We start from the raw sequence: 288,358 nt of genomic DNA on the forward strand, positions 1-288,358 counted from the left end.
TTATAAAAATTGATAGTTTCTTCCAAAAATTAAAGAAAAGAAAGGTAGAGTTTTAAAAAATTCTTTAATGATGATAATTTTGTTCAGAAGTTCTTAAACGGGTCCTTGGTTTCTGGAGATTATGGGCCCCCAAGATTGTCTGTATCGTCTGTGTGTATGTCATGATATTCCTTTTTAATCATGTCCTCAAAGAGATACATTACCTAAAGAAGATTAACTGACTGCTGATCTAGTACAAATGAGAAATCCCAGAGTAAGTAGCAATTTTCCATAGCTACACCGTTAGCCAGTGACATTGATAGTCCCAGAACACAAATCCCTAAGGCTGCTCATACCAGTACACACTCAAATAGATGGTGTTTCTGCAGCTTGCATTATCTGATGAAGATACTCTGCCTGCTTTCTTTGTTACAGAGGTGAAGTAAACTTAGAGCAATTTTGAGAATACGACTTCAATTTTTTAAATTTATTTATTCATTTTTTTAGAGAGGAGAGAGAGAGACAGAGAGAGAGAGCAAGGAGAGAGAGAAGGGGGGAGGAGCTAGAAGCATCAACTCCCATATGTGCCTTGACCAGGCAAGCCCAGGGTTTCGAACCGGCAACCTCAGCATTTCCAGGTCGACGCTTTATCCACTGCGCCACCACAGGTCAGGCCCACTTCAATTTTAACTCTTATTGCCACCTAAACTACTGTTTTAAGACTTGTGTGACAAGAATTAGCCAGAGAGAAAGAATCCTTCAAAACAAAACAAAGCATTCTTCTACATGCATGATGAAGCTGAAGTTTCCATTCATATCTTACAGAAGCAAAAATTACCTACGTTAACACATTTGAACATCAACTGTAACTCAAAATAGGCAAAAAAAAAGCCTCATCTACAAAAGCAGACCTACTTACTCACAAAATTACTCTTCTTTGGAAAAATCTTCCACTTGTTTTACTGAAATTAGGTGTATTAATATAATCACTTAAATAAACTGATTAGTAGAGTCAGTATTGCACATCAAGCCTGCACTAAATTTCTTTTACTAGTTCTTTCTGTTGTGTTTTTATGAAAATTATTTTCAATTTAGAAACTTTTGCCAAATGTACTGTTTAGTAAATATATTCTTCATAACTGAATCTGCAGGAACATTGCACATTTCCCATGTCTTTTTCTGACTCACCTTCCACAGAATGGAGAAGAAATGATTTCAGAGAGAAAGAAATATCTGTAAGTACTATATTTATAGGCATTCAGTGCTGGATAGTTTAACATGTTTGATTGCTATTGGCGAATCAGAACAAAAAAAACCCAATACCATCTATCAGTTTATTTTGTATCATGCAAAACTTTAACATAGTCAAGACAAGTCATATTGCTGATGTCAGCAATGTGCTATATTTGATAGCAACTGATAGATGTCTACAAAACAAATCACTAAAATGTAAAAATGCCTTAATTCTTATGGTAGTAAAGTGATTCTTCCTGTGAGCCAAGAATATAACGGCCAGGGAACATGAACTGATAGGATCACACAGAGTGATCCCAATTATGACTTTAAACTCAATCATTCCCTATTGAGACCCAGAATACCAGATGGCGAAGCAATAATATGCTTGATTCTGAACTTCAATTTAAATAACTAATGAAGTATTTCATCTTGCATAGGAAGTAAAATACAGACTTCCTGGTAGGGATGTGACTACACTTTCAATGTCTTTAACATAACCAATGTGTGAAAAAGAGCTCTGTCTCAGTGACCACCGACAGACACAATGTCCTTTGGTCTCAAAGTGCAAATTAAGTAACTTAAGAGGCTAAAAACGAAGACAAACTATTTTGGGGAAAAAAAGTAAATAAAAATAATAGAGATCACAATGCTAGGAAGGGAAATAAAACTTAAAAGTCGATATAGCCCTTTAAAAATTATAGTAATAATATTTCCTCATTACTATGCAACAGTAATTGATTAAATAAATCAAGGGTGGAAATGGCTGATTAAATCATTGTGCTTAATGCATGCCAAGGGAGGAAAGATTTCCCTAGCTAGAGGGGAAGGAAGAAAGAATATATAAAAATAGATACTATATCAACATCTGTAGATGGTTCATTCAGCATAAATTCTACAGATATTAAGTAGAGGTATTAGCATCAGTAGTGAGGAAGATTAGATATTGACACAAAGTACCCGTATCAATAGAGAGTCTTGTGCTGTGTCTCCAAACATCTAATATATTTGCCTGGAGCTTTTCTAAATCGAAGCTACTTTGCTTATACTTATGTAGAAAATGTAATCTGAGTTTCAATGAATTTTTAATTTTGTTCAATCTTGCATTTGTTCAACCAAAAACAATTTAAAGAGGACCAAGGCTATCAGCCTCACAGTGAGCAAGCTTAGCTGCTCACTAGGGAGTTCTAGGATCTGCCATAAAAATCAACAGTGCACATCTAATAGTTTTCATTTGAGCATTGAAAAGTGAATCACCACATCAAATATTCTTCAGGGCCTCTTTGGTTTTCAGATTAAACATGTAACTTGACCCGTCATGTTGCCACATTCTCTGTATTTCCATTTTAAATAATCATAAATAAAAAAGCCTTGCTACTCTTTGGCATGACATAGCTGTTTGAATTTCAAAGTCTTAGAAATTGCACTAATTCCTTCTTTAGAGTCCTGGTTTATTGTAAAGGTTTTCAGCTGAAAGATTCTTTATTGTATTCAAATCTTGTCCCATACGAGTTGTTCTGGTTACTCAGTTTATGAAGAGTCTTAGAAATTGAGCTGGGTCCACAGCAAAAAACACCAAGTGTTTTCCTGGGAAGAAAGAGGGAGAAAATGAAAAATCAGGTGAAAAATTTGGCAGAACATGACAAGTAGTATGCTTTATGAGCATGCATAAAGTATTAACAAAGTTAATTTCTTGCTGCTTGGCCTACTAAAATCAATTTTTCTATTATTCCCAAATGTAAGTTATCATCTGAAAGATATTTTATTGTCCTTATGCTTTTCATTCTAGAATTTAGGATAATTCAAAGACTGTGACTGTGAGCACATATTTGCTTATTATCAGACCAACAATGAGCAGTCTGCCTTAGCCTTTTCATTACATGCCATTGGTTGAGGACAGAAACTAAAGCAAGAAGAGCAGTTGATAGATGTTCACCCATACTATATCATGTCAATATTCTCATAGCTGTTCTATGTACATTGTTCCTAAAGATCCCATAAATTTGCATGGGCAATGATGAATATAAGAAGAGAAAGAAAATCTAATTACCAATTTGAAAGAAAATTTTAAGTGACTAATTTATATCCATATTAAAATTTAAAAAACATATTAATCTGGATACATTTTCTTTTTCATTTATGCACTACAATAATTGTAACAAATGACAAACAAGTTTTATTATTTGCTAACATAAAATTTTAGTAGGTACATTATACATATCCCTAACAAAAGACTAAATAAATCCCAGGAAATAACAAATATTTCACAATAATCTCGCTCCACATTTATTGACTTGCTGGAATTCTCTGTAGGATATCAAAAATGATTAACAATTCATATATCTTGGACAAATACAGTATGTTTTCATTGCCTGAAAATAACTGGTGCTGAAAAATAAAAAGGACAGTGGCTCTATTTAAGTGGGTACCAAAAATTTATAACAAACACTGAAAAAGGATTTTACTAAAACTTTCATCTGAAATAAATCATATAAAATTCATATGAAAATAAATCAAAGAACTATGAAAATAAAGCTTTCACTTGCAGTGATGATTGAGTAATAGGGACTAGTTTTACCCTTTGGCATTAAAAAAACTAGAAAAAATGATATATGAAACAAGTATTTTCAGATACTGGACAAGAGGCAGAAGAGAACACTGATTTCTAAGAAAGAGAAAAAAAAGGTGAGTCAGCAACTGTCTCTGCTTATGGACTGAAGGCAAGCTACTGTCTGCATACAAAAGGGGGAAAGTCAGGCATGGATGAGCGGCCTCACTGAGATGAAGAGACAAAGAATAAAATTTGTGGAGGCCAAAATAGCTAGAATTTGTAGAGAAGAACATGGGTGGGAAGAGATATCTACAGAAAGAAATTCTGGAGATCTATCAAGGAGTATCCTTATGGCTTGGGCTGAGTACTGATTTGCTCATGTGTGAGAAAAGAATCATATGAATTTTGGTAAAGAACTATCAGGGAGTAGTAAGTAAAACAAAATCCCGACTTTATACAAGGTTGTGAATAACTTGTATTTCCACAAGTCACAATGGAAAGATCTGTATATAATAGGCAATGGACAATGGGTAGTCTTCCAGAAAGGTACCACCTTATTTGCAAAAAGTAGAGTAGATATTGGTAAAATCAGTCTTCAGTTGGTGGCTGCTCTAGATCAATACTAACAGTTATTACAAGCAAGCCTTGACAAAAATCAAACTAAACCCAGGTAACAAAACATTATGCCAGAAATAAATCCAACGATATTGAAAAGAAAAAATCAAAATTTGGCATTTTACATCTAAATTTCATAATGCCCAATATCCAATCAAAAATTACCAGGAACCTATAGAGCAAGAAATTATGAACTATAACTAGGAGTCACCCCCCTCACCCAATCCATGTGCTGAATCTCTAACCCCTAGTACAGCGGTTCTCAACCTGTGGGTCGTGACCCCGGCGGGGGTCTAACAACCAAAACACAAAGGTCGCGACCCACAGGTTGAGAACCGCTGCCCTAGTACTTCAGAATGTAGCTGTACTTGGAGATAGGGCCTTTAAACATGTGATTAAGTTAAAATAAGGCTGTCAGAGTGGAATCTATTTCCATCTGACTACAGACAGTCTCCAGGTTATGAACAAAATAGGTTCTGTAGGTTTGTTCTGAAGTTGAGTTTGCATGTAAGTTGGAACAGGTACATTTACCTATTAAATGCAACTTAGATGTTTGTTTTAATGCAGTATTTATTTTTACCTTTATGTGGATATAAATACTTAAACATTTTCAAATACAATCTTAAACAATTTGGACGGCGCAGAAGATAATGGACTTGTTGAAGAGGATGGGACTGGTGTGGAGAGTCAGGGTTTAATTAAGTTGGCATCAAGGGAGGTTTGTACAGAGCTTTTCTTTTCCTCAACATAAATGGCCCTGTGGCATCTCAGGCCTTTGGTAACTGTACAGTAAGCTCTGGTGAACCTCTCTGTATTAGGATCTTGTTCTTCTAACTTTGTCATTCCTGTTTCAATCAGACTAAAGCATCATCTCACTCTTCTGTGGAAAACATTTTTGGTTCTGGAGTTTCTAGGTCCCTGTTTTCTTCCCTAAATGCTATCATCTGCTGCTCTAGTCCCACAAGGTCTCCATTGGTTAGTTCTTTGCCATGGGAGTCAAGTAACTCTACGATATCATTTTCACTGATGTCCAACTGCAGTTGATTACCAATAGCTTTATGGTGCTATGTTTGTAAGTACGAGTTGTATGTAAATTAAATGTTTGTAACTTGAGGTTTACTGTAGTATCTTTATATAGAAGAGGAAATGTGAATACACAAAGAGACACAAGAGATACACATACACAGAGGCAATTAGAGGGTGGTCAACTGTAAGCCAAAGAAGGAGGTCTCAGAGGAAATTAATAGGCTGGCATCTTGATCTTAGACACCCCCTGCCCCAGTCTCCAGAACTGTGAGAGAAATTATTTCTACTATTTAATCCACTCAGTCTGTGGGATAGTGTTATATAAGCCCTAACAAACTAATACAAGGAGAAAGATTAGTCAATAAAAAAAGGCCTAGAATGATAGGAATGATGAAATTATCAGATATAGTTACTGAAACAATGATGAGAAACATGGTTCATATGTTCAAAGATAAGCATCAACATGATGAGAAGAGAAATAGAATATTTTTAAAGGCCTAAATGGAAATTTTAATGATCAAATGCAATGTTTAAAATGATAACTATTCTGTGGGTTAATGGAAGAACAGGCACTGATGAAGAAAACAAAAGTAAACATGAAGGCAGCACTAGAATCTATCAAAATGGAAGCACACCCTATGGGACAATCAGCTAGTTTAAAGTACAGTAAATGTAACCATAGTCCCAACAATGACAAACGACAGAAAGAAAACGGAAAAAGAAAATTAAATAACTAATTGACAACATTTTTTCAAGTTTAACAAAAACAAACACATAGATCCAAGAATACAATGACCCTCAAGAAGAACACACAAAGAAAATCATATAAGGCAACTGCAAGTAAAACTCTGAAAGTACATGACAAAGAGAAAAACATAAAAGCAGCCAGAGGAGGAAAAAGACAAATTACAAATAATTAGCAGAAGATGAAAGATGGATTTTTTCTCACAAGCTATGCAAGTCAGAAGGCAAGGAAATGATGTCTTCAAAGTGCTGAACGACAAAAGAAAAAGTCATCTATTCTATACCAACCAAATTCTTTTTTCAAAAAATTAAATTTGAAGATGTTTATTGCATTCTACTGTTAGTGAAAAAAAAAATACATTTATTTAACACAACCTTGTAGAGTACACAGAGAAAGGCTGCGGGAGAAGCCTTTCCTCCTCCTCTTCCTCCTCCATGCCTGACCACTGACTTATGAGCTGCTCCTCTGTAATCATTTCCTACACCAGTTAGGTACCATGTTTAACATTTATGACTTTTCTTTTTTTGGTGGAGGCAACTATTCACTATTTTCTTTCAGTTCCTTAACAATGTCCGGCCCTCCAACAAGCTCCCCTTTCACACACAGCTGAGAGTATGCAGGCAAATTGGAATATGTTTTAAATTTTTGCAGAATTGTTTCATCCTCCAATATATCAAATATCTTATTTTCAACACCAGTACTATTTAGTATTTCCAGAATTTGTTTGTTGAGTCCCATTCAGCTTCCTGTTTGTTTCCTTTAATACAGAGCATCACAGAAGCTTTATTGGTCAATACTTTGAGCCTTTCTTCTATTTGGAGAGCTTTGGGGTAAATTGTATCTAGTTATCCAGATGCTTCCCACTCCTTAACCATGTCAAGTCCTCCTATGAGCTCACCAGAGATGTAGAGCTGGGGGTGGGCAGGCCAATTGGAATAGGTTTTGAGGCCCTGACAAACTTCTTGTTCTGAGAACATTTCAAAACTGCTAAACTGAATGATGTGTTTGCTGAGCATTTCCACCACCTGCTTGCTGAAACTGCAGCGTGCTCCCGCAAGTCCCTTTCATTAACAGCAGGCCGAGGGCAGCAAGTGTTACTTGAGGGGAAGGCTCAGGTCTTCTTCAGGGCATTCATTACCACTGGATGGGAAGGAGCCCATGGATGCGTGTTGCTGAACTTTTTTGGTCAACTCTAGGGCATGTGTACCATCTAATTCAGGGGTCTCAAACTCGCGGCCCGCGGGCCACATGCGACCCGCCCACCAATTTTGTGCGGCCCGCAGACTAATCAAACTTCGTGGATTAGTCTGCGGGCCAGTCTGCGGCCGCACAAAATTGGTGGGCGGGCCACGAGTTTGAGACCCCTGAAACGGAAAGGTGGAAACGGAACTAATTTCATATTTTTCAGATCCTTCAGGAAGAACTTCAGTTTCCAACTCCACAAATAAAACTTGGGGGTGTTCTTTGGCTAATTTTGCCATCACATCATTCATTTGATCCCATTGGGGAGCCCATAGTGCCCCAAAATGGGCCACAAGGTGGGGGTACATGGCTTTGAGGTACAGCAGCTGATCAGAATGTGGAGTGGAACCGACCTCTATCCACCACTGCTGCCTCCTCCGCAGCCGTCCCAGTCCTCATCTGCCGTGACCTGGCAGCTCTATACCAAGCAAATTCCTTTCTTTTTTAAAAAATTCTTTGTTTAGAAAGGGGATAGGAAAAGAGAGAGAAAGAGAGAGAGAGAGAGAGAGAAAGGGGGAGGAGCAGGAAAGCATCAACTCCCATATGTGCTTTGATCAGGCAAGCCAAAGGTTTCCGACCAGTGACCTCAGTGTTCCAGGTGGATGCTTTATCCACTGTGCCACCACAAGTCAGGCCCAAGCAAATTCTATAGCAAACAAAAATAACTTTCAAAAGTGAAGATGGAATACAAACTTTTTGAACCAAAGGTAAGAGAATTCATTGTCAGCAAACCAGCACTATAAGATACATTAAAGGAAATTCTTTAGGAAGAAGAATGAAATCAGAAGGAAATTTAAATATACCCCAAAAGAGTAAGAGGGCCAAAATGGTGAAATCTGTAAATAAATATAAAGTATAGTTTACTTGATTTTGAATCTCTTTAAAATATAACTGGTGTTTAAAACAAATGCAATAACAATACATTATGAAGTTTATAGCATATTTGAATGTAAGTAGAGTAAGAACAAAAGCCAAGAAGATGCAGAGGTAATAGAGGTAATGAAGTGATACAACATTATCTGAAGTCTACTGTGATGAGCTAATGAGGCACACTGTAAACCTAAAATGTTTCTCCAATTTCCGCTTTCTCAGAATCACCTGAGAACTTCACAGACCACAGATAGCTGAGCCTGTTCCCTAGAGCTTCAGATTTAGTAGATCTTGGACAGGGCTTAAGAACTTGCTTTTCTAACAATTCCCAGTCAATGTTGATTCAAGGAATGTAGTTTGGAAAACAATGCCTTAACAGAAATCACTAAAAGCAGACAGAAAAGTATGGGTAATATGCCAATACAGGGGGAAAAATGGAATCATAAAAAATAATCCAAAAGGGAACAGGTAAAGGAAAGGAAAAAAGTAGAAAAGAACGAAATAAATAGAAAACTATAATAAATTGCAATATTTAAACACAACCAAAGGAATCAAAATACTCAGTGGGGAAAAGGTAGTCTTGTCAAAAAATGGTGTTGGAGGCCCTGGCCGGTTGGCTCAGCGGTAGAGCGTCGGCCTAGTGTGCGGAGGACCCGGGTTCGATTCCCGGCCAGGGCACACAGGAGAAGCGCCCATTTGCTTCTCCACCCCTCCGCCGCAGTTTCCTCTCTGTCTCTCTCTTCCCCTCCCGCAGCCAAGGCTCCATTGGAGCAAAGATGGCCCGGGCGCTGGGGATGGCTCTGTGGCCTCTGCCCCAGGCGCTAGAGTGGCTCTGGTCGCAATATGGCGACGCCCAGGATGGGCAGAGCATCGCCCCCTGGTGGGCAGAGCGTCGCCCCATGGTGGGCGTGCCGGGTGGATCCCGGTCGGGCGCATGTGGGAGTCTGTCTGACTGTCTCTCCCCGTTTCCAGCTTCAGAAAAATGAAAAAAAAAAAAAAAAAATGGTGTTGGGAAAACTGAATATTTACATGCAAAAAATGAAACTGGATCCCTATCTTATGCAGCTCAGAAAATTAACTTGAAAATAATTCAAGACATAAATTTAAAACAGGAAACCATCAAATTCATAGGAGAAAACTTACAGAAATTGCTCCCTGACATTGGTCTAAGCCAGTGGTGGTCAACCTGGTCCCTACCACCCACTAGTGGGCATTCCAGCTTTCATGGTGGGTGGTAGTGGAGCAACCAAAGTATAAATAAAAAGATAGATTTAACTATAATAAGTTGTTTAATAAAGATCTATTCTGCCAAACTTAGTGAAAATCTGACATAAAGTACTTGGTAAGTAATTATTATTATATGTTTTAACTTGCTGTAACTCTGCTTTATAAATTTTATAAAGTAAAGTTACTTCCCTACTTTATAAATCACCATTACTGTGGAACTGGTGGGTGGTTAGAAAATTTTACTACTAACAGAGATACAAAAGTGGGCGGTATGTATAAAAAGGTTGACTACCCCTGGTAAGCAATGATTTCATGACACCAAAACAACAAAGCAAAACCAAACCAATGGGACTCCATCAGATTACACAACGGCTACACAATAAAAGAAATGAAAGGCAACCTATGAAATGGGAGAATGGGAGACAGTATTTCCAAACTACATATCTGATAAGGGGTTAATATCCAAAATATACATATAAATTATACAACTTATCTGCAAACATATGTATTAAAAAAGGCAAAGAACCCTGAATAGACATTTTTACAAGGAGATATTCAAATGGCCAACAGGTACATAAAAAAGTCTTGAACATCACTAATTATCAAGAAAATGCCAATCAAAACCCAATCAGAAGATAGCACCTCATATCTGTTAGAATGGCTATCATCAAAAAGAGATAACAAGTGTTGGAGAGGATGTAAAGAAAAGGAAACCCTTGGGCACTGTTAATGGAAATGTAAATTGATACAGCCACTATGGAAAACGGTATAAAGGTTCCTCAAAAAATTAAAAATAGAATAACCTTATTATCCAAATTCTAAGTGTTCTCATCACAAGAAAAAAAAATTTTTTTTTTCTTTCCCTTATTGTATCTGTATGAGATGATGAATGTTCACTAAACCTTTTGTGGTATCATTTTACAATATATGTGAATCAGAACATCAAGCTGGCCGGTTGGCTCGGTGGTAGAGCGTCGGCCTGGCGTTCAGGAGTCCCGGGTTTGATTCCCGGCCAGGGCACACAGGAGAAGCGCCCATCTGCTTCTCCACCCCTCCCCCCCTCCTTCCTCTCTTGTCTCTCTTCCCCTCCCGCAGCCAAGGCTCCATTGGAGCAAAGTTGGCCCGGGCGCTGAGGATGGCTCTGTGGCCTCTGCCTCAGGTGCTAGAAAGGCTCTGGTCGCAACAGAGCGACACCCCGGATGGGCAGAGCATCGCCCCCTGGTGGGCGTGCCGGGTGGATCCTGGTCGGGAGCATGTGGGAGTCTGACTACCTCCCCGTTTCTGGCTTCGGAAAAAAAAAAACAAAAACAAAAAAAAACATCAAGCTGTACACTTTAAACCTATACCATGAGTAATGTCAATTATTTCTCAAAAAAAAAAAGAAATGTAAAAAAAAAAAAAGAAATTAAAAAAAAAAAGCAAATAAAAAAGACAGAAGGTAGTGTTAGTGAGGGATGTGAAAAAAAACCCTTGTACACTACTGGTAGAAATGCAAATTGTTTCAGCCTTTATTGGAAAACAGTATGAATGTTCCTCAGAGAACTAAAAATAAAATACTATCCAGCAATCCCTTTTATGAGTATATAACAAAAAAAATAAAATCACTATCTTGAAGAGATATCTGCACCACCATGTTCACTACAGCACTATTTATTCAATACAATAGCCAAAGCATAGAAATTAACTTTAGTGTCCACTGATGAATGAACAGATTTTAAAAAATGAGAAGTGATGTGATATGTATCTATATATAAATATACACACATGTTAAAATATTATTCACCCATAGAAAAGAAAGTAATCCTGCCATTTGTAACATGTATGAACCTTGAAGACATTAATCTAAGTGAAATACATTAAACAGAGAAAGGCAAATACTGTATGATCTTATTTTTATGTGGAATCTAAAAACAAAAACAAAAACAAAAAACTCACAAACTCAGAAATGGAGAGCAGAATAGTAGTTGCCAGGAGCAGGTTGGGGAAGTAGGAAGAAGAGGAAGGTAGACACAGGGTCACAAACTTTGAGTTGGAATAGGAATGAGTTCTGGAGATTACAGCATGGTGACTAAACATTCTCTGTCAACACTGCATTATTACAAGATAACATTTTTTCTTGTCTTTTACAAGACAACTATAGAGGGAGTTTTTCAAATTTGCCAGATTTTGTAGAGGACTTTCTTAAATACCTCTGAATAAAATCATTGTTTTTAAAGCACACATATATCATCTTTTTTTATTTTTAACATTTTAGTTTTCAACTGTTAACTAGTTTAACTCTAGGAGATTTTTGTGTAATTTGAGGAGTTCCCCAATGTCATTTTCACTAACTGAATGAAATCCTACAAATTTTAAAGTTCTACAATGAATTTTTTTCAATCATTTGCGCTAAGTTCACATTAGGTTGTGGCAATCTAACAATTATCTGAAAAGTCATCTACAAAAACTTTGCTGAGTGGGTAGAGAAATACTTAGAAGCCAAGCAGACAATGTTTGGGAGCAGATGGAACTAGTTTTATAAATGTTCAGTATATTTGTGTATATTTTTCTCTTATACCAATATGAGTTTTTCCATGCAGATTTGTAAGTGAGGGATTTCATATGACAGTTTATTCTCCTTAGAGATTATTCACTCCTTGTATTCACTCCAGAGGTTTGAGTGACTTGACCCAGGAACACTGGAGAAAATATGACAGATCAAAACTAGGTCTTCTTAATTGTGATTATTTCTGAAATACCATGAGATAGCAAAATATAGATAGGGTCTCAGACATTTTGCCCAATCCCAGAGTAGTAATTCTCTTCCCCAAAGTTTAAATAAAGTTAATTATTTATTTCTCCTTTTGCATAATGCATAAATTCAACTTTTTTGATATATATTTTTATTATAACTAGTAGGAAACTGGATTTTGATTAGGCATGACAAACAATTTTCTGACAGATTGTTAAATACTGAATGGTTTATAAAATAATATGTGGAATATCTATGTTTTTTTAAAATTAGTTGTTGAAACTTTTAGCATAGTACAGTTAACATTCTTCTGCAATGTACATAATGAGCATGATGACTTCTTGAAACACCTCACTGTCCCCAAGAGGGACACAGTAAGACTGCCACTTTTTCTATTCAGGATGATGCTCTCAGTAAAGCACAGAGAACTTTACAGTCGGAAGATATAGGTTCATGTCTGAAATCCGACTCATTAACCATAGCTGTAGATAAATCATTATCTTTTAGGACCGTAGCTTCTTCATTTATAAAATAATGATGAAGGCAGGGTGACTTCAAAGCTCCTTCACATTCCTTAAACATGTAACACTTTCATATAATTTATTTTCTGAATTTAAAGAAGCCACTCAAGGAAGGAGTGCAAAGTAAATTGAGTATAAATTAATTCAGCCTTTTGGCTTTGGTAGGACAGTATTGAAATGTGCACACCCTTTGATTCAGCAATTCCATTTCAAGGACCTTACCTACTGCAATATTCTCACAAGCACATGAGAAGGTATGTGCAAAGATAATTACTATAACACTGTTTGTAACAGAAAAGGCTGGAGGCAACCCAAATATCCATAAACAGGATAGTAATGGCCATGTTATCTGCATTCTAGAATACTGGTGAGATATAACTACATTAAAATTATTCATGGACAATATATAGTGTATCTGAAAAAGACTAAATTGAAGAATTTGATATTATAGAATAATTAAGTTTATTAATATTAAGTTTTATATTTTCAATGCATATTTTAAACATGTGCATTCATGTATATACATATACTTATGTACTTATATAAATGTATAGGTATTTATATATGTATATGTATAATACTTATATGTGTATGCATACTTTACAAGTATGTGTATATATAAGTATACATGTGTGTGTATGTATGCCAAGGAATACTTAATCCAATTTAAACTTGTATTTTATGTTGTTTATTAAACAAATACCTTCTGGTTTAATGAATAATCACTTTCTAAAAACTAAATTGTAGCCCAGCAAACAGTATTAAAATAATTTATATCTTTCTTCTCTATTTCTCTCTCTCTATATATATTTTTGATATAATTGATGTACATGTGGTTAACCAAAATTATACATCTAATATGAACCTTTCTAAAATATTACCCTTTTCTAGTTATTAAAACCTTAAGATGTTAATTTTTATTCAAACTGTGCTACATAAAAATTCCTTTAAAAATAATGCATTTGCTTGCCTGGTCAAGGCACATATGGGAGTTGATGCTTCCAGCTCCTCCCCCCTTCTCTCTCTCTGTCTCTCTCTCCCCTCTCTCCCTCTCTGTCTCTCTCTCCTCTCTAAAAATGAATAAATAAATAAATAATTAAAAAAATAATAATAAAAAATTTTTTTAAAAAATAAAAATAATGCATTTGCCTGACCAGGCGGTGGCACAGTGAATAGAGTGTCGGACTGGGATGCGGAGGACCCAGGTTCACAACCCCGAGGTCATCAGCTTGAGCGCGGGCTCATCTGGTTTGAGCAAAGCTCACCAGCTTGGACCCAAGGTTGCTGGCTCAAGCAAGGGGTTACTCAGTCTGCTGTAGCCCCACAATCAAGGTCAAGGCACATATGAGAAAGCAATCAATGAACAACTAAGGTGTCGCAACGAAAAGCTAATGATTGATGCTTCTTATCTCTCTCTGTTCCTGTCTATCTGTCCCTATCTATCCCTCTCTCTGACTTCCTGTCTCTGTAAAAAAAATAAATAAATAAAATAAAATAATAATGCATTTTAGGTGCCTGCCTAGAGCAAATACAGAAAGTGAAAGTGTTGTACACAATGTCAACAGTAGGTGGTGCACATTTACTCATTTTAATCTAGCATGCTGTCTGAATAAAATAGAAAACCAAATAAACACATAAAATACCCCTAAATCATGAACAAAATAACAAATGAGAAACCTTAAGAAATAACCAAAGAAACAATCCCAATCTAATTTCCTGTCCTCTACTGTTTTGGTTGCAGAATGAAGCGCGCGCGCGCGCACACACACACACACACACACACACAAAATGCTCCAAAACTATCAAGTTTTTAAGCAGTACACTTTAGAACCTAATAAAAGAATGCTTATCAGAGGTCAGTTAAACGTCACTAAAAAGGAATAAGTGGTCTGTGGTGCACAGCAAAACTCCAGTGAGTATGACAAAATGATCACGAATAAGGTGGACAATATTGGGAAAAGACAGTAAAGAATATAACCAAAACTGGATTGACTTGTATTTTATTCTATTGGTCACCTTTAACTGGGGCCCTGCATATTATACAGAACCTCTTCAGCCCCAACCTACTTCTTCAAGGGAAGAGAATACAGAAGTGATTTCAAACATGGCTGATATCTGAATTACATGAGTATACATTCCTTTTTAAATTTTGCTTTTGGGGCTCCATGCTGTAATTCCTAAAACAAAATCTCTGAAGATAGAGGTAAGGGCCATGATGAATCAGTAATTCTTTCAATACATTATGTTCATCCATGAATTCATAACTTGGTTTTTTTTTTTGTATTTTTCTGAAGTTGGAAACAGGTAGGCAGTCAGACAGACTTCCGCATATGCCCAACCAGGATCCACCCTGCATGCCCACCAGTGGGCGATGCTCCACCCATCTGGGGAATTGCTCCACTGCAACCAGAGCCATTCTAGTGCCTGAGGCAGAAGCCATGGAGCCATCCTTAGCACCCAGGCCAACTTTACTCCCATGGAGCCTTGGCTGTGGGAGGGGAAGAAAGAAATAGAGAGAAAGGAGACAGGGAAGGGTGGAGAAGCAGATGGGCCGTTCTCCTTGTGCCCTGGCCGGGAATCGAACCTGGAACTTCCACAAGATGGGCCAACGCTCTACCGCTGACCCAACTGGCCAGGGCCATAACTTGGTATTTCTTAAAAAAAACCTCTCCATCTCATAATATGTCTCATTCATTTACAAATATCCTTTTTATATTTATCAAAATATATATTTGAAATTATGAATTAATCAACTGTATACTAATTATACTGATAAGTACAAAATGATAACTCAATCCAGAAGAAAAAACTTAACACCTGAGCTTTAGGGGCAAAGGAAATTTCAAAGGTCAAATCATCAACTTATATGCATTCTTGTTGCAGAAAAATGTTTAGGTTAGCAATAAAAACATAATCAGTTCAAATATAAAAATATATTGGATTTTCATGAAATTTTGCAGGTTAATCAGGATAAAAATACAAGTTCAAGTAGAAAAAAATGGTGTATAATTGTCAACTAATAATGAAAGCTTGTTTGTGTATTTATAATATATGACGTTGGGTATCAAGAAACTAATATTTAGATCCAGTAGATAAGTTTAAAATAGTTACATTAATTATTAAATGTCAATATCTGCACTATGATAGAAATTACAGCCTTTGCAACTCTTTAACCTTATAATAAAACTATTTAAATGTCAACTTTAAAATGTGTGAATGGGAATATGGTATTCAAAATGCTTGTAGATTTTTTGTAGATTATTGTCTTACACTATAATAAGCTTATAGAATGCAAGTGGATTGTCTACTACATACCCTAAAATAAATGCTTTCTTTTATCAATAATCTCTTCAGATCATAGATACACAGTCCATAATGCTAAGGTTCTTTAGAATTATAGCTTCCAAAAAAAAATACGTTTAAAAATATTCTTAACTTAGGGATTGCAAATAACAACTGAAAGTTATTTTTTAAATGTATTCATTTTTTAAATAGGTACAAAAACTAATTTTTAAGTGTATTTTTACATTAAAATTATTTGTAGAGTTACCTTGTTAGCAAGATATTTTTGAAAAACTTTTCCAAGGATCAGCTGATATATGCTGTGGGAATGAATACTCATTTTAATATGAGTCTATGCAAATTTAAAAGTAGGTAGAAGAATCTAGCTCATAAATAATGTATATAGCATTTCTAAGAGAAATTTTAATTATTTGCCATAACACATCCATGAGGTGGTCCCTGCTTTCCTTCCTCCTTTGATAGTGATAATTGAGTGTTTAAGTGGCTTTCTAATTTGTAAACCCATTACTAATTCATCTTTAAAAACTTCATGTAATGACTTGGGAATATTTTAATTTGATCATTAGCCACATGTCAAATTTTCTGAGGAACAGTACTTACCCTCTGTTACATTTTGCTATTTCATCAAACAGGAGTTTCCACCGAGGACGCCCAATGTAAAGTCTTGAATTCAATGCTTGATATTTTTCTCCAATTATTTTCTGTCACAAAGAAAGCATTATATTTTATATGACACTGAGTTGGCAAATTACCCGTTTCTCTAACATCATTGCGGCTGGTGCTGTGGCTCCCCACCTAACTGCTGTGGTATAAAGAATACAAGTACCAAATGGCAATCTATTAAGGACAGTCAGTTAGAACATCATTTCCTCTAAAATCCATTCTCTTCTTGAATGCCATTATTACCAGTGGCTGATTTCCTTCATTTTTAAACAACTCCAATGTTTAAAAATGCATTCTAATTGCCTACTCTCAAAAAAGAAACCTCAGAGACTCAGCACATAAACGTTATTGAATTGTTTTTGCACTGCAAATGCAGTTGTCATATTTGGCACATTATATGAGTAAAATACTACAAATTGTAATAATAAATTTGGGGAAATGATTTTAGTCAAGACAGCTTAAGACAGGAGAGCTCTGAATTTTTGGTCTATCAACAAATAACTCTAATGAACTGGTGCTGGCAATGAACAAAATATGAGCTCTGAAGACCAGAAGGAAGTGAGAAGAGAGGAGAAAATGATTGAGTTCCAGGCAGACAAACTGAGAAGCACATACAATGTATGCTCTGTACTTTAATCACAGCAATACCGTGAGGAATAATGATATTGACTTGCTTAATGAGAGTAGTAAAATGAAATATTTTTACATACCAAGTAGGGAAGAACTCTGACTAGAAAAAATAGGGTTACATTAGTTTTGCAGTAACTGACAAATATTCATTATTTTGCATTCAAAGTATTACAGAAAATGTATAACAGAAAATACTAAAATAGCAGATGTGAAAGCATTCATACCCAGATTTATACACTTATACAGCTCTTCAATGTTGTCTGCAAACATCAGTTTCTTCCTCTACATTATGGAGATAGCAATATTCTCTACCTCTTAAATCTGTTACAATTACCTCTTGAATCTATTAAAATTATTTATTTATGTATGTATGTGTTTATTTTGAGAGAGAGAAAGAAAAACAGACAGGAAGGGAGAGGAGAAGCATCAATTCATAGTTGTGGCACCTTAGTTGTTCATTGATTTCTTTCTCATATATGCCTTGACCAGGGGCTCCAGCTGAGCCAGTGACCCCTTGCTCAGTCCAGTGACCTTGTGCCCAAGCCAGTGACCATGGGGGTCATATCTATGATTCTATGCTGAAGCCAGCAACCCCACACTCAGACAGTGAGCCTGTACTCACGACAGATGAGCCTGTGCTCAGGCCAGTGACCTCAGCATCTCAAACCTGAGTCCTCAGCCTCACAGGCTGACGCACTATCCACTGCGCCACCACCTGGTTAGCTGAATCTATTAAAATTATATGATTGCTTAGCAGTGTCTACCACAGTGATTAAATAATGTGTGATAGCTATTACCATTTTAATTGGTTTCCTTTGAAGAGAAATTAGCTGTATAGTGCATAACCTTATTTTTTTCTTTCTACATAAAACCTCCTTTAGACTAACACCATCACAAGACTGTTCATTTATAGTCTGACCTCTAAGATAAAGAACTTGAGGCAATGGTAAAGACGAGAGCGATGAACTCAAAAGGCCTATTCCTAGTGAAGAGGACAGATAATAAGGGTATAATATGGTCAACTTCAAAGCCAAGCCATGAGTTTCTTGGACACATTCCAAGAGGCCTTCTTGTTGGAAACCTCTTCAAACCACCTGCGGAAATTTTCTTCCTGCACAGCCTCTACAGTAAGTCTCCTACTCTCAACAGGCTTGTTGAATTGACAGTAACATCCAGCCACATACCTGTATCCCATCTGTTTGACTGAGGTACAGCTGGATGTTGACATAGTCAGGTCTGTTCTCTTGCCAAAACTGAGAGGACATGAAAATAAATAGACATTAAAATCATTTCTGTATACTCAGATTTCCTCCTATTCTAACACATGTGATTCTAGAATTTGTTAAGATGTACCTTGTCTAATTACAGTCAATATGGACAAGCAAATGTGTATATACAAGCAAATGTATAATGTGAAAGAAATAATATTTTAAAAATTGATATATTGGGACTCAAAGTAGATGTTTTAGAAATGCAAAAAAAGTCATTTTGCAGATAGGATGTGATTAAGTAGGGTTTCATTACCCACCTGAGAAGTAACTGAGAGACTTCTGTCTGTTGCCATGACTACCTGGCCCAGAGATTTCTACCAAGTTATTCAACTTTCCTAGGATTCAACTACTTCAGCAGGACAATGACATGTTAAAGGACATTATTTCACAGGTTGCTTCCAGAACTAAAATTATACATTTTCAGACAGATGGCAACTCTGAATCATAAAATCCTAATAAAAATATATTTTACCTTAAAAGTAATAAAAGATAATTATCAGTATCCATAATATTCTTAAAATATAACCATTAATAATATCCCATACAATAGTTGCCTCAAGTAATATTTAAATGCTGAATTCGTTTTGGGGCTGTTTCTAAATTGAATCAGGGTTCATGAATTTTAATAGTGAAAAAGCTAAGGGATTTCCAGGTCCAATAATGAGTAACATATCACAAAGTACATGGCTTGTGTTGATTCTTGTCTTAAATGTCTACTAGGATGCTGCTCTAAGACTCTAACCTCAATAAGGTAAGAGGTGTCTGACACCTGTCGCCCCCAGAAAGAACTACGAAAATTTGAATAATGTTCTTAATGATTTCAATGTCACCATTTAAACTTATCTCTCACAGAGAACAAGTAATAATACATACTAAAGGAATAATTTTCTTCAAGTCCAGGAAACAGTAAAATAACAAATACATGGATCAACAAAATCTTGCAAATAGGTTAGAATTATAGTATCATGCACAAAGATTATGTTTTCAAATTTACTTCCCCTTCCAGTCACTCTTCTTTATTTTCCTCAAAAATAAAAAATAACAGAATATAACTCCTGAAAGAAACTTTATAGATCATTAGAAATAATAGCAATCATTTATTAAATACTCTCAATATGACAGATTCTTTAGATATATTAAAGCTAAATCTCACATCAGGCTTCATGTGCTGTTACCCTCATTTATAAACTGAAAGTGTAAACAGGGTTTATAAAGGTTAAGTGATTTATCCAAGGTCTTAGAGTCATTATGAGGTACAGCCACTGTTCCATTTTAAGTGAGAGACTCCAAATGCCTAATGACCTTGGTTCCTCTTTTTTATTTTCTCAATGTAATTTATAGGGGTGAAGTGACTTGAAGAAAGTCATGTAGTTAGTTATTTGCAGAGTTGGTACAAGATCATGTGACATCTAGCCCTGCACTCTGTTCTTAACTCACTAGGTTGGACAATCTGGCCAAGCAAAATTCCCCTAACGTGCAACTTTTGAATTCATTTCAGATAGTCTGACACCAAGACAGAGTGGATAGGGAAGCTAGATAGTTATGTTCTAGGCATTCTAGAATGATGTGAAAGAACTCACAGTATGCAGAGTTCCAAGATGACCACAGAGAAGGCAGATGCACCAACTCCCACTTCCCAGAACCAAGGTGGATTACAACTTAAATTTGAGAACACTCATCGTGAAAGACATATTTTGGGCTAAACTAAGAGGGTTCTACAGCCAAGGATCAACAAAGAACCCACGCTGAGTCTGGTAGGAAAATCAGAGATGCGAAAAAGGCTGCCCTGTTCCTGGGAGAGGGAAGCTGGGAGCGGCAAGGGGTGCCTTGGAGGAACTTTCGCAACAGGGAGGGCTGTCCAGCAAGTTGTAGGTCCTTATCCCCAAAACTGGAATCCCAGCCTAGAGCCTTGGAGCCTGGAAGGGGCTTACAGACTATATTTGGCTGAGGAAAAAGCCTAGACATGGTTTGAGAGAAGGAGTCTGGACTCTCAGACCCAGGCTCCATATTAAAAAAAGGCAATGGAAAGCCTCACTCACAGCCACTTTCCTGGGGCTCCAGGAGGTCACCCTAACCCCTGGGCTGAGTCACTCCCCAAATTTAAAGTGAACCAGCATCACGAGCAAAGGAAAGAAAGTGCCCTGTCCACCAGAGGCTCCCCTACCCTAGCTAGAACAAAGGCGCTGAAAGCCAGGCACCATGTTAGGGACACAAATAGGGAGTGCAGAGGTCTAAGCTACACCATGCACCACACTGCTGAGTGCTTGTGGGAGGCAGATAGGCTGGAGGTGGCAGGGCGCGGCTTCAGAGGTTCCAGCGAGGATGCGCAAGCCAGCCAGAGCCAGGAACCACCGTTGCTGCTGAATAAAACTGGACTCACACACAACCCTGCCCGCTGAGTGGCCCACCCTTGGAGGGAGCGGAAGCCTGAGAGTCAACAGAGGGGAAATACACAGGAGCACCTGAGCCAACCAGCAATGATGGAAGTCACTCCAGTTGCTGTAGAAATCCAGGCAGTGCACAAACATGCCTGGGGCAGGGGGTGCCCTCCGTAGTGATCTGAGCTGGGGCAGAGCCCCCAGCGTCACCTGAGGGAGAAGGAGCAGGCACACACGAGCCCGCCAGTGATGGTGGAAGTTGCACTAGCTGCTGCAGGGATCCGGGAGGTATGCAAAACTGCTTGGGTATGGGCGAACGCTCAGCAGCAGCAAAACCACAGGAGATCTCAGCGGTGATCCGACAAGGTGCACATGATGCCACCCCCCCCCCCCCAAGGCAGCCGCTTAGATCTGAGTCGGAGGCAGCCCTGGAAGTGGTCCAAACGGGCACATGGGCACATACAAGCCCGAGCTGGGCAGTGACGATTGTGGAGGCGGGCTGGCCCCAGGCAGCAACAGTAGTGGTGGCCTGGTAGACAGACCACACAACAGGAGCACAGAGGCCACACCCACTGGACCCCTGAGACTACACCCTACTGAGTGTTTAAAAAGAACAAAAAAACAAAATAAAAGAAAATAAAATAAGTAAATAAAATGTCTGGATAGAATGACACCTAAGGCTAAGGAGTAGGCCACATCTAATACTGTACTTAATCACTGAATTACAGTACTAAGCCCAACAAGTAGCCAGCAATAAGAGGCAACAGAAAGTGGATTTTAGGGGAACTTAAACTTTTAAAGGAACTTCTCCTAGGTCAAGAGTAGAGAAAAGCAAGCCTAGGAGTGCAGCTGATATTTACAACGGCAACTGAACCCAGCAGAGGCAGCCACAAGATCTGGATAACCTGTAGTTCCCAAAAGGTTGATAAGAACCAGTCATAGAAACTGACCCCCCCCTGATCTGCCCCAAGACCCAGCCAGAGAAGTCCAGGGCAACACAGACAAAATGGGAAGACAGAGAAGTGCAATCCAAATGAATCAACAAGAGAAACCCCCAGAAAATGAATTGAGTGAGATGGAAAGAAGCAAAATAACTGATGCAGAGTTTAAAATAATGATTAGAATGCTGAAAAATCTTAGAACAACAATGGATGGTCACAGTGAGCACATAAATAAAGGGATAACAAATACTAAAAGGGACATTAAAACAATAAGAACCAGTCAGAAATGACAAATACAATATCAGAAATGAAGACTGCACTAGAAGCAATTAAAAGCAGGCTGGATGAAGCACAGGATCAAATTAGCGATTTAGAAGACAAGATAAACAAAAACACGAAAGCAGAGCAGCATAAAGACAAGAGAATAAAAAAATCTGAGGAAACTCTGAGAGCTCTGTGACAACCTAAAGAGAAACAACATCTGCATAATAGGAGTTCCTGAAGAAGAAGAGAAAGAACAAGGGATAGAGACCTTGTTCAATCAAATCTTAGCTGAAAACTTCCCTAAACTGATGCAGGAAAAAGTCACACAAGTTCAAGAAACACAGAGAACTCCATTAAAGCAAAACCCAAAGAAATCCACACCAAGACACATCATAATTAAAATACCAAGCTAAGAGATAAATAGAAATATTATAGCAAGGCTATTGTTTAAAACTGAAGGAGAAATAAAAAGCTTCCCAGACCAAAAAAAAAAAACCCTCAAGGAATTCATTACAACCAAACCAATGCTGCAAGAAATGTTAAGGGGCCTGTTGTAAACAGATCAAAGGAGAAAAAAATATATAGCAAAAGAGGAATACAGCTTTAAAGAATAAAATGGCAATAAACAACTACATATCAATAATTACCTTAAATGTAAATGGATTAAATGATTCAATCAAAAGATGTGAGGTAGCTGTGTGGATAAGAAAACAGGACCCATACATAAGCTGTCTACAAGAGACATACCTCAAAACAAAAGACACACATAGACTGAAGGTAAAAGGATGAAAAAAAAAATTTCATGCAAATGGAAATAAAAAAAAGCTGGGGTAGCAATACTTAAATCAGACAAAATGGACTTTGAAACAAAGGCTATAGTAAGAGATAAAGGTCACTACATAATGATAAAGGGAGCAATCCAATAGGAAGATATAACCATTATAAATATCTCTGCACCTAATATAGGAGCACCTAAATATATAAAGCAGACTTTGATGGATATAAAGGGCATGAGCAACAGAAATACTATAATAGTAGGTGATTTCAATCCCCCACTAACATCACTAGATAAATCTTCAAGAAAGAAAATTAACAAAGAAACTGCAGACTTAAAGGACACACTAAACTAACTGGATTTAATAGATATCTTCAGAACTTTTCAACCTAAAGCAGCAGAATATACATTCTTTTCAAGTGCTCATGGTACATTCTCTAGGATAAACCACATGTTAGGGCAGAAAAGCAATCTCAACAAATTTAACAAGATTAAAATTATATCAAACATTTCTTTGATCACAATAGCATGAAACTAGAAGTCAACCACAACAGAAAAACTGAAAAATACTCAAAAACATGGAAACTAAATAGCATATTATTAAATAACAAATGAGTTAACAATAAAATCAAAGAAGAAAAAAAATTCCTAGGAACAAATGATAATGAGCATACAACAACTCAAAATTTATGGGACACAGCAAAAGCAGTCCTGAGAGGGAAGTTCATAACACTACAGACATACAGTACTTTAAGAAGCTAGAAAAAGCACAATAAACAACCTAACCCTCCATCTAAAAGACCTCGAAAAATAACAGCAAGTAAAGCACAGAGGTAGTAGAAAGAAGGAAACAATAAAGATCAGAGTGGAAATAAATTACATAGAGACTAAAGAAACAATACAGAGGATCAGTGAAACCAAGAGCTGGTTCTTTGAAAGGGTAAACAAGATTGATGAGCCTTTAACCAGACTCAGCAAGAAAAAAGAGAGAGGACTCAAATAAATAAAATTAGAAACGAGAGTGGAGAAATAACAACTGACACAAAAGAAATACAATATATTGTAAAAAAAATACTATAAAGAACTGTATGCCAAAAAATTAAACAACCTAGGTGAAATGGACAAATTCCTTGAAACATATAACCTTCCAAAAATCAATCTGGAATAATCAGAAAACCTAAACAGACCGATTACAACAAAGGAGATCGAAACAGTTATCAAAAAACTCCCAACTAACAAAAGCCCTGGGCCAGATGGATTCACTGGTGAATTCTACCATATATTTAAAGAAGAATTAACTCTTATCCTTCTCAAGCTATTTCAAAGAATTCAAGAGGAAGGAAGACTTCCAAGCTCCTTTTATGAGGCAAGGATAATTTTGATTCCAAAACCAGGCAAAGACAATACAAAGAAAGAAAATTATAGGCCAACATCTCTGATGAATTTAGATGCAAAAATCCTCAACAAAATGTTAGCAAACCAGATCCAGCAACACATAAAAAAAATCATACATCATGATCAAGTGGGATTTATTCTGGGGAGGCAAGTGGTACAATATTCGCAAATCAATCAATGTGATTCATCACATAAACAAAAGGAAGGAGAAAAAACATATGATAATTTCAATAGATGCAGAAAAAGCATTTGATAAAATCCAGCACCCATTTATGATCAAAACTCTCAGCAAAGTGGGAATACAGGGAACATACCTTAACATAATAAAGGCCTTCTATGACAAACCCATGGCCAACATCATCATTAATGGGCAAAAATTAAAAGCAATCCCCTTAAGATCAGGAACGAGGCAGGGGTGCCCCCTCTCACCACTCTTATTCAACATAGTCCTGGAAGTCCTAGCTATAGCAATCAGAAAAGAAGAAGAAATAAAAGGCATTTTATGGAAAAGAAGAAGTAAAACTATCATTATTTGCAGATGATATGATACTGTATATAAAAAACCCTAAAGTCTCAGTCAAAATATTACTGGACCTGATAAATGAATTCAGCAAGGTGGCAGAATATAACATTGATACACAGAAATCAGAGGCATTTTTATACACCAACAATGAACTGTCAGAAAAAGAAATTAAGGAAACAACCCCCTTCACTATTGCAACAAGAAAAGGAAAGTACCCAGGAGTAAATTTAACCAAAGAGGTTAAAGAATTGTACTTGGAAAATTATAAAACATTGACCCAAGAAATCAAGGTAGATACAAACAAATGGAAGCATATACCGTGTTCACGGTTAGGAAGAATAAACATCATTAAAATGTCTATATTGCCTGACCAGGCAGTGGCGCAGTGGATAGAGTGTCGGACTGGGATGTGGAGGGCCCAGGTTCGAGACCTCCGAGGTCACCAGTTTGAGCTCAGGCTCATCTGGTTTGAGCAAAATACTTGCCAACTTGGATCCAAGGTTGCTGGCTTGAGCAAGGGATTACTTGGTCTGCTGAAGGCCCGCGGTCAAGGCACATATGAGAAAGCAATCAATGAACAAATAAGGTGTTGTAACGAAAAACTGGTGATTGATGCTTCTCTTCTCTCTCTGTTTCTGTCCATCTGTCCCTGTCTATCCCTCTCTCTATCTCTCTCTGTCCCTGAAAAAAAAATAAAAAATAAAAAGTCTATATTACCCCAAAGCAATCTATAAAGTCAATGCAATACCAATTAAAATACCAATGACATACTTCAAAGATATAGAACACATATTCCAAAAACTTATATGGCACCAAAAAAGAACACGAATAGCCTCAGCAATCTTGAAAAAGAAGAATAAAGTGGGAGGTATCACACTTCCTGATATCAAGTTATACTACAAAGTCATTGTACTCAAAACGACTTGGTACTGGTATAAGAACAGACATATAGATCAATGGAACAGAACAGAGAACCCAGAAATAAACCCACACCTATATGGACAATTGATATTTGACAAAGGAGGTAAGAGCATACAATGGAGTAAAGACAGTCTCTTTAACAAATGGTGTTGGGAAAATTGGACAGCAACCTGCAAAAAAATGAAACTAGACCAACAATTTACACCATTTACAAAAATAAACTCAAAATGGATAAAGGACTTAGATGTAAGTCGTGAAACCATAAGCATATTAGAAGAAAACATAAGCAGTAAGCTCAATGACATCTATCGCAGCAATATATTTGCTGATTTATTTCCACAGGGAAGTGAAATAAATGACAGGATAAACAAATGGGACTATATCAAACTAAAAAGCTTTTGCATAGCTAAAGACAATACGAACAGAATAAAAAGACAAACCACACAATGGGAGAAGATATTCGACAATACATCTGATAAGGGGTTAATAACCAAAATTTATAAAGAACTTGTAAATCTCAACACCAGGAAGATAAACAGTCCAATCAAAAACTGGGCAAAAGAAATGAATACACACTTCTCCAAAGAGGACATATAGATGGCCAATAGACAGATGAAAAAATGTTCAACATCACTAATCATTAGAGAAATGCAAATTAAAACCACAATGAGATACCACCTCACACCAGTCAGAATGGCACTTATTAACAAAATAACACAAGATAGGTGCTGGCGAGGATGTGGAGAAAGGGGAACCCTCCTGCACTGCTGGTGGGAATGCAGACTGGTGCAGCCACTGTGGCAAATAGTATGGAGATTCCTCAAAAAATTAAAAATGGAACTGCCTTTTGACCCAGCCACCCCACTTTTAGGATTATACCCCAATGACACCATATCACTGTTGCAAAAGGAAATATGCACCCCCATGTTTATGGCAGCATTGTTCACAACAGCGAAGATCTGGAAACAGCCCAAGTGTCCGACAGTGGACGAGTAGATTAAAAAGCAGTGGTACATATATATAATGGAATACTATGAGGCCATGAAAAAAAAAGGAAATATTACATTTTGCAACAATATGGATGGACCTGGAAACTATTATGTTGAGTGAAATAAGCCAGGCAGAGAAAGAAAAATACCATATGATTTCACTCATTTGAGGAATCCAAGGAACAATGTGAACTGAGGAATGGAATTAAACCTAAAGGGAAGGGGGAGGGAGCTTTTGGGAGGGAGGCAAGGGAGATGTTGAGAAGAATACGACGGAGGGGGGGGGATGCATTCGGGGAGACACTAGAATCTATGTAAACACAATAAATAAATAAAAATTATTCTGAAAAAAAATAAACAAACAAAAAAGAACTCACAGTTTGAAGAAGATTGAAAGACTGCACTTTTTTATTTTTTAAGTTTAACTAATATAATTTTTAAGTTAAAAATAGTCTTTCAAATAACTAAGAATAAAATCTTTAAAAAATGATATAGTAATCATGGACATTAGCAAATTACAGAATGCCATCCAAGATGTCTTAAAGGTATTTGGATTAACAATTCATCTCAGAAAGTGTGAAAATACTATTTTTTAGTTTTCAATTACAGTTGATATTTAATATTATTTTGTATTAGTTTCAGGTCTTCAGCATGGTGCTTAGACACTAATTTAAAAAGATATATGTATCCCCATGTTCATTTCAATACTATTTACAATAGCCAGGATACAGAAGCTACCTAAGTGCCCATCAATAGACAACTGAAACATCAAGCTAAAAAGCTTTGGCACAACAAAAGAAACTATCAATCAACAAAATGAAAAGCAAACCCATCAAATAGGAGAATATATTTGCCGATGATACATCTGATAAGGGGTTAATATCCAAAATATATAAAGGACTTAATACCAGGAAGACAAATAATCCAATTAAAATGGGCAAAGGACCTGAATAGATATTTCTCCAAAGAGGACATACAGATGGCTAATAGAGATATGAAAAGATGCTCAGTGTCACTAATCAGAGAGATACAAATTTGAACTACACTGAGATTTCACCTCACAGCTATAAGAATGGCTATCATCAATAACTCAGCAAACAACAAGTACTGGCAATGGTGTGGAGAAAAAGGGTTTTCTCTCCTGCACTGTTGGTGGGGATGCAGACTGGTGCAGCCACTATAGAAAACAGTATGGAGTTTGCTCAAAAAATTAAAAATGGAATTGCCTTTTGACTCAACAACCCCACTTCTGGGAATATATCCTAAGAATACCAAAACACGATTTTGAAAGAATATATGCACCCCTATGTCCACTGCAGCAATATTTACAATAGCCAAGATCTGGGAACAGCCCGTCAGCAGATGACTGGATAAGAAAGCTGTGGTACATCTACACAATGGAATACTACTTGGCAGTAATAAAAAAGAAATCTTACTTTTTGCAACAGCACAAATGGACCTGGAGATTATAATGTTAAGTGAAATAAGCCAGTCAGAGAAAGACAAATATCACACATTCTCACTTATATGTAGAATTTAATGAACAAAATAAACTGATAAACAAAATAGAAACAGAGGCATGGATACATGAATGATAGATGTCAGAAATGAGGGGGAATGGCAGACTGGATGAAAAGTAAAGGGATTAACCAAAAAATGTACATACATAACAAACAGACACAGAAAACAGTGTGGTGATAGCTAAAGGGGTGGCGTGGGGTAGGTGGAGGTAGGCAAAGGCAGGGGAAAATGGTGATGGAAGAGACTTCGCTTGGGGTAACAGACACACGATGCAGTGTCCAGATGAGGTTTAATAGAGTTGTACACTTGAAATCTGTACCACATGAATGTTTATTGAACCAATGTAACCCCTCAAAATTTAATAAAAATATAGATGATTAGATAAAGAAGATGTGATACATACATTCAATGGACTATTATTCAGCCATAAAAAATGAAATCTTACTATTTGCAATAACATGTATGAACCTAGAGGGTATTATGTTAAATGAAATAAGCCATACAGAGAAAGACAAATACTCTATGATTTCTTTGATATATGAAATCTAAAGAACAAAATAAACAAATAAAACAAAGACAGATTTACAGACACAGAGAACAAACTGACGGTTGCCAGAGGGGAGGAGGATTGGGGGCTGGGTGAAAAAGTTGAAGGGATTAAAAAGTGCAAATTGGTAGTTACAGAATGCTCCTGAGGATGTACAGGAGAGCATAGGGAATACAGTCAATAATATTGTAATATATATGGTGCCAGAAGACTGTATATTTCATTTGGTTTTCAAAAACACTTTCACTTACCCTCACTGAGACTGTATGTAAAGTCACTATGCATTATTGCTATTGGTCTCTGTCTTTCTCTTTTTCTCCTCTCTCTCTCTCTCTTTCTCTCTTTCTCTCTCCCTCTCTCTCTCTCTCTCTCTCTCTTTCTCTCTCTCTCTCACACACACACACACACACACACACACACCACACACAAATTGGTAACACAGTTGCAAACAGAAAATAAAAAAGCCTTTTCCTTTTAAGGTCATCCTCAGAGGAACAATTGAAGGGCCACTATGTATCCTATTGATGTGAAAAATCAAAACAAGAATGCAGAGGTGCATATGGAAGATAACATCACATTGTTTATGATAGATAGTTTTAAGCTTTTTTATTATTTAATCCATGGAATCCTAAGGATAAGGCATATTCATAAAAAATCTGGGAAAGGAAAGAAAATGTAAATCTTAAGATTCAACTCTTTTGAAGGTCCAGCCACTCACATGTTTCTCTTTCCTTTATTCCTCTCCTTCCCTGATACTTGCTTATATAGTATTTATTACTCAAAATGTGCCTTTCCACATGTTGGATCCGATTATAGCTTTTCAATTAAAAAAAAAAAGACATATAGTCTCTATATGTCGGTTCAAGAAAAATTAAAAGAAAATTAGAAAAATAGGCAAGGGAAGAATTAGAAAATCCCAGAAGTAACACAAGTGGTCAATAACTATAGGATACACGGCTCAATCTCACCAGCATTGAGGAAAACAAAATGAGATGCCACTGTGTAAGAGACTTGTAGAAATTTAAAAGATTGGCAATATAATGTTTTGGAATAGATTTCTCTCTCATTCTTTGAAGCAAATCTAAATAATTTTAGTCTCTTCTGGGGAAGTTTTATCAGTAAAATTTAACAATTTAAATTGATTTACCACCTCCAACTCAGAAGTCCAGTCTCAGGGATCAACCCAGAAAACATACTCAGAAATTAGAGTGGTGATTTTGCTCTTACTGACAATTTTTCCTCCCTTTGCCTCAAAGACAGAACTCACTTTTTGTTTTGCTACTACCTCACTGGACGCTCTGACCAGGGCTCTTTGTTATCCATTACACACCTTTTGCTCCTCTAGAATCTGCTATATCCTGGGGCGTGGTATTCTCACACACATTCCCAAGATGATCTACATTCAGATCAGTCTTGCTCAGATCCTTTCAATGGCTACTCACCTCTCCCCTTTTCTCCCTTCTGATTCAGCAGGTCCCTGATGGGTTCCTGAAATCTGTACTAATTGTTTTTTTTTATTGTGGTAAAATATACATAACATAAACTTACCAATTTAACTATTTATAAGTGTACAGTTCAATGGCATTAAATATATCATATTGGTGGGCAAACATCATCACAATCCATCTGCAGACCCTTTCATTTTCTCAAACAAAAACTCTGTGCCCATTAACCAATAACTCCCCATTTACTTTTCCTCTCAGACCCTGGAAACCTGCATTCTATGAAACTGACTGCTCATGTAAGTATAATCAGATATTTGTCCTTTTGTGTCTGGATTAATTCATGTAGTACAACGTTTTCAAGATTCACCCGTGTTCTCAAAATTTCCTTATTTTAAGACTGTGCAATATTCCATTATATGTACATGCTGCTTTTTCTTTATCCATTCATCCAGCAATAGATATTTGAGTTGTTTCCATCTTTTGGCAATTGTGAAACATGCTGCTACGACCATTGGTGCACAAAGATCTGTTCAAGTCACTGCTTCCAATTATTATGTGTATATTTCCAGAACTCATCTCTTTTTGCATAAAATACAAAGGACTTATGTAATATTCCCTTTTCCCCCAAAAAACCATACACACAACCTCTCTGATTGCTTTTCCTACTCTTTTCCCCCTTGCTTATTACTCTGCTTTGCCCACACAACTCTCCTTCATCTTCCTCTAATCTCATACTGTTGTTGCTTCAGAGAACTTGCTTCTCAGGTTGGGTCCCTCTGCCTTAAAATTCTCCACAGGTCCTGGCCAGTGAGCTCAGTGGATAGAGCATCAGCCAGGCATTTGGACATCCTGAGTTCAATCCCAATTCGGACCACACGTGAAAAGTGACCACCTGCTTCTCTTCCCCTCCCTATCCCCCTTCTCTCTCTCTTCCCCTCTCACAGCAAGTGGCTCCATTGGTTCAAGCGATGGCCCCAGATGGGGGTTGCTTGGGTGGATTGCAGTTGGGATGCATGCAGGTGTCTGTCTCTCTATCTCCCCTCCAAGATATCTGCCTTGTCTGTTCATACACTTTACTCAAGTCTCTACTCAAGTACTACTTTTCGGTGGGCATTTCTAAATACACAACATACATTAATATGCTCTTTATCATTTACTCTTTGTTGCTGTACTCCACTTTCCTTTTCTTCTTTGTCGTAACTAGGATCAGACATTCTATTTATTTATTTATTGGTTTATTGTCTGACTTCCCTGCTTAGAATTTAAATCACACGAGATCAAAAACTTCTTCTCATTTTGTTCTCTGATATAGCTCCATGTCTTAGAACAATTTCTGTTCATAGTAGGAAGCTAGTAAATATTTGATGATAGAATGACTGAGTGAATGAGTGAATATCGGCACAAAATAAAATGTATGATATTCATTGCAGTTCTCTTTATAATGAAAATGTAAATGTCCATCATGAGGGAATGATTGAATAAACTAGATACATTCATACTATGAAATACTCTATAGCAGTGAAAAGAATGAGGTAACTCTATATGTGCTCTTACTAAAAATGTTCAAGACATAGTAGTAAGTTTAAGAAGGCTACTTTCAGAACAATACAAATACAGTGCTAGAATTTATAGAACAGTCATGAATTACCTCTTATTATATAGATTTGGTATGTAAAGTACTATGGAAAGATTTTGCTTTATCTGAATTATTTGAAAAATTCGCACCAAAGATGCAAAAAAAGATGTGTATTACTTGTACAACTTGAAAAAAAGTAAAGATATATTAATAAGTAAGTAAAAGGTGACATGTAGGATAGATGGAGAATGGTTGCTTTCATCTCTGTAAGAAATAAAACTTAGAATTGGGGATTTTTGAAGCTCTGCAGTGTGCTAAAGGTCTAGTGATGGGCCATTTGGAATATTAAAGATGGAGATAAGAGGTAAAAGCTATTAGAACAAAAGATGGAAAGTGTGGTTGTAGTTGTCTGCTGATGTTTTCCTTTATCTGCCTTCCCTCACCACCCAATGTGCATACATTTGCATATACATCTACATATATATGCACACATTAATAGAATATGCATGTATTTCTTTGTTAAAATATTCTATTAGAACATATTAATCAGCATTTCTATGTTAAACTGCATAATCACAGGTATCAGTATCTAAAAAAGATATATACCAATTAACAAATGTTATCTCTGTTTAAAGGATTTTTCCTCCTAACTATTTGCATATTTTTTGGATTTTTTTATTAAGTGAGAGGCAGAGAGCAGAAAGACAGACTCCTGCATACACCCCAACTAGCCCCTATCACCCGACAAGCCCTTGCCCCTCTGGGCCTGCTGGTCAGGACCTCTGCTCCATTGTTGCTCATTGTTCTGCAACCAAGCTCTTTTAGAGTGGGAGGTGAGGCCTTGGAGCCAGCGCCTGGGGCAAACTTTGCTTCAGCCATTTGAGCCATGGCTGGGGGAGAGGAAGAGACAGAGAGAGAAAGAGAGAAGGAGGGGATAGGGATAGAGAAGCAGATGGTCTCTTCTCCTGTGTGCCCTTGAACTGGAATCAAATTCAGGATATACACATGGCGGGCCAATGCTCTACCACTGAGACAACCTGCCAGGGTCTGGATTATTTTCTATAGCAAGGATTTAGTACTTTAGTAATTTGAAAGAAAATAACTATGTTTTTAAATTTAAAACTGCAGAAGTAAAAACAAATCTAATTTTACCTTATTATGCAACACACAGAGTAAGTCTGCAAACCAACGGAAGGACTGGATGTCCCTGCACACCCAAATGAAATACAGTCTTCTAAGCTTGTATGGCTTCCAGTCATCCCTTAAAAATTAAAATAACACCATAGTGATTAGGACGGCAAAAAAAAAAAAAAGTTAAGAATCCCTGTATCTTTGGAAATTTGTTTTTCATTAGTAAACAACCAGTAGAAAAACCAGTCATTTATATCCAAGGGACTGACACAGCATTAGCTATAACTTCCAAATGAATGTAAAATGAAAATACTAAGTCAAAAACATGCCATACTCCATGAATTCAGTGCTCATACTTGAGAATATAATATGTATATCACCCATTTCCAGCTGAAGGTAATAAACTAAACTCTCGGATCAGAATAATCTCAGCCCTGCATCTCAGAAAAAAGTTCTCTACTTTCCCTGACTTCAATCACCCGGCAGGGCTCCAGTCATCATCATTCTTGCCCTGGCTTTTAGGTAAAGGCAGCCAAAAACATTCCAGAAACTGGTTGTTTGTCCCCTTCTTAATATCATTAAAGGAGGAGATTTCACAACCACCTACTATGTAATGCATTCCAGTAACTCTTGATTCCAAGTCTGGATTTCTATTTATAATTAGGAAGTAGGCTTGAGGTTAAGAAAATAGTCTTTCCCTTTCTTAACTTTAGGTGTCCAAATAACTCACAGTATGTTTTCAGAAACAAATGATTTCTGGCATGCAATATGGTTATTTTTCGAAGAACCTCCAAAGAGGCCCAAATTTATATCAAGTATTTAAAATTGAAATAAAATGTCATTCAAACACATCACTTCAACTTATTATTTCTTTTTTTGTACTCCACAAAACAGACTTTTAATGCAACTTGGGTCTTGAGAAGTGAATGGAATAGATTAGAGAATAAGTTTCCACTGCCATTTTGTTTGTGTTTTCATGACTAATGATATTAGTCAAGTCATTTTTGCTTATAATCCTAGGACAAAAATGACTGCCTGAAAAAGTATTTCCTGGTTCAGCGGTCTTACCTCTGAAATTTTATTCTTCCATCTGTTATAAATTTGCTGAGTAACATACCAAGGAATGAGGGGCTCATTTTGTCATTTCCTCGGAAAAGCTTTTCCTGACTATACTTTCACAATAGCCCCGGCCCTCTACTTCTATATCCCATGAATTCTTCTTCTCATCATAGCTCAAATATTTTCTAAGGTAATTTTTTTTCTTTCTTTTTTTTTTACAGAGAGAGAGAAAGAGTTAGAGAGAGGGGTAGATAGGGACAGACAGACAGGAACGGAGAGATAAGAGAAGCATCAATCATTAGCTTTTTGTTGTGACACTTTAGTTGTTCATTGATTGCTCTCTCATGTGCCTTGATCGTGGGGCTACAGCAGACCGAGTAACCCCTTGCTCGAGCCAGCGACCTTGGGTCCAAGCTGGTGAGCTTTGCTCAAACCAGATGAGCCCATGCTCAAGCAGGCGACCTCAGGGTCTCGAACCTGGGTCTTCTGCATCCCAGTCCGACGCTCTATCCACTGCACCACCACCTGGTCAAGATAAAGTAATATTGTTCATTAATTTCTCACTAGTTTATTTTTACCTCTCCCATTTGAACATAAGCATTTTAAGGGCAGGAACTCAGTTTCATTCAATGCTGTATTACCAGTACCTACCTATATAATAGACTAGCACAAAGGTTCTCAAAAATATTTGTTGGCTGATAGATAAGTAGTGAGTACACTTAACAAGGATGAAGAAGTAGAGAAATGAAGGCTGCTGAAATAACTTTAATGGAGAATACAGACAGAGGAATGCATAATTGTGATACTGACATATTTTACAAAAGAGCATGCTGAGAGCCAAAGATCACATATTGAGAATCACTGAATTGGTCACTTTATCAATCAGTAAATGAAGTTCATTCAGAAACAAGTAGAAGGCTTCTGTAAGGAGTTACTTCATACTAAAAGAGAGATGTCTAAAATATTGACAGTACTTTATTTGGACTAATAAAATGGGTCAAAATGACATACAGCAGGGTGTTGAGTATTGAAGCAAATGGAGTTACTCCAATGCCTCCGGCCACACAGAGGCTGACCTCATAGTTCAATGATTCCTCAAATGGGCTTCCAAATGGACCATCAATATATAGCCTGTGGAGAGAAAGACAAAAATGGGAAAGATAAAAATAAGTTAAATTAATTTTCTATAATATGTAGCAAACATGATGAATCCAATTACTAGGCTTTGTCATGCTTCAGGTCTTACTTTATTGTTTCTCACTGTGACAAGCCTAAAAAAACAAGAAATGTTATGAGCCATCAATATTAAAACAGTACATCTGTTTCTAAACATGACTTCTTGAGGAAAATATTAATTAAACATATAGACAAATGTATATAGGGCCATGAAAAATAGCTGGCAAATTAAAGCTCTGTTGATATTATGTTACTATATTTGACTAAATTAAAATACCAACTGCCTTAACATGTCTATATTCAATAAATGATGTTTTCTTTAATGGCAAAGTCAGTAGCAGAAATGTTATCAAAATATTTACCATGTGAACATAAAAGTATTAGAAAGAAAGAAAAGAATCATATTATATTTCTCCTCTTGCCCTGGGTAGCTTTTATTAGTATAGAAACAGATTAAAAACAATCTCAACAGAATCTTCAATTACTTGTGATTATACATTCAACTGTGTGTATGAGAGACAAAGAAATGAATCCTTCTTAACTGTAAAAAGGTTTGCCAATGTTCACTCAGAATTCACCTCCCATTCTTTTCTTTAATAAAACATTAATTCCATTCATGGAAACAAAGCACCAGAGAAAACACTACATTTCTTGTTTGGATCGGTGACTTCTGGTTAGCTTGGAGTAAAAGGAAGTGCAACTGGGAAAACTGGAAGGCTCGTTGAAAGAAGCTGTCTCAGTTGAAAGCTGCATCTCTTTATTCCTCCTCCTTTCTTTTCTTTTCCCTGGTACCTACAGTATTGCCTTGACAGTCTAAATACTTATCTTTGATAACTATAGAATTACCATACCATCTATAGCTACCTAGTCTCAGATACCTTTATGCTAATAAATAAATAAAAACATATATAAGGCACTACTATTTTAAATATTTTTTCTATTGTAAAAATCAAACAAACAAATCATTAAAAAGTAGTAACAGTCCTAAAAAGTACATTCATGTTTCAGCCTTATGATACATGTATCTTTTATTGTTTGGAGTGATTGCAACAGATCATTTAAAATTAGGCATCTGTGGGCTTACCAGTTAAGTATTTGCTAAATGAATTAATGAATAGACAGTCTTTTGACCTTAGGTCTATGGCATGTAGTCTGTGTTATTACTAGTCATTGCCAAAATCTTTCCTCCTGGCATTCAGTAGACTACATTTCCTGGGCTTTTTGTAATTATATTAAGCCTTACATCTAATTCAGACCCCTGCGCTGTGAGTGGAAGCAATATACTGCTCACAAAAATTAGGAGATCAGGGCACGTGCAGATACTGCACTACTTTCAGCCTTTTGTATAGTGCTTTTTCACCAATGAAATAAGTTTACTTTGCATCTCATTCGCAAAATCGAACAACTTTCTTTGACTTGTTGTTTGCTTTTCTGATGTTCTTGTTTAATAAAAAAAATAACCAAATGGTTATTTTTTTATCACTTCATATTCATTTTGAAATATCCCCTAATTTTTGTGAGCAGTATATGTTGCTACTGGAATCAGGCAAAGAAAACTCTTTCCTTCCCAAGGGAACTAAAAGCCGAAGTTGAATCAAAAGACAAAGCCAACTAAATCCTTGACTTAACACTTAAAAGATGCTGTCCTAGAGTTGACTAGACCCACAGAAGACATTTCATGAACAAGAAATAAAGCTTCATCACATTTTCAGAGATATGAAACGGTTAACTAGTTACTGCAGTAGAACTTAGACCCTCATGACTACATCTTTATTTATGTGGCTTAAGTGTCTGTTTGTCGCCGATAGCTTATTGGTTGCTTGCATAATTGTACTAGCCAATGGGGTGAAGTTGCCATGGCTGAACGCAAATTGAGCGGGTCAGGGGGAAGGTGAACATTTGTTTGCATTGGCAATCATCTGCTTTTGAAATAATTTATGGCTGAACGCAAATTGAGCATGTCAGGGGAAGGTGAACATTTGTTTGCAATGGCAATCATCTGTTTTACATAAAAATTAAGTCTTAATGTAATTTCTTTTAAGAATGCCTCCTAGAAAATACAGCACTGAAGAGAAGAGAAAAGGAGCTAAAGCTGCACAAAAACAGCTTTCTCGACAAAAAGAAACCACTGAGCAGAGGAAGACAAGGCTTGCTTCAGTTGCAGAGCAAATGCATCTTTCTCGGCAAAATGAGATTGATGAGCATAGAGAAACAAGGCTTGCCTCAGATGCAAGACAAAAAAGCCTGTCTCGACAAAATGAGTCCCTTAAACAAAGGCAGGAGAGAAATGCAAAAAAACGACAGAGTAATGCTGACCGAAACGCAAAAAGGATTAAAACAGTTTCAAACAGAGAAACTTTAATTTTTGAGCATTCCTCTGGTGACATGAATATTAAATGTGAACGAACGTAAAATTAAAAATAATTGATGGTCCTCTGCAAGGCGAGCTTAAAAATGATGGAAAGATCTACACAAGAAATGTTGTGTACAAAGAGATCTTTGACATGTGAATTAACATTTTATTATTTAAATCACCTTTATTTATTGAGCTAGCGGTGGCTCTTAAGAAATGTACCGCCAGTGGTTTCCTTCGTTGCACTCTACTTTAAGCAATTAAGCAAGTAGAAGGGGGAAACCCCGTGGGGCACTAAGCAAAGGGGCGTCCTCACCACCTGCCCTGGGTAATTCAGTTTGAATTAGCAGACACCTTTGCACAAATCATTTTAATTACAATTTATAATATCTAGAACAGCGGTCATTTCGTATGACCGCCGGGCTTTCTAGTGTTCAATATATACTCAAATCCTGGAAATGTGCAAAAGTAGTGCTTTTTAAAAAACCACTATATCTATTTAAAAAGCTACTTATTGTACCTCAAGAAAAAACAAAGTTTAAATGCCCAAGTTAGTGCTCTGAACAGCAGAAATTCAGAAAATACTGATAGGTCAGATAGTTACAATATGCTTAAATTTTATTACATTTATATCTCTCACACTTTAGAGCTTACTTACTCAACAAAAAATATAAAAATATATTTAAAAGTTAATGATACAATATATTGGATTCTTGACAGAAATCTCAAAATATCAGTGGCTCACAAACAACACATATAAATTGATTCTACCACTTTTCACTACATAAATCCAATTTAGAACATAAACCAATTTAGAACATAAACATTGAGCAACAAAACTAGGATTAAAAATAAGTACTTCCAATTGAAAAAATAAGATTATTATAAATCTTTACAACTATTTGGAATGCACTAGACTTAATGCAATCTTCCCTTAATCAGTTTTTCATTCCTCCATTCAACAAACGGTTTTCTGTTCTGTGCCCCATACTGCACAACGTGTCTGGGATACAGAAGCGAACAAGGTAGAAAAAGTCCCTGGCCTCATAGTTCTTTGCTTCTGGTGGGAAAGGGACTCACTCATAAATAAAGATATGAAAAGGTATATGATATATACCACATAGTGATCAATTCTTTTTAAAATAGGTAAAACAATAATTACTGAAGCTAGGTGACAGAGTACATGAAAGTTCATTCACTATTCTGTTTACTTTTGTATATGCTTGAAATTTTACAGAGGCAGTTTAGAGGCAGAGTCAGAGAAGGCCTCTCTCTGTGATTCTAGGCATTTACTAGGGTTAGGATCATCAGCATGTTACTTGTCTTCTCTAAATCTGATTTCCTACATCTCTAAAAGAAATAATCAGATATGACAACACAGAAAAAGCCTGATAAGAATTGTAGAGGGCCCAAATGATCAGAAATGTGTTCTGTGGGTTTTATTGTTGTTAACAGCATCAGTGAGCACCTACACAGCCCAGGGTCAGGCCATCTGAGAAGCCCAGCTTGAATACAAGAAGTGGAACTAAGTTCAGTATGAGATGAAAAATGTAGATGGGAATGTGGTTTTAAAACCTTAGAGAATTAGCTGTTTTCTTATTGGGAATGTTTTTTGCACAAAGTAAAATAAAATTTTGATTTTTTGAGAGGAGAGATGAAAAATAAAATTATTGGCAATTGGTTACTTGGCCACACCTGGGTTTTTGAGGAAGTCAGAAAGAGGAACTACTTAAATCACTTTTTACATATTTGACCCAATTAATGTGCAAAATCTGCTGCCTTTAATTTATGAACAGTGATTTTTCTCCCTAACTTAGTACCTTGTCTTTAAAAGTATGCTATATTACTACTATCATTATATCTGTGAAAAGATTACAGAAAGTAAATTTAAAGTCTTACAACAAGATAGTGCAGGTAAGATCAACCTGACATACTTTTTAAAAGTTCAGTGGATGACTAATGAAAAGTTTCTTTATGAAGATTGTGGCTCTAAGAGAATTCTCAGAAAAAAATATCTTTCCTGACTGTTCAGAAATTTATAAACATTTTTGAAATAGTGACGTTTTTCCTGTGAAAATACAGTCCATTAAATGTGAATGGATTTAATTGTTTTAACGAGTAGCACGGATCAGCTGATATACCAGTTATAACAGATCTTTTCTCAGTAGAGAAATCAGCTACAAATCAATTATGCCAAAAGATAAAAGTACAACCAACACTTTTGAAATCTCATTTCCCAACACTTCCTATCATGTCTCCCCAAACACAGTCATACCATAATAGATTAAAATAGAACTTAGACAAGAGAGGAGAGAACTAGTCAGAATTCAGACAACTGAAGAAAAACATTTTAATTAAAAGGATATTAATTTTACCAGTATTTCCCAAAAGGGATTTCAAAGAACAGTAATATACGGGGGAGGGAAAGTATTTCATGGTGAAATAAACTTGAGAAATATGTTGCTTTATTTTATTTGTTTCTTTGTTTTAAAATATATTTAATTCAAAATATCTCCAAGTTTTTAACATGACAACCTGCCTTAATTATCTCCAAGCAGAGGATACAAATACTTTGTAAACATCTTTAACCACAAATTTTTTTCTCCACAAAATGTCTGTTAAGATTTTAGAGGCTAGAGAACAATTTAGGAAATGGAGACCTGGGATCAAGGAAAAAAAAAGTATTGTTCTTTAATAGGCTGCCTCCTGTGTGACGCTTCACAAAGGATAACTTTAGCTGCAATGGACATTGCAAACATTATTTTAAAGGTTAAATAAATAGAGGGACTTAATGTGCTTTTATTTAATTCAGCATATCACAATAGAAAGTTCACTATTAGGCCCACTATGACCTGCGGCAGCAATATCTGTACTCAAGTAGGTTATAAAGATGAAATTGGCTTCGTATGATATTCTCAAGATCTATCCGTGTGGTCACAAATTTTGAGACTATCATGCTAAGCAAAATAAGTCAGAAAAAGTCAAGAAATAGATTATGATTTTACTCATATGGGATATAAAACTGAAAGCAACAAATGAACAAACAAGACAAACGGACAACTCATAGACACAGACATCAGTCTGGTGGTTACCAGAGGAAAGGGTGGGAGAGGTGCTACAGGGTGAAGGAGGGAGAAATGGTGACAGAGATTTGACTCAGGGTGATGAACACACAATGAGATTCACAGGTGGTGTACTGTAGAACTGTACACCTAAAACTTATATAATTTTATCAACCAATGTAACTCCAGTAAATTTAATAAAAAGGAGGGAAAATATAATATACTTTAAGTCATCTCAAAAATTTATATTTAAACCGTGAACTATTAGCTTCTCAAAGAGAAAAGAATTGTTTTTTTTACTAATCTCTATATCCCTGGAGCTTATCCAAGTTTTGTCAATTAAAAGGTGACTTAATTAAGAAAATAGTAAGGGTTAAAAGAAAAAAAAAAGTGGCAAGGACAAAACAGCAGAAAATAGGGCACAATTTGAGAAGTAACTTGAGTGTGTTAAATATCTGTATTGCATATACCAGTGCTCTGTACTTTTCCCATCTGCCATAATCTTGACACTGTATGAGGTACGTTTACTATCCCCATTCAACAAATGAGGAACCCAATGCCACAAGTGGTGCCAGGACCAGTGTAAGGTTCCATACCTCCTAGATGGAATGCCCTTTGGACTGACACTGGTGGTATAAGGAGCACCGGGAACTAACCAACCTGACTGTATGAAGGCAGGAGAGGAGGAGCACACCTGCGCACAGCTACTCCATGAGAGCAGCCCTGTGCTCAGTCATGCAGGTGAGAAAAGTGGAAGTATTCTGTGCAGACACTATGCTAATGATAGTCTTTGCAGAGATAGTGAAAATGAGACTATTATTCTCAGCAAAAGCTAGATGAAGTCAAAAGTTGGAATTGTTCCGTGGTGTTCAGGTGTTATAGTCATGCATTTATAACTTTTTTAAAAAAATATTTTATTATAGAGAACCCAGCAAGGGCGGGGATGGAGAGGCAGCTTTGCTGTTCCATTCTGAAATTCTCCATCCCCAAGTTCTCTGTGACCATAAAAGGATCATTTAATTACACACTTTAATAAATACATGTTTCTTAGAGATTAAAATTTCACATTATACAATAAAAGAATAGGCTTTACTCAATGAATATACTTTAAAGAATAAAAAAATATGATGTGTTAGCCTAAGACAAAAGATTTTGCCATTATTAGCCATATACAATGAAAGAATAGGCTAGGAGAGGACAGTATAAAAAGGAAACTAATTTTTTTTTTCTTAATAGCCATTAGGTGAATAACAACTGAACAATTTTATGATATTTAAGACACATCTATATAAATTTCTGATTCAATCTCAAACCAATCCTATGTTAGTAAAATCAGGCAAAAAATGGGTATTTTTCCACATATTCTACCAGGGTTGATGTCAAAGGAGATGTTACCATTAATGAAGTTTTACACTATAACAAGCCTCTAGGGCAGTGAAGTTTCTATCGGGAATAGCTATCTTTGAACTACTCTAGACAACCAACGATTTTTTTTCTGACAAAAATAAATTTATAGGCCTAAGCTTTTTGTTTATGTTAAGATACTACTAGCCTTTTCCTTGCCTATCCTTACAACAACAGAGCTATGTGATTGGCATAATGCTGCGTGCTTTAGATGAATTATTGATAATTACTAAATGAGAGCTAACGGTGCTATTCCACTTTATTGATTAAGAAGCTAAGGTTCTGGAAGTTTAAATTTTGGCTCAAAACCACACATCTGTAAGTGACATATCTATCATCCAAATGAACTCCATTTTTGTAACAAAACAAACCAAAACAGTCTTCCTCAAACAGGAGTTTGTTCTAATTCTTTTATTCAGAGAAATAATCAATGGAAACTTCAATCAGTGATTAGTAACTCTCTTTATGCCTGCAGATATTTTTACCTTAAAAGTCAATCTTATCTGAAACAATTATTCTTTTTTTTAAAATGTTTATTGTATTGATTTTAGACAGAGACAAAGGAAGGGAGAGAGAGACAGGAATATATATATATATATATATATATATATATATATATATATATATATATATATTTAGATTTTATTTATTCATTTTAGAGAGGAGAGAGAGAGAGAGAGAAAGGGGGCAGGAGCAGGAAGCATCAACTCCCATATGTGCCTTGACCAGGGAAACCAGGGTTTTGAACCGGCAACCTCAGAATTCCAGGTCGACGCTTTATCCACTGCGCCACCACAGGTCAGGCTGAAACAATTATTCTTAAACTAGAATCTCTCTGCCATATCCTTCACCTTCTTTAACTTTCAGCCTTTCTACTTCTTTATGTTTTATGTGAATATCTTGAAAACAGCGTATTGCTTTATTTTATTTTCTCATTCCAATCCCATAGCCTTTTCTTTTGAACTGTAGAATTTAGTTCAATTATGTTGGATTGCTCACCAAAATATTATCTTGTACTGTTTGTCCCATTTTATCTTGTTTCTTACTCCCCCCTTTCTTTTGATTACTTTTACATTAAGTGTTGGTCTCTGTTCTTAGTATTCTATAAGTAAATTACATTTCCCATGGTGAATTTATTTTTACTATGTTGCTTGAGATTTATTGGTAACCTTGAATAGAGCTATTATTTCAACTATTACATCTCCTACCCACACTTTCTCTCTCTCTCTTTCCCTTCCTTTTGGATCTCTAATGTAAAGAAATGCAGGAACTTCTCACTTCATCCACCATATCTCTCAACCTTTCTTTCATTTTATCCATATCTTAGTCTCTCTGTGATGCATTCTGAATAATTATTTCAGTTCTATTTGACAATTAATTTATTCTCAATATGGGTATTTTATCTTCCATTTCTATAAATTCTATTAGTTTTTCAAAAGTCCCTTGAGAAATTTGATTGTCCCATATGTGTTAATCATTATTTTAATGCTATTTTACTTCTTTAACCACATTAAACATTTGTATTATACTTTTGGAGTATATGACTTCTACAAACATGTGCCCGTGGTGTTTTGCTCATTTAAAAAAATTTGAGCTCATATTCCTTGGTGCCTTGTGTATAGTAATCCTTTGAGAATTAAATTATGTCCCTCAAAAGAGGATTTTCCTTTTCCTTTTCCAGACAACAGGAGAACCCTATAAATCTGAAATCACTTTAAACTAAATTTTAGTATCTGGGTTTACTGGGCTACAGATACATTCACTGTTCCAACCAAACAGAGCTTGTGGGTACTAAATATCAGGGGAGATTTTTAAAACATTTTTCTCAGAGCCAAGAACAAATTAAGTCAATTTATCCCTACTATCTCCTTCTGCAGAGCACACTATTCAATCTCTACTTTATCTAGGGATGTTTCACTTAAGGGGTTTAGGTCATTTTCAGGGGTCTCTGATCTGCTATCCTCACAGCCAGGATTTATCACTGTCCACCACACATATGTCCCACTAAAACCAGCTTTAATATTTGGGGAAATAAATAGGTGGGTAAAAGCAAGTATGTACTCGAACACTCACTTCACTTACTCATCTAGATAGGAAGTGTCTTATGGTTTATGACCCTAAACAATTTCCTTCCTGCCCTACCTAACATTTCAAACATTCATTAAGAATTATAAATGTGTTTGTTTGTTTGTTTGTTTTTTGTTGTTGTTGGTTGCCAGATGGGAGGGGAGTGGGGAGCTGGCTGCAAAAGGTAAAGGGATTAAGAAGTACAAATTGGTAGTTACAAAATATTCATGGAATGTAAAGTACAGCCTAAGGCATATAGTCAATAGTACTGTAATGACTACGTATAGTGCCAGGTGTGTACTAGAGTGGTTGGGAGGATCACTTGATAAGTTATACAAATGTCTAACCACTATGCTGCACACTTAAAACTAATATAAAATCAAATGTCAACTATAATTAAATAATAAAAAGTTTTAACCTTATTATTGTGTGTATATTAAGGAATATTTTTAGTTTTTTCTGTACCAGAAAGATTATTATTGAGCACATAGTATACTAGATTATGTTTATTTTTCACTGTTAAATGCATTCACATATTGTAGATCGATCTCCACTATTGGACTTAATTCTTATAGAAAATCTTTTAAAAAGGTTTTTTTGTCTTTTGATTTTGTTTCTTGTGCTGGGTAATGGAGGATTGATCTGCTAACATTCAACTTGGAACTTTCATTGATATGTGCTATTTCAAATAATATAAAATAAGAGCTACCAAACTCTTTAAACTGTCCCAATACTATGTAGTTAACTGGAAATATGAATTATAAACTGAACAACCCCTAGTGAATTTTAAATATAACATCTAACTAGCCAAATTTCACACCCCACTCCAACATATACTTAACCCTTTGAGTAATATTTTTCATTCTCGCTGACCCCCGGGAGTGAGTTTTTTTTTCTTCAAAAAATGAAATTAGTTCCAGTTCCAGTTTTTTATTAACTTAAAATTATGTTTGATAACTAACTTATGGAAACAAGAAGAACATACATTTGTCTTTTTTTAATGTTGCCATACACATTTTTAAAATAAAGATTTGTGTTATCTGGACGGTCAGGAGGCACAGAGACTTGCATGAACGTTCGTGCTGCTCAAAGGGTCAAACACAGCTGCAACCCTTACTAACATAACATTATCTCTGAAAGCTTTCAGAGGGCATAGTTATAGTTCAATATTCTTTAAGACTGAATGTACTCCTTATTGAACAATGTCACCCCATTAAATGTAATTTTCTAAATAAAATTTTTAAACCAGAATTTAATTTAGATCTATAGACTTTTGCACTACAGCCTTTCCAACAAAAAGTGCTATTTTATAAATTGTATTGCATTTGAACTGTTGTTTATTTACATGGTAATGAATCATTTTATTTTCTGTGACTTGGTATATGCCTTTAGGCTCAAATATTTCAGTTTTTCTTCTTGGGTCAATCCATTCTTCTCTTAGCTCTTCTCCTTTTTCTACATGTCAATGTATCTTCCTCAAAAGCAAGGTGTAGAGCAGTTGCTTATCTTAAGTGCTGGCTCGTCTTAGCTTATACAAACTTTCAAACCCCAAATTTCTTTGCACTATATTTTCTTTTTGACATCTCTTTTCCATTAGTTTAGAGAGCTCCACTTAATGAAGGAATAGACCATGGCTTTTTATTAGTAGTATGCACCTATCTTCACAGATAAAAAAAAAAAGAAAAAAGAAAAAAAAAAACAGAAAGAGAGATGGGTTAGAGAAAGAAACAGAAAAGTGGAATGGAACACAAAAACAGTACAAAACCATGTTGTAGAATGCAACTCAATGTAAATGAACTAAACTTTCAGTTCAAAGGAAAGGTGTGCTTTCAGATTTTCCTTTGTAATCAAAGGTGACTCTGAGGAGAGGGACTTATTCTACTCTCTTGCTTTCTGCCTAGCATGCTGACCTGGTGAGAGATGTGGTAAAACTTGACCTTGAAGGAAACAAAAAGCCCTTCCTAAGGCTTTGACTAATATTATGTGTTACATCACTATTCAAAGTGTGGTTCTTGAACAAACAGCACTTACCTGAGAACTTGTTAGAAAGGCAGAATTGTAAGCCTAACTTACTGAGTCAGAACCTGTGTATTATTAACAGCTCCAGGGGAGTCATATGCACCTACAGTCTGAGAGGCTGTGCTCTCATGAATCGTTCCAGATAACTCCACTACTGTCAACAAGAAAATGGATTTCCTTCTATTTTTCTTTTGTATTCTGTAAATATTATCTTCTTTGAGACTTTATAATAAGTGATTCAGTGATTTAAAGAACTGGAGGATGAAGTCTGACACCTGAATATGAATCTTCTATATTGTATAATCAACAAAAGCAGCAAATAAAATCACACATTATCCACGACTTCAGGATTACTAGGAGACAAAGAATACCTATTGTAAAAAAATTATCACAAAATAACAACAGAAAAAAAAAGTTTTTGAAATAGAAGACAGGCAAAGAATGTCCAAAATAAGACCCATTTTAGGCTAAGTAGATGTAAGTAGGTGTTTGGGTTGGGGTTCTGAGAAGTTTCTTGAAAGGGAGGCCGAGTCAGCTTACATGGACTTTTTTTTTTGCCTTTTGCCCTTATTCCTTCCGGCTGCAATAAGGACATGTTGGGGAAGCTGGAGGAGCCATCCTGAGATCATGAAAGGGAAAGGAGAGGAGACTTGCAGACACCTCAGGTGTAACATATTGACACTACTAATACCATTGCCACTTACCTTGGTACTTTTGGTTACATGAGAAAAATAACCCCCCATCACTTTTAGCCATGTCTCTGTTTTATGTAACTGAATGTTAATAATATACTTTATAAACTTTTAACATAGTGCCTTGACACAGTAAGCATTTGATAAATGTTTGATATCGTTATTAATCATAAATTATAATTTGCATCCATTTAATGCTGATGTAAATGTACATTTTTGAAAAAAGCATTTGCCTTTTATCTTTATCTGCCTTTAAGTCTTTTAAAAAAGGTCTATTTTTTTTTTAAGTTACAGAGAGAGAAAGCGAGTGAGAGAGTGACAGACAGCAAGGGAGAGAGATGAGAAGCATCAACTCGTAGTCGTGTCACTTTAGTTGTTCATTGATAGCTTTTCATATGTGCCTTGACCAAGGGGCTCCAGCTGAACCAGTGATCCCTTGCTAAAGCCACCGACCTTGGGCTAAAAACAGCAACCTTGGGCTTCAAACCAGTGACTTTTGGGCTCAAGCCAGTGACTACAGGGTCCTATCTATGATCCCACACTCAAGTGGGCATCCCCATGTACAAGCTGGTGAGCCCTCGGTCAAGCCAGATGAACCCGTGCTCAAGCTAGGGACCTCAGAGTTTTAAATCTGGATCTTCAAAGTCCCAAGCTGAAGATCTATCCACTGCTCCACCAGGTGGTCAGGCAAAAATAGTTCTAATTTTTTAAAAATTCAAGAACTACTCAGGCCCTTACCTTCAAAACCTAAAATGAGATATAATAACAATAGAAACTCTTTTAGAACATATAATTTAATCCAGAGCCTACACTAAATGTCCTATACACATCTTTATTCCTAATCCACATAATGTCCATTTTACTGAAGTGAGAACTATAAGGTATAATGTCCATTTTACTGAAGTGAGAACTAAAACTCAAACATTTTTTCAAAGCCAGTCTTCTATTAAGGGGAAAGACTATTATTAAATTTTTGTGCATCTGACTCCAAAGCTCATGTCTTTAATAATCACATGTTAATCATTATAGTCAATTATATGTTATTGGGGTTAGAAATAACACCTTTCAGCAAAAAAAAAAAAAAAAAAGGAAAAAATATGAAAAGGGTACATTGTGCTAAGGAACTCCAGTAAAACCATGCTCTACAGCAGGGGTACCCAAACTACGGCCTGCGGGCCACATGTGGCCCCCTGAGGCCATTTATCCGGCCCCCACCACACTTCTGGAAGGGGTACCTCTTTCATTGGTGGTCAGTGAGAGACGCAAAGCATGGCATCGCTCACATACAGTACTACTTCCAGTGATGTGGGATGCACTCCTCATGGCTCTGGAAGCATGTCACATCACTTGTTACATCTAGCAGTGACAAATATGGAACCGGACATTGACCATCTCATTAGCCAAAAGCAGGCCCGTAGTTCCCATTGAAATACTGGTCAGTTTATTGATTTAAATTTACTTGTTCTTTACTTTAAATATTGTATTTGTTCCTGTTTTGTTTTTTTACTTTAAAATAAGATATGTGCAGTGTGCATAGGGAATTTGTTCATAGTCTTTTTTATAGTCTGGCCCTCCAATGGTCTGAGGGACAGTGAACTGGCCCCCTGTGTAAAAAGTTTGGGGACCCCTGCTCTACAGGCTGGGAGAGCTCAAGGTCATTTTTCACAACAATTCTTTCATCTCAGGAAAAGATGAATATAATTAACAGTTCCCTCATACAGGATGGCGTTTCGGTTTTAAACCATTCCATTCCCAAAATATAGTCATATTAATAAACACAACAAGAAAGGGGGAGTTCAAATATCTGCAACAGTCCTCAGCATTTTTCTATCCTTCACTAATGATCCTCAAATGTTAATATGCATCATAGTTTCCTGGAAGGGTTTGTTAAAACAGAGTGCTGGGTCCCAACCCCAGATTTTCTGAGTCAGTCTAGTGTAAGTCTGAGAATCAGTATTTCTAAAAATATCCCGTGTGACACTGATGTGTTTGGTAGAGAGTAAGGAGGATAGGGAGTGAGCTGGTAGAGGGAGTGATTTTAAGGCCTTAATATTTTAGTGAAGGCTTGGTGGGAGGTGGTGGGTGGCAGTCCACATTGTTTGGACTTTAGGAACAACTTAAGGAAGTTTTCTAGCAGCAGGCTACAAAATCTCTGTAATTAATGTGTGATTATTACCTAATGCAATCTCATGCATAAATAAAAGCAACATTGTTCTAAAAAACACTTTAATTGATGTTTGTTTCTTGGAGTTCTGAATTATTCAATCAGGTCTTACAAACAGAAGCCATTATTTAATTTAGGGTCTGCAGGAAGAAAACCTCTTTGGCGAGGAATTCCTATAAAACCAGCATATTATCAAAATTATACTATCGTAACCCTTATAAATTGATAAATTTAATATAAGACTGGCTTTTTACTGCTTTTAAAATATTCACTTAAACTGTAGAGTTTATAAATTGTTTCTGAAATCATGGTTTTACTCTGATAACATCTTGCTCTTCTAGAGCTAAGAATATTGTTGAGGAGCTATATAAATCACTTTACGCAAAATGGAGGTAGTTTCTATCCAAGGGCATTACATGGGATTTCAGATTTTTAACAAAGGGAGAACTTTAGGCCACTTTCTCTCTCAACTGATAGATAATCTCAGAGTCAAAACAGACAATAAAAACAAGAAACTAGAAACAACTGATATCTGAGAAGATATATGACAGCTGAGAAGGCAGGACAGTCAGTTTAGGAAAGTAAATAGTTCTCGAAGGCACCAGATGGAGCATCACCTGTGTTAACTTGTCTCCTGGAAAGTGATTACTTCCGCTGTTTGTTCTGAGATGTCAGCTACCTGACCTTGTCGCTACAGGCTCATCTTGGCTTGATCCTTGAACTAGTTCTCACCTGAGTCCAAAATGAGTTCTGTCACTTGGCCCCGAGGCATCTTTACTGCATGCCCATTCGTCTTGCACAAAGAGAGTTTCTTCATTTACATATGTCTGAGCCAGACAGGGCCTTCCTAATTCAAAGGTTTGGTAGATTCTGAGGGTTTTGTTTGCTGTGGTTTGCCTTGCTCTTGCAATTCTGATGATGGGGTTTTTATTTGTGAATCCAGCCCAGGGCCTGGGACCTAGAACTTACTGACAGACCAACTTCATTCTGACATCTTGCCACAATAGATTTGTAAATATATATATATAAATTGGAAATCAAATTACTGCATCCCACAACTCTAGTCATAATATCAACTCTTTTAGATCTCTTGCCAGACAGGCATTGAAATATCACCCATCATTCAAGGAAAACTTAAGTTTAAGGGTGAGAAGATGACAGACAGTAATCTTTTGATAAAGGGCAATACTAAAATATTATGTATATTGTAAGGAATGTGAAGAATAGCTGTACCTATGGGAACTGGATAATAGCCATGTACCACACACAAGCAGGTACTCCAGAGAAAGAGCTTCTTTCTGATGAATTACTCTCCAAATAGATCCCATTGCCAGAGACAGCTCTGTCTGACAGAACAACCTGTCTTTCTGTCAGAATCCAGACTGGAATGGAGACACTGAAGCAGACCATGTGGTAGAACTCCGCCCCTTGCCCTGAGGTTAGCATGGCTTTGCGAAAAAATGGAACAGAGCTGAGAATGAGGATGGTGATGAGAATTCACATTTGCAAAAGGGCAGGTACTTCACATCATTTTACTTAACAATTACAAAGCCTTACAAAGTAGAATTACATCAGACAGTGTGCATTCCCCAAAGCAAAATTAAAGCAAAGGTCCTTGTGAAATAATATGAAATATATGTATTGAACTCTGCCCCTGGTTTCTGACACAAGAGCACTCAAAAGCCTTATAATTAGGGGTGCTAGGAGACTCTTTTGTTTCAGTAATTAGGTTTTGGCCCTGGTTTCTGACACACTGTTCCTAAGACCTTTGTTATTTCCTTGGTGATTGAAGCATCCGACACAGAAATTTAGGAAATCTCTTAAAATTTCCTGGGTGATGGGAATGTCATTTGTTCTAATTAGGCAACTCCTAGTGAGCTCGTGGAAGGGTCTGGTCACCAGAAAGAACAAGCATGCTTAGAAGCTTAGAGTTTTGCATACCCTATTCCCAGAAGAGGGGAATGGGATTGGAAATAAAGCTAATAATCAATAATGCCTACGTGATTAAGCCTCCATCTTAAATCTCAATAGTGGGAGGGGATTGTGGAGGAAGGGGAGGGGAGGGAAATAAAGAGGGACAAGCACGCCTACAGAGATGTTTACCTGAAACCTACGTACTCATTGACCAACGTCAACCCATTTAATTTAATTTTCTAAAAAAAAAGTCTCAATAATTAGAGAGTTTCCAGATTGGTGAACATAGCTATGTGCTGAGGGATGGTGCACCCCAACTCCACGGGGACAGAAGCCTTCTACTCAAGCCCCTTCCTGATTTCACCCTGTCATCTCTTTATCTGGCTGTTCATCTTCATCTTTTATTATATCCTTTACTATATAACAAAGTGGTAAACATTACTTCAATGTTTTCCTTGAGTCCTGTGAGCTGTTCCAGAAAATGACTGAATCCAAAGAGGGGGATGTAGGAACATCTGCCTTGTGGCCAACTCAGACAGAAGCTGTGGGTCACCTGGGGACCTACTCCTTGCAACTGGCACTGATGTGGGGATGGGCAGTCTTGTGGGACTGAGCTCTTAACTGCTGGGGTCTGTGTTAACTCCAGTTAGTGTCAGAATTAACTTGAATGGCAGGATACCCAGCTGTTTCAAATAATTGGTTGCTTTGGAGGGAAAACCCCCACAAATCTGGTGTCAGAAGTATTGTGTGTGGGAGTAAAGGAGAAACAGGGAGTTTTTCCCATAGTACTACTTGTACTTCCATTTGAAATATAGAAAAAATGATGCTGAGAAAGACCTGCCACTTGTTCCCAGTCATGGGGTCTGTAAGTTGGTGCAACTCAAGTGGTAAAACTTGAACTTCTTCTCTGAACTCTTTCCTTGAACTCTATTTTTTTCTCTCCTCCTCTCTCCTTTTCATCCCATTCACACTTCCTCTCCCTCTTGTTCAATAAAGAGTCTTCACATTATTGATTACGCCTCCTCCTAACATCCTTAGACATTTATCTGCTCTTCCTTATGACTGATACCACAGTGTTAATAATTTATCACTTCCCACCTGAATATGACACAGTCACCTAGTCTGTGTGCTGGCCCATGTGGTGACTCATGTCCCTCCATGATAACCTATGAAAAGGCAAATCTAATTATTTTGCTTCCTTGATTAAAATTTTTTCATGGCTCTCCATTATCTCCACAGCAAAGTCTAAGCTCCTTTAAATGGCAATCCAGGTTCTCCGTGAAGTAGTCCTTGCCCTCATTTCTCCTAGACCTCTACTCTTTGAATACACATGTACATACACACACAGACACACACACACACACAGAGTTTTTCAGCCCTATCACGTGAAGGAGATCTCTCAATGAACCATCCTCTTCCATGGCTCCTCATGCTGTCCTGCTTTCTGATCCATCATAAAAGCCTCTTCACTGGCCTCATACATAGCACTTGTCAAGATTTTAATAAAGGGGGAAATTTAACTTTATAGAAATAACTTACACAGGAAGGCACTTTCTATTCTCTTCTCCCATTGAGTTTAGTGCATTTCTTATAATGTGTGTGTCTTATCACATTGCTGTAATTAACTTCTCCATTTAATTTTGATTCTGCTTTTCCCTCACTTGAATTCAGGCCCCTCAAAATCATATACTATGCCCTTATCATTTTTATATTCTCAATAATTGTGATTTCTTCTGGTGCATAGTAATTATTCAATAAGTATTTGAAGGACAGATGAATGAAAGAATGGACAGATGAATGAATGAAAGGCGGAATAGAACAATTAAGTATAATTTGGGGGCCAAAAAGACCTGGGTGTGAAACCCTGCTATTCCATGTGGTTTGGGGTAAGGCACTTAGCCCCCTCATATCTCACTTCTCTAATCTGTAAAATTTAAAAATTTGGGAAATAGTACAACCCAACTCACAGGGAAATGGTAAGGATTAAATAAAATAATGCATATAAAGCACTTCACACAATTCCTGGCATGTAAAAGGTGTTCATTAAGTGTTATTATTTTTATTCTGAATGAAAATAACTTAGCTCAAAAATACTACTCACAAAAATTAGGGGATATTTATCGCTTTATATTCATTTTAAAATATCCCCCAATTTTTGTGAGCACTATATATTGTAGACATGCAGATTGAACAAAAATTATTGAAGAAGAATGGTTGTTTAAAAAAAGAGGAACTCAAAACTTTCTTTGAAAAGAAGAAGGAAGGTAAGCTGCAGAATAGATTAATTCTGGATGGGTCATCTGAGGCTTTGCAGTTTAAGTCTATCGCCCAGCATCGCTGTTTGAAGCTCGTGTTAAGCAGTCCCTTGGAAATGACATTGGGTTGAGACATAGCTTTTATTGCTCAAACAACCAAGGTTGTTCTTCAGTGTCAAACCAAGCCAAACAGGAATCGCTCTGCATTTTTCTTACATAATATTCCTCTCTCCAAAGGCTCTGATATTAAGCATACAGACAACTTAATCTTCATGAGAAATAAACAGAGATACACCATATTGTATTTCTGTATTTTCACAATATTTTAATACACATTATGGTTAAACTCTCCAGAGTAATTAAATCATGTTTTGTTGGCCCAGTTACTAAAATGGTTGCAAGACATTTGTGAGTAAAATTATGCCAAATGTCCTAAACCATTTTATATCTCTATGCTGCATTTACAAAGATAGGATTAGTTATATCTATCCTCTAGTCTAAATACATTTTAACCCTAAATCCTTAATAACGATGACACCAGCTAGATAATGAACAAATGAACTTCTTAAGTTTCATTATTTCTATTTCTTGCCTCTAATTTATAAATCAACATTTACCTTGTATTAAGTATATATTTGTTTTCTTCTATTCACTCGTCTGCCTCTTTCTTTCTCATGAACACTCACACCTATTCAAGCTCTGAGAATTTTCATGGTACATTATCCTTAGTTATACCCTGATTAGAATGATCATGCCTGACTTTGGGAATGGGTCAAGTGCGAGCTTACAAATATAAGAATGAGATTAATGAACATTATTATTTCTTAGAACAATGTTTCCCAACACCATTGAAAGTAACGGAAATATATTTCCCATGTGTACACGTGCACACACACACACTGGCATGTGCATACACATTTGAGAACTAGTCTGTTCTTCATGAATATTGTTCCCTTTTTATTTTTTTTCTTATTTTTTGTTTACCTTTTTTTCTTTTATTATTAATTTTAGTGGGGTGACATTGATTAATTAGGGTACATAGATTCAGAGAATACATCTCCAGGTTATATTGACATTTGATTATGTTGCATACCCCTCACCCAAAGTCAAATTGTCTTCCGTCACCTTCTATCTGGTTTTCTTTGTGCTCCTCCCCTCCCCTTTTTCCTCCTTCCCCCCCTCCCGTAACCACCACACTCTTGTCCATGTATCTGAGTCTCATTTTTATGTCCCACCTATGTATGGAATCATATAGTTCTTAGTTTTTTCTGATTTACTTATTTCACTCTGTATAATGTTATGAAGGTACATCCGTGTTGTTGTAAATGATCCGATGTCATCATTTCTTATGGCTGAGTAGTATTCCCTAGTACATATGTACCACATCTTCTTTATCCAGTCATCTATTGAAGAGCTTTTTGGTTGTTTCCATGTCTTGGCCACTGTGAACAATGCTGCAATGAACATGGGGCTACATGTGTCTTTACGTATCAATATTTTTGAGTTTTTGTGGTAGATATCCAGTAGAGGGATTGCTGGGTCATATGGTAGTTCTATTTTTAGTTTTTTGAGGAACCACCATACTTTCTTCCATAGTGGTTGTACTACTTTACATTCCCACCAACAGCGGATGAGGGTTCCTTTTTCTCCACAGCCTCTCCAACACTTGTTATTACCTGTTTTGTTGATAATAGTTCATCTAACAGGTGTGAGGTGGTATCGCATTGCAGTTTTGATTTGCATTTCTCTAATAGCTAATGAAGATGAGCATCTTTCCATATATCTGTTGGCCATTTGTATTTCTTCTTGGGAGAAGTGTCTGTTCATGTCCTCTTTCCATTTTTTTACTGGATTGTTTGCTTGTTTGTTGTTGAGTTTTATGAGTTAATTGTATATTTTGGATATTAGGCCCTTATCTGTGCTGTTGTTTGAAAATATGATCTCCCATTTAGTTGGCTGTCTGTTTGTTTTGTTGTCAGTTTCTCTTGCTGAGCAAAAGCTTCTTAGTCTGGTGTAGTCCCATTCATTTATCTTTGCCTTCATTTCCCTTGCCTTTGGAGTCAAATTCATAAAGTGCTCTTTTTAACCAAGGTCCATGAGTTTAGTACCTATGTTTTCTTCTATGTAATTTATTGTTTCAGGTCTTATATTTAGGTCTTTCATCAATTTTGAATTAATTTTAGTAGAAGGGGTCAAACTGTAGTCAAGTTTCATTATTTTGCGAGTGAGTTTCCAGTTTTCCCAGCATCATTTGTTGAAGAGGCTTTCTTTTCTCCATTGTGTGTTGTTGGCCCCTTTATCAAAAACTATTTGACCATATATTTGTGGTTTTATTTCTGGGCTTTCTGTTCTGTTCCATTGGTCTGAGTGTTTATTTTTCTGCCAATACCATGCTGTTTTGATTATCGTGGCTCTATAATATAGTTTGAAGTCAGGTATTGTAATGCCCGCAGCTTCATTCTTTTTCCTGAGGATTACTTTGGATATTCGGGGTTTTTATAACCTGATGATTTAAATAACACCTTTTACCATGTGTTATTATCTAATAGGTGTCTCTTGATAACAAAATGGTTAAGATTATAGAGACATTATGCTGACTAAAGAGCCCACCCCCAATACAAATCACCACAGTCCATTAATCAGCCTACATTAACCAACGAAGTGTGGGTCTCACTCAAAGGCTGGGTACATTATGCTGTGACACTACATAATATAAGGCAAATAAGTTGCTTCTTCACCCATGGTTTAGCACTTAAAACATCTCTCACTAAGAAGTTCTATATTAAATGAGTCAGTAAAACAACCTGAAAAGATCTTAATGTAAATAGGTATAATGTGTTGTGAATAAAAGCAACAAATAATAATGGTTTGATTAAATTTTCAGCTTTCCAGAAATTTTTGTGTTACAAAATTTAAAATACCTTGACTTTTAGTTATCTTCAATAATGAACAAATGAAAGTACAGTGTGTCCGTAAAGTCATGGTACACTTTTGACTGGTCACAGGAAAGCAATAAAAGATAGAAATGTGAAATCTGCACCAAATAAAAGGAAAACTCTCCCAGTTTCATACCTATTCACGCAGTTCGATGTGGGCTCACGAACAGATTTTTTTAGGGCTCCTTAGGTAGCTATCCCGTATAGCCTCTAGAGACTCATCACTGACTGATGGCCTACCAGAACAGGGTTTTTCCACCAAACTGCCAGATTCCTTCAACTGCTTATCCCACCGAGTAATGTTATTCCTATGTGGTGGCGTTTCATTATAAACGTGCCGATATTCATGTTGCACTTTGGTCACAGATTTGAATTTAGCGAGCCACAGAACACAATGAACTTTCCTCTGTACCGTCCACATCTCGACTGGCATGGCTGTGGGCTGCTCTGCTGTATACACAGTGTTACATCATCATCTGTGCATATGCACATGCTGCCACATCATCCTACAGAAACTGAGAGGGTTTTCCTTTTATTTGGTGCAGATTTCACATTTCTATCATCTTTTGTTGCTTTCCTGTGACTGGTCAAAAGTGCACCATGACTTTATGGACACACTGTATATTTGAAAGTGAATATAAATGAGAGAATAAAGGAGAATATTTAAAATAATAAATAATCCAAAATTTGTTTAAATTAGGTCTAAACATACAGAAATCCCTGCCTACTCGTATTTATGAAATGGTCTTTATCACAACTCTCTCTTCTCCTACCCCAATTTTCACATGGGCATTGTTTATATGCTCAGAGTTTTACTTCCTATGCCCTTTCCTGGATCAATTCAACACTCCCTCGGCACAGCACAAATAGAATTCTATAATTCCCCCTCTATTCCACTAACACCTCTTAAATTCTACTACCAAACTAGACATTAAATGGACAATGGAATGACACAAATGCTTAATATTCTGTAGCTTAAATAAATAAATTATATTTAGTTCAGGACCCAGAAACCTTTCATTAGCATACTTTCATTTGATAGTTTAGAAAACTGAAGCTCATAAAAATGTTAAGTGGTCACCAAAGCAGTGTCTCCTATTAGCATGTAGCAATACTTTAGAAATAGTGAATAAATATAATTTCTTTTTTTTTTAATTTTTTTTTAATATTTAATTTTTTCTTTTATTAATGTTTAGAGAGGAGAGAGAGAGAGAGAGAGAGAGAGAGAGAGAGAGAGAGAGAGAAGGGGGAGGGAGGAGCAGGAAGCATCAACTCCCATATGTGCCTTGACCAGGCGAGCCCAGGGTTTTGAACCGGTGACCTCAGCGTTCCAGGTCGATGCTTTATCCACTGCACCACCACAGGTCAGGCAATATAATTTCTTAAGTATTAATAATGTCAGGTTTACAAATGTTATGCTGATATAAGAGCTATCCTCCAAGATCAATCAATAATCTATTTCCTTAAGGTTCTGGAAATAGGCAAATTTAGTTAATTCTATATGCAATTTTAAATGAATAATAATAAAACCTAAGGTTAGAATGGAGTATTCCTGGGTGTTAAGCTGGGTTATAAATATTTTTTGTATAATTTATTTAATCTTCATAACACCCCTGAGTGTAGGTATTATTATCTCTCCGTTTCACATGAGTAGAATTGAGGCAAAGATGTTAGGTTGCCCCAGGTGACACATCAGCTGGCGAGGCAGTCTGCTTAGGAGTCTGCACTCTTAACCACCATAACATGGTGTGTGTGGCATTAGTGGATGGCTTTTATTCTTTTAATCCAAAAAGAATAGCTACCCCAAGGATCAAACATTGACAAAAGATTGCCACAGGTTGTCTCTCTTAAATATTAAAGTGGATCACATCACTATTAGAAAAGTAATCTACAAACATGAAGATTAAGAACAGGTAGCTACAAAACCCAGGGAAATAACTGCAAACAGATTACCAGCTGAGAAATCACTGGGATAACCCACTTTAAGCAAAGGTATCAGGCAAACATTAGCCTAAGAGACAGAAAAACAGGTATCACTGGCCTCTACAAATAGCAGCTGTGGGAGAAAATGCTGATAGACATACATCAATCTCTTCAGGCACCTCTCCATCCTCCCCATCAATCCTCACATTAAAAAGCACACATGTATGCATGCCAGGCTGCCCAGACACACATATGTCCCTGTGTGTGTTGTATGGGCATCAGAAAATTATTGCTAGGGATTAGATCTGGATTAATATCTAAAACAATGAACAAATTATTTGTATTCTATATTTATTTTGTTTTGAGAGTTAAGTAAATATTACTAAAGCGAAGGGTGACAAGGGGAGAAAATTATCCTAGAAAGAGAAGTTCAGTGAACCCTTGAATTAACTGCTAAACCAATCAAAGAGTGAGTCATTTAACATTGTGATTAGTATTGATGAATAAAGTAAATCAAGCTTTACTTTTTTAACCTGAAGCTTCCTTTTTTAAGATATTAGTTTATTCATTTTTCAGCCTCTTGCATACTAGCTAGTAAGGAGAGTCAGATACTCATTGAGTAGTGGGTACTCCAAGCTTCTAAAGGAAGGATCAAGATACCAGCAACCCTCAGACTTTGGGAAGAGGATGCCAAATAATAAATAAAATAAAATAAAATAAATTAAAATAAATAAAATAAAATAATAAAATAAAATAAAAAAGTGAAGTGAAATGAAATGAAATAAAATAAAATAAATAAAAACCTTGGTAATTCTTTATTCTCTGAGAATATGAAAGCATAGTCCTTCGACTGAAAAGTACACTTGTGGCACCTAAAAAAATAAAGGTCTACCAGTGGTTGGCAAACTCATTAGTCAACAGAGCCAAATATCAACAGTATAACAAATGAAATTTCTTTTGAGAGCCAAATTTTTTAAACTTAAACTATATAGGAGGGTACATTGTTATAAACTTAATTAGGGTACTCCTGAGCTGGCCTTTGCTAAACACTTAAGGGGCCAAAGAGCAGCATGAGGCTTGGGAGCCGTGGTTTGCCGACCAAGGGTCTACCCTATTTGGAAAGGGTCAGGAGATTTCACTTCTCATGATTATAAAATAGTAAAGAGAAATATATAGACATTGCTCAAATCATTTCTAGCATGTGGTTATTTGAGCACTACTTATTATAATATAAATAAATCCTTGCATTTAAAGAATAGAAACAGGAAACCAGATGAGGGATCACCCACAAAGTATCTGTCCTTGTTGATACAGCATCAAGCAAAAGAAAAACAAGGCACTGAGGCAGATGGTTATGCTTTGTACTCAGCAATGGTCCCTAGCCACAACTGGTTACACTTACAAGTAAGTCTTTTTCTGTGACCCAGCTGTGCAGAGCCTGAGGCATTATATTGGACATTATATGCCCAAGTTAACTAGGTTAGGCTAGTCTGGCTTTTTCAGAAATCTTAAGAAAACATTTTGTCTTTGTCCTCCCAAATCTCCATTAGTTACTTGCCCATTCCCTTTCCAATACCCAGTGAACTCCTATTGCTTACTTGGGATATTTTCTAGACTGAATGAAGGGCAGAATCTCAGAGTCTTGACTAGACGGAGGAAGTAGTAAATCTCGAAATCGTTCTGTCAAAAGAAAAATAGAGATTAAGCCGAAAAAAAGGCATGAAAATAATTACAAAACAGAATTATTTCCTATTACTTTAAATTTGTTAACTATTGATTGTGCATCCTTTATTAAAAATTTACTAGCTGTTTCCTATATTACTAAAATATATCTTCATTTTAATGACTATATATCTTTTATGATTAAGATATCACAAATGCAAATAAAAATATCAAATATTTACTAGCCCAGACTAATAAAATCTTATAATTGAAAGATTAGAGGAAACACATGACCAATAAATGTACCAAAAGGTATACAATCTCATTAGCAACTTGAGAAATGCAAACCAAAATCAGATACCATTAGATAGCATTCACATTACATGGCATATAATTGACAGAAGTTAATCTCATAAAACCAAGTTGTAGTGCAAGTTGTTGAAATAGCTTTGCAAAACAATTTGGCATTATTTTTTAAGTTTAACTTTTGCATATCTATGAGTTAGTATTTCTATTCCCAAATATCTATTCTGAAGAAACCTTCAGATATGTCTCAGGCAGCAAATAAACACTGTTCATAGCAGTACAGTTCATAACAACACAATGTAAACAACTCAACTGCCCATCAACTGGCAAAAGGACTATTTGTAGTACAGTCACATAATAAAATATTAATTGAAATAAAACTGAATGAATTCAGTTAAAATAAAACATAGTGAATCATATTAGTATGATGTTGAGTGGAAAAATAACCAGCAGATTGTACACAGAAGAATATTATTTCTTGTTGACTTAAAAAAACACTAAACAATGCATTGTTTAGGTGTGTTATATATGAAAAAAAATGAAAAAATGAATGATGTACAAACCTTAGGTTAATTCCTTTTAGGAGGAATAAGGGGATTAAATGAAAAAGCAAAAAGGTAGGTATAAGTAATGAATATTTCACATGTATTATAGCATCATAAATGAGTGAATGAATGAGTGAATGATGGCCAGGAACTTTCCAATGATGATATTATCCATGAACTAGGAATTTGTTTAATAAAGTTTTGTCCGCATGCATTTGTTTTTCTAGGAAGGAGGAAAGGAGAGATGAGAGGGAGGGAGAAAAAGGCAGGGAGGGGAGTAGGAAAAGAGGTAAGGAGTGAGATGAAGAGGGGCAAAGAAAGGAAGAGAAAAAGAAAATGGGAGAAAAAAGAGGAAGAAAAACAGAAAGGAAGAGTTCTCAGTTCTACCTTAAATCAAGTTATACTGTATAGCTATTTGCATTGCATAATCCATCACTCTAATACGAGCCCCATATTTCTAGGACTAGATATTCATTATCTCAAGAGTCATCCTTAATGGAAGACTTTCCTGATCACTGCTTTGTTTCCCTCCTCCTACCAAATCTGGAAGAGATAACCCTACTCTGTACTCCTAGTACATCATTCTGCGTTCACACTCTCACAGAATTTATCACACTACATTCTTATTATTATGTGGTAGATACTTATTCTAGTAGATGAGTATAGTGTTACCAGAATATAAAACATAATCTGATGCACACATATTAAGGTGATAGATAAGTTTTAGCTAAAAGAATATTTCCAATTTCCATGTTTGATGAATAGAGAAAACTGTTTGCCAAGGATAATTATAATGCCTTGAGTAAGAGCCCAAATGCTATCAGCCATAAGAAGCAAGGGAGGCCCTGGCCAGTTGGCTCAGTAGTAGAGCGTCGGCCTGGCATGCGGGGGACCCGGGTTCGATTCCCAGCCAGGGCACACAGGAGAAGCACCCGTTTGCTTCTCCCCCCTCCCCCTTCCTTCCTCTCTGTCTCTCTCTTCCCCTCCCACAGCCAAGGCTCCATTGGAGCAAAGATGGCCCGGGCGCTGGGGATGGCTCCTTGGCCTCTGCCCCAGGCGCTAGAGTGGCTCTGGTTGCCGCAGAGCGACGCCCCGGAGGGGCAGAGCATCGCCCCCTGGTGGGCAGAGCATTGCCCCTGGTGGGCGTGCCAGGTGGATCCCGGTCGGGCGCATGCGGGAGTCTGTCTGTCTCTCCCCGTTACCAGCTTCAGAAAAATACAAAAAAAAAAAAAAAAAAGAAGCAAAGGAACCTGTGCTTTAGATTTGACAATCACATCATTAAGCTGAGACAGAGCACAAAGCTGATACTCTAGGATTCAGTAAATTTGTCACTAAGGGAAGGTAAGCAATTTGCACAAATACTGAAAATCTAAACTTGATGACAATTGCCATTTCCCAGTTACTAAATAGCTAGATCTTAAATATTTGTAAGCACTATGGCTACAAAGTATGTCTGAGAAGCAGAAAGCAAATGTTTATCTTCATATTTACTAAAACATATTGAATCAGATATTTAATTGACTTCTACTCCTCTTTGTGTTTTTAGCATTCTGACAGTTCTTATAGAATGCTCAGGGAAGAGCTAAAAAGACCCAAACACAAGATGGTTGTATTCCACAGTCTACATAAAAACACAATTTATTTTTCTCTTTTAAGTACAATTACTCTTTAATTTGAGTTCATATTTTAAAATTTTAAGTTATATTATTGACTGATGTACTGCAATTTTTAATCAACATATTTAAAATTCATTTCAGTGAAATATCTAGTAATTTTCTGATGATATGACCCTTGCTTTTTGGTCTACTTTCCAATTTTTATAGCATATCATTAAATAAGGTATTTGTAGTATTTTCTTTTCCTTTCCTCACCTCCATTTATCCCATTTATAAAAAGAGTCTTGAAAAAATAAAGGCCAAAACCCAACAGCAAACATGGTGAGTTTTACACATCAAGTAAAGAACAGTTTAATAAAACAGCTATACTGAATATAGTATATCCTTGGGAGCCAAAAATAAATGAGTTAAAATACTACTAAGTGATTTCCAAACTGATTTAAATGCAAAGAAAATAAAATAGAATTCTTAATGTAAACAAACATAGTATAATACAGCTATAGATTTTTTTCCTATTTATAGAATCACAAGGTACATTTGATTATACATCTGAAAGAAAATTTCTAAAGATGACATTTTATTGATAGAACTAAAATAAAACAAGATAAATAAACAAATAAACTAAACAACCCCCCTCCACACACACACAGAGCAAAACAGCATATAAGAGCTCCGTTATAAAGCTACTCAAACTATGAAATCTGTAATTAACATTCCTACATTTGAAGAATCCTTTAACTTGAATATCATAAATGTAAGGAATACCAAAAGAACATGAAAATCTTGGAGCTATAATGACTGTCAAAAATTCACATATACACAACAAAAATACAAACCGTACCTTAAAATTATGTCCTTAATTATATCCTTTTATTTATTATTTTAATAAAACATTGACATTGGTTAATAAGATTATATAGGTTTCAAGTGTACATTTCAATGATACATAATCTGTACATTGCATTGTGTGTCCACCTCCCACAGTCAAGTCATCTTCCATCACCATACATGTGGCCCCCCTCACACTTTACTACCCCTCTTTCCTCTGTTACCCACCATACTGTTGTCTGTGTTATGAGTTTCAGTTTTATATCCCACATGAGTAAAATCATATGGTTTTTAGTTTGTGTTTTGACTGATTTATTTCAATCACATAATATTCCCAAGGTCCATCTATGTTATTGCAAATGGCAGTATTTCATCTTTTCTTATGGCTGAGTACTATTCCATTGTATACATTCACTACATGCTTATCCAGTCATTTATATAAAGACACTTTGTTACCATGTCTTAGCCCCTGTGAATAATGCTGCATTGAACATAGAGGTGCATATATTTTTGCAAATGTTTTCAAAGTTTTCTACCTGAAAATTATGTTCTTTAAAATTTTTCTATTTTTATTATATTCATAAATTCTTAAATGTGAACAATTAACTTTGTCTTATGAAGATATAATTGCTTATTTTTTCTTTCTGAAAATAAAAATAAATGATTGTTTATCCTTAAAAAAAATAAGTAAATGAAAATTGTTTATAATTCTTACATTAATCCTTTAGTTTCCCAGATTCTGCCTAGCAACTATTTAATTAGCATCCAATCTTTATTTGACCCTATGAAAAAGATAGAAATAAATTGATGTTTCCTTTGTTAAGTGAAAAAATTTTAAAATAGTACTGTTTTCTTGCTACAAACTGTCATACCAGTTGATTTGCTTTCTTGGTAGGCCCGAAGTCTATGCCTGAAGAAAATGGTAGTTATCCAAATACTAGGGCTCAGTCCATTCTTAAAAGAATTTCATTAAAGCCAGTGAAAAGAATAAGAGGATTTTTTACAAAGTGAAATTCTTTTTTTTTTTTTTTTTTTTGTACTTTTCTGAAGCTGGAAACGGGGAGAGACAGTCAGACAGACTCCCGCATGCGCCCGATCAGGATCCACCCGGCATGCCCACCAGGGGCGACGCTCTGCCCCAGACCAGAGCCACTCTAGCGCCTGGGGCAGAGGCCAAGGAGCCATCCCCAGCGCCCGGGCCATCTTTGCTCCAATGGAGCCTTGGCTGCGGGAGGGGAAGAGAGAGACAGAGAGGAAGGAGGGGGGAGGGGTGGAGAAGCAAATGGGCACTTCTCCAATGTGCCCTGTCCGGGAATCGAAACCGGGTCCCCCGCACACCAGGCCGACGCTCTACCGCTGAGCCAACCGGCCAGGGCACAAAGTGAAATTCTGATGAGGTGACTAATGATGTGATAATGCCTGAACATGATTTTCTACCAGTAACGGATATATCTTTTTTTTTATTCACTATTTACTTATTTATTGTGACAAAGACAGAGAGAATCAGAGAGAGAGGGACAGATAGGGACAGACAGACAGGAATAGAGAGAGATGAGAAGCATCAATCATTAGTTTTTTGTTGCGACATATTAGTTGTACATTGATTGCCCTCCCATATGTGCCTTGACCATGGGGCTACAGCAGACCGAGTAACCCCTTGCTCAAGCCAGTGACCTTGGGTCCAAGCTGGTGAGCTTTGCTCAAATCAGATGAGCCCACGCTCAAGCTGGCGACCTTGGGGTCTCGAACCTGGGTCCTCCTCATCCCAGTCCAATGCTCTATCCACTGCGCCACCGCCTGGTCAGGCTAACGGATATATCTTAATTTACACAATCCTTTGTAGACTTTCACTACTCTTCCTTTCTCCCATTCAATCAACAAAAAGATCCTGAGGCAACCAGACCTAGTTAACATACTGCACACAATTACATTAATTTAGGTTTGCTGGACAGTCAACTATGAGACAATATACTTAATTACTTAAAAACAAAGGCAAGAAAAAGAAAATACTTTCCAAGTCTAATATAACTTTTTGTACATTTACTATGACAAGTTCTTTATTTTTCCCTTTGTGGAAAATGCCCAATCTATAATCCTCCTCAATATGAAAACTGTAACAAATGGATAAGGATTTGTATAACACAATAAAAAAGGTATGCACATATACTTCACGCATGATAATAAAATAGAATCTTCTCCCTACCACTATATAAAAAGGGGAAGAAAGAAAAATTAATGACAGACTAGAAAAAATATAATAGGTGATGCTGATTATGCTATTCTTTTATAATCTAAAAGTCCTTTACATTAGAGACATGATCACAGCTACCTAATTAGTATCTTTAACAAGAACCTAAGAAATTGTTTGCTGGAGGGACTCTGTCAAGGTTTTGCCAACTATAAATAATTGTTTTTTCCCAGGTAATGTGGTAGGCAATTAGACAGACATGAGCAGAGCAAGGACAAGAGGCCAGGCACAGAAGGCTAACAGGGCCAAAAGCCTGAGTACCTATTAACAGGCAACATTGTCCCCAGAGTAAGCTCTCCTCATGCAGGTTAGACCACCTTAGCAGGGAAGTGAACCAGGGGGCCAGAGAATAGTGACTAAGCATTAAAACCTAGGGATAACATCTAGGCCTCATTTGCCTTTCAGCTCCAGGCCCAGACAAGCAGCAAACCAGATAAGCAACAAGATGGCTGACCCCAGGTCCAGCTGCACTGACAGATAACCCTCTATGAGACTTTCAAATACTAAGATACATGCTGAGTAGAAAAATGATAACTTGCATAGGAAACTAATATAATAGAAATAAGTTGATTAAAATTCACAGTGGGGACTGGTAGATGGAACATTTAAGAGTTTGAGATTTATCTTTAGTAATAGCAGCTTTTAGTTATAATGAAGTAAAAAGCTTTGTTCCAGGAGCTGGACACAGGAATGGGACTACATGACTTCATGAGGTTATAAGCAATCCACCTCTGTGCCCAGACCCAGGAGATCCACAAACAAAACAGTATCTAAGCCCCAGTGCTCTGAGGACAGAACACCCACTGACAAGGACACAGATAAAGAATTACTGGTCAGTAGATGAAAAAATGCTAGAAGATTCTCTGGACTGCAACTTTTTAATCTAATTAAATTTTTCCTAAATTCTAAACCCCTTACCTATTCCTTTCTTCCCCCTATAAAAGAAGGTTTCTTTCTTTTTCTTTCATTATTTCCCTCTTTTCTTTCTTTCCTCCTTCCTTCCTTCCTTCCTTCCTTCCTTCCTTCCTTCCTTCCTTCCTTCCTTCCTTCCTTCCTTCCTTCCATCCATCCATCAATCCATCCTTTTCTTTTCTTTATTACAGTTAAACCCAATTCCTTCCATTGAAAATTCCTCTCTCATTTCTCCTAGTCATTTTCTACCCATCCTTGAACGTATCACAAAAAACCAATAGTAGTTTCAAATGGCATTCTTTTCTTTAAGAAAGTTAATTTCAGGGAAGAAAATAAGGTGGTAAAGACCATGTTCTAATAAGTGAGGTACAGGTTTGATATAAGGTCTCTGCACATATATGCTTTAATAATTTTTATACAAATACAAAAGAATGGGATATAACAATCAGAATTAAAGAAGAAAAAATGGCATAAAAAAGTCAATTCAAGACTAAGAATAAAGCCTGTTTTGTTTTTTTCCTTTGAGGAAGTGGGGCGGGAAAGTTGGAGGAGGGTAAAGGGGGTAGAGATTATGATGGAGGCAGATTTGACTTGGGATGGTAAACACACAATGCAATATACAGATGATGTACTGTAGAATTGTGCACCTGAAACCTGTATAGTTTTATTAACCAATGTCACCCCAATAAATTCAATAATTTCTTTTTATTTTTAAATTTTATTTAGAAAATTAACTTTAACAGGGTGATATTGATCAATAACAGTACATAAGTTTCAGGTAAACATTTTTATAGCATTTGAACTGTTAATTATGTTGTATACCCATCACTGAAAGTCAAATGATTTTCTGTCACCTTGTATTTGTCCCTCTTTACACCCTTCCCCCAAACCTCTCTACTGCCCCCCTCCCCCATATTCCCTTCCCCCTGGTAACTACATCACTTTTATCTATGTCCATGAGTCTCATTTTATATCCCACCTATGTGTGAAATCATACAGTTCTTAGCTTTTTCTAATTTACTTATTTCACTCAGTATAATGTTCTCAAGATCCATCCATGTTGTAAATGTCACTATGTCTTCATTTCTTATGGCTGAATAGTATTCCATAGTATATAGGTATCACATCTTCTTTATCCTTCCTCTATTGAGGAACACTTCAGTTGCCTCCATGTCTTGGCCACTGTGAATAACGCTGTGATGAACATGAGGGTGTACATGTCTTTATGTACCAATGTATTCAAGTTTTGGGGGTAGATACCCAGTAGAGAGATTGCTGAGTCATACAGTAATTCTATTCTTAATTTTTTGAGGAACCACCATACTTTCTTCCATAATGGTTGTACTAATTTGCATTCTCACTGCAAGTGAATGAGGGTTCCTTTTTCTCCACAGCCTCTCCAACATTTGTTATTACCTATCTTGTTGATAATAGCCAATCTAACAGATGTGAGGTAATATCTCATTGTAGTTTTGATTTGCATTTCTCAAATAGTGAGTGAAGATGAGCTTCTTTGTATGTATCTGTTTGCCATTAGTATGTTCTTTTTCGAGAAGTGTCTGTTCAGGTCTTCTCCCAATTTTTAAATTAGATTGTTTGCTTGTTGCTGAGCTTTGTGAGTTCTTTATATATTTTGGATATTAGCCCCTTATTAAAGCTGTTGTTTGCAAATATCATCTCACATTTAGTTGGTTGCCTATTTGTTTTGTTGTCAGTTTCTTTTGCTGTGCAGAAGTTTTTTAGTTTGATACAGTCCCATTCATTTATTTTTGCCTTTACTTCCCTTGCCTTTGGGGTCAAATTCATAAATTGTTCTCTATGGCCAAGGTCTATGAGCTTAGTATTTATGTTTTCTTCTATGTAATTTATTGTTTCAGATCATATGTTTAGGTCTTTCATCCATTTTGAATTAATTTCTGTGCAGGGGGACAAACTGTAATCAAGTTTTATTCTTTTGCATGTGACTTCACAATTTTTGCAGCATCATTTATTAAAGAGGCTTTCTTCATTGTGTTTTTGGCACTTGATCTCATCAATAATTATTTTTAAAAGACTAATATAAAGCATGGAAAAATTTCCTTTCTACCTAAAAGTACAACATAACAAAAGTAAGTTAAGAAAAATTTTAACATAAAAAGGGGGAGAAAACAGACATTGTATGGATAAAGGGATTCTGACAGTAGCTAATATGTTCACTTTAATTACAAATTATAAAACTAGGGTAGATTCAGGTAACCACTAGGCTTATGGTAACTCAGACTTAAGTCAAAACTTCATTAATTTTCCATAAGCTCTTACTGTTATGGGACTACTATAATAATGTTTTGAGTCTTCAGGAAAGTATTACTTTAGAGTCAATGTTTAGTACCCCAAAAGTTGAATTATTTCTTTCATCAATGTAGACCCACTCTACCAATTGCTGTAGAGTAAGAGGACTACTTTAACATTTAATTTTTGACATGTACAAGTGTTCTTTCTCAAAGAGACTTGACCATTCCTTTACTAAAGAAGCTCAGATCTATGAACTGACTCAAATCAGAAAAATGGATGAAGGGCTAGATTCTCTATTGAGATAATTCAGGTTAGATCTCTATATCCCAACCCTAGAGTTTTCTTTTCATTTGTACAAATCAAGTTAGAATTTAGTAGGTCATCTGTTTATTTGAGTCCTAAGGGCACCATGATCAGTTAGCCAACATCAAAGAGCTCTACAGATCAATCCATTCTGATCACTGTCTCAGACATGCTGCCCATTATGGTAACAACACCATCTTTACTACATATATCAACTAAGTGCTGCCTCTAGGCACCTACCTACCAAAAACCTCATCATCTCCAATGATTTCATGAAGTGCGCTTCAATGATGGCCTCTTTTACTTCATTCTCAGTCTGCAACCAGCCACGATAGAACCTTTTCAAGGGTTCTAGAATGCCTGCCATTAATATGTTTCTCAAAGCTTTAGTGAAAGAATCCTACATAAGAATTTAACTAAGGGGTTGATAACATAATAAATTCTCAATATAATAAACATAATAAATTCTCTCCAGTATTTGAATCTCCCTAAGGTGATGGATAACTTCATCTAAAATTATCTAAGAGGTCTATAAGCATATACATGAAAGAGTCAAGAGTGAATATGTCTAAGGATTCCAGGTGAAAGGAAAAAAAGACATTAACTTTTATTTTATTGATATCTTGCTTATCTAAGAGTAATGATATTTTAAAAGATGGATGTGTATGCTATCACAAACACAAAAATATCTTCATGGATACTGTTTATTCATAGTCTCCACATTATAGCTTTTGTAACACTGTCTGATCCTGCTCAGAAACACACAACACTGATGCACATATACACACATACACACTGCTTAAAAGGTACAAATTCATTTTCTGAATAATATTTAGAAAATACTATTTAAATGTAAACAAAATGTGTGCATCTAAAATTTATTTTTTCGGGAAATATTTATTGATAATATACTAAGTATCAGGTACCAAGTTAGGTTCTTAATATTAATATGTTAAAGGTCCAGTAAAGACCACATAGGTGTTATCAAAAGATACATACACTAAAAAGAAATAAGTGCTAAATGTATACTCTAAGAGTCCAGAAGAACAAAAGAAAAAACTTTGTGGGGATATATTGGTAATAAAAACCAAAAGAATCAGCAAAGTTTTATTTAAAAATTTTTATAAAGACCAAAGTGAAAGAAAGCAAAAAAGAAGTCCTTCTGATCCATAGTGATAGATGAAGTGACTAATTTTATGAATAATTTTGCTGTTTTCCATATATTAATGTCTAATGGCCAAGATTTTAAAATTAGTTAGTAAGACTAAAATTTTAAGCAGAAGGGAATTTTATCGATTAAATCATACTTCATTTATCCACTCTTTCAACAAACTTTTGTTAAGTACCTATTATTTGCCACATACTTATTCTCAAGGGCAGACCTGTTTATTACAAGAAAATGTCAGCACAACAAAAGAATAGCAATGCCATTACAGCTACTTGAAAAAAGATTTAGAATGTAATTACAAAATTACTTTAAAAGGGAAAGAAGAGCTGTTCTCCTAGGGACTCAAGGAAATTAATGGTTTGTCAAAATTTGATGTTTTATTTTCCTTAAGAAAAGAAATATGCACACTAATCTTAGAAAAACAAATTACTTCAAAAAATAAAAAGCAAAAGAATTAAAGGGCAGACCTGATGTAGTACATCAAAACCAGCTGGAAAGATATGGAGTATAAATTTTCCTTTTCTGAAAAGTTTAAATCAAGGGAATGTTCTTTATTACCATGGCAACTTAGTATTGAATAACAATTGCTGCTATTTAAAATATTGCTTTCAAACCAACATCAAAGGTATTCAAATTAATACTGTTTTAGATAAATCCGGAAATCTAGTTGCAGAGCAAGTAAGAATATTTCCTCTTAAAGATATAGGCAAATCTTCTGTTGATGAAATTCAAATAGAAATGGACTACAATTCTGTAAGAAAAATAATCAGCTGCATGCTTTGGGTATAGAAGACTACCATCTCTGCAGATATTGAGGTCAATTTTAAAGAATATAAAATACAATATCTTATACTTGTCTTATACAAAACAAAAACAAAAAAACTCCAAAACCATAACAAGCCCACACTTGCAATTCAGAAAATGAGAACCTCATGAGCATAATGGCTTATATAACCCCAGCTAATAAATGAACTAGAACCTGAATAGAAGAGAGAAACCTAAACATAAAAATCCTATAGGCAGACATCCTCCACCACATTCCCTGTGAGTCTCTCAACTTTACCAAAATTAATCTATTATCATTCCTACAGTATGTGGAATTAAATTGTCCATATTCTAGAATTGATTTCTTTGGAAAGTGTTAGACAGTTTTACATCAGCAATGAGCTGAGACAGGAGAAAAACTCCCTCAATGCAATGTATTGTAGGTAAAGGAACTAGAAGCCAGGCAGGCTGGCCAACTGGCCCAAGGTCACATAGCAAGTAAGAGGCAAAAAAATGAAAATGAAAAAAAAAGTCCAACAAAACTGATAGCCCAGTGTTCTTCACACTGCATCATAATCCTCATTCCTAGGTGAGAAAATACTGTACTCCTTTTCTCCCTTCTCCCTCCCTTCCTTTCTTCTTGCCTAATGATTACATAATAACAGAAAAACACAGCAGGCTCATATACAATTCATACACCTCCACAACTGGTACTGTTAACACTGGAAGGTCTAAAGGTAGCCAATGCAGTAAAATACAAAGGAAAATTATTTAATGGATAATTTTATTTTTTGGATTAAGCACAGTAATAAAAGTCCATTCTTTTAATACTTATTATTCTGGTTCCTACTTATTAAACATACTTTTTTTAAAAATCCAAAGCAATTTTTGAAAGAACCACAAACAGTCGTGTTGGCTTCTAAATACATCAGTAAATCAATGTCTACCGCCAGCTTCCTTAGAAAATATAAATTCTCTTCTGTTACCACTGAAGCTAAACTACAACAAAAATTGACAGAGATAAAAAAGAACAGAGGTTCAAGGAAAGTAAAAGTAAATAACAGGCATTTTTGGATAGACACATTATTGCTCCTAGGCGTTCTACAATCCACCATTTAAGGAAAATATTATATTTTGATTTGTCACAGCAAATGCACATTTTTAACAAGGTAGACATTCAACAAAAGAAACGTCTCAAAGCCATCAAGGCTCAGCTTGATACTCATTCAGTTCTCACTTCCTACATAAACTCTGAATACCCCCCACGTGCATATATTCAAGAAGGAACAGCCAATTTTATCCAAGATCCAAAGAAACTGGAGCTCTTATTTTACGTTTTTATAAAGTTCTAACTTAAAACTTTAGGCAAACAAAATTAACAGCATGTGATGTGTGGTCCTTTGAAGCCTATCAAAACCAACAATGCAGTGAGAGTCTTGTTTGCTCTTAAATAAAGAATTTCCTGGTCAAATACAAAATCTATGAAGTGGTGGATTAGGGAAGAGCAACAAGCAAATGTATGAATTCACTTCCTTTGTTAGGTTGTTTTATTGGACAAAATTGGGTTTTCTTTGACCCCTCTGGGTCTTGTTTTTTTGTTTTGTTTTGTTTGTTAGTTTGTTTTCTGCATAGGCATTCCAAATGGCAGGACTGCTTGTTCTTCTTTCAATCAAAACCTGTCCCAGATTTAAGGGCCAGCTCAGATTCCTTGAAGAGGGCTTCACAGACCGTGCCTACCAGTAATGATCATTTGTTTCCTTGTTTATTTTCAGCCTAGCAAGATTAGGTACTTGATTAGAAATTCTAGATCTCCTGTAGAATATAGAATAAAGTCTAATCTTGATGTTCAACATTCTTTTAAAAACTGCATATCTCTGCAGCCTGTCTCCTAAAACTTCTCTATGAACTCTAAGCTCAGCTGCCTTAACATCAGATTGTTTCCTAATGACATCATGCCTTCTATTGCAGTTTTCTTTCCTCCTACAGTGCCCTTTCCTGCCTAGAAAGCTTTTACTTTAACCTGTTTACCAGCTCAAGTGAACCTTACCATGCTTAGATACATTTTCTGACTTCCTATCACAGAATTACTTGCATCCTCCTAAGGAACCCAAATCATATACCCTTGGGAGTAAAATGTCAATATTTGCATCCTCACCAGCAATGAATATTATCAACAAGGAAAATCTTTGTTAACTGATAGCTGGAATGTAGTATATAGTAATTCTAATTAACATTTACTTGAATACTAGTATGATTCAACTCTGTTCACATAGTTTATTCGTTCCTTTTCTCAGCTTACTTCTTTTTGAATTGAAGTAGCTCTTTGTATACTGAAGGAATTAATGGGTAATTTCTGTATATTTGTTTCTGTTCAATTCTCTTTTTTTATATATATTTTTAAATGTTTATTAAGTTAAAAGTACTTACTTTTCTTGTGAGTTCTTCTAAGATAGAATGGCCTTTTACTTTTAGAGATTGGCGACTATTAATATCCATTTTCTTTGAATTCCTATACAGATCAACTTGTATATATATTAAAGTATTTAAGCTATTTTAAAGAAAATTTTGTTATTTAAAGATGTATTTTGATATTTAAGGGCCAATAGATAATAGTTCATTTTGACTTACAGAGTTTCTTTTCTTTTATCATGTGATATGTATTTTTATATATCAAGGGTCTATATCTAGGCTTTTACTTTGTTAATATAATCCTTGCCATTTTTCACTCCAATACCACAGCATTTTAAATATTTGTATTTTATACAAGGCAGTGTAGTAAATTACCACATTCTTAGCATAATATAAGCCTGAGTTCAAATCTCAATTCATTCACTGAATAGTTTCAAGTTCCTGGGCACATTATTTAGCCTTGTAAATTCTTAGCTTGTTTGTCAATTTTATTTCACTTTATAGCACATTTTAATAGAGCCAGTGCTATCTTGTTATTCAAGATTTTCTAGATTTTTGTATTTATTTATTTATTTATTTATTTATTTATTTATTTATTTATTTATTTTTAGCAGCAGAGAGAGCGTGAGCAACTGAGAGACAGAGGTAGATAGGCAGACAGGAAGGGAGAGAGATGAGAAGCATCAACTCATAGTTGCAGCACTTTAGTTATTCATTGATTGCTTTCTCATACATGCCTTGACTGGGAAAAAGGTGTTCCAGTCAAGCCAGTGACCCCTTGCTCAAGCCAGCGACTTTGAACTTCCAGACAGCGACCTTTGGGCTCCAGACAGCAAACACGGGGTCAGGTCTATGATCTCATGCTCAAGCCAGTGACCTCAGGGTTTTGAACCTGGGTCCTCATCACCCCAGGTTGATACTCTATCCACTGTGCCACTGCCTGGTCAGGTTCTTGTTATTTATTTTTAATAATTGTTTTCTGTTTTTACAAATAAGCATTAATATTACTTTTTTATCTTGGGTTTTGATTTTGATTTAAATTACATTATGACTATAATTTATTCTGGGAAGATTAACAGTTTTACCATACTCAGCCTTCATATCTAGAAACAAAGTATGTCACTCTAAACCAGGGGTCCCCAAACTACGGCCCGCGGGCCACATGTGGCCCCCTGAGGCCATTTATCTGGCCCCCACCGCACTTCCGGAAGGGGCACCTCTTTCATTGGTGGTCAGTGAGAGGAACATAGTTCCCATTGAAATACTGGTCAGTTTGTTGATTTAAATTTACTTGTTCTTTATTTTAAATATTGTATTTGTTCCCATTTTGGTTTTTTTACTTTAAAATAAAATATGTGCAGTGTGCATAGGGATTTGTTCATAGTTTTTTTATAGTCTGGCCCTCCAGTGGTCTGAGGGACAGTGAACTGGCCCCCTGTGTAAAAAGTTTGGGGACCCCTGCTCTAAACTATTGTATTCTTTAAAATACATTTTTATTTTCTTCCTATTGTTTCATTTTCAACACTCATTGAAGTTATATCAATTTTTTTCTGACTTCTTTTTACTATGAAAAAAATAAACACCAAATGAATGTCTTTAATGGGCTCAGAGAATTTTTTGTTAGAGGTTTACATTGTAAAAGCCAACTCCTTTAATTAAATAGATAAATATAATATGTAATCAATACAATTAAAAACCTCTTTATAAAAGATGATTTGGAAAAATATTGCTTTGTGTTCCTATTCTGTGGGAAAGACAGGTCTAGGAATATTTATTCATGTAAAGGCATTCCCAAATCTTAAAAAAAGAGAAAAAGATAAATTTCCATTTCCACTGGGTTTGGATCTCGGCCCCAGTTGTCTGTTCCACTATGCTTGCTGCCAACTTCGAAAGCCTATTGCTGAGGACTGCATCTCAACCACGGAAGACACAATACTCCAAACCACCACCTAACTCCACCATTTCAGCATCAACAAAAGATGTGCACTGTTATTATGATAGTGGAAAGTAAGAGGACTATATCACAAATGAGAAGAGGGAAAGAAAAGATGGCAATCACCATTTGACTATTCCAGATGGATAGTCCTACATTTAAAACACATTTTTCTTATTTGCTCCAATTGGAAACATAGCTTTCTGCTAGGTATTGTCACTGAAAACACTGAGATATTCAAAGATTTCTATGTGGTACTTTTCTCCTTTTTTTCTTTCATAATTATGTGGATAGTGGCACCCCGAAATTTTACTAGTGTCTCAAAGCAGTGCAAAAAATATATATATAAGATCACCTTCTACGTTTAAGTTCTTTCTCATGAGGCAACAAACCATTTTAACTTTTCTTCACTAACTCCACTAATATTCTACTACTCAATCTAGCTATAATATATTTCTTTGGGTTCCCTTGCATTCCATGTTATTTAATTGCCATCTCCAAGTTTTCTCCAAATCTCATTTTATGGAAGAGTTTAGTTTTCCCATTTTAGTTATATAAATTCATGAAATCCCACCTTCCTCCTTTGTCAAAGTTCAAAAATCACAATAAGAACAATAGCATTTTTGCTACACTCTATTTCCAAAGTTCTCTTACTCAATTGCCTTTGAATCCTGGTGTTAAGATATGTAATGTTTTTGGTGTGTTCACTTAGATAACATTGAAGAATGCTACTGGCTTCACTGTAATCCATCAAGTCACTTGCTAAGTGAAATAAGGTAATCAGAGAAAGGAAAGTACCAAATGATTTCACTCATATGTGAAATCTAATGAACAAAATGAACTAACAAGCAAAAAAGAGAGACTCATAGAGAGCAAGCTGATAGCTGTCGGGGTCGAGGGCTGCATGAGAGGGATGAAGCAAAAAAGGACAAAAAAAAGAAGAGAAAAAACTCATGGACATGGATAACAGTGTGGTGATTGCCAGGGGAAGAGTGAGGAGGGAGAAGTGGAGGAGGGTATTGGAGGGATAAATGGTGATGGAAGGAGACTTGACTTGGGATGGAAAACACAATACAGTGTACAGATGATGTGTTGTAGCATTGTGCACCTGAACCTATATATATAATTTTGTTAAGCAGGGTCATCCTAAATATTCAATTAAAAATATAATTAAAATACATTTAATTATAATTTGTTTAGGAAACAAGAACTGCATTCATTTAGTTTTCTTTACAAAATGTCAACAAGTAAATTAAACAAAATGAGTACTTAAATATGTTACTCATGATAATAATAATGCCATGAAATTCTTACCCTCCTGCTTCTTTGGAATTGTTTAGTCCATTAACACTAGAATGACTTCACAAATGACATATTCTTTCTGGGCCACTCACTACATTACTGTCGTATTTTTGACATTGCTCAAAATATTATTTTACCAAGAAAATTCTTTACTATTCTTATTTCCCTTCACATTATATAGTAAAATAAAACAGAAAATAGTAGATAACAGAGAATCCTAACTTCTGCTAGGAACAGAACAAATCATAATAAAAAACATAACAATCCCTTCAAACAAACCACTTTGCTGTACTAACTCTAATTCCAGGACCAGAAATTACATAATCTGTTTATTTTCAAGAATAAAAAGTAACATTTTTTGTTGGTCAGAAAACAAAAATTTTGTATTTTCCCCTATTTTGGGAGTTGTAAAATGACAGACCTAGAACAAAGCTTCATGAGTAGTGAATTCCAACTATTTACTAAGCAGTCTCTATATTTTCAGGGACACTGCAAGAGAGCTGTCATTTACAAAAGAATGATAGTATAGATATCATGCTCATAAACCGAGACACCAAAGAAGAAACACTTTATTCTCTCTCTTGAGAACAGATGGGCATTGCAATTGTAATATAAATTTCTCATTTCCCTGGTAAAAAAATTTCCTTGATTTTTGAGGCTATGAAATATGGAATATAGCACCAGCTAATTTTTACTGAATGATTTATTATATTATGATAGTAAACAAGTTATCTTAAATTTGATAGCATTAACTAATTAATTGTCTCTAATGATTTCTACATTGACAAAATGCTAGAATTATATATACTATTTCATTATTCATATAAATAATATACACTTGAAGACTTGATCTATTAATTTTCATTCTGACTCAGCTCTACGTAGATGGATAGAAAAGTAATTCCATAGATATTTGCTAACTCATCTCCCACTGATAATCACAGGCCAGATCAGTATAAATTTAATCACTTTCAGAGTTCTGGGAAAATTTAGAGATGGGATGACTTTAGAAATAGGCCCATTTGCCATGTGCTTTTTTGTGTGTGTGACAGAGACAGGGAGATGGACAGAAATAGACAGACAGGCAGAAAAGGAGAGAGATGAGAAGCATCAGTTCTTTGTTGCATCTCCTTAGTTGTTCATTGATTGCTTTCTCATATGTGCCTTAACCTTGGGTTTCAAGCCAGTGACCATGGGGTCATGTCTATGATCTAACGTGCAAACCAGTGACCCCATGCTCAAGCTGGTGAGCCTGTGCTCAAGCTGACAACCTTGGAATTTCGAATCTGGTCTTCTGCGTCCCAGTTTGACACTCTATCCACTGTGCCACTGCCTGGTCAGGCCATGTGCTTTTTTTATTACTATCTTTCTCTACTTACTGATCTCCAGTTTACTCAGTAAATCAAAGCAGTCTATACCATCCCCAAACTTCTCCCCTGCATTGTCCCAGTAAGATGATCTTCATAAGGTTAAGGGTAATCCCTCTCACTCAATTATTGTGTGGTCCTATTTCATTGGACACAATTCTCTCTGGAGAACTTTTTTCTTCTCAGCTTCCTTGACAATATGACATATCTTTAATCTGAAAATTTTGCTTCTAACCTGGTCCTTCTTCTTTCCAATCTGCATAATGCCATCAGGTGACCAGTATACAGGGGCAGGCCAAAGTAGGTTTACAGTTGTTTGTATAGAAAAAGACATGTAGGTTATGATTGTTACAATAGATTTATTAACTCAAAAGAATAAAACAATGCACTTACAAGATTGTACTGAAGTGCACATTGCCTCTCTCGCTCCCTTCCTTTCCTTAATAAATATTTATATTTACTATGAACAATCATTTTAATAAACCCTCGAGTACAATGGTAAGCAAAAAGAGATATAACTATAATGCTTATAGTCTACAGAGGAAATTTGTTGCATCAATGTTCACATTTTAAATGGATAGATACCAATGAAAGAAGTGCTCTGAAGAAAAGAAATATAGTGATGGCAGCATATATAAGAAACCAAAAATTGAGGTGTCTAGGAGGCTTCTCAGACCAAGTAACTGCTGAACTGGGACTTATAAATACCAGGTACATGTGTAGGTAGGGGTGGGCAGGGGTGGTGAAGAGTAATGTCAATATATGGATCAGGACATGTACAGGATAGGAAGAAGGAAGAGAAAAAAAAGGATTTAAAAGACCCATGGGAGAAGAAAGATGGCGACGGAACAGGCGAACGTTCCAACTGCCACCTCCCAGGAACAAATTGGATTACAATTTAATTTAAGAACAATCATCTTGAAAAACCAACTTTGGACCAAACTAAAAGGAATCTACAACCAAGGATCACTAAAGAAACCACACCAAGGCTGGTAGGAAGGGCGGAGACACAGAAAGTGCTGCCCCGCTCCCAGGAGCAAGCGGCAGCCTGGAGGGACTCTTACGGCAGGATGGGTTGACTTGAGAGGTGTGGGCCTTCAGCCCCAGGCCCGGAGCCCCAGCCTAGAGCCCCAGAGCCTAGAAGAGGCGCCCAGACAGCATTTAGCTGTGAAAAGAGCCAGGTTTCTGTCTGTGAGAAAGAGACACAGCTCTCAGATGCAGACTCTGTTTTAAAAGGCCTATGCAGAAAAATCTCACTCTCAGCCACTTACCTGGGGCTCTGGTGGAGAAGAGCTGAGAGCACTGGAGTTGCAGGAGGAGAGTGTAAAGCTGGAGGCCCAGGGAGAAACACTGTGGGGGACAGCCACCTGAACCCTGTGATGAATCATTCTCCAGTATGAGAGAATGCAGTTGCCATCATTCTTGGGCAGAGCATCCCTTTTGTGTGGCATAAGCCTGGGAAAAAGCAGATGTTCCACCCTTGGGAGTCCCTCCTATTCCAGGGATGGCAATGGATCGTTCTGAGAGGCCAGGAAGCAGGGGGCACACAGTGACTCAGTTTTCAGGTGTTGAGACCAGAACTACCCCAGACACTCTCCTGAGTTATGACTCGGTGCTTCCACCTCACAAGAGACTCAGCTAAAACTGTCCAGAGATGGGGAAGATCACACCTCTGGGTCTCAGAGGCCACACCCACTGGACTTCTGAGGCCACATCCTACTGAGGTCTGTGAAAAAAGTCTGGACAGACTGACACCTGGGGCCAAGGGATAGAGGCACACAGACCATCCTTAATAATTGATGAATTGCTGCAGGCTCTAGACTCTAGCAGAGTTTTTTTTCAGCAGCTGAACCCAACAAGCAGCCAGCAGACAGGCAGCAAGAGGCAAGACTCAGGGAAACTTGGCCATTTGAGTGGACTTTATCCCAGGACCAGAGTGGGTAAAAGCCAGCCTAGGAGTGCAGCTGGTATTTCCATGCACACTTGGGCCCACCAGAGGCAGCCACAAACTCTGAATTGCTTGTAGCTCCAAGAAGGTTGCCGAGGGCCAGTCACACATGGGCAGTGTCCCCACTGGTCTGCTGTGCTGGGTTCCTGCTTGGGAGGTCCAGGGCTGGCACATCCAGGGGCCAGCTGCAGAAAGCATTGGTTCAGGACCTAACAACCCTTACTAGAGTGGCATCCTAAAGAAAAGCTCCTCACACCAGGCCCAGCTGAGGCAAGTTCTGCTCTCTCTGATCAGCACCAGCACAGCAGCTCATGTGCATTGGGTAGTGTAGAGCTTCAGAGTCAGCTGGCCTGAACACTGCATATTCTGTCCTGCTAGGCTATATCCCACAGGGGGAAGGAAGAGAGGCTTGGAGCATGGATATTTAAAGTGTGGGTCCCTGTGAGACTAATGTTGGATCTGGTCAAGGGGCTTAGCCACTTTCAGGAGGAATACCGTCAGCCCCAGGAGAGGATTCTCTCAGTCCTCTTTCCTGAGACTGAGGTCTCAACAGCTGAAAGAAATTCTGCAGAGGGGGCTGTCAGGCACACTCAGTCTGAACCTGCTGCTCACCTTGTTGGGAAGAAATAAAATTTGAGTATCCAGCAGTGGCTGAGGGATAATGTTCTGGAGTAGGGGCCACATTCCCAGTACTGAGCTCCTGACCAAGAAACTCCTGAAGTAGGCGATCCAACAAACGCTGTATTCACAATCTCAGCTGCCCTAACTCACCAAGCATGCAACCTGTAATAGGGTTGGTTGGGTGAGGCCAATCTGAGCCCACACTACAGTCTTACTACAGAAGATTCTATGGGAAGACCAGGCAGCTGCTAGAGGAGGAGCAGCTGAAAAGTGGAGACAAATCTTACAGAGCTTGAAGCATTTCTGGAGCTCTTGTCATCTCTAAGCAGGAGGCAGCTGATCCTTATACAAAAGTTGGCCCCTCCCACAGTACCCAGACCTAGAAAACACAGACACAAACAGCGAAAAGTGCAGTAGCTGCAGATGATAACCCACAGCGGGTCACAAACAACAGCTAACACCAACCCAAGAAGAGCTAGTGCCAACACTACTGGTAGTGGGTGTAGAGAGCACCAACCCTAGACTCAATTACCTACACAAACACCACACCCAAAGGTGGAGTCTAGCAGGCACCAGACACTGTGGAGAATAATGCCCAACAGGACAGACATTGCACATGATCAAGGTTGACCCTTACAGCTAGCCAGCCTGAAGGGATAAATGTACACGAAAAGACTAACTGCATCTAATTCTCACATACAACAAGAGGGAAAATAGTATGCTCAAGAAGCATTCCTAGAGCAAGGAAAACAAGTGCCCTGGAGGACAGTACCAATGAGCCCATCTTCTTCATAAAGCCCACATAAAAATTTCAAAGTTGGACATCGCTGCCTAATACACAGACAAAATGGGCAGACAGAGAAATATGACCTAAATGAATCAACAAGAAAAATCCCCAGAAAAAGAACTTAATGAGATGGAAGTAACCAAAATACCAGATGCAGAGTTTAAAACAATGATTTTTAGGATGCTCAAGGATCTTAGAGCAACAATGGATGGGCATAATGAGCACCTAAATAAAGAGATAGGAAGCATCAAAAAGGACATTGAAATCATAAAAATGAACCTGTCAGAAATGACAAATACAATATCAGAAATGAAGTATGCACTAGAACGAATTAATAGGCTGGATGAAGCAGAGGATTGAATCACCAATTTAGAAAACAAGATAAACAAAAGAACAGAAGCAGAGCAGCAAAAAGAGTCTCAAAAATTCTGAAGAAACTTTAAGAGAGCTCTGTGACAACATGAAGAGAAATAACATTCCATCATAGGGGTTCCTGAAGGAGAAAAAAATGAACAAAGAATAGAGAACCTGTTTAAAGAAATCATAGCTGAAAATTTCCCTAAATTGATGAAGGAAAAAGTCACACAAGTTCAAAAAGCACAGAGACTTCCATTAAACAGAAACCCAACGAGGCCTACAGCAAGACGCATCATAATTAAAGTGTAAAAGTTAACAGACAAAGAAAGAATACTAAAAGCTGCAAGAGAAAAGCATTTAATTACCTTCAGAGAAGCCTTCATAAGGATGACATCCAACTTCGCAACATAAACACTTGAGGCAAGAAATATTCAAAGTGATGCAAAGCAAGAACCTACAAATAAGACTTCTTTAACCAGCAAGGCTATAATTTAAAATTGAAGGAGAAATAAAAACCTTTCCAGACAATAAAAAAAAATTCAAGGAATTCATTACAACCAAACCAGTACTGCAAAAAATGGTAAGGGGCCTGCTGTAAAAAGAGCAAAAGAAAAAAAGAATTGAGAAAAAGAGGATTGTCAATTTAAAGAATAAAATGGCAATGCACAACTACATATTAATAATAACCATAAATGTTAATGGATAAAATGCTCTAATCAAAAGACATAGGGTAGCTGCATGAATAAAAAGCAGGACCCGCCTGACAAGGCAGTGGCGCAGTGGATAGACGGTCGGACTGCAATGTGGAGGATCCAGGTTTGAGACCCTGAGGTGCCGGCTTGAGTGCGGGCTCATCTGGTTTGAGCAAAGCTCGCCACCTTGGGCCCAAGCAACGGGTTACTCGGTCTGCTGAATACCACAACAAGGCACATATGAGAAAGCAATCAATGAACAACTAAGGTGTTGCAACGAAAAACTAATAATTGATGCTTCTCATCTCTCTCTGTATGGAAGAATCAGAAAACCTAAACAGACCAATTACAAATAATGAAATTAAAAGTTATCAAAAAACTCCCAGCAAACAAAAGTCCTGGACCAGATGGCTTCACAGGCAAATTTTACCAAATATTCAAAGAAGAACTAACACCTATCCTTCTCAAGGTATTTCAAAAAATTCAAGAGGAGGAAAGACTTTTAAGCTCTTTTTATGAGGAAACATTATCCTCATTCCAAAACCAGGTAAAGACACTACAAAGAAAAAAAACTATAGACCAATATCCCTGATAAATTTAAATGCTAAAATTCTCAACAAAATAATAGCAAGCGGGGTCCAGCAATACATGAAAAAAAATCATACATAATGATCAAGTGGGATTTATTCTGGGGAGGCAAGGCTGGTACAATATTGGCAAAACAATCAATGTGATTCATCACATAAACAAAAGGAAGGATAAAAATTTCATGATTATATCAATAGATGCAGAAAAAGCATTTGATAAAATTCAGCATCCATTTATGATCAAAACTTCTCTGCAAAGTAGGAATACAGGGAACATACCTCAACATGATAAAGGCCATCTATGACAAACCCACAGCCAACATCATACTCAATGGGCAAAAATTAAAAGCAATCCCCTTAAGCTCAGGAACAAGACAGGGGTGCCCTCTTTCACCACTCTTATTCAACATAATTCTGGAAGTCCTAGACACAACAATTAGACAAGAAGAAGAAATAAAAGGCATCCAAATTGGAAAAGAAGTAAAACTATCATTATTTGCTGATAACATGATACTGTACATAAAAAAAGTCTAAAGTCTCAGTCAAAAAACTATTAGACCTGATAAATGAATTCAGCAAGGTGGCAGGATATAAAACTAATATTCAGAAATCGGGCTTTTTTTTTGTATTTTTCCAAAGCTGGAAATGGGGAGGCAGTCAGATAGACTCCCCCATGCGCCCGACCAGGATCCACCCGGCATGCCCACCAAGGGGTGATGCTCTGCCCATCTTGGGGCATCGCTCTGCCGCAATCAGAGCCATTCTAGCACCTGAGGCAGAGGCCACAGAACCATCCTCAGTGCCCGGGCAAACTTTGCTCCAGTGGAGCCTTGGCTGCGGGAGGGAAAGAGAGAGACAGAGAGGAAGGAGAGGGGGAGGGGTGGAGAAGCAGATGGGCACTTCTCCTGTGTGCCCTGGCCGGAACCTGGGACTCCTGTGCACCAGGCCAATGCTCTACCACTGAGCTAACCAGCCAGGGCCAGAAATCAGGCATTTTTATACACCAACAATAAGCTGTCTGAAAGAGAAATTTAGGAATCAATCCCCTTCCCTACTGCAACCAAAAAAATAAAAAATAAAGTACCTAGGAGTAAATTTAACAGAGGAGGTAAAGGACTTGTACTCAAAAAATTATAAAACATTGATTAAAGAAATCAAAGAAGATACAAACAAGTGGAAGCATATACTGTGCTTATGGACAGGAAGAATAAACATCATTAAAATGTCTATATTACTCAAAGCAATCTATAAAATCAATGCAATTTGCATTAAAATATCAATGGCATACTTCAAAGATATAGAACAAATATTCCAAAAATTTATATGAAACCTAAAAAGAACACGAATAGCCTCAGCAATCTTGAAAATGAAAAATAAATTGGGAGGTATCACACTTCCTGATACCAAATTATACTACAAGGCTATTGTACTCAAAACAACTTGATACTGGCATAAGAACAGGCATACAGATCAATGGAACAGAACAGAGAACCCAGAAATAAACCCACACCTATATAGACAATTGATATTTGACAAAGGAGATAAGAGCATACAATAAAGTAAAGACAGTCTCTTTAATAAATGGTGTTGGAAAAATTGGAGAGATACAAGCAAGAATATGAAATTAGACCACCAACTTACACCATTCACAAAAATAAACTCAAAATTGATAAAAGACTTAAATGTAAGTTGTGAAACCATTAACATCTTGGAAGAAAACAGAAAGTACACTCTCCGATATCTCTCATAGCAATATTTTTGCCAATTTATCTTCACAGGCAAGTGAAATAAAGGACAGGATGAACAAATGGTACTATATCAAACTAAAAATCTTTGCACAGTAAAAGACACCATGAATAAAATAAAAAGACAACCTACACAATGGGAGAACATATTCGCTAATACATCTAATAAGGGGTTAATAACCAAAATTTATAAAGAACTTCTAAAACTCAACACCAGGAAGGTATACAATCCAATTAAATAATGGGCAAAAGAACTGAATAGACACTTCTCCAAAGAGGACATACAGGATGGTCAATAGGCATATGAAAAAAGTTTCAATGTTCACTAATCCTCAGAGAAATGCAAATTAAAACCACAATGTAATACTACCTCACACCTGTCAGAATGGCACTTATTAACAAATCAACACACAATAAGCACTGGTGAGGGTGTGGAGAAAAGGGAACCCTCTTTCATTGTGGTGGGAATGCAGACTGGTACAGCCGCTGTGGAGAACTGTATGGGGTCTCCTCAAAAAATTAAAAATGGCCTGACCAGGCGGTGGCACAGTGGATAGAGTGTTGGACTGGGATGCTGAAGACCCAGGTTCAAGACCCCGAGGTCGCCAGCTTGAGCGCGGGCTCATCTGGTTTAAGCAAAGCTCACCAGCTTGGACCCAAGGTCGCTGGCTCAAGCAAGGGGTTACTAGGTCTGCTGTAGCTCCATGGTCAAGGCACATATGAGAAAGCAATCAATGAACAACTAAGGTGTCACAACAAAAAAACTAATGATTGATGCTTCTCATCTCTCTTCGTTTCTGTCTGTCCCTATCTATCCCTCTCTCTGACTCTCTGTCTCTGTAAAAAAATAAAAAAAATAAAAAATGGAACTACCTTTTGACTCAGCTATCCCACTTTTAGGAATATATCCTATGAATGCCAAATCACTGATCCAAAAGAAGATACGCACCCCATGTTTATTGCACTATTGTTTGCAAAAGCCAAGATCTGGAAACAGGCCAACTATTCATCAGTGGATGAGTGGATTAAAAGCAGTGGTACACATACACAATGGAATACTACTGGCTGTGAAGAAGAAGGAAATCTTAACTTTTGTGACAGCATGGATGGACCTGGAGATTATTATGCTAAGTGAAGTAAGCCAGGCAGAGAAAGACAAATATCATATGATCTCACATATATGTGGAATCTAATGAACAAAGTGAACTGAGGACTGGAATAAAGGCAGAGACAGGGTCACAGTGACCAGAGGGACAGCAGTCATAGGGAAGGGGGATGAGGGCATGGAATCAGAGAAGGTAAAGGAATTAGTGAAATTATATATACATAACACAGAGATAAGGGTAACAGGACAGCAAATCCTAAGGGAAGAGAGGAGGGAGTTAGGGGGAGTGGGGCAAAGGGGTATAAAAAGGGACACAGAGGTGAGGGGTGAGGGATTTATACTCAGTGGGACATTTGAATACATGTAAACACAATAAGTTAAAAATTAACCACTTTGCTGTTGTGCAGAAAATAAACAAGCTGAATTAAGGTGAGAAGCTGGACAGAGCCAGAGCAGGGAGACCCTTCCAGGCTATCATAAGAATTCTTTTTTGTCTTTATTCTAGGAGAAATGGGAAGCTAGTAAAGTGTTTAAAGAGAAGTGATCAATTTTATTCATACTTTGATGTTTCTATGGCTACAGTGCAGAGAATGTATTGGAGATGACAACTATAATAAATTTAATCAGGATTAGACCAATGCTGGTTAAATGCAACTCCCAACCTGGTTAATGGCTTATCTGAAGAAATAGACCATGCCTGAAAAAAAAAAAAAACCTCACAATTATTTTGGCTTGTCTCACTACATATCTCATTCAGCCTCTTGGCACAACTCAGAAGGGCCACCATGCTTCACTTACCAATTCACTACTTCAAATGGTACCTTATACCTTCATCCTCCTTTTCAAAATTTAACATATCTTCCCCCATCCTCAATCTCAGTAATAGCCTTACTACTTATATCATCACTCAGAAAACAGAAGGAAGGAGAAAGAAAATCTCATTTCTCTTGAAGTCTATCAACCAATCTGTAGCCATTCCCTGTCACCATCTTCTCTGTCTTCCCTGTTAGATTTCTTCTCCATCTATACACATTTCTTAAATCGGTTACTCCTGGCAAGACAATGCCATTTCTTAGGCCAGTTTTGAGAACTTGTGGAGGCAATTTAGTTCTCACAGTGATGATGATCAGAAGTTACCAAAGTTTAGAGAGTGGTAGTCAGAGGCACTATATATCTTACAATGTTGTGAAGAATACTCTGATAAGGACGTGTCCCATTTACTGCATCTTTTTTAAATGACTTGCTGGACATTCATGGAAATTAAAATAATTATTTAAAATGCAATGTTTTTGCATGATTTAAATATGCATGAAATTTTTCAGGCTTGTAACCACCCTTTTAGCTTCAGTAATATTGTACTCTATTGTGACTAAAACTTAGCCAAAAGATGTTCAGCATTTTGGAAAGTTACATCATAAAGATACAGTACTCGTAGTATTTCAATTAATATTGGGAGTCTCTATTTAGAACTGCTTTATTTATGATCATTCTGTATGTGGGTACAAGTCACCTATTTCATTATGACATCTAGTGTAGTCATGCTTGAAATTTTAAATATTGAATATAAATATTTTACTATAAATTAGTTTAGTAGCTCTTTATATATAAGTTAAGCAAAATAAATTTATTTTTAAAACATACTTGTGTATGTAATATCTGTTAACTATTTTTTAAGAACATAAAGTGGGCATATAAAATGTTATAAAGCCATGTGTTGGATCTTATATGGTTGAGAATTAGTATCCTAGTGATCCTATCCAGCTTCAAGGCTTTGACTCCATGAATATATTAATGATTCCCAGGTTTATATCTCTGACACAGATCTCTCCCTGACCTCTGGATTTGCAAATATCTTCACTTCTTGGAAGTCTAAGGGGCATCTCAAATTCAAAATGTACAAGACTGAACTTTGAATGTCCACTGTTGCCTTTCTCCCTCCCAATTTGCCACAGTGTTCTCTATCTCAATAAGCAGCAGCACTGTCCCCTAATTTATTAAAGCTAAAATACTTGGATTTATCTTTGATTCTTCACTTTTCTTATGTCCCACCTCGAATGTGTTAACAAAACTTTCAGACATGCCTTTAAAATCCATTCACTTCTCATGACCCAATCAATATCATCCTTTGTGTAATTCATATTTTCTCTTATGTAGAGTTTCTCTCTCTCTCTCTCTTTTATTTTTATTTTTTTTAGTGAGAGAGACAAACAGACAGGAAGGGAGAAAGATGAGAAACATCAATTCTTTGTTGCGGCACGTTAGTTGTTCATTGATTGCTTTCTCACGTATGACTTGACTGGGGGCTTCAGCAGAGCCAGTGACCCCTTGCTCAAGCTAACGACCTTGGGCTTAAGCTAGAGACATTGGGGTCATGTCTATGATCTCATGCTCAATCTGGCAACCCTGCACTCAAGCTGGTGAGCCTGTGTTCAAGCCGAATGAGCCCATGCTCAAGCTGGCAACTTCGGTTTTCGGACCTGGGTGTGTAGCATCCCAGGTTGATGTTCTATCCACTGTGTCACTGTCTAGTCAGGCAAGAGTTTCTCTCTTAACTCATCTCTTTTATTTCTACTCTAGCCTACGCCCATCTTATGCTCTACATAGTAGTTAAAGTTACTACATTAAAATATCAGTCAGACCCTAAGCAAAATCTTCCAATGGTTTTCCATTAGATTTACAATAAAATTGAAATGTACAATTACCTACCATATCTGGTCCATAAATATTTCTCAGACTTTATTCCTTACAATATTTCCACTCTCTTGGTTCTTGCTGGATTTCTTATTAGTTCCTTGACACAAACATTTGACTGCTTCAGAGCTTTTTACACTTCTTTTTACCTCCCTCCATATATTACTCCTTTGGATTCAGTGCTCTGTGCATAGAGGGTCTGCTGACCTCTTGTAATAGTCTGTATCCAGCCAAACCAGGAATGACTCTACATATTATAAATGAGAGGAATTTTGTACAGGGAATTAATGCCTCAAGTGAAGGAAGAACTGAGAAGTCAAATCAAAGATAGTGAAGAAATCTAGAGAGTAGCCAGAAGCTACTACCATCCATAGGGACTGGTGAAACCTCGGGGGTAGGTGAGGCTACCAGAGCCCATAAATAGAACCACTGAAGCATCTCCAAAATGATGATATTCTCCCCACCCACCCAATCAAAACAGTTTGACTTATTTCTACAATATTTGTATTTCTCACCTTTTCCCTGTGTTCTTCAAGTTAGACTTTTAAAAAAGAATCCTCAGCCTGCCAACCACCAGGTACTATGTATTAGAACAGAATGAATATCACTCTTATGTAGACTTCAAAACCCTGTCTTACATCAATAAGATTAAAATCCACATCCTCCAATAGCATCTAATATTTACTCGCCTCTCTAATCTCATTTCCTACTACTCTCTCCCTCAATGTCTGTATTCCATCCAGTCCCACTGGCCTCCTTGACATCCCTGGAATATCCAAAGTAATAATAAAAACTAAAAAATAAAATTTAAACTAATTTTTAATTAAAAATATTTCATTTTAAATAAAATGGTATAGGCCCTGGCCGGTTAGCTCAGTGGTAGAGCGTTGGCCTGGCGTGCAGGAGTCCCAGGTTCAAATCCTGGCCAGGGCACACAGGAGAAGTGCTCATCTGCTTCTCCACCCCTCCCCCTCTCCTTCCTCTCTGTCTCTCTCTTCCCCTCCCGCAGCCAAGGCTCCACTGGAGCAAAGTTTGCCTGGGTGCTGAGGATGGTTCTGTGGCCTCTGCCTCAGGCGCTAGAATGGATCTGATTGCGGCAGAGCGATGCCCCAGATGGGCAGAGCATCGCCCCCTGGTGGGCATGCTGGGTGGATCCCGGTCAGGCGCATGCGGGAGTCTGTCTGACTGCCTCCCCGTTTCCAACTTCAGAAAAATACAAAAAAAAAAAAAAAAGTATAATAGAAAATTTTTAAAAAGTGATAGGGACGTTGCATTTACTGTTTCCTTAGCATAAACATACTTCTTTCTGAAATCCACCTGATTTATCCTCACCTACTTGCATATCTTTTCAAAAAGTCTATAACTGAACACTCTACCTAAACTAGCATTACTACCCTTCACCATATTTACTCCTTTACTTTTATTTTTTATTTATTTTATTTTCATTTATTATTATTATTATTTTTAGTGTGTGTGTGTGTGTGTGTGTGTGTGTGTGTATGACAGAGACAGAGACACAGGGAGAGGGACAGATAGGAACAGACGGACAGCAAGGGAGAGAGATGAGAAGCATCAATTCTTTGTTAAGTCACCTAAACTGTTTGTTGATTGCTTTCTCATATGTGCCTTGATCAGGGGCTATAGCAGAGCAAAAGATCCCTTGCTCAAGCCAGAAACCTTAGGCTTAAGCCAGCAACCTTGGGCTTCAAGCCAGTGACCTTTGGGCTCAAGTCAGTGACCATGGGGTCATGTCTATGATCCTACTCTCAAGCCAGTGACCCCAGGCTCAAGTTGTTGAGCCCCTGCTCAAGCCAGATGAGCCCACGCACAAGCTGGTGACCTCAGTGTTTTGAACCTGGGTCTTCTGCATCCCAGTCTGATGCTCTATCCACTGTGCCACCTCCTGGTCAGGCTCATTTATTATTTTATTTTGTATTTTTCTTCACAGTACTTATCACTTTCTAACACGTTATATACTGATATGTTCTTTTTGTTTATTGGACATCTCTAGAGAATGAAATGCAGTCTCTATAAAAGCTGAGACCTTTTCAGTTTCAGTCAGTCTGCAGAGAGTAGCACTAAATCTGGCACATAGTAGGTATTTAATAAATATTTGATTATGAGGCAAAATAACAAATAGCTTAAATATTATCTTCCTCAAATGTCTAACTATTATATGATAATTTGCTAGTCAACACAAACATACAAATAAGAAAAATAGTATTTTTAGTCATTCCTTTGTTAATCTAGCAATTGATAATTCATATTTATTATGGGTGTAAAGTTTATGCTGTATGAACATGAATTATCTAAAACCCATGGTAAGTCACATAGTCAAATATAATTTGAGTTATTCAAAGAAGTCAGTATGCTCAAACTCCATTTGGATATCCTCTTTTATCCTTGAGCAAGAGTTCAGTATTCAGCAGGAATACTTTTATGTGTTTATTTGCAGCAACCAAAAGCCAGTCACAGACATAAATAGTGTAAGGTGGATGCTATAACTATTCCAAAAAATGCTGTCATTGTAAAATAACAACATTATTATTTAGTCTGTCCATCATCTGACTTACAAGGAGTTCCCCAAAATGGGAAAGAAAACCACTTTAAATATATCACACATATCCTGTTTTAATCTTTTCATAAAAATCAGCAAGATGAAGTATCAGGCATGTTCCGTTAACAAAGCTTTATTGAAGTAAAAAGTGATAGAGAGTGATCACCTCTTTTTTGGCCCACTCTTTACTCAACGCTGTATCTAGGATTATTTATACAGTAAATATCAATGTATTATGTGATCAAGGCAAATCTATGATATTATATGGCCCTGTTTTCCCACTTTGAATCCTCAAATTAACCATATCTTCTGACTTTAGCAAGATATTCCAATAGGCAGTATGGGAATTGATGCCCAAGGAGCAAGAAAAAGCTATTATGTGATAAATACAATGAGCCCTCTGTTGCATTTTTATCCAGCTATTGTCAATACACTAATTATTGAATGTCAAAATTTTTTAATTAATTACATATGGACATTAGGTATATAATGCTTTTGTAGTACATCTCAAACCTCTCTACTGTAAGCTGCTATTTAAACTACTGAAATAATCAACAGTGTAACATTATCTCAGATTTTATTTGCAAATAATATCTAATGAAGAAACTAAGAAGATATTTTGAACAGTTAGATCAAGCCAATAGGCAATCTGTGACCATATATTTGAAACTAGAAAGCTTGACTGATTTTAGAAAAGCAACAAAATATTAATTCAATTCAAAGAGAAATCTATTTGAGTAATTCACCCCACCACTAATACCATATCATAATTTCAAGGAAAAATATGAATTGTTTAAGAGGTTTGAAGAGTCTTCTAAACTTTAATAAGTTTGTCACATACCTAGGAGATTCAACTAGAGACTTTGGTAAAATATACAAAGCTAGACAACAAATACAAACTTTGATGCTGTGCTATATAACTGTTTCATTAGCTTTATGGACACTCTCTAGCTGGGTGTAGTTGATTAGTCTTAGGAAAATCATGCATGCCATGGTCTTAAACATGTTCATTAGACCTGCCCAGGCAGAACGTATTTCAGGGAAGAAAGAGCCACTATTAAATACCTCTAAGTCAGTTTAAAAAGTAAAACTCAGGTATTCAAATTCTCAAGCACCTCTTTGGGATTTTCTATAACGACAGCTCTAAAACTGAGTTCAATCAATTTTTTCAGAATAAAAATCAGTGGTCCTTGCCTGACCAGGCAGTGGCGCAGCGGATAGAGCGTCGAACTGGGATGCGGAAGACCCAGGTTCGAGACCCCGAGGTCACCAGCTTGAGCGCGGGCTCATCTGGTTTGAGCAAAAGCCCACCAGCTTGAAACCAAGGTCGCTGGCTCCAGCAAGGGGTTACTTGGTCTGCTGAAGGCCCGCGGTCAAGGCACATGAGAAAGCAATCAATGAACAACTAAGGTGTTGCAACGTGCAATGAAAAACTAATGATTGATGCTTCTCATCTCTCTCCGTTCCTGTCTATCCCTCTCTCGGACTCACTCTCTGTCTCTGTAAAAAGAAAAAAAAAATTAATAAAAGTAAAAAAAAAATTAAAAATTAAAAATAAATAAATAAAATCAGTGGTCTTTGATCTCAGAAGTAATATTCCCATTTTTCCCTCCATAATTGTAATTCCATTGTTTTATGACAGCTAAGCAACTTTTTAAATTAAACTGCCAGATAGTGGCACAATTATTTAGGGGTTCTTTCCAAATCAACAAATATTTAAAGTCAACAACCAAGAAGGTCTCTATTAATTGAAAAGCCTCTGACTGGAACTGATCTCTGAGTAGAATGATCATGTTTCTCCCTCGATGGCAAAGTACATAAAATGGGAGGATAACATTAAAACTATTAAGTATTCCTAATAGAGATTAAAATATATAACTAATGAGAATTCACCTTAATGACTTACTGACAATAGAAAATAACTTTATGAAGAAATTCAGAAGCAGTAGTTATTAGTAAACCATCATGAAGTCAGAGAAAGACAAGGACCATATGATATCACTCATATGTGGAATCTAATGAACAAAATGCACTAACAAGCAAAATAGAGACAGACTCATACATAGAGAGTAGCAGACAGATGTTGGCAGGGGCAGGGGACGGGGGTCAGAGAGGGAGGTGGAGGGACAGAGTAAAAAAGGACAAAAAAAAGAAAAACTCATGGACACAGACAACAGTCTGGTGATTGCAGTGTGGGGAGATGAGGAGGGTATAGGGAAGATAAATGGTGATGGACAAAGACTTTATTTTTTGTGAGGAGTGAACATACGATACAATGTACAGAGTGTATGGAGATGTGTTGTAGAATTGGGCACCTAAAACCCAAATAATTACGTTAACCAGTGTCACCCCAATAAAATTCAATTAAAAAAACAAACTATCATGAAGTTTTGTTTACATTGATGAACTAAATTATATGTTCATTGTGCTTGTTTCCCTTCAGATGTAGAATCCTATTAATTACCATTCATTATTGAAGTTAATCCGTACTGTACTGAAATTTGAACCAGAAAAGAACTTTACTCATTATTTGTCATAGGGTGGAAAACAATTGTGACTACGTCAAACAGCTGTCAGAGAATTACTGTTTCCTTACTACACCAGTGTTTTTCTAACAAAAGACTACCATGAACTCTCTTAACTGCTATCATATGAACAATATCTATTTAAATCATGATTCAAAATAGCTCGCTACTGCTCAAAGGTCTGTTGGTTAATTTCATTGTTTGCCCATGTTGTATACTTTCTTCATTTCCTTTAAGTCTCCAATTCCAAACCAGCTGTCCTTTCTATGGTCAAAAATTTTTACACTATAATTTTTTAACTGTATGAGATAATCTCTTTCAACTGTTCTTTTTCCTAAAATATTTCTTTCTTATTATACAATATCTTGTCCTCTCTTATTTTTACAAAAATTAATTCCTCCTTTTCAAAGCTTACTTCTCAACCTGTGCTTACAAACATTACCTCTCCTCAGTTTTCATCTCCTTTCCTCTGTTGATTCTCCTCTGACTCCCAACACCATAAGTCTTCCCTTGATTTTAATTGATCTAACTAGCAAGTTATTAATATTATTTTCATTATGATGCTCCAAATTCTTTAAAGGTCCCCTAGTATCTCTAAGTTATTCTAATATCTTGTCTAGGTATTCAAGATCTTCACCACACTGACCCTAAATGGCTTTTCTATACTACTCCCCAGAACAAAAATGTTGCTTCAGTTTGGCTGATAGACTTACCCTTCTTAAATATGGTTTAATGACTATCTCTCCTGATTTTTAACAATGCTGTGAATTTTACTTAAATAAACTACTTTCTCCCTCATTGCCCTGATTTTCAAGGTTCCACTCAAATTTTATCTTCTCCATGAAGTTTCTGTATAGCCCTAGACTACATTTTCTGATACCCTGTAGTTTTAACAAGCCAACTCCTTGTTTAGCACTCAATTACAAAGTATCTTTATTTACATCTACACTCATGTTTATACCTGCATCCTTTCCTTTGAGTAACCAACCAAAACAGTCAAGGGAATGGATATAAGAATGAATAATATTTGTGTGTTATTAACTCAGAATTTTCAATATAACCTCTCAGATAATAAAAAGTATTTATTAAATAATTAACTAAAATACCACCACCAGTAGACCTGCTACTCAAAATGACCACTATCCCAGAGATGTAGTGGAGTGGGTAATTGTACCGGAAAAGTTAGTGTCAATTATTTGAGAGTAAAACCAACCAATAATTTAAAAACCATGTTGTCTTAAAAAAATAAAATAGTTCAGTGTTCCCACTATTGACAGTACATCTGACGAGGAGGCAGGAACCTATTATTTGCAAACACAGTGAAAAATACAACATTAAAAATTACTACATTTTCTAGAATTTTATGTAATATATTTTCTAGGGGATGGGGACTCTGGATTTTCTTATTAACAATAACTGTTTTGATGTTAATCCATCTTGCTATACATATATATATCAATAGTCTGTTCATTTGTATTGTTGGTATTATCCCATTGTATAAATATACCACAATTGTTGTTCATCCCTACAGCTGTTAGTGGATATTTGGGTTGTTTACTGTTTTTGCATTATAAATAAAAATAAAGCTGCTGTAAAGATATGAGAGTAAAAGAAAACTAATATCCAAGGTATTCAATTCTAAAATGCATCTTACAAGAAGAAAATATGTCAAAACTATACAAGCAAAGAAAGACAACAACAGCTTGAGAATATATATATACATTTTTATACATGCTGGCAATTCCACTACTTATACATAAATTATATGATCCATTATTTTCAAAGCATGTATCTTAAAATTCTATGTTCCACATACCTGTCCAGTCTCCTACTATTTTAAGGTGGACCCCAAATGTTGCTTTGGTTTCAGTAGGACACTAAAAAAATAAATAAATACTAGAATCAATTCTGAATAATAATTATATATTAAATTCTGAATAATAATTATATATTATCAAGTATGACTGAGTTACAACTTTTATTTGCATAGCACATCCCCCAAATCAATAGAAAATAGAAAGCAATGGGACAAACATTTATATAGATCCCCGTTAGTGGGGAAAAAAAAGCAATGTCAACTAGTCAAATGACGATATCCATTTCTCTAAAAATCCATAACTATTTATATAAAATCATATAATACAGTCTAAAACTGCTAGTATATCATACCTAACTACAAATCCTGCTTAAACATCTTTTGAATTAAAATATTTAAGAGACCACAGCTTTTAACTACAAAGGCAGATATGCAGACTAATAATTCCAGTATCTTTTTCTTTCCAGATACTATTATATACTTTACACTCTAAGAAATTCCAGGAAAAATAAAAAATATAATTCTTAATGTGACTTGAATATTCCACATCCACTGAGGAAGCTCATACTGAAAGCATGTTATTTCATTCCTTCCTTTAATTCTCAGAAGATCTGGAATGAACTGGTAGCGGTACCTGGGGAGGAGACTGAGTCATGATACCAAAGGGAAGAAAAAGTATCTGTGACACATGTTCAGAAAATCTAGAAAATACCCACATAGTTAAAATGAGAGAGTAATCTGTAGTTCACAATATAAAAAATGCAGAATCTCCTTTAATTTTTCAGAATCACAATCCCTTATCCACAATTCCAAAATTCCAAATTGATGGGCAAGTAATGATGAAAGATTAATACAGTGTGTCCGTAAAGTCATGGTGCACTTTTGACCGGTCACAGAAAAGCAACAAACGATGATAGAAATGTGAAATCTGCACCAAATAAAAGGAAAACTCTCCCAGTAGGATGATATGGCAGCATGTGTGCATGTACAGATGATGACGTAACACCGTGTATACAGTGGAGCAGCCCACGGCCATGCCAGTCGAGATGTGGACAGTACAGAGGAAAGTTCAGTGTGTTCTGTGGCTCACTAAATTCGAATCCGTGACCAAAGTGCAACGTGAATATCAGCGCGTTTATAACGAAGCGCCACCACATAGGAATAACATTACTCGGTGGGATAAGCAGTTGGAGGAAACTGGCAGTTTGGTGGAGAAACCCTGTTCTGGTAGGCCATCAGTCAGTGACGAGTCTGTAGAGGCTATACGGGATAGCTACCTAAGGAGCCCTAAAAAATCTGTGCGTGAGCCCACTTCGAACTGCACTGACTAGGTATGAAACTGGGCGAGTTTTCCTTTTATTTGGTGCAGATTTCATGTTTCTATTGTCTTTTGTTGCTTTCCTGTGACCGGTCAAAAGTGCACCATGACTTTACGGACACACTGCACTTCTGTATAAAATTCATACAAAAGTATTTCTCTAAAGAAATAACCATTTGTTTAAGTATGCTGCCTCACATCTTACTAGAATTATTATACAATATGAGAAATATGCATATCTTTTAAAATCCAAAATAATCTGAATTCTAAAAATACATCTAACCTATGGGTTATACATAAGGGATCATCTGCCTATAACTATCCATTGTTCACTGAGTACCATGTGTCGTGGGCAATGCTATGTGCTTCATTTCCAAAATCTCACAATAGCCCTGGAGAACTGTCTTTTATAGTTAAAGAAATTGGGTAATAGAGAATTTAAAATATTATGTTTAACTTGCCCAAGATCATATAATATAACTTGCCCAAGATCATATAATTAGTAAAAGGACAAGGCAGAGTTTGAATCCAGGCCTGTCTGATTACATGGTTCTTATAAGGTCGTGTCTCCATTTCAGTAAAAATACAGCAAATAGATAAGGGTTGCATGAGAAATCAAATGGAGTAGGAGGAAAAACTTACAGTGGAATCAATGTACTACAACAATATCAATTAGGGAAAATATGGGCTGAATGAAGTTAAAGCACAGACGCAAGAAAATGGCAGTGGTTCTGAAGGCCCCAGTGAGAGGGAATGGGTTACAAAAACCAAGGCCAAGATCCTTGAGCTCATTGTGGTGACCAATTAATACAGGTCACGTAGGCTGTTAAGAAGGGAGAAAGTAAAGAAGATTAAGATACCATGGAGATATGTACCAACTCATTGGTCAAAGAAGAAAGGTAGTTTGGAAATCGGGAAAAGTGAAATTAAAAGGTAAGTATTAACCATTTGTTCATGACAAATCACAAACTAAAAAACACATAATCTAATACATGTTCAGAGCTGGGAATTAATGTAACATGAATTTCCAAACTACTATTCTGCAATTTGTGTTTCTAATAAGACTATTACTGTTTGCAGTAATATGAAATATTAAAATAAATCAAAATAGCATAAAATAATATTATTTAAATAGCATATATATTCTTAAAATATTTCATTTATGATTCTAATATTTGATCATTTCATTTAAATTCTGGTATTTATTAACTAAGATCAATCAGTTTTGTCATTAGTAAATGTCCAAATAAAATGATCTGATCTGTAAAAACAACCCACCGTTTTTCCTTCATACTACTTAAGGCTGTCTAGATCCTCTATGCAGTAAAAGTTGTTTACAGGAAGCAAGAATCCCAGCAGAGTTCCAAGCTACCAATCTGATTGTCCACATGTTTCACTCAGTGTGACATAAAAAGATCTAAGCCAAGAAGATAGAAAGGGAGCAAAAATGCTTGTCTTCGTGTGACTGACTGAGTGTGCATCTAGCTTAATTTAATCTTATAATGTATACTAAAGGAAAACATATATTTTTGTCAAGTATTCACACTGCTATTTTATTCTTTCAGCATAGACATTGTAAAAGAAAATTACATATAATATTTAACATCTCCTTGGGTCTTGCAGGAGCCTATAAACATTAAGAGTTGGCCAAATGCATCAGGATATGGTTTTGAAAAGATAAAACCCAATATTGTTTTTCTCAAGTTCTTGGAAACAATGCCTTTAGGAATTACTGATACTTCCTCTAATTGGTTAGAAATTAAGAAGACATATTTTAAGACAGTCTTTGGGCAATCAGATAGACTCAAATCTGAAAGGCGCTTGCACAGAATTACTCACAGAATAGCTTTAGCACGTGTGGTTTAAAGAATGACTGAAGATCTTAGAATCACATTTTAGTAACTCTGAAAAAATAATGTTCATATTCACTAATATTGCTTAAAACACAATGTAGTGATTCTTTAATGTTTTCTCACTCTTTTTAAGGAGAAACAATAGAGTACTGATATCTATGGCCCTTGTTTCTCCGAAAACATTAATAAATATGCTTGTGTCAATTTTTCAGTTTAAAAGTTTCAAGATAATATATGTAGTTAAGGTCACATTATTAAAGTAAAAACAAATATATGTTGACAAGAATATATAATACTGTCTTACTCAATATTAACTTCTAGGAAATAAAGTTAAAGACAGAAAATAAGAACTCATTTCACACACTTTTTTCATACACTGTTTTTTTTTAAATTTATTTGTTGCTTTTACAATGCTTATAACTTTAAATATTTTAAAGGTTAAATTTAAAGTAAACATTAAAACAATGTTGAATGTTTCTTTAGTCTCTTGTAAGTTTCCTAGATGAAGAGAATAGAGTTTGGCTCATGTTGACCTTGATGTAAGTTCCAGAATTCACATTACCTTGTTTAAGAATAAGAAAATTAAGTAACCATCAACAGAATGAAAAGACAACCAACTGAATGGGAGAACATATTCACCAATGATACATCCGATAAGGCGTTAATATCCAAAATGTATAAAGAACTTGTAAAACTAAACACCAAAAGAAAAATCTCATTTAAAAATGGGCAAAGGACCTGAATAGACACTTCTCTAAAGAGGACATACATATGGCCAATAAATATATGAAAAGATGCTAAATGTCACTAATCATCAGAGAAATGCAAATTAAAGCCATATAATGAGATATCACCTTACACCTATCACAATGGCTATAAGCAAACAACAACTGTGGTGATGATGTGGAGAAAGGGAATCATCGTGCACTGTTGGTGGGAATGCAGATTGGAAAGTAATATGGAATTTCCTCAAAAAAACTGAAAAATGAAACTGCTTATGACCCAGTGATTCCACTTCCAGGAATACATCTTAAGAAACCCAAAACACTAATTTGAAAGGATAGATGCAGCGTTTATTGCAGTGTATTTACAACAGCCAAGATTGGAAAGCAGCCCAAGTGCCCACCAGTAAATGAGTAGATACAAAAGCTGTGGTACACTTACACAATGGAATACTACGTACTCAGCCATAAAAATGAAGGACATCTTATCCTTTGTGACAGCATGGATGGACCTGGAGAGCATTATGCTAAGTGAAATAAGCCAGTCAGAGAAAGACGAGTACCATATGATTTCACTCATATGTGGAATCTAATGAACAAAATGAACTAATAAAAAAAAAATAGAAACAGACTCACAGACAAAGAACAGACTACCAGCTGTCAGAGAGGAGAGGGTTGCAGGCTGGGTGAAAAGGTAAAGGTATTAAGTAGAAAAAAAGAATATCTTCATAGACAAAGACAACAGCATGGTGATTATCAGAAGGAAAAGGGGTGGGAGAGATGATTTGGGGTGGTGAACACACAATACAATGTACAAATGATGTATTATAAAATTGTACACCCGAAACCTATATAATTTTATTAAGCAATGTCACCCAAATAAATTCAATAAAAAGGAAAAAAAAGAAAAAAAGAGACAGAATTGGTAACAACAGATCTGAAGGAATATGCATTCTGTTATCCTGAAAAAAAATAATAGCTTTTTTTTTCTCAAATTATTTGTTCAGTATGGTGATGGGATTTTAATGTGCTCAAAAGACTAATGATTTTTTTAACAGTCCCACAAAAATATAAACAGATATTATGTAATTATCTTACATCTGGGAACTAAATGTAAAAATGATGTCACTGCACAAGAATTTACTCAACATGGAAAAGAAATTTAAAAGCCACAATGTGTTTTGTTTTTAAATTTATTAAACCAGAGAAAATAATCACAGAACATAACGTTCTTTAACCATTACTGTCAGGACTTTATTTTTGGCTCTTTCTTCCAAAGATCTAGTTTCACATTTTCTATTCCTGCTAGACGTTTTCTCCTGAAATTCACTCTAAATGTAATATATCTAAAATTGCTGTTACCCTACTTCCCAAGTTATATTCTTCTCATTCTTCTACGTCTGGACATGGAACCAAACATCTCTATCAGAGCAGAGGCTCAAATCTCAGAGCAATATAAGGTATTTCTCTTTCTGCCAACATGCAATCAATTTTCAAATGCTTTCAAATAATCTTACCAAAGAAAGCGTCTGATTGCAACAATCTCCTGTTGGTTAAGCTTTTGTGTCCCCCTACAGAAAAATACCCACACTCTTTCGTTTCTATAGGCCATGTCCAATGCATCTAAATTCTTTCCAATTTTATATTCCATGTTTCTCCTTGATTCACTCTAATAATCCACCTCAACCAACATAGATCAACTAAAACATTTTCCTGTCTCATTTCCCCACTTACTAGTTTACCTTTAAAAAGGGGGCCACCTTAAGAAGCAAGCCCATCTTTCCTTCACAACGAGAAATCTTCAGTTTCAGAGATAAAAAAGAAAGAATCTGCATTTGGGCTCATGATTTTAAAAAAGGAGAATTGTTCATGTCTGTACATGGACTCATTTGACCCCCAGATTCACCTCACTCCAAGCATAAGCCAGGCAATTACTCCTCTACCACCCAAACATAGGCAGAAATGAGACAAACAGGGCTCTAGATGCAAGGATAACCAGTACAGATAAAAGTAGAGCCAAGATGCCATTCATTAGCTCAGCAAATATTTCTTTAAAAGCACACAAAGTTCCATGTCAAATTTACCTACCCAAACCTGAGCTCTAAATAGTCTCATCGGAGCCAGTTCTCCCCCCAGCCGTCCCTATCTCAGTTACAGCAGCTCCAGTTGCTCAGACGAAAAACTTTGATGATAAGCTTGATTCTTCTGTTTCTTTCACATTCCACACCTGGTCTGTCAAGAAATCCTATTAACTTTAACTTTAAAATATGTTAAGAATCTGACAGTTCTCACCACTCTGGGCCAAGCCATCATCATACCTCAACTGGATGACCACAACAGCCTCTTAACTGGTTTCTCTGTTTCTCTTCACCTAATATCATAGCAGCCAGAGAGAGCCTGTTAAAAAGTAAGCCAGATCATGTCATTCCTCTACCCAGAAACCTCCAATGGCTCCTTTCTCACTCAAAGTAAAAGCCTGAGCCCTGTCAATGTGTTACAGCCACCTCCTCCCCAATCTGACTCCTCAGGACTTCTCTGACATTATTTCCTACCATCCTTCATTTTTCTTAGCTTATTCCAGCCACAATGAACTCTGACATCCTCTCTCCCATTCACACACAGATGCAAGTCAACATATATCAAGTATAATTAAGGGTGAAAACTACCAGGTTTTTAAACAGAGAAATGACATGATCTGAATTGCATCTTGAAATAATCATGCTGGCTGCTTCTTAAGATTAAGTGATAGGTGAGTAAGGGCAGACAGAGAGAGACCAATTAGGAGGCTATCCAGATGGTAGTGGATTGGATCAGGGTGGGTGCTGTGAAAATTGTGGACATATTTTGAAGGTAGAGCCAAGAAAACTTGTGGACAGATTGAGGACTGTATTTTTTAAAAAAGATAAAAGTCAAATTTGATGTCCAGGTTTTCAGCCTGAGCAACTTGGACATAGAGTTGGCACTAACTAAAGAGGGGGAAGACTATGGGTGGAATAGGTTTGGGAGGCTGACGATTAAGAGTTCAATTTTAGACATGTTAACTGTAAAGCCAGTGGCCACAGCCAGGGCCGCTATCACAGCAGCCTCCTGGCCCATGCAGGTTCGCATTGGATTCGGACAGTCGGTAAAGAAACAATGGAGCCAAAAGCTGATGGGCCATAGTCTTTAATTCTAGCTTGCACTCGGTGGGCAAGTAAAAACACACACCGTGGGCTCCAAAACCCACTCACATTCAGTGCTCACAAAGCTACTGACTTATCCGAGTTTCCTAGAATCAAAGGTTTCTAGCTCACCAGACTTATTCACCTCTGTTCCCCATCTCCTTCCTTCTCCAGCATCAAACTGCACAAACTGGCATCTCACTCAATACTCTGCCATCTTGGCTGCTTCTCCTGGCCACATGGCCTCTTTCTGCTTTCTGCTCTGCTCCCTCTGCTCTCTCATGCTAATCATCCCAGGAACCAAGAGAGCAAGCTCCTGTTCTGCCCCTATTTTATAGTGTAGCTTCACAACCTTTAATCCAATATACAAAACAGGGAAGTCTCTACTACAAAGTCACTTCTCTGAGGCATGATTGGATTGTACCACCCCACATCAAAAAGGGTAGAAAAGGCTTAATCCCAAAACCAAGCCCCAGGCTACAAGGATTCTGCCTGCCTTTAGCCCACCCTAACACACATTAATATCACCTGGGTGACGGCCTCCTCGTGGGCAGCGCTGTCTTTAACAAAGTGAGCATAATATATTTTATCTGCCCAACATTAACTTATAATTTTTTTAGACATTCAGAGGAAGTTTCTAGAAGACAATTTTAGAATTGAATTTTAGAGGTGGGAGGTGAGCTGGAAATATAAATTTGGGAGATGATAGCACATGGATGCATAAGCAAGACTGAATAGAATCACCAGAGAAATAAGTTTATCTAGGGTGTTGGGCAGATAAAATGTATTATGCTCACTTTGTTAAAGATAACACGAGGAGGCCGTCGCCCAGGTGATATTAATGTGTGTTGGGGTGGGCTAAAGGCAGGTAGAATCCTAGTAGCCTGAGGCTTGGTTTTGGGATTAAGCCTTTCCTACCCTTTTTGATGTAGGGCGGTACAATCCAATCATGCCTCAGAGGGTGATTTTGTATTAGAGACTTCCCTGTTTTGTATATTGGATTAAGGGTTTGGATTTCTACACTATAAAATGGGGACGGAATGAGAGCTTGGCCTCTTGGTTCCTGAGGTTAGCATGAGAGAGTGGAGAGAGTAGAGCCAGCAGCTAAAGGAGGCCACATGGAGGAGGCCAGGAGAAGCAGCCAAGATGGCGGAGTGCTGAGTGAGATGGGGAACTGAGGAGAAGAAGGCTGGTGAGCTAGAAACCTTTGATTCTAGGAAACTCGGATAAGTCAGTGGCTTTGTGAGCACTGAGTGTGACTGGGTTTTGGAGCCCAGTGTGTATTTTTACTTGCCTGCCGGGTGCAAGCTAGATTAAAGGCTATGGCCCACCAGTTTTTGGCTCCATGGTTTCTTTACCGACTGTCCGAATCCAATGCGAACCTGCATGGGCCGGGCTGCTTTGAAAATGGCCCTGGCCCTGGCTGCTGGCTTTACATAGAGAGACAAAGTGTTTCAAGAAATGGACACTGGAGTGTTCTGATATTTAGAGGTCATGGGGATGAGAAGGAACAGCAAAAATTTTTTAAAGAGCCAAAAAAATTAGGAGAGAAAACCAGGTGAGTGGATGTCCTGAAAGCAAAATGAACAACGCATGTTAATGAAGCAAGCAATAAGCTGTGCCGACGCTTCTGAGAGGTTAAAGCCATTGAGGGCTGGGAAATGACCGCTGGTCTTGGAAATAACATGATCCTCTTGACCTTGGGAATGTTTTAGAAAAGTGCTGTGAGCAAAAGTTGGTGGACTTGAGAGAGAATGAGCAGAAAGAAACTGGAAAACTGAAAAATGGAGAGAGGCTACAAGAAGATGTGAGTCAATAAACGGCTTTTAACCATCATTTTCTCTTTGATACCTAGAAAAAAGAAGCCATCCAAAAAATACCAATTGAATAAATCAAGTTTAATATTAAACAGAAGGTTAGCTCTGAACACATTGACCAGTTTAAGCTCATATCTATCACGCAGGCTCTCATTATGCACTAAAGAAATAGTTTTCATTTTTTTCTGGAAAAAAGCCAGACTAGAGCAATTAGATGACGTTTAACTTTCAGAGAATTCAGATGTCCTGTTATATTTCATGAACATTAGTGATCTACTGTGGATATTTCCATCACTGTGCTTGCTCTATAGTTAAGACACTTTATTGCCTTCCTAATCTGTCATCTATCCCAGCTGAATTTCTAAGCTGTCTAAGCAAAAGATTTGTGAAACCCTAGAGAAAGGCAATTTTTAAGAATTAGATAAATGAGGGAAAGATCTTAGATCCAAACCACTAATGCATATTTCCTGCTCATATTTAAACCCATAAAATTAAATAAATAATTAAAAAATTTTCCAATCTTTAAGAGATTCATGGCCATTCTTGTCTGGTTTTCATTGCAAACTGGAAAGACTATTCCCAAAGTGACTGATTGAGAGATTAAAAACACAAAGCAGAAAAATGATGGCAAGTGAAGGCATGCTATGTAAAAATACAGACAATAACAAACTAACAGCTAGACTTGCTTCTGACTCATGGGAAAATATGTGAAATCAGGTTAGCCAAGCTTCAAAATAATGAATCACATAACTTAGAATACAGATGTCAGGAAAGCACATGTCTACTTCTAAATTAAAATAATAAGAAGAGGATATAGAGATATTTACGTAAACTTTAATCAATTACTACAATAAAAATGTAAATTCTACATTTTTTAATTAATTGAGAATCCATGAAAAATATTAATAAGCATAATTAATGTCTACCTCAGTTAAATACTAAGAGAAGCTACAGTTTGTAATAAGCAGTAGGTTTCATGCTTTCTTAAGATTGGGCTTTCAAAAATCATACATGATTTATCCATCTAAATTAGATGAGGGCATACTTTAATAGATTTGTTTTGAAAGACAATCCAAACTTTGGTAATTACATAGCATAGCTGGAAAACACTCTTAGAGATCTACTACATAGCTGAAGAACAACATGTAAAATTCTGCCCAGATCTTCAGCCAACAAAGGTCCATCATTCATCTTAATGGCCAGTAAACCACAAGAGACAAATAAATCATCAGTCCCCCAAATGACTTTCTAAACCAGTCTGTGGCCAGAGCTTAGTCAGTTACTGCATGCTGCAGAACAGGCAAAAACATTCAATTTAATCCTGTCTGGGTTCTACACTCATTATTCGAAACAACAAACATAAAAAATAAAAATAAAAAGCACCATAGCAAAGGTGACATGGGGAGTGATAATACCAATGGAGAGGTGTCAACAAATTCTGAAAGGTGAAATGTGGGTAAGATGCTGAATAACAACTTCTAACTTATGAGAACTTACTATATGCCAAGCACCATAATTAGCACTTCATTATATCTTTTTAATTCATATTCACAGTAACTCCACGAGAAGTCACTATTATTATCTACATTTTATAAAGAAGCAAACCAAAGGTAAGTATGTGAACTATCTTGTCCAAAGACAAAGTACTAATAAGTGGAGGATCCAGGACGCCAACCCAGACTGCCTAGGATTCCAAAATCCATGGTCTGATGCTCTTCCCTCTGATCCTGATCCCCGTCCACCTTCTCAGTAAGCATGCACCTGCTGGTTCTGCCCTGGGAGAATGCAGGTGCAATAGCAGAAAACAATCATACTTTTTAGGAAAACCACCAAATTATCATGTAGTCCTTGTGCAGGAAAAGCAATGTCAAGTGTAAGAAATACTGAAGCACTTTAAGTAATTAAAACTCTAATCTTTGGGTTTCTAATTAAATCAATATTCAAAACCTAGGTTTACCTTGACTGAAATTGTGAAAATGACTCTAGAGCTTCTTTGCTTTATCTTTTGTACTTGTTTCTTTCATATTTTCAGTTTTAAACATTTAATATCCATTTAAAAATATGAGCTGAAGTTCAAACTACTGAATTGGTGATCATTGCATATTTTATAGATTTGATTTCACCCTTACACTGTCGCAGAACATGAAAATAAGTGTTAGACTTTTTCTAGCAGGGAAATTTATTTGATTTTTAGCTCTCCACAATATTTGCAGAGCTTAGTGGTACAGACAACTCAAAACTTTCAATTGCATATTTCTCTTGAAAATACCTTTTGATAGTTTCAGTAGAGTTCTCTTCTAAATGGTACTTCTTTTTTTGTTGTTGTTTGGCTCCAAAAACAATAGGAGTTTTAGAAATACAAATGCTCTGAGCTTCGATGAGTGGTGAGGCAACAGAGAGGCAGTGCAGAATGGCTAACAATGTGCCCTTTGGCCATGCAGGCTTGTGTTTGTGTCTCACCTGTGCCACTAACTAGCAGTGTGACTTTATTTAATCTCTCACAGTCCCATTATTTTCTACATAATATAAAGTCAATAATACATGTCTCATAGGAATACAGTAAACATTAAACAATACAATATTTTCAACATTTATAAAGCACTTAATAAGTAGGGACTATTATCTTTGACAAAGATGGAGCATATACACACTTTTGTTTATTTATTTTTTGTATTTTTCTGAAGTGAAGAACAGGGAGGCAGAGAGACTCCTGCATGCGCCCGACTGGGATCCACCCAGCATGCCCACCAGGGCACGATCCTCTGCCCATCTGGGCCATTGCTCCATTGCAACCAGAGCCATTTTAGTGCCTGAGGTGAAAGCCATGGAGCCATCCTCAGTGTCCGGGCCAACTTTACTCCAATGGAGCCTTGGCTGTGGGAGGGGAAGAGAGAGACAGAGAGAAAGGAGAGGGGGAGGGGTGGAAAAGTAGATGGGCACTTCTCCTGTGTGCCCTGGCCAGGAATTGAACCCTGGACTCCCACATGCTGGGCTGATGCTCTAACACTGAGCCAACCGGCCAGGGCCAACTGTACCCACTTTTTAGTAGGAATCAGCACATGGGAAATTATTTTGTTTTGCTTTGTTTCATTTCAAAGGAACCCTTAAGGGAACTATCCAGTGAAATGTTGAGGAAGCATGCATTTTACGTGTAAGTGCCAAATAGAACTAATTAAACAAAAAGAAGGGAATTGGCAAGAAAAGATAGTGTAATTAATAAACAGAAACCTCATTTAAATTTGAGCTGTCAAGGCCTGTAGGGGAAGCTCTCACAATTATCTCAAACAGGAAGAGACATACTTTTCATCTCCAGCAGAAAGATGGTTTTCTACTCAACTACTCCAGCAGGAAGAAGTAGGGTCTTCTCCTTGCCCAGCAACCAACCAGCCAATTAAAGACTGTTACAGTTCAGCCAATGAAAAGCCACCTCAGCCTGACCTGTGGTGGTGCAGTGGATAAAGTGTGGACCTGCAATGCTGAGGTTGCCCATTCAAAACACTAGGCTTGCCTGGTCAAGGCATGTATGGGAGTTGATGCTTCTTGCTCTGCCCCCTCCTCTCTAAAATAAGTAAATAAAATCATTAAAAAAAAGAATAAAAAAAGAAAAGAAAAGCCACTGCACTTCAAACTCCCAGTCACCTCCAATGCACTCTTTGTTTATAACAATGGCTCTGAATTGCCCTTTTTCTCTATAAAGAAAGTTACTCAGCTTTGGTTTTTAGACTTGCATGTGGTTCACCATTAGACTACATGTCCCAAATTGTAATTCTTTATTGTTCCTCAATAAACTCAGTTTTCCAGAAACATTATCAGGCTGTTTATTTAAGGTCAATGATAGTAAATTAACAAAAGAGCATAATGTAAAATTTAGCCTAAAAATATTTTCTCTACTCAAATTCACTTTTAGACAGCTTCAAAATTTGCCTCTTTTCCCTTTTATGAACACAGAAGCTCCCTTGGTGGATTGCGTGAGTGAGCCAGCTATCAATTCCTCCAAATCTGGGACGGCTGCAAACCATTTCCTAAGCCTGTACACAGTTTGTGGTACAAAGATAGTCAGATAAAATAAAAACTTATAAATTCCAAGTATCCAATCTCTTTGCCTCCATCCAACTCCTGAACTTGTCTTTCTTGATATAAGAGGATGTTATTTATTTCATTAATGCCAAACTACATTTTCTTTTTTAAAAATTAAATTTATTGGGTGACATTGGTTAATAAAATTCTATAGGTTTCAAGAGTACAATTCTATGGTACATCATCTGTGTATTGTATTGTGTGCCCGCCACCCAAAATCAACTCTTTTCTATCACCCTTTTATCACCCTTCTTTCTAGTAACCAACATAATGTTTTCTTATCATTAATAAATTTACTAGCCTGACCAGGTGGTGGCGCAGTGGATAGAGCCTCGGACTGGGATGCCAAGGACCCAGGTTCGAGACCCCGAGGTCACCAGCTTGAGCACAGGCTCATTTGGTTTGAGCAAAGCTCACCAGCTTGAACGCAAGGTCGCTGTCTCGAGCAAGGGGTTACTCAGTCTGCTGAAAGCCCGCAGTCAAGGCACATATGAGAAAGCAATCAATGAACAATTAAGGTGTCGCAATGCGCAACAAAAAACTAATGATGATGCTTCTCATCTCTGCATTCCTGTCTGTCTGTCCCTGCCTATTCCTCTCACTGACTCTCTGTCTCTGTAAAAGGAAAATAAATAAATAAATAAATTTACTACAAATGAACAGAATGCAACATTTGAAGCAGTAAAACAAAAATATTATTTTCTTTAAAGAATTGCTATTATTTAGTCAAATAACTTCTGAGTTTTCTCTAAGCATTTGACACTCCCTTTCTGTTTCTTTTATCCCTTAAATAGAGATTTTTCTAGGCTAGCTCTCTTCACAAGTACATGTTCTGAAGGGCACATCAAATTTAATAGCAGTTCCAGTCCTAGTAAACCCCCACCTTACATCTCAGCCCTCATTTCAAACTGATTATTTATCTGCCCGCCACCATAATTTCAATTTTATTTGCATGTATCAAGCATATATTTAAACACACAGTCCTGTTCTCAGTTTCCTTTGTTATAAACTGAATAAAATATTAATTCCCATCATCAATGGGGAATATTAAATACGTTGTAAAATATTATGCAATCATTAAGAAAAAATGAGGCATATAAAAATATAGTAACATGAAAGTTTGCTCATAATATATTTTTGAGTGTAAAGAGAAAATTATAAAAGAAATCACTCAGCAAACATGCCAAACAGCTATATATGCTAAATTATACAGGAAATATACCAGGAAGTATTATATGTTAAACTAGGAAAAATAATTTGGAAAGAGGGAAAATGAGACTAAGTTCCTATTTTACCTTATTTACTTGTGAATTGTTTTCTCTTTTATAATGGCTCATGCCACTTGTATAATGCATAAAATAATATTAAACAATGAGCTAAAAATATTTGGTGATGCCATTATTTTATTAGATACCAGTCCCACCCCCATTATATAATATATACCATTTTACTTTTCTGAATTTATTTTCCTTTTCCTCCTCCATACACAGCATGGGTGCCAGTTACACTGAACTTTTTCTAGTCTAAACACTGCATGGGTTTTTTTATTCCTTCACCTCAATTCAGAATACATTCTTTTTTCCTTAAATTCAATCTCTCTAAAGAAAATCATGCACATATTATACTTTGGTACATCCTTCATGAAAGACAAAGTACAAATACCAAGAAAAGTTTCTATACTTTGAATCAATAAGATTTAAGTTTAAATATATTACCTTTTGAATTTTAAAATGGTAGAAAATAATACGTAATAAATAGTTACAAAGTTTCTGAACAAATAATTACATTTCTTTGTAAAAAAGATGTTTTACCTAAATATTAAGGATATTGTGACAGCCCTGAGTAACTTTTTTTTTTTTTTTTTTTGCATTTTCTTTTCTGAAGCTGGAAACAGGGAGAGACAGTCAGACAGACTCCCGCATGCGCCCGACCGGGATCCACCCGGCACGCCCACCATGGGGCGACGCTCTGCCCACCAGGGGGCGATGCTCTGCCCATCCTGGGCGTCGCCATGTTGCGACCAGAGCCACTCTAGCGCCTGGGGCAGAGGCTGCGGGAGGGGAAGAGAGAGACAGAGAGGAAGGCGCGGCGGAGGGGTGGAGAAGCAAATGGGCGCTTCTCCTATGTGCCCTGGCCGGGAATCGAACCCGGGTCCTCCGCACGCTAGGCCGACGCTCTACCACTGAGCCAACCGGCCAGGGCCTGAGTAACTTTTTGAATGAGGAGAAGTACACATACACAAAAGGAAGATGTACATGTCTAAAAAAATCAAAGACCACATTTCTTACCATTGTGAGGGTAAATGGATGGTTCTCCAATGCAGATACACTGGGACAATGTAGAATTATATACTAAAAATAAAAATAAACAATTTTTAAATGACTGAGAAATTTCAAATATTTAAATGATGACACTAATCTGCTAATTTTCAAAAATTACATAATAAATGGTATTTTAAAAGTTGCTGAATGATGACTCACCTGGCCAGGTCTTGCTTTAAAATTTTCTTTGACCATTCGAATTTCCATGACATCCGAGGGGTGACTTATGACCGAGATGATGGTGACTGGCTTATTACTCCGGATGCACCTGTAAAGCCTTTCAGCACAATACAGGCACAAAGGTCCAGAAATCCAAAGCCAAGTCTAACAGAGAATTTTTGAAATGCACTTTAAAAAATACTTTTGTATTATAAGATTCTTTATATCCTGCTCAATTATTTATTTCACACATTACATTGAAAATATTGTAATCTGTATTTTAAATAAAATACAAAGAAAAATAACAGATTTTCACACCAACTTATTCAAATAATAATATGGTATAAAAACAAAAGGTATAATAATGTCAAGATTCTACCCTCAAACCATTGCCCAGGGTACAGTTACCATCAGCAGTTAATCGTACATTGTTTCACATATCCTTCTGTGCACACAACACATATATAATGCATTCATACAATACTTTTCTCTACAGTGAGGTGAAAGAGAAGTTAAAAGCTCAATAAATTTGAAGATAATTTTAGAAAAAATACACTAATCAGATGTTTGTTAAAAAAAAAAAACCTGGGTCCTGGCCGGTTGGCTCAGTGGTAGAGTGTTGGTCTGGCGTGCGGGGGACCCGGGTTCGATTCCCGGCCAGGGCACATAGGAGAAGCGCCCATTTGCTTCTCCACCCCCCCCCACCTCCTTCCTCTCTGTCTCTCTCTTCCCCTCCCGCAGCCAAGGCTCCATTGGAGCAAAAATGGCCTGGGCGCTGGGGATGGCTCCTTGGCCTCTGCCCCAGGCACTGGAGTGGCTCTGGTCGCGGCAGAGCGACGCCCCGGAGGGGCAGAGTATCACCCCCTGGTGGGCAGAGCGTCGCCCCTGGTGGGCGTGCTGGGTGGATCCCTGTCGGGCACATGCGGGAGTCTGTCTGACTGTCTCTCCCCGTTTCCAGCTTCAGAAAAATACAAAAAAAGAAAAAAAAAAAACCTGGATATTTTAAATGCATAGTATATATGCATAATGTATATACATATACAAAATGTAAAATATGTGCACATATTTATAAATAGTATAGACAAGGCATGTTGTTTACAACTTATTTTTACATAATAATTATGAACAACTAAAGATGATAACATTTAGAATTTGGAAAGCGGAACAATTTCACAGAGCGGCTGGAGGGCTAGCCCTGATCGCAGGATAACTGCATACTCTGGGAAGTGCTGAAGCCTAGGTGGTTGACCTTCTTCCTACAAGTGCACGCTGTGTCTCCCTCAGCACTTGGAGGCCTCCAACCCAAACTTATTATAATGATCACTTTTTAAAACCTGATATACACAGTTATTCTAAACCTTCCTCTATCCCTGCAGACATTAATACAGTGTGTAAGCATCCCAGGACAAGCTCTGCAATCTGCAGCAGTCTTGCAACTTTGGGACAGTTTCTTACCCTCTAAGCATCAGATTGCACATAAGTAAAATGGGAGTTATAATACCTGTCCTGCCTAACACATAACAGAAAAGTTTGGAAAATTGTAAAGCTTTATAGAAATCTAGAGGATTATTATTAATAATAAACACAAGACTAACACACTCATCCCAAAGTCATCAACAGATCACTCTACCTTTTGATTCCCCTTTCTTCTTTTTTATTTTTAGTTAAATTTGTTGGGGAAACATTGGTTTATAACATTGTATACATTTCAGGTGTGTAACTTTATAATATAACATATCTGTATACTCTATTACTTGCTTACCACCTGAAGTCTAGTCTCTCATTATCCTGTATTTGACTGCCTTTACTCTTTTTCTAATTTACTCACTTTCTTCTTAAAAGAGGCACTCATCATCACTATTTCCCCTACTTCTACTTGGTACAGATGAAAATTATAGGGTATAATTCCCACATGGCAGCTCCCCCAGCCACAGAGGACAATTATGGCCATTATTAAACTATCCACTGGGTATTTGGGGAAGTTTTCCAAGAGCAAACATTTTACTCAAAGACCTAGTTCTGCACTCCACTTCTGCCACATATTAGTTTATAGAGTTGCTCGAGGAATTTTATGTGTTCAAGCAACAATTTCCCCATCAGAAAATTGAAGATAACAGTAATTGTTTCAAGGAGTTATTATGGCTATTAAAAAATTGTGCATGCAGTGCATTTTAGCACATTGCCTAGCAGAAAATATTAAGCAGTCAATAAATAAATTTTATAATTTAGTATTTATAATATTATACATAATATACCATATTATACTATACTATTACTATTATTAGTATTAGTTCTTTCACTACTGTTTTTATTATTTAACCTATTTTTCTCAATGGATAGGGAGAATATCTTTGTTACCTCTCTTGTGGCAAACAGTGCCATAAAATGCAAAGATCATATGGTTGGTTATATTCTGTAATGTCATAGGTCTTTCTCCTTGAACTGTCAGCTGCCTATAATGGAACAATAGGAAGTAACTTGCTATGGGTACATCCCAAAATGTTCTGTTCTGTAAGAAAAACTGCTTTACATACCTTCAAAAACATGTTTAAATGTAATGTTGATAAATTATTATGAGAATATAAACTTTGCAGAGACTATTCAACACATAAAATTAATCTGACCTGTGGAAAATTAGCTTGGAATCTGGGCTCTTCTGTACAAATCTTCACAGATGTGTTCAAAGTAACTTCATCTGGTCTTGAAAATTCTCCAGGGAAAGACTTATGAACATGTTCTGAGAGATACTCGGGTAGGTGAATATTCCGGTAGCGGGTTCCATTAAGATAGATGCAGCCAGGAGGGTGGGTATCTAAATTAGTCTGATACTTCAGTAAACCTCTAAAATAAATAAATAAATAAATAAATAAATAAATAAATAAATAAATAAAATCAGGAAAATAAAAAAGGCCTGAATTCAGGGGATACAGTATAAGAAAAGAACACGTCTTCTCGTTAACTTTACATAGTATTTATCCCAAAAGTATTTCTCATATATCTTACTTAAGAGCAATTGAGAAATTTCAACAAATTCTTTACTATTTGAATAAACCAAAAATATAGCTCCCTCTCCTTTTCAAAGCATGCTACAAATGTATGAAAGAGAAAAACACATATGATCTTTTTAAATTTTTTATCTGATAGCCTTTATTTCTAATCTATCAGGCATTAATACAATCGTATACAATTTTCCACTTCAATAAACACTATAGTGATGGGTACTTTTACTATATCTTCAAACACAAATAACAAGGTATAGGAATCATATTAGATTTGGCTAAGCCTGAATAAAACAGGCTAGTTTACAGAGAAATGTTAAACAAACATAACAACCAGAACTGAGAACTCATAACCAGAACTTAGAGTCTGAAGATAATTAAGGAATTCATAGCAATCAGACCATAAACCTGTTTTGTTTCCAATTTCTCCACAAACAAGATTATATAAAAGGCTCAAAATAATAAATCAGGCAGAAAAAGACTAAAATCCTAAAATCTCATTCTGATTGTTTCATATTTTGTGACATCTGAAGACAAGCCATTCAACTTTCTGTGTTTTATATTTCTTATCAATAAGGAGTACAGTAAGATCAACCTCATGGGGATAGTGGGTCAAACAACAAATTGTAGAGACATCAGTTCTTGGCATAAGAAGAAAAAAGTAAAATTTTGAAAAGCATTGACAATTTTCAATGTTTTATTTTAATTTTTAAAATATTAAAATATTTATTTAAAAAATTATTATTCCTGGTTGGCAAGAATATGTTTTTAAATTACCCTTCATGCTACCAAGTAATTAATTTTAGTACATTAATAAAGTATATTTTAGGTACATCATGGTTATAATGATTCTACAAAGATTATATTTTGAAACTATAATATGAATAACGATACTAAATAGATGCACATATAAAAGTTAGAAAAGCAATAGCCAAGATAGTCATGGGGGAATGCACCATCTATTCAACCTGATTATTCTTTTTCTCCCTTTTGCTTATGTTCAGTTTCCTTTCTCTCTTCTTCATATTCTACTTTCTTCCTTAGAACTAGTTATCATGAAGTCATCAGAGAGCATACAGTACATGTTTGGAGCATCTAAGTAGTGGGCTGTATTTTAAAATACTTATAATAGGCCAAATATGCCTTTTTTTAAAGTAATGCAGTAGATATGGCCTATGTACAAAATAAATTAATAGGTATTATACAAACATGAGCCAAGTACATAATCCTTTATAGAGTTCTAGTCATATAATGCAATTGTTGTGGCTTTATACTTGGAAAATCCATTAATTTGATTCAGCTTCTGTTACAAATGATTTACCCAAACCTGTTGTTTCTGTTGGCCCTCCTGAGGTGGTCAATGACAGGAGGGACCACCAAAAACCTCAGGTAGTTATTCTACTGGCCAGAAGTTGAGCAAACATTGGCATAGTGCAATTGGCACTATTCTAGGTAGTTCTACAAAGTTAAAAAAGGAGTAAAATCTGGCCCATAACCCTCTTGAAAATTATAATCTAGTGGAAGATATCTTGGGAGATGCTGAACATAAGTTAGACCACAGATAATAATTGGAATAGAATGTTTTGGCAATAGCTTAGTGCTATATGATAGACACCAGGTCTAATACAGAGCAATTTACACATATTTCACATTATCCTCACAACAGCTGAATTTTTTACAAAGTAAAATGCTATTTTAATTAAATAATACCCCAGGGTCACCAGCTAATAAGTGGGACAGCCAAGATTTGAATCCAGCTCTGACCCAAATTCTATGTTATTCACCTCTCCTCACACAGCATGTTAGTTCATCAGATTCTAACAACATATCTATTAAAAAGGTAAAAATAAAAGTATTAATATTTATTAAGAAAGTATGTAAGGAATTTTTAAACACCTATTTCTTACTTCACAATAATATAATCACACAAGGTAAATGTTTTTATTCCCATTACACAGAAAAGGTACCTAAGGCTTTGTCTGGATAAGAGATTAACTAAGTAGTAGTCAAAACATGGGATTCAGAAACCTCATATTCGTAACTCCAAAAACCTATATCATGCAAAACAAATCTATTGGTTAAAAAAGTAAAAGTCAAGAAAAGGAGTTCAAAGGAACAAAAATCTAGAAATAAGGTCAGATAGTGTGTGTGTGTGTGTGTGTGTGTGTGTGTGTGTGTGTGTGTGTGTGTGTAGGGGGATGAATATGTGGGATGTGTGTGTGTGTTGGAGGAGGGCTAATTAACATCAAGCAAAGGGATGTTATTTATTCCTTCTCCAAAGTTGTAACAGTGTTCAGGTGAACAAGACCTCATGTGCTAATGGTTTTTAGAACAACAAATGCTGTCACTATGCAGTACAGATCTTCATGCCAATTCAGTCAAACAAACAATGTTGCTGTTCTTGGTATATAAAACAGCACATAATATTCTAGAATCCCTTTCAATTCTGAGAAATTATGTATTTTAAACTACTCTCAAGGTAAATGGTACAGCCCACCTCTATCTTAAAACCCCATTAAAGTGTTCTTTTATTTGTCTTAGTTTGCAATTGTTGCCAACAAAAAAACATGTAAGAGAGAAAAGATCTATAGATAGACAATGAAAACCCACAAAAATGTCATTCAGGAAAAAAATAAATCAAGTATGAACTCTCAGATTATTTAGCTAAATCAAGTGGTAAGGATACACATGTGTGCACAAGAAAGGACGTGGGCCAATTTTGAACTCATTGAAAGGACAGGTATTGCGCATGTCAAACAGATGCTTGATGCTTCAATGCTTATTTTCATAAACTTAACAAATTTGTGTGATAAAGACCAGTGGCTCCATCTTTGAATGAGTGAAAACTTGTGGAGCTCTTAAGTGATCTGCCTAAGACCACACTGTCAATCAGTGGCCCAATCAGAGGCTGAGGCCATGCTCGTCTACCAGGCTTACTCACCCTACAGAATGCCTATCCCACTTACGAGCAATATTCTGAAATTAAAGACCAACGTATACACTGAATAAAAATTTACAGATATGCATGGTCAGCAAACCAATAATTTTGTTATTTTTCAAGTTCAATTAAACACAATAACTTACTTTTTCATTGTACTAGTAAAAAATAGAAGTGCTCATGTTTTTTGGAAATAATGCAGATATCTTAGAATTCTTATAATATAATATTTCTCTAAAATTATATTTTAAGCCCATTAAAATACTTTTATTCTGAAGAATTTTGAATAGAAATATAAACTAGATACTATGGATATTCGGATTGGTAGGTAAAAATCCAATATCATCTCTTCATTTACGTCATTGTGACCACATTGGCTACATTTGAGTTATACATGTGGTTTCTATGATTGTTTTGAATCCCCGGTACCTACATAATTTCAGCAGATATAACGTACTTATATTTTCTTAGGGATTAATGTTCTCTTCCCATACATAACAGAGCTGTAAGTGCCATGCAGCTCTGTGTCATATGCCAAACAATCCCGATCTTCCTTCTTGCCCCCTCCACCACTGCGACATTCATATTTTACATTTATTACTTTATTGCTTTGAACTTTATTATTTTAAGTGATGTGGCCCCTGCCATCAAGAAGCTTACAGTTTAACATGCTGATTACCAATAGAACTTTCCGTGATGGTGGAAGGAGTCTAAACCTCTGTCCTGTCTAACAGGGAAACCACGAGCTGCATCTGCGTACTGAGCAACTGAAATGTGGCTTGTGCAGGCAAAAAACATAACTCCTCATTTTATTTCATTTTAATTAGTTTAAATTGAATAGCCATGGCTTATTTATACCAGGCATGAGCATGAAAGCAACAATAACAAAAAAGCAAAATGAGTAATGCTATATAGATATTTAGTGAACTCTAGAGGGTAAGTGAGATAAACTTTAATTACGACATTCTGGAAAGGGCTTCATGGACAAAATCACGAAGGATGTAGAGGTTCCATTGGTTAGAGAATAGGAGATGGCACTGCAATGTGTGGGAGCACAATGAACAAAGGCACATGGTTTATTCCAAAATTAGTAGAAGGGATTGTGTCTTACTCATTTATATCAACCCCAAATGTTCATAGTCACTGCCAAACTTTGTTTGCCCTCCAGCAATTTTCTTGCACACAGGAAAGCTTCCATGCCTTTCAAGTGAATAGGCTTTAAAAGCAAATAAACACCACATAATTTGTTTGAATATAGCAAGTGTATCTACTAGCTACAAAGCAGGGAACATTCCTATATATCTGTATTGTATCTTTCAATTAAATGATACATAATTTGAAAGCAAAAAACAGGAAGGGAAAAAGATGTTAGTGAATGGTAAACAGAGAGTCTTCCCAAGTATTAGCAGTGACACCATCAGAGGTAGGAAAAGGAGGCTCGCAGAGCATGTAAGAATAGAAATGCTTATTTACCGATTTTTTTTAGTGATAGCGTACTGTGTTCCAAAGAGATTATAAAGTCTCCTTGGAATGTCTAGTCTTCTATCAGGAGAAATAAAAGATTTTATAGTGTATCAAAATACAAGGTTGGGCATGCTATTATTTTTGCACTCATAAGGATTTCAAGATGTGGTTTCAATATTCAACTGTGTTTCAAAAAACTAGATTTCTTTTCTTTTTTCTTAAAGAGGCATTATAGTTATAATACCATATTTTTAATGCCTGATGATGACAAAGTCATAAAAAATATTTTACTCAGAATAAATCCTAGTGGTTACAGCCTACAAAATCATAAAAAAAAAATTCATTATGTCTGACCAGTGGTGGCTCAGTGGATAAAGCGTCAACCTGGAATGCTGAGGTCGCCTGTTCCAAACCCCAGGGCTTGCCTGGTCAAGGCACATATGGGAGTTCATGCTTCCTGCTCCTCCCCCTTCTCTCTCTCTCTCTCCCTCTCTCTCTCTCTCTCCTCTCTCTCACTTTCTCTCCCCTCTCTAAAATGAATAAATAAAATCTTTAAAAATATATATTATGGCAAAAGTTAAATATCCCTGCTGAAAGGAGAATCGCAAAATCATCCACACTTCAATTGCATGTTATACTTTTCTAATAAATGCAGTGTCATTCATGCTACTTTTATGTTTGTGGTGATTTCAATCCTTTTATAAAGTGAAGAAAGAAAAGTCTTGTCCCATGAGGAAACTACTATTTTCGTAGTATGCTATAACACACAACATATTTCTATTCTTTACAGAAAAAGATAACTTCTTTCGCAAAGTTCCTTTTACTTTATTTCAAGTAAGAAAAAAGAGCTCAAGAAAATAGATTCAAATTCAATATTTCAAAACCCAATGAAATTCACTGGATTCTTTATTTCACTAGAGTGTACACTACATAAGGTCAAGAATTTGTCCTATGCCTTTGCTATTTTTCTGGTGCCTAGAACTGTGCCTATAATCAAAAAGTATGGTTCAGTGAATAGTCATTGAATAAATTAGTGAACTAAATATCTATAGACAACTTTTTGTGGTTGTTGTTGAAACATATGATTTGAGGAGTCATCTGTTTTTAACAAACAGTACTGAGTTTGAACTCATAGTCTAACTTCAAACAAAATGTCTAGATTTTGCAAATGGTATTTAATAAATTAAATCATGTACATACATCCACATATGTAAGAAATAGCATTAAATCAGTCTGCAACTTACATCATCCTTCTTCATCCTCCCATAATGCCAAGTCCAAACTGAGAACTTAGGGCTTCTCTGATCCTGAGACAATTCTAACCTAAACAGACAAGTTCTCAAGAGTCAATCCTACCTATTAGAAGCATCTAAAAATAGAATGCTTTTCTAAGCTAGGGATATAATGTGCCTCAAGGAAGCCTTAATCATCTAGGTCCTCAACAAACCAAGCCTTTTACTCTCATCCCCACTTTGTCTGGCCTAGCCAGGTTCTTGTCATTGCATCCCTTCCTGGGCTCTTGCTACTGACACCTGAGTGTACTGTAATCCTGCAGATTGATCTGAGCATATAAGTGTCTAGCTCCTACTGGTGTTGCTGCACAAGCTATGAGACTGGGCAACACAGACAGGGCTAGCATCGTGGGTGTGTGACCTGTGCAGTCTCATGGGACTCTGCTCTTAAAAAGGCCCCGTGATAGGTTCAATGCTCTATTGTCACCATCTTAAAATGCTTAATAATTTTTTTTTAAGTTTTTTTTTTTAATTTTTATTTATATAATCATTTTAGAGAGGAGAGAAAGAGGGGGTGAGGGGAAGAGAGAGAGAGAGAGAGAGAGGAGAGGAGAGAGAGACAGGGGGGAGGAGCTGGAAGCATCAACTCCCATATGTGCCTTGACCAGGCAAGCCCAGGGTTTCGAACCGGCCACCTCAGCATTTTCAGGTCGACACTTTATCCACTGCGCCACCACAGGTCAGGCCCGCTTAATAATTTTTGATCAAGAGGCCCCATATTTTTATTTTGCATTGAGACCCGTAAATTAAGCAGCCTGCCACTGACACTACGTAGCTAGCAAAACTAAACCTTGAAATATAAAAGCATAGGATCAAGACATGAACTGTCCCAAAATGTGTGAGATAAAATTGGTCAAACTTATTTTACTAAGTTTCTTCCACTAAAGAAGAAAGATAGTACCTATTACTCTACTATACTGGTATGTAAAACTAAAGATTTTGATTTCTCAGAAAAAAATAAATAAATAAGCATTCAGTATCTCTTAGCATTTCCTCTGCTTTCACACTTTACTAAAAAGGCAGTGAGAGATAAAACACTAATGTACTAAAAACATTTCTTAAGATAATGTATCCCTTGTTCCTTCTCCATCCTTCCCAACTTTCTCTTCCTGTACTTCCAGCCAGAACCACGTGCTATTATAAATAAGGTCCCAAGAGAAAAACTGAGGTTAAAATTATGTAAAAAATATTTGGTCTGAAGCTCACTATTTCTGTCCTAAAATGAGAATAAAGTAAATTCACAGCTTAGAAGATTAAAATTCATTAAAAAGTGAGTGTAGCTTATAGCACAAATGAATTTATGTACATAAAAATGCTCTTGTATACTACATCTGTCTATATATATGGTATCCTTAAGGGAGACAATACCATATGACTGCAATTCCCACCCCCATCTAGCTTTCAGAAAAAAAAAATATCTGCAGAAATAAATCTTTTTTTTTTTTTTTACATAAAAATGAACATTAATCCTATGATTAGGAAATTATAGTGGGAAACACATATATCTTAAAGGTCATAGTTTTATAATGTTATATTTTTTAACATATGGGAACTATGTAAATACTATTATGTGAGGGGATTTGAATTTCACATAAGAAAGACAATTCTCAGGAATTTTATTCATTCTATATATTTAAGTAAAAAAATTCAAACACCAAAAAGTGAAAGAAAACAAATAAAGAGAAATATATTTTTTTCCTTCTGTGTATCAAAGAATTTTTAGCCATAGAAGTACACAAAAATCCCCAAGCCGGTCTGCAATACAACCGAAATAGTCTAGACTTACTAGTAAATTCCTTTAGTACTGGAGCTGATAAACCAGTTTCCGTAATAACTTATTACCTGGATAACACTAAATATAAGTGACAGTCCCAAATTGAGAATCCAAGTTATATTTAAACAAATACCTGGATTACTTTTTATTACTATTTGCAATAAAAATTGGAAGAATATTGGAAGGGCCTAAAAGGACAACACATTCTTAGCTAATAGCCAATTAATACAATTATGCTTAATCCAGCAAATATGGAGTGATGACTTGTGAAAGAGATCCCATTGATAAAAGACAGATAAAAACATTCCTACCCTCAAAAACTTTAGTTCACCCAGGGTATGTCCTCAGCTGTATTTTCTCTTTTATATTGGAACTCATAGGTACACACTAGGGAGAGGCAGAAGAGAACAATAAAATTTTCCACTATTCAAGTACAACTTCAGTGATAAGGTGACTTTCTCTCTTTTACCTAAGGATTTATATAGTGTGTAATATTCTGCACTTCTGGATATATGGTGTTTATTTGAGCTTATCTTTCCCTTGGACATTTTCAAGGAGTATATATGCAGGTTCTTTCTTTTTTTCTTTTTTTCTATGCAAGTACCATCCTCATCCTTTTTATGTGTTGGTAGCAATGACAAGCACTATTCCGAGGCTTGGTAACAGACTTTTAAAAGTGTGGAAATCCGTACCCTGAATGAAGAGCTACAAAGACGCAGCATGGCAATGAAGAATACTGACCAGAGTGCCTCTTCCACTGTACATTTGTTGGCTCTAGTCTGACACCTAGCTTTTTTATTGTTATTTCCAAATTACGTGGAAGATTTTGGAGATTAATAATTCCACACAAATATACTTTAAGAAACAGTTATAAACTAATATCAAAAAGTGGGCATTTTCTTTTCATTCTATTTTCCTAAGGGACAAAATTTCACCTTCAAACCTTAGAATCTATATATATAACTTGTAACAAAATTGATTTTTTTATTCAAAACACACAAGCATACATACATGCACATTTACCAACTTATACAGATAAATTAGAATGATATCCTAGATTTTCACATGACATCAATATATTTTAATTTGTAAACAAAAGTACTTTCCAAACCATGAATAAATAATTCAATAACTCAAGAAACAGATAGAAATTAAATGCTTAGATTCTGAGGTCAGACTGTGGGTTCAATCCAAGCTCTACCAGGTATGAACTGGGTGGCTTTGGCTAGTCATTTTCAAGTTTGTATTTTAAATTTTTCAATCACAGTTCACATTTAATCGTCTTCTGTATCAGTTTCAGATGTACAGCAAAATGGCCGGAAAACCATGCACTTCACAGAGTGGTCCTCTCCCCCCCGCCCCGCCCCAACCTATCAAGGCCCATACATGTTTATCTTCATATTATTGACTATAACCCCTTTGCTACATCCACATCTCTGTGGCTATTCTGCAACTAGCAATTTGTCCTGCTTAATCCCTTCACCTTTTTCACCCACCCTGCCAATCTCCCTCCCCTCGGAGAGCTGTCTGTTCTCTGTATCTAATTTAACCTTCTGCGCCTCACTTTCTCATCTGCAAAATAAGAACAAAGATCATACTTACTTCATAGCGCTGTTTAATAAAAATGTATATATACATATGTATATAAAGTGCCAAGAACAGTACCGTAACGTATTAAATATTATCTAAATCTTGAAGTTATTATAAATAGTATTATTATGCTCTAAAATGATGGTGCAGTGCGATTCACAAGTCCATATCTATATTTTCCCACTAAGTTCTCTTTACAGTGCCTTCATGTGAGAATAAAATTGACCCAGTGGCTCTTATTTTTCCCACAAATTCATTGTCTTTAACTCTGGATAAAACTTAAGCAGGATATATAATATAATATAATGTAATACTTTAGCTGTCTAGTAAATATCTAGCTTCAAGGAGCCACATTCAGTTCAGTTACTTTCAACTTCTTTTGGGCCATGTACAGTTTTGAAATTAAGAGTAGGTATATATATGATATGTGTAGGTTTATATTTCAGAAATCCATGAATTCCCTGCATGTTTCCCTGAAACGAGTCCTAGAGATTATGAATCCAAATTGAGAACACCTACCCTGTTGGCAAAGTGGGACTTCGCAGTAGTAGTAATAAGCATCAAATTTACAATAATTATGTAAGACCCATCAAAAATTAAGCATCTAGAAAGTATTCAGAACAGATCATTTGCAAGTCATGGATAGTATACAAAAGATATAGCCATCTCATGGGCTCATAAATCCTCAGCCTTCTACCCACCATTTTAGAGGACATAGAATTACAATCTCTAAAGTAGGACAAGGCTAGGCAAATCTACCACGTTTATTATTTTAAGGTTCTGGGCTCCCAAATACCCATGTAGGATATTTAAGATAGGGCCTCTTTTTGTGTTTCTGGCTCTAGACCTACCTTAAAAGCAGTCCAGCAGCCTCCCTAGGACTAGGGAGCCTCCTCTATGCCTAGGAATAGGCAGAATAACCACATGTACCGTTTTACCCACACCCACAGCTTAATTATTAACAGTATGCTAGTTTATTCTCCGCTTTGACCAAATTATAATATATAATCACTTCAAATCAGGGGACATGGAAAAGAAAACTGTAAAAACATATAGGGAAATAATTTTTCTCTCTCAGTATTAGAATAGAATTTGCTTAACATATAAGCTCTGGGCCTTCCTTTTCCTGGGCTTCACCAGGTTCCCATCTGACATTCTAAAAAGACTAGGTAGGTGCCTCTCTCTCATAGGAAGATCACAGAAGCCTCTCAGGCCACATCAGTGTGGGTGAAAAGAGCCTTCAATGCAAATGGCTTCAAAAAGAGGAGATACCTGGGAATCAACAACTTTCAACATTTAATTATACTGTATAAACACCTTCATCCTCCAATAATTATTCTTAATTTCCTCCTCCTAGGGGCAAAGTAGAGGGAGGATAAGCCAGTACAGTAAGCCTACATTCATAAATATTTGTCTAACCCTGGTTAACTCTTGAGGCTAAAATATGAAGCTGACAGTGTCTTTAATTCATTGTTTATAAAGACTGCCTGCCTACTGTGTTCCACTGGTCTAAAGAGTATGTTTTTAGATCTACGCATATAGAAAATCATTCCTTTAGAATTCCCTAGATAAAATGTTTCAAGTAGAAGAAAAATCATGCTCTAAAATCACTCTTGCCAGTAAGTAGTCCCAAATGGCAGAGAGTTCCATTTAAAAGAATCATCCAGGTAATCATTTATATAATAAAATGTGGAGAAGTCCAGAAGACTTGGCTCAATAAATTATTTACACTATTAATTGGCTCTTATTGCCATCCACATATTTGAAAAGGGCATTCTTTTTCTCTTGTTCAGAATTATCACATTATAATTCCTCTCTCATGCGAATACAAAAAATAAAATACAATTACTATCCACACAACACTCCAGAGGTAAAGGCAGTGGGAGTGAGGGGTTAAGGTGCCAAATCTCATTTACAATGCATTCCCTATACATGCCTTTGAATGGAGTAGGGTTAGGCTCTCTAGACAGAGGCTCTGTGACATTCATAATTACTTTCCCTCCAATATTCTTTTTTTATCAGTAAGTGAGAATAACAGTATGTAACTCCTCCTGATGAGATTTTCAAATGAAAATGAAGAAAAAACATTGTTACATTTGTCTCTGGAAACAGGAAACAATTTTGCTCCCCTCCCTAATATCTTATGAATTGAAATATCGTTAATATAGCACATAAGTAGCAACCTCGTAGAAAGATGTACTAAAAATTAGAACAATAGATCTGCCCCCAGCTCAGAGCTGCAGGAACCTGGCCTTTGTACACAGCTTGGCTCCACCCCCGCACACCTAGGCTCAGTAGACACAGCCACAAACAACGAATTGAGAGATAGCTCCAGACAGGTAGCCCAAGGCTGGTAACACACAATATCTGACATTGGCTTCCTTTAAAACATCTTCCAAGTAGACCCAAAACCAAAAAAAAACCCCCAAAAAACCAGTGGCAAGCTTCAGACCACACCATAGTTTGACCCAACTAGCCACACAGTGGCACATCCAAAGGGACATTCTGGCAGGCATCAGACCCTGCTGGGAACAACTCTATCTTGGGGGGCAGCTCCTAACAACATCTCATGCATGGTGATCGAGGTCTATCTTTATAGTTAGCCAGCCAGAGGTTTAACTCCACCCATGAATAGGCCAACAGCATTCAAGACTCAACTACAACAGGAGGGCATAGATAACCCACACAAGAAACATACCTAGATCACCCGGCTTAGGTAATCTGGAAGATTCCACCACTGAGCCACTCAAGGCACCAACATCATAAAGCCACAAAAAGTTTGGGAGTCATAGCAGATCTACCTAATACACAGAGACAAACACAAAAAAGGCAGACAAAATGGGGAGACAAAGAAATGCATGCCAAAAGAAAGAACAAGAGAAATCCCAGAAAAAGAACGAACTGAAATGGAAGCAATCAAGACACCAGATGCAGAGTTTAAAAACAATGGTTATAAGGAGGTTCAAGGACCTTAGGGGAAGAATAGATGATCTCAGAGGACTTAATTAAAGAGATAATAAGCATTGAAAATAACATAGAAACCATAATAAAGAAATGGTCAGAAATGAGAAAATAATATCTGAAATGAAGAATACACTAGAAGGAATCAACAGGAGGTGAGATAAAGCAGGACTGAATCAGCAATTTAAAGGACATGATAACAGAAAACACCCAAGCAGAGCAACACAAAGAAAAAAGAATTTTAAAAAATGAGAAAAGTCTAAGGGATCTCGGGGACAACATCACGCATAACAACACCTGCATCATAGAGGTAACAGAAGAAGAGAGTGAGCAAGAAATCAAGAAGCTATTTGAACAGTTAATGGCTAAAAACTTCACTAACCTAGTGAAAGGAAAAGACACACAAACCCAGGAAGCATAGAAGAATTCCAAACAAGATTAGTCCAGAGAGGCCCACACCAAGGCATATCACAATTAAAATGGCAAAATTACAGATGAAGAAAGAATCTTAAGACCAGAAAGAAAAAGGCAGTTACCTAAAAGGGAACGCCTATTAGGATGTCTACTGATTTCTTAAAAGAAACACTTCAGGTCAGAAGGGACTGGCATGAAATATTAAAAGTGATGAAAAGCAGAAAAGCAAGGACCTACAACTAAGACTTCTTTATTCAGCAAGGCTATCATTTAAAATTGAAGAAGAAATAAAGAGTTCCCAGACCAAAAAAAAAAAAAAAGAAGAAGCTAAAGGAGTTTCTTACCATCAAACCAATATTACAAGACATGTTAAAGGAACTTCTTTAAGCAAAAGAAAGAGAGAGAAACATAGGTATAAAAAATAGAATATCAATAAATAAGTACCTATTAATAATAATTTTAAATGTAAATAGAGTAAATGTTCTAATCAAAAGACATAAATAGCTGAATGGATAAGAAAACATGACCAGCCTGACCTGTGGTGGCACAGTGGATAAAGCGTTGACCTGGAACGCAGAGGTCGCCGGTTTGAAACCCTGGGCTTGCCTGGTCAAGGCACATATGGGAGTTGATGCTTCCAGCTCCTCCCCACCCTCTCTCTCTGTTTCTCTCTCCTCTCTCTCTCTCTCTCCCTTCTCTCTCCTCTCTAAAATGAATAAATAAAAAATTTTAAAAAAATAAAATAAAATAAAAATAAAAGAAAACATGACCAATATATAAGTTGTCTACAAAAGATCCACCTCAGAATAAAAGATACATACAATCTGAAAGTGAAGGGATTGAAAAATTTATTTCATGCAACTGGAAATGAAAATAATAATTAAAAAAGCTGGAGTAGTAATATTCGTATCAGACAAAACAGACTTCAAAACAAAGACCATAACAAGAAACAAGGGGGACATTACATAATATTAAAAAGATCTATCCAACAAGAGGCTGTAACACCTGTAAACATATATGCACTCAGCCAAAAAGCACCTAAATATATAAAGAAAATCTTGGTGGACATAAGGGAGAGAGCAACAATAATGCTGTCATTGTATAGGAGTTTAACACCCCGTTGACATCAATGGATGTAAAACAAAATCAACAAGGCAACAGTAACTTTAAATGACACACTGGACTAGATGGATTTAAATTATATTTACAGAATATTTAATCTCAAAGCAGCAGAATGTACATTTTTTCAAGTGCACATGGAACATTCTCTAGGATAGAACAAATGTTAGAACACAAAATTAGTCTTAATAAATTCAAGAGGATTAAAATAACACAGAGCATCTTCTCTAACCACAATGGTAAAAAAAAAAAAAAGTTGAAAAATAAACAAAGAGACATTAAATAACATGTTACTAAACTTTAACTGTGTTAACAATGAGATCAAAGAATAAATCAAAACCTATCTTGAGACAAATGAAAATGAACACAAAACAAACCAAAAATTTATAGCATTACAACTAACCTCAAAAAGCAAGAAAACCATTAAATAAATCATCTCACCCTTCACCTAATAGAACAACAACAACAAAAAGAACAAAAAATAAAGCCCAGAATAAGCAGAAGGAAGAAACAGTAAATACAGTGGAAATAAATTATATACGATACAAAGTATCAATGAAACCAAGAGCTGGTTCTTTGAAAAGATAAACAATATTGACAAATTTTTAACCAGGCTCATCAAGAAAAAAAGAAATGATCCAAGTAAATAAAATCTGAAATGAAAGAAGAGAAATTACAACTAACACCACAGAAATACAAAAAAATGTAATAACATTATAAACTACATGCCAAAAAATTGAAAAACCTGGACAAAAATGAATAAATTCCTAGAAACATACACTCTTCTAAAACTGAACCAGGAAGAATCAGAAAATCTGAATAGACCAATTACAACTAATGAAATCAAAGCAACAATCAAAATGCTCCCAGAAAACATAAGTACTGGCAGATAGCCACACAGGCAAATTATTTCAATAATTCAAAGAACTAACACATATTCACAAAAGATTCCAAAAACTTCAACAGGAGGGAAGACTTCCAGGCTCTTTTTATGAGGTCAACATTATCCTAATTCTAAAACTAGAGAAAGATCAATATATTAAAAAGATCATACACTATGATCAAGTGGGATTTATTCCAGGGACGCAAGGTTGATACAATATTTGCAAAACAATAAGCATGATAAACCACATAAACAAAATGAAAGATAAAAGGCACATGATCATATCAGTAGATGCAGAAAAAGCATTTGATAAAATCCAGCAAATATTTATTATTAAAACTCTCAGCAAAATAGAAATAGAGGAGACATACTTCAACATAATAAAGGCCATATATGACAAACCCACAGCCAAAATCATACTCAAAGGGCAAAATCTAAAATTGTTTCCCTTAAGATCAGGAATGAGACAGGAATGTTATCTTTCACCACTCTTCTTCAACATAGCATTGGAAGTTCTAGCCACAGCAATCTGATAAGAAAAAGAAGTAAAAGGAATCCAAACAGAAAAGAATGAAGTAAAACTGTCATTATTTACAAATGACATGATACTGTGTATAGAGAACCCTAAAAATTACAACAAAAAACTACTAGAACTGATAAATGAATTTAGTAAAGTAGAAGGATACAAAATGGATATTCAGAAATTGGTGACATTTTTATACATTAATCCTGAGCTATAAGAAAGAGAAACTAAGAAGCAATTCCATTTACAATGACAACAACAACAAAGAATACGGTACCTAGGAATAAATTTAAATAAGGAGGTAAAAGACCAGTAGTCAGAAAATTATAGGGTACTGAAGAAAGAAATTGAGGAAAATATCAATAAGTGGAAGTGTATACTGTATTCATGGATAGAAAGAATTAACAATCAAATGACCATACTACCTAAAGCAATCATAGGTTCAACACAATTCCTATTAAAATACCAATGGCATATCTCACAGAACTAGAATATTCCAAAAATTTATGTAAAACTGCAAAAGACTTCAAATAGCCATAGCAATCTTAAGAAAGAACAAAGCTGAAGGCATCATACTACTTGATATCAAACTATACTACAAGGTCATAATAATCAAAAAAGCATGGTACTGGCATAAAAGGAGGCACATTGACCATTGGAAAAGAATAGAGAACTCAAAAAATAAACCTATGCCTTTATAGTAAATTAATATTGAATAAATTAGGCAACAACATACAATGGGGTAAAGACAGTCTCTTCAATAAAAGGTGTTGGGAAAATTGGACAGATATAAACAAAATTTTGAAACTAGACAACTTTCTTACACCATATGCAAGAATAAATGCACAATGTATTAAAGTCATATATAAGTCATGAAACTATAAAAATTTTAGAAGAAAACAAAGGCAGTGAAATCTCAGATATTTCTCATAGCAATATTTTTGCTGATATATCTCCTTGGGCAAGGGAATCAAAAGAAAAAACAAATAGGACTACATCAAACTAAAAAGTTTTTGCACAGCAAAGGAAACCATCAACAAAATGAAAAGACAACCGACCGAATGGGAGAACATATTCACCAATGATACATCTGATACAGGCTTAATATTCAAAAGTTAAAAAGAACTTAAAAAAGTCAACACCAAAAAAGCCAAATAATCCAATTTTAAAATGGGCAATGTATCAGAATAAACACTTTTACAAAGAAAACGTACAAGTGGCCAATAATCATATAAAACGATGGTCAACATACTAATCATCAGAGAAATGCAAGTTATAAACACTATGAGATATCATCGCACACCAGTCAGAATGGCTATCATCAATGAATCAACAAAAAAAGAGAACCTCCATGCACCGTTGGTAGGAATGCAGATTGGTACAACTGTTGTAGAAAGCAGTATGTATTTTTTTCAAAAAAATTAAGAGAACTGCCTTATGACCCAGTGATTCCACATGTGGCAATACATAAGAAGAAACCCAAAACAATATTTTGAAATAATATATGCACCCCTATGTTCATTGCAATATTATTTGCAATAGCCAAGATTTGGAAGTTGCCCAAGTTCCCATCAGTAGATGAATAGGTAAAAATGTTGTGGTACATTTACACAATAAAATACTACTTGGCCATAAAAAAAGGAAATCTTATCTTTTTTTGACAGTATGAATGGATCTGTAGATTATTATTCTAAGTGAAATAAGCCAGTAAGAGAAAGACAAATACCATATGATTTCACTTATATGTAAAATCTTTTTTTTTTTTTTTTAGGCAAGAGGAGGGGAGATTGTGAAGCAGACTCTTGTATGCACCCCTACTGGGATCCACCTGGCAACCCCATCTAGGGACCATGCTGGAGTCCCAAACTATTTTTAGCACCTGAGGCTGATGCACTCCAATGGAGCTACCTTAGTGCCAGGGGCCACACTCGAACCCATCGAGGCACTGGCTGAGGGAAGGAAAGAGAGAGAGAAGGGAGGAGAAGCATATGGTCACTTCTCTGACTGGGAATTGAACCTGGGAGGTCCATACAACAGGGTCGATACTCTTTCCACTGAGCCACTGATCAGGGCTTATATGTGGAATCTAATAAAAAAAATAAACTAACAAATAAAATAGAAACAGAATCATAGGTACAGAAAACAGATGGACAGCTGTCAGGGGGGAGGGAGGCTTGGGGAGCTTGGTGGAAAAAGTAAAGGGACTAAGAGAAAAACTAACCAGACACTGACAACAATAAGTGACTACCAGAGGGAAGGGGGCAGGGTAGGTGGAAGAGGGCAAAGGGGGAGTAAATGGTGGAATGAGACTTGACTTGGGGCAGTGAAAGCATAATACAGTATGCAAATGATGTGCTATACAGCTGTATACCTGAAACCTATATAATTTTATTAAGTAATGTCACCCCAATAAATTCAATTAAAAGAAATGTGGAAAAAGTGCTATGTCTTTTTCAAGAATAAAAAAAAATTTTTTAGTGCAAATATAATTATTTTCCTACTAGTATTTATTGAGTATGTGTAGACTCTGCATATATTGCTGCATTTACTTATATAAACCTGAGATAACCCACAATGTAGGTGATTTTATTAATCCCATCTAGTGGAAAAGAGAAAGAAAGAGCAGATTATCTGCGATGGTCATACAGCTATTAACTATTGTAGCTGTTTAATGGCCATGCTTATATTGATCTCTTGGAAAGGAAAATTAATGTATTTTGAAAATCCATTTAAATATTGTAAAGAAACATCTGAGTTTAGTGTGTATGAAATGTGTTTTTTTAGTGTGTCATGCAATAGATTTGCTTAGAAATAATTTTTAAAATCTGAAACATAGGTAACAGGAATGCAAACTAGGTGAACCTAAGAGCACAAAAAATCATGGAACCAGGTAACTGAATCTTAAATAATTTGGAGGAATCTTAAATAATTTGCAATATTTAGAGCAAAGAAGGTAAGACTTTCACCTTGCCAAAATCAGATCACATACCCCAAAAGCCTGCATTTGGTTTGGTGTCCAGGTTTAAAAGCAATACAGGGCACGCAGTGCGAAATTGCGGCCAGCGTAATGTAGTGGTTAGAAATGTGGACTCAAAGATCTGATAGCTGGGTTTAAACCCAAGTCCGCTCAGTAACATGACTTTCAGCATGTTACTTCACCTTTCACTGCCTCTGTTTTCTCACAGTAAAAACAGCAGCAGCAGCAGATTTTACCAGGGCTGCTGGGAGGATTTAATGAAATCAAACACTAGTAAGATAATGATAAATACTGAATAAACTTTAATTATTAATATATCCAAAGGAGAAAGCTTATAATAATGACAAGACTTGAAACATCACCATGCAAGAGACAAATGAATAATAGAATTTAGAGGACAGTGACTCAGTTTCCACGGTCTGCATTAGAGTCAAAGATTTTTAAATCTATCCAGAAACTAAAGTAAAATAAATTCTGGTTCAACACATAAGAATTTTGTGGAAATTACAGCTTCCCAAAGACAGAATGGGCTCTTCAGAAATAATTATTTACTTAGACATATTATAGGGGAGATTTATAGAGTGTTGGTCAAGATATTCTTTAAGGTTCCTTCAGATTTTGAGATTCTGTGAAAATAAAAGGAATCAAACAAAATCATATGAAGCAATTGCTCCTCTCACTGCAAAAGTCTGCTTAGGTAGAGAAATCAGCAAACAATTTTTAATCACTTCATCCTTATAGCCTAAAGTTTTCTAAAATTTCTAGCCCCTATTGATCCTTCAATTCCCTAAATTACTATAATTATTGAAAATAAAATATTTACAGTTGGAAAATATTATATCTAAAGTTATCTTTCACTCTTGCAGCTGAATTTTTTTAAATCCAGTACTAATTATCAATGTTGAGAAAATCAAGGTCATGCAAAAAAGTTATTCTTTTTTACCATATTATAGTGCTTAGCACACTGATAAACAGAGGAGTAAAATGCCCAGCACACAGTAATTTTCTGTTCAAACTTAAAGTATACTGTTTAACAGTAATCTCAATATAAATCCAAGAAACTTGTTTTCAATAACTGCACTTTACTCATGTAACCAAAATCTAGAGAATGAAATTATCAAGTTATTTCATAGATAAAGATATGGCTAAGTTCTCAACATTGGCACAAAGGATAATAACTTCAATAAATTTACTTACAGACATATCCTTAGCAATGAAAAAAACAGTTTGAAAAATGTTCCATTTTGAGAAAGCTAAAAGATTTATCAGTAGTAATCTTTCTCACAGCAGAAGCATAATCAATGTAGCTTTATTCAAAATTAAGCTTTATAGGGCAATAAACTTTTAGTTATAAGATGAATAAGTTATAAGAAGCTAATGTACAGCTTGGTGACTATAGTTAATGATACTGTAATGTATACTTGAAATTTGCTAGTAGAGTAGATATTAAGCACATTCACCAAAAGAAAAAAAAAATGATAAAAAAAAAACTATGTGATGTGATGAATGTGTTAATTAGTTTTATTGTGGTAACAATTTCACAATGCACAAGTATATCATTAGACTGTATACTCTAAATAATACAATTCTATTAGTCAATATACTTTAATAAAAAATAAAACTTCTTTTAAAAATGTGCACTGTACAATGCTTAGAGTATTGCATTTTTGTTGCATAAAACTTATTTTAGTATTAGAACTCTCAATATAGCCTAACCAGGCGGTGGCGCAGTGGATAGAGCATTGGACTGGGATGTGGAGGACCCAGGTTCAAGACCCCGAGGTTGCCAGCTTGAGTGCGGGCTCATCTGGTTTGAGCAAAGCTCACCAGCTTGGACCCAAGGTCGCTGACTCGAGCAAGGGGTTACTCGGTCTGCTGAAGGCCCACGGTCAAGGCACATATGAAAAGCAATCAATGAACAACTAAGGTTTAACAACAAAAAACTGATGATTGATGCTTCTCATCTCTCTCCATTCCTGTCTGTCTGTCCCTGTCTATCCCTCTGACTCTCTCTCTGTCTCTGTAAATAAAATAAAATAAATAAAAGTTTAAAAAAAAAGAACTCTCAATATAATCCTTCAAACTTAAGTCTGTTTGAACTTCTGAACTTTTAAAAAAAAAGACTCTGTTTTGAATTACAAAGAAACAGATTTTTTTCAGAGTTTTAACTTAGTATACCATAAAGGCCAAAGAATGCATAATTAATTATATTAACAAGTAATTGCATTTTTCTCTCATTTGTTATAGATGAAAGAGATCACAATCTCAGATAAATCAAGACGTTAACTCTTTTAAAGAAATCTTCAGGCCAAATTCTCAAAAGTGCAGAGCTCTCCCAGTGTTAAATCTGTGAGTTTCTAAGTCAGAGTGGATTTGAACCCAGGACCCATCATTTAGGAAACTTAAGCAAATTACTCTTTTTAAACCTCGGTTTTCCCACCTGTAAAGCAGGTTTCCCATTGTTATTTACTCTTATAAAATTATGATCCTTTAATGATATGAAGCATTGAAATCATTTTGCAATATAATAAGCATTATGTAATTGCTTTAAATTATTGTTTTTATCATTAGCAGCACCTTCTTACTCATAGTCCATTTTATGATAATAGTTCTGGGCAGGAAAACAAACCATTAAAAGAACAGAATGTAGAGGAGTTTTGCTCTACCACACTGGCTTTGTTGGGACCCCAGTTCTCCACTGCATGTGTTATCCTTACAAAGGGAAAAAAGTGGAACCCAGAGCTTCCAATGACCACAGCTCTTTCACTGTGGCAGAATGGCTACCTGGAAGCTGGGATTATAATGTATAGCTATGTTTCTGATGCCCTGCAACCATATGGTCTAGAACTATGACCAGGACCTATGAGAGAGAGATCCATATAATACTGCCTTCTAAACAAGAGGTCTCCAAAATCAGGGGAGGGGGATTTGAACTTGAACCCTGAAAATAATATACTCTTTATGTATATGGATGTTGGAGAAAGCCAAAGCACCAAGTGACTTTCTGTTCCCATCCTGAGAAAGGGAAGGTCGAGACTAAGCATACATGACCGAAGGCAGTCGCGCATCCAGGAAAGGCCTCAAGGACGCGATGCTTGGCCCTGCTGGAGCTTTCTGCAGGTCAGGAATCAGAGAGCAGATGGTGTGGTGTTAAGTCTCAGAAAGGGCAAGAGCAATCTAATCAGTTTTGCAAAACTAAATAATAAAATTGTACACTGTATTCTGCCTGTTAGTTTCTTATGCAAGATGTCATACTTCTGCGTAATAAATTAGATAGCTGATCTCTCCACAGCACCTCAGTCCTGGAGAGATTGGGGTCCTCCACCTGCAGTACTGTTGCTGCCTCATTCCTTTGCAGCTCCTCTTCATGAAACCCTGAATATTAACAACATATGACCTAATGTTCTGACAACGTACATTATAAAACATTCTGAGGAAAGGATTAACAGGTCTGAACCATTCTCCAAACACTTTCACTGGGAACATTTGGGGTAAGATAAATGCGGAATGCCAGCTGTGTTACCAGGTCACACTATTCATTGGTGGAATGCATCTGGACCAGTAGGACTATGAGTGAATTGTAAAATCATTTTAGGACTGACATATCTCAGCTTCCTATGTGCAGTGTGATCTCACAACTGAGGGCATCCCTTGAGGAGACCTGGCATGTTACTAAGATCCTAGTTCTGTGGAGTATGAGCCTTACCCAAGGCAAAGTAGTCTATGTCTAGCCATATGGTCTTGTCATCTTAAAACTGAGTAGCTATTTTTGGAGGTAAAGGAGAGAAAATGGAAAATGATTTCTGAATAATAGGGACTGCCACTGAAGAAGCACCTCGCCTTATCCTGTTGACATTCTATGTTTCCTGTCCTGTATCCTCCTACTAAACAAAGTGAACTCGATACCAGGCAATGGTGTCATATTAGTGTGTGTCAAGATAAAACCACAAGTCCACCCTGGTGATCATGCAGACATATGCACATACAAAAATATAGTATTTTCTTCCTCTGAACTAACGATATTTTTCAAACGCCATGCTTTTGAGAACACTGCTTTGGTCTATGTTCTTTTCAGAATATTTAGTGTATATTCTTTGTAACTACCTTAGGATACTTCCTGTTTTCCCTTTGTGATTTTTCAGTTTTTGACAGATCTTTGACTTTGGTCATTGTAAATCTTTAGCTTTCTCTGCAACTATTATTGTCTCTAGGCATTTTTAAACTAAAACCTCCTAACTCTATCTTTATAAATTCCATAGCAGCAAGACATAAGGAATTCCTGAAATTACAAATAATAAAATTGCTTCTTGAAGCTCTTCACTTCTTACTTTCTTTCTTTTCTTTTCTTTCTTTCTTTCTTTCTTTCTTTTCTTTCTTTCTTTCTTTCTTTCTTTCTTTCTTTCTTTCTTTCTTCCTTTCTTTCTTTCTTTCCTTTCTTTCTCTCTCTCTCTCTTTCTTTCTTTCCTTCCTTCCTTCTTTTCCTCCCTCCATTCCTTCCTTCCTTCCTTCCTTCCTTCCTTCCTTCCTTCCTTCCTTCCTTCCTTCCTTCCTTTCTTCTTCTTTCAAGAGAGAGAGAGAGAGAGAGACAGGAAGGGAGAGAGAAGTAGGGAGGAGAGGGATGAGAAGTATCAAGTTGTAGTTGCTTCATTTTACTTGTGTTTTTTTTTTAATTTATTTTTTTATTGATTGCTTCTTATGCATTCCTTAACCCAGGGAGTTCAAGCTGAGCCACTAACCCCTTGCTCAAGCTAGCAACCTTGGGCTCAAGCCAGTAACTTTGCGATCATGTCGATGATCCCGCACTTATGCTGGCAGCCCTGTGCTCAAAGTCATGACCCTATGCTCGAGATGGTGAGTCCTTGCTCAAACAGGCAACCTTGGGGTTTGCAATCAAGGGCCTCAGTGCCCTGGGCCTATGATCAACCCACAGCACCATCGCTTAGGCACTTCTTACTTTCTTAAAGAAGTTATCATGATAAAACTATAGGGAGCTTTAAAGATTATTATGGGAAAAATACCTCTGTCTTTCAATTTTAACATACTTTTATACTAGTTCCATTAAACGTGCTATGCTAAAAATAAAATTCTTTCTTCCATTCTTGATACTGGCCTCAATTTCAAGCAGCCAAATAATTTTACCATTTCCTATGAAAATTTCTGCAGATATATCTGTCATTACCCCATTTTTAGGCACATGTGGTGTTAAAAATATTTTTTATGACTTACCCTGAAACATGCAACATCAGCAGCATGTAGAAGACAAAGAAGAGATTATGAGTGTACCAGAAGATGTCATAGTTAGAAACGCTGAAAAAACAAATAACTTAGTTTCAATGCCACTTTACATTCCACCTCACTAAAAAGACTGCATTTCAAACATGTCACAATGGAAGAAAGTCAAATATGAATTCATCTGAGATTTATCTATTATATAAAAATATGTACATACCATATATAGATAACTGACAAAAATTAGAAATGACCCTAAAACTTGAAGTTCTTTGGGTAGTTGAAATAAAGACACATGGAAAAATTAAAATAAAGTGTTGATTTTACAGTTATTCTGATGTAAGGCTAAGGAGTGGTTATAGTTTGCTCATATGTACTTTTGCTGTCATTTTTTCCAATATTCTCAATATTCAAGTGATTTCCAAACCAACTAATGTTCATATTTTTTAGAGAGTAATTTAAAGGAAACTCAAAGTGAGAGAATTAAATATATGCTCATTAAAATTATATTCTTGTCCTGGACAAAGATAACTTAAAAATCACAATGTGGTATCACTGTCCTGCAGAAGAACAGAGTTTGAAAAAAATAACACATTTGAGTATGATAAACACAATCTATAAAATGTTTGAGAGAAGTACAAAAACTAATAGTTATTTTATTTTATATGTCTGGGTGGGTATTAATATATAGAATCTTAGAGGTAAAGGACAGGTACTTGTAAAGGCTTTTGAGAGAATTTTGATACAACACCTGATTTAGAACCCCTTTTACAACCCCTGATTTAAACAATGGGCAGTTGATTCACATTTCATTCGGCTTTTATTCTCATAAACAAAATCATTAACATTTTGGGGGCCCTGGCCGGTTGGCTCAGCGGTAGAGCGTCGGCCTGGCGTGCGGGGGACCTGGGTTCGATTCCCGGCCAGGGCACACAGGAGAAGCGCCCATTTGCTTCTCCACCCCCCCCCTTCCTCTCTGTCTCTCTCTTCCCCTCCCGCAGCCAAGGCTCCATTGGAGCAAAGATGGCCCGGGCGCTGGGGATGGCTCCTTGGCCTCTGCCCCAGGCGCTAGAGTGGCTCTGGTCGCGGCAGAGCGACGCCCCGGAGGGGCAGAGCATCGCCCCCTGGTGGGCAGAGCATCGCCCCCTGGTGGGCGTGCCGGGTGGATTCTGGTCCGGCGCATGCGGGAGTCTGTCTGACTGTCTCTCCCCGTTTCCAGCTTCAGAAAAATACAAAAAAAAAAAAAAAACACAACAAAAACATTTTTGGAACATATGCCTTTTTGCACATATCTAATTCTTTTTTAATTTCAATTCCTACAAGTGAAATTGCTAGGTCAAAGGGCACATATTTGCAATGATTTTGATATACACTGCCCATTACTATCTGAAAACATGTTTATCAACTACAAATCCAACTTTCAAATAGGAGTGCCTCTTTCCCAAACCCAGGATCCACCTTGTAAGTTCATTATTTTGTATAAGTGGAATTTGGCATTATTTTATATTTGTGTTACACACTTTTAATCCATCTATTACTTCTCTATTCATAAAAATTATCCATATCCACAGTGAATTTTTCTTAATTGTTGAGTATTCAAATTTTAAGAATGTATTAGTTCCACATAATTGTAATAATTTTTTAAATAACGTTTACATTTCAATTTTTTATAATGTATATTGTGTTAGTTTTCCTATTTTTAGAAAATCAAATATTTCCTATGTTTCCTTGTCTATTATGAGAACTAATTAATATTCACTTAAAGTTTCTTCTAAATTTTTAATGGTGTAATTATTTTAGATAACTATGTAAATTATTTTGAATTTCATTCACTTATGCTTTATTTTCATCACAAGTTTGTGCGGGCACCTTTACTATTTAGTAGGTTCTAATATATAGTGAAGTCTTTTACTAGGCTTTCTTCCAACTCTATCATTGGTTCAGTGTCTTAATCATTTTTGCAAGTAAGCTCTATCTGCTTTCAGTTATGGAAGCTTAATCATTTTAAAGTTTAGTAAGCCACGTGCTCCATTTCACTCCTCTTTTGAAACATGTACTTGGATATTCCCTCAGATAAATTTAAGGAGAACTTTGCTAAATCCAATAAGCAAACAAACAATCTAACTTGAATTTTAATTGAAATTGCAACAAATTTATGAAATAACTGAAGAACTCCATTTTTGAATTATATCGTCTTTATTCAAATATCTTATTTTTTTCCGTGAATTTGTGTGTTTTTTTCCATATAGCTTTCACTTAATTTCTTAAGTTTATTTGCAGATATTTTATATTTTTGTTACAGTGATTAGTGGTATCTTTTTATTTTATTCTATTTTCAAACTGATAATAGCTATTATGGAAAAGAGGTGTTTTTTTAATATTTGTCATTTACCTATTTCAACACTTTTATTTGATGTAACACCACTTTTCTCCATAATTTTCTTGGTTTTTCTGCTAGACAATTATATCTACCTTACTGTAAAAGTAATGATAATTTGTTATTGTATTCTTTTTAATAATTCTAAATGTTTAATTTCTTACCATATATAAATAATAGCATACTATAATGAAATTTAAAATATCACTTTGGCTTTTTCATAATATTCTTAGGAAAACCGAACTATTGGTATATTGTTAGACTACATTCAATGCCAGAAATCAAATACTGAAGTCATATTGATTCACCTGATTTCTGTTTTATTCCCTTACTAATAAAGAGAAGAGGTAGAAAAAGTTTATCTCCATGATCCATTTAATAACTTCATAATTCTCACAATGAAGCTTGGAGAAAAGCAGAGTTAGTTTTATCTCTTTTAAACAAATAGAAAAACTAACAATTAAGACACAGTAACCAAATTACTTATGTGATGGCTCAGTTGAGAACAGAGCCGATCTTTATATCTGTTTTTACAATACTATCTCTCAATCAAGGATTCATTTTCTAGATATAGAACATTTATATATCTTCGATCTTGTAAATAAATGTCAACTGCCTTAATTTTTCTTCAAGAACTCTCAAAACTGAAAATGTAAGTTTTTTAATGATTTGTCGACCTAACTAAAATAAAGTTTCTCCCAAAAAATTGATACCTTGATGCACTAATGTTAGATACTTGCTTTTCTGTGATTTTTAATTCTTATGAAAAGTTATAAAAATTGGCTTAAAATTTGCCTTAATCATTCTCTATCTAGGTATTTTTCCACTGGACTTAATTATAAAAGTATGCAAAGACACAGTAACAGGGTTTTTCCCAATTGAAGTACTGAAAATATAGAATCAACCTAAAACATCCAACTATAAGGGGCTGCGAGAGTAATGCATGTCTACATGGTAATATGCTGTGCCATCAGTAAAGAGAAAAATGTTCATAACAATATTTAAGTAAAAATCAGATTTAAAATAGCACACATTATATGGTCCAATTTTGGTAAAATATACATATGAAGAGACAGAGATCAGAAGTGTGAAAAGAGAAGAGAAAGTGATTTTGGTTGAGGTAAGACATGAGGAATGACTGAGCAAAAGCAAGAAGAATGAAGTACAATATAAAAACATAACACCAGGAAGTTTATATTGTCCGTCTCTGAGTGGTAAGTTTATTTGTGAGATTTTGATGTGTGTGCTTGTGTGCCTAGATGTGTTCAGAAGTGCATAGATAGACTCATTTGATCATGGTGTGGGGTAATTATTTTCAAAATATGTGTGTATATGTTTCCATTATATTTCACATCTCAACAAACAGAATGACTACTTTTGAAGATTATATATTGTTTCTTCTTCTTGCTTTCTTAACTAAGAAATATGACCAGTAACAGAAGATACTGTAAAATATAGTGAAAAACAGATGTACCCACCAGAAAGAACATGTGAAAGTACTCAGGAAAATGTGTCCCTGCAATTGCTCAAAATCTCTTAACTAGAAGAATAATGAAATTAAAGATATTTCTGACTATTTTAGCAGATGTCCACTAACTATGTTTCTAAAGCTTTGTTTAAAATATTGTACTATATTAAGTTACAGAAAAACAAACTCATATAAAAAATGAATTATAACATACTTTTAAGTTATATATTTCTGTGCATACAAATTGAATTCAGTCTCATAGTGTCTCATAGAGATACATTATCCTCCAGAAAAATACCCCTGAAAAACTCAAAATTCCTCACATTAAAAAGTCTCCACATACAATTCCTTATCAATCTAGAATATTTGACTAATACAAAAAAAATTTTAGAAACATAAAATAATATATATATGTATCAATATATATATATTATCTGGATATATATATTATCCAGAAATGTCTCTACTTCATTCTTAGTTACCCAGAATAGTCTATTCATCAGAATGTGGTATTGGCTAAGCATTCTGGTTAATCAAGAGTTTTTCTATACATGAAAATGAAGATCCACCTGACCAGGCGTTGGTGCAGTGGATAGAGCATCGGACTGGGATGCAGAGAACGCAGGTTCAAGACTCCGAGGTCACCAGCTTGAGCACGGGCTCATCTGGTTTGAGCAAGGCTCACCAGCTTGAGCCCAAGGTCGCTGGCTTGAGCAAAGGGTCATTTAGTCTGCTATAGCCCCCCAGTCAAGGCACATATGAGAAAGCAATCAACAAACAACTAAGGTGCCACAACAAAGAATTGATGCTTATCTCTCCCTTCCTGTCTGTCCCTCTCACTCTCTCTGTCACAAAATAAATAAATAAATAAAATCATAATCTTTAAAAAAAAAAAAGAAAGAAAATGAAGATCCTCTGAAGAAAATCTAAATAATCTAACCAGTAAATACTGAAATCATGACTCTGACACTCACCGTATAGCATACGTAGAAGCTGTAATCATCAGAAATAGCACCAATACCATGCAGACTCCTGTCAGGCCAGGAACTATAAAAATGGACATAAGTACATTTTAACTTAAGTCATACTGAGGGAAAAAGTACAAAAAATTATTGCCTTAAAATCCAAAGTATTATGCTGCTCTGTGGGGAGCCCAATTGAAATCACATATCTCCTTGTATGTTCTCTCCCATAAAAGCTTTTTTTAAAATTTGCACAATTTCAAGGTCCTTAAGGCAAAGCAGTCTTTTCTACTTTTAACAGAAGAGTTCTTTTTATATTTTCAAATATTCCATTCAGAATGATGAATAAATACATGTTTCTAAAGGTACATACTATACCAATGTCAATAATTAATACATGTACAGGATTGACATTCAATACATTTACTGGTTTTGTTTCCCCACCACGTAACTAAACTCCTTTACTCTCTCCTTCCCCATTTTGAACAACTAGTAGCTCCTTCAGTTTTAATTTCAAATAATATATCTGGAGCTTTATTATCTAGAATAGTTTTTTAAATAAATAAAACTAAAAGCTTTCTAAAAACCACAAATTCAAGTGTAGAACAAAAAAAATAGTGGAGTTTCAGAAAAAAATTACAGTGCTGATGTTTTCAAAACACTTGCAGATATATTTCTTCAGTATAGAAAACATGCTGAAATCATGCTGATAGGACATTTATTTTTTTTAATGTGCAAAAATGTTAGTTTTTTAAATATTGACATGATAGATTGCTTCAAATCTAGAGTTAGCTAATATAGCATGTCTAAAATGAATAGCTCATGTACTATATCAAAAGGAGCTAAAATTAGGCCCTGGCTGGCAGGTTCCATGGTACAGCATCTGCCTGGTATGTGGAAGTTCTGAGTTCGATTCTCGACCAGGGCACATAGGAAAAGCGCCCATTTGCTTCTCCACCCTTCCCCCTCTACTTTTTCTCTGTCTCTCTCTTCCCCTCCCATAGCCGAGGAGGCTCCATTGGAGCAAAGTTGGCCCTAGCACTGAGGATGGCTCCATGGCCTCCGCCTCAGGCGTTAGAATGGTTCCATTGCAACTGAGCAACCTCCCAGATGGGCAGAGCACTGCCCACTGGTGGGCAAGCTGGGTGGATCCCGGTTGGGTGCATGCGGGAGTCTGTCTCTCTGCCTTCCTGCTTCTCACTTCAGGGGAAAAAAAAAAAGAGCTTAAATCAAAAGTTTCATTTCTTACTATCTTTTTACTGCCAAATAAAATATCCTACCAGTTACCTTTGTTTACTCTTAAAATCATACAAGCAACAGTAACTCCTAACTGTCCTAGCTTAAATCCTCTAAGAAAAGCTAATGAAATAATTCTATCTCCAAAAGTAAAGACATCCCCCTATTTCTCTTCTTGCCAAAGAACCACCTATGAAAGAGAAGGGCCATCCTGAACTGTAAGCCACTAGCAGAAGCAGACAAGCTGGGTACAATATAAGAATGATACAGGTATACATTATTAGGGTTCTGGGGAGTTTAGAATCAGTGAAAAAAAATGGAAATCTCAGAGCAGTAGAAACAAGTTTTTATGTGTAAAGGAACACATGAGAAATAAGGGAGTTACTCTTTGTTTATTCATTTTATAGAGGAGGGGGGAGATAGAGAGAGAGAGAGATAGAGACAGAGAGAGAGAGAGAGAGAGAGAGAGAAGGGGGAGGAACAGGAAGCATCAACTCCCATATGTGCCTTGACCAGGCAAGCCAGGGATTTGAACCGGCAACCTCAGTGTTTCCAGGTTGACGCTTTATCCACTGCACCACTATAGGTCAGGCAGGGAGTTACTCTTTGGATACGTAATCCTCACTCTTCACAATCCATAGATTTGGAAGCCTAACAATATTTGCTTTCCCCTGATGTGTCTAATCCAAACCATCTCATCTCTCTACTTCTGTCTTAGGGTACTTCCTTTCCCATTATCTTTACCACTGCCCAGGTGAGGTCTTACTTCTCAAAAGGTAGAAGAGCAAGATAACTATACCAGTTCACACTAAAAGATTAATAGTTCTTAAAAAGAACAGCATGCCTACTAAGTGACTCAGTCTTTCAACTCCCTATTTACCCAAAAGAAACAAACATATATCCACAAAAAGACATATTCAAAAATGTTCATAGCCACTTTATTTTAAAAGTCCTATAAACAACAAAAATCTCCATCAGCTGGAAAAGTAATCAGTGTTAAAAAAAAAAAAAAACAAAAAAAAAAAAAAAACCTACAAACTATTGGTATACATGCAATCACATAGATGAATCACAAAACTATTAGGCTGAGTGAAATAAAGCCAAAACCCATAAAAGAAAACTCAAAGAGTATAAGCTCTATGAATCCCTTTATGTAACATTCTAGAAAATTCAAACCACTCTTTAGTGGTAGAAAGCAGATTAGTTGCTAGGAGGAGCAGAGGGTAGGGTGCATTATAATGAAGTACAAAAGACTGTTTAGAATGATAGATATATTCGTCATCTTGATTTTGGTCATGTTTTCAAATGTTTAAACATATGTCAAAACCAATAAAAGGTAGCATAAATTATGTTTGCATAATTTAATGTTCTTCATCATAACTCAATAAATTTGAAGAAAAAAAGAGGAGGTCTCTCTAGCTTCAAGTAGTTTTTTTTTTAATCCTTATTTGACCAAATGAATAAATAAATGATAAAATCCCAGACGGCTCCAAATGTGAAATTGTGGTTGAAGTCCTTTCCAATAATTTTATTGTCGTTTCATTAATCTCTGTTGTGTCTACATACAAGGTTTCCTATGTATGCCAAGATTAGTTATAAAGTGTTTGCAAATCACTTCATCAAGAGGACACCTGAAAAAACTGAGTATGTTTGGAATAGAGGCATAAGTCCCAAAGTACATCATTTTAGCATTAATTCTTGAGATATTAATTTCTATTACTCAAAGATGCCATAACCATTTCTTGAGAAGGCACCAGACATATTAATGTATTAAAGTCTCTGAGAAGAAACCAGTTTAAAATAAAATGGATATTTCCTCAAACATTTAATTAAAGAACTCCTTTTAGAGCAGAGCACAAAAAATATATTTGAAAGACTGAGAGGGAGTAAAATAGTTGACTCAAGTCATTTGAAGATGAAGTAGAAACCCCAGACAACTTGACCAATGATATGTTTATTCTGTCATTAGGATCCTGTACTGTCTCTTAGGTCAAACCACAATTTCACTGCATATCATTTGTAAACTAAGGATAATTAATTCAGTGCTTTCTAATTTTCTTTCAGATTTATGCAATTATCGTTTTTATGTGAAGAATTTATTTTTTCTTTTCTATCTCCTAGAAGTATAAAAAGACCAGAGTTAATTATTTATAAAGTAATAGCCTTCGGGTAAGTAAAGATGAAAAATTGCTTACTTATAATTAGCAATAATATATATATATATATTACAATTAAATTGGTCCAAAAGAAGAGGTGGGGTGATATTTTAAGAAGTTATGATTTTTTTTTTTGTCACTGGAATTAGAAAAATAGAGTCTGGCCAACAAATTGGATATTGTAGGGAAGGTCTACACATTAAGAAGTAGAGTTAAACAAGTGGCTTTTTTATCTATTTAGTAATTATTTCCTGGGCATCTATAGTATACTGTTAAGTGCCAGAGGGAAAATAAATCCTGCTCTACAAGAGATCCCTTCCTAGTCTGGGAGACAGGACAGCCGGGTAACTGTAACACAGGGCATTATGTTAACAGAGAGCTAAGCAGTAAGTGTTTCTGAGGTTCATCAAAGGTACCCTAACTTAGCCTGAAAAGCTAGCATTGATAAATCACAGTATATTAGCCTCTATTCCTACACTTATTCTAACAGTCAGGAAGCACATTCTGGAAATTACTGGACTAGGCTAACCTCTCTGGGCAAAATGAAGTACACCATGCACTCTTTGAGTCTTTCGAGTTATGAAGCAAAACTTATACTTGTTTCCTTAGAAAAAACATTCTTGAATGTTTACTCTTATTGCTTATCGACGTGTATTAAATTCATTAATTAGTAGCCTTTAAAATGAATGATTTTACTTTACTGCTGTTTCTAGATAAGACTGAGAGATCGTTTTCAACCATACCCCAACATGGTCAGAAATATACCATCTTGTATTCATTATCCTGTTTTTGCCAAAACAACTGGAAACAATTGAATTTATTTTTTAGGATTTTTCTAATAGAAATTGGATATTGTGCATTTTATTCTCATCATACAAGGCACTACCAAATTTGGCGATATGCAGTATTTTTAAATGAAGGTTTGAATATTCCAATCTTTTAAACTTATTTTAATTCCTAAATTCTTAATTTAAATGTTTTTAACATTTCGTATTTAGTGATTCTGACTACCATATTTTGTCACTTGCACTGCCACAAGCTTTATTTTCTATAAGACAATCTTAATTTCTCAGATCTTGCTTACATTGAAAACAATTTAAAGACACATGGAGAGAAAACGTAACTAAACAAACTAAAATCCAAGACACATCTCAACTGAAGAATATATTCTTTATCATTAGAACTGAAAGCATGCATGCATTCCTTCCTCAGAAACTTAATTTTTCCTAGGTGCTATGCCTGACAACATTTAATAATAGCTATATAACAGTTTTAGTCAGAGTTGTATTAGTAAAACAAAGCTAGATTAAGTCCATTTGTAAATAAACAACGTCACTCATTCCATTACTTTCCTTAGACACTACCTTGTTATTTCACTTGTTACTACTCAGGGGGGTCTATCTAGACTCATATTTAGGGGTCTTCCCCTGCATTCCACGCTGAAGACCTAGGAAGTGGATATCACCTACTTTCATGAAATGATGTAAACTGGGCCACCACAATGATGCTCACATGCCAATTTGGGGTGATGCAAGTGGTTTGTACTGCCAGAAACTCCACAAAAATATTTGCCTGAGGCCTTGCATGCCCTAGGGGCAGCCCTGCCACACCCTAAGAGAGCTAATATCCAAGTGGAAAAGACAGTAGGTATAAGGAAATAAATTATTTGATGACATAGTACTATGTATCCTTGGGAATCCAGACCAAGAAAAGGCCTGCTCTGCCTAATGGAATTAGGGAGGAATTTGTGCAAGTCAGCTGAGACTTAAGGTTGAGCAGGAGTTGACCCGGTGATAAAGAGACAGTAATATAAGAGAGTAGGCAAAATGTAGGTGGCAGTGAGCACGTATTCTCAAAGTGTGGTGAGCTGTATGGTAAGGGTAAAACAGAAGCTCCCAAGGTGGATGGGAAGATTGATAAAGCACACTGCCAGGGCCCAGCCGGGAGACTCTGGGGTGGGGCCGGGATTCTGTCTCTACTTAGTCCATCATCACCCATGGGAATCTCTGGGAAGGAACAAAGGGTGATGTGGTTTCATGCTTAGATGGAGAGATCACCTGTTTATATAGAAGTATTAATTATACTAAGTTTCTTAACCTAACATATTTGTCATAGAAGATATGTACTTATATCTTTGTAAACTAAACTTTTTAAAACATTTCAAATCTGTGCTGTAGAAAATAACATCAAAACAAATTTCTTATATATTTTTCTTAAATTAATTCACATGAACCAAAAAAAAAAAAATAGTGATTCATACGTAAGGCTTTATTTTTCTGCTTTTTCTCCCTTCTATTTCTTATCCAATTCTTATAGCTTAAATAAAACAGTGTTTTCAATGAGCAAAGTTGTAAACAAAACTAAATTAGGTTCCTAAAGAGAAAACTGTGAAATACTTTGCAAGTAGCAAATATCGTAAGACAGAGACAAAATATATTTTATAAATCTAAACATAGAGTTGTGACATGGATGGGTAAAACACCTGATGTTTTGTTACTTTTCATTATAAAATTGGGTAAAAACAACAACAATGCATTTGACAGGACCATGCCTCAGTCCCATATGCAATTCTGATCTTTGGCAGGGTGCTTGCAGCCAAGCCTTTACGACAGACCATCTCAACTACCCACTCATCTAAATCTCTGAAATACAGGTATGCGCCAAAAAATCCTCCAAAATACAATTTTCTCCTTTCATCAGTATAAATGTAAGGCTGAAAAAAGAAGAATTTTGGTCCAAATTATCCTAACGTCAGGGCAAAATTTTGGGATAGTCAAATGTGCTTTGAAGAACAAGTTAAGAGTCTAGAGTGGAGATTTCATGCATAAATAATTCTTGCGAATGAAAAGTAAATTACAAATGAAAAAGGGGACACATTTCAAGAAAAATAACTGATTTTAATGACTGTTTCTCATCTTTTTTTATAGGTTTCAAGATTACAAAATATCCTACTGAATTCTAAGAACTACACTGATGCTCAGAGTGCTTGGTGTTCCTCTCCAGGACCGCCAGGGCCGGGACCTATTCCCCAGGCATTGTCTCTGCCAGCACTTGCCACAGCAGTGCGCCCAGAGCAGGGCAGGGCCTCAGAGAGCCTGTGGCGTCCTATTGCTCTCATTGGGAGAACACATGAAAGACAAATGCACTTACTTACTTTTACTCCTCATTTGAACCCAACTGTTTGCCTTGTCCTGCTGTTTTCATTGCAACTTTACGCTTGAATTCCTAATATTCGTTCAGATATGCAAGTGCCCATGTTACATTTTAACATACATCTAATTGCTATACAGTTTGATGATGCTTATTCTCAAAGGTTTTCCTGAATCTTAAGAAAAAAAAAGTGAATAACAACTTACCACTTGTAAAGAGAAGTTTTCTAGGATCCTGAAAAAAAAGGGAGAAAAAAATACTTGACTGAAAGATAAAACATTGTTCCTATAAAATTCTACAGGGAATATGGCTGGGTGTAAGTTCCATGTATTAGGCAGTTAAAATAGTAATCTTCCAATTGAACTGATGCCTGTTTCTCCTCTTTTATATAGGTTTTAAGGTTTTTGTAATGGTTTCATCATGCTAAAAAAAAGAGTATAACAAGTACAGACCTGGCTCTGAGAAGTCTATCCATCTGACAGGAAGAGCCCCGAATAAGGAGTCACAGGATGTCAGCTTTCATGTTAATGGCTAATTAAAACCTAGTGGCAGTGGCCTGGAGCCCACCTTTTGACCAAATTGAAACTTAGTATTTTGGTCTCTAATGTGGAAACATTAATTCTATAATTACCAAACTGCACCTACAATGTGTCAGGACAGTGGGAACTAAAAGTGATCAGGAGGGGTTGTACGCTGTAAATTCAGTGCGATACTAATTAAGAACTTATGTTTCAAATATTATAAAAAAGCGTGATGACAAATAAGAAGGAGTGGTTACTTCTGTTATTCATCAGTATAAAACATTAATATTGCTAGTGTTTTATTTACACTATATCTCCCATGAGGTAATGGACCTTAGTCAACTGCTTTTCTATCTTCTGGGAAACTTAGATTAATCTCCAGCAAATTTGTGAATTTATTTTTCATCCTAATGGTGCTTAATAGGGCTCAATTTTTGAATTTCTTTCCTATGCCTTCATTCAGTCTGGGATCAAGCCAGGCATATACAAAGTAGGAAGTCATTCAAGGGAACTTGCAGTTCCAGGGGACTTGAATAAGGACCACTTGCTTAAGAATAGCTCCTTATCTGGGTTAGGTCAAATGACTTCTATACCTGGCTAAAGGGTAATGTAGAATAATATAATATATATACAATTACTAAAAACAGAAAACAATCTGAACAAAGTAGAATAAATAGCTATGGAAACTCAAAAGATGGAACAATTAATATTGCCAGGGAATAAAAATGTAATGTGAGAGTAAAAGACAATTTCACAGATGGAAGGATGAGGCAGATTCAGCTAGGTTGTCAAGAATACCACCACAAGTAGGAGGACAGGTCACTGAAGATCTGGAGGAGGCAAAGTGAAAGCACAAAGCAAGAACAATAACGGGAATGGCATAAACCCATCTTTTTCAAAGACAATTCTCAGAAGAATATATCTGTTTATGCATGCAATGTGTGTGTGTGTTTTCATCTTTATATCATTGTCAGTACCTAAAAAGGGCTCAAAAATATTTATTAAAAGAAAAAAGAGAGGGAGAAAAAAAAGGGAGAAAGAAAGGAATGACAGAACTACAGAAAGGGGAAATATAAATTAAAACAATTAGTTACCTTTTTCTTTCATCATATTGGCAAAAAAAAATTTTTTTTAATGAGGTGTAGAAATAAGCATGGTAGAAGTGTGTTAATCGGTGAAGGCTTTTTGAAAGGAAATTTGACAATGTCCATCAAAACTAAAAATGAGCAGGCCCTGGTTGGTTGGCTCCATGGCAGAGTGTAGGCCCAGCATGGGTGTCTCGGGCTCAATTCCCAGTCAGGGCACAGAGGAGAAGCACCCATCTGCTTCTCCACCCTCTCCCTCTCGCTTCTCTCTCTCTCTTCTCCTCCCCTCCTGCAGCCAAGGCTCGATTAGAGTGAGTTGGCCTCAGGTACTGAGGATGACTCAATGGCCTCTGCCTCAGGTGCTAAAATGGCCTCTGCCTCAGGTGCTAAAATGGCTCTGGTTACAATGGAGCAAGGGTCCCAGATGGGCAGAGCATTGACCCCTAGTGGCATGCCAGGTGGATCCTGGTCAGGCACTTGCGGGAGTCTGTCTCTTTGCCTCCCCGCTTCTCACTTCAGAAAAAAAAAAAGACATGAATTATAAAACAAAAGAGAGAACCAAAGAAGGAAAAGTTAAAAAAGGAAATTGCAGAGGAGGAAAGAGGAATGGGTAGAAGCAGTAGTAAGAGGAAAGCGTTCCCTCTGGTCCAAAAGTGGTACGTGAGAAGAGCCTCCGTTGGAGTACTAAGACGCTGGATTATTCAATGGTTCTTAATGCTGGGTGCACACTACGATCACCTGGTGAGCTCTTTAAAAATAATACTTCCTGACCCCAAACCAAATCAATTAAATCATACTGATGTTTTAAAAAGCACTAGTAGAAGTCAAAGGATTTACCAAAGGTTAATTGCTACCTGAGTTTTGTGACCTGTTTCTGTGTTTGCAGGTACTTTACTGCTCTGTTTCGGAAGAGAGGGCAAACACATGAGCAGTATTAATCTAGATAAGTCTGGTGATATGTGGAGGAGAAAATGGAGTGGGAGGAGATGGGGAGTAATCGTATTAAGTCACCACCAGACTTCGAGGAACAGGGCAAGGTTCGGATCAAATGGAAAGCTGAGCAGTTGGGTTTTAATGCAGTCTTGGCATGAAGCACGGGCAGCCTGAGGACAGGATGGCAGCCTGAGCAAGGGGCCTAACCAGGTTAGTGCAGGTGCTGTGCAGCAGGCTCCGGCCTGGCATCCAACACGCACAATCTCATTTCATGGGCAGCTTCACGTGGAGAAAAGCACCCCTACACCAGACATTGTCTGCTACAGACTTCAGCTCAAGGTCATTTATTTTGAGGATTAAAAAACAAAACAAAATGAATGAACCATTAAAACTCAATAATATTTTAAGTCAAATAAACTGATTATCCAGGATCCTCAAATTATTGACCTGCTTTTCTGCCCTGTTTCTCCCAAGCACAGTATTAGAGTTATTAAAGGATTTTTACCCTGGAACAGCACTATTGACAGTCTCCACTGCATGACAAGAATTAGACAAAAGCTGTTGAGAGGCAGAAGGCAAGCCTGAGTGGCAATCATCTGAACACTGAAGAACATAGAAAGTAGACACGCTCTGAACTCCCATTTTCAGTAGGGGAGACTGTGAAACAGTAATTACCTATATTTCCAATTGAAAAGGAATAAAACTCAACCTGACAAATGCATTTAAGATCACTCAAAGGGAGCAGCAAGGTACAATTTTTTTTTGTGAAAATCACAGCCCCTCATTAGTCATTTCACAACTAGGGAAAGAAAAATGAGACAGAGACTACTCACCTCATCTCGGTATCTTGCTGCATTCAGTTCAACAAAATCCTCACTGTAGTTCACCGAGAAATTGAGGGCATTCACCAGATGAGCAGCCACATGCACACCTACAGAATAGCACCAGGTGCAAGTCAGGGGGGTTTCAGATATGTTATAGGAAGGAGTCAGTTCCTCTAAGTCAATACAGGATCAAACTTTGACAACTACATAAGCAATAAAATATTAACCTTAAAAGGGGAGATTTAAAGAAACAAACAATCTTGATTATGGAAGGTTTCAGTATTAAAAATCATGTAAAGAAACTAAATTTTCAAGGTCCTGGCCGGTTGGCTCAGTGGTAGAGCATCCACCTAGCATATAGAAGCCCTGGGTTCGATTCCTGGCTGGGGCATACAGTAGAAGCGCCCATCTACTTCTCCACCCTTCCCCTCTTATTCCTCTCTATCTCTCTATTCCCCTCCTGCAGCCAAGGCTCCATTGGAGCAAAGTTGGCCCAGGTGCCGAGGATAGCTCCATGGCCTCCACCTCAGGTGCTAGAATGGCTCCAGTTGCAACAGAGCAAGGCCCCAGATGGGCAGAGCATCGCCCTCTAGTGAGCTTGTCATATGAATCCCTGTCAGGCGCATGCAAGAGTGTCACTCTGCCTCCCAGCTTCTCACTTCAGAAAAATACAAAAAAAAAAAAAAAAAGAAATTGAATTTTCAAAGGCTAGAATAAAACAGTCATACTAGGTCACAGTTAGAAAGTAAAAATACATGTGCATATGCACACACACTTACACAAATAAGTAATATGATAATACGGGAATTTATTTATTTTTTTAAGTAGCTCCTGGATATTCCAGATGTTCCACACCTTTCACCTGTCCCATAACTCAAAATCTGTTATGTCTTGTATACTTCACTGCCACTCAACCTAAAATATAGATTCATTAAACAGCTTTTAACCAGTGAAAAATTTTCACCGATATACAAATTCAAAGTATAATGTCCTAAACCCAATAGCAAAAGTGTTGATAATCACTTCATAGAACAAAATCTCAGGAAAAGAATACCATTTAATAATCAATCTACAATGGCACAATAAACAGAGTGCTCCACTACTGGCTCTGAGCTTATACAAAAGATAAAAGTATAAGAAAATTACTGAAGAGTTAAAGATAAATTCATTTTAGCATGCCAGGGAAAAAGAAGATTAACTTGAGGAGGTTGGACAGGGGAGGAGCTAATGACCTGTGTATTGGATTTTCCAGCCTTTTGCTGTAGGTGAAAAACGGTTTGAATTAACAGCACATTATAATGTACTGGAAAGAACAACAGATAATTAGTTGGGAACCTATTTTCTTAGCTATTGTAGATATTACTTGCCTACCAACACCTCAATTTACTTCTCTATACAATGACAGAAATTAAAGACTTAGTGAGATAGGTGAACCAAAATTGCTCAATAAACCATTACAGTTTACACAAATACTAGGAGGTAGTGATTCATAAGAAGACATGGCCCAGCAACTGAAAAATGCTACAATCTCCTCAAATCTAGCACGAGATACTAAATAGGCCAAGAGTTCTGAATTTCTCACTTAGACAAAGTGAGAAAGAAGGACTAGAATACTAGCCTGACCAGGTGGTGGTGCAGTGGATAGAGCGTCCAACTGGGACACAGAGGACCTAGGTTCAAAACCCCAAGGTCACTGGCTTGAGCACAGGCTCATCTGGTTTGAGCACAGCTCACCATCTTGAGCCCAAGGTTGCTGGTTTGAGCAAGGGGTCACTGGCTCAGCTGGAACCCCCCGGTCAAGGTATATATAAGAAAGCAATCAATGAACAACTAAGGTGCTGCAATGAAGAATTGATGTTTCTCATCTCTCTCCCTTTCTGTCTGTCTGTCCCCATCTGTTCCTCCCTCTGTCTCTCTCTCTCTCTCTCTCTCTCTGTCTCAAAAAAAATAATAATAAATAACATAAAAATTATTTAAAGGATTTATAAGCTCCTACCAGTGATCAAGTTAGAGGAAGAAAAAAGGTCACGTAAAAAGCCTACCAACATGGAACTAGAAGTAGACTAATTAATGAGCAAAGACAAAGTCTCAAAGAAATAAAACAAAGGATATCTAAGTGAGGCACAACTTTGGCACAAGTATAAAACATTATTTAAGCAAAACTGTCTGTGTCCTATAGCTTCATCACTGCAAAAAAACAAATAAATAAAATAAAATAAAATAGTAAAAAAAAACCCGTTATTTAAAATTAAAAGTTTATATGTTAATTACATACTCTATGGCTCAAAAGTGTAAAGGCTTCCCTAGAGAAATTGCCATTCTTCTGAATTCTCCCAAATAACAGTCCTGAGCAATAACTGTATGAGATACATCCTTAAGGGGTACATGTACCTTCTTTAAAAAGCCTTTTAGGTCAAAATAATGCAGGGCTTCTAATTTTAGGAAGCAGGGAGAAAGCTATGCCAGCACTTTGTGTGAATTTTCTCATTTAATTCTCACAATAAAACAATGAGGTAGGTAGAATTATACCTACTTTACAGATAAGAAAACTAAGGATAGAAAGGTAACCTAGCTAAGGTCAGACTGCTAGCCAACAGCAGAATACAGGCTCTCCAGAAAATGTGCTCACATTCATGGCAATACTCTCTCCACTATCTCAGTCTATTGGCCGTTCTCTAACTGAACCAGCATACTGGAACACAAGTACAGTTTACAACAAATCCAGTTATGACTATGCCAATGTCCTCCTCCATTTCATGATCCTCCTCCATTTCTGACCTTTCACTCTCCCTAGCTAATCCATCCCTAAACTTTAGCACACATCTGGCCCTCAGCTCTTGTTGAACTCTTACTCCATCCCCAGACTCAAGCTGTACCGGAGTTCTATTCCCTTCCCTGAGCCTCTCTCCATGTCTCACCTTCACAGGTGGGACTACCAATGGGAACACAGGTGTTCAGGAATAAAGCAGTAAGGAAATACTTGGCAATTTTTAAAAAGCTTTGAGAACATTCCTGATTCAAAAAGCCTTACACTAATATCCAGACCAAATGTCCATGGCATCAAAATAGCTATGTCCCACAAATGACAACCAAATAAAAATGTCAGGGGGTATGCCACCAGATAGTAATTAATCTCTGAAACTCAAAAGTATAATAACAAAGTCTACCCTAAGAACTGCCTATGCACATCACACAGTAAGGCAGAAGTGCAGCTAGGGATGAATCCTACATAACCCACCTCCAGAGTCCATAGACTTAATATATTTATTACTATCTGTTCCCCCCAAATTTTAAGTATTCTATAAATACTCAGGATAAAAATTTATTTTAAAATGACGTTTTTTATTAAATATATTGTGGTGATTTGGTTAATAAGATTATATAGGGTTTCAAGTGTACATTTCTATGATATGTTACACGCTCTGTATAGTGCATTGTGTATAATATGATGCTTAAAAATGAAAAGATTCTCATTTTATATGTTAACTGGGAATTGAGCTGGACAAATTTTCACAAATTTTTGAAATATGCTCCTCTATCCAAGTATTACTATCAAAGTAACATTTATCAAATATAATTTTGAATGGTATCATCTTCAATGAATGTGCATTTGGCATTCTAATTTTGATGTGTTTAAACTCCTATCATATCATTACTTTTAGAGCCTAAAAACTTTTAGTCTGCTTCTTCTAATCTTTATAAATGAAATTATTTACTTTTAGGAAATATTTTTAACACCTTGGAAGCCAACCTTTAAAGATTGGCATAAGACACACCTATTTTCTGTAGCGCCACTAGCAACTCTCTTTAAAAACTTGGAAGAGCCTGACCAGGTGGTGGCGCAATGGATAGAGCATCAGCCTGGAATGCGGAGGACCCAGGTTCAAGACACTGAGGTTGCCAGCTTGAGTGTGGGCTCATCTGGTTTGAGCAAAGCTCACCAGCTTGGACCCAAGGTCGATGGCTCAAGCAAGGGGTTACTCGGTCTGCTGAAGGCCCACAGTCAAGGCACATATGAGAAAGCAATCAATGAACAACTAAGGTGTCACAATGAAAAACTGATGATTGATGCTTCTCATCTCTCTCTGTTCCTGTCTGTCCCTATCTATCCCTCTCTCTGACTCTCTGTCTCTGTAAAAAAAAAGCCATGGAAGAAAAAATTAAACTACATGAGAAAAATCACAAGTTGGTGAAAGTAAATAATCTACAGAATAATAAAAATGTCATTTAGAAATGTGTTACTATAACACAATAGATCACATCTTTTGATTTTCTCACCTGAGAAAATACAGATGGTAACACCACAGGTTATATGGAATGTTCTGCTTTTATCCAACAATCTTCTGGTTCTCCTGCTTGGAACCTAAATAAAAAGCATTTAATATTCTAAAAATGATACAGTAATTAAGATATGTGTACAAAGTTTTTCACTATAGCATTGTTTATACTATCAACATTTTAGAAATATAGCAGAAGCCTATCGATTAAATATTAGTGAGATAAAGTGATATATCTAATCCGTGGTACACTCAAATCATTAAAAAGAATGTGGCCCTGGCCGGTTGGCTCAGTGGTAGAGCGTCGGCTTGGCGTGCAGGAGTCCCGGGTTCGATTCCCGGCCAGGGCACACAGGAGAAGCGCCCATCTGCTTCTCTACCCCTCCCCCTCTCCTTCCTCTCTGTCTCTCTCTTCCCCTCCCGCAGCCGAGGCTCCATTGGAGCAAAGTTTGCCAGGGCGCTGAGGATAGCTCTGTGGCCTCTGCCTCAGGCACTAGAATGGCTCTGGTTGCAACAGAGCGAAGCCCCAGATGGGCAGAGCATCGCCCCCTGGTGGGCATGCCGGGTGGATCCCGGTCGGGCGCATGTGGGAGTCTGTCTGCCTGCTTCCCCGTTTCCAACTTCAGAAAAAATACAAAAAAAAAAAAGAATGTGAGAAGGCTTATTATTGATAGGAGAAAATGTACAAGATATACTGTTAGGTAAAAACATTACCTAACAATAAATCCTATATTGTTTAAAATTAGTGGCATTATATGTCAACATATCTGTAGCATTTACCCCAATTTTAATCAGCAGTTGTTGTTACAGAGTAACATTAGGGGAAACCTTCACTGATTACTTTGCATGTTTCTGTAATGTTTGCATTTTACTACATATATGATTTCCTTTTGCAGTTAAAAAATAACATTTTTTTTAAATAGCGCAATTTCATTTATGCCTGCTTGATCTTAAGAAAAATAAAATGTCAAGCATCTTTGAATACCTATGTTTCAAAATAGGGGACAATTCTTTATGACATATTAAATACTGAGAGATTTAGATGGGCACTTTTCCTGCTATTTATCTTCTTTCTTCACACCAAGCCAGTGGCCAGCCAGAGGGATCAAAATCTAGCATTTTACACTGGTAGGCAAACAAGAGTTATTTCCATAAATTACCGCATTAAAAGAAAAAAGTTTCCATATATAATCACAGGAAAAGGTTAAGAAGTTTTACCGTAGTAAATTCAGCCACATAAATTTCACAGGACATCAAAGTGACCTCACATTAACAATTCCTTTTGAAATGTCAGTATCAAAAAAATAAGTAAGTAAAATATCAGTATCTATCCAGCAATGCCTTACTATCTCAGTGAAGAAAGGAATAAATAAACACACACACACACACACACACACACACACACACACACACATATAATTAAAGACAAAAGAATGTCAGTTGAGTTTTAACTTTCCAGGGCTTTTCTGTTTTCTTAAATCCTTCATTTTACAACACTAAATAACCACACGTGACATCACTGTTTAATCAAGATATTTTTGAGTCATCTTACATAGCTCAAAACAGGTGTGCACTTTAAGAGAGAAATTGCCACCAACACTAGCAGTCATTCTATGAATTGCTCAAAAGCCACAGGGCTTGAGTTTGCTCACCTGGATTTAATTAAATGGAAAACAAGATCTCAGTGAGGCATGATATAGTGGAAAAACCTCAGAACTGAGACTGCTCTTAGCTCTACCATTTACTGGTCCTGGGATCTTCAACTCACTTACACTCTCAATGCCTCCGGTGCTTCATCTGCGACACCGGATTGCAGTATCACTGTGGGGATTCACAATTATATATGTGAAGTGCTTAGCATTGTGCCTAATACCACTATTAATAACTTTTTCAATTATTCTCTGCCTTTAGTGTTGCTATCTAAAATAGCTCCTTGATCACCTTGACAGGTGACAAGGTCTTTACTGTCATCTTTGAAGCAATCACTGTATCAGAAAGTCAGACCATGGAAACTAAGTAGGACTAACACTCCACTGTCACCATGAATTTTTATTCTGCAATCTGTGGCTACAGTTTCATTTTTCTTACCTTCTGGGATCCTCGCAGGTAAGCCAGGAGCGTCCGGCACATGGGTAAAAGGATAAGGCTGCAGTTGAGGTTAAGAACAGATGCGGAGGCTCTGCTGAGACACAATCCTAGCTGAACAAATAAAGCAAGGGTCCAAACTCAGTCAAGGACAAAAACATCAAACATGCTGCAGACCTCACCCAGCTCCTCCTTGAAGGATCATGGTAAATGCCAACTCCTTTAAGAATCTTGAATAACCTTCCCCTTTCTTTTCACTATAAATCCCTAGGAAGAACAGACCTCTTTCTGCTCTGCACTGCCATAAAAGCTAGTCACCTCTTATTTCTACTACTGCACAACATATATTTCAAAAAATCAGTCCACTTTGATATTGACAGATCACTTTTTGGCAACTAATTTTAATAAAATTCTTGCTTGATGGCCATCTGCTCTTGACTGGTACCTACGTTCTTTTTATGAATAGTTATTATAAGAAGACAAGAGACAGGGTCATGTCTGTACAGTTGTCCAAAAATAAACATAAAACTACTATTTTAGGGATATTGGCTAAGAAATATGTGCAAGTCAGATGCTTGTCTTATCTGGAAATGGTGCATGCCCCTGAGATTTCCAGCTTAACTCGGCAGAATAGCAACTCTGTTACACATTATTTGTTGTCAGCATATGAAATATTGTTCCTGAGGAGAGACAAGTTAATAAGTAGTGTCAGGAAAGCAATAACTTCCATTGGCTTACATAAAAAAGTAATTAATATTTCCAGTTAGGCTATTTCTACACTGTTAGAACACCTTAGGGAACCAGTTCACTGCATATACCAGTAACTGAACAAATAGAATAATCCTGTCCAGACCATCTTTTTTTTTTTTTTTAAGTTTTTTTTAAATTTTTTTTAATTTTTTTTTTTTACAGGGACAGAGAGAGAGATAGAGGGATAGATAAGGACAGACAGACAGGAAGGGAGAGATATAGAAGCATCAGTCATCAGTTTATCGTTGCGACACCTTAGTTGTTCATTGCTTGCTTTCTCATATGTGCCGTGACCGCGGGCCTTCAGCAGACCGAGTAACCCCCCACTCGAGCCAGTGACCTTGGGTTCAAGCTGGTGAGCTTTTTGCTCAAGCCAGATGAGCCCGCGCTCAAGCTGGCTAACCCGGGGTCTTGAACCTGGGTCCTTCTTCATCCCAGTCCGACGCTCTATCCACTGCGCCACCGCCTGGTCAGGCTGTCCAGACCATCTTAAAAAAAATATTGAATATAATTTTCTCCCTTCAATTAGCAAAATTATTATCTTTTAAAAGTGATTGGTTTTTGTTGTTTAGGCCTCCAGAGAAATAGAATAATTTTTGCCTCTTTTGATCTGGAATCTATGCATAAGAAAATTTTTGCTCAAGAAATTTTATATATTTTTACTTGCAATTTTAATCTACTAGGATAATAATTCATTTAAAATACATCAGCTAAAATCTATCATATTAAATTTGGGACTTAGATAAAAATAAGTTTTACAAATTTCCTTTGTGGTTCAATACTTCAAAGAAAATTCTTACACTTTATTTTCTACTTTTTTGTGTATTTGGAAGTGTTTTGTTGTTGTGTTTACATTAAATCTCACAATAATTTAACTCAAATTGGCTTTAAGTGTCCCTTTGGCAACTACTTCTTCCTTTAGATACTGCAAAACCAAACCGGAAATTTTACGGAGAACTCATTTCCTCATATATGTTTATTCCTGAATATACTTAGCTCTTTAAACTAAGATATGAACTTTTTATTAGGTTATCAGAGTACAAATTCCCTCATTCAGAAGCAGTGGAAAAAGTGAGGAAAAACAGAGACAGATCCCAGTCAAGTGACACAATCATTTACTTACTACATGGGTAGCATTCTACAGACAAGAGCATTTCTCTTATTTGGTCATTATTCATTCATGACCTCCTTAAGAATAAGCTGCCTCCGATGTTCACTAAAAAGAAATGTGTAAGTTCTGTGCCCTGCCCACTCTGTGCAAATACCTTGTTTCATCTTTCCTAGGGACCTTAACCTGCTAGTCTAGTTTCTGAATTTCATTTAGGTTAGTTGTCACTAGATGGCAGTGTTACTTTCATGTTTGAAATCTACCTGTCAAGATTGCTAAAACATAATTGAGAATTCCATAGCGATTTTTATTTTTCAATTACAGTTGACATTCTCCCTCTAGAATACTCTGAGCCCCACACAGCTCCCTTCCACAGAACCACCTGTCTTTAAGCTCTTCACCTTACCAGCTCTCTCCATCTCCCAGGTTTCCTCTTAAAGCACAAGTCTAGCATTCGACCCTGACCCCAAATTAAGAGAGGTCCCAGATCAGCAGTGCCTCAGGTAGAGCTAATCAAAACCACACTGCACAACATATTAAAAAAAAAAAATCAGTCCCTTTTGGTATTTATGTAATACTTTGTGGCAACTAATTTTAATCAAATATTAGATAGTAATAAAAACATAGCTTAGCCCTTGCTATAGAGAGAATGTGTGCCCCCCAAAATTCATATGTTGAAAACTAATGTCATTATATTCAGAGGGAGAGACTTTGGAGGTAACTAGGCTTAGATAAGATCATGAAGGTAGAGCCTATGCTATGTTTAGTGCCCTTATAGGAGAGGAAGAGACAGAGCTCTCCTCTTCCTCATGTGACGATTCACATGAACATGAGCGGTAGGAAATGAATGGATTGTAATACATGGGAATGTTTTATATTTTTAATGTTATTATTTTTTTTAATTAAAGATTTGTCTGTGAGCCAGATGCAGCCATCAAAAGAGCCACATCTGGCTCACGAGCCATAGGTTCTCGACCCCTGCTCTAAATGTTCTCTTCTGTGTTTTACAGTAAGTGTCCATCTACTCACATTATTCATTCAATCCATATTCATTGTGATACTTACATATATGAAGGCACCAGGATTTCAAAAGTGAACTAAAAACAGAAAATGCCTTCTGCCTTAGGATGCTTATATTTTAGTAGGGGAAGCAGATATTGAATCAAATATTTACATAATCAAATGTAAATAGTAAGTGATCAATGCTGTGAATGAGAAATACGGAGAATGAGCATGTGTAACAGGACATGAGATCTCCACAGGAAAGTCAGAAACATTTCCTTGCTTAAGTTAAAAAGAAGCTGAGATCTGGAGGGTGACAGCAAGTGCCATCCAGGAATGAGAAAGCCATTCACACAGGAGAGAAAACAAACAAACAAACAAAAAACAGACACAAACAACAATAAGGTGATTATGAGAGGGAAAGGGGGTGGGGTGGTAGAGGAGGGTGTGGGGAGGATAAATGGCGATGGAAGGAGACTTGACTTGGGAGGTGAACACACCGTAAAATATATAGATAATGTATTATAGAATTGTACATTGAAACATAATTTTATTAAACAATATCACACCAATAAATTCAATAAGAAAAAATACTGAATTGAATGACTCTGAAATACTTAATAAAAGAAAGATACTTATGCAGTTGAATTAGGTATATGTAAGAAATAGCTTTTAAAAAACAGCATGCTAACAGATACATGGTAAATGGCAGATGGGAGCATGGTACTCCCAGCAGTCCAATGTGGCTGAACTGGAAATGAAGGGTGATACAACATAACACTGGAGAAGCAGGTAGCGGTAGACTTTGCTGGACTTTGTAGGTCATGTTAAGAATGTGTACATTTGCCTGACCAGGTGGTGGCGCAGTGGATAGAGCATTGGACTGGGATGCGGAAGACCCAGGTTCGAGACCCCGAGGTTGCCAGTTTGAGTGCTGGCTCATCTGGTTTGAGCAAAAGCTCACCAGCTTGAATGTGGGGTCGCTGGCTCGAGCAAGGGGTTACTCGGTCTGCTGAAGGCCCACGGTCAAGGCACATATGAGAAAGCAATCAATGAACAACTAAGGTGTCACAATGAAAAACTGATAATTGATGCTTCTCATCTCTCTCCATTCCCATCTGTCTGTCCCTATCTATCCCTCTCTCTGACTGTCTTTGTAAAAAATAAAACAAAAAATAAAATAAATTAAATTAAAACAAAGAATGTGTACATTTATCCTAAAATCAATGCACAGTGACTATGTTTTAAGCAGAGAGGTGGTGTGAAGAGATCAGTATCTGGTAATGATTCCTCTGGCTAAAATGTGGAGAACAAATTGGAAGTAATTTTGGTAATTATGTTATTTTGTGTAGTTAATCGTCCCAAAAGCAAATTTTGTTTGTGAGGACTACATTTGATGGCAATTATATCTGTGTCAGATAAAACAAGAATTCAGTTTTGACTAAATATTTTGCTAAATTTATTTTGCTGAATAATTCACAAAAAATATACTTCTAAAATTGGAGAATTAAAAAAGCCTAACCTACATCCCACTACCCACCAGTGTCTACCCGCAACTCTGACCACAGGTTGAATATTCCCAGAGACTGTCAAAGCTTCCATTTTGTTTTCTGACACTGAGATGAAATCTGTGTCTCTGTAACTTCCACCCACTAGACTACTCTAGATAGTCCTAAAACAGACATTCAAACACTAAAAAGTGGAATATAAAAATGGAATGATTTCCCAGCCCAATTTTTTTCTTCAGGCTAAACACATTAGTTGCCTATAAAATTCTCGATATAATTTTCAGACTCCCTTATCATCTCAGTAACCTTCCCTATTCACTAGAATGCACCACACGCTCTACATAGACCTATGTCTATGTAGAACTGAAGATCATCATTTCCCCTCACTGAGGATATGATCTACTTACTCCATCTATATTACATTGTGGGGTATGTGGGGTAACTATGACACATAACGGCTCATCTTGAGTTTACATCATATAGATTTTCTCACATGAAGTGCTATTAAGTAATAACCTCTTCTATCCTATAGGGGGGAAAATGGAGGTGTGAGAGAGCAGGTACGTAAATGCAAGAATTTCTTTGCTTTAGCCCATTATATCAGGTATGAATCTTATATTCTGATGGTTTTCCTCATTAATTTCTTTAGCTGAAAATTTTATATTCACATTTTCTACATCTTCATTCAACTTTTTGAGAAAGCTATTAAAATGTAACAAACTCCTATTAAAATAGTTTACTCTAGAGAGAAGTTGCAAACTACCTTTTCTGGTACATTAACTTTTAAATAAACATTTTTCTTTCGACTGGGAATTTTACAATTTGGGTAAAATATGTGACATTCCACATGTAACTATCTATGCATAACTATTGTTCAAAGGAATTTGAAAAAAGCTAGAGAAGTATTAATATAGTAGTAAATTTGAATAATTGATCATTTTTCCAGCTACCTCTTAGTGAGTCAATAATTAGTCACTTCCAGGAAAAATAAATAAAAACAAAAGTTACCATAGAAGTTTATAAAATATGTTTTATATTCTGATCTGGTATTTTGTATTTGTCTAAAGTTATGAAGTTACGTAAATTTGTACTCATTACTTAGCCCAAAAATTGGGCTAGGAAATCATGTTAGACTCTTTTCCTCCTAGAAAATATTTTAAATTAAACCAAATAAACCTTACTTTTCCTCCTAGAAAATATTTTAAATTAAACCAAATAAACCTTACACCCTACCTAATTCTTACGTGTTTTATAATCACAGAACTGTAGCTATTTCATGAGGCCTGACAAGTTACCAGTCCAACCTTCCTTTTGCCTCCATTTACATTCTAGATTGTAAATTAGCAAGTACTAGATCCCAGGCCTCCCTCCACGCTCTGTCATCTTCCTAACAGCACTTCACTCCCCAGAACAGAGATGTGAATTCAGACACCTTGTCTAGGGCTCTTTCCAAACCATAATATTTTCTTACTCTTGTTGCTTATAATTTTATCCAATCAAAAAAGCTTTCCCTGTCATTTGGGGTAAATCTTTACACAAGATTACCCGATTCTGACTACATGTTGAAATCACTTGATGGACTATTTAAAAAGAAACATGTCTGTGCTGTGTGCACTTTCGAAAATTCTCATTTCTGAGATCTGGAGCAGGGCCCTCCAGAGGTACAGCCAGACTTGACAATCACTGTTTTAGAATATATTTTGAAGTCAGACCAAGTTAAGCTTGAAGCACCTATACTAGTATGTGGCCAAAGGTGATTTTCTTACCCTCTCTTGTCATTTTCTTCGTCTACAACATTGTTTCGTAAATGACAATAACTCTACTCCAAAAGGTTATTATATTAAATGAGCATATATAGAACTTAGTGCAGTGCCTCGCACATTGTAAGAAATCAACAGAAGCTACTATCGTCAGCCTGATCACTCACCATCACAAACTAGACAGACCTACTTTCATAATTTAAATGCTCTTGTGGCATGGCTTCCTGCAAGTTACTCTTTCCAGAACTTTTTTCCATCCTCAGCATTAGAGGGTGATGTTATAGTTGTAGCTACGGAAGCTGAGCTTTATTCCACTAGTTAACTACTAAGTGTTCAATAAGTGTATGGTAAATAAATGAGTGAATGAGCCAATAAGATGATCCTTCAAAGTCCCCAGTTTAAAATTAAGGAAAAAAGAATCAGAACCAAAAGTGATTACTATCTAGAGATCTATCTAGCTCATATTTAGGATCAGAACTCAAGACCTGCTCTTTCTATTATTCCATATTGCCCACAATAGCAACTCTGCTTCCATTTCCCTAAGTCCTACCATTCTGACAACTGAGATTTACTCTATGTAACTGAACTCTCAATTTGAAGAAAACCCTTAGGACCACTGTAACTCTTTCATTAGACCGTTTAGATCTATCTACTCCAACCTTCTTTTTAATTCAACTACATTAGAAGTCTAGAAATAAGCCACATTCATAATATGACAAGGTCACTCAGCTATACTTATATTCTCTATGGCTCAGTTCAGCTCCTGGTTGCATTACCCAGATCAGCTATTCCAAGTTTTTACTGCATTATCTTAGTTCGCTCTCCATGCCTTATGCTGCTGCCATTTCTTCCATTTGTGGTGACATTCCCGCCTCTTCCCACCTCCTTGCTAACCACCTGATGAGTTCTTTATTATTCTTCAAGTCCCAGCCCAAGGGACATTTTCTCGGGCTTTGCTGGGGCTGGCACCTACACCTACACCCTCTCATTTACACCTCCAAATTTCCCCCTTCTTCAAATATTCTGAAAAATTTAAAGCATCATTCACAATGCTTCTTTTCTTCCTTCACCAGACCCTCTTTTGAGCATTTAACCCATTATATTTTAACATTTTACCTATTTATCTTATCTCTCCACAAAGCTAGCAAGTGGCCTCACTGGAAAGTGGCAAAGCCAAGCTGTCTCATATTTTTGGGGACCTCAAAATGTATGGTCTTTAAGGAAAAAATTATTTCATTAATACTCCTTGGAGGAAATATACTTTCATCAATGAAAGCCAAAGAAACGCAGTCATAAAACAGTTACACAACTAAGAAGAGACAACCCCATACAGTAATCTATATGATTTCTAAAGGCAATGGTAGGCATTTTTTATTGTCTTAATGGTAACCAAAAAGGTCCATGGTAGAAAGTCAGAACAATTTATTTTTCTTATACATCTATATATCAAACCTGTGGTCCTAATTTAAATGTTTACTTTATACTTTTAACAATTATATATTAAATATAACTATATAATTATAGATTATATAATTATAGAAAATAATTGTATAATATATCATTTTATATAAAATATATTTATAATATATATTTTATGAACATAATTATATTTATACATACAATATATATTTACATATAAATATATTTTAGAATTCTATAATATATAATTACATTATATAAATATGTAATATATAATTCTATAATATATAAATATAGAATATAATATTATAATTTAGAATATAATGAACTTTTGCCTGACCAGGTGATGGCACAGTAGATAAAGCATTGGACTGGGACACAGAGGACCCAGGTTCGAAACCTAAGGTCCTCAGCTTGAGCATGGGCTTATCAGGCTTGAATATGGGCTGACCAGCTTGAGTGCAGGGTGGCTGGCTTGAGCGTGGGATCATAGACATGATCGCATGGTTGCTGACTTGAGCAAGAAGTCACTGGCTCAGCTAGAGCCCCCTGGTCAGGCACATATGAGAAAGCAATCAATGAACAACTAAGGAACTGCGGTGAAGAACTGATGCTTCTCATCTCTCTTCCTTCCTGTCTGTCTGTCCCTATCTGTCCCTCTCTCTGTCTCTCTCTCTGTCTCTGTATCTCTTGCTAAAAAAAAAAAGAAAAAAAAAAAGAAAGAAATATGATGAACTTCCATGGGAGCAAGATTGCACTTAAGAATTAAAAAATGACATTTCAGGCCCTGGCCAGTTGGCTCAGTGGTAGAGCGTCAGCCTGGAATGCGGGAGTCCCAGGTTCGATTCCCAGCCAGGGCATACAGGAGGAGCACCCATCTGCTTCTCCATCCCTACCCCTCTCCTTCCTCTCTGTCTCTCTCTTCCCCTCCGGCAGCCGAGGCTCCATTGGAGCAAAGTTTGCCCGGGCGCTGAGGATGGCTCTGTGGCCTCTGCCTCAGGCACTAGAATGGCTCTGATTGTGGCAGAGCAACGCCCCAGATGGGCAGAGCATCGCCCCCTGGTGGGCATGCCGGGTGGATCCCTGTCAGGCGCATGCGGGAGTCTGTCTGCCTCCCCGTTTCCAACTTCAGAAAAATACAAAAAAAAAAATTTTTTTTTTAAAATGACATTTCAATGATAGGCTACTTCAAAAGTGGATAACCTAACTATTTTGATGAGGTTTCATATAAAAACAATAATGAATAACTTGTCATGAACAACCAGAAAGCAGTTAATAACTGAAGTAATTATTTCTTTCAAAAAAAAAATCCCCAAATAAACTACCAATTCAGCTGTTGGGGCATATCCAAAAGCTCATGAATGACCCTTCATGACACAACAAACTATAATTCATTCCAAATGATGTTAGCTGGTTTCTGTCGACTAACAGCCCTGGAGACTTTTCAATATGATGAAATTTTTTACTCAAGTTGACCTTTCTTACCACCTATAAACTGCTTTTTTTATTTCTTAACACTGTCTCTAAAAGAAGCTATCAGTTCTATAGAGAGAAGCTAAAGGAATTATTTTTTCCATGTAATTGAAGGGAATACCAAAAATATAGCATCCACCCTGACCTTAGAGCCAGATCTTTCCTTTTGTTTGTGAACTCCAATCTTTCTTTTTGTATGACATTGCCCTTCATTCCACCCTTTCTGGAAGTGAATGTTCTTTCATTTTCAGTCCAAATATAGTTTTTCTTTAGAAGTCAATTAGGAGTCAGAAGAAAATGTAACTATTACAGAAAAATAAGAAAGCAAGATTATAACATGATATTTCTGTCCTCGTTTTGCCTACTTTGTCTTTCATGTGCGAAAAGCCAAGAGACAGAAAAGATTCACTTCTAGAATATGTGTCTGTCTGGAAAAGTTAAAGTTCAACATAAATGGGACTCAGAATGCATTTGAACACATTCATGTGTTTTAAAGGTGATGGTCTCCAGATTAAAAGGTACAAGATGTTTACCACAGCTAATACTGTGACCTCTACCAAGGTCACTGGTCTCCAAAACCTAGAATTATAGAAATTAACAAAACAATAATAAAATCTTCTCCACCTTCTCTCAGAGAACTTTTCTAAAAAGTAAAAAACATATCAAATGAGAATGGTTTGGCCTCTCTAGCTGACAAACATTATTAAAATGGAATTTATTTTAATGCACCTATTAAATTTTGGGGATATTCATGCCCATCCCTTAACATCTTCCTCCTTTCTAAGGCACAATAACAAGTGTGTCAAGAGTTACAGAGCGTTTGGTTTAATGTCATTACTATCTTTTCCTTGTCCTACAGAAGCAAGGAAACAGCATCAGAGAATAGAATGCATTTTGCAGAGTGTGGTGGTCTAGAAAGCTGAGGCAGGCCTGGGTTCCCATTACAGGTCAGGTTCAGCACATCTGATCACAATTACTGAGTCACCTCTCACCCTCCTCATTGGAAACAATCATTCCCAATCCTTGCATCATTCTTCCTCATCTATACCCCATTTTTAATTTCTCAACATTCCTCTTAAAATCTAGAAGACAAAAACAAATATACTAGTGGCCTGCTCATATGAAATATTCTTGAAAGGAAATAATATTTATAGCAATGTCACCTCTTTGCTTGGTTAGAATTTTAATCAAACTATTCATAATAATATATATTAAAATTCACATATTGAATATTAAGATTTTTCTCTCACCTTTGTCAAGCATACCACACCTAAACATATCTATCTGACTCCTCTTGAACTCAGTCCTATTTAATAACTCATCTTATTTGAATCTATAAAACTGTCATTAAGTTCTATTTTCATCATCAAAATACTAGTGATCTTAGCTAATTCAGCATGTCTTTTAACTATGATTTTCAATTTTGAATCAAGTTGACTTTCTTCCAATCTTTCTTTGGGAAAAAAAAATACTGTCTCCAAGAACCTATTAATTTGAAGAGAAAGAACTCAATACATTAAAATGGCCAGAATGCCTAACAGAATAGGAATTCAATGAAGACAGACTGAATGAATGGATTGTTTGGAACAAACTATATACCTAAACGCAAGGATGCACACATACAGTAGTCCTCAATTATTCACAGGAGATATGTTCCAAGACCCTCAGTGCCTAAAACATCAGATGGTACTGAACTCAATGTACACTATGTTTTTTCCCATGCAGTTTTCCCCATGAATCTATGGGTTCTGCATCCACAGATATAAACAGCTAACCAAGGGATCTGAGCATCTGCAGTTTTTGGTATCCTCAGTGGTCCTGGAATCAACCCCCACAGACAACAAAGGACAACTATATGTGCATAGCTATGGTAAAGTTTAATTCATAAATTAAGCATAGGGAGAGATTAATAGTAATAACTAATAAACAGAAAAATTGTAATAATATACTGCAATAAAAGTTATGTGAATGTGGTATTATTAAGTAAAATAAGGGTTACTTGACCCCAAACTCTGTATTGTTAATACAATAGTTGATTTGATAACATAGATGCCTAGTGGGCAAGGAGCTTATACAATGTGGATACACTGGACAGAGGGATGATTTACATCTTAAGCAAAACAAAGCAGAACAAAGATTTTTATCTTGCTCCTCAGAAGGATGCACAGTTTAAACCTCGTGAATTGTTTATTTCTGGAATTTTCCATGTAATATTTTCAGACTTTGGTTGACCACAGTTAACTGAAACCACGAAAAGCAAAACTGTGGATAAGGAGGGGGGCAGGCTCCTGTATTTAAGCATTAGACACTTCTGACAAACTCTTCACAGAGTTTAATTGGTCAACATACACTGGTTCATACTAGTTCATCTTCTGAAAAAACAATAGAGTAAATCAAATGTAAGATGATATTTTGTTATAATAGAGGAAATGTAAATCAAATTTATTTTTAACTAACATTGAATAAGATCAAAATATCACACCTTGGCCTTTCTTTTGACAATAAAATAACATACAGACATACTTATTCAAGTGTTCATATATAAGTTTTTACAAGGATACTAACTAAAGTATGATCTGTGACATAAAAATAGCAAAAAATAGGGCTAAAATGGCCAAGAGTACAGAAATGTAAAACAAAGTATAACATGATGGGATACTATGGAGCCATTAAAAACAGGTTAAACTTGTATAAGAAAAATAAAATAATATGTGTGATATATAATTGAATTAATATGCATATAGGTATGGGTATTTATATACACAGGCATAGATATAAATGTAGATATTGATATGGATTATATAGATACAGATGGTTATTTCTTAGAAGTAAAGGGATTTTCTAATGTCTACTATATTATCAGAATTCAGTACACAGAAGCATGTTTTTTGAAATGTAATATATTTTAACAATTAAGCATAAAGAACTAGACAGATAACAATAAAAATGCACAATAACTGAAATCAATGGGTTAATATACTTTGAAATTCTAATAATATTCCCAGAAGACATAATTGTAAAAACAGAGGAGATATTCTGCACAATGATATTTTCACAGTATTTTTTAGGTAAATAAAGTAACAGAAACTAATTAAATGTCTAAAAATACAGATATGTTTAAGTTAGGTATGTTTTTATTTATTCAGCCAAATGTTAAAAATAAATAATGTGTGTTTATCTATAAGTTTATAATGAGTAACAAATCTAATGAAATATTTAGTTATATATTTTAAAAGATTACAAAACTATCTATTCTAAATGACAATATTTTTTAACAAAAACTTGTGTTTAGAAAAGAAATCAAAATGTTAATAGTGTTATGTGTGGGTGGGCGCTGAGCTATAAATGAGTTTCTCAACATTTTCCCTCATTTACTATAATAAGTATGAAAAGGATTACACAAATATAAAATTCATAAGAAAATTATTTTCTAAAGCAAATAATGTGGGAAAAGTCTTAAAAGTACAATTTGAAGAATAATATTATCTTTAAATAATGATGACTGGCAAATTTCTTTCTATTTTTACTTTTGTGCATTTTCCATTTTTTCACGTAACTGTATGTATTATTATATGCTGGCAAATACATGATAAATTTTACATAATTATTTTGAAAATATATCAATGGTTTAAAGAGAAAGCTTTCATAAGAACACTAAGCTGCTGGACTCGTCTAGTCTTTTGATAAATGAGAAGATATTTATTTGAAGCATGGGATCAATAAGCTAGGATAAGATGAAATAGGTATAGAAACAAATATGGAGGAGTGGAAGTTATCATGAGTGACATTACAGCTAGCAGAGAAAAGGGGGGATTCCAAGTAACGTAAAGAAGAACTATGGGGTAATAGGAAGGCACAAAAGACAAAGTTACTAATTCTTCAACACTACAACTTAAATGAGGCCCAAATAATAGATATCATTCAAACTATGTTTCCTTTGTGATAGGCGCCATATTTCCTACATCATGGTTTTCTTAAGCATTGTTAAGACACTTAACAAACAGGTCCTAAAAAATAAAAAAAGGTATTTCAACATATATTAAAATATTAATAAAGAAAAACCTAGGCCCTGGCCGGTTGGCTCAGCGGTAGAGCGTCGGCCTAGCGTGCGGAGGACCTGGGTTCGATTCCCGGCCAGGGCACACAGGAGAAGCGCCCATTTGCTTCTCCACCCCTCCGCCGCACTTTCCTCTCTGTCTCTCTCTTCCCCTCCCGCAGCCAAGGCTCCATTGGAGCAAAGATGGCCCGGGCGCTGGGGATGGCTCTGTGGCCTCTGCCTCAGGCGCTAGAATGGCTCTGGTCGCAACATGGCGACGCCCAGGATGGGCAGAGCATCGCCCCCTGGTGGGCAGAGCCTCGCCCCTGGTGGGCGTGCCGGGTGGATCCCGGTCGGGCGCATGCGGGAGTCTGTCTGACTGTCTCTCCGTTTCCAGCTTCAGAAAAATGAAAAAAAAAAAAAAAAAAAAAAAAAAAAAACCTAACACACTGCCATGTACCTCCTCTTACATGCCATCTCACAACCACCCTAACCTTGCTTAGTATGTGGGTTAGTATGGGCTATTATACTTTACAGTTCAGAAAGATGGGATAAATTGTTGCTGTCACAATTACTCTTTTTTTATAATGTAGTTTATTTTATCCACCTAGACTTTTTTTATTATTATTTATTTAGAAACTAAATTTGCCCTGGCCAGATAGTTTAGTTGGTTAGAGGATCATCCCAAAGTGCAAAGATTGCTGGTTCGATTATAGTCTGGGCACACACAGAAACAGATCGATGTTTCTGTCTCTTTCACCCCTCCTCTCTCTCTAAAATGAATACAATTAAATGAACAAAAATAAGAATTTAAAAATAAGAAACTGGCCCCAGCTGGTTGGCTCAGCAGTAGAGTGTTGTCCTGGCGTGTGGAAGTTCCGGTTCGATTCCTGGTCAGGGCACCAAAAAGAAGCGACCACATGCTTCTCCAACCTTCCCCCTTCTACTTCTCTCTCTCTCTCTCTCTCTTCCCCTCCTGCAGCCATGGCTCAAATGCTTCAAGCAAGTTGGCCCCAGGTACTGAGGATGGCTTCATGGCTTTGCCTCAGGAACTGAAATGGTTCAGTTGCCAAGCAATGGAGCACTGGCCCCAGATGGGCAGAACATCACCCTGTAGGGGGCTTGCCAGGTGGATCCCGGTTGGGGTGCACATGCGTGAATGTGTATCTCTGCCTCCCTGCCTCTCACTTCACTAAAATAAAAATAAAAATTTTAATTAAAAAAATAAGAAATTAAATTTAATGGGATGACATTGATCAATAGGATTATTAAACATCTCTATAGTATTTGAACTGTTGATTGTATTGTATGCTTCAAAGTCAAATCATTTTCTGTCATTGTATATTTTGCCTCTTTACTTCCCTCTGCACAACCTCTTCCCCTACAAACACCTCCTCCTGGTATCACTTCACTTTTATCTATATCCATGAGTCTCATTTTTATATCCTGCCTATGTGTGAAATCATATAGTTCTTAGCTTTTTCTGATTTACTTATTTCACTCCATATAATGTTTTCAAATTCCATCCATGTTGTCATGAATGGCAATACATCATTTCTTATAGCAGAGCAGTATCCATTGTATATATGTACCACTTCTTTATCCAGTCCTCTGTCAATGGACACTTTGGTTGTTTCCATGTCTTAGCTACTGTGAATAATGCTGCGATGAACATGGGAGTGCGTGTGCCTTTGCGTACCAATATTTTCAAGTTTTTCAGGTAGATATCCAGTAGAGGGATTGCTGTGTCTATTCTGAGTTTTTTGAGGAACCACCATACTATCTTCTATAATGGCTGTACCAGTTTACGTTCCCACCAGCAGTGGATGAGGGTTCCTTTTTCTCCACAGCCTCTCCAACACTTGTTATTACTTGTCATGACGATGATAGCCAATCCAGCAGGTGTGAGGTGATATCTCATTGTAGTTTTGATTTGGAAGTCTCTAATAGCTAGTAAAGATGAGCATCTTTTAATATGTCTATTTGTTGTTTGCATGTCTTCATGAGAGAAGTGTCTGTTCAGCCTCTTCCCATTTTTTAATTGGACTGATTACTTGTTTGCTGTTGAGTTTATGACTTCTTTATATATTTTAGATATTAACTCCTTGTCAGGGTGGTAGTTTGTGAATATCAACTCCAATTTGGTTGGCTCTCTTTTTGTTTTATTGTAGGTTTATTTTGCTGTGCATAAGCTTTTTAGTTTAATATAATCCCATTCATTTATCTTTGTTTTTCCTTCCCTTGCCTTTGGCATCAAATTCATAAAACACTGTCTACAGCCAAGGTCTTATAGGTTGAGTATTCATGTTTTATTCTATGTAATTTATTGTTTCAGATCTTATATTTAGGTTTTTGATCCATTCTGAATTAATTTTTGGTCATGGGGATGAAGTGTAGTCAGGTTTCATCTAGATTTTTAAATTTATCTCTTATATTTACTCCATTTCATAGTATTTTCAAGTTTGAAATTATATTTCTTATTGTTGTCACTTTTACTGTTTATATGACTATTTTTGTTTGAATGGTCAGTGTTATGGGCAATACATAAGAAAGAGCCATATAAATTATAAATACAGAAATTACTACACAAAATACCTGAGGTCCTGGTATTTTGATAAAGACTACATTGAATCTGTAGACTGCTTTGGGTACTATGGACATTTTAATGATGTTAGTTCTTCCTATCCTTCCATTTATGTATATCTTGTTCAACTTCTTTCTTTAATGTCTTATAGTTTTCCAAGTAGAATAAACTGTGTTAAGTGAAATAAGTCAGGCAGAGAAAAACAAATACCATATAATTTTATGTATATGTAGAATCTAAATAACAAATAAACGGACAAAACAGAAACAAACTCCTAATACAGAAAATAAACTGATGATTGCCAGACTGGGGGAAACGGTGCAATGAGTAAAAAAGGTGAAGGAATTAAGAAGTACAAATTGGCATTTACAAGAGAGTCATGAGGATGTAAAGTATAGCCTTCAAAAAGAATCTAGTTAATAATATTTTAATAACTATGTATGGTACCATGTGAGTACTGGATTTATCAGATTGATCACTTTGTAAGTTATATAAATTCTATTGTAGACTCACTAAGAAAAAAAGAGAAAAAACTCACATAAACAAAATCAGAAATGAAAGAGAAGTTACAGTTAACACTGTAAAAATATAAAGGATCATACAAGAATACTATGAAAGACTATATGCCAAAAAATTCAATAACCGAGAAGAAATGGTCAAGTTCTTAGAAATATATAACCTTCCTACACTGAATCAAGAAAAATTGGAAAATTTAAATAGAACAGTGGAGATAGTGACAGAAGGAGACTTGACCACCTAAGACCCTGAATAGACAAAGCAACCGTGAGGGGGGGAAAAAGCCAAAGGTGTCACACTCCCTGACTTCAAATTATACTGCAAAGGGATAATAATTCAAAGAGCAAGGTACTGGCAGAAAAAAACAGATATATAGACCAATGAAACAGAATTGATAACCCAGAAATAAACTCACATGTATACGGGCAAATAATTTTCAACAGAGAAGTAAAAACATATAATCAAGAAAAGACACTAAAATCTATGTAAACACAATAAAAAAAAATTTTTAATTAAAAAAAATGTTTAAAAAATCCATTAGTTCAGTGTAACTGGTAAACTCACAGAAAATGCCAACTATAATGAGTACCTTTCCAGCCTCACTCTTGTTAGTCTTCCTTTGAACTCCACCCTCACGCCATAGTGAACTTTCTTCAGATCCTAAAATACACCAGGCTTCCTTAAATCCCCCAGACCTCATACATTGCTATTCCTTTTATTGATCCTTTAGCCTAAACTTTGTCTGGAAAACATCTGCTTATCTTTTTGCTTTCAGATGTCCATAACTTCAGAGGCATGGCTAAAGGGTAGCAGATGGGGAAGGCTTGGTGAATTGTGGGGCCTTCACATAAAAGGAGAGAAGAACTCTTCCGAGGAAGACATGGTCTTGGGCCAAGGTGAACCTGCTGTCTGGATAGTGGAACACAGGTTGGATTGCTACCTATGCTAACACCTCAGGTGTGCAGTAAGCAACTTATAGGACTCTTCAAGAAGGCCTTCCCTGAACCCTCAGACCAAGTAGGCCTGCCTGTTCTCTTCTTGAAAGATTTATCATACTTGTATGATAATTATATGCACAAAGTCTGATTCCAGAGCCCAAGCTCCTAACCATTGTCATATACTGCCCCTTGTCTCTTAAGATCCTCACCTGCTCCAACAGCCATTCTAGAAGGCGGCACTGAGCCCCATATGGAAGGAGCACCCCAGCAGACACTCAACATTCATTGAATTGACTCCAGTAATGTCTGAACATCCATGACCATCCTAGTTTTCTAACTCCAGTCCTGCTTTCAGATTTTTTTGGCTTCATTCCTTGGACCTTGGTCATATATTTAGTCATACACGTAATAAGTACATGTGGTAAGGCCACATGCATGTTCTCTGCTCTCAGGAACTCCCAGCCCAGGGGGCAGGCACTCTTGTATAGAGGATCACAATTTACCTCAACATCTGGAAGTGAAAAAGAATTGTAACTTTGTTTCCAATGATTAAGTTCAACTTTTCTCCCTAGCACTTAGCATAGTACACAAAATAATAACTACTAAATAAATGTTTGTATGGCTGCAAAAAAAAAAAAGGGGGCTTTGAAAGGAGACAAAAACTAACATTTACTGAACCAGTCATGAGGTCATGTTCTTTAGACATTCAATGTATTTTATTTATTTACTTATTACTTTTTATTGAATTTATTGAGGTGAACCTGGTTGACAAAATTATACAGGTTTCAGATGCACAATCCCACAACACATCATTTGTACATTGTATTGTGTGTTCACTACTCCAAGTCAAGTCTCTGTCCTCAATGTATTTTAAACTTCACAACTATAAAAACTATAACAATACCAACTCTACTTTCTAGCTGGGAGAATAGATTCTCGAAATAGCTTACTCAAGTGAGAAATTCTGATACTTGAATTAAGAATGCCTTAAGAACTCAGAAATTTAAGGAGTCCCATGTAGTATACTGAATTAGGAGAAGGAACATTATAACTGGCTAGGGTAAGTCACTAAGACCTGTTAATTTTTTCCTGTCAAAGATTAACTACTTAGAGAAGTTTATTAACTTCATTAGTCCATTCAATAGAAAATTCATGTCAAGAAGTGATAGATGAAGGAGAGATTTCGGGTCAATTTGCAGTAGTTAACTCCACTGGCCTAATGTAGTCTCCAAACTACCCTTTTTAGTCCAATTACCAAGGTCTTATTTGCTTTCAAAGCTGAGCATAAGTCTAGATCCTCCTTCCTTTCCTCCAATATCCAATCACTTTGTCTTGTCAATTCTACCCTTTCTTTTTACTCTGCCTTGCCTCTTCCATTCCTTTTGTTGTTGTATCATCCCACCCCAACTTCCTTATTGCAAAAACGTTTTTCTTCTTTCTACTTGGTCTCCCATCTCCTAGATATGAACAACCAGAGCAGTACCAAGTGTGATTGTAACACAGTGGATTAACGATTGGAGTTATTGTCACCTCAGTCTGTAATAGTTAGAACGTAAAAGTTCCTAAATAGTCACTAACACTTCAGTTTTAATATCTGCGACAGACTTCTAATTATATCCCTCATATCTATACTCTTTTTGTGCCATAGTAAAATAGTTTTTAGCTGAATGGATGGTTATTCAAAATAAAAAGACTACTTTCCCTGAAAAAAAAAGAAAAGAAAAGAAAGTCTCTTCAATAAATGATGCTGGGGAAATTGGAAAGCCACAAGCAAAAGAATGAAACTATTCTATTTGTCATCATACACAAAAGTAAACTCAAAATGAATCAAAGATTTACCTAACTATAAGAACTGAAGCAATAAATTACATAGAAGAAAACACAAGTACTAAACTGATGAACTTTGGCCTGACCAGGCAGTGGCACAGTGGATAGAATGTCGGACTGGGATGCAGAGGACCCAGGTTCGAAGTATGGGCTCATCTGGTTTGAGCAAGGCTCATCAGCTTGAGTTCAAGGTTGCTGGCTTGAGCAGGGGGTCACTCGGTCTGCTGTAGCCCCCTGATCAAGGCACATATGAGAAAGCAATCAATGAACAACTAAGGTGCCACAACAAAGAATTGATTCTTCTCATCTCTCTCCCTTCCTGTCTGTCTTTCCCTATCTGTCCCTCTCTCTGTTTCTCTCTGTCATAAATAATTAAATAAACTTATAGACCCTGGATCAACTTCTAGTCAAGACGGTGGCATAGGTAAATGTACTCTATCCTCCCACAACCACCATAAAGTGGAAATAAATATATATAGCAAGAATTGAATCTAAATAAAAATAAAAATAAATGATGTCCCTAGAAGAACAGGCAGAATAGAAACAGACTTATAGATACAGACGAAACTTTGATGGTTGCCAAAAGAGAGGGACTCAGGGGGCTGGCTGAAAAAAGTGAAGGGATAAAGTAGCACAAATTGGTCATTACAGAATACTCAGGGGGATATAAAGTACAGCATAGGGAATATAGTCAATAATATTCCCATAACTATGGTGTCAGACACTTGCAAGAATTATCAGTTTGATCATTTAGTAAGCTGTGTAATGTCTAATCACTGGTGTATACCTGCAACTAATATAATAATGTATATCAACTGTAATTAAAAAATAAAAAAGATAAAAATATATTTATCCCAAAGAACAAATAAAATAAAATGGTAAAGAAAAATAATTTAAGAATAAACATATGGACCATGGTCTTAGAGAGAATTTTATGAATTTGGTCTCAAAGGCATGAGAATTAAAACCAAAAATAAACAATGAAAGTATATCAGTCAGTGGTAAAACATCAGCCCGCTATGTGGAAGTCCTGGGTTTATTTCCCAGTCAGAACATACAGGAGAAATGACCATCTGCTTCTCCCCCACTTTCCCCCTTTTTCTCTCTCTCTCTTCCCCTCCCATAGCCGTAGCTCAATTGGTTCGAGCAAGTTGGCCTGGTGCTGAGGATGGCTCCATGGCCTTTCTCACCTCAGGCGCAACAGAGCAGTGGCCCCAGATGAGCAGAGCATTGCCCAGTAGGGGGCTTGCTGAGTGGGTCCTGGTTGAGGTACATGCAGGAGTCTGTCTCCCCACCTCCCCGCCTCTCACTTAATAAAAAAAAACAAAACAAACTTTTGTTTTTACAGAGGGGACTCACTGCTAATTTCCTATAAAATTAGTCTTCTCAAGTGTACATCAATCTTTGGTTTGCTTGACTAAAATGTTTTAAAAGGCCAACAAATTTTGAGCTAAAATTTGAAAACCAATGTTAAATGAAAGCAATTAATTGTGACCTTAAATATTTTTGAAATTATAATTAGAAAAAAATATGTAGTGTCATTTGCAAAATATCTTTTTTTTTTTCCACAGAGACAGAGAGAGAGTCAGAGAGAGGGACAGATAGGGACAGATAGGAATGGAGAGAGATGAGAAGCATCAATCATTAGTTTCTCGTTGCGACACCTTTAGCTGTTCATTGATTGCTTTCTCATATGTGCCTTGACTGTGGGGCTTCAGCAGACTGAGTAACCCCTTGCTCAAGCCAGCGACCTTGGGTCCAAGCTGGTGAGCTTTGCTCAAACCAGATGAGCCCGCGCTCAAGCTGGTGACCTCGGGGTCTCGAACCTGGGTCTTCTGCATCCCAGTCTGACACTCTATCTACTGCGCCACCGCCTGGTCAGGCTGCAAAATATCTTTTTAGATTCTTCAAAATTAGGAATAAACTCTCTTAGTTACTGAAAACTTTTAGTCATTAGCAAACATTAACAAATAGATTTCAACATAACAGTCTTAACTTCAACAACATTTACCAAAAGAAATGAGTCTAGCATTATCATAAATTTGTTTATTATGACTCTGTATTAGAAGTGAGAGTAGTGATGATAGCCATTCTGACAGATGTGAAGTCACATATCATTGTTGCTTTAATTTTCATTTCTCTGACAACTATTAACATTGAGCATATCAATTTGGATACTATCCCTTTAACACCTGTTACAATGGCTATCATCAATAAATCCTCAAACAACAAGTTAAAAAGTTAAAAATAGAACTGCCAATGACTTAATTATTCCACTTCTGAGTATATATTATATGTGAAGAAACCCGAAACACTAATTCAAAAGAATGTATACATCCCTTTGTTCATTGCAGCGTTATTCAGAAAAGCCTAGATTTGGAATTAACCCAAACAGATAAAAGAGCAGATAAAAAAGTTGTGCTACAAAAATACATTGGGATATCACTTGACCACAAAAAAAGAATAAAATCTTACCATTTGTAATGACACAGATCGACCTGGAGGGTATCACGCTAAGTGAAGTAAGTCACACAGAGAAAGACAAATACCATACGATTTCACTTATAACGTGGAATCTAAACCAGTGGGTTTCAACCGCCAGTCTGAGGACCAGTGCCGGTCCCCCAGAAATTTTATGCTGGTTCGCAAAAGAGTTAACCAACCAGATGTTACAACTGGCAGCTGGAAACCAATAATCTAGAGAACAAAATAAGTAAACAAACAATATTGAAACAGACTCACAGACACAGAGAACAGACTGACAGTTGCCAGAGGGGAAGGAGGCTGGGTGAACTGGGTGAAAAAGGTTACAGGATTAAGAAGTACAAAATATAATGTAAAGTACAACATAGGGAATATAGCTAACAATGTCGTAATAACTTTTATTGTGCCAGAGGGGTAAGGTAAGTAACAGGGGGAATATTTTGTATATAATTAAGCAGTATGCTGTATACCTGAAACTAATACAAAACAATATTGAATGTAAATTATAATTGAAAATAAATAAAAAGAAAAGTAACATATTTTGAGATGCTCCCACTCATTTTTTTCCTCATCTTATTTACTCCTTTTTTTTCTTCCTTTTTTTTTTTTTTTTTTTTTGTATTTTTCTGAAGCTGGAAACTGGGAGAGACAGACAGACCCGCATGCGCCGGACCAGGATCCACCCGGCACGCCCACCAGGGGGCGATGCTCTGCCCCTCCGGGGCATCACTCTATCTAGACCAGAGCCACTCTAGCGCCTGGGGCAGAGGCCAAGGAGGCATCCCCAGCGCCCAGGCCATCTTTGCTCCAATGGAGTCTCGCTGCGGGAGGAGAAGAGAGAGACAGAGAGGAAGGAGAGGGGGAGGGGTGGAAAAGCAGATGGGCGCTTCTCCTGTGTGCCCTGGTCGGGAATCGAACCCGAGACTTCTGCACGCCAGGCCGACGCTCTACCACTGAGCCAACCGGCCAAGGCCTTACTCCTCTTCTTTTAGAAAAAATCTTGTAAGACAGAAATAAAGTGAAACTATGCAATATTGACATTTTATAAGTCAAAATGTTTCAATATTGGAATTTTCTTGTAGTTCAATTTAATAATATAATTCTCAATTTAAAATAGAGAAAACTAAGGCTTTGACAATTTCAATAATTACTTAAATATATAGTTGTTAAGCCCTGGCCAGATAGCTTATTTGGTTAGAGTATCTACCCAAAGTGTAGAGGTTTCCAGAGGTTTCCAGTTTGATCCCCGGTCAGGAAACATAAGGAGCAGATCAATGTTCCTGTTTCTCTCTCCCTCCTTCTCCTTTTCTCTCTAAAATCAATCAATATATAATTTTATTTATTGATTTTTTTATTTATTCATTTTAGAGAGGAGAGAGAGAGAGACAGAGAGGAGAAAGAGACAGGGGGGAGGAGCTGGAAGCATCAACTCCCATATGTGCCTTGACCAGACAAGCCCAGGGTTTCGAACCGGTGACCTCAGCATTTCCAGGTCGACGCTTTATCCACTGTGCCACCACAGGTCAGGCCTGTTTATTGATTTTTAGAGAGAGAGAGAGAGAGAAGGGGGAGGAGCAGGAAGCATCAACTCCCATATGTGCCTTGACCAGGCAAGCCCAAGGTTTTGAACCGGCGACCTCAGTGTTCCAGGTCGACGCTTTATCCCACTGCACCATTACAGGTCAGGCAATCAATATATAATTTTAAAAAGATACATTCATTAAGAGGTAAAGCTAATATTTCAACTCAGAAGCATTTTAAATTTGTTTTTAGAGAGAGAGAAAGGAAGAGAGAGACAGAACATTGATCCATTAAGTCATTTTGTCTACAAAATTTATGTTCTTTTCACTACAATATAATGTTGCCATTGACAAGCTGGAATTTTTATAATTACTATATTTGAAATTTAAGCTAATAATTACTCCATACTTAGGAAAGGACAATAGGAAACCTTTGGTTTTAACTAGAACTAGACTGAATGTCATTCAAGACTTTAACAAGTTACATTTCATAATCTAAAATCTGTGGTTTAAACAAAACACACTTTCTTCTTTAATCATAGCACATTCAAGCTTTAAAACCAGTACAAGTCTAAGATATGTTTTCTTCAGGCAAACCAAAACTAAGGAAGCCTTCAAGATCCATTATGACCCACGAAACTAAACTCTTCCAGATTTTTATTCAAATAATTCTTTCTCTCTTACGTTTTAAAAAAATGTACAAGTTCAAAAGAGCTGAAAAATTCAGTGATGGGTTCTACAAGGGACAAGCCAAAGCCCAACCCCCAGAAAAATTCCATAGTAGGCAACAAATGTAATACAGAGAATATCAAACAGCAAATGCCATTTGTCAAGTAGAAGAACTTTTATGTTGAAATTCTACATTCTTGTGTTCTAATATGAGACATTGGTATCCAATTGGAATCCATTAATATAGAACACCGATGATATTTGCTAGGGTTTCTCTTTAGATAGTCTGAGCTATTGAAAAAAAAAAAAAAGAAAAGGAATATGTATCTTCACCTTTATTTGAATAACTAAAATCACTTTATAAATGTGGTTTTGGGTCCAATCTTTTCAAACTAAGAGAATTAACAAAACTCAAAGGTCCAAAGTAACTTATCAAAAATAACTTGGCCAAAGAAAATTAGTGCAAAGTAAAAGCATGCATCACCCTCATCTGTACTCTCAATAGTGGTTCTTATTTCCTGTTCTGGAACTGGCTCTTCTTAGAGCACCTTCACCCACCTTGAAGTCATGTTCCCATAGGAGACGGGGTGACAGGGAATTTACTCAAGATAAGATGATAATTGAAAAGCATGTAAAAGAGTATATTGGGGGGAAAGAAATTAACAAAGAGAACCAAAATGATAGCATGGAAAAAAGAATAAAAGAAGCTTGTTTGGATCACCACCACTTCAGATCCTTCCAACAGACCTGAGCTTCCCAGACTGCATTGAACAAAATGACCTGCAATTTGTAATCAGCTGTACGAATATCCTATCATAGAGAAAAATACATATATAGTCTGAAAGGCTTTTACCACAGATAATTTCATTATTTATCTTAGTGTCAAAGCACTTACTTTTTAAAAAAAAATCTCAGATATACAAAGTGCTTTTACTTTGTGGCTATCACTCATCTCTTCTTGCCTCAAACTTTATCAGACCTCTAATATTCTTGATGTGTTTGGAGACTTTTAACAATCTCCAAATCCAGCCTGACCAGGAAGTGGCACAGTGGATAGAGCATTGGCCTGGGACACTGAGGACACAGGTTTGAAACCCCAGGATACCGGCTTAAGTATGGGGTCACTGGCTTAAGCACAGGCTCACCATCTTGAGCGTGGCATCATAGATTTGACCCCATGGTCACTGGCTTGAGCCCAAAGGTCGCTGACTTGAAACCCAAGGTCTCTGGCTTGAGCCCACGGTCTCTGGCTTGAGCAAGGAGTCACTGGCTTGCCTGGAGCCCCCCAGTCAAGGCACATATGAGAAAGCAAACAATGAACAACTAAGGTGCTGCAAGTATAAATTAATGCTTCTCATCTCTCTTACCTTCCTGTCTGTCCCTATCTGTCTGTCTGTCTGTCTCTCTCTCTCACTTAAAAATAATCTTCAAACCCAGGAAAACCATTAAAATATTCATTTTCCCCCCACAGAATATGTATTGGATTTATTTATCCAGATAGGAGTCACTGCCAAACTCAACTTTCCTATTTCTAAAATGTAAATAAATTCTATTGATCATGAAAGGTTTATCTTGTCCTTAATCTATCTACTTTTTCTTTAGTCCGATTACTAAAATACAACAGAAACTAACTTTTCACAAGAGTAACTTTTTAACACATTGTTTGACTTTTATCACATTACAAAATTGCATTAAGACATGGAAACTAAAAGATGAAGTAGATTTACTTCCACCCCAGTCATTTACCTTCATATTAAGATTCCACTCTTGGCCCTGGCCACTTGGTTCAGTAGTAGAGAATCGGCCTGGCATGTGGAAGTCCCGGGTTTGATTCCTGGTCAGGGCACACAGGAGAAGCACCTGTTTCTCCCCCCTCCCCCCTCTCCTTTCTCTCTCTCTCTCTCTTTCCCTCCCGCAGCCAAGGGTCCGGCTCTATTGGAGCAAAGTTGGCCCAGGCGCTGAGGATGGCTCCATGGATTCCACCTCAGGCACTGAGGATGGCTCCGGTTGCAGCAGAGCAATGCCCCAGAAATGCAGAGCATCGCCCCCTGGTGGGCTTGCCGGGTGGATCCCGGTCAAGCGCATGCAGGAGTCTGTCTGTCTGCCTCCCCGCTTCTCACTTAAGAAAAACATCAAAAAAAAAAAAGGTCTCATTCTTAGTTCATGCCTTAGTAAAATTATTAGTTACAACATGTCACAGGCCCTAAAGATCCCACTTAAGTAGTCAACACTGTAAATGTAAACCATATTGGATGCTAAGAGCCATATAACACTTTTCTGTCATGACGACAAAATCTTCTCATTCTTTTGTACAAACCGTCCTTACTCCTAGATGAACTCTAATATGGTATCATGGCTGGTGCCTTAACACCTGGGAAGAGTGAACAGGAGACAAACAATCTGTGATAACCTTTTTCCCTTTTCTTTTTTTCTTTTTTTGTTTTTTAACATCTGTGATGCTTTCGGTTCTTCAAAGTAGTTCCGTATCCATTAAGTTCTCTAATCCTCAGCACAGTTCTCTGAGATAAGGATAGTTTCACCGTGTTTTATCGGGTACAGAACAGTTAAGTGAATTGTTTATGGCTATAAAGGATTAGAAAATGGGAAGGAAAAAGAAAAGCTAACATTTTTGGAACTCTTATTATAGAATGGGCTTTATGGTAGGAACCTTAATCATGAGAAAGTTACTTATATTTTCTGTGCTTTCATTTTTCTCTTGTGTAATAGAACCTACCTTGTAGATAAAATAAGGTGCTGACACTGAATGCATACAAAATTTAACATAACATCTGGCCCATGAGAACATTTCAATGAATGTTGACTTTAATTATTATTAGTTTCTTTCAATTTTCTTAAACTTTCACTATAATCTTGTGAGATAGGTGTTATTTCTCTTATCTGTAGAAGAATCCAAGGTTTTATAAAGACTAATAAATAAATGCAATGCATCCTACATCAAGCTGAAGTTCCACCCAGCACTCATAACCAAGTTGTCATAAGTTTTGTGCCAATAACAAATAGTAGCAGATAGCCTTCCTATGTACAAAAGAATAAGAGAGGCAGCCAGAGGTCAACCAAAGGGAAGAATGTTGCCCTGCCTTAATACCATCTGCTAAACAGTAGGTTCCCTCTATCTTTATATATCTCTAAATTCCTTTTAATATTTTTACTTATAAACACAAATAATTTATAATATTACTATTTAGTACTATTAATAGTATTAATGACATTAAAACTAAATAATACTTAATATTTACAATCACAGCTGCACCAAGTGTTAAGCATTTCATCTGCATTTTATTCATGTAATCTTCACAACTGACACAAGAGGAAGGTTTAAGCATGACTTTATAGATGATTTAAACTTAAGCTCAAAGAAGTAATTTGTCACAATCACAAAGGGAGGTAAATGCCTGAACCAAGATTCAAATTCCCACGAAGTTCCAAAGCCCAGGTTCTTGTCAAGAAAAGGAATTAGAGTTGTTTGATTTTCCTCCCCAGGATTACCTAGGCACTTGAAAAATCAATTTTATGATCAATGCAATGCTTAGCATGATTAACTAGAAAAACTGACTGGAGTTAGACCTACCATCCACTTTGAGCTTTTCAGTGAGTCTATACAGAAGGCATTTAACTATACCAAGCTGATCTGTCAAATGAGATCAATGAACTAGAACAATGCCCATAGTCCCTATAACATTCTGCAGCTCAGCAGACTGCTCTCTCCTAGACCGGGTGTTCCTCAGGAGAAAGCAAACAACATAGAGCCTCCACAACTGTGAGGAAATAAATTTCTGTTATTTGAGCCACCCAGTTGGTAGTACTTTATATGGAAGCCCAAGCAAATTAATGGAATAGGTATCAAGATACCTACTAATTGTAGAAGTCTACCTCAAGTTTAAGACTAAGAAAAGAGAACCATTGTGCACTGTCAGTGGGACTGCAAATTGGTGCCGTCACTATGGAAAACAGTTAGGAGACTGCTCAAAAAACTAAAAAAAAAGTGAGATTATAAAAGGACAGAGCAAAGAACTGTGTCTGCCACAGTGTATGGGATTAATAAATTATAATAGTTATTAGGTTGAACCTGATGAAATGGCTGATACTTGAATATTTTTGTTTCTATCACTTGGCAATTCTATATAGCTTACCCTAATATTCATGTTGCATACAGGCAGAGAGCACAATGATTAAGAATATAAATTCTAGAACCAGGATGTTTGGACTACAGTCCTACCTCTGCCACTCACTAGCAAATTAGAAAACTTCTCTAATTCAGTTTCTTAGCCACAAAATTAGAAGTATCTACTCCATAGGATGGATAAAAAGATAAAATAAATTAATCCAGGCAAAACTCTTATATTAATGCCTAAAACTTAGTCCTCAATGAATGTAATCTGTTTTTGATATTATGAATAATGAAATGAAGAAAGTACATTTGAAAATCTCTAAAGTTAATTCCAACACCCACTTCTATGCTGTTTCAGATGATATTGGTAAAAGAGAATTATACAGTGGCCATTTATGAGTATAAAACAAAGAGATTAAACATGAAGTGCTAAAATATTGTGAAATCAGAAATTATTTAAATAAAATTGCTCATAATTCTCTAACAATTTGTGATATAAGTCTAAAACAACTATAATGCTAAAAATATGTTATCATAGGGATAAACCAATAATTTTCCTTAACTTCTTAAATTGCTAAACATCTTTAAATATTATTTCATGTAAGATGAAAATCTAGAGGCCTATTAAGTATGAAGTTTAATATGTTGTTGCATAGGTTATAAAATTATTTATTATAATAGGCTAAATACTGGACTGACAGAACCAATAGACCAGAATGGTAACAAACCCACTGATTCAGTGGGTGATAGAGAACATATCATTTCAACCTCATTTTCCTGTTTGGGAACATAAGGAAGAAATCTAAGTAAGTCAAAGGACTCCTCTAAATCTAAAATTCCATGAGTACCTATCAGAAACAGATTAGGAAAATAATGATTGCATCAAGTAATATAACCCATTCCACTTGTCAATAAATTGGAAGTAAATTGTTTTCAAATAGCAGAATGTTAAAAATAAAACAAAAAATACACCTAGTTAAAAATATCCCAATTGAAACTACAGGATTATGTGCAAAAAAAGGAAAAGGTTAATGATCAAGCCTTCTCTGAAGTTGACAGAGGCATATATTCCTTCTCAGCAGAATTAAAGCTGCCTAGGCCAGCAGTGAAAATAATACTGACTCAAAAACCCTATGCCAGGCATGGCCAACATATGGCCCATGGGCCGGATCTGGCCAGTGTAATGAGTTTATGGGGCCCACAATTAAATTTTTAATATTCTCCGCTACTTTAAAATCTCAGCTACTCAGAAGTGGAAGTGTCTTTGATTATTGGAAATTGAGATATTTAAGAAGATAGTGATACACAGAAAAGAATTCCACATGTGACTAATCTAGGGTTAACTTCCAATAATTGGTCAAATGGATTCGCGATACTTCTTTATTTTTTTTAAAAATTCCATTATAAAGATTTACAACTTTTGTACTCGTCTGTAATTGATGTGAACTGTTTTACGTTTAGCAGCGATGTGAAACCCACATTCTTTTAGGCGGAGTTTGCCAGTGTGCACCCAAGGTCAAACAATTCGCTATTTTTGTGGTCAAGTGTGCTGAATCACACTTGACCACTTGTCTATAGAATAGACAATAGCTGCAGTTGATAACTGAAAACGTGTCCAGGCTGTTTGTAAAAAGAAATAATTGTTTTATTTGCGATATAACCCTTTCAAGTTCATTCTATTAATTAAATATTGTTTCAATTGATTGCAATACAGTTTGGATATTTATACGGTATGTAAATATATTTTTAGTAAAATAATATTGTATATTAAATTTTTTTTCACTCATATTTAATCATAAACAAATTACATAATAAAATTTTGTTTACTTAAGTCGTTTTTGTATTTAACATTTTTTAATTTTAATATTTTGACCGGCCTGTGAAATAAATTTTATTTCTAATCTGGCCTGGGGGCAAAATCTGTTGGTCACACCTCCCCTACACCCATTCATCCAAAGACTTTAATCTCTGACCTTAAGAAATTTATATGAGCCTGACCAGGCAGTGGAGCAGTGAATAGAGCGTTGGACTGGGATGCAGAGGACCCAGGTTTGAGACCGCCGAGGTCGCCAGCTTGAGCACGGGCTCATCTGGTTTGAGCAAAGCTCACCAGCTTGGACCCAAGGTCGCTGGCTTGAGCAAGGGGTTACTCGGTCTGCTGAAGGCCCGCGGTCAAGGCACATATGAGAAAGCAATCAATGAACAACTAAGGTGTCACAACGAAAAACTGATGATTGATGCTTCTCATCTCTCTCCGTTCCTGTCTGTCTGTCCCTATCTATCCCTCTCTCTGACTCTCTCTATCTCTGTAAAAAAAAAAAAAAAAAATGACATCAAACTTTTGTCTCTGAAATATGTTATGATATTACACCTAAGATTCTTGAAGGGGTAAACTATTAATATTTCTAAATCACTTAAAAAATAATGATTGACCAAAGAAAGATCATCAATGTTAAATCAGAAAAAAAAAAAAAAGAAAAAACTCAAAGCTCACAACATTCTTCCAATTAACATTGATATCTCAATAAAAGTTTAAAAAAAGAAAGAGCCCTGGCCGGTTGGCTCAGTGGTAGAGCGTTGGCCTGGCGTGCAGGAGTCCCGGGTTTGATTCCGGCCAGGGCACAAAGGAGAGGCGCCCATTTGCTTCTCCACCCCTCCCCCTCTCTGTCTCTCTCTTCCCCTCCCGCAGCCAAGGCTCCATTGGAGCAAAGATGGCCTGGGCGCTGAGGATGGCTCTGTGGCCTCTGCCTCAGGCACTAGAATGGCTCTGGATGCCACAGAGCGACGCCCCAAAGGGGCAGAACATCGCCCCCTGGTGGGCATGCTGGGTGGATCCCGGTCGGGCGCATGCGGGAGTCTGTCTGACTGCCTCCCCGTTTCCAGCTTCCAAGAAATGAAAAAAAAAAAAAAGAAAGAAAAAGATTTTCATGATCATGTAGCAAATCTAAAATAATAACTGCAAAACAGAGCAAAAAGAATTACATTCTCATCATAGTATAATAAGTATAAATAGGCTAAACTTGAACAGTCCATATACATGTGTTAATTTGGGGGGAAAGATATAAAACCAAGACACATTGAATCTGGTACCATAAAACCCATTCTCTTCCCAAAATAAAATGTTTATATCAATTAATTAATATCCATTAATTATTAAAATATCATAAATACAATTCAAATAGGTAAACATGAATATGAATGTTTCTATAAATAGCATTCTCAGTTAACTGCTCTGACATTTCAAAAAATGTAAGAAATTAAATTTCTCAATATTGATCACAGCACATTAGTATTTTACATTAAAGTAGAAGCGATTGCATTTTCCATCCCCTGAAAACAAATAAATTAAAAAGATTTCATCTTATAAAATCAATGGGGCCCTGGCTGGTTGGCTTAGGGGTAGAGAGTTGGCTGGGCATGTGGATGTCCCAGGTTCAATTCCCAATCAGGGCACACAAGAGAAGCAACCATCTGCTCCTCTACGCCTCACCCTCCCAAAACCATGGCTCAACTTATTCGAGTACATCAACCCGGCCACTGAGGATTGCTCCGTGGAGCCTCCACCTCAGGTGCTAAAAATAGCTCAGTTGCAAGCATGTCCCCAGATGGGCAGAGCATCAGCCCCATACAAGGGTTGCTGGGTGGATCCCGGTCAGGGTGCATGTGGGAGTCTGTCTCTCTATCTCCCTTCCTCTCTATTGGAAAAAGAAAAAAAAAGAGTAATTAATGGAGTCCTTTATTTAAAAAGTAATGTTACCTCAATAAGTTTAATTTTTAAAATAGTTATGGGAAGATGGAGGAAGTTATTGTTTAGTTTGTTTCTCTGGATGTTGTTTTGGCTTTTCTCAAAAGGTATTTTTTCTCTCTTAGAAAATTTAAGATCCCAATATTCATGGCATGTCATAATTAAACATTTCCTAGAAGTACAAAGTCTGAGTCAGACATTAACTCAAGCATAACCAGCCATGACCATGCTGCCTCCAGGTCTGGATCAGGCCAGTCTGGCAAAGAACAACCATGATGAAAACTCCTACTAAGACATAGTAATCCCAACATTATTTTTATCCTCCATCATTTAAAAATCTTCTTTTCCCTGTCAGTTCTTTTGCAACTATTTTAATCCTTAATTTTGGTGTGAGAATAGTCACCTAGCTCACTAGTAATAAAAATGGATACTTTAGGTCTGAAAAATTAAATACTTTTACCTTCATTCTCAAAGGTTCCCACCACCAAATTAGGGAGAAGTCAGAGGTATTTTCATAGTTACATGGCAGTAATTAGAGCCCACAACTTCCCCTCCAATATCAGCTCTTATTTGGGAGAGGCAGGGCAAGAGAACTAACCATATTCTGATGTCTTTATATTGTACTGATTGGTGGCTGTTTGCTTTAAAGCAGAATAAGTGCATATGACCATGAAGGTGGGAATATCTTCCTCCACAGTCTACACTTGTGCTGTTCAAAATGATGGCCACTAGCCACACATGCCTACGGAGCATGTAAAATGCGTGTAGAGCCACCAAGGAACTAAATATTTAATTTTATTAATTTAGTTAAAGTAAAATTTAAAAGCTGATACTTATTTGTGTTATTGGGAAAGCTTTAACTATGTTTGGAACAATTTGGGTATGTGAATCCACTATATCATCTGTAAAAGTTCATAAAATCTAAGCATAGGTTAAGTATTTCTGATGAAAATTAAGTGACTGAGTTGTGATCTGCGTAAGTGTGAAACACATGCTATATTTCAAATAGGCAAAAAATAACGTAAAATATCTCATTAATTTTTTAAAATACTGGCCACATGTTGACTAATCTGTTATAATACTTTGGATATATTACTTTAAATAAAATATATTATTAAATTAATGCCAATGGCGTTTTCTTACTTTTTTAATGTACAACAGGGAAATTTTAAATGACTTATATGTCTCATATAAAATATTTCTATTGGGAAGCACTAATAAATAGTAATAATACTAACCAGTGGCACGAGTATCTGAGATAGGCCAGTGAAGTGGTTTAGAAAGTCTGTGTAGTATGAAATAAAGGCAACAGGCCAGGAGACATTGCATTCAGGTCTGACTCTAACACTGATCATCCAAAGGGACTTAGCCAGTATTTGCGTAAAATGGGAAGGATAGTTACCTGGCTTAAAAATATTGTAAAGTGCCCTGTGTATCTTCAGTTTAAATAGACTATTGAATAAATAGGTTTTTTTAAATAGAAAGTAGAGATTTCAGACAATTAGAAAGAATTAGCTGCTTCTCAATGTCAGTTATGAATACAGATCAGATGCCCAGTTTGTGAGAACTGGCAGTAAAGGGAAGCTGTAGAAATCCTCTGGAGAAGCTTACAGGCAGGCTGAAGTCTTGATTAGTGAAAACCAAAAGCCTGTCATCCATGGGTCCTCCTGGTGAAGCAGAAGCTTCAGGGCAATTTGCAGTTGACAAGAAGTAACAGCTTTTCTCAGGCACTGAGAAAAGTCTGGTCTATTTTATCCATTTCACCCCAGCAGATACTATCTTCAGTTCTTAAAAGAGTCAATCATTTTAACCCAGACAAGTATAAATGATAAATCAAGAAAACTTGACCACTTCGGAGAATAGCAAATATTTCATAGTGAATAACCAATGTTTCTTTGATGAATGGAAGAACTGACCAAGGAACTGTAGCAATGTTTCCCCACATTAAAAGCATTCCACCAGGTCACCCAACTCCCACTTACCCCCAACATCTGGTGGAGGTAGTGATACTCTGGCCCTTGGTTATACAGCAGGAAGGATTTCCAGAAAAGTAAGACGTTCAGGGAGAGCCAAACAAGCTAAATCATACAAAAGGAGAGAGAAAACAAAAATTAACTATAAACATTACCTGATGCATGGAAACCTTAAGTACATTCCTTGGGCACAATACTTTCAATGGAACCTCAATTAGTAACTGAAGAAAGCGATGTCAATTAACCAACAAGCTGAAAACCACTCAAAGAAAAACAAACCTGACCTCACTCAGCCCCTGAACCTAAGATAAGCATTGGGGTTGTCAACAGGTCTTCTGAATGATCTGCAGACATCCCCAGCTGTACAAAATGGGACTAAGAAATCAGTGACATCACCATGTCCCAAATGTTGTATATTGTTAAAAATATATCATCAAGCAGAAGCAATCTGGGAAAAGAGCAAAGAAGGGAAGATGTTTAAAGGGTTAAGAAAAAGCGGTGTTCATTAAAGTGATCCCTTCTCCCTTCCTCCACATCCGCTCTCCCATCTGTGTGTAGGGAAGTTCTCATGCATTTGGAGGAAGGGTAAGATCGTTATTATCTCCAGGTATTAACAGCAAGAAGTTTCATTAGTTGAGAATGTTCGAATTAGAGGCAAAACTTCCACTTCCAGCTTCCCACCCGCGCACGCTCAGAGAATGAATCAAAATCGCTTCACAAGAGACAAAACGCGGGGAGAGCCTTGCCCGCCATCCTACCAGGCAGAGGTGTTTAACCCCTTCGTTGGCCAGCCAGCTCCTCCAGGACACAGCCATGCCGCCGGACCCGCCGCGCCGCGCTCGCCGCCGGCCGGCCCGACAAGGAGCGGCGGCCCCGGGGGCAGCGGTTACAGTAGCGCGGGTGGGGGCGGGCCAGGACGGGGGCGGGCGGTGGTCAAAGCCTGAGTGGAAGCCCGGAGGGCGGCGCAGCGCCAGCCCGGGCGGGGTCTACGCCCCGGAGCCTGGTCTTCCGGGCGCGGCGGCTGCGGCCCGCGCCGGGTCTGCGCTGCGTGCGGGCGGGCGGGCGGGCGGCCCCGGCCCGACCCCGGCCCCGAGCTCCGAGGGCGCGCTCCCCCGGGCCGCGGCCCGAGCTGCGCGGGGCTGCAGCGCGCCAGCCCCTTTGTCTGGGGCGAGCCTGTTGTTGTGGCTGCCGCGGTTCAGGATGTCCTGGGCTGGGAACTGGGAGGCGGCCCGCGGCACAGCCTGCCCAGCTCCGAAGGACAAAGATGTGCAGAGCGGTACTCGGGCTTAAAGGGGGAACCCTGGCCTCGCTTCTCGCTCACACGCACCTAGCTGTTCTGGACACGTCTTTTCACCCCAAACAGTTCAACTCAGAGCGCCTTGGTAACGAAATAGGCCAGGAAATAGGCTTTTGTGTACTGGGGTCCCCCTTCTCCTACCCATCCTCAGCAACTCATCCACCCGCAAACGCTCCCTTCACAACCCATTCCTAAAGCCTCCCTCTACCTCCCTCTTCTCCAAACCCCATCCTCACTACAACCCACATTGCCCAGAGGATTAACAATTAAAACTGACCTAATCCCAGGGGCTTTAGGACAGTTCAGATTCACTCTATTTAGAAATTTGCATTTTACTACCTAGTGTCTATTTAGTAACAGGAATCCTCTCCAAATATATAGTATCAGAGGCCAGGTGAAGGGTGAGAAGAGTGTGGAATTGACACAGGGTACCTGTTTTACACTGCAAAATAGCAGTGTTAGGGAAGTGAAAACAATTATTCATAAAAAACACAATATCTGATGGAAACTAAGTGTTCAATAAATGGTTTTTTTTAAATCTGGAATTTCCCAACATAAAGAAATAACAAGTGGAGGAAAAAGAAACCATTGGTAGCTAAACTAATGACTTTCAAGCTTTTTTTTTTAAACAAAATACACCTTACAACACGTCATAATATATAAATAAAACTAAAATTTCATAAAATCATACTTCCTTTACCAAATGCAAAGTACTTATCTCAGTTAATTTCATGAACTGATTAATAAGTGATTTCAATTCAAAACTTGAATGATCTGTATCAAATCCCAGTTATAGTTCACCAAATTTTCTAATAGTCATCTCTTTTTCCTTATTTTATGCATCATCAAATCCTGAAAACTGTGTCAGGTCTTCCTGGAGTAAGGGAGTATATTATTTATAATAACACCCTGTTCTTATTAACCATGTGATACTTAAAGGGCCAAGAGCACAGACAACCCAAGGAGTACCAGAACTGGAGGAAGTTCAGATTCTGGGACACACTGGTGCTCTCCAAATGACACCCCTAAGTAACCATTCCAGAGCCGTAATTTCAATAGATAGATAGGAGGAGGGGACAGTCTGGAAAATGGTTTGGTTCTTGTCCTGAGCTGAGAGGAGTGAAGCAATTGAAGAATAGTAGAATAAAAAACAATTGAAGACAAGTAGAACAAAAAACAGTGTTTTAAAAGGTCGGCTACTTTCAAGGGGGAAAGAAATCTAGCTCCTACTGTGTACATAAATGTCAGCACTGTCTTTACTACTTCATATACAAAATCTCACTTAATTCTCGTAACAGCTCTGTGGATATCAGTTCCACCACTTTAAAGATAAGGAAACTGAAGCTAAAAGAGATTAAGAAAGTTTCTTGCGGAGGGAGGAGAAACAGGAAGATGTTGGTCAAAGGGTATAAATTTCCAGTTACAAAATGAGTAAGTTCAGGAAATCTAATGTACAGCATGGTGATTATAGTTAACAATACTGCATTATATACTTGAAACTTGCAAGAAGAGTAGATCTTAAGTGTTCTCACCACAAAAAAAGAAATGGTAACTATGTGAGGTGATAGAAGTGTTAGCTAAAGCTAGGATGGCATTCATTTCATACTATATGTGTATCAAATCAACACAGCATTAGATGTCAATTATATCTCAAAAAAACTGGAAAAAGATTATGTTAACTAAAATAATAACATCACAATAAATGTGAAAAATAAAAGGCAAGAAGAGATACTTGAGTGAAATGGTTAAACAGTATTTGTTAATGGCTCAAATAACCCATCATCAGATACTTTTGTGAAACCCTTTTGTAAAATGACAGAATGCTAAACAAATGTTGATTGTTATACTTATCACTATTATGTATAGGTGATCTGTAAAAGGGGGCCAAGACCTGACTCTTTCAATTGCTTTACAAGGAAACAATACTGCAAGCTATCCCCCAGGAGACAGAGCTATTGCCTCCTTAAGCAGGAACTCTCCTTATTGAGTTTCTTGTCAATATACTTTTCTCTAGGCCAAATTGTTTAGTGAAAGTAGCTAGTGCTGTCTTTCCCAAGATGAAAAGGGCTGTCCTTGAAAACAGTGAAAAGAGAGTTCTATAGCTGTATTAGTATTCCAAAAATCATAATTTTTTTTTAAAAATATGCTTTTGTCAGGATTAGACTTCATAGGGAAAAAAATCAAATGACAAATACCTTTGCTCTTGGCTGAAATAATGGTAAAAGGCTAATAATAATCATCCCATGCTGATGATAAACTTTGGTTGGCAGTTGCAGGTGTTCTTGATCTATTCAGTACTTAATAAACACAGAGGCTTGCTTGTCCTTTTTGGTAGACAGCATCCTTCAACATATGAAATCCATCAAAAAAATAAAAAACCTGATAAATGTTTGTCCCTTCTGCTGGCTTTTATTACTCTGCTTCTTTGTTTGTCAGTTCAGAGGCATGTCTTTCTCATGAAGCTTTTCCTAACCCACCTCTCCTCCACTGTCACACAGACTCTTCTGTCATCTGCACATTCTTCAGTGTGTTCATAATACACTATACAAGTGATTGTAACAAAACAGAAAGAATTCACCGCCTGGAGCTGGTGGTGCCAAACACTGAGCAGGGAGAATTGCAGCGGAGAAATACTGTATATTTTATGATAAATGGTGCCACCCAGGAGAACTGGAAGCTAATGCTCCAAAGTCCAAACTCCCTGATAGGTGGTGTGTAGGTTACAGATTATATAGGGCAAAATCACAGGCCACCATGTGGTAGGGGCTTGCAGGTCATGCTGGGAGCTGATTGGGTAATAATCATTTCTTCAGGTCTTGAGGACAATTCTGAGGTCTTTTCTGGTTCCCTCTGTTCCATCTCATGAGATAATGGCCAGGGGGTCATTCCACATTAGGTTTCAGGAATTGCATAACTTAAGACGTTATCTTTAGCCTGCCAGTGGTCTGGACCTGTAACCACTAGTCAAGTACAGAGTATTGTCTTCTGCTAGGGATGGGGCTTGGGGGAGGGGGAGTTGCTATTTATCCAGGGAGAGTCTAGCTCTCTGAAGGTGTGTGTGTGTGGAGAGAGAGAGAGATGATTTCTAGACCTAAGATTTTAAGATAAATTTAATCAAACCCACTTTTCCTTATAAAGTAACATTTACTGGTTCCTGGGATTTGGACCTGATATATTGGTGTGGTCACTATTCAGCCTACTACAGCATCTAAATTGACTTAACTGATGTTAATTTTCTTTCCCTGATTAGACATGCTGCATGCCAGCCTTAGAGTAGGGTTTTTGAAGAAATAAAAAATAATGAAATTAGCCTGACCTGTGGTGGCGCAGTGGATAAAGCGTCGACCTGGAAATGCTGAGGTCCCCGGTTCAAAACCCTGGGCTTGCCTGGTCAAGGAATATATGGGAGTTGATGCTTCCTGCTCCTCCCCACCTTCTCTCTCTGTCTCTCTCTCTCTCTCCCTCTCTCTCTCTCCCTTTCTCTCTCCTCTCTAAAATGAATAAAAAATAATAATAATGGAATTATAAAATTTTGCTATTTGTGACAATACAGATAGATCTAGAGGGTATTATACTAAGTCAGACAGAGAAAGACATACTGTATGATTTCACATATGGTATGCAAAATCTTAAAAACCAGCAAAAACAGACTCAGATACAGAAAGCAAACTGATGGTTGCCAGAGGGGACAAGGGGTGGGTGAAAAGAGTGAAGGGGAATAAGAGGTACAAACTTCCAGAAATAAAGTATCAAATAAAGAAATCGTGTGGGTGTAATATACAGCAAAGGGAATACAGTCAGTAATATCATAATAATGTTGTATGATGACAGATGGTTACTAGACATATTATGGTGATTGTATCCTAAAGTGTAAACATATAGAATCAATATGCTGTACACCTGAAACCACTATAATATAATATATCAACTGTACTTTAGTAAAGAAAGAAAAGAAATAAAAGTTAGGACACTGGCCCTGGCCGGTTGGCTCAGCGGTAGAGCGTCGGCCTGGCGTGCAGGAGTCCCGGGTTCGATTCCCGACCAGGGCACACAAGAGAGGCGCCCATTTGCTTCTCCACCCTCCCCCTCTCCTTCTTCTCTGTCTCTCTCTTCCCCTCCCGCAGCAAGGCTCCATTGGAGCAAAGATGGCCCGGGCGCTGGGGATGGCTCTGTGGCCTCTGCCTCAGGCGCTAGAATGGCTCTGGACGCAACAGAGCGATGCCCCAGAGGGGCAAAGCATCACCCCCTGGTGGGCATGCTGGGTGGATCCCGGTCGGGCGCATGTGGGAGTCTGTCTGACTGCCTCCCCGTTTCCAGCTTCGGAAAAATGAAAAAAAAAAATTTAGGACACTGGCCCTGGCTGGTTGGCTCAGCAATAAAGTGTCGGCCCAGCGTGTGGAAGTGCCAGGTTCGATTCCCAGTCAGGGCACACAGAAGAAGCATTCATCTGCTTCTCCACACTTCTCCCTCTCCTTCCTCTCTATCTCTCTCTTCTCCTCCTGCAGCCATGGCTCCATTGGAGCAAAGTTAGACCAGGCGCTGAGGATGACTCCATGGCCTCCACCTCAGCTACTAGAATGGCTCCAGCCACAATGGATCAATGCCCAAATGGGCAGAGCATGGCCCCCTTGTGAGCATATCAGGTGGATCCTGGTCGGGTGCATGCAGGAGTCTGTCTGACTGCCTCCCCACTTCTAACTTCAGAAAAATACAAAAAAAAAAAAAAGTTAGGACACCTATTGTTGGGCAGATAAATTAAATTTTGCTCACTTTGTTAAAGATGGCACAGCCCATGTGGAAGCCCTTCTCCCAGGTGATGATATTAGTTGCCCTTATGCTTGGGATGGGCGTAATTATATTAATGTGTGTCTCTGTGGGCTATGGGCAGGCAGGATCCTTGTAGCCTGGGGCTTGGTTTTAGGACTAAGCCTTTCCCACCCTTTTTGATGTGGGGTGTACTTTGTATCAGAGACTTCCCTATTTTGTATGTTGGATTAAAGGTTTTGATTTCTGCACTGTAAAGTGGGGCAGACCAGGAGCTTGCTCTCTCTTAGTTCCTGAGATTAGAGAGGAGAGCAGATAAAGGCCACGTGGAGGAGGCCTGGAGAAGCAGCCAAGATGGCGGAGTGCTGAAGGAGAAGCCAGTTTGTGCAGAGTTTGTGCAGAGAGAAGGAGGTGGGAACAGAGGTGAATAAGTCTGGTGAGCTAGAAACCTTTGATTCTAGGAAACTCGGATAAGTCAGTAGCTTTGTGAGCACAGAATGAGTGGGTTTTGGAGCCCAGTGTGTGTTTTTACTTGCCCTCCGGGTGCAAGCTAGGATTAAAGATGATAGCCCACCATTTTTTGGCTTCTTTGTTTCGTTACTGACTGTCCGAATCCAATGCAAACCTGCATGGGCTGGGCGGCTGTGATGGTGGCCCTGGCTACTGGCTTCATACCTAGTTAGTTAGCATTTTTATTAAGAAGTCAAAAATATAGAACAGAAACCATGACTGTTAGAATACAATAAAATTTTTTAACCTTTGTGATTTAAGTTTACTATCATTATTATCTCATATCTAATTATCAGAAGTGATTAGTGTTAGACTCAAAATGTAAAGAAACTTTTTGGGCAAATGAATTTGTAAAATTTGTATTTTTTGAGTCTGCTCATTTTTAGTGTTAAAAATGGCGCTGAACCCCCCCCCCCCCAAAAAAAAATGGCGCGGGGCAGTGCCAGGTATGTGATCTGTGAAATTGCAAATTACCTTCCTGCCATTGTCTTGCTAATGTTTGCTGGAGGAGAGGTTTTCAGGCAAGAAAGTTTTAAAAAGGAGAAGGAGGAGAAGAGAGGGAAGCTCTGTTTTGCAGGGAGAGCAGAGAGATTGCAGGTTGCTGAAGAAGAAGCCAAGTTTGTGCAGGGAAAGAGGGAGAAGGTGTGCAGATGGGGAACCAGAGCTGAGGGACTTTTGCAAGCTGAACTGAGACTGTTGGGGCCTTTGATTCTAGGAGAAACCGGAGAAGATTCTCCTGGTTGTGGAACCAGAAAATATGCCAGGGCTTTGTGAGCTCTGAATGAATGAAAGGGAAGTATTTTCCCTCTGTGTTGCTCATGGACCAGTGTGAGACTAATAAAGAAATGGCTCCACTGTTTCTTTACTGTCTGTTCAAATCTAATGGGAACCTGCATGTGCATGGCTGTGATGGCAACAACTACTGGCCATACAAGCCGGTATGGTTTTCTTACAAACAAAAAAGAGAGCCTGACCTGTGGTGGCGCAGTGGATAAAGCGTCAACCTGGAAATGCTGAGGTCGCTGGTTCGAAACCCTGGGCTTGCCTGGTCAAGGCACATATGGGAGTTGATGCTTCCAGCTCCTCTCCCCCCCCCCTTCTCTCTCTCTGTCTTTCTGTCTCTCCCTCTCCTCTCTAAAATGAATAAATAAATAAATAAATAAATAAATAAATAAATAAATAAAGAGAAAAGTAGGAAGACTGTCCCAGTACGCAGCACACTGGTAGAGTAAGCAGAGAAACCTGGAGGTCGAGTAAAAACCAGCTACATTAGAGAGAAAAGGAAACCACACGAGTCCCTGAGACCCTCAGCTGGAAGAAGGGCTGGCCCCCCAGGAAGCCAGTGAGAAATGGCCCAAAGGCAAGTTCCAGATAGTGACTCATTGTCATTTCTATACAAAAACAAGTATAGACCATCATCTGATTCAATCATTTAGGAATGTCAACCGTGTACTCACACAGTTAGGTCAGCTCCTTGAGAAAAACTGAAGAAGCCAGAGGTATTTTTCTTTCTCTTTTTTATTGAATTTATTGGGGTACTTATGCCCTCAAATATCAGATATTTTGTTGGAAAATAATGCTTACAAATGTGAAGATAATTTAAGAATGCCAGACTAAAGACTCTGGATAAAGGTTTCTAAATAATGAACTTTTGTTTAGAATTGTCTTCCATAGAACACTTCCAAACTTCTGGATTTAATAGACCAATAAAATTTCAAAAAGAGAATAAAAATAAATTGAAACCAACATAGACTATCTTATCCAAATTTTTGCTGCAAGTAAAAAAAAAAAATTAAATAAAAGCAAAAATACCAAACACTGCATTTTTATTAAAGAAAATTCATTTTTATAAAAATAATATAAGAAATACTGACTACATTCAGCTTCCATAGGAACTCATGTCTCTATTTCTCCTCAGATTACGTTTTATTATTCAGTCCTCAAATTTCTTCTATAAGGGCCATTCTTATCTTTATCCCGATTTATACATGACGTACCTGGGGCACAGGATAATAACTAACTTGCTTGAAGTCACCAAGGCATTAATCAGTAAATGCGCGGAAGCCAATACCTCGTTTCTTCCTCGACCCATGTAGTCATTTCTGAACTAGAAATGCCACATGTTCAGAGCTGTAATTCTTTAGACTCCAAATGGAGATGTGGTTTTCAACTTTACCCAATCATCTTAAGTGTGTAGGGATATACCAGTGGGCCTTTTTCACTGCCAAGACATTTTCAAAGGACTATCTTGTCTATTACTTATGATATTATTTGGATTTTTTTTACTGTATGGCATTTTCATTAACGGAATAATTCCAGGATGTTTGTGTTGTTTTATTGCTCTTAACATTTTAAATAGAAGTATCCCAGAAGACCAAAACACAGTATATTCTTAACACCTACTTCCATGTTTCTGGTTGCATTCTCAAACAGCTTTGAATTATTGAGGAAATAAGATTGGACTTCTTTAGTTTCACTTCATTTTCTGAGCATAAAAAATAAATCTTAGACCATAACTATTCAAATTCATATTAAATGATATGATTGACAACCATAAAATCATCAGAATAAGAAAAGGCTTTGTGGAAATCCTGGGTTTGATTCCTGGTCAGGGCACACAAGGGAAGTGACCATCTGCTTCTCCATCCCTCCACTCCCTCTTCCTGCAGCCATGGCTTGGTTTGAGGATGTTGGCCCCAGGCACTGAGGAATGGCTCCATAGCTTCTCCTCAGGTGCTAAAGTAGCTCGATTGCCAAGCGGTAGAACAGTGGCCCCAGATGGGCAGAGCATCACCCAGTAGGGTGCTTGCTGAGTGGATCCTGGTTGGGGCACATGCGAGAGTCTGTCTCTGCCTCTCCACCTCTCATTTAATAAAAAATAAAATAATTAAATAAATAAAATTTAAAAAAATAAAAATAAAAGTCTTTGAAGCCTGACCAATGGTGGCACAGTAGATAGAGCATCAACCAGGAACATTGAGATCCCCGGTTGAAACCCTGAGTTCACTGGTTTCAGCATGGTTCATTGGCTTGAGCATGGGGTGGCTAGCTTGAGCCCAAGGGTGTTGGCTTGAGGCCAAGGTTGCTGTCTCAGCTTGAGCCCCTCCTTTTCCCCTCCCCAACCCAGTAAAGGTACATGTGAGAAGCAGTCAAAGAACAACTAAAGTGAATCACCTACAAGCTGATTCTTCTCATTTCTCTCCTCCATCTCTCTCTCTCCCTTCCTCTGCTTCTTTCTCTCTTTCTCAAAAACAAACAAACAAACAAGCAAACTTTGCAAAGCATTAAAATGTTCATTTAATTGATGAGAATGGAAGCTAGCTCGTTCCCTTTTCTCGGCCCTTTTTCACCAACTTCCACCCTCCCCTATACCACTAGGCCTTTGCACAGCCTGATAACTTGAATTTGTATATTCATTCATGAGCTTATTAACTGTTGATCTCTGCCCTAAAACGTGAACTCCCCAAAGGTAAAGTACATATCTAAATTTGCATTTTTATATTTCCCCAGAAATATAAGGATAGGGCTGGGAACATAAGCAGGAGCTCAGTAATTATTCTAAATTAAAGAAATGAAAGCCAGGAGAAAATAGATTTTCCAACCCTTCTCCAATAATAATTAGATACTGATATTTTCTCTTCCACACTGACATGGTATTCTGTACTTTAATGATTTTCCTTCCCCAAGTATATCCTTCTCACATTTTTGTCTACATTTGCATGCTATTCTTGCTATTCTGGCACATCCTATCTAGTGATATTCACTAAGTTTCCAAACTCAGGACAGCTATCTTCAGAGGCCCACATGGGTGCTCCTAGCTGGATCAGGAGCCTACTTGTGAGCTACGCCCCCTGAGTAGCACTCTCTCAGGGAAGTTATCGGACTGTATTCATTGATGTATTTTCTAGGTTATTTGTCCAACTAGCTTATTTGAAGCTAGTTGGAGCTAGTTGAGCACTTTGAACACAAGAAACCTCTTTCATTACCTAAAGCTTGGTACATAGTTAGTGCTCAAAATATACTTGATGAACAAATGAGTTAATGAATGAATGAATGAAAGACTAGTATGCATTAACAGTATAGGTTATTTTCAAAATAAAAAATCGGCTCTCACCAAATCTTATTGTAATTGTTCAGAATATAGCAAAGGTTTTAGGTTAGATTCAGTGGAAAACAAATTTAGGAACATTGTAAAGCCAGGAGTAGCCATGGTGTAAAGCCAGTAGCCACGGCTACCATCTCAGCCGCCTGGCCCATGCAGGTTCGCATATGATTCAGACAGATGGTAATGAAACGATGAAGCCAAGAACTGGTGGGCCATCAGCTTTAATCCTAGCTTGCACCCAGTGGGCAAGAAATACACACAGTGGGAAGACACTTCTCTTTCCATTCAGGGCTCCCAAAGCCACTGACTTATCTGAGTTTCCTAGAATCAAAGGTTTCTAGCTCACCAGCCTTATTCACCTCTGTTCCCCATCTCCTTCTCTCTGCACAAACTCTGCACAAATTGTCTTCTCCTTCAGCATTCTGCCATCTTGGCTGCCTCTCCTCTCCTCCATGTGGCCTTTCTCTGCTCTCCTTCAGCATGGCTCCTCCTACAACATAATCACTCTTCCCCCGAACAACGTGATCTCTCTTCCTTTTAAAACCTTTTGGTGCGAGCCTGACCAGGAGGTGGTGCAGTGGATAGAGCATTGGACTGGGATGCGGAAGAACCCAGGTTCGAGACCTTGAGTTAGCCAGCTTGAGTGCAGACTCATCTGGTTTGAGCAAAGCTCACCAGCTTGGACCCAAAGTCGCTGGCTCAAGCAAGGGGTTACTTGGTCTCCTGAAGGCCCGCGGTCAAGGCACATATGAGAAAGCAATCCATGAACAACTAAGGTGTTACAACGTGCAATGAAAAACTAATGATTGATGCTTCTCATCTCTCTCCATTCCTGTCTGTCTGTCCCTGTCTATCCCTCTCTCTGACTCACTCTCTGTCTCTGTAAAAAAAATAAATAAATAAAAATAAATAAATAAATAAATAAAATAAAAGCTTTTGGTGCGAAAGCTGTCCCCCAACACATATTAACATAATCATGCCCATCCCAAGCAGTCACCTGGGGGACGGGCTTCTACGTGGGCAGCACCATCTTTAACAAAGTAAGCATAATATATTTTATCTGCCTGACAAACATAAAAGGAAGAAAATTTACTTTTGTCTTGTCTACCTCCTCCTCACCAACTTTTCATGCAATTTAACCTACAGACATACTTTTTCCCTACTCTTCAAGATGTGAGACTGGACATTCAAAGTAATTTTTGTTTTTATTCTCATGCTCACATACTGATTCACTCTTACTTGTATTGACATAGCAACTTAAATGTCTGTATATACATTTGCAATTATGGATAGCCTACCTAGCTGATTAGAAGTAATCAATATCTTGGGAAATATTGCAAAGTATCAAATGTTAACAAACAGATGATCATACATCTTAGAGTTCTTATTCATGCTTTACAATTGAGACTTTTGGTTAAGAAAAAATTTGCATCTTAATTACTGTTTGCCTTTTCTCCAAGTTTTATCAATTTGGGAGGGGGGGGGCTGGAGCCTTTTTTGAATCAGAAGGCAGCACTATGTCTCCTCTGATCTTTCTTAGTAGTCTTTAATTCTAATTCACATATGCTGAATTATTACACTATAATTAAATTATTTGTTACACAAATGTCTCCATATCAATGGGATTTCTTTGGAGAGGCACAGTCTGCCAATCTTTCATTACTACCCTCTTCTTTATTTTAGTCATAAATCATCCTGAGTTTCAGCTGGATCATAGCTGCCCAGCTACTGATTACATGTCCTACCTACTCTCTCTTGTAGCCAGGAGGAGGCATGGACCTTGTTTCTAAAAACATGATGTGAGCAGAAGGGATATGCACATTCGTATTACAAAGGAAGTTGCTTGCTTCCCACGTCCTTATTTACCCTTTCCCACAGTCTGCAAATATGCTTCAATGATGAAAGTCAGGACAAGATTTTGAGTGATAATGAAGAAATAATATCTAAGAATCTGGATTATTTTGTGGGTAAATCATACCTACTCCCTATGTGGCTTACTTCTTGACTGTTGTAAGAAAAAGAAACACAAGTTCTGCTTTATTTAAGGTTATTTATTTAACCTATAATTTAGGTTACATCTGCTTAGCTTGTAGTGTATCATACCAATGAGCTCCTGGAAGTGAGATACAGTGATCGTAAAAATCAAAATATATAGTATTAGTTGAGCAAGTGGTGAAGCAGATGAAGAGGACCATACTCAGAGTAGAAAGAGGTATGTACCCCTTATTGTAGAGCTTGAAAATATGTGTTAACTTGGAGACAGACCACATTACTACCCAGTTAGTAGGTCTAGGAAAATAGGCTAAAAAAAAAGTAAGTCAAGTTTTTGGTGTATGTGGCTGCTACTTGGAACTTTTATCAAAGTGCTATAAGATACATGAGATAAAGTAAGACAATAAGTGACTCTTTTCCAAAAAGAGATGAGAGGGAAAATGTCTCAACTAGTGGAGAGTTTCACTGCCTATGAAATGCAAGTCAATGGATTAAAGTGTTATTAATTTGGGACTGTAGAGGTTTAGAAAGTCAACTTCTCATATTTCCTAAAGAGCATGATATAAGAGTGTCATCAGAGCCAGCCCAGGAACAAAGATCATTTTAAGATTATTGGCTTCTCAACCAAGTTGCCAAGACTTTAGTTTTACCTGGTATTAGCTTAGCTGATATTAAGAGAAGACAAAAGATTGATAAGCAGTGTAGAGAAGACAATAAATTAAAGATGAGAGTCTATATGCTTTAAAGAAATTTGTTCAAAACAGGTATTTGAGTGTGGCTACTCTACATAGAATTGACTAGAAGTAACTAGACAAGAAGGCGGCTAAGATTTTGAAGAAATTTTATTACCAAGGAAATCACAGGTCTGGTATAAAATAGCCTATGATTACTAAATCTCTAGCATAATAATCAGTCCCCTAAAGTTGCCCCAAGTGGACTACACTCTTTCTTGTCCCTTCTGATGTGGATGTTAGGCAGGAAAAGTTCTCCCAAACCCACAAAATCAAAGCCCTAGGTGTGGTAAGGTGCCAAAGAACTGTAAAACTTAGTATTGGCAACGCCATTTTAAAGAGGAAAAGTCAGGCTTTCTGTCCCATATTTTCTTTGGAAAATGGAGAGAAAAGGATATAGAAATCTCCTGACAAACAAGGACAACTGGGTCATTTAGTTTTAGTTCTCTAAAAGAATTAAGGTTATATGAAGAACTTCCTTTCCCTTTCAATAAGAGACAAAATTTACATACCACCCTACACTAATTCTAGCTCTCCCTCCCTTCCTGGAATCCTGAGATTAACGTGTACCTCTTCTAGGCAAAGGAGGAGAGATAGACACTAGAAGGTTTATGAATGTATTTTGATATGTAAAACCACATCAACATTGTGTTACCTTGAAATTTTTTTTTGTTTGTTTTCGTTTTTGTTTTTGTATTTTTCTGAAGCTAGAAACCGGGAGAGACAGTCGGACAGACTCCTGCATGCGCCCGACCGGGATCCACCCAGCACACCCACCAGGGGGCGACGCTCTGCCCACCAGGGGGCGATGCTCTGCCCCTCCGGGGCATCGCTCTGCCGTGACCAGAGTCACTCTAGCGCCTGGGGCAGAGGCCAAGGAGCCATCCCCAGCATGGGGCCATCTTTGCTCCAATGGAGCCTTGGCTGCGGGAGGGGAAGAAAGAGACAGAGAGGAAGGAGAGGGTAAGGGGTGGAGAAGCAGATGGGCACCTCTCCTGTGTGCCCTGGCCGGGAATCGAACCCGGGACTTCCGCACGCCAGGCCGATGCTCTACCACTGAGCCAACCGGCCAGGGCTACCTTGAAATTTTTAACATTTTTAAAAATCCCCTAGACAAATGTTATAAGCTTGTTAATAATTGTGTCATGCTGTCATGCCCCCCCCCAACCTGTATGTGGTCAAAAGGTATATAGCCAGCCTCTGAAATGTATTGGGGGCACAGGATTTGGGTCAGATATACACCGTCAGTCATATGCAGCCGGCATATTAATAAATCTCCTCCTTTTAATAAAACCCTTCAAAATTCATCTGGAATTGATGTCTCTACATAAACCCGTGGAAGTGAGGCATGGTACTTGTAATGCCAGTGGCCAGGGCCAACATCACAGCCACCCGGCCCATGCAGGTTCGCATTGGATTCAGACAGTCGGTAAAGAAACAATGGAGCCAAAAACTGGTGGGCCATCATTTTTAATCCTAGCTTGCACCTGGCAGGCAAGCAAAAACACACACTGGGCTCCAAAACCCACTCACATTCAGTGCTCACAAAGCTACTGACTTATCCGAGTTTTCTAGAATCAAAGGTTTCTAGCTCACTAGACTTGTTCCCCATCTCCTTCCTTCTCCCCGCACAAACTCTGTACTAACTGGCTTCTTACTCAACACTCCGCCATCTTGGATGCTTCTCCTGGCCTACTCCACATGGCCTCCTTCTGCTCTCTGCTCTGCTCTCTCCTCTAATGATAATCTCAGGAACCAAGAGCCAGCTCCCGCTCTGCCCCCATTTTATAGTGTAGCTTCACAACCTTTAATCCAATATACAAAATAGGGAAGTCTCTAATACAAAGTCACTTCTCTGAGGCATGATTGGATTGTACCGCCCCACATCAAAAAGGGGGGGAAAGACTTAATCCCAAAACCAAGCCCCAGGCTACAAGGATTCTGCCTGCCTTTAGCCCACCCCCAATACACATTAATATCACCTGGGCAATGGCCTCCACGTGGGCAGCGCCATCTTTAACAAAGTGAGCATAATATATTTTATCTGCCCAACAATACTTTACAACATTTGGAGGCTCATCCTGGATCCAGTGTTCCGCGTCACTGGGTAGAGACACCCAAATCGGCTGGTCTCTCTGGGGGACTGCCTGAACCCCCTGGAATCTTGAGGAGAGATTCCACTTGTGACGTTTTCAGGACTCTCTGTTTTTCTGTACATTTGGACAGTTCTTCAGTAGACACCCCTGATTTCCAAATTTGATGATTTGGACAACTCGGCAGAGAAATCAAGGCAGTAAAGCAACTCTTTTGCTTTACTGAATTCTAGCTTTCCTCTGAATTCTTGCTTTTCTGTTTGGGACAAGTCAATTGCATAAGGATTGTATGCAATCTTACTCATGCAGTAGGCTTTCCAAGACCAAGACGTTGGTGGGGAGTTTTTAGGTCCCATCTCAGGCTTTGCTGGGAGACATCTGGTTGTACTCTGGAAGGACAATTAATGAGAATTAAGTCCTATCTCGGACTCCCAGGGACATCTGTTTGTACCCTAGGAGGGCATAGTGGGGACTGAGTTAACCAGATTGGTCAGTCCTGCCTGGGACCTCTAGGAACGTCTGTGCTCTAGGAAGACATTAGTGGGGACCAGGTCCCACCTTGGACTTCCAGAGGCATCTAGTTGTGCTCTCAGAAAAAAGACTTTAGTGGGGACTTTTTTTGTGCTCTAGGAAGGCATAGTGGAGACTGAATTAACCAGAATTAAACAGTCTCACATCACACTGCATCAGTGGGACTGAGTTAATCAGGTTGATCGATCTCGCCTTGGACTTCCAGAGACATCTTTGTGTTTGTCAGGTGTTTGTCAGATCTTGTTCTTTGTTTTTAATCTTTCTGTCTAAACCCCGAGTGATTGGTGTGTGAGTGAAACTCTCTAATGCCTGAGCCTAAGTTCCAGAAACATGGCTAGGAGGGCATCTGATGGGTGATTGGTGTGTGAGTGGGAATCTCTGGTGCCTGAGCCTAAGTTCCAGGAATACAGCTAGGAAAGCACCTAATGAGTGATTAGTGTGTGAGTGGGCATCTCTGGTGCCTGAGCCTAAACCCTCCCCCAGGACATGGCTGAGCAAGTACCTGAGAGGCCCCTAATGGGGGAACCCCTTCCTTTGTCTATTGAGCTGTGTGCGTAAATAGCAAGTGATCTGTTTTGTCTGTTTGTCAGGAAAAGCTCTGGTATAATTTTAATTGGAGTAAGTAAAGCGCACTCATTTAAATTTCTTAATATGTGATTTGTATATATGAAGTCTTTGTTTAATGTTTAAATGCGTCTGTTTTTACGTCCTGAATTAAGTTCTCACATGCAAAAATTGGAAATTTCTGGCTTAAAACCAGAGGGTAAAAGTGAAGGGAAATTTGTAAACCTCATGTGAGCTAGCGGATGTCTGCTGGAGCCCGCAAATTATAAAACTAGCAAAAATTCATAGAAATATTATATTACTTAAAGCTAAAAATTAACTAAGACCTAAGAAAGTGCTGACGGAAGTATAGAATAGAAACTAGTTTCAGATATTCAGATATCTACCTACTGACCAAAAGAAGTTTTATGCATTTGGAAGATACAGGGTAGGAATAGTATTAAAAATTAGAACTTTACTTTAGAAAAATCTTAGAGAAAGAAAAGGAAACGGGGCCAGGTAGAATTGTTTAGAAATTAACAAACCACAGGTGTGGACCTTGCTGGTTATCAGTTCCTTGAAATGAATTGCAGCTCCAGAAAGGAGCATGAGTGATGGAATCATGAGTAATAGGATTATAGGGAATGGGATTATCAGGGACAGGCCCTCTGGCTACCTCTCCCTTTCCCTGCCCTAAGACATGGGGATCACATGGACCCTCCACGGGTTGGAGGTGGTGGCTTGTTGCCTTCCACTGATGTGTAGAAAGTGTGAAAAGAAGAATAAGTTCAGAGTGAAGCAGGTGTTGGGTCCCCTCCAAGTTTCCCCTATCCTTCCCCAGTTCCTTCAGGGGTCATGGTTGTTGTCTGATGTGGGAGGCATGGGATTCACGGGGGAGACCCACTGCTCTAGCCATAATAGTGAAAAATTGTAAAAGAGGGTTCTCAGGGAATTGCGGGGAAATTGAAAACCTCATGTGGACTTGATGGTGTAAAAGCACTGTAGCTCAAAAAGAGGGTTACTATCTCTTTGCCAGCTGGGCAGTTACAAAATAGTGACTGCATTTTGATCACTCTTTATTTTTCTCAGTGTTGATCAAATAAGTTTGTAAATATATATGTTTGCTCGCTTATAGTTTGCTTTGGGTGTGGGAGACAGGCTATAAACTGGCAAAGTTATTATAGCCTAAGGCTTAGTTTTAAAACTAAGCTTTTGCCCACATCCTTGACTGTTGCATGATAGGGAGTGGTGCACTCTCATGAAGAATCCCATTATGCCTCAGATAAGTGACTTTGTATCAGAGACTTCCTTGTTTGTATATTGGATTAAAGGTTTTGATTTCAACATTATAAAATGGGGCAGATTGGGAGCTTGCTCTCTCTTGGTTCCCGAAATTAGCATTACATAGGAGAGCAGAGAAAGGCCGTGTTGAGGAGTGGAGAAGCAGCCAAGATGGCGGAATGCTGAAGGAGAAGCCAGTTTGTGCAGAGAGAAGGAGATGGGGAACAGAGGTAAATAAGGTTGGTGAGCTAGAAACCTTTGATTCTAGGAAACTCAGATAAGTCAGTGGCTTTGGGAGCCCTGAATGGAAAGGGAAGTGTTTTCCCTCTGTGTGTATTACTTGCCCGCCGAGTGCAAGATAGGATTAAAGCTAATGGCCCACCAGTTCTTGGCTCCGATGTTTCATTACCGTCTGTCTGAATCAAAGGCGAACCAGCACGGGCCAGGTGGCTATGATGGTGGCTTTGGCTACTGGCTTTACACTAATTACAATCCTCTTATTGTAAACTGTATTAAAATTGTACTAATAATAAGGCATAGAGAATTGTATAGTCTGTCAAATCCAAAGACTTCCTTTTTGTACCAAGGATCCCTTGTTATGTAAAAGGTATTTTCCATGTTAGAATTGTATGTGTTATTTCAAAAGCCTTTTGTTAATTCTTCTTTTTATTTGCTATTTCATAGCCCTATAATCTTGATTTAGATATTTGGAAAATATGTAATAATTGTTAATAATGTCTTTTTATGTGTTTAGTTTACTATCATTTTTAAAGCAGTATTGTTCAGAGTTAGGTCACCAAAAACCCAGAGTAACAAATATTACTATTGATTAGTCTAACAGTAAAATTATAGCATAAATGAGGTATGTTTTCTTAGAATGTAAAAGAAATTTGTAATTAAGTGAAATATAAGATTTATTGGTCATTCCAATTGGTGCTTGTCACTAAATCATTAGAATGTAAGACATAAATGTAACAGAAAATAATTTAAATCCTTTTTTCCCAAGTGACCTCTAGAATTAGAAAAATCAGAATTCCCTTTATCAGGGAAGCCTCAAGCCCTAGCAGGACTGTTAGAATCTGTAAAACAATCAAGACCACCTCAAGAAAATGTTTCTAATTGCTTAGCTTAAGTAAGATTCTAGCTACCAAGTAAGTGAGAAAAATTTAGACACTTTCCCTCAGTTTCTGTTAGCCAAGATCAGAAAAAATACTGAGGCAGTCAACTTAGCCTTTTACATAGCAATCAGCTTTAAAAATTAAAAAATGTATTATAAATTTTAAAAAGGTGGCATTATCAGCTGCTAAAAATAAATAAGTGAATAAAACTAAGCATTTCAGAAGGGACATTGCTCCTCCCTCAATCACATAACTCTGTCTGGCTCAGACCCTCACCCCAACAATGCAGGAGCCTGCTCCCCTGAGATAGTGGCTTTCATCCACTGACCAGGACACCAAAAGAAGGGAGACTCCCTAAAATCTTAAGAAAGCCCAAAAGCTGAAGATGCTACCTTACATCAGCAGGGCTTCTAAAAAATTTTAGTAACTTTACTAAAACCTTTATTTAGCAATAATTCCTTGGCAGGTTTATTTGCAACCAATTAGAAAAAAATTTGCCAGCAGGAAAGGAATAATTAAAAAGGCCAGACTTAGAATCTACTACAGAAGGCATAATATCTTGAGTGTTTAGTTTATGTCCAAGTAAATACTAAGCAAAGTAAGAAAACTGTAAAAAAAAAAAAAAAAACAGGGAAAGAGATAGACACTAAAAGGTTTATGAATGTATATATTTTTTTATAAATAAATTTTTATTTTAATGGGGTGACATCAATAAATTAGGGTACATATATTCAAAGAAAACATTTCCAGGTTATCTTGTCACCTAGTTCTGTTGCATACCCATCACCCAAAGAGAGATCGTCCTCCGTCACCCTCTATCCAGTTTTCCCTGTACCTCCCCCTCCCCCTCTCCCTCCTCCCCTCCCCCCACCCCCTGTAACCACCCCACGCCTGTCCATGTCTCTTAGTCTCGTTTTTATGTCCCACCAATGTATGGAATCCTGCAGTTTTTGTTTTTTTCTGATTTACTTATTTCACTCTGCATAATGTTATCAAGATTCCACCATTCTGCTGTAAGTGATCCGATGTCATCATTTCTTCTAGCTGAATAGTATACCATGGTGTATATGTGCCCCATCTTCTTTATCCAGTCTTCTATTTTTTTTTTTTACAGTGATTAAAAGCCTTTAAGCAAACTCTTGGCCAATACAGCAAGAATCCATAAAAGAGTAGTGTCCTTAACATGTTCACCAAGTCCAAGTTGGCCCCATCACCATGCCAAATTCCTGAAAAATGCAACCCAACCACAGTTCAGTCTGTTAGGAGCTGTCACAAGGAGCAGGAGTCCAGGAAAAGTCCACATCCAGGAAAAGTCCTCATGGCACTGGAATTGTTGTCACCATTCTATACTTTGCAGCTCATGTCCAAGTCCCAATGACCGCTGCTTCTAGCTGGTAATGATTCAGGTAGACTGGAAAGGCCATTTGCAGCATGCAAGGATATGGAGCTTCTGTTCTCCTCTGCCTGGAGAGATGAGACCAGGTTGCTTTTCCCTGGAGCTCTGTGACTGTGGCATGGTAAAGAGAACCTTGGGATACACTAAGCTGGGTGGCAAAGGTAGATTCATAATAGAAGTTGGCAAAAGGGGGAAAGAGAGCTCTAAATTAGGAGTAGGTCCCGGCCTGAAATATGAGTGGGGCATTGAGGTAGGATATGAAAGTATTTTGATATGTAAAATGACATCACCATTGTGTTACCTTGAAAGTTTTAACTTTTTTTAAATCCCCTAGACAAATGTTAATAATTGTGTCATGCTGTCATGCCCCCCCCCCCAACCTGTATGTAGTCAAAGGGAATATAACCAGCCTCTGAGATATATTTGGAGGTGCACAATTTGGTTCAGATATGCCCCGTGTTAGTCATATGTAGCCGGCATATTAATAAATCTCCTCCTTTTAATAAAACCCTTCAAAATTCATCTGGACTTCGTGTCTCTATGTAAACCCGCAGAAGTGAGGTACGGTACTTTACAACATTAGTGAGGTATGATACTTTGCAACACAGGAAACTGTAAACAAGAGAGATATAAGTCAGACCTTGGCAGAGGAATTAACCAAGGAACTCAACCCACTGGCATGAAGTTTTCACAGTTCCTGCCCAGGAGGATTTAACATTTGCTATGGACCCAAATTTAATTTGAACATTCTACTCTTTATAGTCCTGAAAGGGTGTTGTTTTATTATTATTATTATTATTTTTAAAATTATTGTGGTAAAATATACATAACATAAAATTTATCATTTTAACCATTTTTAAGTGTGCAGTTCACTGGCATTTGCATACACATCATTGTGCAGCCTTACCACCATCTATGCAGGACTTTTTCATTTTCCCAAATTGATATTCTGTGCCTAGTGTACAGTGTTTCCATTTTCCCTTCTCCCCAGCCCCTGGTAACCAACATTCTACTTTCTTTCTCTATTAGTTTGAGTATTCTAGGTAACTCATACAAGCAGAATTATATAATATTTATCTTAATGTGTCTGGCTTATTTGACTTATCATAATGTCTTCAAGGTTCATCCATGTTATAGTATAATGTCAGCATCTCCTTCCTTTTATGGCTGAATAATATTTCATCATATCTATTCTTGACTGAAATCTTCCATAGGTGATATTGTGTCTCTCTCAGGGTGTTTTCAATTCAGTTATCCTTTTCTTACCCTACCATTGTATATTAGGGTTGGGGAAGACATATAACTTGTGGTTAGTTAATGGGCTGCCAGATCATCAGGAGCAATTTCCAGATCTGATACGGAAGACTACTCTGGTCCTGAATTTTCAGCTGCATAGGGATAGAACTACTGGATTTTGATAGGCTACCATGTAGGTTTGAGTGTATTTGTGAGGAATGATGAGATGCATAAATACCCATATGGCTAGAAGGAAAAACTGTGATAGAGACTGCTAACTGTTCATGTATATTCATTTTCCTAGTCCACTTAATACTAGAATCCTCAGAGTTTTAACTAAACATAGAATTAGTCAGAAAGATATTACATTTCTTAGCTTACCTTTAAGGTAGGAAAGCGGTGACTAAGTTCTAGACAAATAAATGTCAGTAGACATGATGTGTTAAATCTTTTAGTTATAACCAGTAAACAGAAATGTGCTCACATTTTATTTTCTCTCCCTTTCCTCTTTCACAGAACTAGAACAACATTGGGCAATGAAGTGTCTTTTAGCAGGAGAATTAGGACCACACTCTAAGGGATAGTTGAGCGTCATAATAGGAGTAACTGGATTCTGGAATGATCTGGAGCAAAATTCTGACTAGCCAAAATTGGATGGACTTCTAAATGAGAGAGAGAAAAAGTCTACCAACTTGATAGATTCACTGTATTTTTGGAGTTTTTTATTTATTTACTTTTTTTTTTTAGATTTTATTTATTCATTTTTATTAGAGAGAGAGAGGGAGAGATAGAGAGAAAACAGGAGGAGGAGCAGGAAGCATCAACTCCCATATGTGCCTTGACCAGGCAAGCCCAGGGTTTTGAACTGGCGACCTCAGCATTCCAGGTCGACGCTTTATCCACTGCGCCACCACAGGTCAGGCCCAAGCTGGTGAGTTTTACTCAAACCAGATGAGCCTGGGCTTAAGTTGGCGACCTTGCGGTCTCGAACCTGGGTCCTTGGCATCCCAGTCCAACGCTCAATCCACTGCGCCACTGCCTGGTCAGGCTATTTTTGGAGTTTTAATGTTACAGTATCTTAGTGTATACCCTAAGTATTATAATTAGATTATAAAAATTTGGTTTGATAATGGAGGGATATTTTGATATTGAAAAACTCAGTCATATTAACATTCTAAAAGTTATCATTATATAAATATTTAAGCTATTGATAAGTCAGTGACTGTATTTCTGTCTTCATATTCCTAACATTTATCCTATTGTCTGACATAGTAATCAATGCATATTTTTTTCATATACTAACCAAGTAATTCACCTAATGACAATAGCAAAATAAGAATAGTTGTATGATTCAAATAGTTTTTTAAATGAACATTAATTCTGCCTCCATTACCTACTAATTTTCTTTGTTCCCCTAGTGTCTGTGCTGTCTCAGCAAGATTTGAATTGACTTCAGTTGAGCTGAATAAAAATGCCCTTGACCCATATTTATTTGTCTTAGAAAATTCTAATCATTTATTTTAACAGCAAATTTAGAATAACAGTAGACTAGGTGTTTGGTAAGTGTAGAGAAGTGCTTGTTATAAAAGATTAAATACTTCCTTGTTATATTTTCATCATCCCATAAACAAATTTTCAGTGGCAAATTTCATGCTACAGTATAGTATTATAAAATATTATGAGGTCACACAGAAAAAAACCTTCAAATAACCTCTTCAATACAGTGTCCAGTTTTATTTTTTGTAATTACCTGAATGATGATATTCATTGATAGGGTCACTCACAGAATATAAATAAAAATATGTGTGGAGAACATGGGAATAACAACTGCGTCATAAAATTCAATACAATGGAAGGGAAAGCTGCCACCCATTTTCCTGTTGATTATCATAATGCATTTCTTCCTTCAAGTTCATTAGTGTTGGATAAGGCATTGTTTTACTCAATAAATGAAAAATCAGATTGTAAAACTGAAAATACTATGTTGGAAAGGCAGTTTGAAATATTGGATAGAGCAATAAATATGGAGTCAGAAGACTTGGGTTCCATTGTATGTTAACCCTGCCACTATATTTTTTTACATTAGACAAATAATTTAACCTTTCTAAGCTTCAAATTCTTAATTTAGAGCATTAGCAGGATGGGCTAGATGATTACAAAGGTGTTTTCTGGTTGTAGTTTTGTGAGTCTATACATTTTTTAATCCATCCTATAACATTAAAAAGTAACCCAACATATATTAATTGAGCAATATGTTTTATGTTAGTACCATGTTAGATCAAAGTTGAAGATAAATGGCCAAGACAGACAACATGCCTATCTTTCTGGAATTTGGAACCAAGTGGAAATACAGACACTCTATTAATAATTACAACACTAAATAATTAATTACATTTGTGGGATGTGCTACTAAGAAAGGTAGACAATGGTGTGAGATATAAAATAAACCTATTCTAGTCTAGAGTGCTAGAGAATCATCTCTGATGAAGAAATGTTTAACTTGGGACCTGAAGAACAATATCTAGGCAAAGAGGGGTGGGAACAGAGGGGAAGTCCAGAGAGAGGAAATAGCATGAGCAAATTCCCTGTGGTGGCAGAGTTCTTGGTCCAGTTAAGTTGTTGAAACCAAACCAGTGCTGCTGGAACACACAAATGAGGGAAACTGGAGCAGATCAGATCAGTTCATCTGAAGACTGAAATACAAACATATTATGAATCTGGACTCTGTACAAAGATATGCAAGAAGAGATGTTAAGGGTTTTAAGTAAAGAAGCAATGAGATCAGTTTTGCTTTTAAAGCATTACTCTATCTTTGAGAAATATTGGTGGCAATTATGGATATAAGGAATCCAGATCAGACTATTGTAGCAGATAGTTGAGAGATGGCAGTGATTTTAACAGGGTTCTTAAAATGGAAATAGAATGATAGGTTTTTGATACATTTAGTTGCTAGGATGAACCAAAATTGTGGTTCATTTGTGTCGGTGTGATGAAGGGTGAAATTTCAAAAGACATTCCATAGTCTTAGGCTTTGCGACTAGTAGATATAGATAACATATTCTAAACTGGATTACACCAGCAGGATGATCACTGTGGAGAAAGGGGGGATAATTATTTCAATTTAGAATAAAGCCTTTGTGTTTCCTGTGCAACACCCAAGTAAAATGTTAAATAGCATCTGGATACAGATATCTAAATTTTAATAGAGATCTTGTGAATATATTGTATAACACATATTGCTTTATATAGATATATTATAAAGTTAGGAGTGGTTAAAATGCATATTGAATTAAAATGATAGGAGCTGATTAAGTTGTCAAAGTAGAAACTATAAAAAGAAAAGAGAAAAAAAAGAAGGGAAAGAAAGGGAAGAGGAAAAGGCCCAGAACACGAAAGATATTCAATATGTACAACATAAAAAAGGAAGAAAAAAAAACAAGAAAATGGGGATGTTATCAGAGAAATAGCAGCAGTTGGTGGGAGTTGAGGTGGACAGAAGCATTTAGAGTCAAGAAGCCAAAGTAAGATAGTACTTCTAGAAATAAAATATTATCACCTATATGGAGAACAACTAAAAAGTCAAATTAAGTGAGGACTAGAAGTATCTACTGTTATAACTAACAGAGGAGTCACTGGAGAGCTTAGCGGAAGTAGTTTTCACTGAGTGTAGAAATCAGAAGTGAGTAGACCGAGAAATTAATAGGAGATAACATGTGAAAGTAGGTACTTTTCTAGGTGTTTCACCATAAAAGGATAAAAAGTATGGATAGTATCTAACAAGGCTGAAAAAACACAAAGATTCTTTTTTTTTTTTAAATAATGGGAGAATGTGTTTAAATGTTGCTGTAAAGGATACAATAAAAACTTTTTAAAAAAAGATGATAGAAATGAACTATCTCATATGAAATTTGCCTAAAAACGTAGAGGAGGCTGAGATCCATAACACAGGTAGAGTTTAATTGGAGGAGGGACATATCCTTTCACAGAAGGGAAAGAGAAAAAGATGGTGAGGATGCAGGAAGATTTATGCATTTGGAAACAGGAAGTGGAAATGATTCTATTATGATGCTCCCACTTTTTTCTGCAAAATAAAAAAAGTTTTTCTATTTTGCTGAATTTGTTGGAAGTGAGGCAAGAGATCAGAAGTTTAAAGAGAATGGAGGTTTAAAATAGTGATTTCAGAAAGTAGGAAAGACGGCTAATTAGAGAAACAGGAATATTGCCAGGCCTTGTTGAGACACTTAAAACAAGTAGTCATTAGTCATAGAGCAAACTGTCTGCTTTGTTGTGTAGTTTTACTTAGGTGGATTTTAGGAGCATGGAACCAGAAACCCAGGGAGAGAGTTGTATTAACTCAAGAGTGATGCTTTGCTGGGCAAAGGAGCAAGGGAGCAGAGAGGTGAGCACAGTGCTGGACACAGTAGACTACAGAAGATATGCTGAGAAGAACAGAAGAGGTTGCTGATGGATAAAAAAAATAGTTGGGACTGTATTTGCGGGCATAGAATTCTAGATGGCAGAAGAGGTTTTTGTTTTGTTTTGTTTTGTTTTGTTTTTTGTATTTTTTCTGAAGCTGGGAACAGGGAGAGACAGTCAGACAGACTCTCGCATGCGCCGGACCGGGATCCACCCGGCACGCCCACCAGGGGGCGATGCTCTACCCCTCCGGGGGCTTCGCTCTGCCGCGACCAGAGCCACTCTAGAGCCTGGGGCACAGAAGAGGTTTAATGTAAATAATTCAAAAACTGACCTCCAAAAACAAGGGAGGTTGTGGTCAGAGGATTACAAATTTAGAGCTTTTATAATCAGAGCAATTTTGAGTAGTATAAATGCCCAATCTGTGTGCAAAGTAGGGGTTGGTGACAGTGCAGAAGAATGTCACAGGTTTGAGAAGGGTCATTTGTCTCTACTCTTGCCTCAGTTTCTCTTAAACTCAAATAAAAGATTAACAAAAAATTTTAAGTGTTTATTTTTCAAAGATGCCAAATCATGCTTCCCAGGATGACCATTTGTCTTGGGTCAGCACTGGCAAGAAGGAAATACTACACTATTAGGAGTATCCACTGTTATTCAGGGAATGCTTTTTAAAGAAGGTGACACGGGAGCTGAGTCTTACAAGATAAGTACTAATTAGCAAGATAAAGGAAGGAGATACAAAGAAAAGTTTCAGACAAAAGAGCAAGCATGTGGAAAAGTATTTAAAACTAGTATTCATCCATAAACTGTTTCTTTCATTCCAGGAAAGCTCAGTACTCTAAGCCACCTAGAGGAACACAAAAATATTTCAGAACAGTTTTCAAATGAGGAATATTTAATATGAAGACTTGCTGTTAATCTAGATTTTAAGTTTAAGAATTGGGAACAGGATTATTTTAAACACCTCTGTTAATTTAGTACCTGGGATGATAATTTTGTGTATATCATCCCAGGGATCTTGAAAGTGGATAATTTACTAGTACAACAAAAACTTGATTAATATCAGTTCTACAAAATAGGGACACTATTTGTAATTAACATTAGCATATTAAAATAAAATTATGCCTGGCCAGGTGGTGGCACAGTGGGTAAAGCATTGACCTGGGACACTGAGGACCCAGATTTAAAACCCAGAGGTCTCTGGCTTGAGTACAGGCTCATTTGGCTTGAGTGTGGGCTCACCAGCTTGAGCGTGGGATCATAGACATGACCCCATGGTCACTGGCTTGAGCCCAAAGCTCATTGGCTTGAAGCTCAAGGTTGCTGGCTTGAGCCCAACGTCACTGGCTTGAACAAGGGGTCACTGGCGCTACTAGAGTTTCCTAGTCAAGGCACATGTGAGAAAGCAGTCACTGAACAACTAAAGTCTCTCAACTACGAGCTGATGCTTCTCATATCTCTCCCTTCCTGTCTTTTCCTGTCTGTCCCTCTCTTGCGTCCTCTTTCTCTTTCTCTTGATAAAATTTAAATATTGAATATATAGCCTGACGAGGCAGTGGCACAGTGGATAGAGCATTGAACTGGGATGTGGAGGACCCAGGTTCGAGACCTCGAGGTCACCAGCTTGAGCGCGGGCTCATCTGGTTTGAGCAAAAGCTCACCAGCTTGGACCAAGGTCGCTAGCTCGAACAAAGGGTTACTCAGTCTGCTGTAGCCCCACAGTCAAGGTACATATGAGAAAGCAATAAATGAACAACTAAGGTGTCACAACAAAAAACTAATGATTGATGTTCTCATCTCTCTCCATTCCTGTCTGTCTGTACCTATCTATCCCTCTCTCTGACTCTCTCTCTGTCTCTGTAAAAAATAAAATAAAATAATTAAATACATATATATTTAAATAAAATTAAGTGGACTTTTGCTTCTAGCCAAACTAGTTAAACAGGGAATAGATTTAGTCTTCTTCCAGAATCAACCAACAAACCAAAATATATATATTGGCTTTCAAGGCATTGGACATGAGGCGATAAAGGATAGTGAATCATCAAAATGGGAAACAAAGTAGGGTAAGTTCTACAATTGCCCCAGCTCCTTCCTTTAAAGAGTTTCTAGATTGAGGTGTGGGGTGTGGGGACACAGATAGAGCCCACTGACCTTTCTGAACTGACAGGATGGAGCTGAGAGTCTGGGAGACCAAGGGGTTTCACATAGAAGAAAAGATTCACAGAAAGAATTACAGAGATCATCAGGGGTCCTTGAGTATTCATCAGTGTATGCATGCAAAGAAATTACCTGAGAACGGAGAAAGAACTACCCAAAAAGAGGGAACAACACCAAATGGTCAGACAGGGCCAAGAATAGTGCATCTTCCTATTCAACCTGGAAAATATGTAATTCACAAAATAATGGGTAGAGTACTCAGAAGGAGCTTATGTCACTTGCAGAAAAAAATTAGCTTTAGATTAAATGCTACATCGGCCCTCAAAACAAAACTTAAAATCAATATACGAAAGGATCACTGTTTGCATATAACTTAACTCCTGTATCATCTTAACTGATCTTAACTGTGATTCCAAAAAAATTTTTCTCAAGAACATTTATAGGAATATAAAACTATTCAACACCCATTAAGGTAAATTACAGTGTTTAGCATCTAATGTAAAATATCCAGACATGCAAGTCTGTATCTAATAAAAATATCTTTCATAAACAAAAATGAAATAGATACTTTCTCAGATATTTAAAAGCTGAAAAAAATATCACTAGCAGACTCACACTACAATAAATGTTAACGCAGTCATTCAGGTGGAAGGAAAGGACACCAGACGGAAATACGAGTCAATACAAAAGAATATGGTCATCACAAATGAGAACTTCAAGGAATAGTACATCAGGTTTATTAATATTATTTAAATCTTAAAACATATATTGACAGTTTGAACAAAAATATTAAAAATACTTTTTGGAATTTATGATGTATACAAAAGTAAAATGTATTGCAGCATTAGCTAAGGATTGGGGATAGGGAAAAGAGTTAATTATTCATCGAAGGATTCTTATTCAATGTTTAGTACAGCTAGTGCTTGATTTACGACCATGATTGGTTCCGACAGACTAGTCGTAACACTATTTGGTCGTAAGTTGAGTAGGCTATATGTACAGTACTGTGAAATGATGTTATAAAAATCTTTAAGTCATATTTTATAATTTTCTTTCATTGTTATAAATCATAATTTTCTTTGTTCATTTTATGCCATTTGTATCATCTCTACACCATTTTGTTTCTTATTTTTACATTCGTCAGGTTTAAGTAAAACACGCATTACCAGCACAACTGGTTTAATATTTGCAAAACATACAAAATTACAAAATACAGGTGCATACAAAAATACAAAATACAGGTGTAAAAAATACCACTGGAAACATTTTCCCAATTGGAAAACATATCAAAATATATAAACATGTACGAAACATTTTATTGGCGGTTGGTGCTTGGCTACGGATCGTTGATGTCGTCATCTGTGGCAGCAGTTGGGGTTACCAGAGTTGATTTTTTCATAAACAGGTGCGATCATATTCACTTTCTTTCCTCCTTTGTACTTGTTCATTGATTGCCTTCTCATATGTGCCTTGACCAGGGGGTTACAGCAGAGCAAGTGGCCCCTTGCTCAAGCCAGTGACCTTGGGCTCAAACCAGTGACCATGGGGTCATGTCTATGATCCCATGCTCAAGCCAGCGCCCCTGCACCCAAGCTGGTGAACCCATGCTCAAGTCGGATGAGCCCACACTCATTTTCATGTCAAGATCGATGGCCTTTCTTTCTTTCTTGGCAGGCTGAGGCATAGACAAAGACAATTTCCTCTTGGTAGTCATCTTGGGAGGAGTTTGATGAAAAATATCCAAGACACAAAACACAAATTGCTGTACCAAGTCTGGGATAACAGTTGAAATGGTGCACGCAGAGAAGGTAGTGCTGCCGGAAGCTGGTCCACACTGTTGTACACCCAGCTGGGCAATGCTTGCACTGCCAGATGCGGAGCAGTTGTGGCTAGCGATTGTGGTCGTAAAGTCGAATGGTCGTTAAGTTGCATAGATCTTAAGTCGATCAATATCTGTACTATAAAATCTCATGAAGGTAGATTGTGAAAAGTGGAATATGTGTGCTCTAAATCTTAAGCACTCACTAAAATAACAAAACAAGGAATTAACAAACTAACAATGTCTATAAAATTAAGTTATTAAAATTTTTAAATAAATTTAAAGTAATGCATATAAAAAGAAAAAAATTGTATGATGAACCAATGTGACAAATACAGAACAAAATCAATCACATTAAAAAAGATGCTCTAACTATACTATTTTCCCCCTTTTTATTAAATTTATTGTTGTGAAACTGGTTAGCAAATTTATTCAGATTTCAGGTGCTCATTTATACAACACATCATGTATACTCTGTATTGTGCATTCACCACCCCAAGTCATGTGTCCATCCATCACCATGTACCCCTCAAACCTTCCTCTACTGCTGCCAACTCACCTTCCCTCTCAGCAATTATTACACTGTTGTCCTTTTCTGAGAGTTTTTTCTCTTATTTTTACTTTTTTTGCTTAATCTCTCAACCCCTTCTTCCCCCACCCAGGCCCTCTCTGGACACTCTCAGCCTGCTCTCTATGAGTCTGTCTCTATTTTGCTTGTTCATTTTGCTCATTGGATTCCACATATGAGTGAAATCATATGGCATTTCTCTTTTTCTGACTGGCTTATTTCACTTAGGATAATGTTCTCCAGGTCCATCCATGCTGTCACAAAAAATAAGATTTCCTTCTTTTTTTCAGCTGAGTGGTATTCCATTGTGTAAATGTACCACAGCTTTTTTATTCGCTTATTTACTAATGGACACTTGGGCTGTGTCCAAACCTTGGCTATTGTAAATAATGCTGCAATGTACATATATATCCCTTTTAATTAATATTTTGGTTTTCTTTGAATATATTACCAGAAGTGGAATTGCTGAGTCACAAGGCAGTTCCATTTTTAATTTTTTGAGGTAACTCTATATTGCATTTACACCAACAGTGCATGAGGGTTTCCTTTTCTCCAACTTTGTTGTTTGTTAATTTATTGATAATGCCCATTCTAACAGGTGTGAGCTGATATCTCATTGTGGTTTTAATTTATATTTCTTTGATGACTAGTGACATTGAGCATCTTTTCATATGTCTATTGGCCATATGTATGTCCTCTTTGGAGAAGTCTATTCAGGTCTTTTGCCTATTTTTTAATTGGACTGTTTGTTTTTTGTTGGTGGTGGTTGTCTAAGCTTTTCATAATTTTGGATATTGACCCTTTATCAGATGTATCATTGGCAAATATGTGGCCTCATTAAGTGATTTTTATTTTGTTAACGTTTTCCTTTCCTATGCAAAACTTTATAGTTTGATGTAGTCCCATTTGTTTATTTTGTTTCCCTTGCCCAAGGAAATATATCATAAAAAATATTGATACAAGAAATGTCTGAGCCCTGGCAGGATAGTTCAGTTAATTAAAAAATTGTTCCAATACATCAAAGTTGAGGGTTCGATCCCTGGTCAGGGCACATATAGAAGTCAACCGATGAATGCCTGGATGAGTGGAACAATAAATCAATCTCTCTCTCTCTTTTTCCTCTCTTTCCTTTCTCTCTCTATAAATCAATCAAAAAAAAAAAAAAAAAAAGAACTGACTGAGATTTTACTGCTTATCTTTTTCTTCTAGGATTTTTAAGATTTAAAATCTAACATTTCAGTCTTTAGTCTAGCCTGACCAGGCGGTGGCGCAGTGAATAGAGCGTAGGACTGGGATGCGGTGCACCCAGGTTCAAGACCCCGAGGTCGCCAGCTTGAGCGCGGGCTCATCTGGTTTGAGCAAAGCTCACCAGCTTGGACCCAAGGTCACTGGCTCGAGCAAGGGATTACTTGGTCTGCTGAAGGCCCACGGCCAAGACACATATGAGAAAGCAATCAATGAACAACTAAGGTGTCACAATGAAAAACTGATAATTGATGCTTCTCATCTTTCTACATTTCTGTCTGTCCCTATCTATCCCTCTCTCTGACTCTCTCTCTGTCTCTTTAATAAAAATAAAAAAGTCTTTAGTCTATTTTGAGTTTATTCTTATGTATGGTGTAAGTAGGTGGTCTAGTTTCATTTTGATGCACATATCTGTCCAATATTCCCAACACCATTTATTAAATAGACTATCATGATCTCATTGTATGTTCTTGCCTCCTTTGTTAAATATTAACTGACTCTAAAGGCTTGGGTTTATTTCTGGGCTCTCTATTCTGCTGTACTGATTTATATATGTCTGTTTTTATGCCAGTACCATGCTGTTTTAATTTCTATGGCTTTATAGTATAGTGTGATATCAGGTACCATGATTCCTCCAACTTTGCTCTTCTTTCTCAAGATTGCCATTGCTATTTGTAGGGTTGATGCCGAACATGACCCTTCTCCCTTTCCACACATGGCAATGTGGTCATGAATCCTGACCTTAGGCCATTAGATAAAAGATAGTCCAACTGAAACTAAAGTTTTACTAAGAAAAATGGAACTGAGTCATCAGATATGTATCAAGGAGGGACAATATAGAACAGGTATATACCATTTCCCCTACACCTTGCTCAAATGCTGGCTTGCATGAAGGCAGAATTTTGCTTGAGTAATTGCCCAGTGCTTAGCTATTTAAACCTTGACCCCACCAAGCAATGTGCAGACCAGCCACCATAGGTGCTGCCTCTGTATATGAGCAATAAAAACTATGTTTGCTCCATCTGGTCTTCCTTGTGGTCTCTTTAGGATCCCATAACAACACCAGATCCATTTTCCAGGACTGGACCTTCTATGGTTCCATATAAATTTTTGTTCAAGTTCTGTTTTATTTTTGTGTATAGTGTAAGAAGATGGTCTAGTTTTATATTTTTTCATGTATCTGTCCAATTTTCCCAACATGATTTATTGAATAGACCATCTTTACCCCATTGTATGTTTTTGCCTCCATTGTCAAGTATTAATTGACTATAAATGCATGGGTTTGTTTCTGGGCTCTCTATTCTTTTCCATCGATCTATATATCTGTTTTTATGTCAGTGCCATGCTGTTTTATTTACTATGTCCTTGTAGTATAATTTGATATTACATAGTGTGTTTCTTCCAACTTTGTTCTTATTTCTCAATGTTGCTGTATCTATTTGGGGTATTTCATGATTCCATAATAATTTTTGGAATATTAGTTCTAGTTCTGTAAAATATACCACTGGTATTTTGATGAAAACTGCATTGAATCTATATATTACTTTGGATAGTATGAACATTTAATAATGTTAATTCTTCCTATCCATAAACACAATACTGTATATGTTTTCATTTACTTGTATCTTCTTCAATTTCTTTCTTCAGTGTCTTATAATTTTCTGAGTACAGGTCTTTTATACATGTGGTTACAGAGGCAGATTTAACAGCGGGTGCACCGGGTGTGCACCCTGGGCTCTGTCTCTGAAGGGCCCTGTAAAACCCCAAGTTTACACTTTTTTTCTAATGACACCACGTTTGGTTTCACCTGTGCAATTTTAACATTAATAGTACATATTTTTTATTTATTTAAAAATATGGTTAACATGCATTTTTTTTCCTGTCTCTCTTTTTTTAAGGGGCCCAATATTTTCTTCTGCACCCACGGCCTCAACCAACCTTAATCCGCCTCTGCATGGTTGAATTTATTCCTAGGTATTTTATTCTTTTTAAAGCAATTGTGAGTGGGATTGTTTTCTTAGATTTTCTTTCTAATAATTCATTATTGCTTTATAAACGTGCAACTGATTTCTGGATATTTATTTTGTATCCAGCTTCTTTACTGATTTCATTTATCAGTTCTTGCAGTTATTTTGGTAAAATCTTTAGTGTTCTCTAGATACAGTATCATGTCATCTGAAAATAATAATAGATTTACTTCTCCCTTTCCAATTTGGATGCCTTTAATTTCTTCTTTTTGTCTGATTACCACAGCTAGAACTTTCAGTATTATGTTGATTAAGAGTGGTGAAAGCAGACATCTTTGTCTTGTTCCCAATTTTAAAAGAAATGCTTGTAGTTTTTGCCCAGTTAGTATGATGTTGGCTGCGGGTTTGTTACATATCGCTTTTATTCATGTTGAGATATGTTCCCTCTCTTCCCACTTTGCTAAGAGTTTTGATCATAAATACATGCTGGATTTTATCAAATGCTTTTCTGCATCTTTTCATATGATAATGTGGTTTTTATCCTTTGTTTTGTTTATGTGGTTGATCACATTTATTGATTAGTGGATATTGTCCCAACCTTGTCTCCCAGAATAAATCTCACTTGATCATGACATATGATCTTTTTAATATATTGCTGGATTTGATTTGCTAATATTTTCTTGAGGATTTTAGTTACTATTTTCATCCGGAATATTGACCTGTAATGTGTTTCTCTTTATAGTGTGTTCATCTGGTTTTGGAATGAGGATAATGCTGACTTCATAAAATGAGCTTGGGAGAGTCTTCCCTCCTCTTGGAATTTTTTGGAATAGTTTGAGAAGGATAGGTACTAGTTCACTATACCAATTAAAAGCCTGAGCTTTTCCACCTAAATAAAATACCCATCCCATTGTATATGTGCCACATTTTCTTTATCCAATAGAATATTACTTGGCCATAAAAATATAAAATCTTACTATTTGTGACAATATGGAAAGACTTAGATAATACTGTGATAAGTCAAAGAAATCATACAGAGAAAGATAGATATTATCTGATTTCACTTATATGTATAATCTAAAAAACAAAATAAATGTACAAATAGAACATAAACAAACTTATAGAAATAAAGAACAAACTGATGGTTTCCAAATGGAAGGGGAATAGGGGGTTGAGTGAAAATGGTAAAGGGATTAAGAAATACAAATTGGCAGTTATTAAATAGTCACAGGAATATAAGGTACAACCTAGGGAATATAGTCAATAATACTGTAATAATACTGTACATATGGTACCAGATGAGTACTAGACTTATTAGGGGTGGAAAAACTGGATCACTTTGAAAGTTATATAGATGTCTGACACTGTACCCCTGAAAGTAATACAATATTGAATATCAAGTGTAATAATAATTTTAAAAATTATTTTAAAAACCTACTCCCAAAAGCAAGAACCAACTATACAAACCACTGAAAAGAAACACACTTTATATCCAAAGACACAAATAAGTTGAAAGTTAAATATTTAAAAAATATACCAAGGTATAAAATTCTAGCATTTATAAATAAAAAACTAAAGTGGCTATTTAATATCAGACAAAGTAGTTTTCACAGCAAAGCATATTCTCAGAGTTACTTTGAAGCATATTATTTAGTTTTCAATATTTGGGGATTTTATAAAGAGTTTTCTATTTTTAATTTCTAATTTAATTCATTTATAGTAAGAGAAATTTTTTATGACTTGAACTCTTTCAAATTTATTAATTACTTTCTGGCCATAAATATGATCTATTTTATTAAATCCCCATATGAAAAGAATATATATTCTATTGTTGGATGAAGTCTTCAGTGAATGTCAATTAGGTCAAGTTAGTTTAAAATGTTGGTTAAATATTCTACATCCTCAGATTTAATTTTCTGTCTACATAACCTATCAATTATTGAGTAAGGGGTATTGAAATCTCTGATATAAGAGTGGATTTGCCTTTTTATCCTTGTAGCTGTCAGTTTTTCTTCATGTATTTAAAAACTACATTTATAGAAGTAAAATGTTTATGATTTTTGTGTCTTCTTTTCTTTAATTTTTTAAAAATTATTTATTGATTTTAGAGAGTGAGAAAGAAAAAGGAGAGAGACAGACAGAAACATTGAACTGTTCTTGTATGTGCCCTGACCAGGGATTGAATTTACAACCTTTGCATATTGGGATGACACTCCAACCAACTGAGCTATCTGGTCAGGGCAGATTTTTATCTCTTTTTGATAAATTAACCTCCTTATCATCATTAGATGAGCTCCTTATCCATGTAATGCAAGGTTTGTTTAACATTATAAAATCTCTCTCTGTATATATATATGTGTGTGTGTGTAAATATAGTTACCCAAATAGAAAACCGAACAAAGAAGTATAATAATCTCAATATCAAATAGCAATCAATCAATATTGATAATCTCAAAATAGTATGCAGAAAAACATTTAGTAAAATCATGCATACATAATTGATAAAATGTCTCACTAAACTAAGAATTGAAAGTAACTTCCTCAACTGGATAAAGAATGTTGACAAAAAACCTGAATTCAAGATTTACTATAAAGTTTAGTAATTAAGACAATATGCCATTGTTGAAAGAATAGACAAATAGATCAACGGAGCAAAATGGAGAGCCCAGAAGTAGACCCAAATATTACAATCAACTGGTCTTTGACAAAGGAGCAAAGGCAATACAATAGAGAAAAGGTAGTCTTCTCAGTGTTGCTGGATCAACTTGACTTCCACGTGCAAAAAAGTGAATCCAGATACAGGACTTACAGCCTTCACAAAAATTAACTCAAATTTGATTACAAGACTTAAAAGTTAAACACAAGCCTATAAGTATTTTAGGAAATAACACACAAGAAAACTTAGATAATCTTGAGTATGGTAAAGGCTTTTTAAATATAACACCAAAACCATTACACATGAAAGAAATAATAAGTTAAATATCATTAAAATTAAAAACTATTTCTATGCAAAAATCAATATCAAGAAAATAAGAATAAAACCCACAGAATTGGGGTAGTGAACACACAATTCAACATACAGATGATGTGTTGCAGGATTATGCACCTGAAACCTGTAAAATTTTGTTAACCAGTTCACTCTAATAAAATTAATAAAATGGAAAAATATGTATTTTCAATGAAAACCCACATCTGATAAAGAGCTATTATTCAAAATATATGAAGAACTCTTAAAAATTTACAGTAAGAAAGCAATCCCATTATAATATGGGCCAAAGACCTTTATAGACATCAGAAGACATGCAGATGCCAAATAAGCATATGAGATGTTACACATTGTATGTCATTAGGGAAGTGCAAATTAAAACAAAGAAATACCACACATTACACACCTATTAGAACAGCCAAAATCTGGGACACTGACAACAACAACTACTGGTGAGGATGTTGGAGCAACAGAAATTCTTATTCATTGCTGGTGGGAATGCAAAGTATAGCCACCTTGGAAGATATTTGGTGACATAAGCATACAATAAAATATTATTCACCAATTAAAAGAAATGAACTTCTAGGCCCTGGCCAGTTTGCTCAGTGGTAGATCATTGGCCCAGTTTGTGGAAGTCCCAGATTCGATTCCTGGCCAGGGCACACAGGAGAAGCGACCATCTGCTTCTCTACCCTTCTCCCTCTCTTTTCTTTCTATCTCTCTCTTCCCCTCCTGCAACCAAGGCTCCCGCAAAGATGGCTTGAGTGATGAGGATGGCTCCATGGCCTCTGCCTCAGATGCTAGAATGGCTCCGGTTGCAACATCAAGGCCCCAGATGGGCAGAGCATTGACCCCTAGTGGGCTTGCCAGATGGATCCTGGTTGGGTGCATGCAGGAGTCTGTATCTCTGCCTCAGCGCTTCTCACTTCAGAAAAATACAAAAAACTAAAAATAAAAAAATAAAAATAAAAGAAATGAACTCTTGAAATATACCACAACATATATGAATCTCAAATAACTATACTGGGTGAAAGAAGGAAAAAATAAAGAAGTATATACTCTATGATTAAAGTTTTACAAACATTTAGAAAATACAAAGTATATTCTATATTGATAGAAAGTAGGTTAGTGATTTCTTTTGGATGGGGTCAGATGGAATAAGAAAGGGTGCCAAGGAGGAATCACAAAGGACGTGATGGATACTTTGGCAGTGATTGATATATTCATTATCCTTACTGCGGTGATAGTTTCATCCATGTGTCAAGATTTATCAAGTTACACCATTCAAATAATTACAGATTGTGCAGCTCATTTTATATTAACTATACCTCAATAGAGTTATATGTGCCTATGCATATATAATATATAATACATAAGATTAAAGTATATATATAATAATATATAATAAATAATAAAAATACATGTATATATATTTATATATATATATGGCAAGAAGATTTAAGATGTGTCCATAAAGGTACATTACTTAACTTCCATTAAAGTCATCCACATGCTACATAATTCAGTATCCTAAATATATAAGATCATCTCATTTTAGAATGTCTCTTGTATAATATTCTGCTTTATTGAAGTTACTTTGTTTACTCTTATTTTCTGCAGTGCCCAGCTTTGCACAGAGAAAATACTAATTCATAGTTGAGTTCAGTAGAAGTAAGCTTCTAGAGGAAAGTATTTTTTTTTCTTCAAGGATAGCAGTAATGGGACTTTGAAAGCAAAAAGATTTCTTAGAAAAATCACAGTATTCTCAAGGCAGCCAGGGAAAAGAAGAATACAACATATAAAGGAAGGCCCATTAGATTATCATCAGATTTCTCAGCAGAAACTCTACAAGCTAGAAGAGAATGGACCCCAATATTTAAAGTCCTGAAAGAGAGGAACTTTCAGCCACGAATACTATACCCATCAAAGCTATCCTTCAAATATGAAGGAGAAATAAAAACATTCACAGATACAGAAAAGATGAGGGAATTTATCATCAGAAAACCCCCACTCCAGGAATTACTAAAGGGGGTTCTCCAATCAGATACAAAGAACAAAAAAAAACAGAGCCACAAGTAAAAGCTCCAAGAAGAACACAATAAAACCAAATTTAAACTGTGACAACAACAAAAAGAAAGAGGGGGAGAAGATGGAGATTAACAGTAGCAAAGGACGATGGAGTGCAAAAGTACTCACAAAATAGTTCGCTACAATGAACAGGGTAGGGACCCTTTTCATTACTCAAAGGTAACCACCATTGAAAAAACCACCACAGAAGCACATGAGATAAAAAAGATAGCAACAGTGGAAAGATGTATGGAATACAACCAAATAAAAACAAAAGATAGAAAAACAAAAGAGAAGGATCAAACAAGACACAAAACTAACAGAAAGCAAGATATAAAATGGCAATAGGGAACCCACAAGTATCAATAATTACACTAAATGTAAACGGATTAAACTCACCAATAAAAAGGCACAGAGTAGCAGAATGGATTAAAAAAGAAAATCCAACTGTATGCTGCCTACAGGAAACTCATCTAAGTAACAAGGATAAAAACAAATTCAAAGTGAAAGGCTGGAAAACAATACTCCAAGCAAATAACATCCAAAAAAAAGCAGGTGTAGCAATACTCATATCGGATAATGCTGACTACAAGACAGGAAAAGTACTCAGAGACAAAAATGGCCATTTCATAATGGCTAAGGGGACACTGAATCAAGAAGACATAACAATTCTTAATATATATGCACCAAACCAAGGAGCACCAACATATATAAGACAGCTACTTATTGATCTTAAAACAAAAACTGACAAAAACACAATCATACTTGGAGACCTCAATACACCGCTGACGGCTCTAGATCGGTCATCCAAACAGAGAATCAACAAAGACATAGTGGCCTTAAACAAAACACTAGAGCACCTGGATATGATAGACATCTACAGGACATTTCATCCCAAAGTGACTGAGTATACATTTTTCTCCAGTGTACATGGATCATTCTCAAGAATTGACCATATGTTGGGCCACAAAAACAACATCAGCAAATTCAGAAAAATTGAAGTTGTACCAAGCATATTTTCTGATCATAAAGCCTTGAAACTAGAATTCAACTGCAAAAAAGAGGGAAAAAATCCCACAAAAATGTGGAAACTAAACAACATACTTTTAAAAAATGAATGGGTCAAAGAAGAAATAAGTGCAGAGATCAAAAGATATATACAGACTAATGAAAATGACAATACGACATATCAGAATCTATGGGATGCAGCAAAAGCAGTGATAAGAGGGAAGTTCATATCACTTCAGGCATATATGAACAAACAAGAGAGAGCCCAAGTGAACCACTTAACTTCCCACCTTAAGGAACTAGAAAAAGAAGAACAAAGACAACCCAAAACCAGCCGAAGAAAGGAGATAATAAAAATCAGAGCAGAAATAAATGAATTAGAGAACAGAAAAACTATAGAAAAAATTAAGAGAACAAGGAGCTGGTTCTTTGAAAAGATCAACAAAATTGACAAACCCTTGGCAAGACTTACCAAGGAAAAAAGAGAAAGAACTCATATAAACAAAATCCAAAATGAAAGAGGAGAAATCACCACGGACACCGTAGATATACAAAGAATTATTGTAGAATACTATGAAAAACTTTATGCCACTAAATTCAACAACCTAGAAGAAATGGATAAATTCCTAGAAAAATACAACCTTCCTAGACTGAGTCAAGAAGAAGCAGAAAGCCTAAACAGACCTATCAGTAGAGAAGAAATAGAAAAAACCATTAAAAACCTCCCCAAAAATAAAAGTCCAGGCCCTGACGGCTATACCAGCGAATTTTATCAAACATTCAAAGAAGACTTGGTTCCTATTCTACTCAAAGTCTTCCAAAAAATTGAAGAAGAAGCAATACTTCCAAACACATTTTACGAAGCCAACATAACCCTCATACCAAAACCAGGCAAGGATGGCACAAAAAAATAAAACTACAGACCAATATCTCTAATGAATACAGATGCTAAAATACTAAACAAAATACTAGCAAATCGAATACAACAACATATTAAAAAAATAATACATCATGATCAAGTGGGATTCATCCCAGAATCTCAAGGATGGTTCAACATACGTAAAACGGTTAATGTAATACACCATATCAACAAAACAAAGAACAAAAACCACATGATCTTATCAATAGACGCAGAAAAGGCTTTCGATAAAATACAACACAATTTTATGTTTAAGACTCTCAACAAAATGGGTATAGAAGGAAAATATCTCAACATGATAAAGGCCATATATGATAAACCATCAGCTAACATCATATTAAATAGCACTAAACTGAAGGCTTTCCCCCTTAAATCAGGAACAAGACAGGGTTGTCCACTCTCTCCACTCTTATTTAATGTGGTACTAGAGGTTCTAGCCAGAGCAATCAGACAAGACAAAGAAATAAAAGGCATCCATATCGGAAAAGAAGAAGTAAAGGTATCACTTTTTGCAGATGATATGATCCTATACATCGAAAACCCCAAAGAATCCACAAAAAGACTACTAGAAACAATAAGCCAATACAGTAAGGTCGCAGGATACAAAATTAACATACAGAAGTCAATAGCCTTTCTATATGCCAACAATGAAACTACTGAGAAGGAACTCAAAAGAACAATCCCCTTCACGATTGCAACAAAAAAAATAAAATACTTAGGAATAAACATAACAAAGAATGTAAAGGACTTATATAATGAAAACTATAAACCATTGTTAAGGGAAATCGAAAAAGATATAATGAGATGGAAGAATATACCTTGTTCTTGGCTAGGAAGAATAAATATAATCAAGATGGCTATATTACCCAAAGCAATATACAAATTTAATGCAATTCCCATCAAACTTCCAATGACATTTTTTAAAGAAATAGAGCAAAAAATCATCAGATTTATATGGAACTATAAAAAACCCTGAATAGCCAAAGCAATCCTAAAGAAAAAGAATGAATCTGGGGGCATTTCAATACCTGACTTCAAACTCTATTATAGGGCCACGACAATCAAAACAGCATGGTATTGGCAGAAAAATAGACACTCAGACCAATGGAACAGAATAGAAAGTCCAGAAATAAAACCACATATATATAGTCAAATAATTTTTGATAAAGGGGCCAACAACACACAATGGAGAAAAGAAAGCCTCTTCAATAAATGGTGCTGGGAAAACTGGAAAGCCACATGCAAAAGAATGAAACTGGACTACAGTCTCTCCCTCTGTACAAAAATTAACTCAAAATGGATCAAAGATCTAAACATAAGACCTGAAACAATTAAGTACATAGAAGAAGACATAGGTACTCAACTCAGGGACCTGGGTTTTAAAGAGCATTTTATGAATTTGACTCCAATGGCAAGAGAAGTGAAGGCAAAAATTAATGAATGGGACTACATCAGACTAAGAAGTTTTTGCTCAGCAAGAGAAACTGATAACAAAATAAACAGAAAGCCAACTAAATGGGAAATGATTTTTTCAAACGACAGCTCAGATAAGGGCCTAATATCCAAAATATACAAAGAACTCATAAAACTCAACAACAAACAAACAAACAATCCAATAAAAAAATGGGAAGAGGATATGAATAGACACTTCTCCCAGGAAGAAATACAAATGGCCAACAGATATATGAAAAGATGCTCATCTTCTTTAGCTATTAGAGAAATGCAAATCAAAACGGCAATGAGATACCACCTCACACCTGTTCGATTAGCTGTTATTAGCAAGTCAGGTAACAGCAAATGTTGGAGAGGCTGTGGAGAAAAAGGAACCCTCATACACTGTTGGTGGGAATGTAAAGTAGTACAACCATTATGGAAGAAAGTATGGTGGTTCCTCAAAAAACTGAAAATAGAACTACCTTATGACCCAGCAATCCCTCTACTGGGTATATATCCCAAAAACTCAGAAACATTGATACGTAAAGACACATGCAGCCCCATGTTTATTGCAGCATTGTTCACAGTGGCCAGGACATGGAAACAACCAAAAAGCCCATCAATAGATGACTGGATAAAGAAGATGTGGCACATATACACTATGGAATACTACTCAGCCATAAGAAATGATGACATCGGAACATTTACAGCAAAATGGTGGGATCTTGATAACATGATACGAAGCGAAATAAGTAAATCAGAAAAAAACAGGAACTGTATTATTCCATACGTAGGTGGGACATAATAGTGAAACTAAGAGACATTTATAAGAGTGTGGTGGTTACGGGGGGGGAGGGGGGAATGGGAGAGGGATAGGGGGTGGGGAGGGGCACAAAGAAAACAAGATAGAAGGTGACAGAGGACAATCTGACTTTGGGTGGTGGGTATGCAACATAATTGAACGACAAGATAACCTGGACTTGTTATCTTTGAATATATGTATCCTGATTTATTGATGTCACCCCATTAAAAAATAAAATTATATATAAAAAAAAAAATCACAGTTTAATTCAAAGGTCAAAGAAATTAGAAATAAACTTCAAATAGTTAAGCATTCTTTCTCAGTTAAACCAGTCTCAACCTTGTATCTGTCTTCCTAGTTTACCTAGTGGAAGATTTATTTTTTTATGCTAAGTACTCATTCATTTAGAATACGTACAACCAGGAAGCTCAAATAAACATGCTTTTAAAAATGGTATAATGCAGTAACTCTTGGTATACAAATTAACCTTCCCCTAACCCACAAGATACTGTTAGATCTAAGAATCTTAATAACATGCAGTTATGGCCCTGGCCGGATGGCTCAGTGGTAGAGCATCGGCCTGGCATGCAGAAGTCCCGGGTTTGATTCCCAGCCAGGGCACACAGGAGAAGCGCCCATTTGCTTCTCCACACCTCCCCCTCTCCTTCCTCTCTGTCTCTCTCTTCCCCTCCCGCAGCGAGGCTCCAATGGAGCAAAGATGGCCCGGGCGCTGGGGATGGCTCTGTGGCCTCTGCCCCAGGTGCTAGAGTGGCTCTGGCCCCGGAGGAGCAGAGCATCGCCCCCTGGTGGGCAGAGCGTCACCCCCTGGTGGGCGTGCCGGTGGATCCCGGTCGGGCGCATGCGGGAGTCTGTCTGACTGTCTCTCCTCGTTTCCAGCTTCAGAAAAATACAAAAAATAAAAAATAAAAAATAACATGCAGTTATATGAGCCCCCCAAACCCAAACCTTCATTATGTAGAAGAACAAACTGAGGCTCAAAAGTGTCTTGCCCAAGGTCCCACAGTTGGTATGTTGAACTACGGAAGTGATATGTCCTATGAGTGCTGAAAAGTGCTGCATTCTGGCTGCCCTGTGGGCAACAGCCCAGGTCACAAGTGTACTCTTTGTTCAGAGCTTGCCAATACACTTGATGGTAACTTTAATCATCAGCACCATTTTTTTTTTAATCATTTTTTCTTCAGAAATAATCTCTAAAATTATTCATGTTGGGAATATATATATATATATATATATATATATATATATATATATATATGAGACACATTTTCATAATGAAGTTCTGAAAATATATATATATGTAAAATTTTTGTAATGTGCCCAGGACCAAGTCAGATTCTAACTGCTGAAATAAGACATAATTGTGTAACAAGTGACATGTCACAGATTCCCATACTCAGACTTGATGAGAGATTGCCCAAATAGGGATATTTTGGGGGAAGATTTATGAGGATGAAGTCACAGAGAGAGGCCAGGAGAGAAGAAAACTAATAGCAACATTCTATCAGGCAACTTGGAGGCCTACTATAGATGCTGTATTATATAATGCTCACAACATTCTTAAAGGTAGCTATTATTAACCCCAGTCTGCAGACTGAAAAACTGAGGCTATAAAAGATTAAGTCACTTGTCATAACAACAAAGTAACAGTTGTTATTTAAACCCAAGGTTGTATGACTGAGAAGGGTTTCTAGTATAGCACACAACCTCAGACAGAAAGATCCAGCACAGAAGAAAAATTTGTGTTTTCCTATGTTTCAGGAAGCATAATTCAGAAACAAATTCAGGTTCATAATGTCATTCAGAACTTCGTTATGAAAATGTGTCTTATACTGCTTTTATTTTTTTAAATAATGAATTCCATAATTCTTATCTTCAAATAAAGAAATAATAGAATCAGAAACAATAGCAGAATATATTTGCAAATAATAAATCATTCTTAGCAAACCTAATTACAGTTTTTTTTTCTTCCAAGAGAATTACAAGCTCAAAAGATAATGGAAGTACAAAAGACACAATGTATCTTGATTACTAATATAACTGATAGTGTCTCTTAGACATTAACTAGCAGAATTAATTGAAAATAGTGCCATTCTGGAATGAAAATGGACTTCATTGAAATAAAAGGGCAATGTCACAAACTGCCAGGGGACTGTCTGGGCTCCTTGCCTTGCCCAGCCCCTAGTGTCATTTGTAATGGTACTTCCAGGGGCAGCAACTGTCTGGAATTACAAAGCAAACGAATCCTTCTGCTTAGTGTGGGATCTGCCTATCTAGGAGACCCAACTTGCACTAGATGAAGATAAAAATGGGAGCCATGGAAGAAATTAGAAATTATGAAAATGAATAGCAATTTTAAAATAAATATATGATTCAAGAAAGAAGCATGCAAAACTACCTGAAGAAACCATCATGGGCTCAAAAACTTTGTTACTGAATTTAAATTGAATTTTACAACATATCTAAATAAACAAAGTATCAATAGTAGCCAGCATAAGAAAGGAACCACTGGAACAAAAAGTGAACCATTTTAGACTTTGCAAAATTTAGTAACCTGCCCAGTGGCACAGTCATTCAGGGTTGGAGGGAGAATTAAAACACAGGGGTGTCAATGCCTCCCAATATTACCCAGTTAAATTTCCCTGATGTCACTCTGTATAAAGATGTACAATGTCGACTCAAACTCCTCACCACCTTTACACTGGACACGACTAAGCCTCGAATGTCAGGTAACATTTCAGGTAATACTGGTTTGGTGGTGATGAATTTCTTCAGCTTTTTCCTATCTAGAAAACTCCTTATATGTCCTTTGACTTGAAACAATAGCCTTGCTGGGTAGAGCAATCTTGGTTGCAGGTCCTTGCTTTTCACCACTTTAAGTATTTCTTGCCACTTCCTTTCGGTCTGCAGAGTTTCTCTTGAGAAATCAGCTGACAGTCTAATGTAAGCTCCCTTACAGGTAAATAAATGTTTTTCTCTTCTGGCGGCTTTCAATATTTTTTAAACTTTTTGTATTTTAATTATGATATGTCTTGGTATGAGCCTATTTTGATTCATCTTGTTTGGGACTCTCTGCACTTCCTGGACTTGTGTGTTTATTTCCTTTATTAGGTTAGAGAAGTTTCCTGTCATTTTTTTTTCAGACAGGTTTTTAATTTTTTGCTCTCTCTCTTCTCCTTCCAGCATTCCTATAATGCAAATGTTGGTACACTAAATGTTGTCCCAGAAGTTCCTTACACTACCCTAATTTGTTTTTTCAAGAGATGACCTGGTAGTATAAATGTACACAACCTCCTGTAACTGACAGAATGAGAATCCACATAGTGGTAAATAAAGAGACAGCTTCCGGCTTTCTTCCTAAGAGCTTGTGGCTCTACTGAAGAAAGTAGACCAAGGTTTCATCAGAAGGCACACAGGAGCTATGTGCAATGCACCTGTGGGGTCTTCAGCAGGGAAAGAAATGGCCAGGCTTGCCAAGTAATCACATCCTCAGACTTACCCTGGGAGACATCCTACTCAACCAGGTCCTACACAGATGGATAACTTGAGTTATGTATTAGGGAGAAGGAGAACAAAATTCCTCATAAGTCATGCAGAACAAAAAACGCTATGTTTGATATTTAGAGATGTAAAACTGTTCCAGAATATAGCTTCTGTTTGCCTAAGCTAAAGATAGCCAAACTCACCCTAGGAAAAAATATAAAGTGCACAAAATTCTCTTCTATATCTTTGGGATCCTGTTCTTCTTGACAATGTGTGTGATAGCCTGAGACTAACTACTACACCTTCAGATCAATAGTTTTCAAAGTTAGAAACATGAAGTGTATCCCAAAGTCACAGTACTTCTTCCAAAAAAATATGAAATATTATATTTTAATACTAGCAAACCATGGAATTGGTACTGAATCAGATGCCATTGTATGCGTGAATATAATGTTAATACATATTAGCAGTCACCAGTGGTTTAAATGAAAGCCAGAGAAAATGAAAAAAACAAGAACTTTTTGTAAACTTAAAGTATTGGTACATTTTCCCTGAAAAAGGGTCATTTTGATTTTAGCAGTAAGATGCATCTAGCTTTTATGCTTCTTATGCATATTACTCAAGAGATGCTTGATTGCAGATTTAAACTTTGTTCATTCTGAAAACAAAATAAAAAGCAATGACTATGAAAAAAAGAAAGAAAGAAAAAACAAAAAGAGAAAGAGAAGGAAAGAAAGAAAGAACCTTCCTTGGCCCTGGCTGGTTGGCTCAGTAGTAGAGCCTCTGCCCAGCATGTAGATGTCCCAGGTTCAGTTTCTGTCAGGGCACACAGGAGAAGCGGCCATCTGCCTCTCCACCCCTCCCCCTCTCCCTTCTCTCTCTATCCCTCTCTTCTCTTCCCACAGCCATGGCTTGGCTGGAGCAAGTTGGCCCAGGGCAATGAAGATGGCTCCATAGCCTTGCCTCAGGCAGTAAAATAGTTCAGTTGCTAAGCAACGGAGCAGTGGTCTCAAATGGGCAAAGTATCTTCAGTAGAGGGCTTGCCAAGTGGATGCCTGTGGGAGCATACTTGGGAGTCTATCTCTCTGCATCTACACTTCTCACTTAAAAAAATTAAAAAAAAAAAAGTCTTCCCTTTGAATTTCTAGTCCACTCCCCTCACTATATAATGGCAGATTAAGTCTCTTAATTTTACACAAGTAAACATTTTTAAACTATTTGACATTGCATCATTTTTTTCTAAAAATAATTCTTTGTGTTATGATAGTTTGCTCTTTTCTTGAAGTTTTCATACTTGCTATTTATTTATATTTCTTTGTAGAGACAGATAGAAAAAACATCAATTTGCTGTTCCATTTATTTATGCATTCTCATTGGTTGATTCTTGTATGTGTCCCAACTGGGGATCAAACCTGCAGTCTTAGGGTACCCAGATAATGCTCTAACATACTGAGCTAACCAGCCATGGCTCCTATGCTTTTTTAATGCTGATTACTGGGGAAGGTTCTTCTGGTACAAATTAAAAAAAAATTTTTTTTTCAATTATTATTGACATTCAATAGTATGTTTCAGGGGTATAGCCCAGTGATTACTTATTCTATAACTTACTATGTGATCATTCTGATAAATCTCATACCCATCTGACACCCTACAGAGTTATTAGAATATTATTGACTATATTCCCTATGCTATCCTTTACATCCCCATAACTATTCTGTAACTACCAATTTGTACTTCTATTCCCTTCACCTTTTTCACGCTATCCCCAACCCTTCTCCCATCTGGCAGTTGTCAACAAATATGTTCTTGTATCTATAAGTCTGTTTGTGTTCTGCTTATTTGTTTACTTTTTTAATTAGATTCAATTATTGACAGATATATTATTTTATTTTATTATTCATTTTTTAAATATTTCTTCTTCTCCTTAAAGAAAACCCTTTAACATTTCAGGTAATACTGGTTTGGTGGTGATGAATTTCTTCAGCTTTTTCCTGTCTAGAAAACTCTTTATATGTCCTTTGACTTGAAACAATAGCCTTTCTGGGTAGAGCAATCTTGGTTGTAGGTCCTTGCTTTTCATCACTTTAAGTATTTCTTGCGACTTCCTTTTGGTCTGCAGAGTTTCTCTTGAGAAATCAGCTGACAGTCTAATGTAAGCTCCCTTACAGGTAAATAAATGTTTTTCTCTTCTGGCTTTCAATATTTTTTAAACTTTTTGTATTTTAATTATGATATGTCTTGGTATGAGCCTATTTTGATTCATCTTGTTTGGGACTCTCTGCACTTTCTGGACTTGTGTGTTTATTTCCTTTATCAGGTTAGAGAAGTTTCCTGTCATTTTTTTTTTCAGACAGGTTTTTAATTTTTTGCTCTCTCTCTTCTCCTTCCAGCATTCCTATAATGCAAATGTTGGTACACTTAAAGTTGTCCCAGAAGTTCCTTACACTATCCTAATTTGTTTTTTCTGTTCTGATATGGTATTTGTTTGCTTCCTTATATGTATTTCAAATCGCTGATTTGATTCTCACCTTCGTCTACTCTATTGTTGACTCCCTATAAATTATTCTTCACTTTAGCCATTGTACTCTTCATTTCTAATTGGTTCTTTTTTATAGTTTTGTAAAGCCGGTAGCCACAGCAACCATCACAGCCGCCTGGCCCATGCAGGTTCGCATTAGATTCAGATGGACGGTAATGAAACAATGAAGCCACAAACTGGTAGGCCATTATATTTAATCCTAGCTAGCACCCGGCGGACAAGTAAAAACACAGACTGGGCTCCAAAACCCACTCATTCAGTGCTCACAAAGCTACTGACTTATCTGAGTTTCCTAGAATCAAAGGTGTCTACCTAACCAGCCTTATTCCCCTATGTTTCCGATCTCCTTCTCTCTGCACAAACTCTGCACTAACTGGCTTCTCTTTCAGTGCTCCACCATCTTGGCTGCTTCTCCTGGCCTCATTCCCATGGTCTTTCTATGCTCTCTTCTAGCATGGGCTCCTCCTAGAACATAATCACACTTCTCCAAGAACATAATCCCTCTTCTCTCTAATGCTAATCTCAGGAACCAGAGAGCAAGCTTCTGGTATGCCCCACTTTATAGTGTAGAAATCAAAACCTTTAATCCAATATACAAACAAGGAAGTCTCTGATACAAAGTCTCTTATCTGAGGCATAATGGGATTCCTCATGAGAGTGCACAAGGCCACATCCTGCAATCAATCAAGGGTGTGGGGATAAGCTTAGTCTTAAAATTTAGCCTTAGGCTATAACCACCTGGCTGCTTACAGCCTGTTCCCTACACCCAATACAAACTATAAGCGAACAAACATATTTATATATATCATATTTACAAACTTATTTGACCAACAAGTTTCCATTTTCTTTTTTATGCTGTTGACATTCTAAGTTCATCTACTCTTCTCTGAACTTCTTTGAGCATCTTTACAACCAGTGTTTTGAACTCAGCATTCAGTGGATTGTTTAGTTATTTTTCTAGGGTTCTGCTCTGCCTTTTTTTTTTTTTTTTTTGTATTTTTCTGAACCTGGAAACAGAGAGGCAGTCAGACAGACGCCCGCATGCACTCAATCAGGATTCACCCAGCATGCCCACCAGGGGGTGATGCTCTGCCCCTCTGGGGTGTCACTCTGTTGCAACCAGAGCCATTCTAGCACCTGAGGCAGAGGCCATAGAGCTGTCCTCAGCACCCGGGCCAACTTTGCTCCAATAGAGCCTTGGCTGTGGGAGGGGAGGAGAGAGACAGAGAGGAGGGAGAGGGGGAAGGGTGCCCTGGCCGGGAATCGAACCAGGAATCTTGCACACCAGGCCGATGCTCTACCAATGATCCAACTGGCCAGGGCCTCTTTCCCACCCTTTTTGATGTAGGGTGGTGCACACTCATGAGGAATCCCTATATGCCTCAGATAAATGACTTTGTATCAGAGACTTCCTTGTTTGTATATTGGATTAAAGTTTGGATTTCTACACTATAAAGTGGAGCAGACTGGGAGCTTGCTCTCTCTCAGTTCCTGAGATTAGCATTAAAGGAGAGAGAGGACAGAAGAGAGAGGCCATGTGAAGGAGGCCAGGAGAAGCAGCCAAGATGGCAAACTGTTGAAGGAGAAGCCAGTTTGTGCAGAGTTTGTGCAGAGTTAAAAGGAGATGGGGAACAGAAGTGAATAAGGCTGGTGAGCTAGAAACCTTTGATTCTAGAAAACTCGGATAAGTCAGTAGTTTTGTGAGCACTGAATGAGTGGGTTTTGGAGCCAGTGTGTGTTTTTATGTGCCCGCCAGGTGTAAGCTAGGATTAAAGGTAATGGTCCACCAGTTCTTGGCTCCATTGTTTCATTACTATATGGCCAGGAGCCACCATTGTGACCATTCACATGCAGGTATGCATTGGATTCAAACAGTTAGTAAAGAAACAATGGAGCCAAAAGCTGGTGGGCCATCATCTTTATTCCTAGCTTGCACCCGGCGGGCAAGTAAAAACACACACTGGGCTCCAAAACCCATTCATTCAGTGCTCACAAAGCTACTGACTTATCCGAGTTTCCTAGAATCAAAGGTTTCTAGCTCACCAGACTTATTCACCTCTATTCCCCATCTCCTTCCATCTCCCTGCACAAACTCTGCACAGACTGGCTTTTCCTTCAGCACTGCGCCATCTTGGCTGCTGCCTCTCTCCTCTCCTCCACGTGGCCTTTCTCTGCTCTAACGATAATCTCAGGAACCAAGAGAGCAAGTTCCTGGTCTGCCCCACTTTATAGTACAGAAATCAAAATCTTTAATCCAGTATACAAAATAGGGAAGTCTCTAATACAAAGTCACTTATCTGAGGCGTGATGGGTTTGCACCACCCCACATAAAAAAGATAGGAAAGGCTTAGTCCTAAAACCAAGCCTCACGCTACAAGGATCCTGCCTGCCCACAGCCCGCCCCCAACACACATTAATATCACCTGGGCGACAGGCTTCCATGTGGGCAGCGCCATCTTTAACAAAGTGAGCAAAATATAATTTATCTGCCTAACAATCCACTCCTATGCTCATTTTACTACCCACAATCTACACCACCGGCATCCCTGTGCAAGGAAATTATCACATTACACAAATTACAACAGCAAAAACCATACAGTTTCAACAATTACAAAGGTACATTTCACCAGTCTCTGAGCACTTAGCCCAAAGCGCAAAATGTCCTCGGCCTTCTTTCTAGCCATGGGAAAAGCTTCCCGGGGCAGGGGAGTGCTTCCAGAAAAGCTTCCCCTCACCCCATCAGACTATTTCACATTGTCCAAAATCCATAAGTTCATCCAACAAAGGAGCCAACGCCCACTCTGGTCGTAGACCAGGAAATCAGTCCATGCACATGAGACCTCAGCCACCCCCCGCATCCCTGCCTTCCTGGCAGTCTTACACTGTCCCAAAGAGGAGCATGTGGCAATGGCAGTCAGCATTTCCATCTCTGCTCTGGAGAGCATGATGGCGTCCACCCCTATATCCTAAAATTGCAGACCTACCAGGGCTGTAGTAGGTGCTACTTCCAGCTGGGCTTTCATCTTCTGATGACTGGGAATTGCAACTCCAGCCCGATTCTCCTCATCCTCCAAAGAGGAACTGAAAACACCAGCTCCCGCTGCTGGGCTTGAGTCCTGGGCCGCTGCCACCTTCTGCTCCGCAGACCTTGCAGCTCCTGACCGGCCTCAGCTTCAGCCTCAGCCCCGGCCTCCTGCCGCTGCTGGCTCTTCCCAATGTCCAGGCCAAGCTGCAACTCACGAACCTGTGATTCCTCCTCCAACGGCTGCTCCATTTCCAGGCGAATCTCACAAACGTGGTCGGCCTCCTCCTCCAGCACTTCCTTCAGCTCCAGGGTCCGTATCTCTTTCTCTCACGTTTGCTCCAGCTCCTTCCACTGCTCAGTTTGCAGGTCCCAGGCAGCCTCTTCCACAGAGCTCTCCATTTCCTCACGCATGGCTATAAAAGTCAGCCAGCCTACGATCCCCAAAAAGGAAATCATGGGGAACTGTAAAGCCAGGAGCCACGGCCAGGGCCACTATCACAGCAGCCAGGCTCATGCAGGTTCGCATTGGATTCGGACAGTCCGTAAAGAAACAACGGACCCACAAACTGGTGGGCCATAGTCTTTAATCCTAGCTTGCACCCGGCGGGCAAGTAAAAATACACACTGGGCTCCAAAACCCAGTCACATTCAGTGCTCACAAAGCCACTGACTTATCCGAGTTTCCTAGAATCAAAGGTTTCTAGCTCACCAGACTTATTCACCTCAGTTCCCCATCTCCTTCCTTATCCCAAATACAAACTCTACACAAACTGGCATCTCACTCAGCACTCCACCATCTTGGCTGCTTCTCCTGGCCTCCTCCACGTGGCCTTTCTCTGCTCTCCTCTGTTCTCTCTTCTAATGATAATCTCAGGAACCAAGAGCGACAAACTTCCGCTCCATTCCCATTTTATAGTGTAGAAATCCAAACCCTTAATCCAATATACAAAATAGGGAAGTCTCTAATACAAAGTCACTTCTCTGAGGCATGATTGGATTGTACCACCCCACATCAAAAAGGGTGGGAAAGGCTTAATCCCAAAACCAAGCCCCAGGCTACAAGGATTCCCAACACACATTAATATCACCTGGGCGACGGCCTCCATCTTTAACAAAGTGAGCATAATACATTTTATCTGCCCAACAGGAACCATAACAGCAGCCAGTCCTCTACTCCACCGCTCAAAGGTGGTGGTGGCTTCTTGCTGATCTGTATCAAATCCTGCCATAGACTACGCCAAATGTAAAGCCAGTAGCCATGGCCACCATCACAGCAGCCTGGCCCATGCAGGTTCGCATTGGATTCGAATAGTCGGTAAAGAGACAATGGAGCCAAAAGCCCATGGGCCATCATCTTTAATCCTAGCTTGCACCCAGCAGGCAAGTAAAAACACACACTGGGCTCCAAAACCCACTCATTCAGTGCTCACAAAGCTACTGACTTATCCGAGTTTCCTAGAATCAAAGATTTCTAGCTCACCAGACTTATTCACCTCTATTCCCCATCTCCTTCCTTCTCCCTGCACAAACTCTGCACAAACTGGCTTCTCCATCAGCACTCCACCATCTTGGCTGCTTCTCCTGGCCTCCTCCACGTGGCCTTTCTCTGCTGTGCTCTCTGATGCTAATCTCAGGAACTGAGGGAGCAAGCTCTCGTTCTGCCCCCATTTTATAGTGTAGAAATCAAAATCTTTAATTCAATATACAAAATAGGGAAGTCTCAAATACAAAGTCACTGATCTGAGGCATGATGGGATTGCACCACCCCACATCAAAAAGGGTGGGAAAGGCTTAGTCCTAAAACCAAGCCCCAGGCTACAAGGATCCTGCCTGCCCACAGCCTGCCCCCAACACACATTAATATTACCTGGGTGATGGGCTTCCATATGGGCAACGCCGTCTTTAACAAAGTGAGCATAATATATTTTATATGCCCAACAGGGAGGGCGTCAGTCAAATATGTTTGTAATATGATATATATGTTTGCTTGCTTCTAGTTAACATTGGGTTTGGGAGACAGGCTGTAAGCAGGCAGGATCCTTATAGCCTAAGGCATAGTTTTAAGACTAAGCCTTTCCTACCCTTTTAATATAAAGACCTTGTCAACACTAAGCTTTGCCCCGCACCCTTGACTGTTGCATGATGTGGGGTGGTGCATTCTTATGAGGAATCCCATTTATGCCTCAGATAAGTTACTTTTTATCAGAGACGTCCTTATTTGTATATTGGCTTAAAGGTTTTGATTTCTACACTATATAATGGGACAGACCAGGGGCTTTCTCTCTCGAGGTTCCTATAATTAGCATTGCAAGGAGAAGCAGCCAAATGGCAGAGTGCTGAAGAGAAGCCAGTTTGTGCAGAGTTTATGCAGAGAGAAGGAGATGAGGAACAGAGGTCGTTGGGCAGATAAAATATATTATGCTCACTTTGTTAAAGATGGCACTGCCCACGTGGAAGCCCGTTGCCCAGGTGATATTAATGTGTGTCTCTGTGGGCTGTGGGCAGGCAGGATCCTTGTAGCCTGGGGCTTGGTTTTAGGATTAAACCTTTCCCACCCGTTTTGATATGGGGTGGTACAATCCCATCATGCCCCTGATAAGTGACTTTGTATTTGACACTTCCCTATTTTGTATATTGGATTAAAGGCTATGAATCTACACTATAAAATGGGGGCAGAACAGGAGCTTGCTCTCTTGGTTCCTGAGATTAGCATTAGAGAGCAGGGAGCAGAGAAAGGCCACATGGAGGAGGCCTGGAGAAGCAGCCAAGATGGCAGAGTGTTGAGTGAGAAGCCAGTTTGTGCAGAGTTTGTGCAGGGAGGAGGAAGGAGATGGGGAACAGAGGTGAATAAGTCTGGTGAGCTAGAAACCTTTGATTCTAGGAAACTCGGATAAGTCAGTAGCTTTGTGAGCACTGAATGAGTGGGTTTTGGAGCCCAGTGTGTGTTTTTACTTACTTGCCTGCCTGGTACAAGCTAGGATTAAAGATGATGGCCCATGAGTTCTTGGCTCCATTGTTTCATTACTGTCCGTTCAAATCCAATGTGAACCTGCATGAGCCAGGCAGCTGTGATACTGGCCGTGGATATTGGCTTTACAGAGGTAAATATGGCTGGTGAGGTAAAAACCTTTGATTCTAGGAATACTTGAATAAATCAGTGGCTTTGGGAGCCCTAAATTGAAAGGTGTTGGTCGAATAAATTTGTAAATATGATATATATGTTTGCTTGCTTATAGTTTGTACTGGGTGTGGGGGACAGGCTGTAAGCAGGCAGAGTGGTTATAGCCTAAGGCTTTGTTTTAAGACTGAGCTTTTCCCCACACCCTTGACTGATTGCATGATGTAGGGTGGTGCACACTCATGAAGAATCCCATTATGCCTCAGACAAGTGACTTTGTATCAGAGACTTCCTTGTTTGTATATTGGATTAAAAGTTTTGATTTCTACAGTAAAAAATGGGACAGACTGGAAACTTGCTCTCTCTGGTTCCTGAAATTACCATTGCATAGGAGAGCAGAGAAAGGCCACCTGAAGGAGCAGAGAAGCAGCCAAGATGGCAGAGTGCTGAAGGAGAAACCAGTTTGTGCAGAGTTTGCCTAGATAGAAGGAGATGGGAAACAGAGGTGAATAAAGCTGGGGAGGTAGAAACCTTTGATTCTAGGAAACTCGGATAAGTCAGTGGCTTTGGGAGCCCTGAATGGAAAGGGAAGTGTCTTCCCACTGTGTGTGTTTCTTTCCCACCAGGTGCAAGCTAGGAGTAAAGCTAACAGTCCACCAGTTCTTGGTTCCATTGTTTCATTACCTTCTGTTTGAATCTAATGCGAACCTGCACAGGCCAGGTGGCTGTGATGGTGGCCGTGGCTACTGGCTTTACAGAAAGTATATAAAATGTTACAGAAATCAGGTTTTTTGAGCAGGAGGAGTGATCTCGTGATCCCATTGTCTAGAGGTATATACATCACTCTCAGGACTCCAGGAGGGGAGGGTGAGTCAGAGTGTAGCAATTCTTAATTAAGGTATGTATACATCATCTTTGAAAGGATCTTAAGGAAGGGGAAGAGGAAGTTTTCAGATAAGTTTTATCCTCTTTGTTGTCTAGTAAGTAGTGGCCTCAATCCTTACAGAGAACTATAGTTAAACTATGACTAGATGATACAGCCATCCTTGCAAGCTGGGAAGTTCCTGCATTCTTTTTTCTCTATTCTCCATAGAAAGAAGAGGAATAGAAGCCTGACTTTTCCTCTCTAAAATGGCATTGCCAATACTAAGTTTTACAGTTCTTGGCACCGTATCACAAAGAGAGGACTTATACTGGCTTTTGATACATAGGCATTTGTAAACAGGATCCTATCTTTGTCATCAGAGTATTTGTTTGCAATTAGGCAGCCCAGAAAGGACTCACCTGAAACAATAACTTGTATTATGAAATTTATTCCAGGAAACAGTTCTGATCAAGATAGTGATATGAGTACATATGGTACTCACATTCTCCCACAACCACATCAAAAATACAACTAAACTACAGAACAACTGTTATTCAGAATTACCTGAAATTTAGCTGAACAACACAGTCCTACAATGAAGGATATAAAGAAGAAGCCACAGCAAGACTGGTAGAAGGGGCAAAATATAGAGCAAGTGGTCCCATCATGTGGGGCAGATGTAAATCAGTAGGGATATTTCAGCTGCAGAGGTACCCCTGAGGAGCAAGGGACCCCAGCTCCACACGAGGATCCCTGGCCCGAGTTCCAGTGTGGGAAGAGAAGTTCCCATAACTCCTGGCTATGAAAAACAGCAGGGATTGTACCTGGGTGAGATGGAGGACTGCTGGAGTCCCAGGGGTTTCTCTTAAAGGGCCTGAGCACAGACTTAACTCTGACTCACTCCTGCTGAGCTCCAGCACTGGGGCAGCAGCTTGAAAGGCACTAGAGCCATGATGGCGAACCTTTTTATAAAAACCACCCACTTTTGCAGTGCTGGTCAATCTGGTCCCTCCCGCCCACTAGTGGGCATTCCAGCTTTCATGGTGGGCCAATCGCGGTGCAGTTTGGTTGCTCCACTATTGCCCACCATGAAAGCTGGAATGCCTACTAGTGGGTGGGAGGGACTAGGTTGCCCAGCACTGCAAAAGTGGGCAATTTATATAAAAAGGTTCACCATCACAGCACTAGAGCCATATGAGAAGGAACTAAACTGTGTGGCATGAGAGCGAGAACTGGAGGGGCAGCGTTCTCCCGCACAGAAGTGCTGGCAGAAGCCACTGTTCCTTTACTAAACCCTTCTCCAGAAGAGCCATCAGACAGGCATCACATCTGTTTGCTCTGCCTGGGTGATTCTCTGAGACCCTGTCCCACCAACTTGTGGATCCACCCAAGCTATTTCCAATGGCTTCTCCATACCAATAGTCTGTCTTGGTTCATTCTTCAGACTGTCCTAAAACATCTCTAACAAGCAGCATCTGACCTCAGTGTGCCCCATAGCTCTCAAGTAAGTGGTCCCAGACCTGAAACTAGCACCAGCCAGCTTTAGTTTGCAGGTTGGCGTCTCCTGGGCACACTGCCAATCCCAGCACAAGTATCAGCCATCTGCAGTTCACTTTGTAGCTCATGCTGGATGGCCCTGGGCAGAACACAGGCAGCTACTTACTTTGCCAGCACCTCCTAGGAGGTCCCAGAGCCAGTGTACCCAGTGTATTGGTAGACAACTTCAGACCACACCAAGCACCAATTAACCACCTTCACAAGTGACACATTTAATTGGCAAACCCAGCGTGCACCAGAGCCCTGTTGAAGTAAGTCTTGCTCCATGGAGTGGGCTCCCGAATAGCTACTGCTCCATTGTGGTCTCAGCCAGTCCTAGCTGCTGATCTGCCTTCAGTTAAATACCTCTGTAAAGCCAGTAGCCATGACCACCATCAGAGCTGCCTGGCCCATGCAGGTTTGCATTTGATATGGACAGACAGTAATAAAACAACAGGGCCAAGAACTAGTGGGCCATTACCTTTAATCCTAGCTTGCACCTGGCAGGCGAAAAATACACACAGTGGGTAAACACTTCCCTTTCCATTCAGGGCTCCCAAAGCCACTGACTTATCCGAGTTTCCTAGAATCAAAGGTTTCTACCTCACCAGCTTTATTCATCTCTGTTCCCCATCTCCTTCTCTCTGCACAAACGGGCTTCTCCTTCAGCACTCTGCCATCTTGGCTGCTTCTACTCTCCTCCACGTAGCCTTTCTCTATTCTCCTATGCAAAGCTAATTTTAGGAACTGAGAGAGAGCAAGCTCCCAGTCTGCCTCATTTTATACTATAGAAATATAAATCTTTAATCCAATATACAAACAAGGAAGTCTCTGATACAAAGTCACTTATCTGAGGCATAATGGAATTCCTTATAAGAGTGCACCATCCCATATCACACAACAGTCAAGGGTGTGGGACAAAGCATAGTCTTAAAACTAAGCCTTAGGCTATAAGGACCCTGACTGCTTACAGCCTGTCCCCTATACCTAATGCAAACTATAAGCGAGCAAACATATATATCATATTTACAAACTTATTTGACCAACATTTCACCCCTTTTTCTCACTTCACAATCTAAAGCACAGGTATTCCTGCACAAGGAAATTAGGCACATTACACAAATTACTACAACAACATGACCAATCATACAATTTCAACAATTACACAGATACACTTCACCAGTCTCTGAGTGCTTTGCCAAAAGCGCAAAATGTCCTCGTACTTCTTTCTAGCCATGAGAAAAGCTTCCCAGGACAGGGGAAGGGCCTCCAGCAAAATTTTCCCCTGCCCCCAACAGGATATTTTACATTGTCTAAAATCCATAAATCCATCCAACAAAGGAGTCAGTGCCAACTCTGGTCGTAGTCCAGGAATCAGTTCCAGCACATGGGACCTCAGCCACCCCCTCATTACTGCCTTCCTGGCAGGTCTTACACTGTCCCAAGGAGGAGCTTGTGGCAATGGCAGTTAGCATTTCCATCTCTGCTCCGGAGAGCATGATGGCACTCACCCCTATGTCCCAAAATCGCAGACCTACCAGGGGTGTAGTATGTACTCCGTGCTGCTAGGCTCTCACTTTCTGGAGACGGTGGATTGCAACTCCAGCCTGATTCTCCTCATTCAACAAAGAGGAACTGAAAACACCAACTCCTGCTGCCAGGCTTGAGTCCTGGGCTGTCACCACCTTCTGCTCCACAGGCCATGCAGCCCCAGCCCTAACCTCAGCCCTGGCCTCCTTCTACTGCTTGTTCTCCACAACATCCAGGGCAATCTCCAACTCATGAACCTGTGATTCCTTCTCCAGTGGCTGCTCCATTTCCAAGCGAATCTCGTGAACTTGTTTGGCCTCCTTCTCTGGTGCTTGCTCCAGCTCCAGGGTCGGCAACTCTTTCTCCTACATTTGCTCCAGCTCCTTCCACTGCTCTGTTTGCAGGTCCCAGGCAGCCTCTTCCACAGAGCTCTTGGTTTCCTTATGCATGGCTATAAAAGTCAGCCAGCCTACAGCCCCCAAAAGAACAGTCATGAGGAACCATAACAGCAGCCAGTCCTCCACTCCACTGCTCACAGGTGGTGATGGCCCCATACCGATCTGTATTGAATCCTGCCACAGGCTACATCAAATGTAAAGCCGGTAGCCATTGCCACCATCACAGCTGCCTGGTACATGCAGGTTCGAATTTGATTCGGACAGACAGTAATGAAACAACAGAGCCAAGAAGTGGTGGGCCATTAATCCTAGCTTGCACCTGGTGGGCAAGAAATACACACAGTGAGAAAACACTACCTTTTCTATTCAGGGCTCCCAAAGCCACTGACTTATCCGAGTTTCCTAGAATCAAAGGTTTCTACTTCATCAGCCTTATTCACCTCTGTTCCCCATCTCCTTCTCTCTGCACAAACTCTGCACAAACTGGCTTCTCCTTCAGCACTCTGCCATCTTGGCTGCCTCTCCTATTCAATGCTAATTTAAGGAACCAAGAGAGTGAGCCCCCGGTCTGCCCTCATTTTATAGTGTAGAAATCAAAACCTTTAGGCTAATATGCAAATAAGTCTCTGATACAAAGTCACTTATCTGAGGCATAAATGGGATTCCTCGTAAGAGTGCACCACCCCACATCATGCAACAGTCAAGGGTGTAGGGAAAAGCTGTTTTGAAAAGATCTTAGTATTAAAAGGGTGGGAAAGACTTAGTGTTAAAACTAAGCTTTAGGCTATAATGACTTTGCCTGCTTACAGCCTGTCTCCCACAGCCAATGCAAACTATAAGCAAGCAAACATATATATCATATTTAAAAAGTATTTGACTGACAATATCCAAATAATTACAGCATTTAAAATCTTGAATCAGAAGTTCTAACTTAGAATGAACTGCTTTAATGACAAAATACATGGAATTTCCCTGCCTACCATTATAAACCCCATATTTTAAAGAAAATATGTAATTGAGTTATTGAAGTCTTAAACATAACTTTATGGTGATATCCTTACCAAGAATTTTTCTCTTTCCCATATGTGGTGACTAATGACTTTCTTAATAAAAACAATCGTTTTGGAATTTCACAGCCAAGTTTGAATAGCTCTAATATAAATTGTTATATTAAAGGATTTATAAAGGTTCAACTTCTTGAAAAAGGAAAGTAATGAGAAATGCCTTACCTGGTATCTTTATAGGTGATTGTTGGGCAGATAAAATGTATTATGCTCACTTTGTTAAAGATGGCGCTACCCACGGGGAGGCTGTCGCCCAGGTGATATTAATATGTGTGTCTCTGTGGGCTGTGGGCAGGCAGGATCCTTGTAGCCTGGGGCTTGGTTTTGGGATTAAGCCTTTCCCACCCTTTTTGATGTGGGGTGGTACAATCCCATCATGCCCCAGTTAAGTGACTTTGTATTAGAGACTTCCCTATTTTGTATATTGGATTAAAGGTTTGGATTTCTACACTATAAAATAGGGACAGAACGGGAGCTTGCTCTCTTGGTTCCTGGGATGATTAGCATGAGAGAGCAGAGAGATCACAGCAGAGAGCAGAGAAAGGCCACGTGGAGGAGGCCAGAAGAAGCAGCCAAGATGGCGGAGTGTTGAGTGAGAAGCCAGTTAGTGCAGAGTTTGTGCAGGGAGAAGGAAGGAGATGGGGAACAGAGGTGAATAAAGTCTGGTTAGCTAGAAACCTTTGATTCTAGGAAACTTGGATAAGTGAGTAGCTTTGTGAGCACTGAATGTGAGTGGGTTTTGGAGCCCAGTGTGTGTTTTTGCTTGCCCGCCGGGTGAAAGCTAGGATTAAAGTCTATGGCCCACCAGCTTTTGGCTCCGTTGTTTCTTTACCGACTGTCCGAATCCAATGCGAACCCGCAAGGGCCAGGCTGCCATGATGGTAGCCCTGCCTACTGGCTTTACAGTGATTAATATGTGGTACTACCTATACCTTATGTATCACCAAGATACCAGCCTATACTTTGTGAAGAGTCATTTGTACACACTTCAGTGAATACTGCAAGCTCCTATGGTCTCTTGAACTAACCTTCTGAAAACTTTAGATTCTGTGATCCAAATGACCAGTGAATAATCAATATCACCTACAGGCAGGAAACACTGCCTGCCATTAAGATCCTTAGACTTTATTCTACTGAAGCAGTTCTTAACTTTTTTGAGTTAGAAACTGAGAAAAAAAGTTATGAGTTCTCTTCGTAGTAAAAGGTGTAGGGACTTCACAAAGCTAATACATGTCCTGCCAGGTTAAGGCCAAATAGTATTCCATTGTGTGAATGCATCACAGCTTTCTTATCCACTCATCTACTTATGGGCACTTGGACTGTTTCCAATTCTTGGCTATTGTAGATAACACTGCAATAAACATAGGGGTGCATATATTCTTTTTAATCAGTGTTTCAGGTTTCATCCAATATATTCACAGAAGTAGAATCACTGTGTCATAAAGCAGTTCCATTTCTTAGTTTTTGAGCAAACTCCGTAATGCTTTCCTCAATGGCTGCAACAATCTGCATCCGCACCAACAGTGAAGGAGGGTTTTTTTTCTTCACATTCTTGCCAACACTCATTTGTTGATTTGTTGGTGATAGCCATTCTCACAGGAACAAGGTCAGGAAGATTTAATATATATAAAAAATCTACCTTTCCTTTGCATACTTTTTTTTTTTTTTTAGAAGAAAGGAAGGGAGAGAGATGAGAAGCATCAACTTGTAGTTGCAGCACTTGAGTTGTTCATTGACTGTTTCTCATATGTACTTTGATGAGTATGAGGGTGGGAGTAGGCTCAAACTGAGCCAGTGACCTTAGGCTTCAAGCAAGTAACCTTGGAGTCATGTTGATGCTCCCATCCTCAAGCTGGTAAGCTTGCAGTCAAGCTGGAGGAGCCAGAGCTCAAATTCTTGACCTCGGGGTTTTGGCCCATGACTTTACATCCCAGGTTGATGCTCTACCCATTATGCCACTACTTGTCAGGCTGTGGACTAATTTTTTTTAATTTAGCTGCCAGCATTGAAGAAATTATTTTGATTATGTTTAAAAAATTATAAACAGATTTCTTATTTCTGTGGCATGTCATTTTAAAGCTTCTCTAGCTAGAAAGTATTTCATTCTTCTGAACTTTTGCTTCATGTTTGTTTTTCTTTTTTTTTCTTCCCCCGCCACTGCGACTAATGTTTGTTTTTCAATGAGACCTAAAAACAAGTTTTCCACTAATTTAAAAGAGTATGTGCACCTGTAAAGCCAGTAGCCATGGCTACCATCACAGCTACCTGGCCCATGCAGGTTTGAATTTGATTCAGACAGATGGTAATGAAACAACGGAGCCAAGAACTGATGGGCCATTAGCTTTAATCCTAGCTTGCACCCAGCAGGCAAGAAATACACACAGTGGGAGAACACTTCCCTTTCCATTCAGGGCTCAAAAAGCCATTGACTTATATGAGTTTTCCTAGAATCAAAGGTTTCTACCTCACCAGCTTTATTTACCTCTGTTTCCCATCTCCTCTTTCTCTGCACAAACTCAGCACAAACTGGCTTTTCCTTCACCACTCCGCCATCTTGGCTGCTTCTCCTCTCCTCCACGTGGCCTTTCTCTGCTCTCCCCTCAAATGCTAATCTCAGGAACAGAGAGAGCAAGCTCCTGGTTTGCCCCACTTTATACTGTAGAAATCAAAACCTTTAATCCTAGGCCCTGGCCGGTTGGCTCAGCGGTAGAGCGTCGGCCTAGTGTGCGGAGGACCCGGGTTCGATTCCCGGCCAGGGAACATAGGAGAAGCACCCATTTGCTTCTCCACCCCTCCGCCGCGCTTTCCTCTCTGTCTCTCTCTTCCCCTCCCGCAGCTAAGGCTCCATTGGAGCAAAGATGGCCCGGGTGCTGGGGATGGCTCTGTGGCCTCTGCCTCAGGCGCTAGAGTGGCTCTGGTCGCAACATGGCGACGCCCCGGAGGGGCAGAGCATCGCCCCCTGGTGGGCAGAGCGTCGCCCCATGGTGGGCGTGCCGGGTGGATCCCGGTCGGGCGCATGCGGGAGTCTGTCTGACTGTCTCTCCCTGTTTCCAGCTTCAGAAAAATGAAAAAAAAAAAAAACCAAAAAAAAAAACCCCTTTAATCCAATATACAAACAAGGAAATCTCTGATACAAAGTCACTTATCTGAGGCATAATGGGATTCCTCATGAGAGTGCACCACCCCACATCATGCAATCAGTCAAGGGTGTGGGGAAAAGCTTAGTCTTAAAACTAAGCCTTAGGCTATAAGGACCCTGACTGCTTAAAGCCTGTCCCCCACACCCAATGCAAACTATAAATGAGCAAACATGTATCATATTTAAAAACGTATTTGACCAACATTCTATCTTGTACGGCATCACCCATTTAACCTTGAACCCTCTATGACTTGGATCGGGGAACTTTAGTTAAAAGCCCTTAGTGAATGTCTCTTGGATGCAGACACCAAGAAGCTGTATGAGTGAGTGACCTTTGTGCAGACACAAAGGAATGCATGTGAACGGGCTTTAGAAAATTAGCCTAGAGGTTCTAGATTTCCCCTTACTTTGTGCTTGTTAATTAGCAAAAGAAAAGAATGTTCTGACCAAATTAGCCCTTTCTCCATGTCAGCAAAATAGCCATTAATCATTGTTTCCCCTTATCACCTGATCTCCCTCCCCTGAAATACTGTTACCTCTGTTCTGCTTCTGATAATAAAAGGTAAGGGAGAAGATTCAGGAGATCTCTCTCTTTGCCTCCCTTGGAAGCCTCCCTCTTTCTTCCTCTTGACCTAACTTTGTGTCTTGAGTAGGTTTCTTCCATGCGACACTGGTAGTTCCCAGTGGGCTGGAACACTACACTATCTGAATCCTTAAATATGTTTCAAAGAATCAATTTTAGGAAGGTTCTACTCCAGCCTAAGAAGTTTGCCAAATTCAGTATTATTTAAGATGTTGTAAAGTACAGTACCTTAATCCACGGGTTACATAGAGACACAAAGTCTAAATAAATTTTTTGTTTGTTTGTTTGTTTTTTACAGGGACAGAGAGAGAGTCAGAGAGAGGGATAGACAGGGATAGACAAACAGGAATGGAGAGAGATGAGAAGCATCAATCATCAGTTTTTCATTGCGAGACCTTAGTTGTTCATTGATTGCTTTCTCGTTTCTGCCTTGACCATGGGCCTTCAGCAGACTGAGTAACCCCTTGCTCAAGCCAGCGACCTGGGGTCCAAGCTGGTGAGCTTTTGCTCAAACCAGATGAGCCCGCGCTCAAGCTGGCGACCTCGGAGTCTTGAACCTGGGTCTTCTGCATCCCAGTCCGACGCTGTTGGGCAGATAAAATGTATTATGCTCACTTTGTTAAAAACGGCGCTGACCACATGAGGCCGTTGCCTAGGTGATATTAATGTGTGTTGAGAATCCTTGTAGCCTGGGGCTTGGTTTTGGGATTAAGCCTTTCCCACCCTTTTTGATGTGGGGTGGTACAATCCAATCATGCCTCAGAGAGGTGACTTTGTATTAGAGACTTCCCTACTTTGTATATTGGATTAGAGGTTGTGAAGCTACAGTATAAAGTGGGGGCAAAACGGGAGTTTGCTCTCTTGGTTCCTGAGATTATCATTAGAAGAGAGAGCAGAGGAGAGCAGAGAAAGGCCACGTGGAGGAGACCAGGAGAAGCAGCCAGGCTGGCAGAGTGCTGAGTGAGATGCCAGTTTGTGTAGAGTTTGTATCTGGGATAAGGAAGGAGATGGGAAACTGAGGAGAATAAGGCTGGTGAGCTAGAAACCTTTGATTCTAGGAAACTCGGATAAGTCAGTAGCTTTGTGAGCACTGAATGTGATTGGGTTTTGGAGCCCAGTGTGTGTTTTTACTTGCCCGCCGGGTGCAAGCTAGAATTAAAGACTATGGCCCACCAGTTTTTGGCTCCGTTGTTTCTTTACCGACTGTCCGAATCCAATGCGAACCTGCAAGGGCCAGGCTGCTTTGATAGTGGTCCTGGCCGTGGCTCCTGGCTTTACAGATGCTCTATCCACTACGCCACCACCTGGTCAGGCCAAATAAATTTTTGAGGAATTTATTAATTAGCCAGCTAGCTACACAGGGCACGATCCCAAATCATGTAGGCCCTCTTACTGTTCTAGACCTTTTATACAAAATCAAGTACTGGTTAGGGTGGGTAGAATGGGAGCATGGTACAATAGTCAATTACTAACAAGCTTACAACATCTATCTATAGGATCAATTGAAAGGGAAAAAAGCATTTCTACACCATGAGATAACACAGTAGTAACCATTGTTTTACATACCCAGCAAAGCCATTCCTAAATCTTCTAGTATCTACCCCCCATCCCTGTTGTCACAGCAAAATGGTTAGCTTAGGATAAGGAGAGAGACCAAATGTAAATACCTTTGCTAAAAGTGTTGGGACTAGTTTACAAGTTTTTATACATATCAAGGGTTTCAAGAGAGATGATTATTAGAAAGTGTTGGTCAAATAAGTTTCTAAACATGATATATATGTTTGCTCGCTTATAGTTTGTATTGGGTGTAGGGGACAGGCTGTAAGCAGGCAAGGTCCTTATAGCTTAAGGCAGTGGTTCTCAACCTGTGGGTCGCGACCCCGGCAGGGGTCGACCGACCCCATTTTCGTTGGACCCCCGCCCGGGTCACGACCCACAGGTTGAGAACCTCTGGCTAAGGCTATATGTCCTTCTGTACTAACTGAATGGACAACCTCCAAGCACCTTCAGCACAGAACCAACTTATTTCTGAAATTTCTTTTCCCAAATTAAGCAGAAATCACCCCAACTCAAGGAAGCTATGCCCACAGGTTAGAAGACATTCAAATTTGGGAATGGAGTGGAGAATAAAGAGGGCAAGGTGCTTGGCTTGTCTGATGGCCACAGGGACTGTGGGCGCTTCACTGGGGCAGAAGCCACTGGGCAAGGAATACAACCTTCCTGCCCTACGACCTCACAGCTACTTCTGCTGGGGTCCTTTGGGTGACCAAGTTCACTTGCAGGCGAGAAGCGCCTCGCTTCTCCGAGTCCAGCGGAGCCCATGGGCCCAGGTGACACTCCCTCACCAGCCTGACGTGCAGGGAGTAGCTGCTGGCAACTAAACTGAAAAATCTTCCTCTCCATGATTGCATCATAGGTGTTCATCCTAACCTTGTGCAGCTCATTTAAACTTCATTTCTGGAACCTTCTTTAATCTCCAAAGTCCACCACTAAGATTTGAGAGACAAACTCAGGAAAGTATATTTTTCAGTACTCCTTTGAAAGAATCTTTAAAAAACAAACAGAAAACGCCCAAACACCATTTTTACTTTAAATGAAAATTCTCTCTGAACACAGGCAGCGACTGCAAGGTCTCAGAGATGTTGACAGAACCCGTGCTTTGGCGGGACTCTTTGGGCACGGCTGCAAGGAGCCTGCTCCGCACAGAAATGCAAGTTGTTCCTGATAAAACGTAGTCCCCTTTCAATAAAAGAGAAAAATAAAGAACGAACAGAGGAAAGGGCTACTCTGAGATGAGGGTCTTCCTCCCTCCACGGGGTCACAGACCCAGGTGTAGATGCGGCGAGCTGGGCCTCCTTGGGCAAGCGGGCTGCTGAGCTCTTGGGCCGCCGGCCCTAGCTCCACTCTCCGTCCATCTCCTAGCGGGTGCCAGCAGTGGGCGCTCACTATCTCGGGCTGCTCTCCCTCCCGTGCTCCTTTCCCTCTCCTGTTGCTCACAGTGGTACTTCAGCTTTAGCTGTGGAAAACAGGTATCCATTTAGTTTTTATTTTCTATTACCCAGAATAAGATGCTGATGGACTAAGCCACATACTTAGATCTTCTGCCACCACTTAGATCTTCTGCCACCACTTAGATCTTCTGCCACCACTTTCAAGTACTGGGACTAGAAGGTGGCGGTAGAAACCTTTGATTCTAGGAAACTCAGATAAGTCAGTGGCTTTGGGAGCCCTGAATGGAAAGGGAAGTGTTTTCCCACTGTGTGTATTTCTTGCCCGCCAGGTGCAAGCTAGGATTAAATGTAATGGCCCACCAGTTCTTGGCTCTGTTGTTTCATTACCGTCTGTCCGAATCAAATGCAAACCTGCATGGGCCAGGTGGCTGTGATGGTGGCTGTGGCTACTGACCTTATAGATGCTTTTTAAAAACAAATTGTCTTGAAATAAAAATTGCCCTTCTTAGAGGAAAAACCCCCCACAATTTATATGTCCCTCTTATTTGACATTAAATAAGGAAGGACTTAAAAATTGTTTTATTTACTCTTCAGAACAAATCTGTGATGTGTATATTATTATTCCCATTTTGAAGAAAAGAAAATTGTTCAGGATGTGTAAATAACCTGCCCAAACCCACTGAACATATGAGCCATGATATAAACCCAAGTCTCTGTCAACATATTCAGTTTTTTCCTGCTACTCAGATGACGTTTTAAAAATTAAGTTTATTGGGATACAATTTATGTTCACTAAACTGCACCTTTTCTAATAGTATAGTTAAGTGAGTTTTGATACATGTATACATCCATGGAACCATCACCAAGATGAAGGTATTTTCATGATAACAGTCCCAGAAGTTTTCTTATGTCTATTTGTATTCCATCTTCCCTCTACTCCTGGCTCCCAGAAATCATTAAAAAGGTGTTCTTTTTCCCTTTATTTTTTAAATTTTACAATGTAATTGAATATAATTCAAATAGCATAAAATTCAACTGTTTCAAGTATACAGTTCAATTCTTTAGTATGCTCACAGAGTTATTCCACAATCACCATATCTAATTATATGACATTTTTATCACTCAAAAAAAAAAAACAAAAAAAACCCCAAACTCCTTAGCCATTAGCAGTTACTCCCCAACTGCGCCATTTTTCCTTATCTTCCCTAACCCCGGGCTTCAACACAAACTAGTTTTGTGTGTGTGTGTTTTTGCCTACTCTGCATATTTCATCCAAATGGAATTATACTATCTATGGTCTTTAGGGATAGGTTTCTTTCACTTAACATAAATAAAACTTGATTCATGTTGTAACACATATCTATACTTCATTCATTTTTTTTTTTTTTTACCAAATAGTTCATTCTATAGATATACCACACTTTATTTATTTATTATTTGGTGGACGTTTGAGTCCGAACACTTTTTGGTGGTTATTGTTAATGCTGCTATGAACATACACATACTCTAACAGAATGAAATGCTTGGTCTAATTAACCTTACCACTAGTCTGCATTCTTCCCATGACCTTCAGGCTACTAGCTCCTGTATAGATATGCAAAGTTTTATTTTAAAATTTATTTATTTATTTTTTAAGTGAGAGGAGGGGAGATAGTGAGACAGACTCCTGCAGGCATCCTGACCAGAATCCACCCTACAACCCCTGTCTAGGGTCGATGCTTAAGTCAACCAAGTTATCCTCAGCACCTGAGGCTGATGTTCGGACCCACCAAGCTATCCTCAGCACCCAGGGTTATGTTCAAACCAATTGAACCACTGGCTGTGGGAAGAGAAGAGGGAGAGAATGGGGAAAGGGAGGGGGATTAAAGCAGATGGTCACTTCTCCTGTGTGCCTTGACTGGGAATGGAACCTGGGACATCTATATGCCGGGCTAATGCTCTATCCACTGAGCAAACCAGCCAGAGCTGATATGCTAATTTTTAGAGAAAATTATTTTTTGGGGTGTGAGTTTTTGGAAAAACAGCTCTTTGACAGAAGGTGCCTCTCTCAGGGAGATGGGGAAACATGTACAAGATAATTACTTTTATGAAAGATTTGCAGGAGCTGCAAAACCTAATTGAGATCGATAGACATCACAGCCCTAACGGGAACAAAGAGATTTAGAGTGTTTGTGCTCTTCCCTGAATCCATGCTGACACCCAGACACTCACAGTCTCATTTACTTCTCCGCCCATTCTCTCTTCCTTTGATATAAAAGACGCCTGAATTCTGGGCTCTCTTAAGATGGATTTAAAGAAATCCTAAGGCTCCCATCTTCTTGAGCTAGCACCAACTCAATCAAGAAACCTGTCCTTACTCCAAACCCTGATGTTTTGAATATTGGCCCTTTGAAGTGTTGGGCCTGCAAACTTTTGAACCAGTAATAGTAAAAGCTTTTGTGTGAACATTGTTTTTGTTTCTCTTGTGGGTATACGTATAGATAGAGAGACTTTCAGTTTCCAGGCCAGCATGTAAGAAGTTTGAAGTCATCCCTTCTGCTCATACAAGGAAAAGTTGAACTAACTGAAAATTAACAATTCTTCCATAGGATTCATTGGAGAACTGAGGTCAGAGGGTAAAACACTGCTTCTAAAATTGGAGAGAAAGGGGATACAGAGAAATCACAACTTAATGGAGCAGAAATCTATGAACTGAATTTTCTGAGAAGCAACAGGGTAGATAGTTAATGAATTGCTATGCTAGAAACTAAGATGGGCAAATTTGAGAGTTAAAAATTCTAGGAGGGCCTGGAATTTTTATAAATTTTGCCTCCAGAAGTCCTGCCAGGTTCTCATGGTGAAAACCAGGAAAAAACCCCTTATGCTTCCAGCATTGGGGAGGGGAAAATTGGCCTTTTAAAACTATTTCCAGAGAACTCTGCTGTTAAATAAACAAAACAAACAAACAGAAAACAATTTTACCAGAGCCTAACAAACTGAGATTTTACCAGAACCTAATCAATTTGGCGGAAGGGATACATCAGCTGCAACCCATTCTACCCTAGCACATGAGGAAGGCTAATATCCAATTACAGTTCTTTATAGCCTTCCTATCTCAACTAAAGGTGATGGGCCCTGAGGATCACTTGTGAAAGTCACAACTGAGGAGCACAGGCTCACTAAGAGACTCATACTGAACCAAAGGCTGCAGAATGCGTACCTTCTCCTTATACCATACTATGATATTAATAGAGCCTCTATAACAATAAGCAAATACAACGAAAGAACTGTCTCAGATTTTATTTCTAGGGAATCTCAAAGACAATAGGGAGATAATACAAGAACATCTGTGAAAATTTTAGCTTCTGACACCTACAGCTGAAGCAAACAGTAAAAACAGTCTAATACTTAGCCAGATGAGCATAAAACCACATAATAAAGATTATTTAGGCCCAGGCCATTGGATCAGTGGATAGAGCATTGGCCCAACTTATGGACATCCTGGGTTTGATTCCTGGTCAGGGCACACAGGAAAAGTAACCATCTGCTTCCCTCTCCTCCATCTCTCCCTCTTCCCCTTCTATAACCAGTGGCTTGATTGGTTCGAGCGTGGCCCCTGGTGCAGAGGTGCATCAGCCTCAGGCACTGAGGATAGCACAGTACTTGAGCATTGGCCCCAGACAAGGTGCCGGGTGGATCCTGGTTGGGGTGCATGTGGGAGTCTGCCTCACTATTTCTGTTCTTCTTACTTAAAAAAAAAGAGAGACATATTATTCAATTCACTTTCTTTTTCCCAATGCATAATATTTGGCTTTCAACAACAAAAAATTTGCAAAGCATATTACCAAATAAAAAACACAGTTTGAAGAGGCAGAGAAAGCATCAAAACTACATTCAGATAATGCAGAAAAATGGAAATTTTTAGATCAGGAATTTAAAAAAATTATGATCAAATTCTAAGAGCTTTAATGGATAAAGTTAATGGCATACAAGAACAGATGGCCATGTAAGCAGAGAAATAAAAAAAGAGAATCAAGAAGAAATGCTATAAATAGAAAGCACTAGCAAAAATGAAGTGTGCCAATACACTGGGCATGATCAAAGAGAGAATCAGTGAGCTTGAAGAAATGTTAGTACAGACCTCCAACACTGAACTACAACAAGAAGAAAAAAGATGAGAAAGGACAGAATGGAATATTCAAGATCTGTAGGACAATCACAAATGTGTAACATATGTAGTGAAAAATACAAAACATATATCTGAGAAAGGACTTTTATACAGAATACATGAAAAACTCTTATAACACAATAAGACAAACCACCCAATACAAAAATGGGCAAAATATTTGAAGTGATGGTTTACCAAAGAAGATTAGAAAATGGCCAGTGAGCAGATAAAAAGTACTCAACTTCAAGGAATAGCAATTTAGGATTAAAATAATATAACTTAGCCCTGGCCGGTTGGCTCAGTGGTAGAGTGTCAGCCTGGCATGCAGGAGTCCCGGGTTTGATTCCCAGCCAGGGCAGACAGGAGAAACGCCCATCTGCTTCTCCATCCCTCCCCTCTCCTTCCTCTCTGTCTCTCTCTTTCCCTCCCGCAGTCAAGGCTCCATTGGAGCAAAGTTGGCCTGGGCGCTGAGGATGGCTCTGTGGCCTCTGCGTCAGGCGCTAGAATGGCTCTGGTTGCAACAGAGCGATGCCCCGGATGGGCAGAGCATCGCCCCCTGGTGGGCATGCCAGGTGGATCCTGGTCGGGCACATGTGGGAGTCTATCTGACTGCCTCCCCATTTCCAACTTCAGAAATAAATAAATAAATAATATAACTTACACATTCATTTTCTGGACAGGTATGGAAAATTGATGGGGTGGACGGTTAGAGGAGGCAAAAATGCTACTTGCATATCATGAAAATAGTAAAATCTGAGGAAAACATAATCAGAATTAGTAGTTACCCAAGCTATAATTATACAATTATTTTGAGATTCTTAGTAATTCATGTACATTTATAATCTGCAACAGCCATCCTGGTGTTCCTTGCAAGAGTATGTCAAAAGCGTTTTAGTTTATCCCATTGAAATGCTCATAACTGAGATGTGAGTCCACAGCAACTCCCCCTTCACTGAGATAAAGAATCTAAAGTCACTGCTCCACAATTTTGCCGAATTGGATGATTCAATACTAAATGAAAAGTTGTAAGAAATAATAAAGAGAGCAATGGAGAAGGAAAAAAAAGTCTGTTTTTAATGAACTGTGTGGCAGAAAGTATTTCATTAAACTGCACAGCTTCAGTGCTCTCATTGACTAAGTAAGAAGATTCAACAAGATGAGATCTAAGATATATATAGTCTTTTTATAATTTCCTATTTGTCTTTTTCTTTTTTTTGTATTTTTCTGAAGTTGGAAACGGGGAGAGACAGTCAGACAGACTCCCACATGCGACCGACCGGGATCCACCCTGCACCCCACCGGGGCGATGCTCTGCCCACCAGGGGGCGATGCTCTGCCCCTCCAGGGCGTCGCTCTGCTGCGACCAGAGCCACTCTAGCGCCTGGGGCAGAGGCCAAGGAGCCATCCCCAGCGCCCTGGCCATCTTTGCTCCAATGGAGCCTCGGCTGCCGGAGGAGAAGAGAGAGACAGAGAGGAAGGAGAGGGGTAGGGGTGGAGAAGCAGATGGGCGCTTCTCCTGTGTGTCCTGGCCGGGAATCGAACCCGGGACTTCTGCACGCCAGGCCAACGCTCTACCACTGAGCCAACCGGCCAGAGCCTCCTATTTGTCTTTTAAATAATTTTCCACTTAAAGATTTACCTGTGTTCATGATCTAAAACTTTACTGAAAAGATAAATATTGGAATTAATTTTCAAAATGATCAGATGACAAAGAATATCTTGTTGTCCTACATAACATTACTTTGTGTTGCATTTATTCATTAATTCAACAAATATTTGCTGTGTCCGTTATGTATCTAGGTTTTGTTAAGCCATGGGTATAAAATGGTAATCAAAACATTTTAAGTTCTCAATTAAATTATAAAGATACTGTGTAAGGGAAACAGACCAGTGGAAAAATTCTGAACCATGCAAGAAGTGCTGTGATTTTGTACATTACTGATACTAATCACTGTGAAGTGTAAAATGGGTTATCATGCTTGTCCAGGCCTGACTCTGTAACATCATGGTCAGAGAGCAAACAGTGCACTGTGACTTATGCTCTCATTAGAAGTGGGAAGACTTCGGGAAGATGTAGCTCTCTAATAGGAGGAAGATTCTGGGTAGAAAAAAGACTTGTACACTCGTTGTTGCTCTGAAGAGTTGAGAGGAAAAATGGTTAAGAAGCCTTAAAGTGTTTTTCCCCTTGTTATATGTGAAATGACAATATATATGCACTGTCATATCAGTGTTTGATAAATATATACTAATTTAATTAATTAAATTTATTATTATTATTATTTTTAGATTACAAAGGTTTATTTAGAAAATAGTTTGGTTGTTTAGGAAACCATTTTTGGGAAACCATTACTTTCAGTAACCAAACTGATTTTAAAAGAAACATACTAATGCTTCCTCAAATGTCAAGCATTCAATAACATTTCATTACATAACCCCACAAAAACAAAATATTTAGGAGTCATATTTCAAAACATGTATCCCTCACCCCATCAGCAAATACAAACACACATTTCAGCAGTAAAAAGACAGTTTGAACTCTAAATAAAATGTGAGATGAAGATGTTGAAGAATACTAAAAAAATGATAAGACAATTATGACCATTGGAATGTGTACTATTAAAATACTGAGAATATTGATTCAAGATTTGTAAAAGATTTTCCACAAATTAAAAATAGACTTAAAAAAATTTTTTTTGAATATAACAATGATACTCACTAAGGAAAGTAAAATGGATCCATAGTTTATCCAGTTTATCACAAGGTACTTCTCAGCAGCCACAGTTATCCAGAAGGTAGGCAGAAAACAAAGTATTTCAGGATGTCAAACCAGGTATCCCTAGAACATATGCTGTTGGTTTACAGGAAGGCCTCACACATAGTTTCATGTCTTCATAATGACATCACTTACAAGTTTAACTAAGTTAGCTACATGGATTCCTAGAATAACGGATTAGACCCAACAGATGAGAAAGTGAACTTTCATGTGGCAGGCATATCGATAATTACAAGGAAAGGCAAAAGACAACCCAATGATGAGAGAAGAGATTTAAATAAAAATATAAAAAGGCAAAATGTGAGAGGTCAGCACCCAAATTTGTGAGTTAAAAGATGCCCTCTAGATGATAATACTTTCTATAGAAAATATATAATGAGGCTCTGTTATTTCACTGTTCATTATTTGAGCATCCCTCTTGTAAAGCCAGGAGCCACAGCCGCCATCGTGGCCATTCACATGCAGGTTCGCATTCGATTCGGACAGTCGGTAAAGAAACCATGGAGCCAAAAACTGGTGGGCCATAACCTTTAATCCTACCTTGCACCCGGCGGGCAAGTAAAAATACACACTGGGCTCCAAAACCCAGTCACACTCAGTGCTCACAAAGCTACTGACTTATCCGAGTTTCCTAGAATCAAAGGTTTCTAGCTCACCAACCTTATTCTCCTCAGTTCCCCATCTCCTTCCTTATCCCAGATACAAACTCTACACAGACTGGCATCTCACTCAGTACTCCGCCATCTTGGCTGTTTCTCCTGGCCTACTCCACGTGGCCTCCTTCCGCTGCTGGCTCTACTTTCTCTGCTCTCTCATGCTAACCTCAGGAGCCAAGAGCCCAAACTCTCATTCCGTCCCCATTTTATAGTGTAGAAATCCAAACCCTTAATCCAATATACAAAACAGGGAAGTCTCTAATACAAAGTCACCCTCTGAGGCATGATAGGATTGTACCGCCCTACATCAAAAAGGGTAGGAAAGGCTTAATCCCAAAACCAAGCCCCAGGCTAAAGGATTCTGCCTGCCTTTAGCCCACCCCAACACACATTAATATCACCTGGGCGACGGCCTCCTCCTGTTATCTTTAACAAAGTGAGCATAATACATTTTATCTGCCCAACACCTCTCTATTGTTTTCCTTCCATAAAGGTTAAAATGAAAAGAGCTTCTCATCATATATTCCACTCCTAGCTATTTAACTGAGAGAATAAAAACATCTGTCCACACCAAAGACTTGCACGTGAATGTTTATAACACCTTTATTTACAACAGCCCTAAATTAGGAACAACCTCAATGTCCATGAATTAGTGAATGAATAAACAAAATATAGTATATTGATACAAGAGAAACTTATTCATTTAAAAAAGGAACAAGTTGCCAATACATCTACAAACATAGATGAATCTCAAAATCATTGTACTTGATGAAAGAAAATAGACACAAATGAATATATATAGTTTGGCTGCTTCTTCTGGCCTCCTCCACGTGGCCTCTCTCTGCTCTTCTCTCTGCTCTCTCAGGAACCAAAAGAGCAAGCTCCTGTTCTGCCCCCATTTTATAGTGTAGATTCATAACCTTTAATCCAATATACAAAATAAGGAAGTCTCTGATACAAAGTCACTTATCTGAGGCATAATTGGATTGTACCACCCCACATCAAAAAGGGTGGGAAAGGCTTAATCCTAAAACCAAGCCCCAGGCTACAAGGATCCTGCCTGGCCACAGCCCACAGAGACACACATTAATATCACCTGGGCAACGGCCTCCACGTGGGCAGCGCCATCTTTAACAAGGTGAGCATAATATATTTTATCTGCCCAATACCATCTATTCTTTTCCATTCATTTTTATGCTAAGATCATATTGCCTTGCCTAATATAGCTTTATAATATCTTTGTTTTTTAACAATAAGTCTTAAAATCAAGTTGTATAAATCTTCAGCTTTGTTTTTCCTTTTTTAGATTCTTTAACTAATATGAATCATTTGAACTTTTATATATATTTTAGAGTTTGTCAATTTCTCTATGAAAAACACTTGCTACAATTTTAATTGTGATTGAGTTGAATCATCAAATCAATTTGAAAAAAAATCATTTTAACAAGGCTCTTGTCTTCCAATAAGCAATTATGGTATATTTCTCCATTTACTTAAGTCTTATTAAATATCTTTCAGCAATGTTTTATAGTTTTTATTGTATAGGTCTTATACATATTATGTTAAATTTATTCCTAAGTATTTCATGTTTGTGATACTATTGAAGTAAATTGTATTTTTTCTTTGGTTTTCCAGTTGTTATTTTACTTATTTTTAATGCTATTTTATTTTGTACATGGACCTTACTAAATTTATCAGTTAGTTTTAGTTGCTTTCTTTGTCAATGACTTATAATTTTCTACATATATATTCATGTCATCAGCAAATAAAATTGTTTTATTTTCTTTTTATTTGTTGTGCTTTTATTTATTTTTCTTGCCTTATTCATCTGGTTAAGAGTACTGGTTAGGACCTTAAATGTTAAACATGAGTTGTGAGAGAGAACATCTGCCTTGTCTCTGATCTTAGGAAGAAAGCATTCTTTGTTTCACCATTAAGTATGATGATTATACTGGGAGTTTTTCAGATGCCTTTTATCTGAATAAATGAGTTCTTTGTTAGTCATGATTTTCCAAAGTATTCTTGTAATAAATTAATGTTGAATTTTATTGAATGCTTCTTTTGCATCTATTAAGATGATCACATAATTTTTCTTCACTTTGATTTGGTGAATTACATGATCAATGTTGAATATTAAACCAACCTTGCAATTCTAACATAAACCCCACTTGTTCATGATATGTTTGACTTTTTATATACTGTTTGATTTAATTTTATAGTATTTTGTTAAGCATTTATATGTTTTTAAAAACATACAACATCAAATTATATCAGCAATCATATGAGACAACTTATTACATTTTTTTTTGTGATATAGGTGTCAGGTGTTTTTTTAATGTGACTAAGGCAACATTGAGTAAAGAATTCATTTGGTTTTAGTTTAATGGCAAATATGTTTGTATTTCACTTTCATTTATAGCTATCTCCTGATGTAGGAATATTCCTCTGTCCACTGTATTAATGTACCCAATTTTGTGACCTAAGGGTACAGGGTCAAAGGTCTATTATGATATGATCTTACTCTAACTTTGGTAAAATGGGCACAGGGAAGAAGAAAAGACTTGAAATGCATGAATCCAGAAACTAGGGTGTGGAAATATTTCCAAACAGAAATATTTAGTTCACAATAAGTTTATTCTCTCCGAAGCCCTCTTTTAAGCTAACTGAGTAGTCCGGCCCACCTGATGCTTTCAGAGCTTATCAAAGTGTTTTCTGAAAGACAATTTTCTTCTAGAGGGTAAATTTTGAGAGGGAAGTTTAAAGATAATAAATATTTTCTATATATTTTATATTTGAATAAGAGTATGCTAATAAATGTACTATAAGGCTTACTAAGTGATGAACTTGAGATAGTGATTAAAAATTGAGTTTTTGAGTCATACAGAGTCAAGCTGAAATTATATTTGTGCCTCCTAATTACATCACACTGAGCATGTTCCCACGAACTCTGGCTTTCTCTATAAAATGGAGATAGAGTATTAATCTCTCAAGTATGATGTAGAAATATATATATATATATATATATATATAACACATTTGAATTATGCTGTTCATTATTTCATTATTTAATAGGACATAATATTAAACTATAATTATCACCATCCCTTTCTCCTTCCCTTTCCATGAAGTGTGGTTTCTAATATAAGATAATTTGTTTTGTGATCAGGTAAAAGATGAGGATAGAGGCGAAGAAAGCCAAATTACATAAAGTTTGGAAAGACTCAAGAAATAGTTAAAAAAAAAAAAAGAGGGAGAAAAGTGTTCCTGTATTGAGGTTGATTTTTGAAAGGTAGGGATGATAGACAAACAGGATTCTTAGTAAGTCTTGTGTTTAATGTACCTTTCTCAGTGTCCTCGAGAGACCCTCAGTAAAGGTTTACATTCCTCTTCAAGGGTTTTTGGAAGTCGATTTGTGTTTATTTTTGATGTGACTGTGTGATAAGACTGGCTTTAAGGCAGGAACAGGAAAGTGTAAACGTATTTCATGTACAACCATAATCTAGTTAACTCACACCAAAGTGTCAGTGTAAGAGCAGGCAAAGAAAAAAAAAAAGCTTTGGGGAAATCAAAGAAAAGTGGCCAGAATATATGGACCTTTGTTATATCAAATAAACAATAATATTACAAGACATTTAAGCAGGTAAAATATCTGGGAACAGATTCTAGGCCCCCTGAAGCCAAAGGTTATTTGCTAAAAGGCCACAACTATCATGTTTGGATACTTTATTTCATGTTAATTCCAGAATGTCTCCTGAGATGTTTAGAAACACAAGAGTCTGGAAGAAGATCTCAAAAGAACAAGATAAAATATCAACCACCAATCATTTTTTAAAAAGATAAACTATGTCTAGCAGGAATATACAAACTCTAAAATCCTGTCTCCAGAGAGTTTAATGCTTTCCTTTTTTCAGTGACATACTGGAAAGCTTTCACTGGTAAACATCTAAGACTGGAAAATAAATCAGATTGTTTACCAAATCAGATATAATGTTCAAAGATTGCACATGATAAAGAAATTTGTGGATAGTAGTTGTAACACAGTGACTCCCATTTTATTGGATTTTGATGTTATTATAAGACCTACATGTTTTTATTTGGGGGGTGGGGTGAGCTTTCATATAGAACACACAAAAGATATGAAAATACATGAGAAAAGCTAATAATGGCAAATACCAGTTTTTAGCACCCACTGCATGCTAGTTATTTTACATACTCTATTTTCAAGCATCACAGTAATTATGAGGACTATGAATTATAATTCCATATTATAAATAAAAACTAGAGCCATGTTTATTTTAAATAAAGTTAAAATAATCTATGCAAGGTTACATGGGTTGATGAGACAATATTCAATTTCAGATCTGCTTAGTTACAAATCCCATGTTCTTTTCAGCTACAGGGTACAGGTGTGGTCAGTGTAGTGGACTCTTCAGAGTGTCTAGCTCACAAAGACCCTTTAGTCTCTTTCCTCTGGCTCCTTCTATACACATACATTCTGAGTTGATCTAGGCTGATTTTTCTAGAAGTCTGTTTTTTTTTAGACTATGATTTACTTCACAACTTCAAGTACACCACTTCTCTCCTTCCTGGCCGGAGTTTATTGGCTTAGGGGGAGACTATACTAATTGAAATCTCTTCTCTGGCTGTTTGAAATTAATGACAAATGAGTAAAATTAAGAGGAATGTGTGTGGCTTTGTAGACCACAATGTAGAAGATGCCAAACTGTAGAGAAAGAGAAAAAACATCTGTTCAGAGAAAAGTAGATGTAAGAAAAATAGATTTCTTTCCGAGTTCTCAATAGTTTGTACCTCAGAACCCAATCTCAGTCCTTCTTGTAGCTTGGCTACATTCTGCCCCCGAGTTCCAGGACGTTCCCTTGTTCTCTATTTTCCCATTATAATTTGTTGTGCTGTTTAGCTTGTTAGTTTTAGCTGCCTTTCTTTACTTGCAATCCAAAAATTTTAATACCAAATATCCTAGAGTTGATTTTCATCAAGAGAATAAATAGGTAAAACTTTACTGGACTCAAAGATCAAGTTGACTCAAGGGCTTATGTCTTTTTCATCCAAAGATCTGAGTGGATCTCTAACTCTGCATATCTGTCCAGTACATCCCTGAGGCCACACATTTGGCCACACCCACTATCTGAGCTCTTTCTGGACAACAGTGATTTTAAGATACCTAGACTAGTAATTCAAATGAGTCAGCATTAAGACCCACACAAGATTTGGGTAAAACAGACCTGAATTTGAATCCAGATGCTAACTGCCTGAGCAATCTTAATATAATCACTTTAGTGTCACTAAACCTTAGATATTTACAAGTAGAGATAATTCTGGGTATTTCAAATTATAGCTGTATGAATTAGAAACAAAGTATATAAAGTGCTTAATGCCAGGCTTGACACATAGCAGGCACTCAATAAATGGTATATTTTTTATTACTTTTCCTAATTCTGATCTTATTATCCTATTGCTAACAAGTGACAATGCTATCAATGTCAATTCCTTAAATTGATTTTCTGTATAATCTTCCTTTATAACAGACCTTCCCCTCGTATCTGGAACACAAAGTAAAGATATAGTTTCCATCTTTAAGGATCACAGTCTAGTAAGAGAAAAGTCACAGCAATACAAAACAGCACAGGCTGGGAGGAAGAGTAGAAGAAACCCCTTGCTAAACTGATACAAGGGGACGTCCAACTCCAACAGGAGAGAGGCCCAGGAGAGGTTACTTGGCGCCCCAGTTTCCTGACTTCAGTGTGTAGAGAGAAGCTGCTCAGGAGAGCTGTTGGATCTGATTCCATCCAACTGTGAGTGAGAAGTAAAATTCTCTTCTGCTAAAGGGTTAAGATTTGGGAGTTCTTTGTTATAACAATTAATATTAATATATTGAATAACTCCATTTCCCAGGACCAAAGCCCCATCTCTGAACATAAGCCTCCAGGTTATGAATACCTGCATGTAGACGCAGTAACCACTTTCCTGTACAGATTCATGACTTTTGTTTGTTGTAAACGTTGTTGAATCAGCACAGCTTGTCCTGACTTTCTCCCTTTTGATCCATCCCAGGCTGCTTTTCCTCTCTGCAATCCAGGCCCTTCCCCCAACACTGGCCTCCGCAGTGATGTCTGATTCTATCACCTGACTTACCTCACAGTGTCTGTCTTGTCTGCAAGTGCCTAGCTATGTTGTCAGGGCAAATGGAACAAAGTCCTTATTACAAAAAGGACAGCTTTCATTCCACTTTCCCACGTACTCCCAAGTCTCAACTTCTGTTTTTTGCTTTTCTTAATTCTCCAAGGACTCATTGGTCATGCTCACTCTGTGACACTGCTCTGCGATTAGATTAGACAGGAAACTCTCTCATAGCAATTCTGAGGAATGTTTTTTGTTTTTGTTTTTGTTTGTTTGTTTGTTTTCTTTCATTTTTCTGAAGCTGGAAACAGGGAGAGACAGTCAGACAGACTCCCGCATGCACCCGACCGGGATCCACCCGGCACGCCCACCAGGGGCGATGCTCTGCCCATCCTGGGTGTCGCCATGTTGCGACCAGAGCCACTCTAGCGCCTGAGGCAGAGGCCACAGAGCCATCCCCAGCGCCCGGGCCATCTTTGCTCCAATGGAGCCTTGGCTGCGGGAGGGGAAGAGAGAGACAGAGAGGAAAGCGTGGCGGAGGGGTGGAGAAGCAAATGGGCGCTTCTCCTGTGTGCCCTGGCCGGGAATCGAACCCGGGTCCTCCGCATGCTAGGCCAACGCTCTACCGCTGAGCCAACCGGCCAGGGCCTGTTTTTGTTTGTTTTGTAGGCATAAGCATAGACCTTGTGTTCCTGATTTAGTGTTTTCAATGTCCTCTCTGTATTGGCACAATTTAGAGCAGTGGTAGTCAACCTGGTCCCTGCCGTCCACTAGTGGGCGTTCCAGTTTTCACGGTGGGCGGTAGTGGAGCAACCAAAGTATAAATAAAAAGATAGATTTAATTATAATAAATTGTTTTATAAAGATTTCTTCTGCCAAACAGCGAAAATACGACATAAAGTACTTGGTAAGTAATTATTATTATATGCTTTAACTTGCTGTAACTCTGCTTTATAAATTTTATAAAGTAAAGTTACTTCCTTACTTTATAAATCGCCATTACTGTGGAACCGGTGGGCGGTTAGAAAATTTTACTACTAACAGAGATACAAAAGTGGGCAGTAGGTATAAAAAGGTTGACTACCCCTGACCTAGAGTCTTAATCCTTCCCTTTACTCTCCCCATCTTCCCTCTCCACCTTCCCTCCTCTTCAACAAACACACTATTGCCACACCACACACACCAGAGTTGATGTGCTTTATCCTCATAATAGTCAAATTCCCCATAGAATTTTTTTTCCCTCATACCCCATCCCATAGGACTTGGTTCAGATTTCTCCGCACAGCTCTTTCCAAAGAACTTCTCCCTGGGGCTTGATTCAATTCTTGGTTAGTTAAAGCACTGTCAGAAAAAAATTAGCTTAGAATGGCCTTGGAGCATTTCCAATTCTGCTCTTTTGAATGCTTTTACTTATTAGATTGGGCTGCCAGGAACCTTGCCTGGAAACACACCTGAGGTAGACAAACATTTTGAACATGGTGCTTTTTTGTTTGGCTGTCCTTTCCGAATTTTCTTTACACTCTGCTTCTATCCTTTCTGGTTTCACTGTTCAGTTCCAGTATATTTTGTACATAGAGCTGCTTCCCTTATGACTACTTGTGCATCGGAGTAGATGGTAACTCAATTTGAGAGATAATTCTCTAAGTAAGATTTTGGATTTTTAAAATCCTTTTAAACTCCAATGCTTTAAATTTAGAGTCTAATTTTATAAAACAGAATAGTGACTTAAAATAGAGCTTTTTTTTTTTTTTTTTTTTTTTTTTTTTTTTTTTTTTTTTTTTTACAATTTGATCTATCTTTGCCATTCTAAAATTCTTTAAAATTTTTATTAAATTTATTAGGGTGACATTGGTTAATAAAATTATACAGGTTTCAAATGACAATTCTACAATGCATCATCTGTATGATGTATTGTGCATTTACCAAAGTCAATTTCTTTCTGCCACCACATATTCGACCCCTTTATTCTATACTACCTCTCGCCTCCTCCCTGTCCCTCTGGTAAACATACTGTTGTCTGTATCCAAGAGTTTTTGTTTGTTTGTTCATTTGGTGCTTCCAGTTTTATATCTTACATATGAATAAAATCATATAGTTCTTGACTATTTCTATCCGACTTATTTTACTTAACATGATATGTCTTGGCCACTGTGAATAATGCTGCAATGAACATAAGGGTACACATATCTTTACAAATAAATGTTTTCAAATTTTTCAGGTAGATACTCAGAAAAAGGGTTGCTGGATTACATGATAACTCTATTCTTATTTATTTTAGGGAGCTCCATACTGTTTTTTCATAGTGGCTGGACCAGTTCATATTTTTACCAGCAGTGAATGAAGGTTCCTTTTTCTCCACAACTTCTCCAACACTTGTTATTGTTTGTCTTGTTGATAATAGCCATTCTAATAGGTATGAGGTAATATCTCATTATAGTTTTGATTTGCATTTCCCTAATAGGTAGTGAGGTTGAGCATTTTTTTATATCTCTGTTAGCCATTTGTATGTCTTCTTGGGAAAAGTGCCTGTTCAGGTCCTATGCTCATCTTAATTATATTATTTTTTGTTAGTTTAAAATCATTTTTATTTTTACTTGTTTTTTATTTTTTTATTTTTAGTGAACGGAGAGGAGGCAGAGACAGACTTCTGCATGCACCCTGACCAGGATTCACTCAGCAAGCCCACTAGAGGGGCGATACTCTGCCCATCAAGGGCTGTTGTTCCATTGAAACAGAGCCAATTTTTTTAGCACCTGAGGCAGAAGCCATGGAGCCATCGTCAGTGCCTGGGGTCAACTCACTCCAATCAAGCCATTGCTGCAGGAGGGGAGAAGAGAGATATAGAGACTAAAAGAAGTGAGAGAAAGAGGGGTGGAAAAGCAGATAGGCACTTCTTCTATGTGCCCTGACTAGGATTTGAACCCAGGACATCAACATGCCAGGCCGATGCTCTACCACTGAGCCAACTGACCAGGGCCTCATTTTAATTTTTTAATTAGAGTAACATGCATTATTATTTTGTTTCTGATTTACACCCCAGTGTTTAGACATTACATAACTTACTAAGTGATCATCCTGATAAATTGTGCATCCATCTGACACCATACATAGTTATTAAAATATTATTGATTATATTCCCTTTTCTGTACTTTAAATCCCCATGACTATTCTACTATCAATCAGTACTCCTTAATTCCTTCACCTTCCCCACCTATCTTCCAAACCTTCACCTTGAGTTCTTTATATATTTTAAATGTTAAGCCCTTCTCAGAGGTGTTCTTTGCAAATATCATCTCCCACTCAGCTGGTTGCCTTTTTGTTTTGTTGACAGTTTCTTTTGCCATGCAGAAGCTTTTTACTGTGATATAGTTTCATTTGTTTATTTTTGCTTTTACTTCTCTTGCTAGTTTTGTGTCCTGACATATGGTCTATCCTTGGGAATGTTCCATATGCACTAGAGAAGAATGTAAAATCTGGTGTTCTGGGACACAGGCTCTGTAAACATTGATTATGTCTAATTGGTCTATTGTGTCATTTAAAAATATTTTCTTATTGATTTTCTGTTTGGATGACCTATCTATAGCTCTCAATTGGGTATTTATGTCTCCTACTATAATTGTGTTTTTGTCAGTTTATCTCCTTAGTCCTGTAATTGCTTTATGTATTTTGGGGCTCCCTGAGTGCATACATATTGATGTATTGTGACTTCTTGATGTCTTGTTCCTTTTACCATTGTAAAATGTCCATTTTATCTCTTACTGCCTTTTTTATTTTGAAGTCTATTTTCTATGCTATAAGTATGGCTACAACAGCTTTTCTCTAAATTGAATTTTTTTGAGAATCATTTTATATCCTTTTACTTGAGTCCATATTTTCCCTTGCAGCTGAGATGTGTCTTCTGAATGCAGCATATGGTTGGGTTTTATTTTTTGATCCAATTTGCTAGTCTATGCCTTTTTATTGATGAGTTAAGTTCATTTACATTTACAGTGATTATCGATGTATGAAGATTTCTTATAGTCATTTAATTTTTTTTTTTAAATTTCTGGCAGCTCTGTGTCTTCATTGTTTCTTTTCCTTTGTGTTTCTGTCTGTTTTAGTTTGGTGATATTCTATAATTATTATTTACTTGTTAATTTGTTTATTTATTTATTTATTTATTTATTTATTTATTTATTTATATTATGTGTCTCAGTTCTGGATTTTTTTTGTATAGTTACCATTAGGTTTATCTAAAAGAAAATTTCAGATATAAAGTAATCCTATTTCTTTTGAATGCATCTTATTTCCATTTTTCCTTTGCAAATTCGGAACTTTATTTCTCCCCTTTTATGTTTTTGTTGTCACCAATTATCTCTATTTATGCTGTGAGTTCAATTATAAATTGTACTAGCAATTGTCTTCTCTTTTTTGTAATGTTTTTACCTCCTTTAAACTTTATTTTGTTTTATTTATTTTTTCTTTATTATTAATTTTAATGTGGTGACATTGATTAATTAGAGTACATAGATTCAGAGAGAACATCTCCAGGTTATTTTGACATTTGATTATGTTGTACACCTATTACCCAAAGTCAAATTGTCTCCCATCACCTTCTATCAGGTTTTCTTTGTGCCCTTCCCCTCCTCCCCACCCCAACCTTTATTTTACATTTAAGTAACTAATAACCTATGGTAAAAAACAGTTGCAATGTACTGCTTCTGTCTGTCTGTTAGTCAACTTACTCATATTTTTGTATACTTCTGTCTTTAATTTTTTTATGAATTCTTAAGAGAGGAAGAAAGAGAGAAAAATACAATTGATTTGTTTTTCCACCTATTTATGCATTCATTGGTTGATTGTTTTATATGCTCTGGCTGGGGATTGAACCTGCAACCCTGGCATGTTGGAACAACACTCCAGCTGGACTGAATCTTTTATTTAATTCTTTATTTTTAAAATTGATTAGAAAGAGAAGGTAAAAGGGAGAGAGATGAGAAGCATCAACTCGTAGTTGCATCACTTTAGTTGTTCATTAATTGCTTCTCATAAGTGCCTTGACCAGGGGCTCCAGGCAAGCCAGCGACCTTGGGCTTCAAGCCATTGACCTTTCGGCTCAAGCCAGAGACCTTTGGATAATGTTCATGATACTATGTTCAAGCTAGTGAGCCTGCACTCAAGCCAGATGAGCAGCGCTCAAGTTGGTGACCTCAGGGTTTTAAACTGGGACCTCAGTGTTCCCAGTCAGTGCTTTGTTCACGGCACCACCACCAGTCAGGCTCATTTTGTCTTTTTATTTCAGATAGAATAACTTCCTTCAGTATTTCTTGTAATGGAGGTCTTCTGGTGGTAAATTCCTTTGGCTTTTTTATGTCTGGAAAAGCCTATTTTTCCTTTCTATCTAAAGCTAACTTTTCTAGATATATTATTCTTGGATGATAATTTCTGTTTCAAAAGATTGAATATTTTATTTTATTCCTTCTTAGCTTGTAAGGTTTCCACTTAAAATCTTATGAAAATCTAATGGGACTTTCTTTAAGGTTACCATCTTCTTTTCCCTTGCTCCCTTGAAAATTCTTCCTTTGACATTAATTTTTTACAGTTTTAATATAATGTGCCTTGGAGAAGGCTTTTTTGGATTTACACATTTAGTTGTTCTGTTTGCTCGATGATCTAGCTCAGTGGTCAGCAAACCATGGCTTGAGAGACACACGTGGCTCTTTGGCCCCTTGAGTGAGGCTCTTTGGCCAGCTTAGAAATACCTTAATAAAGTGAATAACAATGTACCACCTTCTATAGCTTTAGTTTAAAAAATTTGGCTCTCAAAAGAAATGTCAATTGTTGTACTGTTGATATTTGGCTCTGTTGACTAATGAGTTTGCTGACCACTGATCTAGCTCTTTCCATAGATTTTGAAAGTAATTGTCAACTATTTGTTTGTATAGGAGCTCTGTTCCATTCTCCCTCTCTTCTTTTTCTAGTATACCCGATATTATAATATTAGTCTTTCTGAGGGAGTCAGAAAGTTCTCATAGAGTTCTTTTATTATTTTTACTCTTAAGTCTCTATGTCATTTTTAAACTTTTTTCTTTAATATTACTAATTCCTTCTTCCATCTGGTCAGCTCTATTTCCTAAGCTCATTAGTTCATTCTTTATCTCTTTTATTGAAGTCTTCAGCTTCAGAATTTCTATCTAATTCTTTTTTCAAGTTTTAGTATCTTTGTTAAAATACTCATTTTGTTCAATGATTTTCTTTTTGAACTCATTAAACTACCTATCAGTGTTTTCTTATATCTAATTGAGTTTTTTCAGAACTATAATCTTAAATTCTGTTATTTCCATTACATATTTCTATGTGTTTAAGTTTATTTTCTGGAGGTCTTTGAATTTTCTTTCTGAAATGCCTCATTATGTTGGTTATTCATGGTATGTGATAAATTCCTTTTTTGCTAGGCATCAATGGAAATAAAATTAGCTTCTTTAAAAAGTGGCACTTCTCTATTTATTATTATTCTTTTGTTTTCCAGGAGGTGGCACGAAAGTGTAAGCTTTTTAGTTTTTTTTGCACTGCTATGGCTTTCTCAGATCTCTGCAGCAGGCACTGCCCTATATTCCCTAGGGAAGTGGGTGCCTCCTCTGTCACCAGGTTGCCTTGGTTTTAGGACACCACTCTTACTGGGGAATGTGATGAGCAATGAGTTTGCAAGCTTGTGAAATCCTGGTGCTGTCCCCTGCAACAAGTGCAGCTGCAGTCAGTAGGGGTGGGATGAACTGGGAGAGGCCAGGTGGTGCATTTGTGGCTTTGTACTCTTCATAGTAATGGTCACCACCTCTCTTCTGTATCTCTACCCCTGTCACTGGAATTAGCTGCAGAGTGTGCCTCCTGCTCAGGAAAAATACTTTTTTCTTTCCATTTTTCAGGGCTGAGAGTAATGTGCTCTGTAGTCTAACACTAACTGCTGCAGCTTCTTCTTGGCACTGCTGCTATCTCTGGGAGGGTGATGGGAGGCAGCCAATCTTCATGGGATTGTTTTTCTGTCAGGCAATGGTGGCTGCTGGAAAACTGGGGCAGCACCTCTGTGCTCCACTTCTGCCCAGGTCATTGGGATCAGCTGTAGCACATTTCAACCACTTGGGCAGGACTGTTTACTGTATCTCTTTGTTCCTCCAGGCTGCAAAGTGTAGGAGGCAACCTGATTGTACCCTTTCTGATACTCACAGTGTGCTTCAGCCTGCATCTAAGTCACCCATTTTTACTCTTCTCTCCCCCCTCACCCTCACCTGCCTCTCCCTTCATTCCAAATCACTCACTAGATGTTTCAATGCCTGAATCTCTCAGATGTGCTTGTGTTCAGTAAGGAATTCATTGTTGAATTATAGCTATTCAAATTGTTGTAACTTCTAGGGGAGAGTACATGGGAATCTCTCACACCACCATTCTTCTGGTGTCACTGCAAAATATTTTTTTATTTTAATTTTTTGTTACCTTTCTTTTAAAAATCAAAGTAATAGTAAACACATTTCAGGGTAAAAAGAGCAGACAAAAGGATTGCTCAATCTCAGCTCATTTTTTAAAATGTTAGGATTTTATTTTTGCTGTCTTCTAATAATTTATTTTTATTTTAAAATATATTTTATTATTTAATTAGTTGACATATAATATTATTTAAGTTTCAAGTGTACAACCCAATGATTCAACATTTATATAACTTATAAAGTGATCATCCCAATAAGCCTAGTACCCTTCTGACACCACAAATAGTTATAATATTATTGACTGTTTTCTCTCTGCTATACTTTACATCTCCATGACTGTTCTGTAACTACCAATTTGTACCTTGTTGGGCAGATAAAATATATTATGCTCACTTTGTTAAAGATAGCACTGCCCATATGGAAGCTGTCGCCCAGGTGATATTAATGTGTGTTGGGGGCGGGCTGTGGGCAGGCAGGATCCTTGTAGCCTGGGGCTTGGTTTTGGGATTAAGCCTTTCCTACCCTTTTTGATGTGGGGTGGTACAATCTCATCATGCCCCAGTTAAGTGATTTTGTATTAGAGCAGGGGTCCCCAAACTACGGCCTGCAGGCCGCATGCGGCCCCCTGAGGCCATTTATTTGGCCCCCACCGCACTTCCGGAAGGGGCACCTCTTTCAATGGTGGTCAGTGAGAGGAGCATAGTTCCCATTGAAATACTGGTCAGTTTGTTGATTTAAATTTACTTGTTCTTTATTTTAAATATTGTATTTGTTCCCGTTTTGTTTTTTTACTTTAAAATAAAATATGTGCAGTGTGCATAGGGATTTGTTCATAGTTTTTTTTATAGTCCGACCCTCCAGTGGTCTGAGGGACAGTGAACTGGCCCCCTGTGTAAAAAGTTTGGGGACCCCTGTATTAGAGACTTCCCTATTTTGTATATTGGATTAAAGGTTTTGATTTCTACCTTATAAAATGGGGACAGAACGGGAGTTTGCCCTCTTGGTTCCTGAGATTAGCATTAGAGGAGAGAGCAGAGAGGAGAGCAGAAAGGCCACGTGGAGGAGGCCAGAAGAAGCAGCCAAGATGGTGGAGTGTTGAGTGAGAAGCCAGTTTGTGCAGAGTTTCTGCAGGCAGAAGGAAGGAGATGGGGAACAGAGGTGAATAAGTCTGGTGAGCTAGAAACCTTTGATTATAGGAAACTCGGATAAGTCAGTAGCTTTGTGAGCACTGAATGAGTGGGTTTTGGAGCCCAGTGTGTGTTTTTACTTGCCTGCTAGGTGCAGGCTAGGATTAAAGATGATGGCCCACCATTTTTTGGCTCTGTTGTTTCTTTACCGACTGTCCGAATCCAATGCGAACCTGCATGGGCTGGGCTGCTGTGATGGTAGCCCTGGCTACTGGCTTTACATACCTAATCATTTTTTATGAATGTAAGATATTATAAACCAACTTAAGGTCACAGTATTCTTCTTAAATTTTATTGAAACTAATTATTTGATTATTTTCTTATTAACTGCTTTTACCTTAATGTTGAGTTAAGAGATATATAAGTGACTTCTTAAAAGGGGAGCTTATTGATTCTTCAGTAACACCTAAGACCAAATAATTGTCCAAAAAACAGCATTAGTTTATCAACTAAAGGAATGAAAAGTAATCTTTTCTACCTCTCTCAAAAAGGGCCTGAATAACAATGATCCATCAGATGCTATAGCACAAAGCTCCTTTATATCATTAATGTAACTTATTGTCATGGTCAGCTTTTTGCCTCCTTTCTACTTTTCACTTTCTCTTCTCTCTTATCTTCTAAAAGTAGGTACTGTGCTAATAGCATATGAGGAGACAAGATGATTAAGATAGAATTTAAATAAATGCTTAACTAAAAAGTACAGTATTTTAATAAATCTATGTAAACAATTTGAACAAAATTATTTGAAAAACTACATAGAAGCAATATAAAAATTAATTATAGCCACACTATGTCACAATATATTACAGATAATTTTTTTCTAAAACCACCATTGAAAAATTAATAGACAAAAAAGAGATTATACAGTGGTACCTTGAGATACAAATTTAATTTGTTCTGTAACCAAGCTCGTAAGTCAGTCAACTCATATATCAAACTGCCAATATTGGACCCGTGCGCCAACGTGCCAACTAGTGGCAGCTTCCCGAATCACGACTCGTATCTCTGAATTTTGCTCAGATCTCGACCAAAAATAGGAACTGAGTCGCAGCTCATATCTTTAAAAATTTGTATGTTGGTCTGTTTGTATCTCAAGGTACCACTGTATTTATTCCAGCTATGGAAGAAAATACTGTATTTTTCGCTCCATAAGATGCACCTGACCATAAGACATACCTAGGGTTTTAAGGAGGAAAATAAGAAAAAAAAATCTGAACCAAATGGTGTGTTAAAATATTTAATAAGATATACTACAATAATATTTCAACAATGTCAACTCAACAGCAGTATTAACAACTATTAGCATTGTTATTAACAAATGAGAAGAGACTTTAATGTTCAAATACTCTTTTAGTTGTCCAGGAACTCATTATTGCTAGAGTCAGAATTTAAGAAGCTCCATTGCTCATAATCACTAGTAGCACTTTCTTTGCTATTTTCATATATGATACCAGCTTCCGTACCATCTAAGGCATTGCTAATTCCACATGTTTTGAATGACTGTGCCACAGTTTCATTCTTCACTGACTGCCATGATGTTTTTACCCATTCACAAACTTGAGTGATAGTGGGTCTCTTCATTCATCCAGTTGGTATCAGATCATGATTACCAGCAGCCATCCACTTGTTCCACTCTTCTTGCATAAAGACTTTAAATGGTTTGTTGATGGAAACAAAGAGAGGTTGCAACTGGCTGGTAAGACCCCCGGGAATTATAGCTAGATGAGTCTTCACTTCTTTCAAGTCCCCCCCCACCCCCGGCTCATATGTGCTCTAAACGGGTCAAGCACTAATAGGGCAGATTTTTTTCAGAAGCCCTCTAGGACATTTAGACCAAAACTTTTCAATCCACACTCTCATTCCATTTTCATCCATCCATCCTTTCTCATGCACCCCCCTGCTGCTGCATTAGGGAAAGTCCAGCTAGTTTTTACTCTAATGTCACTACATAGGTAAACTAGTTGGATTACAGCTGGAATAAACTGATAGAGATGAGCAGCATGGTCTGCTCTGCCTGCCACTGCTTTGCCTGTGCTTATACTGGCTTCCCAGCTCACTGCACACACCTCATACCTTTGGCCCCGCCCCTATCTGCCAGCCAGTCAGCCAATAAAATGCTATTAGGCTGGCAACAAGTGAAGTCAGCACTTCACACAGAGCTCCAGCAGCTGCAGTGCAGCCCTCCACAGCTGCATCGCATCTCTCACGTCTGCCCTGGAGGATGCCAGATGACTGCGCCCACAGAACATCATTTGCGTTCCCTCCTGCACTGCATGCAACTGTGGAAACCACAACCAGGAGAACACTCAGCAGATACCAGTTCCATACACCGTGGTTGCGGATATGATTATGTTCCCGCTGGTGCTCATTCTACATATGTTTACTGGTGCAGCGCCTTGTAGCAGCTAAAAAATGTACATTCACTCCATAATATGCACAGGCATTTCCCCTTCCACTTTTGGGGGAAAATAAGTGCATCTTATGAAGCGAAAAATATGGTAAATCTCAAAAGATGGAAGTATTGACTGAGAAGAAACACTCCACATTATCTTAGTTCAGAATTAAACTTTCTCTTACCTGAAAAACTTTATTAAACCCTTCCTTCAAGCTGCTCTTGGGTTATCTTTTTATGCATGTTTCTCTCCTGTTTAATCACCTTTAACAGAACCCTGTCACTCAGTAAAGTCCAATAACCTCAGCAGTCTTTTTTTGATCTGGTATTTTTCTATCTCTGCAGTTTCATAATAATATGCAAAGTCTGCCTTGCCTCCTTTTCCCACTCCCTCTTCAGTTACCCAAAGGCCTAGAATTGTAGCGTTGCTGCAAGGATGATATTGATTTAGACCAGTGGTAGTCAACCTGTTCCCTACCGCCCACTAGTGGGTGTTCCAGCTTTCATGGTGGGTGGTAGCGGAGCAACCAAAGTATAAATAAAAAGAGATTTAATTATAGTGAGTTGTTTTATAAAGATTTCTTCTGCCAAACTTAGCAAAAATCTGACATAAAGTACTTGGTAAGTAATTATTATTATATGCTTTAACTTGCTGTAACTCTGCTTTATAAATTTTATAAAGTAAAGTTACTTCCTTACTTTATAAATCACCATTACTGTGGAACTGGTGGGCGGTTAGAAAATTTTACTACTAGCAGAGATACAAAAGTGGGCGGTAGGTATAAAAAGGTTGACTACCCCTGATTTAGACTTCAAATAAGCTGGTACATCAAAAGCAATTCAGTAAATGTTACTGTAAATACCATTAACATTACTTCTTTTAGTTTTATTAGCACTGTTGCTACTAGTACTATGCTTTCTACAACAGCTACTACTTTTACCTTCTCATTAGTTATATTTTTGGTTATGATTATGATTAGCTAGGTCCTATAAGTAGAATAGCATGCATATTACCATTCCAATATTTCACTCAATTACCTTAAATCCACTGACATCTCAATTCAATTTCCTAAGATTTAAAAGTTATGAAGCCAAAACTCAAATCTGACTGTCTTACTTAGATCCTTGCTTTTTCTTTCAGACCATCCTCATTTCCAATAAGAACAGTATGTTGGTGAATCTTCATTTTGAAAACAATGACAGCCTGATCTGTGGTGGTACAGTGGATAAAGTGTCAACCTGGCATATTGAGGTCACTGGTTCAAAACCCTGGGCTTGCCGGGTCAAGGCATGTACAGGAAGCAACTACTATGAGTTGTTCCCTCTCCTCTGTCTCCCCTTTTTCTCTCTCTCTCTCCTCTCTCTAAAAATCTAATAAATAAAATATAAATTAAAACTTTTTTTGTATGTGTGACAGAGACAGAGAGAAAGACAGAGAGAGGGAGAGATAGGGACAGACAGGGACAGACAGAGAAATGAGAAACATCAATTCTTTGTTGCAGCTCTTTAGTTGTTCATTGATTGCTTTCTCATATGTGTTTTGACCCAGGGGCTACAACAGAGTGAATGACCCCTTGCTCAAGCCAGTGACCTTGGGCTCATGCTAGCGAACTTGGGCTTCAAGCCAGCGACCTCTGGGCTCAAGCCAATGACTATGGGGTCATGTCTATGATCCCATGCTCAAGCCAGCGACCTTGGGGTTTTCTACCTGGGTCCTCTGCATCCCAGTCTGATGCTGTATCCACTGCTCCATTACCTTGTCAGGCTAAATTAAAACTTTTTAAAAAAGAAAATAATAACAAAGTTTTGGAAAAGTTAATTTTTTTTAATAAAAATTTTATTTATTCATTATAGAGAGGGGAGAGAGAGAGAGAGAAAGAAGGGGGAGGAGCAGAAAGCATCAACTCCCATATGTGCCTTGACCAGGCAAGCCCAAGGTTTTGAACCAGCAACCTCAGTGTTTCCAGGTTGACACTTTATCCACTGCGCCACCACAGGTCAGGCTAGTTTTGGAAAACTTAAAGACATACATTCCAAGTACATAAATGGGATTATGTTTGATTTAAAAATTAACAATATAAAAGTAAACTGAACTGGTGTCAAATATTTGATTGGAACATAAAAAAGCAAGGCATATCCAGAGCCGACAAGAGCAGCTTGGCTGTGTATAGTATGAATTTTTGCCATTGTTTAAAAATATAAAGACAGAATATAACATGTTAGAAGTAAAATGTCAGCCAACATCCTTTGTCAAAATTGGGAACTGCTTTATTTTTATAATGTTCTAAAATGATGTTATACAAGCATTAGGACCAACTAAATATATTATTCAATTTTTTATATTGAGCATTAAAGTATATATTAAGATGTTTTAATTTAAAAAGCATACTCATATTGCAGAGATAAAAATGTCCCTGGAATTATTATTATATAATGTTTACAAATATCCTTGCACATTCTCTATAAGGATTGGTACTAAAACACACATATTTCTTCTCCAGCTTATTATAAGTGAGTTTAATTTTGAATTGTAAATTTAAAAAAAAAGCATAGATTCTTCCTCCAAGAACAAAACTGCCCATTTTTAGAACCAGTCATGCTACTTTTATATGTTCACTTATACTATCAAAACTGAAGGAAAAAAATATCTGTCACACATAGTAATTTTTTTTAATTCCAAGGTCAGTTCTCAATCCTGGAAGTTGAGTTTGTACGTGTGCACAGATGATACAGAAGAGGGCACCGGAATGTATATTTCCCCCAACCCAACTCTGACTCAAATTTCTCTTCCATTTTTTCCCCATGGTAACTTTCCTGGACCAACTACCTAATTTAAGAATATCTGTTTTATTGTCCTCATTCATAAATGAGTCAGAACATGGTTCAGTGCTTTATTTTTGCTCTTTTCCTCTAGGCTCTCTGTGGTTTCTTTACAAGTTTAGCACTTTGCTCCACATGGAATGGAGCCTACCCTCACACTGAAAGCCATAAACACGGGAAAACTCATCCAAATGCAGTTCCCTTCATCTATGGGCTGAACAGTCTCTAAAATCTGCCAGTATCTGGTTGCTGTTCATAGGCTTTGTGTAGTTGTTTTTTATATTTTGTCCATTTGACAGATTAATCCAACATAATCTATTGTTCATGTTTTGAACATAAAACTTCTCAATACTGTTTTAAAACTTTTACTTCTTTTTCATTAAATTCATGACAGTCATTTAAAAAATTTCAAACAATGAATTGAATTCTTTTAATGGTTATCCTTTAGAAGCATCTGATGATATTGATATAAAAATGTTTCTGAAATTCTTATTTTTAAAAATATTTTATTTATTGATTTTTAGAGAGAGAGAGAGAGAAGGGGGAGGAGCAGAAAGCGTCAACTCCCATATGTGCCTTGACCAGGCAAGCCTAAGGTTTTGAACCGGCAACCTCAGTGTTCCAGGTCGACGCTTTATCCCACTGCGCCACCACAGGTCAGGCCAGAAATTCTTCTTCTAATAATGGAGCCAACCCATTAACAGCTGAAGGTTTACTTTTTGAACATACCAAGAATAACTTGGAATTGAAAATAAATTAAATTAACTCAGAACACTCGTTTGATCAGATGGAAAAGCATGCTTCACAGAGTGATATGTAAATGCCTTTCTGACCTTTTATTTTGGTACTGATTGTATATTACTTAGTAACAAATTACTCCAAAACTCAGTTCTTAGTGGCTTAAAATAACAAATTGTTTTCTTAGATCAAAAATTAAGAACAAGACACTGCAAGAATGTCCATGATGTCTTGGAGCTGTGTTTCCTGGACTCAATATTTATGTTCTCCCACAATTCATAAATTGAAGCTCTTTCCCACAGTGTGATGGCATAAAGACATGGGGTCTCTGGGAGATAATTACGGTTAGGTAAAGGGATGAGAGTAGAGTCCTCATAATGAAATTAGTACCTGTATAAGAAGAGTCCAGAGTGTGTATTGTTACTCTCTGTGATATGATGACACAGCATGACAATGGCAATCCCCAAGCAAGAAAAAGAGCTCTCAACAGGCGCTGAAGAGGCTGCACTTCTCAGCCTCTAGAACTAAACGTCTGTTGCTTAAGCCATCCCATTTATGATATTTGGTTATGGCAGCTCTAACTGATTAAGACACTAGGTTTCTTCTCTCCACACAGCCCCTCCCTTCCCCTCTGTCTTCCTTCCTCCTTGTCTACTCCTTCTCTATTTGTCTTTCTTTCTCTAACTTCCTCAGAGCATGGATATTAACATAATGACTTAGGGATTCAAGAGAGTGTTTCAAGATAAAGAGAGTAGAAGCTAATAGAGTCCTCAAACCTGAGACCAGAAACTGGCAGAGAATCATGTTAGCTATATTCTGTTGGTCAAAGTAGTCACAGAGCCCACTCACCTCATGGGGAACCCACCCCAAAGAAATAGATATGCATTTTCACTATATAATTACTGATAAGACCATTGTATCAAGACCCTTCAAATTAGTCTTTATATACCCCCTATGGCAGGATTGTTCTCCATCTTCTGAAAGAAGGTAAATATCCCTTTCTATTAAAGATAATGTCATTGCAACATATGAAGTTTGTGCCAATAGGTCATTGCTTCTGTTTCCCAATAATTACCCAAGAATAACTCCAAGTAAATAATTTTAAAGTGAAAATAATTATTTATGACAGATGTCATTTAATATTTATTTGGCTTGTAGCCAACAGTTCTATACAATTGGTTAATCATTAAGAAAAATGAAGGTATTCTTCTTAACCAATTTACCTAGGAAAATTTACTTAATACTTAACTTGCTTAAAGCTAGATATAATAATTTTTTTATTGATTAATACTATGGCAAAGATTGTTGATTGTCACCCAATATTCATTCATTTCTTATTTCAAAATAATATAAGATTAAGCCAGGTACCTATTGTTCAGGATAAAGACTATGCCCCAGCTTTCCTTGAAGTTCTGAATGATCCTAAGAAGAAGATCTAGTCAGAAAAATATAAGATAAAGTAGAATGGGATAGCTTTGAGGAGTACTCTGTCCTTTTCTTTGTATTCCTTTCCTTCATCCTACCACTTGAAACAAGGATGCTGTCATCTTGCCCATGCAGTGACGGTCACATCTTGGACAGAAACCCAGATCTTCTATTACTGA

General features: G+C 37.4%; 1 protein-coding gene and 1 pseudogene across 2 annotated transcripts; both read right to left on the reverse strand.

Moving 5' to 3' along the window:
• Positions 1-465: 465 nt before the first annotated feature.
• NOX4 (NADPH oxidase 4) lies at positions 466-192,093 on the reverse strand. Of its 2 annotated transcripts, none has more exons than XM_066370534.1 (18): positions 191,968-192,093; positions 191,219-191,314; positions 157,772-157,882; positions 155,685-155,769; positions 151,416-151,513; positions 148,250-148,277; positions 141,514-141,586; positions 136,692-136,772; positions 113,156-113,372; positions 110,532-110,696; positions 110,340-110,402; positions 95,104-95,164; positions 59,636-59,717; positions 35,084-35,203; positions 33,035-33,143; positions 18,521-18,589; positions 16,644-16,744; positions 466-2,799 (listed from the first exon to the last, which is right to left on the reverse strand). In XM_066370534.1, exons 1-18 carry the CDS (start codon positions 192,022-192,024, stop codon positions 2,679-2,681), a joined length of 1,737 nt encoding a protein of 578 aa, XP_066226631.1. In that variant the 5' UTR covers positions 192,025-192,093; the 3' UTR covers positions 466-2,678. The 2 variants fall into 2 exon arrangements, with proteins under 2 accessions (XP_066226631.1, XP_066226640.1); XM_066370543.1 differs by having other exon boundaries at positions 157,772-157,878; positions 191,968-192,000.
• LOC136389695 (glutaredoxin-3 pseudogene) lies at positions 6,657-7,790 on the reverse strand (annotated as a pseudogene).
• Positions 192,094-288,358: the final 96,265 nt, after the last annotated feature.

Source organism: Saccopteryx leptura, chromosome 1 (genome assembly GCF_036850995.1).
Source record: "Saccopteryx leptura isolate mSacLep1 chromosome 1, mSacLep1_pri_phased_curated, whole genome shotgun sequence".
NCBI classification, from domain to species: Eukaryota; Metazoa; Chordata; class Mammalia; order Chiroptera; family Emballonuridae; genus Saccopteryx; species Saccopteryx leptura.

Coding starts and splice junctions, on each gene's coding strand:
- NOX4 (XM_066370534.1), bottom strand. CDS start 192,024: ATGGCTGTGTCCTGGAGGAGCTGGCTGGCCAACGAAGGGGTTAAACAC. Junction 110,403..110,531: donor TTAAAGCAAGACCTGGCCAG/GTGAGTCATCAT, acceptor TTTTATTTTTAG/TATATAATTCTACATTGTCC. Junction 35,204..59,635: donor CAGTCTAGAAAATATCCCAA/GTAAGCAATAGG, acceptor TTCTCTCCACAG/GCTATATATTGATGGTCCAT.